We start from the raw sequence: 221665 nt of genomic DNA on the forward strand, positions 1-221665 counted from the left end.
GGGGCGTTTTGAGACAGGGTTTCTCTGTGTAACCCTGGGTTCCCTGAAACTCTCTCTGTGTAGAACAAGGTGGCCTTGAACTCACAAAGATCTGCCTGCCTCCCCAGGGCTGGGATTAAAAGTGTGCACCACCACCTCCTGGCTAATCCAGATGTTCTTTAAAGAGCCAATGTAGTCATATGACTATTAAGTAATAGACAGAAATGTGGAACACACTGATTTGCATAGCTCTAAAGATGAGAGCCAGTCTCAAAGAGTTACATATTGCATGATTTCATTCATATAACATTCTCTCTCTCTCTCTCTCTCTCTCTCTCTCTCTCTCTCTCTCTCTCTCTCTCTCCATGAGTGTGTGTGTGTGTGTGTGTGTGTGTGTGTGTGTGTGTGTGTGTGTTGCTAGGACTCTGAACTTTGTGCCCAGAATATAAGAGAATGAACTACAACCGGGCAGTGGTGGCACACAACTTTAATCCCAGCACTCAGAAGGCAGAGGCAGGCAGATTTCTGAGAGTTCCAGGCTAGCCTGGTCTACAGAGCAAGTTCCAGGACAAACTCCAAAGCAACACAGAGAAACCCTGTCTTGAAAAATAAAAATAAAATAAAATAAAAAGAGAGAGAGAATGAACTATAGTCACTTGAAACATATCAGCAATTATTGGGAGTTGAAGATTATGAGGTAACAACAGAAGTTTTTTGTGTTGATAAAAAAATTTCTTTATTTTGATTGGGTTGGTGGTTACATGAATCTGTGTGTGGCATAATACATACATATAAAAGCACATTCATACGTTTAGAATACATAAACATAAAACAATGCACATAGCTAGGCATGGTGGCACACACCTTTAATTCCAGAATTTGAGAGGCAGAGGCAGGAGGATTCCTGTGCACTGGAGGCCAGCCTGGTCTATAGACAGGACTACATATTGAGACCCTGTGTCCAAAAAAGAAAGAAAGAAAGAAAGAAAGAAAGAAAGAAAGAAAGAAAGAAAGAAAGAAAGAAGCAGTACTAGGTATGGTGGTCCAAATCTATAATCCCAGTAATCTAAAACTCAGGAAATTGAGACAAGAGGATTTAGGAAACTTTAGGATTTAAGTTTGAGGCCATCCTGGTGTATACAGGGAGTTCCAGGCAAGTCTGAGCTGTGTTCAGAACAAGACTCCTCTTCAACCCAAATAACACATAAGGTTCGTCAAACCCACAGAGACAAACCTTTGGATAAAGAGACTTCCAAAAGATGGGAAAAGAGCCTTAAGAGACCCAAGGACAGACACTTCTTCTCACTCTTCAAAGATCTGATTTGGAGAGAGGACTGTATGGCCAATTTATGCTTCCCAAAATCTTTCTAGAAAATCTAGGGAACATAAGAATACAGGTTTATTTTAAGAATTTAAAATTTAAGATGGAGGTAAATGCTCAGTTGTGATGTTGTTTTAATTTTAGCACAGTAGCTGCATCTTAATCTACTGCTATCTCAGCCAGCAATTGAGAGTACTCTGCAGTCACGGACCTGCTTCTCCAGCAGCAGCCTGGCCACTCAAGCCACAGGCTGCGGGAATTCTGTTCCTGCAGACACTGGTTCTGTTGCTGCTGCTGAGGCTATTTAGCTTTAACTAAATTTCTGTTGTTCTATTTACAAATAAGACTCGATTCAAAGGGTGGGGTGAAAACCTGCTAGCTCAGAGAGGCTGGGTTGCAACTAGCTAACCCTCTTTCCTTGCTGGAGTCTATAGAAGATCCATCTTCCATGCTTCCACTTCACTGAACCACAAAAAGTTGCGTCACTCCAAACCCCACCCTACTTCTTCCTGTATCTCTCTTTCCCAGATGGTTTCTGGTTCTCTATGGTTACTTTCTGCCAATTAGTTGCTAATGCTGTCTCCTGACCCAAGGTTAATTTTATTTAATTAACACAAATGCAAATTTGGGGTTCACAGTGTGATTGAATATCCCCCAACATTTCCTTCTTTTTTAAAAAAAAATTATTTATTTATTATGTATACAATATTCTGTCTGTGTGTATGCCTGCAGGCCAGAAAAGGGCACCAGACCTCATTACAGATGGTTGTGAGCCACCATGTGGTTGCTGGGAATTGAACTCAGGACCTTGGGAAGAACAGGAAATGCTCTTAACCGCTGAGCCATCTCTCCAGCCCCACATTTCCCTCTTTTTATCTAAATAAAAAGGAAAGGCTTTAACTCTAATATAGTAGAACTAAATACAATAGGAACAATCATTAGGTATTGTCTAAATAAAAAGGAACGGTTTTAACTTTAACACAATAAAACTATAAACAATAAGAATAGTTATCAAGCCTGGCAGTGGTGGCGCACACTTTTAATCCCAGCATTCAGGAGGCAGAGGCAGGCAGATCTCTGTGAGGTCAAGGCTAGTCTGGTCTATAAGAGCTAGTTTCAGGACAGGCTCTAAAACTACAGCACAACCCTGTCTCAAAAACAACAACAACAACAACAACAACAACAACAACAAATAGTTATCAAGTAAGGATTACATTCACATGGTCCAGTTTATTTGTATTTGCAAATTCAAAGAAACTGTTATCTGTCCTTTCTTGGCGAGTTCAGAGTTTTGTAACAAATACATTTTCTATTCTAACTTGTATTACCAATCCCAAACTATCTTCTTAGACCTCAAAACATGTTCTTATATAAACAATTTAGGCGCTTATGTCTCTCAACCTTACACCCCTTATACCTCTTTTGGGAGTTTCTTTTCTGAATTTAGTAACAAGGAAAACTGTAACTACAACTGTAGGCAAGTGTGAGTTTTACAGCTTTGAAGCTGCAAAGATATCCTGACCTGTTGGGAAGCCAGGCTATTCTTAGAGATGCAGTAGGACAACTCTGGAAGGGTAGAGCTACAATAGGACAGTTCTGAGTCTGGAGTCTGGCGTCACTATAGGACAGCTCAGCCCTGGGGGGACATGTATCTAATTTGTCAGGAAACCAAACTGGCTATACTTGAGCCACAGTAGGACAAATCTGGAGGCTGGAGCTACAATAGGACAGCTCATCCCTGGAGGATAGAGCCACAAAAGGACAACTCAGTCCTACCAGGAAAAGTGTTCTGACTTGTTGGGAAATCAGACTACCGGAAGTTGGGGTGCGGTGTGGGATGGTCTCCCTGCAGAATATAGCAATCTCCTCTCCTGGAGAGCAGCTAAAGCTGAGCTGTGCTCTATTCCCCTTAAGGAGTGTCCTAGCAGAGCTATAAGCTTCCTCTTCCACCCAAGATGTTACTTCTTTTGCTAACACTCTGCTATAGGGGAAGTCCCTACAGAAATGTAGCAATCTCCTCTGGCTCCAGTGAAAAGTTACTTTTTCTGCTCAGCCTTGTTCAACCCCACTTAGGGAGCATCCCTGCGAAGTTCTGTTCTTCTGTTCTGCTCAACCTTGCTCAGACCCCTAAGGGAGACTCTGTGCAAGGTTTTTCAACTCAGTCCCCTATGGGACGTACCAGCCAGCTTCTTCTATTCTGCACCAACTAATGAAGATCATCACCCAAGACTCTTTGAGAAAGAGATTTATTTGGGAAGAAGGAGTCCAGGAGAGTGGCTGCCTCTGCCAGGTTGGTGAAAGACAGCCTCCAACTGAAAAGGCAGAAAAGCTTATATAGGGCTTCCTAGGGGCAGAGGGAGAAGAGTGATTGGTTAGTTTTCCCTGCTCAGGGACTGGTTACATTAGGTGGTCAGGGGCAGAGATGATTCTGATTTCAGGGCTAAACTGTGTTTCTTTCACTGGTCCTTTTTAGCCATTTGGCTCTAAATTTAGAGCCAGGGCATATTTCTTTCACTGGCTCTAATTCTAAGGACAAAGTGTGTTTCTTTGGCAGTGGTTTTAGAGTCAGGGTGTGTTTTCTACGGATCTCCTGCCTGGGACAGATGCTGGTTAGAATCTTGCTGGTAAGCCACAGTTATGTGGCAATACACAAATTAATGGAAAGGGGTAAAATTAAGATGTAAGAATTAGCCAATAAGAAGTTAGACCTAATGTACCAGGCAGTATTTACATGAATACAGTTTCTGTGGGATTATTTTGGGGCTAAGCTAGCCAGGGAGGGCGGGGTCAAACAAAGGGCCATCCTCCTCCTACTATATCAATATATAAAAATCTACACCAATGTAAAGTATTTGAGATTAGGGAGCTGGAGAGATGGTTCAGAGGTTAAGAGCACTGACTGCTCTTCCAGAGGTCCTGAGTTCAATTCCCAGCAACCACATGGTGACTCACAACCATCTGTAATAAGATCTAGTGTCCTCTTCTGGCCTGCAGGCATACATGGAGACTGAACACTGTGTACATAATAAATAAATAAATCTTTAAAAAATTGATTAAAAACATTTGAGATTAATAGTTGCTTTTTAGTTTAAATAGATTCAATAATCTACCATTTTATTCTATCCTTTCCATATTCCCCCTGTCTTTTTCCCCCCAGAACTAGATTCTTAAATCCAACCACCTTTGCTTAGTTTCCTTTGTTACCATGACTGGTAACAACTTGCAACCCCCCCCCCAAATGATGACAAACATTCATATCCCATCAAATGATCAGAAACTATCCACCTCACCTCTTGGGAATGTGGGTGTCATATTCTTAAAATTACTTCCTGTTGTGTGGTGGTAATGACATCTTTAGGGGACCTTGAGAAAGTGGGTTAATGATTAAACCCTAGGAGAGCTAGCTGTATTATTTTTTGTTTAGTTTCTGTGTGATGGGAAAGCATAGAGCTTATCTGAAGTCTTGGCTGGATAGTCTATGAGGATGGACCATCTCAGTTAACAGCCTTGAAATTGTACTGATTGGATTATAGTTCAAAGCTGACATTAGGTGGTGTTTGTGAGCTTAATGGCATTACCACAATCCATGTGGAATTGCTGTGGGGCCCCATCATCTCTTTGGAGATTTCAAAATTTGCTGTTAGAAATGGTCACAGTTCACTACAGAAAACCATCTTAACTGTCATATGTAACAGATCTCTGAGAGGTTAAGGAACCACAATCTATTAAGTATATCTGGGGTACACAAACTTAATTCCTAGTTACCTGCTTCAGACTAAGTCCAAACTCATGTACAGGAAGCTAGATGAAGCCTATTTCTAGAATTAGTTAGTACTCTATATGACTATTAATATCATAACAGAAAATTTAAATATATATAGACATCTTATAAATTTAGTGATAATATTTATATCTTAGTGACAATAGAATAGTCTCTTAATTTTTGTTGTCTTCTGTCCCATATCAGGTGGCTCTGCTGACATGAGAAGAAGATTTTTAGATTTTTCCTTTAACAAGCATGCTTGGGTTTAGACAAGGAGAGAGACACACTCTAACTCCAAAGCCAGTTTTAATCTTTAATTGGAATAGGACTTGAAAAAGACCATTTGCATTATATGTCTGTAGAGAACAGCAGAAACAAATATTTGGGAAGATTATGAAGTTTTATCCTGTTAGAAATGTGCTCGCTTCGGCAGCACATATACTAAAATTGGAATGATACAGAGAAGATTAGCATGGCCCCTGTGCAAGGATGGCACACAAATTTGTGACGTGTTCCATATTTTTTGCATATCACCATCATCTTCAAGTACATAAAAGAACACATACTGATGATAAACCCTACACATGTAATCGATGTGATAAAACCTTTCACAGAACAGTAATCTCTGAGTACATCAAAGAACACATACTGGAAAGAAACCCTACAAATGTAATCAATGTGATAAAGCCTTTTCACAGAATTGTAATCTCCAAGTACATCAAAGAACACATACTGGAGAGAAATCTTATCAATGTAATTAATCAATGTGGTAAAGCTTTTACAAGTCATGGTGAGGTTCACAGACATAACAGAACACAGACTGGAGAGAAGCCCTTTGAATGTAATCAATGTGATAAAGCTTTTTCAGAGCACTCTAAACTCCAAATATACAAGAGAACACATACTAGAGAAAAACACTATGAATATAATCAATGTGGTAAAGCCATTTCATAGGTCAGTAGTCTCCAACTTCACAAAAGAACATATACTGAAGATAAACCCTATGAATGTAATCAAAGTGGTAAAGTCTTTTCACAACTTAGTAGGAACCAAAATAATAAAAGAACACCTGATGGAGAGAAGTCTTATCAATGTAATCAATGCGGTAAAGGTTTTGCAAGTCATTGTGAGCTTCACAGACATAAATGAACCCATAGAGGAGAGAAGTCTTTTAATGTAATCAATGTGATAAAGGTTTTTCATGATGCTCTAAACTCCAAATGCATGAAAGAAAACATACTGGAGAGAAATCTTATTAATATAATCAATGTGGTAAAGTCATTTCATATGTCAGTGTTCTCCAACATCACAAAAGAACACATACTGGAGAGAAACCTTATAAATATAATCAATATAGTAAAGCCTTTGTATGTCATAGAAGTCTTTATATCCATCAAAGAACACATACTTGATGGAAACCCTACAAATTTATTCTGTTGTAAAGCCTTTGTATGTGTTATCAATTTTAAAATCATGAGAAAGAATCATACTGCAGAGAAACTTTTTTAAAAAAATTTGAGACAGGGTTTCTATGTAGCACTGGAGCCTGTCTTGGAAATTATTCGTAGACCATGCTGGCCTTGAAGTCCTAGATATGTGCCTAACTGTTCCTCCCAAGTTCTGGGATTAAAGGTGTGTGACACCATAGTCTGGCCAGAGGAAAAGCATAATGAGTATGGTAAAGTTTTCCTCTTCATAGTTGTCTTTATACAAGAGTAAAACTTTTAGTGGATAATAGGTCTGTTAAGGCCTTTGCATATCAAGGTACTCTTTGAGGACCTAAGTGTTATGGTTTAAGTAAAAATGCTGCAGATCCCCAAGTAACAGCAGCAGGCCATGAGACTATGCCGCCAGTCCCTGAGTGGCAGTGGTGGGTTCTGAGACCACGGTTGACCACAAAGGCAGTCGGGTCCCAGGCAGGAAGCCATGTAGTAGGTGAGAGACTGAGACAGATACACATGTCATGCAAAGTGAAGTTGGATATTTATTTAGTGGGTTGTGGAAGGGATGGTGAAAAGGGGGAAGGAGAGAGAGAGAGAGAGAGAGAGAGAGAGAGAGAGAGAGAGAGAGAAATAGTGAGGGGGAGAAGTAGAGAGAAGGGAGAGACAGAAGCTGACTCCTCAAGAGAGAGAGAGAGAGGCAGAAAGGAAAGGACTCGGGCTGGAAGCTGAAGATCAGCCTGCCTCAGCAGATGGAGGAAGGAGTGGGCATGACTTGTCTCTTAAAGGGGCAGAGCAGACCATTACATTCCCACCTCTTTTTTATAATAAAAAGGAGGGAGGTTAGGCACCACAGATTAAAGGAATTGGGGCCATAGATTCTCAAAACTGCCTCCTTTTTATTTAGGGGCGTCATCTTTGGAGGGGACCTGAGAAGGCTGGGTGCTGGTCACATCCTGGCATAGCTGGTCTCTTTGCTTCTGTCTGGTGTTTGTGGTATGGAAATGTCTGGTGTCTCTTACACCTTTTTAAGGTATTGGCCGAACAGAAGACAAAGTTAAATTAATGAAAAAAAATTTAGGACCAGGGAATTGAGGGGGATGTATCTGACCTCTTTAAGGTGGATCCTTCAATTTGGCTCCCTGGAACTCACAAGAATTCTTTGAGTTTGTAAAAACAGAAGTTTTAGACATATACATTGCATAAACAGTAGCATATTTATGTCAGAATGTCTGTGACAGACAATTTTGCACAATAAAAAGTATTTTTAAGACAAAAATTCTTCCACACGAAATGTTAAACAGCCCTACCTTATGTCAATATTTTGTACAACAACCAATAGAACTAATTCATGAACAGTTTCCTGAATCTATAATTTACCATTACATGAATGGTATCTAATTGGCTGATTCAGAAACAGATACCTTAGAAAAAATAATTGATGAAGTAATGAGAATTTTGCCTTGTTGGAGATTACAAACTGACCCTAGAACCCTGCATTCTGATGTTCCCCAGTCTTAACATGGGAAAGATTTCTCTTTTAATATTATTTAACTCTCTACGAAAATATTTCCCAGGAATCTCACCAAATCGGCTGACATCTCAGTAGTTTGTCATCTGTGGTGAACTGAAGTCCCTCACACAGTTTCCAAAAGCAAGCCTGCTTTTCCGTTCTTGGCAAGCAGCAGCCACCTGCTGGGAGGGTTTGTGCAAAAAGACCCAAGGCAGCTGTGGTAGAGCAGTCTGGCATGACTTCTCCGTCCACGTGATTGCACCACTAGTCGGAGTGCCAAATGTTGTTTTACCTCTGGCACAGTGGCTGTGCCTTAATCTCAGCCATCAGTTGCAGCTCAGCAGTCACCAGCCCACTTACGCAGCAGCAGACTGGCAAGAATTCTATTCCCGCAGGCAACAGTCCTGTGGCTGCCACTAAAGGTCACTTTAACTAAATCTTTATCGTTCTAATTATGACTAAGACTCGAGACTCAAAGGCTGGGGTAAAATCTGTTAGCTCAGAGAGGTTGAGTTACAGTTGCTGTCCCTATCCATGGAATACCCATGTTTCTACTTCAACAACCAGAAAAGGCTGTGTCACTCCAAATCCCTCCTTACTACTTCCTGTGTCTCTCTGTCTCTCCCAGATACCCTCTGGTGCTCTGTGATTACTTCCTGTCAACTTGCTGCTAATGCAGCCTCCTGACCCAAGGTTAATTTAATAAACAAAAATGCAAACTTGGGGTTCACATTGTGATTGAATATCCCAATATTTCCTTATCCTAGGTGAGTTTAGTTTGTGTCAAATGGACAAAAACTAACCACTGCAACAGTGCAGAATAAGCAGTCACAGAAGCTGATCTTAATTTCATGCCTTACTCAGAGTTGAGACCCTGAGAAAACATGGCATCAACATCCTAGACATCTGTATTATATCTTACTGCCAGCCAGCATATAGAGAGACAGGGTGCAGGATGGAAAAGGGCTGTCAATCACTCAGGAGCTCAGGCTTGCCCTACTCTGCTCAGGTGGTCAGCCATGTTTCTGAGTCTTGTGATGTCCATGTTTCCTTTATCATCCCTGGCATTCTTCACTCTGACAATGTTTGCACTCAGGGACATGAAACAATGACTCTCAAGATAGTTTCCCCTCTGGTTTCCACTTTGTAATCCTCTAGGGGTGAAAGACCCCCGGAGTTGAGAGACTCTCACTCAAGTCTCGGGAGACTACGACCCCCCCCCCCAAGTACTCATGAGAGACCATTCTTGCTGTAATCACATGAGGTTTATTGACAGGAACCTGTGCGCTGGGTACAAGAGTCATATCCCATGCAGGGGTAGAGGAGTTTGACCCCAAGTATCTGGGAGAAGGGGTATTTAGGGGAAGAAACCACACCCAAAGGGGGAAAGCAGGGCATCATTGGAAAATTCTGAAAATACCAGTGATAATCACAAGGGGGCAACTCCTCGTTTCTCAAGATTATTCCTAATCTAACTTTATGGTCAGCTAGTTCCTGGAACAGAGTCACTGAACCAGCTAACCTAGATTTTTGGCTCCTCTCTTCCTGCTAGATGTTTGGCTCTATTCTTCCTGCTAGAGGGGGTCTGGATTTATCGGGGTCTTTCAGGGGCAACTGGATTGGGAGAAGGATTCACTAAGAACAAGCAAATCGCTAACTATGTGAATGAAAAATGAAATAAAAGGAGGAGGATAGACTATTCTAAAGCATGGAGGAGATTTTTATTGTAGAAATAGGGGAGAAAGCAGGGAGAAGGGATAGTATAGGCTGAACACACCTGGCAGACTAAACTGGACAATGGAGGATGGGGGCAAAAAAGGAGCTGCTAATCAAAGAGGTGGTTCAGGCAAAGAGACCAAGCCCTGTAGCCAAAATGGGATATATAGGGATCAGACTGGGGAGGAGGGAAAGGAAGCCCAGCCCCTGGGAGGGGTGGGGTGAGAAGTGCTGGGAGGTGCCACAGATACCGAGTAAGACTTGTGCTGGGTTTGGGACCTAATACAATGTATATGTACTAAATTGTTAATAACATGGATATGTAGATTCTCTTTTATAATATTGGGTACACATGATAGAACATACAATTGTCCTGTGATGCCAGGGTATGGTGGCACACGCCTTTAATCCCAGCACTCGGGAGGCAGAGGCAGGCAGCATGATCTCTGTGAGTTGGTGTGGGAGAATTGTCTGTATCTGTCAATCATATTTTAATAAAACGCTGATTGGCCAGGCAGGCAGTATAGGCGGGAAAGCCAGACAGGAAGTAGGGGTGGAGCAATGAGAACAGGAGAATTCTGGGAAGCAGGGAGGTTCCTTAGCCATTCCTGCGCAGACCACCGAAGAGGCAACATGTAAGCTGTCACACTGAGAAAGGTACTAAGCCCATGTGGCTAATGTAGATAAGGATAATGGGGTAACATAAGTTATAAGAGCTAATAAGAAGCCTGACCTAATGGGCCAATCACCTTTATAATCTTATGGAGTCCTGTGTGTGCTTTTCCTTGGGACTTGCCGCCTTGTTGGGGTACTGGGTGGGACAGAAACCCCAACAAGCCGGCTGTCATGCTACAGTGAGTCTGAGGCCAGTCTGATCTACAAGGACAGCTAGGACTGTACACAGAGAAACCCTGTCTTGAAAAATAAAATTGTCCTGTGAGAATCAAAGTTAAATGTTGGAGGCTATTTATTGTTTATGTTTTGCTCCCCTAAATAAGTTTGTCTCATTTGCACCAGATGTGCTTAATCACATGTAGGCAGTAGGTACATATGCAGGAGACACATCAGGATATATGCTTGCCCCTGGTTGGATGTAGGCAGAAGGTACAGAATGTGTGGTTCCTTATGATTGGACCCAATAGAAAGTACAGTGGCCTTATGGCTTTGCCTTTTTAAGCCTCTGCAAAATGTGACTTGTCACCATTTCCTGGGAACCCTAGAATAGTCCAGGGTTTACACAGAGAAACTCTGTCTCATAGGAAAACAAAAACAAAAGACATTCCATGAAAGACTTTCAAGGCAGGGGAGATTAAAAAGTCCTTATCCTAAACACAAATTTTTATAGTATTTGATAGAACGGATCTATATTTGCTATTTCTTCCTTCTTTCCTTCCTTTCTTTCATTTGTTTTGTTGGACCCTAGCGTCCAAACACCGAGGAGGAGTCACCTCCAGAGACCACTCCTCACACCACAGCTGATGTAAAAGCATGAGGATTTTATTACTTCTGTCATGACAGGGTCCCTCAGCATTTGGGAAGCCAAGAGACCTTGACTAGCTGGCACAGGCTCCTTTTAAAGGAAAAAGCCACAGAAGCAAGGGGGGTTGTTCTTTGACCATTATGATTGGCTTATTCGAAAAGGGCTAATACCAATAATTGGCTGGAGAGCTGTTGCCAGATCAGATGAGGAAAGAGGTCATTTTGACCCCGTTTTCCAGGGACTGAGTCAAAACATACGAATATGGGTAATTGTTCAGAAACTGAGTCAACATCTTAAAGGTTATCTTGCCCCAATTTCTGGAGAACATATGTGCATGTGTAGCTGTTAGGTCCTTAGTTCCCAGGAAAGGAGGGGAAGCACTAAGGCACGGAGGCTGAGAGGGTTTGGAATTGTCAGAAATGGCTTCAGAATTGCCTTAAAGTTGGACAGTTTTGGTATTTTTTGTTGTTGTTGTTGTTGCCCTGGCTGCCTTGGCACTCACTCTGAAGACCATGGCGTGGAACTCATAGATCCACCTGCCTCTGCCTCCTGATTGCTGTGATTAAAGGCGAGCGCCACTGCCATTTGGCGCATATTTGATATTTCTTACAGTGTGACCACATGATGGCAGTAGTGAGGGAGATTTGGAAGGGGCTGATCCCATACCTCAGTGTCCATCTTTCCATTTAGATGAGATAGAATGAAGAAAATAAAGGCCACAACTAAGCAGCTATTCCCAAATGTCTGTCTCTAGTCCTATCAAGTCTTTAGGCTTCAGACTTCTTCTCCAATCTGGGCATTGAGTGGAAAAAGGAGATAAAAAGGAAAAGAAAGGATATGACTGCTCCTCAGTATGGTGGAGAAAGTTTATTATAGAAAAATGGGAGTGTGTCGTCAGAAGCAGGGGCATCTGGGAGAGTTCAGAGTGGACATGACCAGACTGAGCTGAGCCACTAGGGGAGAGTGGGGGAAACAGAAAACCAGGTACCATAGCCAAAAGGGCCAGTAACCAAAATGTCTGGCTTATATAGGGAAGAGCTTCTGGGGGAAGGACAACTCAACCCTTGGCTGGAGACTTCAGGGCAGAGGGGTGGGGTATGCCAGAAAAACCAAGTAACAGGTAAGGGCTGAAGAATACTGGGAGAACCTGGTGGCCATGTCCGCTTTGATGTATTAAACAGGCACCTCAGTCTTACGTCCCAGGTTTGAAACTTAGAAGATATACCACCTAAATTTAGCATGATCAAACAACTTCCTCACCTCTTCAGAAGACAAAACTAACAGAAACCACCTACAATCACTTATGAAGCACACATCACAAATACTTTACCCAAAGTGGACACAATGCATGCTTGAAAGCTATTGCTTATAGTCAGTGGACAGCGCCCATTCATAAATAGTGAGGGCTCTCCCAGATGTCTCTGCCTCTGGTCATGCTCTCCCATACATCTATAGTAAACTTTCTCCTCCACCATACCGAGGGACAGTCATGTCCTTTCCTTTCTATTTCGTCCCCCTCCACTAGACGCTATGCAAAAGTCACGTGGTACTCGAGGCCTGCAGTGCCCGCAAAGGGGTGGCTTTAAGGTCCCTCATCCTCGGTCAGCCAGGCAGCACTGACTGTGTCTCAGCACGTGGCAGGCAGCAGTCAGGAGTGTGTGCACGGCGTGCTAGCTGCAGGAGAGCCGCCGCAAGCCGCCGGCAAAGCCGTCTCTAGTGGGCCTGGCCAGAAAGGATCACCTGCTGCCGCCGCCGCCACTCTGGCGGGCTGATGACGGGCAAGGTCGGCGGGGCTCGCGGGCGTCACTCCCCGACGTTGGCTACACCCGCGGAGGCCTATAGGGCAGTGTCTTTAGTCTGAGGGGCGGGACCCTCTGGCATTGCGTCTTGCTATTGGCTTTCTCTGAGGAAGGCGGGTCCCTTATCCGTCGCTCTCTATTGGCTTCTCCGGACGGAGGCAGGCCCTAAAGTCGTCCCGCCCCACCATTGGTTGCGCCAGGCCTGGTCTGCGGCGCTTCTGTGTTGTCATTAGGCCGCCAGTAGAGGACACGGGCAAGATGGCGGTGGTGGTTGGCCTGGTGCGGGGGCCCTTGCGGCAGGTAGGTCGCGGCCCCCGTCACCCCCGCGGCCCGCCGGTGCTCTCCCTGAACCTCCTTCTCTCTCCCCGCCAGGTTTCCGGGCTGCTGAAGAGGCGTTTTCACCGCTCGGCGCCGGCGGCACTGCAGGTAACCGGCGCCGACGCCGCTGGGAGAGGCTGGGAGGGAGTCCCCAGTCCCCGGGCAGACCTGAGTGGGCCGGGGGCATAGCGGAGCCTGGTGGCGGCCGAGTCCCGCGGATGATCCTCGCTGCCTCTGTCCCAGCCCGGCGCCACTCACACCGACAACCCTCCCCGCGAGGCCGGTGGCAGGCTAATCAGTAACCTCCCCCCACCCCCGAAATTGTGATAAAAGATAAGTTTCAAACCTTTTGTTAAAATGTAAAGTTCCGTGGCATCGGATGCATTCATCATATACGTTGCTTATTTGTAGAACTTTTTTTGATCCTCCGAAACAAGAACGCTATCTATTACACGATTATAACTCATACTTTCTCCAACCGCTGTTAAATACCATATTGTATTTTTTCTGGTTCTTGTTCTGTGTGCTTGTTATAGAATGTCACATAAGTTGAATCATTTGTCCTTCTGTGTCTGGCTTATTTAACTTCTCACAGTAGCTTCAAGGTTCATACATGTTGTAGCATACATCCATCAGAATTTCTTCCTTTGAAAGGTTGGACCGTATCCTTTGTACACTTTATACAGTTAGTCAAGGATAGATATTTGGCTTGAGTCCCTGATTCTCTGGCATCTAGAAGTGGAAGATTTTTTACCATTCTAATTATTAAAGTAACAGTTCCTAGGTTGTGGATGTCAAGTGTTGGGCACTAGTGAGTGCTAAATACTTAGCCTTAGTTAGACTTCCTTGCTAGTTCTCTACCTCCAAGAATAGTGTTAAAACAGCCTAGCATGCTTTCTACTTAGGAAACTGCCTGCGAGCTAGTTTAGGGGTCCATCAATTTTCTCGCTTGGGTGGGTATATACATCAAGCAACACAACAAAAGCGTTCTGTAAGCTTGTCATTAAGATCTAGTGAAGGATTAGTGACAGTGTTACTTCCTGAACTTTAATTTGTAAATTTGTATGCTATATGCATGTGTGCACTTAAGGAGGTCAACTTCAGGGGATCAGTTTCCTCCTTCCACTATGTGGGACCTGGTGATCAAACTCGTCAGACTTGGCCATCTTGCCTCCTCAGATTCTCGGAACTTTAAAAGGGTACTGCTTGAGTGTTAAATTTGTGTTCTTTGTTGTAAGCAGCGTAGGTAAGTATAAGGAAGGAACTCTCCGCAGTATCTAAATAATCCTTTACCGTATTTCCTGTTTATATACTTCTGTGACAGTTGACAGTTCGTGAAGCTATTAATCAAGGTATGGATGAAGAACTGGAAAGAGATGAAAAGGTATTTCTGCTTGGGGAAGAAGTTGCCCAGTATGATGGTGCGTACAAGGTAACTGAAATAGGTAAACTTAATATAAAATTTAAAAATATGCATTTGCCCTGACAGAACCTTGAAGGTCATGGGGTTAAATCTTAATTGTAGGTTAGCAGAGGCTTATGGAAGAAATACGGTGACAAGAGGATCATAGACACCCCCATATCAGAGGTGAGCCTTGCAGACCAGCTTGGAGTTGAGGATTCAGTTTTATTTCTGTGGACATTTTCTTAGACTACTGTTTTTTTACAGATGGGCTTTGCTGGGATCGCTGTTGGTGCAGCTATGGTATGTGCTATTATTTATGAAATCTAAGAGTTCCTTTAATATTATCTTCTGAAATGGTTGAGTTGGACGTGGTGGCACTCACCTTTAATCTAACCCAACACTTGGGAAACAGGCAAGCAGATTTCTGAGTTCAAGGCCAGACTGGTCTACAGGGTGAGTTCCAGGAAAGCCACGCTACACACAGAAATCCTGTTTGGAAAAATTGACAACAACAACAACCAAAAAAAAAAAAAAAAAAAGGAAAGAAAGAAGAAAGTATTGTTTGCAATGTTGGAAGAGTGGCGTGGTTATTTAGCATTCTTCCTTGTTGTATATAATCTAATTAACATTGATGTTTTTTCCTACTTGACAGGCTGGGTTGCGGCCCATCTGTGAATTTATGACCTTCAACTTCTCTATGCAAGCCATTGACCAAGTTATAAACTCAGCCGCTAAGACTTACTACATGTCTGCTGGCCTTCAGCCTGTGCCCATAGTATTCAGGGGGCCCAATGGTGCCTCAGCAGGTGTAGCTGCCCAGCACTCACAGTGCTTTGCTGCATGGTATGGGCACTGCCCAGGTTTAAAAGTGGTCAGCCCCTGGAATTCCGAGGATGCAAAAGGACTTATTAAATCAGCCATTCGTGATGATAATCCAGGTCAGCACAGTAACATTAGAAACTGACATGAACTCTTGCATGTGAGGAACTATCAAGGGCACCTAGTGAGATGTAGACACAGCATATGTAGAGTGCTAATGGTTTGTAGAGAGTAAAGGTAGTAAAAATCCTGCTTTTTTCTTCTGCCTTAAGGTGCTGGTTACTTACTGCATAACTGCACCATTGGCTTAACTTCAGCAAGTAGAATTATATTGACCAAAGCTGGGCGGGGCGGGGGGAGGGGTAGGGTGGCACACGCCTTTAATCCCAGTACTGGGGGAGGCAGGTGGATGCGAGTTCAAGGCCAGCCTGGTTCACAGGGCTAGTTCCAGGATAGCTAGGGCTGTTATGCAGAGAAACCCTATCTCCAAAACCAAAACAAAAAAATTATATTGACTGAACTTAGGTGCCTGCATGTAACCCATCCTGAAGCTTCTAGATGGATGGAGACAAGGCTTCTGAGTATTCAGATGAATGATTTCGTTGTCTATACATTCTTAGTCATTTTGTCTGTAGTTGTTGTTTGAAAACTTTAATGCCTTGCAGTGGTGATGCTAGAGAATGAACTGATGTATGGAGTTGCATTTGAACTTCCTGCAGAAGCTCAGTCAAAAGATTTTCTGATTCCTATTGGAAAAGCCAAAATCGAAAGGCAAGGTAAGAACACCTTAGTATACATTAATGACTATTTTTACTGTGGCCCTTGTGTTTGCATAGGCCAGAAGTTAGTGCCAAGTAGTTTGACTTTAAAAAGTAAAGGATGAATGAGCTCAGGTTAGACTTTTCTGAATACTCTGTCTGGTACATTTGTATTTCATGTCCAGAAATACAATCTCATTGCTCAGGTCACTGAAATAAGGTGAAAGCTTGATAAGACAAGAGCTACAGCTGGCAGCAGAATCACCGGTGCTACATTAGTTCCATTGATCTCTAATGTGTGACCACTTTATTTCAGGGACCAACATCACTGTAGTTGCCCATTCAAGACCAGTGGGGCACTGCCTAGAAGCTGCGGCTGTGTTGTCTAAGGAGGGAATTGAATGTGAGGTAAGTGGACATTCACTCCCTTCCTTCTTTAAATCAGAAACTCCTTTTAGGACTCAAGGCTGGTGAGTTGGACACACACACAAGATTCTGGATCTTTTAAGTCCCTTTCTCAGGTTACAATCGAGTCATGCTGGCCTGAGGTGACAGCTCATTTAATAAAGGGCTTTCTGTGCCAGCATGAGGAACTGAGTTTGGATCCCCAGCACCACAAAGAAACAAAAACAAGCCAAGTGTGGCAGCATGAGCTTGTTATCCTGGCCCTGGGGAGACAGTGCTTGCTAGCCTGGCCAGCCAAGTCTAACCAATTAGTTAGCTCCAGATTCAGTGGGAGACCATTTCTAAAAAAAAAAAAAATAAGGCGGAGAGCAATTGAGCAAGAAACCTGAGGTCATCCTCTGACTCCTCACAGTGCACATATAACACATACACACGATACACACACACATACGATCCAGCCTTGGAGCTGGACTTCAGAAGTAACTGAATCTAATCTCCTGTGTAGTTCTCCTTGGAAAGTATTACTTGCTGTGTTTTATAAGCTATGAAATGCAGATAACAGAAATTCCCCATAGGGTGTCTAGGGCCTGCTGCACATTAAACACTCAACTATTTATTTTGATAAGAGGGATGATGAGACCAGGGAGGGTGAGTGAACCCTATAGGTGAGCAAAGCTTCCTGTAATGGGAATACAGGTTTCCGCTTTAATTATAAGTTCTTTGACTTTTTGTTTAAGACAAGGTCTCACTGTGTAGCCCACACGATCCTCAAACATGTGGTCATCCTGCCTCAGCCTAAGTGTTGGGATTACAGGTTTGCACCAACATTACTGGTTTTCCTTTTAGTCTCTACGTTTGTGTACCTATTAATAGGTGCATTCAATTTTCCTCGACCCAGAGATTAACAAAAACAAAAAAGAAGTGATGTTTTGGAGTCAAGGCTGTATTTATCTCTTGAAATCTATAAAGCCTATTTACTGCATTGTTTTTAGGTGATAAATTTGCGCACTATCAGACCAATGGACATTGAAGCCATAGAAGCCAGTGTCATGAAGACGAATCACCTCGTAACTGTGGAAGGAGGCTGGCCACAATTTGGAGTGGGAGCTGAGATTTGTGCCAGAATCATGGAAGGTATTTCAAAGAAACTGGTTCTAGGATACAATGAAGCTGTAGTGAACAGTATACAGAGATCAAAAGCTAGGTGTGACCGAATGACTTTTCTACTTGTCAGTCTAGGGTTTTTGTCCATCAGGTAAATGTTTTAAAAGGTCCAGTCAAAAGCAGTGCCCTGTAACTAGGGTTCATTACTTTGTTTTTCTCTGAGTCCCAAACCAGCCTTCTTTTCTCCAGGCCCTGCATTCAATTTCCTCGATGCCCCTGCTGTTCGTGTCACCGGTGCTGATGTCCCTATGCCTTATGCGAAGATCCTAGAAGACAACTCCATACCTCAGGTCAAAGACATCATTTTTGCAGTAAAGAAGACATTGAATGTCTAATTTGGACTTTGAATATCAAGTCATTGAAATTTATTTAAAATACTTGTTGGGACTTTATCTGATGTGTACTGAGAAACTTTACTATCATAAAGTTAATGCTAAAGCAGCAGCGGGTGTCCCTGTACTGGTAAGAAGTGTAAATGTGCTTATGAGTGGAAAACACTCCCCGCCCTAGATGCTATACTTTCTTTGTCTGTTACTGTTAGTCTAGTCTTTGAATAAGATTAATATAAATATTTACCCTATTTCACTACAAGGGGCAAGAATGTTGCAGAGTCCTGATGAAAGATATACCCCCAGAAGATAACTTATATGTTTTAAAAGTATATTATCTACATTTGCTGTTAAATTGTTTTGATAAGGAATAAAGGGGATTCCTACCTATGAGTAGTTGCATTTATTTTTCTCCAAGACAGAGTTTCTCTATTTAACAGTTCTAGATGTCTAGGTACTCGCTTTGTAGCCCAGGCTGGCCTCAAATTCACAGAGATCTGCCTGCCTCTGCCTCCCAAGTTCTGGGATTAAAGATGTGACAAGTAACTGTATATTAGTGAAATAATGCATGTGGAAGTCTTGGAGTACTGTTAAGAAATTAGTGTCAAATGGAAAATAACCTGATATGCTGTATAAATAATTGTAGCTTCCTTAGTTTTTAAGAAGATTTCACTGTATTCCTGGCTGGTCCAGAACTATCTGTAGACCAGGATCTCATAGACATCCACCAGCCTCTGCCTCCCGAGAGCTGGCATTAAAGGTATGTGCCACCATACCTGACCCTAATTTGTCGTTCCTCTCCTGCCCCCAGGGCCATATGCATGTTAGCCAAGTGCTCTACTACAGCCCCAGATACTATCTATTTGCTTTTATTCATGTATCTAAAACTTCATCCAAAATTGCAGAAACTGAAAGCAGAAGCACTCAGATCCAGGTTTCCATCAAAATAGTCTACAGCCTCATAGCCTTCCCCCCCTTTCTTTTGAGGCAGGGTCTCATTGCTCAGGTTCATTTAGTAGATGATGATGACCTTGAGATTTTGACCCACCTTCCTCCACCTCCTAAGTGCCATAGACACACACCACCATGCTTAGTTGATACAATGCTGGTAATGATCCAGGGCTTCCTGAGTGCTATGCAAGCACTTTGTCAACTGAGTTATATCCCCAGTGCAGTGTGTCGACTCTTCATACCTAACAGAATTTCTTTTAAAATGAAAGATTCATGTGAGGTGTTCCTCCACAGTATCCAAACCAGATATTGTCATAATGAGCCTCGTTAAAACTTGATGGAAGGATTTAAACAAGTCATGAAAGTGTATAGATAGTCTCTAAATAGTAAGGGTTATCAGCAGGTATGAAGGAGATAAGGAGACAGGGCAGGAGGAGAGAAGAACCATACTTCACAAAATGTGCTGTACGAGGTTCTCATCTGAAATACCTAGCAAAGCCACAACGTATTTTCTTAACATGATTTATTTTAATAAAAAATACAGCTGAGTATGTATCACAGATTACATGAAACTATACATAATGACATTCTTTCTGCATAGTAACCAACACTGATGTGTGTATTTGAATTTTAAAATGGATTTTTAATAATCCTTTAAAGTGCAATTTATTTAAAGGTTTAAGCAAATCACAGAACAAAAGATTTCTAATAACTGAGTAACATCAAAAAAGATGCTGAAATTGGATACATCGAATCAGAAGTGATTGCCATAGATGCCAGATTCACTTGTAATGACTTTCCCTCTACTCCAACCGGACTTAAATGCTGAGAATTAAGACAATCCTTTAACTGGCAAGAGCTTTTTCTGTGGTTAATATTTTTCTGTCTGACTTGGTACATTTCTAACTGAAAAGAACTATAAACCCAGAGTGGCTGCTCTCAGCCACAGTGAGATTCCCCCTCTCCTGTGGAAGGGAGAATGAAGAGAGAGCTCTTGCTTCTCTGCCTCAGCAGTGTAACTAACTGCCTTGGTTACAGTGTTAGCATCTGAGGTGAACTACATAAGAAATAACCAGAAAATGTTTCAGAAGACTGAACTGTGAGAACACTTTCGATAGAGTAGCAGGGATGGTAACAGGCCAGTCACTGCTGTGACAGACTATCATCATTGCTTTTGTTTTCTGTCATTTTCCTTTAGCTGGTGAAAATAATTCCCATATGCTGCTGCCCCTAAAGGAAGCCCATTAGAGTCACAGGAGCAAAATGTTAAGGCAGCAATGCTAGCCCCACTTTGTTCTACTTGGAGAGTGTTTCCCTCTTGGAGTATGTCGGCAAGACTGGCTGTACTGGCTCTGCAGGACTCGCCCCAGAAAGGGACTTGAGGAAGGCTGTGCAAGGACTCAACTAGGAAGAGGGACTTGGGAGTGGGACAGAAGAGCTTGGCCTCCCAGTGTAAACAGGAAACGTCAGCCAATTTTAGGAGCACTGTGATCACAGGTTTTGGCTTTCCTCAAAGTTCCCTTTTGGAAATTCTGGATAGAGCTGAGCAAGGCTCCACGATTCACACCATTCACATCCTGGGGCAGGAGCGGGACAGGCATCTCTGTGCCTGAGGTTGTCGACGGACCTGCTGGTGGAGGCGGAGGAGGCGGAGGAGGTGGAGGTAATGCAGAAGACAGCCCTGCAGAAGAAAAAGAAGGTCAGTGTTCCACCTTCCCACCTGCCTTGCATGCTGCTGCTACTTGGGCCAGGGCAGAGTAGAATCTGGGGAGACTAAATATTCTCAGAGGGGCCAAGAACCCAGTATTCAGTGTGTTTTCAAACACTAAAAAAGTAAAGAACTCGAAGCAACAAAGCAGGGGTTAAAGGTTATTTCTTTCAAATGTGAGAAGAGAATTGAATTGAGTATCAGGGATTTCGTGAAAACACACAGTGACATCAATCCCTAGAGCGGCTCAGACTCTGTTCCCAGCAGGTCAGCTATACCTACTGGGTACACAGGGTGAGTGAGACATATCTGCATGCAGAGTTGGGCCAAAGGGATGAACAATCCCTACCTGCTTCCTCACACAGTATTTGAAGGCTGTGATTGGCTAGACTAGGCCAGCAAGCCCCAGGGATCCTCCTGTCATGACCTCCCCAGGCTTGCAGTTTTATAAGCGTGTGTGGCTGCTTCTTGCTATTTCTCAGGACCTCCAAGCATCATGGCGATCTTGCAGCACTACACAGCTGCAGCTTCACTTGAGAAGTGTGTACTGTTGTAAAGATCAGAGCCTTAATGGGAAGAAGCCTTGCAGTTACGTACATGAAAAGCAGGCCGTTATTTGGCTCTCAGTAGAAACAGGATTTGATGACAAAAGCGGGAGTGACATCTGTTGGCCTGTAAAGAGCAAGCCACTCAGGACTCAACAAGGAGCCAATGTCAGCTGCTGAATTTGTTTTGAACGATTTCCTGTTGGGCTGAATTAAAGAAACATAAAATACTAGTACTCGTCAACAGGAATTCCTGGCAATGGCATTCTCAGGGGAAACCTAACCCCAGAACAGAATGAGTCCTCGTGCATGCATGTCAGGGATTCTGGACAAAGAAAGGGAACCTGGGGATCTAACACATCCTTCAGGTGAACTTTTTAAATGTTCATTTCCTGTGCGTGTGCACCATACAAGCAGGCCACAGTGCACACGTGGAGCTCAGAGGACAACTGGTGGCAGAGCCGTTCTCTCTGCACCATGCGAGTTTAGAGACCGTGACTCAGGTTGGTAAGGCTTAAGGGCCTATGAGCCATCTAGTCCCTAAATGTCATTTTCTTGTTCTTTTTTTAAAATCACTAGGTAAACTGTTCTTTCCACGGTAGTGAGGCATTACTGCTGCAGGTGACCGTAACGGATGGCAGTTATGAACACTGTGGTTCTCTAAGGCCCTACTTATCTGTTGTTACCACACTGCTGTGGGCAGGAGGAACAGACAAGGCACCTTGTGCACTAAATATGGATGAGGAATGAATGGCTCAAGGTCACCAATAAAATACTCAAGAAAGTACTGAGTGTGGCAAGCAATGGTCAAAGTCTTGCAGTTCACAAACCCACTTACCTCCTTTATACCTTTAGCCCAACCTAAGGCAGCCAAAATGAAAGGCTCACACAAATGCACAGTCTCATGCTCTGCAATCATGGAATTCTCAAACAAGAATCCCATAGCAATACAAATAAAGATTAAATACAGACAAATTAACAAAATGTAATTTACACTGTTTTTGCTCAACAATGAATGAAATTCAACTAGGTTTTATGTTATGATTATGGAAGACATTCCTGGCTTTACCTCATAGGGTTATAACAAATAGTAGCCTTGAAGTGACGAATGAGGGTAGAAGCATCCACTTAGGGCATTTGAGTATTTGCCAATGAAATGGTGGAGTGGGGGAGGACTCTCTTGACTGACAGCATACAGTACCAAGGCTGCCAGAGGAAGAAGCTCTGCCCATGTGGGATGAATGGCTATCAAAACCCACACACTAGGCATTATCCTAATGGCCAGAGAAGGGCAGTAGAAGTATTAGACCAGACCAGGAGCTGTAAGTTTCCCCCTCCAAGCTTTGTGTCCAGGTCCCTGGCTGAAGAATCACTACAGGGTTAAGACTCAGAAGACAGGCTTGGACTGCAGAAGCACTGGGGACCACACTGCTTGCCTGAGACTGGCTGCCCTCCAGTCTAGGGTTTAGGAAGGCTATTAGGGGCTTGAATTCACGAGTATGGTTGTGGCCTTGGCATACAACAGCTTGGCTTCAGAGAATCAGCCCTTGATGCTGGCCTCAGAACCTCACATATACTACCAGACTTTTGGAGGTTTTTTTGTTTTTCAAGACAGGGTTTCTCTGTGGCTTTGGTGTCTGTCCTGGAACTAGCTCTGGTAGACAGGGCTGGCCTCAAACTCACAGAGATCCGCCTGCCTCTGCCTCCTGAGTGCTGGGATTAAAGGCATGCGCCACCACTGCCTGGCAAGATCTTCATTTTCTAAGTGAAGGTTGAAACTACCACTTAACGAAGTCCTCAAGAGGTTGGTCGTATCAACATATCATCTAAAGTATTCTGCATGTATAGTGAACAGAAGAGTGAGCATCATGATGTCTGCTCACAGGGAGCTGGGCTAGCCTGTGCCTGTATTAGCAAACATGAGATGGGCTGTGTGAGAAGTGGAGCTGCTCATCACAGTGGGGAACAGTAAACACCCTGATGCCTGCTCACAGGGAACTGGACCAACCAACCAGTCCAAAATGAATTACAGCAGGCCTTGGGTATACCCTAAAGCAAGGCAGGCTAGAACTCAACCTTCAGGGTATATGGCAAGTTGAGAGGAGACCCTCAGGATTAGAAGGGCAAAAATGGAAGAGAGCACCACACTTGGGAACTCAGTCTCTTAGGATAAGCTTCATTCAATCATTGTCTTTGGCCATTTTAAGAGTCTATTAGTTTCTCCTTTCTCTTTTTCTTTCCGGAGACAAGGTTTCTCTGTAGCTTTGAAGCCTGTCCTGGAACTAGCTCTTGTCAAGACCAGGGTGGCCTCAAAACTCACAGAGATCTGCCTGCTTCTGCCTCCCGAGGGCTGGGATTAAAAGACGTGCACCACCACCTCCTGGCGAGTCTGTTAGATTCTTTTAAAGGTCAGTGAGTATAAGATAGGACCATTAGCAACAATGTCAAGAAAGGAAAGATGGGACAGAGAACAAACATGGGCTGACAAGAGGAAAGAGTAAACCCCACGTTGGACTGGTGGTTATATGAAGTCACAACTAGGATGGGACATGCTCCTAAAAGTGCATCTACAATGACAAGGTCAGTCCTGATTCTCCTAGCTCATGCTCTCTTAGACAAAATCTCAATACTAGCTGATCTAACTTTCCCAGAAGCCTCTCCACCTGGCCCAGTAGGAATGTGGCAGTCAGCTGAGCGCCATTCTGGTACACAAAGAAAAATTATATATTTTAGATCCTGGGAAGGTTGCTGTGCCAGGAACATCTGTAACACTCTTTTGGGAAGGACACTTGGAGTTACCTATTTTTAGGTCAAGTCCAGTAGTCTCTCTAGGTTTCTGGATGGGTAAGCCAACTGGCCACTAGACCATACCAGACCCAGAAGACAGCAGGGACACAGGGACACAGTAGCTCTCAGCTTTTTGGGCCATCTGTGCCTAGGCCTTAGGCAGATGAGGAGACTCATATCTCAAGAATTCCCAAGTGTATGTCAGAACTTTTTGTTTTCTGTCATCAATTATAAAAGCCAGGAGGTTGTAACAACTCAATTGCCGAATACCACGTTTTCTTCAGTAACTAGGAACCAACATTCTGCAGCACAATCTTTAGAGTAACAGTTTACAACATTAAAATGTACTCAGATGCAATCCACTGAGATGCAATTGGAGCTCACATTTCCAAACTAAAATTGGAATGAAAATGAAGAATTTAGAAGGTCATGATGGAAATGAAATGGATACGGATGGAGTGAATGGGGTGGGGGTGGCTTTTAAAGATGCTGTGTTTTCACTGAGATAGTCCAAAAAGGGAGTGCTCTCTGTTCGGCTTCCCATGTCCACCAGTGACACAAATGCATTGGTCCAATCTCACACACAGAAGCACAGCATCTCTAAAGCTGGAGAAGTCAGCAGAGCTTACTTTACCGAAAATTCACGTTCAAAGTGGTGCATGCTCTACTGAAGACAGCAGAGGCGGAAGGAAGGGAGGGAGGAGAGAGAAATAGAGAGACATCATTATTTAGAGTTTAGTGTCATTTAAGCAAACAGTAACAGTAAAATGTTAGTCTGAATTGCATGTTAAATATTCTCACTGCAAAACTAGGGTACACTTAACCACAAACGGTGTGTTGTACCAGCTCAAACATGAACCTTCCAGGATATGGCAAAGGAGCAAGCCACTTTGTTTTTCACACTTTTCTAAGCCAGTTAGATGCTATTTTTATTTACTTACAAGCACAATAGGCACTTCAGAAGAGGAGGCAAGGCCAGTGGTCTGTTCTGCATCTTATTACCAACCAGGGATGTTTATCAAGAGGTTCAACAACGGAAAGCTCACTGTTTTACAAAAAAGTCTTCCACTGTCTAAAATAGACTCTCTTTTTAAGCTGAGAAGAACAAAGTACAGAACAGGTACAGGGGGTTTGTGGGTGGGCGACCTCTCAGGAAGAACTGTGGGATACCATCCCCAGCCCACTTTAGTCTAGTGAAACTTCCAAATGGCAAAAGCAAGGAAATGGCTTTGTTTGTTCTTAAAAACTCGCTAGATTCCAGGTTAAAAGAAAACGATAATGCTTATTTCCCCACACAGTGAGCCCCAGATTTCCTCAGGACAAACAGCAAGAAAGAACATCAGTCTGAGATGGGCCCCTCAATCCCTGCAGCCACAAGACCAACTCTGGAAGAAGCAAAGGAGGTTGGGAACACACAGTCACTCCTTTTTCCTTCACCAGGGGAGAAACCCAAGGAGAAACTCACACCCTTAGAACTGGGGGCGGGGGCATGAGCAGAAAGCAGCATCAGAGAGCAGGCAGAACCAAGGCACTCCCATGGCCAGCCCTGCACGACAGGCAGCCTGCTCAGGGAGAAACACATTGCTCTGTGTGTGCAGCTTTGCTTACTGGATTGAGAGACCAAACAAGACAGTGTGTCTCACTACAGATAGCTCAAGCTGGCCTCAAATTCTGAACCTTCCTGCCTCAGCTTCCCAATATTACATGCATACACTGCCAGGCCTGTGTATAGCTTTTGAAAAGAGATAATTGTTAAAGTTGAATACAAACGTTTTAGTATACACTGGCCTCAGACTTGATTAGACCAGGCAAATTCTACATTTTTTTTTTTTGATTTTTGAGACAGGGTTTCTCTGTAGTTTTTGGTGCCTGTCCTGGAACTAGCTCTTGTAGACCAGGCTGGCCTCGAACTCACAGAGATTCGCCTGCCTCTGCCTCCCAAATGCTGGGATTAAAGGCGTGCGCCACCACCGTCCGGCCTCAAATTCTACATTTTAAGTAAATTCATTTTTCTCAGTAAGTTCAAAGTTCTCTAGATGGTGTACATCCTTACCCCTATTAATTCCTAACTCTCCTTGGCTCTCTCTTCCCTATGCTCTATCATTCTCTAGGCCCATGTTCCAGTTCATCTCCTTAAGCTCTCCAGAGTCCCCACCCTAACCTCATGATTGTTTACTGCTTAGAAAGCCGTGCAGAGTCAGTTCTTTCCTACCATGTGGGTTCCATGGACAGAACTCTGGTTGTTAGACTTGGCAGTAAGCACCTTTACCAACACTGAGCCATCTCCTTGGCCCACAGATCCTTCTAAAAGTCAGCTCTCCAGAAAGCCATATAAAGAGAAGATATCTGCGAGCCTCCACTACGGAAATCTGGAGATAAAGGGTCAGAAGATGAAGTTGGGGAAGGTTAAAAGTGATGGTAGTTTACAGAGATTTTATTTAAAAGAGGAAAAAGGAAACCTGCATAAGACAGGGTCTGAGTTGTGGTTTGACTCAAGGTTTTCAGGACTTTTTCATTTGTGGGGAATGTTTTTCTCTCTGAAAATTACTTGTAGGGTGTTTTATATGTTGATTACCATGCCAAAAGCTTAATTCCTTTATCATGCCTTCACCATTTTTAACTTAGAAGTTCAAATTAATTAGAATTAATTAAAAGTAATTGTTTGATAAAAGACATTAATTAAAGTAAAATAAAACAAGACAGTTTTAAGTTTCTAAGAATGGAACTCATTTGTTTACGGTTACAGAGGACAACTGGTAGAGCCGGCTCTGTGCACTTCAGCAGAGCAGCACTCATGGTCATGATACTCCCTGAAAATCCAGGCACTCAATGAGTGGAGAAAATGAATGGAGGCAGAATCAAGTTCATTCAAATCCTGGATCTTGAAGCTTCCATTATCTGTGACCTTGGTCAAGTTCTCAACTCTACTAGAAGCTCAGTTTTTCTGTGAAATAGAGATAAAACTGGAATCTACTTTTATTGGACAGGAAGAAAGTTGAAGATTAAATAGGACAATGAATACAAATCACTTAGATGTGATTACCGAAAACAACAGTTTTATGTTTCCCCTTTATTTAGTTAGCATCCTTAACATAATCTTGCAAATGTACTTTATAAAAAGAGACAATACATAAAGAGTTTGAGTCTATCCTTGGCTACATGAGATCCCATCTTAACCACTACCTCACAAAAAGGTCTAGAGAGTTAGTTCAGAGGTTAAGAATGCTTGCTGCTCTTCCAGAGTACTTGAGTTCCATCTCTGTCACTCCTATGAGAAGGCTCCCAACTGCTGTAATTCCACGGATCCAACAACTTCTGTTGACCACCCCCAGAATTTGCACAACACATGTGCATGCATCCTCACACACAGACAAACACATAAATGAAAGAGGAAATAAAGACAATAGGCCTGTAGTCTGTTCCCCAAACACAGTGAGAGCAAATATTGTATATGTGCAAACTGGGGCATTTTAAAACACTCAGCTCTACAAATTTTAATCCTTCCCAAAGAGACCTTCATGAGTCATGGAACAATAGAAAAGCATTAGAAAATTTTTCACTGAAACAAACAAACAAACAAATGAGGACCTTACTAAAGAGTATGAGAGAATGCCAGCCACCAAATACAACTGTCACCAGACTTGGGGAAACTGTATTAGTCCCAACAACTTAGTGTGGATCTCAACAAGTACCAACAAGTCCTGCAGAGAGGGTCCCAGGTGCTAGACAGGGCTCATCTGATAATATCTCTTCAGTTGGAAATGCCTGTCACTTCTGCCAAATCCCAAGGAGCTAAAACAAGTTCATCTTGTTCTAGTTACCACGATCACCTACAACTGAAGCTGTGGGGAAGAAATCCCATTCAACTTGCCAACGCTGACCTGCTGCAGTCCCTCCTCTTCTGCAGGGCTTGACCTATCTGCCCCACAAGGCTATACCATGCTCCTCACCCAGGAAAAGTTGAGAGCAGAGCCAGCCTCTACCTCCCAAACTCTTCACCGACAGTGCTTGGCACAGGGCTCAACTCGAGATGCTGCTTGCTGATAAGCCAGCCTTTGATATAGATCTTTGTGGGGGAAGAGAGGATTTGTGACAGGATCTCTCTGTATAGTGTAACCCTGGCTGTCCTATAACTCATTCTGTGAACCAAGCTGGCCTTGAACTCAGCGATCTACCTGCCCCTAGCTCCCAGAGTATTGGGATTAAAGGTATGTGCTACCACTGCCTATTGAGAAAGATCTTTTATTTCAAGGGAACTACTGGGAGAAAACATTACCAGGTTTTAGACCATTAGGAGGAAGGTTCTGTCTGTTTGAACTGTGTCCAACAGTTTGGAGTTTCTGAAGCATTGGACATTAGCCGGAGCCTGTCCGCTTCTCTTTGTAACCCAGGCTACATGAAAGTGTACCTTGAAAATATTTGAAGTAAGCAGACCTACTATGCATATCTGGTTTAGCACCTGAAATGCTAGGCTGCTAGGCAAATGATATAAGATTCATTACAAGGAATAGCCAGTAGAGGTCAGAGCATGGTCTCTGGGATAAATAATTCTGTCAATAATTTGAACAAAATCATTAAAGGGAATAAAGGCACTCCTGACAGCTGCCGTACTTGGGCTTCAAATGTGTTCTCTCCAGTTCACAATACTGCTCCCTGCCACACCCATTGTCCTTAGATGACTCTTTTCCCATATTGACTGACTGCTACAAAAAATTCCATTTTTCTTCTCTCATTCTGAAAGTTACCTCATCTTAGGTAAAGCTGCTATTATATGAGATCACCCGCACTTAAGCACAGGTATCTAGGAGAGTCAGACTATGAATGAAATCAAGCATCCAAAGGCAAAAGTGAGCTGCCCAGAACCACAGCCCACACACAGTGAGTGCTCTGCACACTAGGCAGGCATCTCCGCTAGCCTGGGCAAAGAGTTCTCAGAACCCTCTTTGTTTCCTTAGAGTGTGAAAATGAGAGGAAACTAATACCATATATTAAGCTGGAAATGGTTCAAAACAGTTTGAACAGTAGATTTCCAGAAACTTCTGGTCAGCTCAAACAGTTAATCGACACAAGACATCTCTGTCTATTAAGAAGTTCTTTGCAAAATCTGCTGAGAAAGTCAGAGATAAAAGAATCATCCCCAATGATCTGGCATTTCTGCTCTATAAAACTGGCCCCAGCCCTAGAACACATACAGTAAGTGACCAGTAAACACTCTCAGCCAGCAAGGAGAGAGTCAATCAAACCAGCCTTCTTGCATTCATGTTTTTTTCCAGGAGGTTTAGTCAGTCATTTAAAGGCAGCCAATACCATAAGCATTAGAGAATATTGTACCGTCAGCTCATATACCAATCCTGCCAAAGACTTTCCTTTCAAACAGCTGGAAGAACTCTTCCAAGGACAGCAATAAACTGAGTGGAAAAACCAGCTTCTTAGACTAAATGTTCTTGAATGAATGATTATTCATTCAAGGAGGAAAAGCAAATGTGCTGTCCCTTTGTTTTTACTAGACTGCAAAACTGTTAGAAAGAAGATCTTAGTTCAAAAAGGAAAGGTGAAAGAGTATTGTGAGACTACTCCACAGGACTGTTTTTGTATATAATTTCAAAGACAAATTCTTTGTCAGTATTCTTCCACCAGCAACAACAACAAAGCCAAAAACCCTCACAGTATCTGATTTAATTCACAAGGTGAAACAAAGGTTAGTGATAATTATTCAGATAATTACACGCTTTACAGAGCAGAATAGAGAACAAACGGTTATCCGGAAATCCTTAGTAGGGATATTTCACTCTGTGCTAGGCAGCTTATTAGCTCTGCTGTGACCAACCCACAGCAGGAAGGTCTGCAGGAGAAGCTATGGTAGGACAGTGTAGGACAACAATGTGTTTGCTTTGCCCCAAGACAAGCTCTGACCCAAGGAGACTTGCAAGAAGCTTTTCAGCAAACAGCAAGCTTGAGCCAGAGAGGACTGGGGTCCTGAAACCAGCATGTCCCCTGAGCACTGACCATGGGAACCTAGCCTCTCAACCCCTCCAGAGAACACATGTTTTGCATTTGCAGACGGCCCTCTGGAGAAGAGAGGTGGAGAGGAAGAAGGGCTGTCGCCTTGCACAGTACTGACCTGCTGTGGAGGGTGGAGTTGGAGATGATGGGGATGTGAGAGGTGAGCTGGCCCCAGATCCTGCTGAGAAAAACAGAGAAATCCTCATGGGGACCAAAAACAGACATTTGAAACTTGGCATGAGCAGAAACTCAACATTGTTTGAGAATCTGTTATTAGCCCAGTATGTTCTGTGGAGCAATGTGATGAGGGACAGAAAATATAGGAATTAAGCCGAGCGATGGTGGCGCATGCCTTTAATCCCAGCACTCGGGAGGCAGAGACAGGCGCATCTCTGTGAGTTCGAGGCCAGCCTGGTCTACAAGAGCTAGTTCCAGGACAGCTCCAAAGCCACAGAGAAACCCAGTGGTGACAGGTTTCCCTCCAGTGCAAGGTGTATTTCCTTCACCAGCCTGGCAATGTCTCTGTCTCTCTCTCTGTGTCTCTGTGTCTCTCTCTCTTCTCTTCTCTTCTCTTCTCTTCTCTTCTCTTCTCTTCTCTTCTCTTCTCTTCTCTTCTCTTCTCTTCTCTTCTCTTCCCTTCTGGCCTCTATCCATTCATTCATTACCTGTAACCCTCTCAATGATTATTTTCTCTTACCCTCCCAAGTACTGGGAGCACAGGCCTATCCTATCACATCAGATTCCTTTTCTGAGGCAGGGTCTCTTTCTAAGCAGTTCTGGCTGTCTTGGAACTCACTGTGTAGACCTTGAACTCATAGAGACCCGCCTGCCTCTGGTTCCCAAGCGCTGGGATTAAAGGTGCGCCACCACACCCAACTCAGGCTTTACTCACAGTCATCTCTGTGTCTGAGGCAGAGTCTCATTAAGTAGCCTAAACTAGCTCAACATCCAGGGCACTGTAATTACAGGTAGTGTGTGACCACACCCAGCTCAGTTCTCCCGTGTGTCTCTCAGTATCTCCTCTAGGGTAGGCAAACATCTTCCTATCTGAATTGACCACGGAAAATGAGGCATGACTTGTTGAAGATCAACTTTACCAGCAGGTGCATTCAGTTAGAGAGGTGCAGTCCTAGACCTGGATTTTCTTTACCTTTTTAATTTATTTCTATTTTATGTGCACTCGCATTTGGCCTGCATGCCTGTCTGTTTGAGGGTGTCAAAGTTACAGACAGTTGTGAGTTGCCATGTGGGTGATGGGAATTGAACCCTGGTCCTCTGGAAGAGCTGTCTCTCCAGTCCCATGTAAGACCGTTTCTTACATGAAATTTAGTAAACAACCTTCATTTAGGGTAAAAACCATAAGCAAAATCCAAAATCCCTGTAGCTGGAAAATCTCTAGAAAATATCCCTTCAGCCCAGCAAGGAAGTGGCTCCGACAGCAGAAGCCTCTTGTTTGGAAATAGGAAGGCACAGTCCTGTGGAGAGGACAGCCAGAGCTCCTTCACCTGGAGCCACTAAAGGGAGTGCTGCTGTCATCCAGCACTGAGAAGCCACCACTAGCTCCAAGGCTAGGCTTCCAGCTACATCACTCACAGAGGATGTGCTGGAGCCCCGGGGACACACAGGAGATGGGTCCTGAACAAACCACACCTTGAATTCTCCACAGTACTTCCTTAGCTCGGTGTAGGAGGGTTGGTTTGCTGAAAAGGGAAGAGGCAAAACTCAACAAGGCTGCCTTTCTACTGTTTGCAGCACTAACAGATTTTAAAGACAGAAAACTGGACTTGTGAGTCTAGTTAGGCTGGTAACTAACCTACACATTTCCATCAATAACCAGTACCTGGCTTTCCTAAACTCCTGAGGTGTCTTGGCTATGATTTTTGTTTTTTATTTATTTATTTGATTTTTCAAAACAGTTTCTCTGTGTAGCTCTGGTTGTCCTGGAACTCACTCTGTAGGCCAGGCTGGCTTCAAACAGAGATCTGCCAGCTTCTGCCTCCCAAGTGCTGGGATTAAAGGCATGCCTGGCTAAGATTTTTGTTTTTTAAGACAGGTTTTGTATGTCTTTTAGATTGACTTCAAACTTGCTATGTAGTTGAGGATAACCCTAAACTCCTGATCCTCCTGTTTCTATATCCTACATGCTAAGATTACAAGTATGTGTCACCATGCCTAGTTTATTAGGAGAGAAAGCAGGGTCTTGTGCATGCTAGGTGACCAGTCTGTCAACTAAGGTACATCATTAGCCCTCTCTTGGAATTCTTTGGTGTCCACTCTGTGACATGTGCATGTGAAAGGAAGAGAGCAGGCACAATCTTGGGAAGGGGGCAGGTATCGGCTTTCTCTGATTTACAAAGAACTAGATGAACAGAATCACTAGTGTATAGACATACTGCTTGGATATATGTCTCTACCCCTACCTATAAAAATCCATCCTAAAACTATGGAGCAAGTAGATTTCCAAATATGAAGTTATGTCATAGCAGCTTCTGTCCCCAAGCATGTTGGTCCTTACTGGGACCTCCTCTTTTCCTTCTCCCTGAGCCTAATTCAAGTCTAGGATTCTGTGATAGTGTCATGATCCTCATCCTATTTCTAGTGTCCTAGGATTCGCATTCCAATCTTTCAATTTCCAGCTCTACACACATCTCCGGCATTCTTCAGTTGAGGATAATCTAGCCTTCAAGATACACCTTGATTCTCTTGCATGCCTCTCAGTATCTCCTCTAGTGTAAGCAAACTTCTTATCGGAATTGACCAAGGAAAATGAGTCACGACTTGTGATTGATTGATAAATCAATCCATCGATCGACTGATCCATCCATCCATCCATCCATCCATCCATCCATCCATCCATCCATCCAGTCTCACTACAGTGAGGCCAGGCTGGTCTCCAATTCATGGCCTCAAATAGTCTTAGTCTCCTGAGTAGCTAGGAACACATGCATGCCTAGCCCTTCCACTCACTTTCAAAGCCTTCTGCTTAGTCACCTGTGCCTCCTCACTGGTGTTGAGGAAGAGATGAATGAATGGGCTTCCTCCACACCTGACACTGACAGTGGAGCTTTCAATGCTCACCCTTGGCTCTCTAGCTTCTCACACACTCTCCTCTTTGCATATTCAGCTCCTCCCTTCTTATGGGTCCTTTATCTTCTTAGAGTATAATCAGCTAAACTTCAATTCCCCATTCCCATGCCTCAGCCTCCAGGGGTGAAACTGCGGAGTTATTGAAAACTCCCTTCTCTTCCTCCAACCACATGGGTTCCAGAGCAGAAGGCAAGATTGAGGCGAATTTCCATGTACACAGAAGGGCCTGTTTTTCTTCCCATCAAATGCTCTTATGTCTGACCGACTGAGTTTGGTAGAGAGGTGGGAGTGTGAGCGCTGTCACAATCTGCACTGGTGGCAGAGTTCTAATCTGTGCACTCATCACAGCTCAGTTAAATCTCCACACCACCTACAGAGTCCCGACCTGCACCTCTGCATGCCGGGCTCCGCCACCTAGACTGTTACCTGAGTTATTGGAGTTGTGCTTCACCGGCTGTTCTTCATTGTTCTCAACAGCAGATCGTTTCGATTTCTTTAAAAATAAAAGAAAGGTGGACGGTAAGCAAAGAAAAGGCACACTTTAGTCAAGAGTTAAAAAAATTCCAGATAGACAGTGTAACCAGCTACAGAAAACGGTTTACTCAGCTTCCAACTTAATGCAGTGAAGAAGCCACAGGTCAAAAGGGAAAATGAAACCAGAATGCTGACTTAACTCCCCAAGATGACCATTTCCTCCAAACCAGGAAACTATATGGTCAATTATACTTTTCTCTCTCTCTCTCTCTCTCTCTCTCTCTCTCTGGTGTGTGTGTGTGTGTGTGTGTGTGTGTGTGTGTGTGTGTGTGTGTGTGTGAGAAGTTCCAAACCAGTCATCTGGAAGTGCTTTTAGCTTTCAAGGGGATATAGTAAAAAAATGTGTCATTAAGTGTGCACCATTAGCTTTAGAATTTTCTTCACATACAGCCAAGAACTTAAAAAGAGAACACAGGTACTGTGGGATAATGCTTTTGTACACTGTAAAGATTTGTCACTCATATTGATTTAATAAAACACTAAATGGCCAGTAGCCAGGCAGGAAGTATAGGTGGGGCAACCAGACTAGCAGAATTCTGGGAAGAGAAAAGGCAGAGACACAGTTGCCAGCCAAACACAGAGGAAGCAAGATGAGAATACCTCAGTGAAAAAAGGTACCAACTCACATGGATAAACACAGACAAGAATTAAGGGTTAATTTAAGATGTAAGAGCTAGCTAGGAATATGCCTAAGCCATTGGCTAACAGTATTGTAATTAATATAGTTTCTGTGATTAATCAGATCTGGGTGGCTGGGAAACAAAAGTACAATCTCCATTTACATAATGGTACCCAACGTAGGGCAAAAATTTCCACATAAAGTCTAAAAAAGCTTAAAAAAAGGATTCTAGACATAGAAAATCAGTCAAACACAGATTCTCCAATAGCTGCTGGCTAGCGGCAAATGGAAGCACAGCTCTTTTAAGAAAGGCTTTCTGACTCAGCGTTAAAGGCAAAAATCTCACAGCTCTTTTAATATTGCTTAGCAGATTAAACACTCATGTGCCAAAAAAATAGAGATATACAATAAAAACAGATTCAGACAGAAAACAAAGCCTCTAAACGGTTTACAATGTGCTTAAAATACACATAGGCATAAAGAAAAAGATTTTAAAAATCCTTAAAAAAATAAAATAATTGGATATGATGGCACTCTCCTTTAATCTCAGAACTTGGAAGGCAAAGGCAGGCAAATCTCTGTGAGTTCAAAGCCAGCCTGGTCTACAAAATAAGTTCCAGGACAGCCAAAGACACACTCACAAAACAAACAAACAAACAAAAACCCTGTCTCAAAAAATTAAAAATTAGAAAAGAAAAGAAAAGAAAAGAAAAGAAAAGAAAAAGCCACACACACACAAGGCCTGGTGGTGGTGGCGGCGCACGCCTTTAATCCCAGCACTCGGAGACAGAGGCAGGCGGATCTCTGTGAGTTCGAGGCCAGCCTGGTCTACAAGAGCTAGTTGCAGGACTGGCTCCAAAGCAACACAGAGAAACCTTTTCTCAAAAAACCAAAAAAAAAAAATAAAAATAAAAATAAAAGAAAAGAAAAAAAGAAAAAAAAAGCCACACAAAAATAAAAAATAAGTGTAGTTTCCACTTACACACAGGGACAACAGGCTTACCTTTCGAGCTAGGATCTTTCTCCTTTTCCTTTCTTCCTCAGACCCATGGTGTGACTGAGCTCTTGTTAGTCTTCGATGCTGGTGAATCTTTAAGAGATGACAATCCCCTATAAGTGTAAGCAAATCCTATCTACAGCAGGATCCTAAGGAGACATCTATGTGTATGATCACATTAAACTGATAGGGTAAACAGGCCTCTCTTAGCCTGCTGTCAGTCTCGTGGCTATGTCAAGATCTATGGGAGAAGGGTTTGCTAAGTGATGATCCTTCTCACTTTCCCGTTCCTTCTACCCTTGCTAGAAAAATGTGGCCCTGGAGTGCTGCCAACCACTCCACCCAGGAAACCCTACCACGGGTGTGTGCCTGTTCCTCACAGACGGAGGGCTGGACTGTAAGATATGGTACTTTGCGTTACAGCACTTAGCCCATAATCTGGTTGAGAGCAACTATGCACACAATGTTTACAGTCACAGCCAATCACTGTGAGCCTCACGGCAGGGAACAGGGACACTAACAGTGAAGGGCTACTGCCAGCTTACCTGCTTCTGTTCTTCCATGAGTCTCTTTTCTATACATTCTTTGGCAATTCTCAATGCCTCTTTTAATTTTGTGGGAATCTGAAAGAAGTAGTACATGAACTAATGATTGAAGTGGTTGGAGTCTCTGGAGTCCTGAACACACTCAGCAGTAGCCATAATCACACGGGAAGTCCTCTAGAACAGAACCAGTTAAAACTGCACACTCCATATACGTCAGCTATACTCACCTTGACAGAACTTTCGGGCAACAAATGTAAAAATAAATAAATAATAAACCATAAACACAATATGCTTCAAATAATTCAAGGGGTTCCAGAATTGCCAAAGTAATCTCAAAGTAAGTCAACACAGGTGCAAGACCGAAATATAATACTTAAAACTGCAGAGCTGTTACAGCACAGGGAAGGGGCACTGTGGCACTGGGTTTGTCAATGCTTGCTTTCTTCCTCCTCCTTCAGACAGGGCTTCTCTGTGTAGCCCTGGCTGTTCTGGAACTTACTCAGTAGAGCAGACTGGCCTCAAACTCACAGATAAATCTGCCTCTGCCTCCCAGGTACCACCCCCACCAGGCTAATATTTTCTTTTTACTCAAAAAATTAATTTACTTATTCATTTGTCTGTCTTTGTTTTGAGGACAGCGTCTCCTGGCCTTGAACTCACTCTGAAGCACAAGCAAACTTGAATGAATTTGCGATCCTTCTGCTGCAGCTTCCTCAGTTGCTGTTTGCTCACCCATCTCCAGGACTGGCTCTCGTTCTCTCTCTGTCTCTCTCTGTCTCTCTCTGTCTCTGTCTCTCTCTGTCTCTGTCTCTCTCTCTCTCTCTCTCTCTCTCTCTCTCTCTCTCTCGGTTTTTCGAGACAATGTTTCTCTATGTAACAGTCCTAGCAGTTCTGAAACTCAACTCTGTGGACCAGGTTGGCCTCGAACTCAGAGATCCCCGCCTACCTCTGCCTCCTGAGTGCTGGGATTAAAAGTGTGTGCCACCACTGCCTGACTGGCCCATTTTCTTAAGGGAGGATCTTACTGCACGGCCCAAAATAGCCTGATATTTTTGCCTAATCTGACTTTGAACTAATGATCCTCTTGCCTCAGAGATTACAGGCACACACTACCCTACCCAGCTGGAAAGGATTTCTTGGATATGAGACCAAAAACATAGGCAATAAAAGAAAACAATGAATAACTTGGACTCATTAAAATTAAAACTTGTTCAACAAAGGACACCACCAACAAGGACTTAATATAAAAGAACTTCTGCAAATGAGGAACAAAAAATATGAAACCCAATTTAAAATGGGAAGAGTTTTAATAAAATTTCTTCAAAGAAAATATATAAATGATAAAAAAAATCTGCATTATCAAATGGTCTTTTTACCAGGTTAAAAAAAGATGTTCAATACTGAAGAAAAAGAAATACAAATTAAATTCACACTAAGATAGCATGTCACTTCACAGCTATTATGATGGCCACTATCAAAAAAACATAAATCACGTCTGCATGGTAGCACATTCCTTTAATCCCAGCACTTGAGAAGCCAAGGTAGGAGAATAAGTTCCATGCTAGCCTGGGCTATAGCAAGTTTCAGGCAGACTTGAGCTACATAGTGAGACCCTGTTGCAAAAAACAGACAAATAAGAACAAGATTTTTTTTTATTATACAATACTTTGTATTTTTTTACATACTAATCCCAGTTTCGCCTCCCTCTCTCCCTACCTTCCCCTCATCAGCTCTGCTTCTCAGAGAGACTAAGGCCTCCCCTAGGAATTCAACTAAGTCTGTCCCACCACCTTGTTGAGGCAGGACCATGTCTCCCCTGCCCCTGTGCCTAGGCTGACAAGGTATCTCTCCATAGAGAGTGGGCTCCACAAAGTCAGTTCATACATTAGGGTTAGATCCTGGTCCCACTGCCAGTGGTTCCACATACTGCCCACGACAAACCATTGTCACCTGCATTCAGGGGGCCTAGTTCAGTCCTATGAAGGTTCCCTAGCTGTTAGTCCTGAGTCAGTGTGCTACCACTAGCTCAGATCAGTTGATTCTACGAGTTTCCCCACCATGGTCTTGACCCCTTTGTTATTATTGCTCCTCCCTCTCTTCGACTGTACTCCGGGAGCTCGGCCCAGCAGTTAGCTGTGGATCTCTGCATCTGCTTCCATCTGTTTCTGGATGAGGGTTCTGGCTTCTCTGGGGTTGTGGACTGTAGGCTGGTTATCCTTTGCTTTATGTTTGATATCCACTTATGAACAAGTACATACTATACATATATACTGTATTTGTCTTTCTGAGTCTGGGTTACCTCACTCAAGATGTTTTTTCCCCAGTTCTGTCCATTTGGACTTGGGTTTGGTGCACGGCAACAGATATGGGTCTATTTGCATTCTTCTACGTGTTGATATCCAGTTAGACCAGCACAATTTGTTAAAGATGTTTTCTTATTTCCAGTTTATACTTTTAGCTTCTTTATCAAAAATCAGGTATTCATAGGTGTGTGGGTTAATATCAGGGTCTTCGATTTGATTCCATTTGTCCACCTGCCTGTTTTATGCCTGTAGCTCTATATTAGAGTTTGAAGTTAGGGATGCTGATGCCTCCAGAAGTTCCTTTATTGTACAGGGCTGTTTTGGTCCTGGGTTTTTTGCTTTTCCATGTGAAATTTAGTATTGTTCTTTCGAGGTTTGTGAAGAATTGTGCTGGGATTTTGATGGGAATTGCATTGAATCTGTAGATTGCTTTTGGTAAGAATGCCATTTTTACTGTTAATCCTACCTATCCATGAGCATGGGAGATCTTTCCACTTTCTGATACCCTTTTCAATTTCGTTATTCAAAGACTTAAAGCTCTTGGTCATACAGGTCTTTCACTTATTTTGTTAGAGTTATCTCTAGATATAATAAGGAATTATAACTAGTTTGGCTAAAAGAAAGGCTAGTGGTTAAGAGCACCTTCTGTTCTTGCATAGGTTCCCAGGACCGTCATGGCTGCTCAAGGCCATTTAACTATACCTGTAATTTTAGGGGATCTAATGCCCTTTCCTGGCTTCTGCAGGCACCAGACGTGTGTGTAGTACATAGACAAATATGCAGGCAAAACACTCATACATATAAAAAAGAGTAACAAGTCTTGGAAGGGATGTAGAGAATCTAGAATTTTGTGTACTGTCAGTATGATGATACAACCATTGGGGAAACCAATATGGAGATTCCTAAAACAAAAACGACAACTGAAAGACCATATGAGGAGGTAGAAATTTGACTGCCATCGGGGAGAGCCAGGGGTGCTGCTGCTTCCCATGCTGCAGTGTACCAGCCAACGCCCCCCCCCCCCCCCGCCTTTCTGGAGACGGACATGGCCCTGAACATCAGACTGTTACTAGCATCCACAGAGCAGTGTGAGGCCTGATTCTGGCTTTTCAGTTACAAGCCCATGATTGTCCTACCACACCACTGCTTCTCTTGAGACTTCTTTCCAGGTTTTTCTTTAGATTCAGATGTTTGGGTTTATACTCTATCTTCCAGATCCCACTATTTTGTTGATATTAGTCTACATAATTATTCACTTTCAACATTATTACAACGCCTTGATACATTTTACTTTTATTTTTAAATATATGCACTATAGCTAGACATGGTGGTGTATGCCTATAGCCCAGCATTAGGAAGGCAGACATAAGAGAATTGCTGCGAGTTTTAGGCCATCCAAGTCTGCTAAAACAAACAAAAACAAAAAACAAAACAAAACAAAAAACCCAAACAAACCCCAAATCAAATCAACTCCATGCATCACAAATGACCAAAACAATAACTAGCTACAGGATATTTAGATTGTTTCCCAATTTTTTATATATGACTATTTTATAGTTTTTAAAATTTTTCAAGGCCAATTTACTTATGCAACAAATCCAAAATTTATATAATTTGCTTTACCTTAAACTGTGGCTTTTCAGAAGTTGTTAGTAAAACATCACTGAATAATCTATAAGAAAAGAAACAAATGTATAAGGCCCTGGGTTTAATTCTGGTGACATGAAGAAGATAATATTTCTTAAACCAGAAACACTCTCTGGGGCAGGTAAGAGCAGCTCAGGACAGCTCAGTCCCTGAGTCAGCCCAGTCCAGCACTACGTTTGTTAGTTAAGGCAAAGGCATTTAAACATCACTGGCTGTGCCCTCAGAGATGGTATTAGGGAGGGGACCAGGTCAGTTATACTTAATACTATGAGCAATATAATATTTGTAAAAAAAAAAAACACAAAACTTCATAAACCCCAGTTTCCAAAATGTTGCAAATAATATATTTAGTAGATATTTCTAAACAGAATTTTTTTTCTTGCCTCAGAAAAGGTTGTTTATTCTATAACTTAGTACATTTTGAATTGTCATGATTAGACTCTAAGAGAAAAACAATTTCCTTCTGTTTCTCATACTTCATTCTAAAGCAGCAGTTTCTGGATTGTATTCTTTCTTCAAAGGTGTGTTATTAAAAACAGCAGCGGGAGGAACCCAAACAGCTCCAGTCAGAAGACTTGCTTGGGTAGTGCCCAAGTGGTTAAGGGATCTTAATTGAGAATTCTTGTCTAAAGACAGTAATTCAGCCCATGCAGAAATGGCAGTTGCCTTTCCCAGGGTACTTGAGTCTTGGCCCTCCCCTGCAGCTCATCCACTGACTTCCAAGCCTCACATTTCCACTAAACATAGTCACACCTCTTCAGCTATGGTTCTCAAAGCCCATGGGGCGCAAAGATTTAGAAGACAAAACATGCTTGTTGCTGGGACTGGGGACAAGCAGAGACCTGGGGAAGGGAATCCAGTGCACACTCAAATACATCAGCCTCACACTGCTCCCTAGCCAAATGCACTTTGACTTCGGAGTCTGGGAAATGTTGCAGTTTTCAGAGTGGACCCGTTCTTTCACATGAACATGGTCATCAGTGGCTGCTGGCTTGGAAACATCCACGGACAAGGGCTTGTTTCTTCTGCTCACCAGCCTGGCCTACAGCAGGCTTCTCTAACCATATTAGAAGAAGGGATGAAGGACCTGAAGTTAGTCATATCACTTTTCCCCCAACTTTATTGGTTGCTGTTACTACTTCCTGAATAACTTTGCTAAACAACATGCTGGTGCAGACCGAGCAGGCCGAGCTAGGGAAATTTCTCAACATGCGGAAGAAGCTTGCCCAAGTCCTCCTGGAATAAGGAATGAAGCTGAGATCCATTCACAAGTTTGTCTGACTTCAGTGATACCACCCTTAGCCTCTCTATGAAGGAACAGTGCCTAAATGAGGGGTCCCAGGGAGGTATCAGCTCTCTCAACTCTTCATAACTCTGTTGACAGGAGGTCTTTTGAGTATAAGACCCTTAGCACAAGGTTTGGTACATGTTAGCTAGCAGCTGAATAAGTAGTGCCCAATGATGAAATGAACAAGCAAAAGCCCAGGAGTTACACACACACATACATACACACACACACACACACACACACACACACACACACGGAAAGGACAGTGGTGTTCTAGGACAGCAAGTGGACTAAGCAGAGAGGACACAAAGCAAAGTCATGGTATCATGCTGTATGGAACTCACAATAAGCCGGTCACTTCAACCCTGCTGGAACCACCACTGAGTCTTTACCATGGTACTGGGCTCTGGGCACAGTGGTCCAAGATTCAGCACAGTTATGAAGATTACAACCAATGCATATGATTGACTTACGGCATCTGTAAGAGCCGGGAGACGGTAGGCATGCCATTTTTACAGGCTTCACAAGACAGCGTAGACTCCAACACGGCCACTTGAAATGAACAGATACACATTTTAGTTCCACAGAACACTCTCTAAGATCCACTTGCTGAGGAAAAGTTTGACATCTCTTTGCAACAACTGTCTGCAGGCTGATCAGGACAGTGTCAAAAACTCTTCACACACAGACAGATGGCATTTGTGGGAGGGATGGGAAATGCTGGCATTTTCAATGATTCAAAAGAAATGTCTCAGAAACCACATGCTGACAGAAAGCTAAGTATACTCCAAGGATAAACAGAGAAAAGCACCAAGATTCTATTCATACAATTGTTCTCTTTAGAGAGAAGCAAACATTATGCAGAAGTAAAATTCTGAACTTGAGAGATTTTGTTGCTTTCTTGCTTTTAATGGAAACCAGCAAAGTGCTGTCACTTCATCATCCAACACGATGCTACAAGTGAAGGACCAGATTCTCCTACTCACAGGCTACTGTTCAAACTCATCAGGAAACAGTCCCAGGGTCTGTTCTCTTGAACTGCCTCATTTGGCACAGTGAAACTTGATGGAATGATTTGCATGTCAAGCAGAGTGTTCCAAAAGCTACCTTGGGCCCTCTTTCTTTCAGACTTGAGCTCTGAGCTGGCCACTCAGAAGATGGGAGGGTCTGAGGTGCGTTTATAACAGTCCTTATGCCTCATCTGTCCTTTGGCCTCATTAGTCTCCTTGGGTAAGGCTGTATCGGCTCCTTGACCCCACTTACCTGAGAATGTGGAGGCTCGGATGGCTAGCTAAGCCCTTACTTTCCAGGTCTCCAGCCACGGCTCTCAAGTTCCGTCCAGGTCCCATTTCCAGTTTGGACGGGACTCTGACAAGTGCCTAGCTCCTCAAGTCTGACTTCAAGTTGCTTGACCCTCGCTTTTCTTCTAATTAAATCCCAAGCTGGCCATAGTTCTCTTTCCACCCTACTGTTTCCAGAATTATAATCCAGCTTAGAGGAGCTGTGCCAAAGGCTTGAGACAGCTGGACAGACAGACAAGCTGTCTGAATATTTACTGATGTGTGCTCTGTCTAAGGAGGATGACAACTTCCTCTGTATCTTTCTCGGACTTTGGAAAGAGGTTAAGAAGCTCTGCAGACTACCAGGTCCCAGCAGACCCCACTCCCAAGCTCTATACTGACCCACAGCCATGGATGGTGCAGGAGGAAAGGAGTCAACAGGCACGGAGTCTGGAGGTCGTCCATAAGTCATTTCATACAGTAAATGGCCAAAGCAGTGGACGTCTATACTTTCCAATGTCTGGGGAAGAAAGAGCAGTGCCATGTTCACCCTTCAGTCATTAGCCCTCAGTGCTAGGTCATTTTCAATCACTTCTCTTCCCTTCCTTGTCCCACCCACCATTCCATCTTTGCCTCCTAAAGATCAGCAATGCTCCATGAGAGCAATGGGAACAAGGTACGCTCTAACTATATTTTCCACTTCATGATGTATAGGGTAATCTATACCTAAACACAGACCCGCCATGACTGTCACACTTACATTGATTTTCCTGAACTGTGTGAAGTAGGATCGGTAGAAGGAAGGAAGACCCAATAAGGAATTTTCAAGATCCAGCAGCCGGCAAGTGTTGCCATCCATCATCACATTCGCTGCATGAAGGTGGCCATAAGGGAATCCCTTGTCATGGAGAAACTTTAGTACCTATAAAAAAATATGTGCACACTGAATTGGCCCCAATTCATTCCCATATAACATAGCTTAAATTCATGTTTTAAAGATTTTTTTAAAGAAACTGGATGGTGGTGGTGCACACCTTTAATCCCAGCACTCAAGAGGCAGAGGCAGGCAGACCTCTGAATTCAAAGTCAGCCTGGTCTACAAAGTGAGTTCCAGGACAGGGTGGTTAGAGAAACTCTGTCTCACAAAACCAAAACCCAACTCCCTCCTCCTCTTGCCACCCGAAAAAAAAAAAAAAAAAAAGACAGGGGAGCAACATGGCTCAGGGTAAAAGGTAACCACTGAATCTGACAAACTGAGGTCAATCCTTGGGGCAGGCATAGAGGAAAGAAGAGAACTGACTCCCAAATTGTCCTCTGACCACATGTGTGCTGTAGTATGCACACAGCCACACATAAACAAACAAGTAAATAAATGTAAAAAGGAAACCATTTCAGCTGGGCATGTAGCTCAGTAGCAGTTTTCTCACCAGGCAGGAGGCTAGGAGTTAACCCCTCAGCAAAAGATAAAATGCCGATTCCATCCTTTCTTTGGAAAAAGGAGCTATACTGAGTGCCTCCAGGCTGTGAGACTGGAGGATACAACACCAAATGCCCTCTTTTCCCGGATGAAGAGAATTAGCTCGGAGGGAACAGCTCTGATAGTGAAAGGTTCTGCTTTGGGAACTTCCTGGTGCCAGCAGGCTAGCTCTTTTTCTGAGAGAGTCCCCATTCCACCTGCATGGACTCATAAAAGCTATGGCACTAGTGTCTCCGCCAATCACTTAGGGAAAGGGTTAAACTGAGAACATCTCAGGTTCAATATCTACTTGGGACATATTTGGTAATAAAAATACAAAGTAGGTTTCTGGCCTCTCCAAAAGGAGCAAACTTTTCAGCTTCAACTTAGGAAAGAGCGACTCCCTCAGCAACAGCTGTGCATATGTCCCCACAAGGACCCGAGGATCTGAGCAGTGGTGGGGAGGTGTGCCCAGCAATCCAGAAAAGACAGAAGGAGATACAGAAACAGCTCTTTCCAGCTGGCTTTAAAAATCTCATCCTTAAAAAAAAAAAAAGGATTAATTACTCTTGCCACTGGGCAGGGCAGTGGTGTAGTGTGCCATTAAGCCCAGCACTCAGGAGGCAGAGACAGGTGGATTTCTTGAGTTTGAGGCCAGCCTGGTTTACAGAGCGAGTTTTAAGACACCCAAGGCCACACAGACAAACCTTGCATTGAAAAATAAATAAGTAAATAAAATTTATTCTTTTTAAAACCTGTAATGCATAAAATATATTGCTAGCAGTATATATATGTAAATTTATAGTTAAATATAAATAACATGGAAAAGGGGCTGGTAAAATGGCTCAGTGGATTAAAGTGCCTGTACATAAGCAAGAAGACCTAATTTTGGATCTCCAGCACATGGAAGCTTGCATCTGTAACTCCAGTTCTGAGGCAGAAGGGAAAGACAAGTGGATCCCTGGAGCTTATTGGTCAATCAGCCTAGGCAACTGGTGAACTCCAGGTTCAGTGAGAAATCCTGTTTCAAAAAATGGATAATGACAGGAAGACACCTGCTGTTGACCTCTGACCTTCACATGTGTGCCCACACAAAAACACATATGTATGTATGCATGGTACCTACCTATCTATATACACACACACATATACAGAACATGGGACACAGAACTCTATCCATCCATCCATCCATCCATCTATAGAACATGGAGCACAGAGAACTATGCTTAAATCTCTACAGATGGGTTTGGACAATCCAAGAAGCCTAGGAAATATTATATAGAGAGGATGACAAGACCAAAGTTAATACTCTCTTCTCCCTCTCCTTCTCCTCCATTTCTCTCTTGGTGTTGAGAATTATTTTGTGCCTCGAACCACTAAAACACACTGTCCAGTTGAGCTATATCTCCATCCAGCCCAAACAGGAAAAAGCCTTTACAGTTCTGTTAAGAAGACATATGGGGTCAGGCACGGTGGTGCATTCCTTTAATTCTAGCACATAGAGGCATGTAGAACCCTGAGTTCAAAGTTAGTCTGGTTCTATACAATGTACTCCAGGCCAGGCAGAGTTACACTTTTTCTCAAAAAAAAAAAAAAAAATCTTGGGCTAGATGACCTGAGTTCAATCTATGAACCTGAGTAAAGGTAGTGGAGATAGGGAATTGACTTCACAAAGATGTCCTTTGATTTTTGACTCACACATAGCATGGCTTACTTACCCACACTCAAACTTCTAGAACTTTATAGATCTAAATTACTACTAGCTTCATCTCAAATATTTGCTTGTTGGGGCAAAATAAAGCAATGCTATCAAGGTATAGATAAATAAAACAATATCTCTGCTTTTGGATATTGCCAGGGAACTTTCCCATATGAAAACTGCCATTCTAGGGGTTGCAGAAATGAATGGCTCAGCAGTTAAGATCACTTGTTGTTCTTCCAAAGACCAAAGTTTGGTTCCTCATACTGCTGTTGGATGGCTTATAACAACTTGTAACTTCAGCATCAGGGGATGACATCCTCTTCGGTCTTCTACAGAGGGAGGCCTCCACACATGTGACAGATATACACACACAAAATAAATCTTTAAAAAAATTGTAATTTTGGATGAAACATGAGTGCAATTTAAACAAAATCAAATATGTCTTACCTCTAATATCTGCCGTCCATATGTCTTTATTTGCTGGAGTTCCAGACCCTGGGTTTTTTTGGGGTTGCAGTACTTCTTTAGGAAGGGGTCCTTTGGTTTTGCCTTTACAAAAGAACCAAGAATACATAAGTAACAGAAGAGCCAATTTTTACCCTGGGGCTTCCTGGAATGTAAGTTCTGTATGGGACTAAAGGTGCCAGGGCCCCAGCACACAGGATGTGGGGCTTGTTGTATTATGTAATTCAATAGTCTGTAGCTGAGATACAGAGGCTGACTGGGCTCTATTTCTTCTGTATCTGAGGGACTACATACTTGGCCTCATCCTGGGCAATTCCTAAACTCTTGCCTACTGTTAGAATTCTCCAGGACTGCTTTTTTTTTCTCCCTCCCCACTCCATGGAATTTCTCTGTGTAACAGCCCTTGCTGTACCGGGACTCAGTCTGTAGACCAGACTGGCCTCAAACTCTCTGTGATCTGCCTGGAATTCACTCAGTAGACCGCCTGGCCTAGGACTGCTTTTTTTTCTTCTTTTAAAGATTTACTTACTGATTTATTTAATGTATATGAGTGCTCTGAGTGTTCTATCTGCATGTACACCCTTATGCCAGAAGAGGGCACCAGATCTCACTTCAGATGGTTGTGAGCCACCATGTGATTGCTGGGAATTGAACTCAGGACCCCAAAAGAGCAGCCAGTGCTCTTAACCTAACTAAGTGTCATCTCTCTAACCCAAAAATGGCATCTTTTTTTAAAAAATTTTTTTTTTGAGATAGGGTTTCTCTGTGTATCTTTGGCTGTCCTGTCCTGAACTCTGTAGACCAGGCTGGCCTCAGAGATCCACCTGCCTCTGTCTCCCAAATTCTTGGATTAACCATGTGCCACCACACCCAGCTCAACTTCTGGAATTTTATGTATCAAGAAACAGTAACAGGTTCTAAGGTACTGTGGGATGGTCTTTCTGTATGCTGTGAATATGTGTTGCTCTTATTGGTTGATAAATAAAGGGGTTTTGGCATATAGCAAGGTAGGATAGAGCCAGGTGGGAAATCCAAGCAGAGACACAGGAGAAGAAGGGGTGGAGTCTGAGAGACGTTAGCCAGCCACCAAGGTAACAAACCATGAACCACATGGCAAAGCATAGATTTAAATGTATGGGTTAATTTAAATATAAGAGCTAGCTAATAATAAGTCTGAGCCATCAGCCAACCACTTATAAGTAATATTAATCCTCTGAGTGGTTATTTAGAACAGGCAGGTGGGAGATAAACCTCCAATCACACTAAGGGACTGAAGAACTTTATAAGCATGAACTTGGTTTATAAGTAATACCTTGTAGATCAGATCCTTCAACGTTCCTTTCTCATTAAAGGTTCTAATCAGCAATGCTGAGGATTCATTAGCCGTGGCAAAGGTAACCCGATATATGTAAGGGTGCTGCCAAAACAGAAAAGAAATTCCGGTTGGTTTACATCAGGATTTATGATTCATGATCTGGTTATGTAGAGTCAAACACCATGTTGGTGGTTTAGGTTTGTACAGTGACATTCCCTGAACACACACTACTTTCAAGATAGTAGATGATCAACTAGCTCCTTCCTCAGATGAGAGAAAGACGGGAAGACGTCTTGACAAGCTTTACGCAGAGCTCCGCTTGGTTAAGCCCCTCATGTAAAGTCTCTGCTCCTCAAGGAAGACAGGCTCCTCATGGAAGGTCTCACTTTGCTGTGTGCATTCAGAGTTAGGGCAAAATCATGGTGGCAAAGAGGAAAAGGGTGGAGTTTGGGGAAAATGTAACCTGATAAGAACACAGCTAAGTCACAGAACAGCTAAGCGGGAGACCAGGGCTCACAGCCGGACCACTTACTCTGCACTGCTGTCTGGGTGTCAAGGCAGGGAGCGTAACAACTAGAGAAAAGCATGAGCAGTGTGCTTTGCATCCTGGCTTTTTTCAGAAGCCAGTAGCATGAACTTCCCTGAGCTCCTAGTATCTTCCTCAGATGGGGACTTTAATGTCAACCAAGCAAGGTGAGGGGAAGGCAAATTTTTTAAAGACTTAAAAGTCTTCCTATAACCTGGAACTTTGGGTACATGGACCAAAAGACTAACTGCTTTTGGTAACCTGGTAATCACAGGCTAATCAGCTGACCTTTACAGAAAAATGCATTATTTATTATTATTACACAGTCCTAATCCAAGACCTTGCTTAGATTACCAAAAGTATACATTCAAAGTATGTCTGAGGTCTAGGCTGCAAAGGGTTGACATTGTCTGTATTCTAGAAGGAGCTGCTTGTGGACTGAGCCACCAAGCCCAACTCATGTGTATTTCTTACTTGCACTATGTTGGGGAGAGGATTGTTTTGTTATTTGAGACAAAGTCTCGCTATGTAGCTCAGGTTGGTCTTGAACTGGTAACTCTTCTACCTCTGCCTCTGCCTCCCAAATACTGGTATGACAGCTTGGATCAATACCCCAAGTGTTCTTTTTTTAATTGTTTTAATTTTTTAGATTTATTTATTTTTATCTCATGTATATGATTGTATATGCATTACATGTGTGCCTGGTGCCTATAGTCAGAAGTGGATGACAGATCTCTAGAACTGAAATTATGGATGGTTGTGAACTACCTCATGGGTGCTCAAAATCAAACCAGGTCCTCTCCAAGAACAAGTGCTCTTAACCTCTGAGCCATCTCTCCAGTCTCTTCCTTCTTGTTTTTGTTTTGTTTCCTAAACATTCATTGAAAGTAATTTAAATCCCAGTGGTAGGTGAGCCTGGTGGTGCAGGTCTATAACAACAGACTCAGGTAGGGACAGGAAGCTCACAAGTTCAAGCCCTGTTTGGGCTACAGAGTGAGTTCAAGGTCAATCTGGGGAATTTAGTGAGACCCCATCTTAAAATAAATGGTAAATTATGGCTGGGGCATAGTTCAGTGGTGGAGCATACCTACCACACACAAAGCCCTAGGTTCAATCTCAATTACTGCAAACAACAGTAACAAAACAAAAATCTGGGTGCTGAAAGCCTGTCAGACAATCAGATGAACTCAAGGCCACAGTATTTTTCTTGAACATAAATTACATATCATTAATATTTGGCCTCATTGTCTTTCTTTTCTTTCTTTCTTTTTTTTGAGACTGGGTTTCTCTGTGAAACAGTCCTAGCTGTCCTGGAACTCACTTTGTAGAACAGGCTGCCCTCAAACTCACAGAGATCTGCCTGCTTCTGCCTCCCGAGTGCTGGGATTAAAGGCATGTGCCGCCCCACCCAGTGGCCTCACTGCTTTAGCAAGGTCTTCAAAGGTAAACTTGCTAATCTAACCAATCTAAGCAGACAAGTGAGTGTGACTGTGCTCACTCCACAAGCAGCTAATTGTAGAGTGTGGCAAACAGGAGGTGGTGTCACTATTAACCCACCTGCAGGCCAGACTTCAGTCTTTGCTAAAGACGTTCTGTACATATTCTGAATCTATCAGAGTCCTTTCTTCTAAAAAACGGCCTTAGATTGAGACTGTGTATTAATACAAGTAATACGTTTCCAGCTGTCTAGCCTGTGAAAGGTACCTGAGACAGTAAAGTGGCTACTTAGTCATTCCTTCACTCAGGTGGTTACCTAGAGACTGAGCAGTTAGCCTTGTGCTAGAAAGAGACCTTGGGAGTACCACTGTTCAAACATTAAACAGAAGAGGTTCTTGGGCAGTGGTAGCACATGCCTTTAATGTCGGCAATCGGGAGGCAGAGGTGAGTGGATCTCTGCGAGTTCGAGGCCAGCCTAGTCTACAAACCACATTCCAAGACAGCCTTGGGTTCTGTTGCACAGAAACCCTGTCTCAAGCAAACAAAAAGCAAAAACAAAACAAAACAAAAACCAAGAGGTTCAGACAAGTGTCACTTTCCTACTCTGGTATTTGATTAAAATACAAAGACTACATTTAAAGTACTATGATTAGTGGGCTATGAAGATGTCTCAAACACTGGCTTAAAGGACCTCTGACCTAAGGGAGTTGCCCTGCCCACTTGTGGTCTGAACTAAAAGTCACTGTACCTTTCCATTCTCTTGAGCTACAGGGCATTTCCAGCTCTTCTACCCACTTTCACTCTCAAAACAACACTGACTCTGATTAGCAATGAGGACAGCAGGAGGACTTACCACACAGGAAGGCAGAAGCTTGATTATACACTGAAAATCTTTATCTGTCAAGTACTTGTCTGGGCCAAGATCAGCCTGGAAATACAAGAAGAAATATCAGAGTATCACTTTTGATCCACCTCAAAAGAAAAAAAAAAATCCTTGTCTTTCTTCCTAATTTTATTTGCCAAAATTCTTAACTATAAATCAAAGATGGAAACCATATCAAGTCTGCTGCTTCAAGGCCTTTTCTGGAAAGGTAGTATGTGCACATACGAACAACAGGGTATGACAGATTTCATCCAGTCCCATAGCCAAATGTGTCACTAGAACTGCCATGGAGAAAAGAGTCAGGTAATGCTCAATAGCTTTCTTTGGAGGTCATTCCAAAACTGTCAGTTCTAATTCCAGGTTGTTCCTATATCCTTCTGAACATTTATTACTTGACCAAATGTATAGCTGGGGGATTTGAACAACCCTCCATGATGTGGGACTAAGAAAGTCCTTATATCACCATGTGTGAGCACAGCACAGTTCTGAGGGTCTTTTATCAAAACTCTCTTTCATAGTGGGCATGCACACCTTCGAACCCAGCACTGGGGAGGCAGAGGCAGGCGGATCTCTGTGAGTTTGAGGCCAGCCTGGTTTACATAGTGAATTCCAGGGCAGTCAGGGCTACACAGTGAAACCCTATCTCAAAAAACCAAACCAAACCAAAACAAAACAAAAAAAACTTCTCTTGCGTATATTATTTAAATCTCTTGGCATAAACTAAAGCAAAAGAATTAGCTTACCCAGCTCAATACCAGTCGTTCCTTTGGTTGGTTTTTAATTTTCATTAAGAAATATTTCTTCCTTATCCTCCAACCTGCCACAGAAGCAAGCAGAAAGGTGCTTATAGCTTCAGCATTTTTACAACAGTTGATGTATTGACTAAGTAGTTAATCAAAATTACATTTAGCAATCTTGGTCACAGATATGTAGGTCTCAACCACTTAACAATGTTCATATGGAAAGACTATACTGCAAAAACAATAAACAAAGAAATTACTTATGGAAAAGCTAATAAAACAGCACTTCAATCTAGACCTACTAAAAATGACCAAAGAAGAAAGAATAGAGGTTCTGAAAGTTACCAGCACCCTAGTCCTCTGACAGGGCTTTAACCAAGGTTAATAGGGATTAAAAGTTAAGGACAATACTTCAAGCAGTAGGGAGGTGCAAGGAATATGAAGTCAACAGATGTAAAGAGCTTCCCTGGGATGAATGGGCACCAGTTCCATCAGCAGAATGGATGCCAGCCTCTCACCTATGTCTTTCAGTGGTTCTACCACCTCCCACTTTGGCTCTGATCGGAAGAACATGGAAACCTGTTGTAAGGCGATCTCTGTAACAATATTGTACAAATCCATTATTAGTCAGAGGTGTTAGGAAAGACCAAAGGCTTCACATATTGTTCATACAAATAAAATCCCTGTAGTATATAAACTTCTTTAAACTAGGAAATCTAGGGTTTGGAGAGATGGCTCAGTGGTTAAGAGCTCTGACTGTTCTTCCAGAGGACTCAGGTTCAATTCCCAGCACCCCCATGGCAACTTATAACTGTGTTTGTAACTCCAGTTCCAAGGGTTCTATTGAAAAACATAACAACAGCAAAAAAACAAACAAACAAACAAACAAAAAAACTAGGTAACCTAAAGTATGTAAACTAGCTGGCTAAACCAGGAATTTAATCAGGCCACAATGAAAGCTCAAGATTAAGAAAGTATTATAAATCACATAGAACAACATGTTCCAAGTGATATTTATCCTATCTTCATTCCTTACGGGATTACAGCTTTCACAAACAAAGAAGTGATTAGCCAACAAAGTAGACGCTGGAATAAAAGCCAGAGTTTCAGAAAAATGTTTTCACAATAACATGGCTGCACTGTGGTGTGGTACAGAGTGCCTTTTTCGTTACACATTTTTTTATGCTCTTTTTGTTGTTCATTTATCATGAAAACATTTCCCCTTTAACAAAGACAATGAAAAAGAGGAAGTTCCTCCAAGTTCACTGTATTAAGAAACTATCAGAATAACTGCTTTTTACACCGCCCACCACCACCACACACACAACATGGCCGGATAGCATTTCCTGCCAATGTGGTAAGTGAAGTCACTCCGGGTCCCTGAAAGCAAAGAGAAAACAGTGGAATTTCACCTCAAGCCTGGCGCTAATTACATCCCAAGCAGACTGGTGAGGCTTGGACTCACCAACAATTCTCTCCATATGTCAAAATAACATTCTCTCCTAGAATCCCCTAGAGCTTGGCAAACATTACCACTGCATGTTTTACAGAACATTCTGAGTGAAGAAGTTTGCAGGAGACAACAGTCGGCTGTGTGTTTACTGACTCACTATGCAAAGTGTCCCCTAAATATCTCAGAGAAACACATGACTACGAAATGCAAAACTGGGTCTATTTACATTGTTAGATTCTATCAGATTTACATTCTATTTACATTCTTAGCTGCTCTAAAATGCCACAGGACCTTGGAAAGGGCTTGGGGCTGCTAATAAGAACATCAGTTCTGTATTAGCTCTGGACATGCTGAGCCTCTGTGTAGATGTCATCGATACAGCATTTTTATCATTTCCAAAGAAAGTTGGAAACAAGTTAAAAAGGAAACTATTTTAAGTGAAAGTATCCATATCAACTTTGAGAAAAATCAGGAAAATAATTTTCTATCTAGCACATTGTCACTTCAAGAAACTACATAGGACAATAGTTAAAAACTAAAGGTGACTCATAAACCATCAATCAACAAGTTACTGTATGTTACTAATGTTAGTTCCAACAATGGCAGCCAGCCTGCCTGGGCAATTAAGTCATCACCTGCCAGCAGGTGGCTTTCCATTCTCGACTGTGCAGCACACACATCTTTTAAACATGCCCTTCTATCGATCTGTCCTCTTGTTCTCTCTTGTCTGTTACTCTGCTGTCTGCCTGACTGCCTCTCTCATGTCCCCATCCCGAGATGGCCTTTCACTCTTTCCCTCTCTCCTTCTCCACTCCCCCAATAAATCTCCTGCACCAACTCTGCTGTTGTGCATGGCATGTCCTTTTAGTGGCACATCTTGGCAGGGCCTGCCAAAGGTACCCAACTGGCCATGTTTTAGCCTTTCAACTATGTGTCATACACAATTTTAGAAATGGAGAAGTAACAGGGAACAAATAAGACGGGACAGATATGCTCCTGATAAATTAGGGACTGGGAATTAGATTTTTGTTTTAAACTTTAGAGATCAGAGAGCTTGAGAAAGAAAATTTTCTTTTCACTGAACTGTTATTTATCATTAAAAAAAATGCATGGTGACCAATTCTAATGCTCTCTTCCAGTACTAAGCATCAATCCTAAACTTCTTCTCTGCATACAAGCCCATTCAGGTTTCCCACTTCCTACCAAACCAAAACCCAGCTGCTAAAGCAAGTGTCTAGCTGGCTTAGGCTTCATGGCCCACAGTGTTTGATTCCCCAGCCACACTGAACTCTGCTTTCCACAACCCCCTGACCTGGCCCCAACATCAGCATTTCCACAAGGACTAGTTAACCCTTCAGGCTGAACCCAAATCTAATGTTCCCCTACTCCCAAATCCTTCTCCTCCTCACACATGTTCAGGGTATCTGTACCTCAGGGACAATGCATGTCCTGAATTAGGAATGCTCTCTTCATTGCTGCAAACTCTAGTCGACAGGACATCTTTTAACTTAGGTAAAGCCTAGAGCTCTTTGGAAATACTAATTCCCCCTACCCTGGATTCTTTCTTCTTCCTGGAGTACTGGCCCCTGACTCTGTTAACCTCCACTGGCCTCTCAGATCCTAATGTCAGCACCGCTTCTGGGGAGCCCTCCTCTATCTCCAGGCCTGGTGCACTTTCTAACCCTCTCATTGTGTAACAGAGAAATCTCTTTGCACAAGTGTTATGGGCCTTGCTGTACACTTAGCACCTGGTATATACAATACTGCTCAATTAATATTTGATGAAGAAAGAACTAAAGATTCAATACATGGCCAATGGATGTGGAACCTCCCATTGGAACCATTAGAATGTGCAGACTCCGAAAAGAAATACATTTGCCTTTTACTTACATCTCTTTCATAATATTTATGTATAAATTTTGCTATTTTAAAAAATTGTTTCTTAGCCTGGCATGGTAGCACATGCCTTTAATCCCATCATCTGATCCCAAATGCTGATTGGCAGAGGCAGGCAGATTTCTGAGTTTGAGGCTAGCCTGGTCTACGGAGCAAGTTCCAGGACAGACAGAGAAACCCTGTCTCAAAAAAAAAAAAAAAAAAAAAAAAGACTACCCCCCTCCTCAAAGAAAACTTAATGTCTCTTAGCTAGGTGATGGTGGTGTATACATTTAACCTAGCACTTGGGAGGCAGGAGCAGGTGGATCTCTGTGAGCTTGAGATCAGTCAAGCTACAGTGAATCACTGTCTCAATACCCCACCACCACCCTCCACACCAAAACAAACAAACAAACAAACAAACAAATAAATTTGGGCAAACGGCTACTCAGTTAAGTGCTAAGAAACAAAAGCTCAAGACAGAGAATGGGAAACCAAGTCCTCAATCCAACCTACTGCCTCCTGGCTTCCAACTTCCATAGACTCAGAGGTACCAGGTCTACCTCCGGGCAAAGCCTTTTTGCTTGTTTGTTTGTTTGTTTGTTTGAGACAGGGTTCTCTGTGTAACAGCCCTAGCTGTCTTGGAACTGGCTCTTGTAGAAGCCTTTGAACTTCAAGGTCCTAGCCTGATGGGCTAACTTCAGGGAATAAACACTGACTTCTCCAGCCCTGCAGAGAGAAGTCCAGATCCCCAGTCTACTGCTGAGTTGTACAGCCTGCTCTCCCTCCAGAATATCCTCCTGCCTCTGTTAGGAACACAGACCTCAACTGGGACCCTCATTGCTAACCACTAATCAAGAGATTTGTCAGTTTTAGGACTTGAAAGTAGTAACTTGGTCTGTACTTCCCTTCTCCAGCCTTGTCTAAGGGTGCATGTATGTTTTCACACTTACAGACTTGGTCATTTAGATAAAGGCCCATTAATTACAGATTGGGCAGGTTGCTATTTTTGGAAGGACAGGTGACAGCTGCTGATGTCTTAGGAGATCTGGCTGCCCATCCCTGGAACCTAGATTGGCAATACAGTCCCTTACAAACAAGGGTCCCTGTCACTGTGCTCCAGACAAGGAAAAGTGGCTATGCCGATTTGGATCACCACTCCAATACAGAATTCAAATGTTGCTGAAGAGGGGCAGTAAACAGATAATTTGGAAGCTGAGAAGAAGCAAAGGCATCAGCCACATTTCAAGGGAGATTTGGTCTTGCTTAAAGAGGTACAAAATGTTGTGTGAGGGTGAGCAGAGAGCCAGAAGGAGCCAGAGGCCATTCTATAAATTTTAGGAATCAGTTGTCCAAGCTGGCAAGAGGAAGTAACCTGTGTTTCCTTCTGCGGCAGCTGGAAAACCATCTTAGCAGCAAGGCAAATTCTGATATTGTATTCAAAGAGAAGTAAATTGGCTTCCTCAGCTACTATTCCGGCTCAGGATTCAGTCCTCTAACAGTGGCTCTATATTCTGGTGCATTTGGACTCGGGTAGGGAGTTCCTAGTGACCTCCTTAGACTCCGGTCACCCTAACCTTCAGCTCTGCTATGGGGGACAGAAAGGAGGAAAGAGTACAACCTAGGGGAAGAATGGGAGAGGTAGCGGACAAGAGTCAGTGAGCAGACAGTCAGAAAGTGGGCCATAAGTAGTTAATAAAGGTCGCCTTAACAGAGACAAAAGCTTAAAAGGTCCTTCAGCCTGTGGACAGGTCAGACAAGTTCTAGGTGGGATCAGGACTTGCGTCTATCAAAGCTATGGACCTACAACCCTCCCTATCTTTGCTCAAACTGACCAACTCTGAATTAGGGATGGTGACCCCTTAAAAACTCTTAAAAGCCCTCACCCTCAAGGAAAGACAGCTCCAGCTCAGCTGTGCAGAGGGTTTTCTCTCTGTGCCTTCCTTTCCTCACCTGATGACTCACTTTGCTGTGTTTAAGATTTTTGCTATTGCTTCCTGTTTCACTCCAGATTTTTCCAGCCTTTTAGTTCTTTAACTGGTAGAGAAAACAAACCTGATCAAGATCCCGAGATGGTAACAGAAGGAAAACAGACAAACTTCTAGAAGCCAAATAGCATTTTAACTTGGAAAACTCTGATAGGACAAGAGCCAAACAAATGTGCAGGGCCTAAGTAAGCCCAGCCTCTTAAAGATCTTAGTTCCCTCATCTATAAGGCAGCTGGGACCTAGGAGATGAATCTTCCAGTAAAATCCTTGCTATGTATGCACACATGACAACCTGGAGTCTGAGGTCATGTGAAAACTCGGAGGCATTGGTCAGCACCGAATCCTGTTGCTGCTGAGGCAGAGATAGATAGGATTGGTGCGCTGGCCGGCCACCCTGGGAAATGACAAGTTTCAGGTTCTGTGAGAGACCCTGTCTTAAACAAAAATAATAAAGTGAAGAGTGAAAGGTATCTGACATCAACTTCTGGCCTCCATGTGCACACATCCATTTGTACACACGCACACATGTGCACACCCTGCATGTATACACATATACATACATGCACACACAAGGTGAGTTTTGATACGACAGCTCTAAGATGCCTTTTGTGTCTACTCCATGTGAATCATCACTCTCTGGTCCAAGCTCTTTGAATACAAGAAATGCATGTGCTTCATGCCTGTCCTGGCACATGGTGTGGCATGTCACTGATGACGGCTGAATGGATGTGATTGTTACCTGCCCACTACAGCTTGACACCTGCCCTCATGAGAACATCAGCAGACACTTTCAGGGGATAAGGCTGACAAAATATGAAGAGAGTTGAGTTGATTCATTAAAGATGACCTGCTGGGGGCTAGAGAAATGGCTCAGAGATTAAGAGCACTGGCTGCTCTTCCAGAGGTCCTGAGTTTAATTCCCAGCAACCACATGGTTGCTCACAACCATCTGTATCGAGATCTGGTGTCCTCTTTTGGCCTGCAGGTATACATGCAGACAGAACACTAAACATAATAAATAAACCTTAATAAAAATGACCTACAGACAATTTTGGAACAGTCAAGGTGAGACTTGGAGAAAGAGATGAAAGGGTCAAAAGGCAGTGGCAGAACTGAAGCTCTTCTGAGTTCCCGTCCAGTGTCAAAGTGGTTAAGGAGGAAATAATGGAATCCTTGTAACCATACAACGCTTGACTTTGTAACCTACAGTAAATGAATTTTAATACCCATTCTTTTTCCTGACTAGATTCTGGAAAAGCATTTTCCTTCGTCTTGCCTAACATCCACTAGAAGACAGCAAAAACCTTCTCAACAAGGCTCATCATACTGCAGTGCATACGCAAATCACCCGACAACCTTTAAAGTCAGTTCCTGATCCAGCAGGTCTGGGAAGGGCCTCAATTCTGTTCTTTAGACAAGTTCTCACGATGCCAACTACATCTGGTTAGAGAACCTAGAGAACCTTGATGTGAGCAGTGAGCTCACACTCAGCTGCATAGACAGGTCGGGAGCCTCACAGACTTCATAGACTGGTATGCACATAGACTGAGCACTGACTGGGAAGGTTTGGTACCCAACAAGAAATAGGCTTCCAGGTGTCCCTTCTCAAACAGGAACGACAAGCATCTTCCTGTTAATTCAGATCCAGGAATTTGTGTTTGTTTAGCATTTCTGAAATAGGGTCTCACTTAGTTGTCCAAGCTGGCCTGGAACTTACTGTATAAACTTATGGCAATCTTCTTCCCAAATGCTAGAGTTGTAGGAATGAGTTTGGCTTAAAAAACAATGTTTTTAAAGACCCAATAACAGGGTCTGGAGAGATGGCTCAGCGGTTGGGCATGCTGGCTGCTCTTCCAGAGGACCCGGGTGTAAGTACCAGCACCCACATGGCAGCTCACAACTGTCTATAATTCCTGTCCCAGGGGATCTGACACCCTCACACAGGCATACTACATGTATGGCAGAACACCAATGTACATAAAATAAAAATAAAAACTATTTTTTAAAAAAAAGAAACAATAATAGAATCTATTACCTTAACAAGAAATTAACAACCAGGGTTGCATTTAGAAATCCTTAAAGTATGGCTTGGCTTTAAATAACCTGTTTTTTCCGTTTATCAGAATAGCTCTATAATAGTTTTAAAGGTCCCTAAAGGCCTTTAAAGTAGATAATTAGTTCTTCCTTCTGCTGACATCAGGCTTGGGTATTTGATGCTTTGTGTGTAACTAGCAGGGAAGCAAAAACCCTGATCCTGGGGAGCCACCCTCTGCACATGACACACAAGAGTCTCAGGAAGAAGGTGTGAGGACGCAGGAACAGCCCTTCTAAATCAACATTACATTTAAAAACAATTTAAAGAAAACCCAGACATATTCCACACTGTAAACATGAACCAGATTGAGGTTTCCCTGTGTACTACTGCTGTGGGCTGTCTGCTCTGTTCCCAAGAGAAGGCAACCAGAGGTACACGGACATGACTGTTTCTCTTCTATGTTTTTTCTGTATAGGCATCACAAACATTTTGGAAGGAAATTATGCCCCTCCTAAAAATATATAGAAAAATACAACCAAGCAAATCTTTGCAAAGAAACACTCTCCTGCTACAAATGTGCACATTTCCCCATATGGAAGTAGAGCTTTCCCATATATCATCTCTTGCTGAGCTCAGGCCCTACGTGATTGCACCTCACAGACCCTGTTTCTTACCAGTGTAGTTTGCAGAATAGTTGTTCGGGTCCAGGAACTTCTTAAGCAGCTCACAATTGGATAAGACATGATTTGCCATGATAACATTAAGGTAGTTCTGCAGGCCTCTCTGTCTCTCAGCTATGAATTCACGGTCCATGTTTCCAATCAGTTTCTTAGGAGGAAGAGGCAGACTCAAACCTGCAATCTGAAAGAATGGAAGGAATAAAGGAAGACGAGGGGGGAGTTACAGTTGTGTTATATATCTACAAGTAAATTTGATATCTGAATCCTGAACCATCTGTAATTCATTAAATATAAAACAATGCAGACTTTGAAGATTAGAAATTTTATACATATAAAATGATTTATATACATATAAAGCTATACATCTCATGATTGATAAAATTATATACTAAACATAGTAACTGATTTTTTTTCACTTTTACCAAAGTTTTATTGGTATATTCATTGGACATAGTACCAAAAGAAATTGCTTTAACAAAGTTAACATTACTAGTCCTATGGTCCTACTTCTTCCACAGCCCATGGGCCGTGTTCTCCAGACCCTGGAAGAACCATAGCAGTTCTGATCTTTGGGCATTGGGGAATGCTCAAATTGCTATATCTTGACTCTTTATTTCTGGGCAGTATTTGTAATATTTTTTTATTTGTAATATTTCATAATGGGTGATGGGATTAAGTTCTCCTTCACAGCTGAGCAGTGGTGGCAAAGGCCTTTGATCCCAGCTTTTGGGAGGCAGGCAGATCTCTGAGTTCAAGGCCAGCTTGGTCTTTAGAGCAAGTTTCAGGATACAAGAGAAACCCTGTCTCAGAAAACAAAGAACAACAAAATAAGGTCTCTTTCATAGTTCTGACCTTACCTTGCATATCCTGTCTCCTGCCCCCACTTACATTATTGTATTTACACAAGGAAATGACAATGACATTCACAACAACTGCTGAGCCTGTTTTGGGTTCTGTGATATAAATAGGACCCTATGAGGTTATCTGCTTCCCATCTCAGAATTTTGCCTTCTTACAACTGAGTAATTTTTAGGTCTCATTTGGGTTGTCTTTTTTGCTTTGTTTTGGTTTTTTTCCAAGACAGGATTTGTGTTAATTTGAATGTAACTGGCCCCCATAATCTCATAGGCATGGCTTTGTTGGAGTGGGTATGGCCTTGTTGGAGGAAGTGTGTCACTGTGGGGGTAGGCTTTGAGGTTTCCTATGCTCAGAATACCACCCAGTATCTCAGTTGACTTTCTGTTGCCTGCAAACTATAGGTCTCTCAGCTACTTCTCAATCACCTTGTCTGTCTGCATATTGCCATGCTCCCTGTCATGATGATAATGGACTGAACCTCAGAAACTGTAAGCTGACACCTCAATTAAACATTTTCTCTTAAGAGCTGTCATGGTCATAGCAACAGAAACCCTAACTAAGACAGATTTGGTACCAGGGACTGGGGTATTGCTGTGATAGGCCTGACCTTGTTTTTGTTAGGAGGAATTTGGACTTTGGGAGTTAGGGTTAGGAAAACTGTGGAATGCTTTAAGCACTGTTTAATGTGCCATACTAGTATAAGCATGGAAGACAGCAGTGCTCAGAGTTATTTGAACTGTAGGGACTCACTCAAGAAGTTTCAGAGGAGACTTTTAGTATGTTGGCTAGAGACATTCTTGTGATAGTTTGGTGAAGAAGTGGCTGCCTTTTGACCTTGTTGGCCAAACTGAAGAGTTTTAGATTAATTCCTTTGGCAGAAGAAATCTCAAAACAGCCTAGTCTAGACTCTATTGTGTGGTTATTGGTGGTAACTCTAAAATTAGGGCTGGGTGTGGTGGGGCACACCTTTAATCCCAGTACTCAGGAGGCAGAGACTGTCAGATTTCTCTCAGAGGTTGAGGCTAGCCTGGTCTAGAGATCTAGTCTCAGGATAGTCAAGATTAGGCAGTGAAGGACATAAAATTGGTGAAGATGTAATTGAACATTTCTTTACATGACTTTCAGCCATTTTAGATTCCTCTGTTGAGAGTTCTCTGTTTAGGTCTGTATTCCATGTTTTTATTGGATTATGTGATCTTTTGGTGTCCAATTTCTTGAGTTCTTTGTATATTTTGGAGGTCAGACATCTGTCTGATGTGGGGTTAGTGAAGATCTTTTCCCATTGTGTAGGCTGTCGTTTTGTCTTGTTGATCGTGTCCTTTGCTTTACAGAAGTTTCTCATTTTCAGGAGGTCCCATTTATTAATTGTTTCAGTGTCTGTGATGCTGGGGTTCTATTTAGGAAGTGGTTCCCTGTGTCAATGCGTTCAAGTGTACTTCCCACTTTCTCTTCTATAAGGTTCAGTGTGGCTGGTTTTATGTTGAGATCTTTGATCCATTTGGACTTGAGTTTTGTGCATGGTGATAGATATGGGTCTATTTTCATTTTTCTACATGTTGATAGCGAGTTATGCCAGCACCCCTTGTTAAATATGCTTTCTTTTTTCCATTTGATACTTTTTGCTTCCTTGTCAAAGATCGGGTGTTCAAAGATGTGTGGATTGATATTCAGGTCTTCTATTTGGTTCCATTGGTCCTCCTGTCTGTTCTTATGCCAATACCAGGCTGTTTTCAGTACTGTAGTTCTGTAGTAGAGTTTGAAGTCAGGGATTGTGATGCCTCCAGAAGTTCTTTTATTGTACAGGATTGTTTTGGCTATCCTGGGTTTTTGCTTTTCCATATGAAGTTGAGTACCGTTCTTTCGAGGTCTTTGAAGAATTTTTCTGGGATTTTGATGGGCATGGCGTTGAATCTGTGGAGTGGGTACAGTCTTGTTGAAGGAAGTGTGTCACTGTGGAGTGGGCTTTGGGTCTCTTTTGCTCAAGCTTTGCTCAGTGTGACCCAACCATTTCTTGTTGCCTTGTGATCAAGACGTAGCCAGCAGCATGTTTGCCTGCAGGCCACATGCTCCCTGGCTTGATGATAATGGACTGAACCTCTGAACTATAAGCTGCCACCTCAATCAAATTTTTTTCTCTTATAAGAGTTGCTGTGGTCACAGTGTCTCTTCACAGCAACAGAAACCCTAAACAGGTTTTCTATGTGTAACAGCCCTGGCTATGCAGGAACTCACTCTGTAGACTAGGCTGGCCATGAATTTACAGAGATCTGCCTGCCTATGCCTCACAAGTGCTGGGATTAAAGTTGTGAACCACCACACCTAGCTGTCATTTGGGTTTTCAACATAAAATGCTTTGTTGTGGTTTTCACTTCAGCATTTCTATTTGTCCTTGAAGGTGTGTGTGTGTGTGTGTGTGTGTGTGTGTGTGTGTGTAAGTCAATTTATTATTGCTTACAATAGTTAGGGAGAAAGAAAAGGTAAAAGTGGGTGCTCAATCTCCTACCATTTTCCAGATCACTTCAAACTTTTGAGACTATTTTTAAACTTGAAAAACAAAGTAAGGTCACTTTCAAAGAGTAGTACTATAGTAGTGCTATTTGACACTTGTACCAAAAATAAAAATAAAAACAAAAAAGCAATCCAAATAATATGCATATTGATTGACTGAGGGTAAGGCCAAATGAGAAGGGCATCTCAATGGTAAGCTAGTCTCAGGGGCAAACCTAACTCAGGTTCCACTCTAGATTTTTCAAGCAACAATGACACAGTCCAATGAATAAGACGTGTGGTTGGAATGAGAATGGCCCCTATAGAATCATGCATGTGGTGAGCGCTTGGTCCCAAGTTGGTGGTTCCCTTTGGGGAGGTTTGGGAAGTGTAGCCTTGCTGGAGGAGGTGTCACTAGAGGCAGGTCTTGAGAGCCTCCAGCCCTGCCCTCCTTGCAATTTGCACTCTCTCCTTCATGCTTGGAGTCCAAGATGTGAACTCCCAGATGGCTGCTCCAGCTGCCATGCTGCCCCACCATCAGGGGCTCTAACCTCAGTCAAAATAAACTTTCTTCTACAAGTCACAGTATTTTATCACAGCAACAGAAAGTAATGAGTACAATGTGATGGGAAGACGGCTAGCTGACAACTCTAAGTTGCCTATTTCTCCTGTAGAGCTATGAAAACGTTTCAGACACAATTAGGATACATTGTCTATCATAGCAGTTTGTCACCAGATAAGACACTTAAATTTCAAGGGGTTTTTCTCATTCATAAAATTAAGCTTTATCTAAGCAGTTTCTTCACTTGATCTTAGCAGAAAGGTCAAGGAGTGATTACAGTTTCTTACTTAGCTAAATATAATGCATAGTACAAAGAAAGCACATCACTCAGCATGCCAATCATTTTATTTGATGTTGCTCAATGGCTAAAGCATTACTAAGGCTATATATCAATGTAGCCTAAAACATAACTAGTATATCCTAAAAATACCTTATGAAATTGTAGAATATAATCTTATTTTTATATAAACCATGGATGTGCTCATATATGGGAGTGAACACTGTTTTTTTCTTTCCTCAAAAGCTTTCTAATTTTTAAAATTTTAATATGTATAAATGTTTCTCTTGCATTTATGTCTGTGTACCACATCCATGCCTACAGAGGGCTTCAGAGTCCCTAGAACTGGAGATATAGATGGTTATGAGCCACCAAGTGGGTGCTGGGAATCAAACCTAGGTCCTCTGGGGCCATCATTCCAGCTCCCATGAAAACTGTCTTAAAAGATTCACACCCACTGGAGAACATAGCTATCTCTAGGAACAAGTCGTGATTTTTTTAAAAAAATATTTATTTATTTATTATGTTTACAATATTCTTTCTGCGTGTATGCCTGTAGGCCAGAAGAGGGCACCAGACCTCATTACAGATGGTTGCGAGCCACCATGTGGTTGCTGGGAATTGAACTCAGGACCTTTGGAAGAGCAGGCAATGCTCTTAACCGCTGAGCCATCTCTCCAGCCCCCAAGTTGTGATTTTTTATTCTGTGATGAAATACTTATCATACTTGTAGAAGGAGTGGCAGACTGCTTCCCACCGCCCACCCGGCTAGCTTTACCTGAAATAATTACACGGAAATTGTATTCTTTTAAACACTGCCTGGCCCATTATCTGTAGCCTCTTATTGGCTAACTCTTACATCTTGATCTAACCCATTTCTAATAATATGTGTAGCACCACGAGGTGGTGGCTTACCAGGAAGGATCTTAATCTGCGTCCATCTTGGAGAGGAGAGCTACAGTGTCAACTCACTTCCCTTCTTCCCAGCATTCTGTTCTGTCTACTCCACCCACCTAAGGGCTGGTCTATCAAAAAGGCCAAGGCAGTCTCTTTATTAACCAATGAAAGTAACAATAGACAGATAACCCTCCTCCATCACATACTCACGTACCCTTCTCAACTAAAAGAGAAAAGCATTCTTTTTAATTAAAATGATTTTTAAGCAAGGGTTTTTTTAAATTAATTATTTATTATGAATAGACTAGACTGCATGGTCCACACAACAGCGCTCACTGAGTGATGAGTCCTACATCGTCCGACATGGCAGCACTGGATTCAAACACCAGTATTTTCCTTTATGGTGGGGATGTAAGAATTTATTTGATAAACTGGTTGTCTTTTCTGTTTGTTTGTTTGTTTGTTTTGAGGGAGTAGTCTCAAACTCTCTAGGTAGCTGAGAATGACTTTGAGCCTGATCCTCATGCCTCCACCTCCTAAAAGCTGGGAGCATAGGTGTGTACCACAATTCCATACTCTATGTGGAGCCAGGGAACTAAACCCAGAGCTCCATGCCTGCTAGGCCAGCACTCTACCAACTGAACTGCACCCCAGCCTAAAATGTCTCTCTTGAATGGTGAGAGCTCTAAGCCTCAAACAATCTTTTTTTTTTTTACTTTCTTTTGCATGCATATGGTGTGTATGTGTGGATCCAGGTGTGCTGGTGTCATAGTGTATGCATGGAGGCTGAAGAACACCCTTGGGTGTCACTTCTCACTTTCCACCTCATTTGAGTCAGGGTCTTTGAGTTTTTCCTGCTTCACGTGCTAAGTTAGCTGGTCCTCAAGCTGGGATTTTATCCCTGCCTCTCATCACCCTGTAGGGTACTAGGATTACTGACCTGTGCCACCACCACACCCGCCCTTACGTGGGTTCTAGAGACTCACAGCTTCATAGTGAGTGATTTAATTAGGGGTGATAACCACTGAGTTATCTCCAATCCTCAGTAGTCTAATTTTCCAGACTTCACTTTACACTAGGAAAGTACTGATCTGTCTGACATGTCAGTTCTCCCAAACCATCAGAGTTCTTTTACCCACAATGTGATTACAGTACCTGCTGTGTCAAAGAGGAATAATTATTCCCCAAAGTACTGAAACTGCAAAGTTTAGCATCCAAGGAAAACCTGTATCTCCTTCAGCTTTCTCCTGTGACATCAACCTCCGTATCACCGAGATAAACCTTAGATGGAAGAAAAGAGCACCTATGCACACAGGGTGACAGCCACTAAGACACTGGTTCCCTAGATACCTTCACACACGGACTTCAAGCCAGGACAAATCGCACTTTTGCCAGCTTTCCCTTGAATGCACTCTATCTGCTCCCACCTTGAGCTCCTTTAAAAAACAAACAACAAAGCAATCTACAGATCAAACACAATGCTCATCAAAATCCCAGCAAAGTTCTTCAAAGACCTCGAAAGCACAAACTCAACTTCATATGGAAAAGCAAAAAACCCAGGATAGCCAAAACAATCCTGTACAATAAAAGAACTTCTGGAGGCATCACAATCCCTGACTTCAAACTCTACTACAGAGCTACAATACTGAAAACAGCCTGGTATTGGCATAAGAACAGACAGGAGGACCAATGGAACCAAATAGAAGACCTGGATATCAATCCACACATCTTCAAACACCCGATCTTTGACAAGGAAGCAAAAAGTATCAAATGGAAAAAAGAAAGCATATTTAACAAGGGGTGCTGGCATAACTCGCTATCAACATGTAGAAAAATGAAAATAGACCCATATCTATCACCATGCACAAAACTCAAGTCCAAATGGATCAAAGACCTCAACATAAAGCCAGCCACACTGAACCTTATAGAAGAGAAAGTGGGAAGTACACTTGAACGCACTGACACAGGGAACCACTTCCTAAATAGAACCCCAGCATCACAGACACTGAAACAATTAATAAATGGGACCTCCTGAAACTGAAAAGCTTCTATAAGGCAAAGGACATGGTCAACAAGACAAAACGACAGTCTACACAATGGGAAAAGATCTTCACTAACCCCACATCAGACAGAGGTCTGATCTCCATACAAAAAACTCAAGAAATTGGACACCAAAAGATCACATAATCCAATAAAAACATGGAATACAGACCTAAACAGAGAACTCTCAACAGAGGAATCTAAAATGGTTGAAAGACACTTAAGGAAATGTTCAACATCCTTAATCATCAGAGAAATGCAAATCAAAACAACTCTGAGAGATTCCATCTTACACCTGTAAGAGTGGCCAAGATCAAAAACACGGATGACAACTTAGGCTGGAAAGGTTGTGAGAAAAGGGAACACTCCTGCACTGCTGGTGGGAATGCAAGCTGGTACAACCCCTTTGGGTGTCAGTGTGGCGATTTCTCAGAAAATGAGGAAACAACCTTCCTCAAGACCCAGTAATACCAATTTTGGATCTATATCTAAAGGATGCTCAATCATGCCATAAGGACATGTGCTCAACTATGTTCATAGCAGTTTTGTTTGTCATAGTCAGAACCTGGAAACAACCTAAATGCCCCCTCGATAATAGAATGGATAAGAAAAATGTGATACATTTACACAATGGAGTACTACACAGCAGAAAAAATAAAGACAGCTTGAATTTTGCAGGAAAATGGATGGAGCTAGAAAACATTATTTTGAGTGAGGTAACTAGACAGAAAGACAATTATCACATGTACTCACTCATAGGTGGTTTTTAAACATAAAGCAAAGAAAGCCATTCTACAAACCACAATTCCAGAGAACTTAGACAACAAAGAGGATACTAAGAGAGACTTACATAGATCTAATCTACATGGGAAGTAGAAAGTAGAAAAAGACAAGATCTCCTGAGTAAATTGAGAGCATGGGGACCTTGGGGGAGGGTTGAAGGGGGGAGAAGGCAGAGAAAAATGTAGAGCTCAATAAATATCAATAAAAACATACACAAACAAACAACAATAACCAAAAAAAAAAAAACCTTCCCTTGAAAGGGGAAGCCGGGTGGGGCTCTCCAAAACCAGCAGAGAAGTTCCTGGGTTCCACTTACATCAGCTTCAGAGTGAAGAGCAGAGTTGTAAGGTACCCGAGGTGGAACCTGAAACTGGGCCTCTGGCCTAGTGGGAGCTTCTAAATTACACACAGACTCTACCAAGGTTTCCAGGAACTTAGCTTTTATCTGGAGGGAAAACCTCCAAACTGGTCATGCTCCTTACTCCCTTCCATCATTAGATTTTAACAATCACCTCCAACCATATGCCAGTAAGTTCTAAACTCTCAACAACCCTTAATTTATCTCATCATAAAATAAGCTCTCCAAGGTCAACAACAGGCTGTAAAATTGAAATCATAAAACATTTGGAATATGAGAGACCACAGAAGTCACTCTTCATTTGAGGAAGAAAAAAATGAGACCTAAAAGAAGAGATGGCTGATCTAAGGTCTAACACCAAGCCAGAGTCTGGGTTTTCCCATCACTTCAACCCCTGTCTCCTTTTCTTTTCATTGATGCACGGCCTCCCTGGCTGGCTGCTAATTTGACATTGTATTTATTTGAAATATGGTGCCTTTTTTTGTGCTGTGCCTATGAAATATGATAACCATAAAATTTTTTGGAAAACACAGACTTTTCTGGCTTTTTTTACTTATATAGTTTACATGCATTTTAACAGAACATGGAAAGTACCAAACACTATAAAGAACTAAAAGAAAAAACATAATCCAGGCACCTGGGGATCATGAGTGTTAATATTTTGGCATATTTCCTTCCAATCTTTTTCCCTAAACATTTCATGTTATTATATCATGTGGCATTTAAGTTTACATTCAGACACATCATTATACTAAAGTATGTTCCCATTGTACTCAGACCCACTCCATACTTGAGATTATATTTCTCTCCTTCACAGGAATCCACTTATCTGTAGAGAGTAATCAGATACTGAAAGCCACAGTCAGAGTTTTGTTCTGAGGTTTCTGAGTCCTTTGGTTATAAAGGTTGTTTTAAAATTATTTCATTGCCAAAAAGCTGCGCATGCTTTCTTCTGTTTGTTTACTTGGATGAAGAAAAATCTTCCACTGCCAGATGTGGTGGCCCATTCCTGTAATCCCAGCATTTGAGAAGGGCAGGAGGAGTTCAAGGTCATACTGGGCTAAGTACTAAGCTAGAAACCAGCTAAGCAGTATGGAACCCTGTCTCAAAACAACCCCCTACCCCACACAGTATGTGGATATCTGTGTTTGAAATAAGATGCATATCGGAAGCACTAATTTTAAAAAGGAAAACTACACTGGAGCAAAAATAAGTTCTAGGCCAGTACATGGCAAGATTTATCTCAAGAAAATAACAATCATTCAATCTCTGTCAACTTGCTTGTTATCTAGAGATTTCAACTGGTCACACTAAAATTAAAACCAAATATTGTCTGAAGGTATAGCTCAGTGGTAGACAGAGCATGTGACAGCATGTGAAACACCCTGCACTCAATCCCCAGAACTACACAGCAAGGATCAAAGGTACAACCAAAAGCAACTATAGTGTTCTGCACATTACTGGGTCAATTGCAGAAGAAAAGTACTCATGTTTTTACAGCAAATAATGTTTGGGCTCTACTGATACCATTTTCTGAAGTCTGACATAAAACATGGCCGTATGAAGAAAAAGGAAGCAATATGTCCCTTTCTACCCAGAAGTTCTCCTGACCTTGGTGCATACCATCAGAGGTCATCCAGCATATGTGATAGCCAGCTCACTAAGAAGGGAGCAGTCCTTTGCCTCCCTGCTGATCTGGTCAACAACTAAGCACTCCAGTACACACTGAAAGGTTTCTATTGCCACACAAATCTGAGGAATGGCACAAGCTTGACAGTCTTTAGTACTGACATGGCCGGGGGTTCTGACGGTGCTGAAGCCTATCTAGGAGCCTTTTACTAGTGGCATTGAATGTCTTTACAGGCAAAGCTTTTGCATAGCTTCCTTCTTTTGGTTAAGGGCATCAGGTTAGAATATTAGAATCTAAGGTGTACTTCAGAGAATCATTACGTTGAAAAAGACTGAGTCTCTACTGTTATGGTTTAATGCTGATCGACACTGCTGACTGCAGAGGAGCCCAGCAAGAGTAAAGGAGAGAGCCCCAGATACTCCTGCACGAACTCTAGCAACATACGTAGTCAGCCCTCATCCACAAAAGGAGCTTATCCATATGACTTCTCACCAGTAAGACATCATAAGCAACCATGTGTGTCACCCGTGTTTTGAAACATTTACCTGCAAGCTGTTGTTAAGTAAATCGAAGTCACTGTATCTTCTAACAATCTGTAAGAGACAAAACAGTGGTGTTTTGATTCAGCAAAGGCATCCCTCTCCACCTCCTGACTTGGGACTCTCTGGTGTCCCAAAGCTGGAGCATCTGTGCCAAGCAGAGCAGTGCTACTTAGTGTTCACTTTGATTGATAAGTCCAGGAAATGCACATAGCAGTCTCCCAGGGATGGCCTGGGCTGCCGTAAACTGGTTAATGCTGGCCAAATTCACAAGGCATCAACAAGAGATTTAAAAAACAGCAAAAAAATTTGTCATGTTTTCAGGTCAAATTGCCTTTCAAATATCTTTCATATTAACTGAGTATATGGAGGGGTAGATTAATGATTTAGAAAACAAAGGGAAACAGACAGTTTTGATGTTATTTGTCCTTGTCAGGAATAAAACATCATCTGGTAGACATGCCACCTCCCCTGAAGATAAGTCTGTTCCTGTAGGTAAAACTGCTTTACCTCACGGCAAAAGTTCAGTTTTTATGTCCTGTGTCATTCCTTGGTTATATTTTTGTTACTGCTTAGAACATAGCCAAATCTCATTAGCGCTGGTGTGCTGGCTACTTTAATATCAGTATGATACCAGCTTAAGTCGTATGGAAAAAGGGGATCTCAACTGAGAAAATGTTCCCAACATGTTGGCCTGTGGTACATTTTATTGCCTGAGGATTGGTGTGGGAGGACCCAGCCTTCTCTGGGTGTGCCTCTATGGGCTGGGTCCTGAGCGCTGTAAGAAAACAGGCTGAGCACGGCATAAGGAACAAGCTAATAATCAGCACTCCTCCATGGCCTCTGCTTCAGTCCTTGCTCCAAGTTCCTGCCCTGAGTTCCTGCCCTGGTTTTCCTCAGTGATGAACTTATAAGCTGTACGGTGAAATAAATCCTTTCCTACTCAAGTTGCCTTAGGTCTTAAGTGTTTTATTACAGCTAGAAACCATAAATAAGACATCTTTGTAAGGAAATAATTGTGCTTTTAAGTAGTTTGACTTCAGTCTTTATCACTGGTTACCAAATAATGTATGTAGATAAACTGCTTGGATACCAGCTAGGACCTCACCATAAGACAGCTTCATTCAGTAGGACTCAGGTGGAGCCCAAGAGCCCATTTTTTGTTAAGTACCCCATATAAGGTAAAAGAGCTAGAAAAACTTGTACCAGAGCTTGACTATTCTGGAAGAATGATTCTTGTCAAATGCACATAATGTTACATGTAAGTCCAATCCTGATAAAGGAAGCCAATGGTAGCACAGCACTTAATTGCAGGGAAATGCACATTGCAATGCTGCTCTGTCAACATCTAAAATGTTGACCTTAGACTAGTTACTTACCTCCAAAGTGTAAAGTAGGAATAATGCTGCTACAGAGGAATGGTTTAAGAGTGGAGTGAATTAATTTGTTTAAACCAGTGGTGAATAATTCATAAACTCTTAACAGATAATATATGTGATAAATATTCAAATAAAATCAGTCTGAAACTTTAGGCAAAGAAAAGTGCTATGTTTGGAGCACTGTGGTCAGAGACTGCCTAAGGTGGAGCCAAGGTTCGAGCTGGGTCATAGAGCACAGACAATACTATTAGAAGAAGTAGGATGGCCAAAGTCCCATGAACAACTCAGCTACCCTTTGCAAGCCAACTGGGAAGGGAAAGACCCTTAGCTTTCCCCATTGTCTTTTTCTCTTTAAGGCCAGCACTGAGAAAAGCAGGGACCTCAAGAAGAGCCCTCCTTAGGGACAGTGAAAGAGTTAGCTCCAGCTGTGCAAGAGTAAACCAGTCCGTAAGGCACAGTGACCTGACTGGACATTGTTGTTACCTGGTGACTCACGTTATGTTTCTGGGCTGAGTTGGTGAACTGCTTTCTACTGTTCCAGGTAACCAACCACCAGGAACAAAGGTTTTGTGCAACTGTATTAAAGTTAAAGACTCATGATGCTGAAGAAATGCTTCAGGGGTTAAGAGCTCACACTGCTCCTACAGGAGCCCAGTTTGCCCCCCAACAACCATATCATGTGGAACTGCCTGTCACTCCTGCCCCACAGAATCCAAATTCCTTTTCTGTCCTCAGTGGGCATGGAATTCACTTGCACAAACCCACACTGAGAGATACACACACATATATACATAATTTTAAAAGAAAAAAGAAAACTAAAGGCTTACACCCCAAAGCAATATGATTTGTACTATATAAATATTCTGACTTTTCCATATTTTCTGATACCCAGAGATAGTTTTGACCACAAATTTAAACACTTTTTTCTAATAGACAAAAAGGCTTACCTGCCAGCTGTTTTCTGTGGAAATTCCCCTTTGTACCCTGATGATATACTCCTAAAAGGGATAAAAGAAAGAGTTGTTTTTAAAAAAAAATGGGCAGGAGATGTGACTGGGCAGTCATACACTCAGTAGCACGAAGAAGGCTCTGGGTTCAATACTTAGCACAGGGGCAACAGGGAGCTGCTGGTCATGGTGGCCAGCATCTGCATTCCCAGAACCAGGGAGATTAAAGCAGAAGAATGACAAGTTGGAGGCCAGCTTGTATTACATGGTGAGATTCTGTTTCAGTAAAACACTCATATATGGATACCAGATAAATGTATGACTTCAAAGAAAGGGTTGGAGCAATGGCTCATCTGTTAAGACATGGATTCTGTTCCCAGAACCCACAAGGCAGTTCACAAGCATCTGCAACTCCAGTTCCAGGGTATATGGTCCCTCTTCTGACTTCCATGCACACCAGGTATGCACATGGTATACATACACAGACATGCCATTTAAAAAAATAAACGAATGAAACTTAAAAAGTTTCATTTCGGAGGGGAGGAAGTGTAAATTTTTGAATGGAAAAAATTTTAAAAAGTTTCATTTCATCCCTGAACCCTACAAGATGGTGAGAGAAAACTATCTCCTGAGAGCTAGCTGCCCTCTGACCTTCACATGAGAGCCGTGGCAGGGGCATGCCTGTTTTCATAAACACACACATAAAAATCAGTTAATTTTTTATTTTAAAAATAAACTTAAGTTTTAAAGAGACCAATAAAATCAATTTGATGTATTTGGTAAAGAACTAAACCTATGAAGATCTAAAGAGAAGTAGGCTGTTCTGTACTTTGGAGACACCATATGTTGTGTAGTTAAAGATACAGAAAAGAATGGAAAACTAGAAAGGTGATCTTTCTCAGAACATTCTGATTCTACTAAAGTGGATCAAAGGTACTCCTCCTTGACTAAAAAGACATTCAATTTTTTTCAGATTTCCAGAACTGCCATAATGAAATGCTTCACTAAGATTCCCACTGCCTGGAAGCCTTGGAGACCATGAAGTCAGTTTTCTCCTGAGCTGCAGGCTGCAATGGCACCCCAGATTCTCCAGTGACTACTGTTACCCTTCTCACCCTCTCTGATGTGGAACAGACCTTATGTGTAGACAGGACAGTATGAATCACCAAGGCCAAGAAATCTAGGCTGCCACTAACCTAGCCATCTGGAGCCACTTCCCCAGAGAGGTCCCTCCCTCCTGCTCCTCCTGACACCACACACTTAACCTTGGCATGCAAGGAGGGTAGAGCACGTGGGCATTTTGGCAAGTCCTTGTGGTCTGGGGCTGAAGTTTTCAAACTGGACATGTACTAGGACCACATGATATGGGGCATACATGAAGAAAGTAAAGAGAATTAACGGGAAACTTACACTAAACCTCTACATTAGTCATTCAGACTTCTGGGCAGCCACTCTAGGGAATAAATTCATACTCAGCAAGATACAGAGAACTGTCCAAGACAGCACAGCTTTGGCAGAACTGACTGGGAACCAGAACCTTCACCTTGATCACTCTCAGGACCTTCTACCTTCCAATGTGGTTGGTAGTTTCCACTGACCTGAAGAAGCTGTAAGGCTGGCCTACTTCCACATCTCTAAAATACTGGTGACGTGGGCTGGTGAGACAGCTCAGCATATATAGGCACTCGCCACCAAGGCTGATGAGTTGTATACCTATAACCCATATGGAAGAAAGAGTTCCTGCGGGTGGTCCTCTAACCTCTGTACGCATAACGGGACATGTATACCCCCCCCACACACACGCTTTCTCTCTCAAATAAAAATATGGAGGTCTAATCAAGTGCACAGAATTCACTAGATTGCCCTAATGATGCACATTACCCTACTGACTCTGGCCTGAAGGTGCCAGGGTGAGGGGCAGTCATTTCCAAGATTGTTGATTAATGCTTTCAACACAGATCATTTTCCAAGCAAGCACTTCCATAGGTATATTGTGGATTTTATCACACAGTGGCTGATACTCAGTTGCCTTGGTTTGATGAGATTCTAGGAAAACTTTATTTTGAATCTATCTGGCATCAAGTTTCTTTAGTGAGGCTACAAACACAAAACATCTTGACACAAAGGACAGAGCTGAGGCTTAAGGAAACCTTCAAACCACCCTCACACACGTCTCTTCATTTCTGCACAGCTCTCAACCACCGCGACACTCAGAGAACAGTGGGTTACACAGAGCTCTCTGGAGATGTCTCACAGACAGGCTGACACAAAAGCAGAAGGTCTTATCATCTAGAGTCACCTACAGAACTTAAGAGGAAAGAAAAGATTTCTGTTTGCTTGGGTCCTATCTCCCAGAGAGAGTTAATGATTCACTGTCTGAACTACGCACAAGCATTAACAGTTACTACACGCTCCCTAGGTGATTCTAATACACAGCCAGGGTAATGAATGACTACTGTTCCACAGCCTCGGAAAAGAAACTGGAAGCAAGATCTGTAATCTCAGCCCTTAGGAAGTAGACACAGGAGGATGGTAAATCCTAATCCAGGCTGGGTTACATAGTAAGGCCCTATCTTAAAAAATAAAACCAATCTCCAGGTGGTGGTGGTGCCCACCTTTAATCCCAGCACTCAGGAGGCAAAGGTGGGCAGATTTCTGTGAGTTTGAAGCCAGCCTGGTCTACAGAGAGAGATGGCCAGTGCTGCACGCACGCGCGCGCACACACACACACACACACAAAATCCTGCCTTGGAAACAAACAAATAAATAACTAAAAATAAATAAATAGAGTTACATTCTATGCCTTAAATCCCAGCACTTGGGAAGCAGAAACAGGTGGATCTCTGTGAGTTCGAGGCCAGCTGGGTCTACAAAGCAAGTTCCAGGACAGTCAGGACTACACGGAGAAACCCTGTTACGAAAAACAAACCAATCAAATAAACAAATAAATAAATCCAATAAAAGATGTGACTCATGAGCCAGTCAGTACATGTCTGTGATCCTAGCACTATTTGGGAGGCTAAGGAAAGAGGATCAGGAGTCAGGGATAGCCTTGGCTATATAGTAGGTAGACCATAGGCTACAAGAGACCCTGCCAAAGGAAAAAGGGAAGAAGGAACTAAATCAGAAGCAGATCTCTATCACAGAAATAAAACTTCTGCCAGGGAGGGAGGGCACAATTAAACCAAACACCCACCAAACTTCAAAGGCCTTTTCCCTTTTCCCTTCCTCTCTCTGCAAGAGCTCAGTTCTTTTATTTCCTTGAGAATAGTATATACTTTACCTTGGGATTTTAAGCGTAGAGAACTGAACCGAGCTTTATGAGGGCCAGTTGCTTATCTGGGGTGGGAGGCAGCCTGTTTGTCTCCAGGGCCCAGTAACCTTGCTAAGTCTCTGAGTTCACCCCCAAGCTCACTTCTTTACTAGCACTACTCCGACCCAGAAGCATGCTGCAAACAAGTGACCATAAAGAAGAAACAATACTTCTCTGCTCTGGAACTTTTCATGGCTCCCACTAGGTTAAATACCCAGACAACCTTCTATATTCCTGTAAATCCTCACCAAACTGACCTAACCTTTTCTGTCATTTTAGAGCTTTCTTATCAGACTGCTTATATCCTAAAGATTCCTGTTTCATGCCTCTCAGTTTGCTGTTCCAAATATTTAAATCCTGGAGTGTTGAGCTTTTTAAATGTTAACTGCTATTTTTGTTCCGTATCAATATTTTGGGAAACAGTTCTTCCCAGCTGGACTGAAGTCTTGAAGAGCTGGGATGACACATTTCTTATGTTCCAGATCCCACCCAGCAAATGTGAGGTCAGCAGCAGAGACAAGCAAATAACCAGGGCATTAGTCACCTAACTGCTCCCTTGGGAATGATGAAGCCTGCATACCTACAAACAGGTAAAAATCACTGGACTCCAAAAAAAAAAAAAGCTCCACAAGATCTCATTAGTCTCAGACTGATTATCTCTCTAAAGAATTAATGTCAAGACTCACGAGGCTAATGCAGGATACATAATATTTCCGCAACTATCATATACCTTTCGAATTGAGTGTACAGCAGGAAGATTATAGGCTTCAAGTCAGCCTGGCTACGTAGTGAGACCTTGACTCAAAGGGAAGAAATACTTTTATTTTTATTTTTATTTTATGTGCATTGTTGTTCTTTGCCTGTATGTGTGTCTGGGTGAGGGCTTCAAATCTTAGAGTTACAGACAGTTGTGAGCTACCATGTAGGTGTCAGGAATTGAACCTGAGTCCTCTGGAATCACAGCCAAGTGCTCTTAACTGCTGAGCCATCTCTCCAGCCACCCCCTCTTTTTTTTGAGACAGAATATCCCTAGCTGTCCTGAAACTCACTCTGTAGACCAAGCTGGCCTTGAACTCACAGAGATCTGCCTGCCTCTGTCTACAGCATGTTGGGATTAAAGGTGTGCGCACCTCCGCCTGGCATAAAAAATACCTTAAGGTTCAAACTTAAGAAGTTACAAGGCGTGTAGCTGTAACCCACAGGCAGCAGGCAGTATCATACTCAGGGACACCAAGTTTCTGAGGAAGAGCCATAATAGAAAGATTTGTTCAGTTCACTGGCCACCTGCCTGGCTACTACCATCTTTAATATTTCATAGAATTAATGATTACTCTTTGCTCTGAAACTCATTTATCTCTGCTTCATCTGCAGGTTCTCAGTGCTAGAACCTACTTTATTCTACATCAATTGCTGTGCAAACCAATAATGTGCAAAAAATATCTTCAAACAAATAAAAATCCTGAGGGTTTTAAAAGGCATCTGAAGAACCACAACTGTCTTTGTGTAAGTTCCGGCAGGTGAGTGAGGCCAACTGTATCTCCTTTTCAACCACCGACTCTATTTAAAACTCCTAACTACAGATCGTAGCACCTTGAGCTTTACTCTTCACAAAACAAAATTCCCCAGTTTGCTTTATGCAAAACCAAATCGAGCACTTTCCCTCTGTTCAGAGTAGTCAAAGGAAAGCATCAGAGCCCACTTTGATCCCTGCAGTGAAAACTGCCATGACCCCAGGCCTTGGAAGTTCAAGCTGTCCTCTGCGGAATGGTCGCTCTCCCAGCAGAAAAGCTGGTCTGTGACTCCAAAGACAGATGATGCTCCAGTCAGAGGCATTCCACAAGGAAGCACTCTGAATACCGCTTTGTTGTTGTTTCTTTTTCAGTTTTCTGATACAGGTTTTCTCAGTGTAGCCATGGATATCCTGAACTTGCTCTGTAGACCAGGCTGGCTTCGAACTCAGAGATCCACCTGCCTTTGCCTCCCGAGTGCTGGAATTAAAGGCGTGCTCCACCATCGCCTGACGTAACTAATGTTTATATCAAAGTAAAGCATAAACACACAAAGACTCCCCAACAAAACTATTAAATAAAATATAGCTTTCACTTATTTGTTCAATAATTCCTGGAATGTCTCAAAACTGCAAAAATGGCCAGGCAGTGGTGACGCACACCTTTAATCCCAGCACTGGGGAGGCAGAGGCAGGCAAATCTCTGTGAAATCAAGGCCTGCCTGGTCTACAAGAACAGTCAGGACAGTTCTTGTTAGTTCCAGGACAGTCAGGACTGTTACACAGAGAAGCCCTGTCTCAAAATAAAACAAAACAAAAACAAAAATCCAAGTGCAAAAATGGATGCACTAAACATAAAGCACTACCCATCACATAAGAAGCTAAAAGAAGTCTTAAGCAGACAGTCCTGCTGGCAGTGATGATTTTTCTGTGGTTCTGGATCTCTGGAAGCTGATACAGCAGAAACTGACCTGAGAACAGCTGAGGGCGACAGTGTCCCCACTCCTGGGGACATTCTTTGTTACCTCCTTTCGTCCACTGCTCCAAAGACAGGCCTCCTAGATGTCCTCGTGCCAGGACACTGGGTAACGACAACAGACATTCTGACTCAAGGTCCAACTGCCACCCTTCTAGTTTACCAGCCTAATTCTTCTGAGCTTCGGTTTAGAGCTCTGCATAATCGTATCTTTCCTACAGGTTGTGGTGAATGCTGGATGAGATAGCACTGCTAAGGCATCCAGGACAGTGGCCAGGTGCCGCAGTTTCCAAGGTGTCTGTAGGTGAATGCTTGTCTCCAGAACAGTTACAGTGCCTATGACCTAGGCAGACGCTTTCACACTGTGTAGTTTCCTTTCAGTGACTCCGCTCAGTAGGCAGAACCAGTCTATCGGGTCAGGAGGATGTGCTCAGAACACAGCCTTTTGATTTTAGTGCCCCAAAATGTCTCAGTCAACCTCATACCACATGGGTACAAAGTGCAGAAGTGAGTGTAATCTGGGCACCAGAGAAACTGTACAAATATGAACATTATTTTCCCTCCATGTTAAGGAAACCCTATCATCAACATTTGGCAGGTTCTGGAGAAACAGGAGGGGCAGACAGGAGTTCAGCAGTTAAGGATGCTTGCTGCTCTCACAGAGGACAGGAGTTTGGTTCCCAACACTGGCATGCAGCAACTCACAATTGCCTTATAACTCCAGTCCCAGGGGACCCAATGCTCTCTTCTGGATTCTATAGGTACTGTATTCACACACACAGAGACACAGACACACACACACAGACACACACACACAGACACACACACACACACAGAAACAACACAAATCTGGCAGGGCAGTGGTGGCACACGCTTTTAATCTGAGCCCTCAGTAGGCAGTTGTCTTAGAATTCACTCTGCAGACCAGGCTGGCCTCCAACTCAGAGATCAGCTTGCCTCTGCATTCCAAGTGCTGGGATTAAAGGGCACGCACTACTACTGCCTAGCTATTTTTCGTATCTATACCTGTGTGATTCAGTAAGGGAGCTAGAGGCAATACAAGGCTGTGGATCACTTAAAATATTACTAGTCTGAAATATACACTACATTGCAAAATTTAAATAATAAATGTAAAAGGTAACAAGTTTGTACTAATTTCAAGTTTAGATTATATTTTGGATATATTATATGAAGCAAAATATTTTATTTAGATTATTTCACCTTTTTAGTTTTTTAATATTTACTTTTTCAATTATTAGAGAGAATGATATGCATGTGTGTGAGTATAGGCACATCCATGCCATGTCATGATACACATGTGCATATACATGTGAAGGGAAGGGTGAAGGACAACTTTAGAAATCTGTTCTTGTCTTCCATCAAGGAATCCAGGGATCAAGCTCAGGTCATTAGGTTTGCACAGATGGCCTCTCCGGCCGGCCGACCAGCCCTCCTCTCCGGCCGTCTGACCAGCCCTTTTTTCACTGCTGTTCATGTAGCTACTGGAAAAGGCAAAATTACATGTGTCACTCACGTGACATCTTTACTGGACAGTGCTGCTCCCAGCCTCTAGTTTGTGTGATAATTAATTCCATGCCTATGTGGCTAGGGTGGAGAAGTGAAAAACTGGTCACCCAAATAACTGCCTGGTTCTGTGGTTCTCAGGGTACTTCCAAATTGTTGGTGTCTAGGTCTACTCAGACAGTTATGAGATCAAATGAAAAACCTAGGAAAAAAAATCTGACTTCTTACATAGTAAAATATATACTTAGAATATCATCCAGCTATTTCATCCCTAGGTATTTATTCAGAAGAAATGAAATGTGTCTTCACCAGGACTTACCCAATTGCTCGTGGCAGCTTTATCATAAAATACACAACTATAAACACTAAATGCTGACGTGGGATAACAAGCTGTGGTCCAAACACACACAACAGAATACTATTTAGCAATTAAAAAATCCTTGAGGTGGAACTCATGCCTTTCTTTCCAGAAATTTGAGAGGATGATGCAAAATGATCTCTGAGAGGGTTGGGGAGGCAGAAACTAAATACTGCACCATGTCCAGTTTTACTTACAGAGTACACGCCACAAAGATGAAATGACAGGAACAGCAAACAGAGTAGTAGTGGCCAGGGACCAGAAGAGGATACTGACGACAAAGGATGCAAAGGAAATGTTTGCTGTAGAAAATGTTATAGTAGCTATATCTTTTCCAAAGTTACCAAACTGAATACTTAAAAATGATTAATTTTATTACATGTAAATTATACTTCAACAAATCCAACCTAACAGGCGTAAGGAGAAAAGGAAGGAAAGGAAAGAAATTAATGACTGACATAAAGCACTTCATGGCTTAGCAAAGAGCAACATCGACGGCATGACAATCACCACACTCATTTCTGTGTTACTTTAAAAGGTTTACAATTAGCAGCACTCGGGATGCAACAACAAGCAGATCTCTATGAGTTCGAGGTCAGCCTGACCTACAGAGTAAGTTCCAGGACAGCCAAGACTACAGAGAAACCCTGTCTTGAAAAACCAAAAAGGTCTAGAACTTAAGACTGACTACCCCTCTGACCTCTGGTACACTTGTTCACCTGCTCAACTTTTCCTCACCATGTTTCCCCCTCTCTTCCTTCTCCCATCTTGTTATGGACCAGAGATGCATTCCGAGTCCACTGATTTATGACTTCCCTATGTCCTTCCTTGTAGCAAGGCAGGCCGGCTTGTTGGGGTATCTGTCCTGCCCAGTACCCCACAACCGGCAAGCCCAAAGAAAAACCACACACAGGACTCCATAAGGTTAAAAACTGATTGGCCCATTAGTTCAGGCTTTTTGTTAGTCCTTATAACTTATATTAATCCATTATCATTATCTATGTTAGCACATGGCTCAGTACCTTTTCCAGCAGGGCAGCTTACATGTTGCTTCTCTGGTGGTCTGTGCAGGAGTGCCAGAGGAACCTCCCTGCTTCCCAGAATTCTCCTGTTCTCATTGCATCAACTCTACTTCCTGTCTGGTTTTCCCGCCTATACTGCCTGCCTAGACAATCAGCGTTTTATTAAAATATGATTGACAGAATACAGACAATTCTCCCGCATCACTTCCTTTATCCACTATGCAGTACCCTATATACCAGCAGCAAATCAGGCTTCCTAAAACATCATTCTCCTGTGCTACACACCTGAGCCTGGCATCCAAGAGATCCCACAATTGGCTTGTGAACACCACTTTTCTGTATTTCCCCTCACCACAATGAACACATGGAAATAAATGTACAAAGGCAGGAATCAACTCTATTTTGCTTACTCGTGCACTTAACATCCCAAGTGCCCATAACATAGAACATGTCTATAGCAAGTTACAGAAAAATGCTGTTCAGATGTTTGACAACTGATCGCCAACCTGATTCAAATTCACAGCACATATGTGAAAAGCCAAACATGGCTGGGCATGCTGTGGCTTCAGCACTATGTCACCGAGACAGACACAGAAAGCAAACAACTCGGAAGTCTCAAGAAGTCCCTGAAAATTACCAGATACACAAGACTCCTTCCTCTCCAAGTTTATATAGGCAGTAAGGACTGTGGGAGTGACTCAGAGCAGTGTCCAACCAGCCTATCTTTATCTCTAAGAGACTAGCCAGCAGAATTACCAGGAGGAAATATTCAGTGACCTGTCAAGCTGCCTGCAAGCCATGAAGGAAGCGCCAGGGCTGCAGCTTTCCTGAATCATTAACCATGCTGGGTTGGGTGGGCTTTTGCTACTGACCCCAATAAACTCAGTGGCTCACCAAGTTGGTACTTAGTTCTGTCATTAGTTCCTTACCTGGGGTGAACAGACCTTTGTGATTTGTATTGCAACTTCCCTGGAAAAGTGTCATGCAATACATGGGCACACATATTTACCTGTGTACACCACACACACGAGAGAGAGAGAGAGAGAGAGAGAGAGAGAGAGAGAGAGAGAGAGAGAGAGATGCAGACAAGCTGAGCATGAGGGCTCACCCAGGAAACCAATCAAGATAGGAGGCAGACAGATTAAGTTTGAACAGAACGCAATTGGCAAGGAACATAGAGGTCTGTCTTTGGCAACAAGAAGGTAGAATTATCACACCTCAGGGGAGAGGAAAGGCTTCTGTAAGAAGCTAGTCAGATATTCTGTGGTCAACTGGAATGTCCCTGGGCTTTCCCAGAAATTACTAACGAAGGGGATCAGCATCAGTAGCAGCGTGGGACTCAGAGGCTGGTAGAACATACTCTCCTAACTGTCTTGATGACTCCATCCTATCTGGGAGTGTGAGACAACCTGTAATGTGGTGATCTGCAGGCCCACATGCAGAAATGCCTAGGGTATGACAAGGAACTGCCCATTCTCTGTGCTCGGCTGGGCTAGTGGGCTGTTCTCTACTGGCCATACACTAGAGGCTGGTGTATACACGCCTACTTCCAGCTTCATATCCCTTTGCTTCAACAAGGAAGGGGTTAAAGTGTGCAGGGCTAAAGTGCATGAGTCTCTGGGCAGAATGGAGGGCCTGAATGAAAAAGACCACTTCCCTTTTCACCTCTACAGCAGCTTCTCCATTTTCTCCCTCATGATAGCAGGGGATGTGCGGGCTGCTCAAATTAATTAACAAGGAGAAATGACTTGTTTTAAAGCTGGGACTAACAAGTAGACCCAATGCAAGGCTCATACATACTACACTCTGATCCAGAACCCTCTGCCCTTCCCCTGGGACACTAATAAGTCATCTGTGCACACACACCAAAATGCACTATGCAAGCTGCAAACTAAAGCAGTTTGTTCTCTTTCTTGCGGTATATAATCCATCTAGTGTTTTAAGTACAGTTTTCATAGAATAACATATTATATATGATAGTATAGAACATTATTTTTAAATATACACATCTCACTCTCCCAGCTTACCGTTTCTTTTGAGTGTGTGAGTGCGTGTGTGTGTGTGTGTGTGTGTGTGTGTGCGCGCGCGCACGCGCTTGACCGTCTAAACAAGAATAGAAACTAGAGGCTGACATCAGGATGTCTTTCCAATCACTCCTCTCCACATGTTTTAAGATAGGGACTCTTGCCAAACCTTGAGCTTATTATTTTAGCAAGACTGGCTGGCCAGGGAGCCCCTGGAAGTCTCCTGTCTCCCCACTTCTCAGCTCTGAGGTTACAAATACACTTTGTCACACCCAGCTTATATGTAGATGCTAAATATCCAGACACAGATCCTCATGCTTGTGCAAGCATTTTATCTACTGATCCACCTACTCAGTCACACTTTCAAGTTTATTTTCTAACAATGATTTTTATCCTAAGATCCACAGCCTAGAAGTGATGCTGAGAGGTTTAGACAGGTACATGGCTGTTTATAGAAAGAAGCTGTCCTGCCAATGATCTTAAAAACGAGCTGGATCACCACAGCAAAGAACTTGGGAGCATCTGTGTTCTAAGTTTAATATCCTGCAACATTATAAAACTTTCCAGGATAAAAAAAGGGGTAGCTGGTTGCTTTTTGAAGGTAACAAAAACATTATAAATTGTACTGATATATTCACAGCTTTGTGATTATACTAAGAACCACTGAATTGCCCACTTCTGCTCAGTAAAGTGTTTGATCTTGGATTATATAAAGCTACTGCCAAAAAAAAAAAAATAAATGTAAAACAAAGTTTTTTGGGCATACTCCTATCACAATGCAGTGGAATTCCCAAGCTGAAAGAAATATAATCACATTAACAAAAGAGCATGTGTCCTAGTTACCAAGAAATGACCACTCAATTATTCCAAAGCAACAATAACAGCAGAAGTTCCTTTAAGTTTTCAACTGTGCTTTTTTTTTCTTTTTTAAGAAGTGTGAGGAAATGCTAAAGATGGCCATACTTCCCCCAAGTTTGGTCACCATCATCATCAACTGGAGACTCCAAAATCCAAGTGTTTACCCAAGATAAAGTATCTGTGTTCTTAGTCAAGGCTTCAACCTTACGCACTCTGTGCACAGTTTTCACAACGAACCAAAATGACACCCAGTTCAAGGGCAAACCCACAAAAGGAGTTAACCACACCCTTCCCAAACCTGAGCACTTAAGAGCTCCAAGGGGGAGCTAGTGTGGTGGCTCTCATTGTTAATTACAGCACTGGAAGGCAGAGGAGGAAGGTTACAAGTTGGAGGACAGGTTGGTCTACACTGTAAATTCCTTACTAATAAGGCCTACATGGTAAAACTCTGTTTAAAAAAAGTGTGTGTGAGTTTGTGTGTGTGCGGGGGGGGGGGGTGTGTATCTAGCATGGTGACGCTTGCCTTTAATCCCATCACAATAGGTAAAAGCGCTTGCCATAATGCCTGATGGCCCAAATGTGATCTCTAGAACTCACATGAAAGAACAGGGGAACCTATTCCTGCAAGTTGTTTTCTGACCTCCATACGGGTTCTGTGGGACCCACATAGCCCCCACTCTCCTCACATTCAAATAAATTAATAAATGCAATAAAAATATTTAATTAAAAAAATAAGAAGTTCCAAGGGAACTTGGGCATTAATCAGTCCATAAAGCATTTGTCACACAAACGTAAGGACTTGAGTTCAATTCCTAGCACTCACATAAAAAAGTCAGGTACAGCATGTACCTGTAATGGTAACACTCAGGAGGCACAGACAGGGTCATTAAGGCTTACTGGCCATCAGTCAGCTTAATCTGAGAATTCAAGGAGAAACTTTCTCAAAAAAACAAAACAAAACCAAAACCAAAAAAAAACCAAAAAGGGCTGAAGATATGGTTCTTGCAGAATACTTGGGTTTGACTCCTAGTACCCACATGGCAGCTCACAAGCATCTGTGACTCCAGTTCCAGGGCATCCAACACCCTCTTTTGGCCTCCATGGACACCGGGCACATACATGATACACCCACATACATATAGTCCATAAAATAAGCAAATCTAAAATTAATTAATAATTAAAAAATAAAAAATGTGGTTGATCCTAGCAAGGTGGCAAACAATTTTAATCCAGCACCCAGAAGGCAGAGTCAGGTGGATCTCTGTGAGGTCTGGCCCAGCCAGAGCTGCACAGTAAGAGCCCATTCAAAAAAATAAGTACTTAATAAAACAAAAAGACAAGAAGACACCAAACTCTACCACACACAAACACACACATATGCCCAGACACACACACATGCACACATATACAGACATATACACAAGCACAGGTACACACATAAATACACAGGCACAGACACACACACACACACACAGTCACAAACAGATACACACAATCACAGATACACACATACAAAAACATATAGACATATACATATAGACACAGATACACACACACATACAGACACACACACATATAAAGATACACAGATACACAGACACATGAATACACAGGCACTGACACAGATACACGAAGATACACGTGCGCACGCACACACATAGAGTTCCAGTTCAGGTCCAGTTTCCCCTTTCTCAGAACGCCAAAAGTTGCAACATTTCCTATGTAGCCCTCGAAAGCCTCCGGAAGCTTAGAAGGAAATGACACTTGCCTTGCAGTGGAGAACCGAGGGCTTGTCCCCTGTGTTACAAACAAACACACAAACTTCTCATTGACTATCTGTATTTTGAACAATCCCAAGATCATAATGGAAGGAATGGCTGTTTCAGCAAGAACAAAACACTTTTCTTTACACATATAACAAACTCCTGCCCTGGAACCCACACTTCCTACTGGGAACATCGCTGCGTTCTTACTTCCCTATTACAAGACATTTCTAATGGGGCAATACTCAGAAGAGGTGACAGACAAGGACTGAGTATCACTGGCCGCACAAAGAATGTTTTCCAATAAGAAGAGATGACTAGAATCTCCAAATGAACTAAATTACCAGTCTCTAAACACTCCCAACGGCGGGTGTTCTGGCTGCACGCATCAAGTTTTGTAGGACAACTGGAGACACAAGGCGCAGAGACGAGTGAGGGGAGGCCGAGGAGAGAGCTGCCACCTCTCCCTACTGCAGCGCGTTTAAGCGTTCAGCATGTGCCTATGCAAATATTTTCAGAGGAATTGTTTTACAAGTATTCAGCATAATGTGGACTTCTGAAGAAACCTCCATATAGCATTTGAAAACGAAGTCAAGATAATTCCGACACGGAATACTGGCTTACTTTAACATTTTAGGCTCTGAAGACAAACGTCTTTTTTTGTTGGTTGGTTTGTTTTATGTTTTTCAAGACAGGGTTTCTCTGTGTAGCCCTGACTGTCCTGGAACTTGCTATGTAGACCAGGCTGGCCTCCAACTCGGAGATCCACCTGCCTCTGCCTCCTGCATGCTATGATTAAAGATGTACACCACCACACCCAGCTGTAACAAAGATGTTTTATTTGGCATCACACTTGAGTAGGTATCCTGGTGATATATGAACAAAGGCTTTTGTCATTGATTTTTGAGCCAGGGTGAGATTAAAGGTCTGGCTATAAATAGACTTCTTGTTTTCAAGGTTTTATTTATTTATTTTTTTCTATATGAATGCATGTACTTCTTTATTCCAGAAGAGGGCATCAGATCCCATTACAGATAGCTGTGACTCACCTTGAGGTTGCTGGGAATTGAACTCTGGACCTCTGGAAGACCAGCTTAACTGCTGAGTCATTTCCACAGCCCATAAATAGGTCATTAATTAAGAAACTAAGCTTGCAGGCAGTGGTGGCGCACGCCTTTAATCCCAGTAATTGGGAGGCAGAGGCAGGCGGATCTCTGAGTTTGAGGCCAGCTTGGTCTACAAAGTGAGTTCCAAGACAGCCAGCACTGTTACACAGTGAAGCCCTGTCTCGAAAAATAAAATAAAAAACAAACAAAACAAACAAACAAACAAACAAATCCCCCCAAACAAAGCCAAACGAAAAAGAAACTAAACTCGCTGTGTGGGGAAAGGAGGGTGTGGTGTGGAGATGGTGTGTGTATGGGTCGGGGGAGGTGGCACAGGCCTTTAATTCCAGCACTCAGGTGGTAGCGGTAGGTGGGTCTCTGAGAGTTGGGGCCAGCCTGGTCTACAGAACTTCCAGGACAGCCAAGGCTACACAAAGAAACCCTGTGTCAACAAACAAAAACCAAAATACAACAAAAGAAACTAAGCTCACCAGGCAGTGGTGGCACATGCCTTTAATCCCAGCACTTGGGAGGCAGAGGCGGGAGAATCTCTATGAGTTCGAGACCAGCCTGGTCTACAAGAGTTAGTTCCAGGACAGGCTCCAAAGCCACAGAGAGACCCTGTCTCGGAAAACAAAAACAAGAAAGAAAGAAAGGAAGGACGAAAGGAAGGAAGGGAGGGAGGGAGGGAGGGAGGAAGGAAGGGAGGAAGGGAGGGAGGGAGGGAGGAAGGAAGGAAGGAAAGCAGAAAGAAAGAAAGAAAGAAAGAAAGAAAGAAAGAAAGAAAGAAAGAAAGAAAGAAAGAAGGAAACTAAGCTCAACAAACCAAAAAAGAAACTCCAGTTGGGCAGTGGTGGCGCACACCTTTAATCCCCGCACTTGGGAGGCAGAGGTAGGTGGATCTCTGTGAGTTCGAGGCCAGCCTGGTCTATAAGAGCTACTTCCAGGACAGCTAGAACTGTTACACAAAGAAACCCTGTCTTGAAAAACAAAAAAACAAAACCAAAACCAACCTCCGAACCCATATATGTTATGGCAGGTAACTTGTGCGAACCTTAGAAAATGAAAGCCCTCAAATCCAATACAACAAAAATTCTATGAAAGCCAGAACCGTCTAGTTGTTTATGCTATAAACATCACTCAATGATCTTTTACTTCAAGAACAGAATGCACCAGATGCAGAGTAAGTGGGCCCTAAGCCAGATGAACTGGGAGAATGGTCAACAGGAGAAAGCTGAAGCGAAAAGGTTAGCCACATGGTCACCCTACCACGCAGCAAGAAGGAATAGTCCACCTGGTAACAGTCCTCTGGGCTCTAGTTCTGTGAAGTCTGCACTTTTTTAGTCTGTTGCCTTTGTTTTCCTCTTCGTGCAGCCAAGAATTTGCATTTCCCCTTCTTCTCTTATTTCTCCTAAGCTTGCTCACAACTCACCTGTTGGTCGTTTACAACAAACATCTCTTTTCTGCTTAAAGCATCCTGCTCCTAAATACCAGCCTTTCTTATTTGGTGTGTGTGTGTGTGTGTGTGTGTGTGTGTGTGTGTGTGTGTGTGTGTGAGAGAGAGAGAGAGAGAGAGAGAGAGAGAGAGAGAGAGAAAGAGAGAGAGAGATATATTATTATTTTTTTAAAATATTTATTTATTTATTATGTATACAATATTCTGTCTGTGTGTATGCCTGAAGGCCAGAAGAGGGCGCCAGACCTCATTACAGATGGTTGTGAGCCACCTTGTGGTTGCTGGGAATTGAACTCAGGACCTTTGGAAGAGCAGGCAGTGCTCTTAACCACTGAGCTATCTCTCCAGCCCCGAGAGAGATTATTTTATGTGCATCAGTATTCCATCCACTTGCCTGCCTGGCGCCCCTGCAGGCCAGAGGAGGGCACTGGATTGGATTGGAACTGGAGTTACAAACAACTGTGAGTCACCATGGGGGTGCTAGGAACCCAACCTGGGTCCTCTGCATGAACCAGTGTTCTTAACTGCTAAGACACCTCTTCAGTCCTTTCTGATCAATTTCTTGAAGCCAAAGTCATTGTGCTTCATTAAAAAAAAAAAAAGGAAAGAAACATGGTGGGGGGGGCAGAAGGAAGGAAGAAGGAGAAAACCTTTCAAGCCCAAGACAGGCAATGAATCACCTACCAACACACACCCCACCAGCTAGCTGCTTATCCAAGTGTCTTTCTGGGAAATGACTTGTGTTCCTTCTTCCTCCTGGTGTATATGCTTTCCCCACACAATTTTTCCCTTCATAAATCCTAAATCAGATTTACCCTATAATTTTGAGCTGTAAATTCTGTTTTCGAAGACAAAGCAATTTGACAAATTAAAGTAACTATGGACAGAAATGAGCTTACTTGGAATAACATACTTAAATGTGACTAACCCCCTACACATAGGTTACTAGGAAATAAAGAGACGGAAGGGAACAACCTTGCAAATACTTCATAAAGATGATTTTTTTTTCATCCTTGTAACAAGAGGAGAGTAGTTGAGAACAGGCACTGATTATTCCTATTTACATATCACAAAACTGAAATAAGAGACCTACTGGTTGTTTCGAAGGGGGGGGGCAGGGGAGGCTGAGGTACCCATTTAACACATCAAATCAGACCTAGCCACCTGGTTTTCCCTGAATCTCTACCTGTTGAGGGTCCTCCTGGCTGGCATACCCTGCCCCCCACCCCAAACGCTCCAACCCTGGGTGCTGGACTACTCTTCCCTATAGAATCCAACCATTTAGTTCCTTTGTGCCTTTGGGCCTCCTGGATGCTGCACCTGGTACCCTTGCTCTCCCCCAACCCACACAAGGCCCAGCTTTGCACATATCTACAATAAACCTCTCCCTCACTAGACCTGGGAGCAGCCAAGCAGCCATGTCTTTCCCTTCCTTCCTTCCTTCCTTCCTTCCTTCCTTCCTTCCTTCCTTCCTTCCTTCCTTCCTTCCTTCCTACCTCTCTCTCTCCTTCATTCAGTGCTTCATGTGGGTGCATGTCTGTAGCCCCAGCACTCAGAAAGTGGAAGCAGGGAGGTTAGGGTTCTAGGCAGGCTTCAGCAGCATCACAAATAAAAATCTTAGTGAGCTGAAATACACCCTGGATAGAATCTCTGTTAGTCCAAGGCCAGTCAGGTCAACATATCAAGCTCCTGGACAGTAAGGGATACATAGTGAGACCCCATCTCAAAATAAAACAAAACAAAACAAAAGGGAGGGTCATCAACTTGCTCAAAATTATATGACTGACAAGTATGACTCCAGCTTGACTCTTCAAATCAAAGGACAGCTGCTATTATACATCCCTCCATGTGTTTCTGCCAGTGGCCAAGGAGCAACTTCCTAGAAAGCAGCATTTTGAAGGATGCATCTTTGACTTTTGAGACATGATTTCCTGACCAACAAACTGTAAAGCTATTTTCAATCTGCCCAAAAGAGAGCAATGCCGTTCTCTTCCCCCACGCACCACTTTCAAACACCACTTCTTTCCAGCTGTTCTGTTTCCAAGGGACTTACTCAGAGCATTCTCAGTCCAGGAAGTTTGCATCAGTATATGCTTTTTCTCAATAAAGTTTAGGGCTGATGCAACATTTTTCAGTCTCACACTTCACAGCTAAGATGACAAGAACACAGAAGAGTCAAAAATTACGCAAGACAATGATACATTTTTTTTTTTTAATTCCACATCTGCCTGTCTTGGTCTCCTGTGAGTCACTGTCTTTCCTGTTCAGTCATCGTTATAAAAACTGCTATTTTTTTTTGCCCTAAAATTCTTGCTTTGTGTTTGCTCTAATGAAAAGCTACACATAACGATGGGATCCCATTACATCTCTCACCACCTCACTTGAGCACTGACCTCCGTAGGCAGCCCAGAAGCCTCATTCTGATTTTCACAATCTCCCTTTACACAAACAGGAAAAGGGGCCCAATGAGACTGCAATTCATTTACTTACCCATCAAACAGGCACATGTGAAATACTATCAGACTGAGACCCCAAAGTGAAGGAGAATCGTCTCCCCTGTCATAGTGCGGCAGAGAGGAAAGGACACGATTATAGTGTCTATCTGGGGAAATAGCTATGAAGGAAGGAAGGTTTTCTAGAGGAAGTAGTCTCTAAGCACCTATAGCATGCATCTCTTCAGTACTAGACCTAAACGACTCAACACCTTCTCTAAGAGGTTATAAGACTTACTTGCCAGTAATCCAGTCAAAAATGTAACTTGAAAGAATAATGACTTCCTGACCTAAACTTGGGCCCTTTAAATACTCACTTTGCAACAAATTACAAGTTTAACAAACTCATGGGTATTTAGTGCCTTTTCACAAGTTTCTAGAACAGGATTTAAGATTTTAGCCTAGGGAGACAAACGTACTTTTTAAAAAGATAAGTCATTTCTCTGAGGCTGAATGCTCTGAACAATCCAGATCCTACAAAACAAGGCTGTCGGAGAGGTAACTGGGTTCCGAAAAGTACCGCTTTAATACGACAGAATGAAAGATCTGCTTGAACAGCGTAACTACACACACACACACACACACACACACACACACACACGGAGGGCTATTGTGGGGCTTTAGTCCCCAGATGATGAACCCCTAAACATGATCAACAAGACTGTGAGCTGGAATCTGATTTGGTGGCCTGACAAAACATTACAATCTAAGGAAATCCCACTTCCACCCCCACCCCATTCATCATTTCCTCACTGAAGTCCCACAGGTTAGTAGCTCCCCGGTTTTTACTGGTTCCTGGATTTATTGCTTGTAAATTACAATGCATAGAGCACCTTTCAAAAAGAAAAATTGCACGGGCAAATGAAAGCAAGCGTGCCTTAAAGCCCCATAAAAGACTGTAGGCGAAACGAACTCGCCTGTGTTTACTACGAGTATCTAGGGCTGGCTCCCTCCTGCCACTCCAGGGGTCAGCGAGGCAAACGCGAGGCGCCCGGGCGGCGGCTGAGCAGGAGCCGGGCAGCAGGGTCCCACACCTGCCCGGCTCCGGTGCCCTCGCCCGGCTGCGCCGTCCGGCCTGAGCCCGGCCCCCGCCCTCGGCCCCGGCCTCCCGCCCCGACCGGGCCGCGCACCGTGTGCGACTGCAGACTCTGGCTCGCCTCGACGGCCGCTGTCAGCGGCACCGTGTCGTCCAGCAGCACCTTGCCGGCCGGCGGCTTCTCCATGAAAGCCATCCCGGGCCGCCGCCGCCGTCGCCGTCGCCGCCTCTGAAGCCGGGGAAGGAATCGGAGGCGCCGAGCCCCGCCGCCCGCCCGCCGCGTCCCGCCGCCGCCGCTGCTGTCAACGCGCGCCGCCCCACGCGCCGCCGCCACCCGCGGGGTCCTAACGCCGGTCGGTTCCGCTCGAGGGTTGTCAACACCCGTCCGCCCGACCACGCTGGGTCCTAGCGCCGTTTTGTACCGCACGGTAGGGGACTCTGCGAAGGCTGCTGTCAGAGGCATTGTGTTGCTGTGTTGGCACCTCTTGGTCGCAGTATCGTACACCCATGACAGTGAGCACCCCGCCTGGGACCCAGGAGCGCAAAACTAAACCATCACCACCAAGAATCCTCAGATCTAGACACTGTATCTATAGCCCTGGAATCCAACAGACCTGACTGAGGCTTTCCAGATGAAACCTTCAAAAGCTCAGATTGGCAGACTTGAGACCCTACTGCTCCCTATCACATGTTCCCTGCCCAGGGACCCTGGGGCCAAGGAAATAACCAAAAAACACCTTCAGGGAGAACCCTCAGTCTGAATATGTAGACCAGACTTTCTAAAACAAATCCTGATTCAGGTTTTGAACTGAATCCTTAGGAGAATCTAGGTGCTGCATGTACTCTTATAACTGGTTTAACTCCAAAACCCTCTAGCAACAAGCTCTAAGAACTGGGATGGAAAAAAAAATAGCAGATGCAAAGACTTCCCTACTTCTATGCTTAGGTCCTAGCCCAAAGGTCTTCAAATCCCAAGAGCATTCAGATTTCTTAGACTCTGGAAGTCTAAGCATTCTGGCTCCAAGAACCTCAAACTTAGCCATCAGACTTGAAGATCAGCTTCTCAGTACCAAATCTACCCTGCTTATCTTAATTCAAGATCACACTTTTCCAGGATAAAAATGGAATTAAACTTCGATCAGATGATCAGGACATTCAGGCATTCACTTGAACTACGGGACCTTGAATGAATCACTCATTCAACCCCAAGAGCTCACTTTTCCATCAACAAAACTGAATCAATATCTATGTAGAAAGTGTCATAGGAATGAACAGGATAGGAAAGTGCTTTGCACATATTAAAAATCTCAAATATACATTACAATCTGACAATTCGTAGAACAGATTTCTACCTCTTGTTTGTTTCCACTAAATTTCTATCATTTCCTCCATAGAAACAACGTCGCTTTGTGAATCCACCACCACCGCAATCTGGCATCACAGCAGAGGTCTGGATCGCACTTAATGGTTAAGCTTAAAGAGATTGTTGGGCAACCCTAAGCAGCCAAGTGATAAGGACAAGCTGCTCCTAGGGCCAGATAAGTGGGAGATAAGGGGGAATGGAATTTCTTAATTTAGCCCTAAATAAATGAGATCTCTTCCTCGATCTCACTTTTATCTCAGTGTGGTTTAAAGCGGCAATCTAGGAAAGCTAAACCATGTGTTGCTTAAGGATACCGACTCTTCTCTTCCATTTGTTTCTTTTGTTTAAAGACAATGAATGGGGTATTACATTGTCAGAGTAACAGAAACCCAAATTCTGCATTACTCCTGTCATGATGGAGATTGACCAAGACAAGGCCATACACACCCATATCCTGCTGCTGTGTGCTGAAATCATTCTTAGGGAAGGCATTAATTCATTCATCAGTTATTTACTTTGTACCTATCACACAGTAAGAGGAGTGGTGGTGCAGGGGTTTACTAATGCATGTCTCACCCTAAAGCTAATTCTGTCTCTAAGAGGGTTACACTAGGAAAGTAAGGAGGGATTTTTGAAAAGGTGTAGCATATAAAGGCTAAGCATCTAATCCCCAATAAGATTACACACATCATGATATAATCATCCATTACTACTGCAAGGCTAAAACTCAGATTATTTGTTAGGGGTGTAGCTGAGTGATAGATAGAGAATTGATTTCTGCAAGACCCTGGGATCAATCATTAACATCAAAAGCAGTTTAAGAGTATCTAATGATGTTTAAGAACGTTCTTGACCTAATAAGTGAAATGTGTGGGAATTGCTACCCCGAGTTATATTTCCCTGCCCCCATTTGAGGTGCTTATCTGCAAAGAATCTTAACTTCCCTCTGCTCCTGGAGTTGGATGAGGAAGTTTGAGTGCACGTGATTATTCCTTGATCCCTGCTGGGGTCAGGTGACAGTCCCTACTGGGGACAGGTGAAGGTGGAGTGCATGTGATCAGTCCTTGACCCCTACTGGGGTAAGGTAAGAGTTCCTCCTTGGGTCAGGTGACAGTCCCTTCGCAGCCCCTTCCCCATTTGGTGCCATGGTATAAAAGCTAGCCCCAGCAGAACAATAAAGGAGCTGCTGTTTCACCTCAACCTCGTGCTCTGTGGATTTCATTCAACCTGGACACCCTCCGCCGAGACTCGTGGTTCCAGACCGTGCTGGCGCGGTAATTGGAGGTCCCACCGAGATCGGAAAGGTGAGGAAAGTGGACTGGGTCATCCTGTAGCCGGCCAGGATGTATTGGGGATTAAGATATAATTAAAAAATAAGAGAAACTTGAGATAATTAAGAGATAAGAGATAATTAAGAAATGGGGAATACCCCGGGTAAGTCAGAGTTAACGAGGTTGTTGAAAGGAACAGCTGTAAAAACTAAGACTTTGGATGATTTTCTTAAAACGACAGAAACTTGGAGTCCCTGGTTCATCACCAGTGGAGCCCTCAATATTTCTGAGTGGGAATAGGTTCGCGGGGATCTTCAAAAAACTTTGAGAAAGGAGGGGCCTGAAGTCCTGCCTATTGCCATGTTCTCCCTTTGGAGACTGATCAGGGATGCTTTGCTTACAGAGAAAGTCCAGGTTAAGCAGGCTTTAAAAGCAACTAAGCTAGCTCAGCCCGGTAAGGTAGAGGAGCGAAAGATTAAAAAGAAAAAGCCTCCAGACAGGGAGGGGCAAATGAGTCATGGGACAGAGTTTCCTCTTAGAATTTAGGGGCTCGTCCCAAGCTCACAATTTTCACCTACTGGTGTTTTTTGGCAAGGGGGACTCATTTATTGGTTACATCTACCCGCTTCCCCTAAGAAGGTAGTGACCCCATATTATGAAATGGTGCTACAGCTTCTATGGAAGGCATATGATTTTAGTTTACAAGTTTTTGGCAGGATCCCAAATAAATTTCTAATCCCTTATCAAAAAGAGGAAATAACAAGGCTACAGAGGGTTCAAGATGGATGGACCTTGTTCATCACAACCACTGGAGCCAATTTTGATAACCATTATCCTGATTCTCGTTTAATTTCATTTTTTAAGAATCATCCTGTTATCTTTCCAAAAATTATTAAAACTTCCCCCCTTAAGGGAGTGCGTTCAGTGTTTACTGATGGTTCTTCCAAGGGCTATGCAGTGGTGGTCTCTGGTTCAATTAAAGAAAAGCAGCCCCTAGGTCCAATTTCTGCCCAAGTTGCAGAACTCACAGCCTGCCTTACGGCCTTTTCTCTTTCTAAGGATCAACCCTTCAATTTGTATACTGATAGTATATATGTGGCAGGGATTGTTGGGCCATTGGAAACCTCGCCATATATATTACCTTCCTCTCAGGTTTTCCACCTTTTGGTTCAGCTGCAAAGTCTTATATGCCAAAGAGTGTTTCCTGCCTTTGTTGGCCACATTCAGGCCCATACTGATCTGCCAGGGCCCTTAGCAGAGGGAAATAAGCTTGCAGATTCCCTCACCCGCCCAATGGCATTGTTCCTCTCTGAGGAACAACGAGCCCGTCATCTTCATGAAAAGTATCATTTAAATGCCTCTTCTCTAAAGTTTCACTCTGGCTGTACTCTAGCTACAGCTACTCAAATCACATCCCAATGTCCAGCTTGTGCTCCATTTCATAATGCCCCCAATGAAGGTGTTAATCCTCGAGGCCTCCGTCCTAACCACCTTTGGCAGATGGATGTTACCCATTTGTCTCAAGCTGGCAGACTTAAATTTTTACATGTTTCTGTAGACACTTATTCCAAGGTAATTTATGCCTCCCTACATTCAGGAGAAAAGATTAAGGACGTTATTGCTCATTGTCTACAGGCTTTTGCTTATATGGGCATTCCAGATTTTCTCAAAACAGACAATGTACCAGCCTATACCAGCCAAAGGTTTGCAAAATTTTGCCAAGAACATCAAATTACACATACCTTTGGAATTCCACATAATCCCGCAGGACAGGCCGTAGTGGAGCGCACGCATGCTACCCTTAAACAATTTTTTTGTAAAATAAAGAAGGGAGAGTATATCAGTATATCACCTCCCCAAATGCCCAGTTATCTACAATTTTATACATTTTAAATTTTTTAACAGTAGATAAACAAGGTCTATCAGCAATGGAGAGACATTGGCAGAAACCTTCCCAATCTGGGTTGGGTTAGATGGAAGGATAGTATCACAGGACAGTGGCAGTCACCCACACCCATGTTGGCTAGGGTGAGGGGGGCCGTTTGCGTTTTCCCTCCAGGAACCAAAAAACCCATCTGGGTGCCGGAGCAGAATGTTCGGCCAGTGGAGCCAGGCCCTACTGGTCCTGACAATATGGATTCAAGTGAGGAACATCGAGGGAGCCCTGAGATGGGCACTGGTGAGGAATCCACCCATACTGATGCCAGTAAGTAAAGTAAGCTCTGTTTTTCCATCCTTTTATTCCACCAATTATACTTTGGGGGTTCCTGCAACAAATATAGCATTAGAAAGATCTTCATTGGGTAATTTAACGTTTGATATATCTCATGCCCTCTGCTTCCGGAAGATTAGCAATATTTCAGAGATGCCTAGTATCTCTCTTTCTGGACCATGTGTGGTCCTTAGTAATTATTCTCTGGGAGACTTTTCTTCTGATTCTTCTGGGCATCCTTGTTTTGGATTGAGAGATATCTTTTACCCAATAAATTTCAAAAGAAATGTTTCTGGACTTCCAACTCCTCCGAGACCAGCTCCCTTATGTTGGAAGACGCCACAATCCTTCAGATTGTACTTACCATTATCTTGGGGAAATTGTGCTCCCAAGGAACCATGGAAATTGGAGGGAGATCAATATTTATGGTGGTTTGGTCACCGACTTACCTCTAAAAACTCCTTGAGAGGGGCCTTTGATTACTCTTATAGAAATCCAAATATGCCAGAAGTTTCACCTACGTTTGCAGGCATGTTTCTCTGTGGCCCTCGTGCATGCACAGATATTAGGCCTTTAGCCCTTCAAAGGGGCTTTGCTTTCAATGCTACAGCCAGATGGAACACATCAGACATCTTTAAAACATCCCTCCAGATTAACTATGCAGCAGGAATGAATTTCTCTATTGTCAGTCTGGCTTGTGTTCTGCCTCCCTTTATGTTTGTCTCCTTTAATGGGTCGGTCGGGGAGGATGGTGTCCTTGATTGTTCTTCCAGCTCCTGCTTTTTGAGCAACTGCTGGTCCCCGACGGATGAGTCCGTGCTGATGGTGAGAATTCCTGCTCTGGTTCCCCTGGTGGTAGAAGACCCACATGATGGACGAGAGCTTATCTTGTATCGAGAGAGAAGAGACTTCGGAATCACCGCAGCAGTCATCGCAGCCATCGCCATATCAGCCACAGCTGCCACCGTTGCGGGAATCACCGTGTCCCAGAATGCAGCGACTGCAGAGACTGTTAACACTCTTGCTGCCCGTGTTACCCAGGCCTTAGAGTCTCAAAATACCATGGACTCACATATTCAATTAGGGATGCTAAATTTAAATCAGCAAACAGCCTTATTGCAGGAACAGATTAATGTGTTGTGGATGGTGCAACAAGCTTCTTGTTCTCATTTCTATCATTCTACCTGTGTGACCCTTATGGAAGTGAAAAATATGTTCTTTGAGGTGCAATGCCTTAATGCTTACCTTAGAGGGCCTTGGAATGATTCCTTTGTAAACTTTACCCACTCTTTGGTACATCAGATTATTGCAGTTAATGAAACCCATGTTAAACCTATATCTGCTGAGGGATGGTGGAATGCCATGGCCCAGATTGGTTGGGCACAGCGATGGGGAGGTGCCTTGTCCCTGGGGATCTTGGGACTAGTAGGGGTAACAGTAGGTCTGCTCCTCTTAAAACGACTTCTAAACACCTTCACAAAGACTGAGCTTGTCCACCGTCAGGTGTTACTCAGGCTGGCCCATGACTGTCCCGAAAGTCATGAGGTATGGCTGCAGATGCTGAAAAAATGAGGGTCTCCAAGGACGGGCAACCTGTGGGGTGACCATCCCGCCTAAGACAGGGTATCGGGGGCCCAGTGACGGGTAAGGGAAGGTACTTCCCTCGCAGGACCTAAGACAGGACCTCTCATTATAAAATAAAGTTGGGGGAATTGTGGGAATTGCTACCCCGAGTTATATTTCCCTGCCCCCATTTGAGGTGCTTATCTGCAAAGAATCTTAACTTCCCTCTGCTCCTGGAGTTGGATGAGGAAGTTTGAGTGCACGTGATTATTCCTTGATCCCTGCTGGGGTCAGGTGACAGTCCCTACTGGGGACAGGTGAAGGTGGAGTGCATGTGATCAGTCCTTGACCCCTACTGGGGTAAGGTAAGAGTTCCTCCTTGGGTCAGGTGACAGTCCCTTCGCAGCCCCTTCCCCATTTGGTGCCATGGTATAAAAGCTAGCCCCAGCAGAACAATAAAGGAGCTGCTGTTTCACCTCAACCTCGTGCTCTGTGGATTTCATTCAACCTGGACACCCTCCGCCGAGACTCGTGGTTCCAGACCGTGCTGGCGCGGTAAAATGAGCAATACATCTCTCTGTAGATAGATACGGGAAAACCACCAGAGGGAAACAGACCAAAATGCTTCTTGTAGGAAACAAAATCATATTTTTCCATATTTCTCAAAATGCACTTAATTACAATATTTTATCTTTATGATTAGGTAACAAAATATTATATAACCAGGCCCAGTGCTCTACCAAACCACAGATTTCAAAATATATATTTCCAAGGTTCAGAAGATGCCTCTCTGAATCTAGCAAATCGTACTTAGCTCCATTTCCAGCGTATCAGCACAAACAGAATGAGGCAGCTGTGCTACTGCAGGGCTTTGGATAGAAAGGATACACAATGAAAAAAACAGAAAATGGGTGGGGGTTTGGTTTTCTGGTTATGGTGCTGGCACACAGACTAGGCAGGTATTCTGCCACTGGCCTGCATCCCCAGTCCAGACTTCCAATAATATATATAGGAGGAAGGAAAGACAGCCACAGAGACAGTGGCTGCAAGGCATCCTGCATGAAGTACAGAGATTAAGGCACCAGACACCATGGGAGCAGAAGAGGTAAAAGTAACTCTAGCTAGTAGACTGTGGGGCAGATGAAAGATGTGGGGTTCGAACAGTCTAAGAACCCAGCGTTTCGCAAGCTAGCTACACTTTCAGCCCTATTTGTGCTTTTATTAGAAACCTGCTGAACTACTGAACAGACGCTAGACACCAAGTATTGAGTTACGCATTGGAAAGTTAAAAAAAGAATAATAACAAGACAGATGCCACCTACTGTCAAACTTTGGAGGCACATAAACGAGAAAGAAATATGACATGAAGTCACAGGTTAGTCCAGGGATCCACACTGCTTGAAGCAGCAAGAGACAAGGATGTGTGATAAGATGGGCAGGAGGTGCTCAGCAGAAAGGAGAAGTTCTTCACAATCTTCTAAGGCATGCTCAGGGCAACAGATGTCTCGGGCTTGAAAACCTCAGGGATTCACTCAGACTGCGAGGCCACCAACAAGACACTTTCTTGGGTGGCCTTCACTACTTCAGGGAAGGAAGGGTGAATAGCGAGTGGGTGAAGGCACTGTGGGAGGGGAGCAGGAAATGGGTATGGGTGGAAAGGAAAGGTGGTTTCCTCCAAAGGGTGGTTTGGAGGAAGACTGCCATGAGAGAGAAAAGAGAATCTGAGTTAGACTCAAAAACTAAGCAAACCCTACCTGCCTTCACAAATCTGAGAAAGAGCCGGGGTGCGGCATTGGTGGCTTGTGCCTTTAATTCCAGCACTCAGTGGGAAGCAGAGGCAGGCAGTTTGGTCTACAGTGTGAGTTCCAGAACAAGCTCCAAAGCTACAGAGAAATCCTGCCTTGAAAAACCAAAAATAAACAAACAAACAAATAAATAAAAATAAACAAATCTGAGGAAGAAACCAGGGTGCTGGTCATGGTTACAGGTTCACCATGTAACCATTCTGAGCTAATTCCTTAGATTTCCCCAGCTCCAGAGGTACAGCTGTCTGATTTCACTTTGCTTCAGCTTCCTCAGCTGTGGAATGGGGACTGGGACAGCCTCAGCAGGCAAGATGACTGGGTGCCCTGAACTGTGCTAATGCTGGTATGCCTAAACAGAAGGTTAAGAACAAACTGCAGGTTACAAGCCTTTCCTGGGAACAAAGAATCTGAATGTTTTTCTCCCCAGAAGGGAAGGGACTGAAAAGGAGTTAGAACTGAACCCCTGGACTGCACATGTCATGAAATGTGACTTGCCTGTCTTCTTTACCAGGAAAGAGAAACTGAAAGCCAGAAATATTTGTTGGAAGCCAGGGACAGGTTCAGTATTTCTTCATCTTTCTGTGATTCTCTCTAGCAGCCCAAGCTTACTTCTTTCCTATCACTTCAACGAGTTCCTTGTCAGCAACCCTGAGCATCCTGAGACAACACTAGACCAGACTCCAAAATATTCACCTGGCCTTTTTGTTTGTTTGTTTGTTTGTTTGTTTGTTTGTTTTTCGAGACAGGGTTTCTCTGTGGCTTTGGAGTCTGTCCTGAAACTAGCTCTTGTAACCCAGGCTGGTCCCGAACTCACAGAGATCCGCCTGCCTCTGCCTCCCGAGTGCTGGGATTAAAGGCGTGCGCCACCACTGTCCAGCTGCTTTTCTTTTTTTAATTAATTTTTTTTTAATTTAGCCACAAGACCCAGTGGGTCTCCTTCCTGCCTGAGCCCCCTGAGTGGCTGACTACAGATGCAGGCTTCTGTGCCTGGCTCGGTCTGGTATTTGTATAGGTGTGGTGGTACACACCTTTAATCCCAATGCCTGGGAGGCAGAGGCATATTGACCTCTGTGACTTCAAGGGACAGAGGTAGAGATTGACCTCTGTGACTTCAAGGTGTGGTAGCACACGCCTTTAATCCCAATGCCTGGGAGGCAGAGGTAGATTGACCTCTGTGACTTCAAGGGGGCAGAGGTAGGTTGACCTCTGTGAGTTCAAGGTGTGGTTTTAATCCCAGTGCCTGGGAGGCAGAGACAGACAGGCTCTCTGTGAGTTCAAGGTGTGGTAGCAAGCACATTTTATCCCCGCACTGGGGAGGCAGAGACAGAAGGATCTCTGTGAGTTCAAGGACAGCCTGGTCTACAGAGTTATTCCAGGACAAAGATATATGCAGAGAACCTGTCTCAAAAAGCCAAAAGTTAAAAGTAAAAATAGAAGAAATAGAGGTTAAAATAAAGCTGCATAAAGATGGAAAAATATACAGAGAATCTTGATACTGTATGCTATTATGCTCTCTTTGAATTGTTTGAATGCTGAGGAAGGAGCAACAGCTGCTAAAAGACTTTTGTTTCTAAATGCTGCTGAACTAACCCAAGAAAGGTATTTTGAAAATACCTTGGCTTCAAGACTGAAGTCAAAAGGTATGTTATTTTGGAGAAGAGATTTTGCTTTTGTTTCCACAGAAAATGAGAGGCTGTGGATTCATTTTGAGTTAAGAAAAATCAGGCTCGAAAAAGGACGACCACCCGAAAAATCTCTGATAGGAACAGATGGCTCAGATGTCTGAGTTCTACATCCACAATGGATTCAAGATGCTGCCTGAGATGATCAGGTCTCACAGGATACTCCAGTTAGGACTTGATTATAACTCTAAATTTTCTTTAGGTCCCCATAAGATCATCAGTGCCCCCAACCAGCAGGAAGTAGCCTGAAATACTACACCCACATTCCCAACAAATGGACTATGGGTATTTTCCTTTGTTAAAAAAAAAAAAAAGAGGGAAATGGTGTGGGAGAATTGTCTGTATTCTGTCAATCACGTATTTTAATAAAACGCTAATTGGCCAGGCAGGAAGTATAGGCGGGTCAACCAGACAGGAAGTAGAGGTGGGGCAATGAGAATAGGAGAAGGCTAGGGACGAGGAAGTTCCCTCGGCCAGTTCTGCCCAGACCACCGAAGAGGCAGCATGTAACTTGCCCAGCTGAAAAAGGTACCAAGCCATATGGCTAACGTAGATAAGGATAATGGGGTAATATGTGTCATAAGAACTAATAAGTAGCCTGACCTAATGGGCCAATCAGTTTATAATCTTATGGAGTCTTGTGAGTGATTTTCTTTGGGATTTGCCGGTTGTGGGGTACTGGGCAGGAACAGATACCCCAACAAGCCAGCCCTCATGTTACATATTTGAAATGGCACAGACTGAATATGGGGAAGCTCTTTCCTGGTCAGAGCTGATCTAATTCAAATCAGACTTGTTTTTCTAGTCTTGGACTGAATAAACTAATAAGGAATGAGAAAATGTCATGGTTTTGCTTTTTGCATACATACAACTACTTGCAGGCTAGCAGAAGAAAAGAAGATTTTATATTCTGTTGTTGCCAAATATTTAGACAGCTCATGGGTTGTTTATTTAACAACCTGAGGTTTGACCAGATTGATTGAACATAATGGATTTTAGTGAGGAAATTCCTAAGCCTGACAACTGCTATACAAATCAGATCACAGAAGTTTCAGTATTTCCTAAGCAGAGTGGTCTTACAACTAAAAATGGCTTCATTTCTTTAAATATTCATAGTCTGGCCAGGCAGTGGTGGCACACACCTTTAATCCCAGTACACAGGAGGCAGAGGCAGGAGGATCTCTGAGTTTGAGGCCAGCCTGGTCTACATAGTGAGTTCCAGAACAGCAGGACTGTTTCATAGAGAAACCCTGTCTCAAAAAAAATTTTTAAAAATATAAAAATGTATGGTCTGGACACTAAACAAAATTTAACTCATAGTTGTTCATTCTGCTCCAATTCCAAATTTCTCTAGAGATGCTGAGAATTCTGCTCTTTGCAATCCAAACGAAAGCAGAGACTATAGAACAAAGCACCTGGAACCCCAAGGTAGTACCATGTAAAGCCAGCCATGCAACCCAGGGCAGTAACTGGACAGCACCCCGATTCTGCTGACCTGGAGTAGTCAAGCAACTGTGCCAGCAATGAGGCAGTCACAGAGCAGCCACTCAGAGTGAGTCAACCCTTGGTAGACTGTTTTAATATAAACCCTTAATAGATGTGATTTAACAGCAATTTTCTCAGGGTCTGTGAATTATACTCTAAGAACATAAAAGAGAAAATGACTAACTAATACTTTGGTCCTGAATAAAAACCCATGGTTATCTCAGATGTACTGGTGGGAACTTAGACATTTCTTTCTCTAGATGAACACATGAGTCAGGTCCACAAGATAAATGGTGGCCATGGTGAGGCTCTACCCACTGATCTAAGATTTGCTGCTGAGAAAAAAGAAGAGTGGCATTTCAGTAATATGAAATGTTCCCAACAGAATAACAGTCTGTTAAGCAATTTTCCAGTACATTAGGCTAAAATTGCTTAAGATGGGTATTCTTTCCATGCCAATCAAATATCACATAAATTGCAGTCTTACAAAAGCACCTAATATGAAAAGTGCTAGACAAATTGGCCTATTTTAGTCATTACTTTGCACTCACTTTCCACTGACCTAGTGTGATCAGGGCTCCCTCTCAATTACCAGTCCCCTTCACTGTAAGACAGACAGTAGTCATTCTTTCTGGGTTCTCCTGTGGGCTTGAGAAAGTGAATGATCGTTTCTCCTTGTGGCTGCTTTAACAGAGCTTCAGCGGCCTGGCAGCCTTGGCTGAGTCACCACTTAGACTACAGCCTCTTCGCTGTTTAACAGACCAAAGTCTCTGTTATTACCCAAAGTGCCATCTCTCTTCACTCCCCACATGGCTTACATAATCTTCTCTTTTGGTTGGTTGGGACAGATAGCCTATCTTCCTACCTTAGTCTCTGAATTGGCAGAATTAGGCAGCAGTCACTGTACCTGTCTCTAACTTTTCTTTCTTTTTTTTTTTTTTTCTTGTTTTGAGACAGGGTCTGTCTGTGTAATAGCCCTGGCTGTCCTAGAACTCATTTTGTGGACCAGGCTGGCTTCAAACTCACAGACATCCACCTGCCTCTGCCTCCCGAGTGCTAGGACTAAAGGCATGTGCCACTACCACCTAGCTAACTTTTCTTTTCATCTAGCTGATCCTAAAGCTGTCGTCCTCTGAACACAATCTCTGAATGCCCTCTTGGAAAAGGGTAAGTGGCCAATCATGGTGCTACACATTTGTTTTCTCAGGACTTGGGAAGCTGAAACAGGAAGATGTTCAGCCCAAAGCCAGCCTAGGCTATGTGGTATGAGTATTTCTGGGGTGGGGGTGAGGGACAGGTATTGGGTAGAAACTATAGGTACAGAATAGGGAAATGCTACAACTATAGCAGAGAATATCAATCTGAATGGATTTAAGAAATCTATTTTAACAAAACGCTGCTGAAATTGACAGCATTCCAGGAATGAAAACACCAGATTTACAGTGACAGAAAAAATGAAGTTCAAGCTTGAATCCTAGCTCTACTGCGTATTAGCCTGGACAGCTATACAGCATCAGTTTGCTTCTGTGTCAATAAAATGGGTCCATTAACTTTATAAAGCTGTTTCAAGAATTATAGTAAAAGCAGAAAATTAGCTTATGACTCCCTCAACCATTATGGGGCCAGCAAGTAACCTGGCACTAGAAAAATTCCCAGGAATCTACAAGGATGACTCAAGCTAAGACCCTAAGCAATAGAGGAGAAGGTGTCTGGACTGGCCTTGCCCTGTAGTCAGACTGATGAATATCCTAAATATCACCATAGAACCTACATCCAGCAACTGATGGAAACAGAGACAGAGACCCACAGCGGAGCAGTGGATTGAGCTCCCAAAGTCCAGTTGAAGAGCTGGAGGAGCGAGAGTATGAGCAAAGAGGTCAAGACCATGATGGGGACACCCACTGAAACAGTTTACCTGAGCTAATGGGAGCTCACCAACTCCAGCTGGACAGGGAAGGAACCAGCATAGGTCCAAATTAGTCCCTCTGAATGTAGGTAAGTTACATGGCTGGGGCAGAGTGTGGGGTCACTGTCAGGGACACCAGGATTTATCCCTACTGCTTGTACTGGCTTTTTAGGAACCTATTTTCTTTGGATGGATATCTTGTTCAATCTAGATATAGTAGGGAGGGCCTTGGACCGTTCCCAAAGCAATGTGCCTTACCCTCTCTGAGGAATGGATGGGGGATGAAGTGGGGGATAGGTAGAGGGGAGGGAGTTGGTATGTAAAATAAAAAGATAGCTTGTTTTCTTTAAAAAAAAAACAAATTAAAAAAAAGAAAATTAGCTTATTAGAAATGTTTTTAAAAAAAACCCACATCGTGCCCTATTTATGGATCCACACATAGACTTTCACTGAATCTCAGGAGATGAATTCTGCAGGAGTGTGCTCTGACCGCCTGAGTTCTCTATTTTCTTCTGATATTTAACACATTTCATCAAGTCTAGTGACTTCTCTAGAACTAAGTCCTCCTTAAATGTACTCAGCCTGCAATGCTGCCCATTCTGAAACTTACAATAGCTCCTGACAGGAAGGTATAAAAGGCTTACAACCAATTCACAAGACGCATGACTGCCCTCTAGTGACTACAATAATTCTTTCTAGTAATCTATTCAGCTGCTCCAGTCTGGTACCTTGCTGACTGAGTAAATTAACTCCAAGGAACTGAGTTCAACCCCAGAATCCACGTTTAAACAAAGCAGGCACAATGACTTGCGCTTATATACATATAATCCCAGTGCTTGAGGAAGGAGAGACATGTGGATTGCTTGAGCTCACTGGTCAGCCAGCTTCACCTAATTACTGAGTTCCAGGCTAGTGAACTACAAAAAGATCAAGCAAATCTTGTCTGAATAATGACACCTTACTGACCTTTGGCCTCCACATGCACAAAGAAGCACACTTAACACAGAACCAGAGCCTGTTGGCCTGGCGCATGTCTTTATTCCTAGCACTCAGGAGGCAGAGGTAGGCAGATAGATTTCTGAGTTCAAGGCCAGCCTGGTCTACAGAGTGAGTTCCAGAACGGCCAGGGCTATACAGAGAAACCCTGTCTTGAAAAACCAAAACAACAAACATATATATTTTAAATATGTATGTGGTATAAGGAATAAAGCAGACAAGGGTGTGGTGATGCATGCATATAATTCCAGGTATAGGCAGAAGGATCTTTGAGTTTGAGACCAATCTGGTCTGCATAGCAAGTTTCAGGACTACATAAACCCTATCTCAAACAGGAAAAGAAAAAATGTATAAAAATACGGTGAATGAGGGAGGCTGAGTTTCCAAAATTTAGGAGTAGGAATTTGAGACCAGCCTGAACTACACAGCAAAACCAAAGATCAAATGTGGTTAGCTATTCTGTATTTCCTGGAAAAGGCATTACTTCTGGTGGTGTTTTGTTGTTGTTATTAAAGGTGTGTACCACCACTGCCCACCTGATGTTTTGTTTTTAAGATAGACCCACATTTTCAAGACAGGGAAAGAAGAATCAGAGCCCTTAGAAAAGAGCCTTTGCAGCCCAGTCTTCTCTCCAGGTCTAAAATACTAACAGAGACTGGCCTACCCCCTGAAAAATTGACATGAAAACATGTTCAACTGTGTAACAGCAAGCTTCAAATTCAGAAAAACCCCTAAACTCATTCACGGGAGGCCGGGGTAGGAAGGTAATGTTGGCTATTATTTATAGGCCTGGCTCTCTGCTTAATTCTAGGTTTCTATTACTTCCAACAGTGCTGCACAGTATTAGGAGTTTAGACAACATGTAAATCCCTCTCCCATAACAGCAAAAACTACCTGGGCAAGTCACATAGAAGGTTGACGTCGATGGCAGTTTTGGTTTTTTGAGACAGAGTCTCTTTCTGTAGCCCTGGCTGTGCCGGAACTTGCTGTGCACAGCAGGCTGGCCTTGAGCTCCACCTGCCTCTGCCTCTCAAATGGGGAGTAAAGGATTGTGCCACCACATCCAACACAAGATTACATCTTGGTGTAAATAGTAAGGAATTATAACCCCAGTCCAAAAATCACTGAGAAAGGGTTTATGAAATTTAACAGTAAAGAGTAGGTGTTCCAAGATGATCCGACTTCCATCATTGAGTTAGTAACTAAATTCGTGGTGGTATAATTCACAAGAACCTTCAACACAGATAGAGGTAGGCGTTATCAAATACAAATATAGCTATGTTTGAAAGTAAAACATGTAGATAGCTTTCCCATTTTTAAAAAAATATTTTTATTAATGAATTTGTGTGGCCATTTTGCCTGCGTGTATGCCTGTGTACTATGTGCATGTAGTTTCTGCAGAGGCCAGAAGACGGTGTTGGATCCCTCGACTCTGGAGTTATGAGCAGTTGGGAGTGCCAGGAATTAAACCCAGATATTCTGGAAGAGCAGCCAGTGATCTTAACTGATAAGCCATTCCTTCAGCCCCTCTCAATTGTTTTATAATTGGGGGAAAAAAACACCAACCCAAACCTTCAAAGGTGACGAAATCTTGTACATACTTAAGCCTGGATAAAGTATAAAGCCAGTATGAAAAGTAGACGTTGAAACAAACTGTCAGCTTGCTCCCCTTCCCCACATGGCTTCTGAGTATACAGCAACAGCCCACGTCCGCATGTCATTTGATACTGAGCACAGGTGTTTGAACTTACAACTTTAAATTTGCATTTCAGCATCAGGAGCTTCTGGGACCATAACTTTAACCCAACCTTCCATAACTGTCTTCTTACTCTCTACTACACAGCAGGACACCGCAACAACAGCAACCAACTGCTTCAGCCTCTTCACTTCTGCAGACGCTAAGACCACTTCTCCAGTATATAAAGGGGCTGGAAATTTAATTTCCTGGGAAAGAAACACACAGCCTGGCCCTGGCATTTTAGTACCCAGGAGAGCAGAAATAAGTCCACTTATCAAAACTCCATGCACAATTGTCTTTCCAAACTTGGTGTGTTTTGCATAATCTTCACTTAAATGCAGAGGATTGTCATCTCCTGTTAACTTCGAGAAGGTAGCCACATCCTGCTGTGTGAAGGCTCTGCTGAGCTCAGCACGGTCTCCAACTCTTATGTGCACATACTGAAAGCGCTGCCCAGCTGGTACCATGTGATTTAGCCACAGTCTCCTCTGAAGCCCACTCCACCAATGATGATGACCAGAGATCACAGAGAACATCTTCAGTATCTCCAAATATCATCAACGGGGGCTTTAGCCTGCCTCTTTTTTTTTCCAGTCTATGTAGACACCAAGATTCTGTTGAGAGTGGAGGTTTCTGGAACTGTAGGAGTATTCAATCCAACACTTGTTCCCTGCTGTTACCAGATAATGCTAGGAGAAAGGGAGACACCTACGAAAGAAGAAAAGGTTAACACAGACCGCATGGTAACAACAGCAGCCCAGAAACATGCAGGTTTTACAGGGCAGCAGTCACATTTTAAGGCACATTCTGGAGGGAGCACTGACTGAACAAGTACTCGTAACCCTGGAAACAACCTGCCAACACAGCACTGCACGTAGCATTCAGTGAGAAAAGCCTTTATCACAAATCCTGATAAGAAAAATTTGACCTCCAAGCATCTCCTATGTGATCTAAAATCTGACTGACCACTCTGCCTCAGTTTTAGAGGCAGTGAGATTCCGGGCTTGTCCTTGCCAGATGTTAACTGTTTGTTTTACTCAAGACAAAAAACGAGACATACACCCAGATCACATCACTGGAGTGCTTGGTCCTCCTCGGAATCATGAAGGAAAAGCCTTTACCTGAATCACTCTGAAGGCACACTTCTTGTTTTTATAGGCTCCGAACAAGGTCAAAGAGCTCCACAATTTAGTCAGACCACTGTATAAAGAACAAGAAAGCATAAATAAAGATTTCTGCTGCCAACAGCTCCCTAGTATTTTTGTTTGTGGTTGTCTAGAAAGTTAAAAACAAATAAACACAGAAACCTCATTTAAATAAAACAGAACCTTAGAAATAAGAATGCATCACAGACAGAAAACAAATTGAGCTCAAGAATCTTTCTAAACTGCACACATTTCTGACTTTAAAACAATAATCATCAAGGATGATGCACAAATTCATGAAGCATTCCACATTTAAAAACAAAATACCCCCATAATTATCAACTGGGAAACTGGCTGTGATTAAACCACAGGGTTTTCCCTTATCCAGAGTCTAACCCCAGGTGGAGGCATGTTTATAGTAACTCCAGTGCACATTCCCAGCCATGGACTCTCATCCTGGAGACATCTTCACTGCTGTTCCATCACACTCTCTGCCCTGTTAGTCTAGAACTGCTTCACTGTCATACCTGCTGCATACTCTCAAGATGGCCGACAAGGTCTTCTCTTCATAGGTTAGGACATCCACAGGTAGAGCAGCACCAACCTAGGTATGGACAACACCATTAGCAGGCTCTAGTCACCACCGTTAACGCTGATAACGCCAGTATTTCAATTAATGGTGCCGGTACTCTCATGTGCTTGATACGGGCTCCCATTGTCTGCAATGTTCCCATTTCTTTTCATGACACCTCCTTGTTTTAAAAAGAGCCTTTCTCACGGAAGCATGCTGGCTCTCATACAAACCTTTATCTTTACAAAGATGGGCAATGATGTCTAGACTATAATTTGATAGCACTATGCAAGAACAAACAGTAATCTAACAGATTCTTGGTCAAATGCAGGGCATGCTGGAATAACCTACCAAAACTCATTATTTCTGAAAGTTGGCTTCTGCAAATTCTAGTACAGCTTTAAAAAATGATATTTCTATGTTTCTTACAAAGTGTTCTTCAAGAGGGCTGGGCAGTGGTAGCACACACTTTTAATCCCAGCACTCGGGAAGCAGAGGCAGGTGGATCTCTGTGAGTTCGAGGCCAGCCTGGTCTACAAGAGCTAGTTCCAGGACAGGCTTCAAAGCTACAGAGAAACCCTGTCAAAAAAAAAAAAAAAAAAAAAAAAAAACCCACAAAAAGTGCTCCTCTAGGCCAGGAGTGCTGCTGCTCACTTTTAGTCCCAGTGCCTGGGAGGCAGATGTAGGTGGCTCTGTGAATTCAAGGCTAACCTGGTTTACCGAGCGAATTCTAGGACAACCAGGGATATACAGAGGACTTGTCTCAAACAAACAAACTTTTCCTTTTTTAAAAAAAGTACCATGTAGCTCAGGCTGACTTCCAATGGTTATATAGAGGAGCCTAACCTTGAATTCTTATTCTAATTCCACTCACCAACGGTAGAATCACAGATGCTAGAATTCTGATAGGTGTATGCCCAAGTGACAGGTATGACCAGCCCAAGGTAGGCCACCATTCCACCACTGATTATACTCTTGGTCCCTTTTCTAGAATTTCTTACAAAATCTTGGAGAATGTTAGCTGCCAAGCGACTCATACCTCGCCAAACAGGTCCTTTAGGGCCGAAACAAGGAGCTGTTTGAACTGGGCTGCGTTCAGCTCAACTCCGTGTTCTTGAAACTCTCTGAAAATATTAAAAAGAGAAACTATCTTATTAAATCTATGCTTTTCAGGTTTGAAAAAAAAACAAGTAAAAGAAAACAACTCACAAGACTGAACTTACAAGCAGACTTTCATATAGTGGTACTCTGAAGGGTTCTTGTAAACCACCCTTTCATATGTAGTAGCTGGCATCTTCAAACATGGGTACCTACAAGGAGTCAAGAGCTCATAACTACTGGGTACTTGTTGTTAGTAGTAGTATTCTCTAGTAGCAGTACTGTTTTAAAGGGAACTTATTTATTTGCTGAGAAAGACTTGCTATGTAGCCAAGGCTGGCCTTGAACTGACCCTCCTGCTTTGCTGTAGGGAGGACTGAGATTACCAGGTGGAATGTCACCACATCCAGTCTTCCTGGCTTTTAAAGATGTATTACAGTACTTTATGTAACCCTAGTTAGACAACGGTTACCCATCTAGATATAGACAGTCTCTTCCTTATTTTTGGTATATGTTGAGGGGTGGTGGTGCTGAAGATCACGCCCAGAATCTGGTGAGGACAGGCAAATCCATTCCTGTATTTTTAAACAAGCCAGACCAGACCATCCTTAATCAAAGGAAAGATACAAACATAAGGAAATATAACCATTTACTCTGTCCTCATAGAACATGAGGGGTGGTCCTTTTGCTGTCCTTTCCCCTAAGTCTGCTATTCTCAGTCCAGAAAAAGTCCACTATTCTCAGTGCAGATGTGGCTCAGTAGTAGAGTGCTTACCTCACACTCCTGCAATACAGTTCTCACCTCAAAGAGAATAAGAGTCTATTCTGGAGTCAAATATTAGTGGCCACGGCCCAGGAACAAATTTCATGTTCCAAGGCAGTAAGTTTCCTGAAGTTTTTATAGTAAATCAACAAAGACAGTCATAATGAAGACACTGGTGAAATATATTTCAAATATACTGGTGAAAATATCAGGTGGGCAGCTACAGCAAAGCAGGAAAACCTCTGCTGTAGGCCTCAGATGCTGACGGCATTCTTCCCCTAGACTTGTGAAAGCCAAGTGGTCTGCTAAGTCAACACAGCCCAAAATGTTTCACCCAAAGGATGCTATGTGAGACTCAGAGGTGTGCAAGAAATGACTAATTAGATGTGTGTGTGTAAAGATAACTTAAAACAGATGCTCTGGACTTGCAACATCCCAACCTTTACACTTACTCTCATTCTAATCAGTTAATCAACCAAGTGCAAAATCCAGTCTAAATGAAGCGTAGCTTTTTGCCAGGAACTTTCCTTCATACTAGCACTCCCCAGGTTAATTCTCATTAGTGAAGAAAGGGAAACAAACACAAACCGAGAGCCCTCAGGTACACAGCATCCGGGTCTCTGTAGGGCTATTTGACAGCACTGTGAAGGACTGACCTTACAACGCAAGGGATCTAAGGAAATGCTGTTGTGGAATATGACTTTAACTAGGCAAAGTGTAACACTATTTATTCAGTGTTTGTTTAATTACGTAAAGATGTGTTGCTGTTTCACCTTGCCTGCCAGAGACACCTGACTGGTCTAATAAAAATCTGAACAGCCAATAGCTAGGAAGTAGAGGGATAGGTGTGGCTGGTGGATAGAGATAGTAAGTAGGAGGGAGAGAGAGAGAGAGAGAGAGAGAGAGAGAGAGAGAGGAGAGAAAGAGAAGGCAATACCCAGAGTCAGCTAGTCAGCTAGCTTCCAGCCAGCCAGCCAGCCGGACACAGAGTAGGACATACAGAATGAAAGAAATGTAAAGAGCCCCAAGGCAAAATGTAGATAAACAGGTTAAAATAAGTTATAAAAGCTAGTGGAACAAGCATAAGGTAAGGCCAGCATTCATAACCAGTAAGTCTCCATGTCATTATTTGGGGGCTGGGGGCCCAAGAAGGCCGGTTACAAGGTGCTCCTGGAAAGGGCATTCTGTGGCTTATATGTGGTGTGGCCCAGCCAAAAACCCACTCCTGCTGGAGTTTAATCCTTAATCAAGTACTAAGAGGTGAAAACAGCCGGGCAGTGGTGGCGCAAGCCTTTAATCCCAGCATTCGGGAGGCAGAGGCAGGCGGACCTCTGTAAATTCGAGGCCAGCCTGGTCTATAGTTCCAGGACAGGCTCCAAAGCTACAGAGAAACCCCGTCTGGGGGCGGGGGGAGGTGAAAACCTAATCCACTTATTGTACTCTGAGATGGGGCCTTTGGGAAGAAGCTAGGATTGAATAAAGTCATCAGGGAAGAAGTCCCATGATTAAATCATGATAGCTTTGTAAGAGGGATCAGAGGACCCTGACAGAATACTTTCTGTGTTGGAACTCTACAAGCTGGAAGCGCATGACCAGTGCCACCCCTTGGACTTGGAACTTAACTATTAGTCAAAACAGACTTGTTTATAGTTTACCTAGTCTGTGTGCTATTACTGGAAACAGAATACTTATGAACACAGGCATCAATGTTATCCCTCTTTTTAGATAATGATGAGGCGGAGGGGGCAGCTACATAGCCCAGGCTGGCTTTTGATATTTGATTCTCCTGCTTTATCTTCCAGTGCCGGAATTATGGGTATGTACCAGGGTACCCCATATTCAATGCCTTTTCAAACAGATCACCCCTTTCCTGGGGTCCACTCAGACCTCACTCTCCCCTGGACAACTCTCACTCCCATTTCAATGTCTCCTCCTTCAGGGAGGCTTTCTCACACCTGCTCTAACAGACTGTCTACCAAGAAGGGTCTTTCTTACCCAAAGTCACACTGTTACAGACCAGCTTCAAGCACCTTTAGATGGTAATTCTCAGAAAAAGGAAGTTGGAATCTAGGAGCTTTATCCCTTTTCTGGGCCCACCAGAGCACATGTTCAACAAACCACTTGCTGAATGTGTGACTGAGGAGATGGTAATGGTGTAGGCTGGGTGCCTAGTGTATCTAATTGGTTTCAGGACAGCAGCAAGTTACTTGATGCTCCTTTCTCAGCAACCAGTCTCTACCAGAACCTGTCTGGTTCACTCATTCACCATCTGAAACATGACAGATGTTTTAGGCCTTGCCAACTTCCTAGGTGATGCTGCTGCCTAAGGCAGAGTTGAACGGTTAAAGACTGAGACTTACATAACTAAAGAGTGTTTTTGGAAGTTGATGGTGGTAATGGTTATACAACAATGCGTATTTCCTTAATGACAAAAAAAGTTAAATGACACACTGTATATTTTACTTTTTCTTTTAAGATTACTTAGGGCTGGAGAGATGACTCGGATGTTAAGGGTTCTTGTAGGGTTCTTGTTGCTTTTGTAGAGAAGCCAGGCTGGGTTTTCAGCACCCACAGGGTAGCTAACATCAGTCTGTACTCCAGTTCCAGAGGATCAAACACCCTCTTCTGGCCTTCATGGGCATTGCAGGCACATGGTGCATGGATACAAATCCAGGCAAAACACCCATACACCACAAATAAAAATAAATTAGCCTAAAAACCAATGACTTAAAGAATCACTCTGCAGAGTCTTGAGCTCTCAGAGTAAGATCGAGTGTTGCCCCCTGCAGGCTGTACTGAGATGGAGGCGCCCTCAGTAGTGTGGCATCCCACTCGAGGGGTTCAACATTGTAACTCTTACAGTCACTGTTGATGCCTTTCACTGATTGCAGGGATGCTCACAAACACCTCATTAGCCAGTGCCTCTTAGTTTTTGACTCCTCTGCCTCCTCTAATCTATACTGCTGTTGTGAATGTGTTAAAAACCACATCACAGCCTGGTAGTGATGTCAAATGCCCTTAATCCCAGCACTCAGGAGGCAGAGGCAGGTGAATGGATGCTTTTCATTTTATCCCGAGTAAGGTTCAGTCAGTCCATTCGAGGTCAATTTCCACCGTCTCAGTTTTGTTCTATGTGAATGAGAAAGGATAACACGATCACTCCTAGGTAGGACTGAGAAAATTTACTGTAGATGTGAGGGAGAGCATGGCCAGAAGTGGCTGGAAAGGTCCAGACTGAATGGGGCCGGCAGAATAGACCCGGCCACGAACGAGGGATGGGGAGAGCAAGAGAGCAAGCGAGGTGAACCAAGAGGACAAAAGAGAAGCAAAGAGCGTGTGCACAATCAAGAGAACCAAGAAGAGAAGAACCAGGAGATCGAATAATCACAATGGCTGGGTTATATAGGGAAGAGGAGCTGGGGGATGGAGAGGTTGAGGGGAGGGGGCAGGGCATGTCAGTCAGAATGATTTGTAACAGGTACTTGTGAGTAGGGACTGAGGGAGGCCTAGCATAGACCTTGATATGCTAATCGGCACCACAGACAGGTTAATGGAGGAGCCGTATATTCCTTTTAGTAAGTAAGCACTGTCTTAAGCTCCCGAGGGAATAGTAGCTTTTGTCTAAGTGCCAGACTCTGGGAAAAGGAGTTTCCTCTTCTTTTTTTGGGGGGGGGGGGCGTGGGGTGAGGGTTGGAGACAGAGTATTTCTGTGTAACTGAGCCCTGGCTGTTCTGGACTCACATTGTAGAGCAGGCTGGCCTGGAACTCAGAGACTTGCCCGACTCCCAAGTGCTGGGATTAAGGGCATGCACCAGCACACTGGAGAACAGGAATTTCTTGAAACCTAACATTCTAGGTTTCCTCCTCTTGTTGGCCTCGGCTAGGGCTAGTTTCTCATAAGTCAGAAGCGGGTAGTCACGTGTTTCACACTTCCTTGCCTCCTTCATCTTCCTCAATGTGTCCCACTGCCCATCCGATCTATTAGCGTACCAATCCCTCCTTGCCCAATTCTTCCAAGTCTTACAGTATTTCTAACAGGATCACAGAATATTTAATATCCACTTCCTTGCTCCTTGCCTCTCAATAGGCCTGCACTCCGAAAATGAACCTGTTTCATTCCCGATTGCTACTCACGGACTCAAACGAGTGAGTGCCTTGCACATCTGGGCACACACACAAAACACAGCTCTGGAGCCAATGGGACTAAACCAGTCACTGAAGAAGCCCGATCCCCTACTGCTGAAGAGTCACGCTGTTTCCAACCTTGCTTGATTTAGCGCCCACCTGGAACGTAGTGCGCCTAGGACACGGCCAGGTGAACCCTCCCGGCCACCGTCGGTCACCAGGACCTCAGTCGCACCGTGCGAATGCCCGCGGCCCGGTTCTCGGCCTGACCTCCACCCTGCGCTCCCGCCTCCGCATGCGCACATACCGCGTGCAGTTAAGCGGCCCCGGCGCAGAACGAAGCCCCGGACTGGAGCAGCCCAGTTCCTGTCTCTGCGCGACGCTAGAATTTGGCAAGGGCCGGAGTTCCCACGCAGCGGCTCAAGCGTGGACAGGCAAAGCAGGTGTATTTACATTTGACGCCGTCCCGCCCCGCCCCCACAGACGCGACCCGCAAGCGGACGTGATGTCACTGCGCGGCGTCGGTCACTAGGCTGTCGCAGAATCCTCTGCAGGGCGGAGGCCGACGGGTGCAGCGCGCCCTAGCGCCCACTTCCGGAACTTAACGTTTGTGACAGGCTTATTAGGCCCGGACAATCTTCATGATCGTTTATTTCTATGTTCATTCGCAACAGGTTATATCAAACATCTCTCCTGGATTATTTTTTTTCTTTCTTTTCTTTTTTTTTTTGCTGTGCCAGGGATCAAAACCACTGCCTTATCTATGCTAAGTAAGTCCTCTACCACGAAACTAAATCCAAGCCTTGGTATCTTTCAAGAACATCTGTCAGGCACTAAGGACAAGATCTACTACTGTCAATATACCTTTATGGCGCCAAGCACATAGTAGATGTTCTGAACTGACGTGGAAAGATTTAGCTGCTCTTAGCTGCTCCTTTATCCAGATGTCATTCCACTTCTACATTTACCCACCAAGTATTTGTTCAGAATCCATCACGTGCTAGCCGCTGTTCTGGGTACTGGGAGCTCAGGAGAATGAAATGTGGTCCCTCTATACGTGCGACATACAGTGTGTATTTAACAGCAACAATAGAAACTAATATTTACTTTGTGCCAGGCGCTGTCCAAAAGATTCTATGTAAGTTATCTAATGGAACTCTCACACAACCTTGAGGTCGCTATTATTACAATAGTCCCCATTTTACAGAAGTACAACTGAGGCAGAGGGAAAGGAAGTTATGTGCCCCAGATTGTGGTTACAAGTGGTATTATAGATTATCAGCATTGGCCAGTGATGTCCAGATGGGACCATCTTAAATGGAGGTGGTTTCTGAGTATGGGAACTTGTGTGATGACTTATCACTGCTTGCAGTCCTTGGTACCACTGGGTCACACAGCTTGTATTTTAGTAAACGATTGTAATTTGGCCTGAGCTGGACATGGCAGTGAAGGTAAAGGGATGTCTTGCACAGCCAAGTCAGTGCCTAGGTCAGTTGGGGCCTTTCTATAACCAAGAATCTAATATTTGCTGTTCCCTAAAGCTCTGTCATTCCTATCTTTTTTTATTTTGTTTTGTTTTGTTTTATTGATACTTATTGAGCTCTGCTTCCCCTCCCTGCCTCTCCCCTCTCCCCTTCAATCCTTCCCCAAGGTCCCCATGCTCCCAATTTACTCAGGAGATCTTGTCTTTTTCTACTTTCTACTTCCCATGTAGATGAGATCTATGTAAGTCTCTCTTAGTGTCCGCATTGTTGTCTAAGTTTTCTGGGATTGTGGTTTGTAGGCTGGTTTTCTTTGCTTATGTTTAAAAACCACCTACGAGTGAGTGCATGTGATAATTTTCTTTCTGTGTCTGAGTTACCTCACTCAAAATAATGTTTTCTAGCTCCATCCATTTTCCTGCAAAATTCAAGCTGTCGTTATTTTTTTCTGCTGTGTAGTACTCCACTGTGTAAATGTACCACATTTTCCTTATCCATTCTTCGGTCGAGGGGCATTTAGGTTGTTTCCAGGTTCTGGCTATGACAAACAAAGCTGCTATGAACATAGTTGAGCACATGTCCTTGTGGCACAATTGAGCATCCTTTGGATATATACCCAAAAGTGGTATTACTGGGTCTTGAGAAAGGTTGTTTCCTCATTTTCTGAGAAATTTCCATACTGACATCCAAAGGGGTTGTACCAGCTTGTGTAACATGAGCGGGCCTGCTTTTTGGGGCTTCTTTCCTGCCCAGTCCCCCCAGCTCTTTAGCCCCAAAGAAAATAACACAGAGGACTCCGTAAGTTATAAAGCTGACTGGCCCATTATCTCTAGCCTCTTACTGGCTAACTCTCACATCTTGATTAACCCATTTTTCTGATCTATGTTAGCCATGTGGCTCAGTACCTTTTTCAGTGGGGCAGCTCACATCCTGCTGCTTTGGTGGTCTGGGCAGGAGTGGAGGAATCAACTTCCTCCTCCCCAGAATTCTCCTGCTCTCCTTGTATCATTTCCACTTCCTGTCTGTTTTCCCCGCCTGTACCTCCTGCCTGGCCAATCAGTGTTTATTTAAAACATGATTGACAGAATACAGACAGTTCTCCCACACCACTTTCCCCTCTTTTTTTAAAAAAGCAAAGGAAAATATCCATAGTCCATTTTTTTGGGAATGTGGGTGTAGTATTCCAGGCTACTTCCTGCTGGTTGGGGGCGCTGATAATCTTATGGGGACCTAAAGAAAATTTAGACTTATGATCAAGTCCTGACTGAAGTATCCTGTGAGTCTTGATCATCTCAGGCAGCAGTCTTGAACCTGTTCTGGATGAAGAACTCAGATATCTGGGCCATCTGTTCCTACTGGAGATTTCTCAGGTGGTCTCCCTTGGTCAAAGATGATTTTTCTTAACTCTGAATAAATCCAGAGCCTCTCATTTTCTGTGGAAACAAAAGCAAAATCTCTTCTCCAAAGTAACATACCTTTTGACTTCAATTTTGAAGCCAAGGTATTTTCAAAATGCCTATCTTGGATTAATTCTGCAACATTTATAAGCAAATATCTTTTAGCAGCTGTTGCTCCTTCCTCAGCATTTAAACAATTCAAAGGGAGCATAATAGCAAACAGTATCAAGATTCTCTGTGTATTTTCCATCTTTACGTGGCTTTATTTTAACCTCTATTTCTTTTATTATTTTCTTTTAACTTTTGGCTTTTTGAGACAGGTTTATTTAAAACATGATTGACAGAATACAGACAATTCTCCCACACCAAGCTTGCATTCCCACCAGCAATGCAGAAGTGTTCCCTTTCCCCACATCCTCTCCAGCCTAAGTTGTCATCCGTGTTTTTGATCTTGGCCATTCTTATAGGTGTAAGATGGAATCTCAGAGTTGTTTTGATTTGCATTTCTCTGATGGCTAAGGATGTTGAACATTTCCTTAAGTGTCTCTCAGCCATTTTAGATTCCTCTGTTGAGAGTTCTCTGTTTAGGTCTGTACTCCATGTTTTTATTGGATTATGTGATCTTTTGGTGTCCAATTTCTTGAGTTCTTTGTATATTTTGGAGATCAGACCTCTGTCTGATGTGGGGTTAGTGAAGATCTTTTCCCATTGTGTAGGCTGTCGTTTTGTCTTGTTGACTGTGTCCTTTGCTTTACAGAAGCCTTTCAGTTTCAGGAGGTCCCATTTATTAATTGTTTCTCTCAGTGTCTGTGCTGCTGGGGTTCTATTTAGGAAGTGGTTCCCTGTGCCAATGCGTTCAAGTGTACTTCCCACCTTCCCACTTTCTCTTCTATAAGGTTCAGGGTGGCTGGCTTTATGTTGAGGTCTTTGATCCATTTGGACTTGATGTCATTCATCTCTTGGCCATGCTCCATAGCCATGTGACCTCTGCTTCCTCTCTTTGCCCCTCAAAGGAAACAGGACTTGTTTCAGGTGGGGAGTATGTGGAGGAAAGTAACAGAGACCCCAGATAGTGACATTTTCTTTCTCAAAAAAGTTTGGATTTTGGAAGTTGCCAGAACTGGCTTGGAATCCATTCTCTGCTACAGATTCAGCTCTTCACTTCTTGTACAGATAGATAAATAATCAGCAACTTCCTTGAGGAGTTGTGAGAAAAAAAATAGTTCGTGTACTGCATGCCATCCAGAAAACTGTAATAGAAAAGTCTCTCTGGATCAGCCACCTGGAAAACTCCTCTTGCCAGGCTGTGTGACCCAGAAAACAAAAACAAAACCAGAACTACATGCATTTTGAGTTTCAAATAACTTTGGTAAATTTTAACTCTTGTACCAAAGTCTTGAAAAACAATGCCCCCTGATGCTTGAATTCTGTCTGGGCTCTCTTGTTAATCCAGAGTTAAGGATGAAAAGAATTTTTGGCTGGTTTTTGTTTTTTTTTTCAATGAAATTTTACTTTTTTTAAATGGGTACTGTGATGTATCATTTCAGATGATATAAGGGGGTAAGCAAGAAAAACCTCCCTCCCTAGCTAACTTCTTGCCTCTCAAAAGGTGCCTTCTCTTTTCCTCTCTCTCCCTTCCTCCCCTCTCTATCTTTCCCTCCCTTCCCCCGTTCCCTCTTTCTAAGACAGGGTCTTGCTATGTAATCCCTACTAGCCTTGAATTTACCATGTAGCCAAAGCCAGCCTCAAACTTTTAACTCAGCCCACCCCCAGAATACCAAGATTACAGGAGTGTGCTGCCATGACTGAGTTTTCATTCCTCTTCATCTCTTCTTCCCTCCATCCCTCCCTGATTCACCCCTCCCACCCCACCCCCTCTTGCTTTCAAGAGGCAGCAGGCTGGGCAATAACAAGAAAATCACCAGAAAAACCTTGTTTGAGTGTCTTAAATTTCTTCCCACAAGTTTGGTGTGGAGTTTTCTCTCTTAAACATTTAACTGTAACATCACTTTATTTTTATTTATTTATTTATTATAGATACAATATTCTGTCTGTGTGTATGTCTGAAGGCCAGAAGAGGGCACCAGACCTCATTACAGATGGTTGTGAGCCACCATGTGGTTGCCGGGAATTGAACTCAGGACCTTTGGAAGAGCAGGCAATGCTCTTAACCATTGAGCCATCTCTCTAGCCCCCTGTAACATCATTTTAAAACACAACACACAAGGGGCCTGGCAAGATGGTTCATCAGATAAAGCTACTGATTGACAGGCCCAAAAACCTAATTTCTATTCCTGGTATCCACATCTTCAGTTCTACCCAAAACTGTTTTGTTAGGGTTACTATTGCTATGATGAACACATGACCAAAAGCAAGTTGGGGAGAAAAGGGTTTATTTGGCTAACACTTCCACACCATAATCCATCACTTTAAAAAGTCAGGATAGGAAATCAAAACAGGGCAGGAATCCTGGAGTCAGGAGCTGATGCAGAGACTGTGGAGGAGTTGTGCTTCCTGCCTTACTCAGCCTGCTTTCTTACAGAACCCAGGGCCACAAGTCCAGGAATGGCACCTCCCACAATGGGCTGGGCCCTCCCCCTATCAATCTCTAATTAAGAAAATGCTCTACAGGCTTGCCCACAGCCAAATCTTTTTTGTTTTTGTTTTTGTTTTTTGGGTTTCTCCAAATAACAGCCCTGGCTGTACTGGAACTCACTCTGTAGATGATGCAAACCTTCGGAGATCCACCTTCCTCTGCCTCCTAAGTGCTGGGAATAAAGGCATGTGCCACCACTGCCCAGCTCACAGCCCGATCTTATGGAGGCATTTTCTCAATTGAGATTTCCTCCTCTTTCTATGATCAAAGCTTGTGTCAAGCTGACATAAATCTAGTCAACTCAGTGTTTTGATTGTAGGCATCCTGACAATGTTCTAGTGGAATTTTTTTTAATGTGCATTGGTGTTTTATCTGCATGTATATCTGTGAAAAAGTGTCAAATCCCCTGGTATTGGAGTTACAGACAGTTATGAGCTGCCATGTGGATGCTGGGAATTGAACCCAGGTCCTCTGGAAGAGCAGTCAGTTCTCTTAACCACTGAGACATCTCTACAGCCCCCTAGTGGAACATTTTGAGTACTGTATACATTAATGCACTGTATTCTTTTTTCCCAATGAACTAATGTAGCAGAGACCAAGAGTTCAGTTCACACTTCAATTCTCTGCTCTCTCTTCCCTGCCTTGCTGATCGGTATCAACTAGATTTTCTACAGTACCCAAGGGGAAATCTATTCCACAATTGTCCATTCACCCAATGGGAATCATGACCTGTGTCAGTAAATTCTTTGAAGACAGGACAAAGGTCAAAACGATCAGAAGCTAAAAGCTTTTAACTGCAGCCATTACTTCCATTTCATTTTAAGGAGATCCACCAAGTGCCAGAGAGCTGGCTCACAGTATGCCGTGTGTGTCATACAGTGACACTGAAATGCCACCGGCAGCATTGTCATTGTCACAGTGAAGAAGATGCAGAAGGCTCCAGCTGGATTTTATCCCTTCCACGAGGAGCTGCTCCTTCAAGGACACCCTGGGGATCATCTCCAATCAAGAACTGAAAAACCCTCGCCTATGGCTCATGTGGAGTCTGTGAAGAGGGGGGAATGTGGGGATTGGCAGGCAGAAATTAAAGAGGTGAGTGAGGTGAGTTCAGCTAAAGTCTGGCTGCAGCTGTACCACATAGGGAGCTCTGGAGTATTAAGGACTTGCAATCTTTAAGGCAATCCTAAAGGAAGACTGAGCCTTCCTTCTCCTTGGCCACTGGCTTCCAGCTGCAGCAAATGAAAATAAGGAATCACCATATGGTGGTACATGCCTAAGACCTGAGCACTCTTAGGCACATGAGTACATGCCTAACACGGCTGAGCCGGGAACATGGAGACTTTGAGGCCAGCCTGGGCTACATGGCTCACCCTGTCTCACCTCCCTATCCCAAACTAAAAACCAAAGCCAACCAAAAAAAAAAAAAAAAATTGTGGGTTGGGTAGTGGTGGTGCACACCTTTAATCTCAGCAGTTGGGAAGCAGAGGCAGAGGCAGGTGGATCTCTGTGATCTGAGGCCAGCCTGGTCTAGAGTGAGATTCAGGACAGCCAGGGCTACACAGAGAAATTGTGTCTTGAAGAATCTGTGAAGTTTAGACAGAGATAGTTTAGTGGGAGACAATATGAGTTCCGATCCCCTCAGGTAAAAGCCAGGGATGTTCACATGTTCACCTGGGGGATCCTCCTCCTCTCTTCCAGAGCCTCACAGGACTAGCGTTCTGCCTTCCAGTCCCATCCTTGGCTCTTTTTAACTCTGTTCTGAGATGGGATGTTCCTAAGTTGTCGAGGCTCGCCTCCAACTTGTCACCCTCTGAAATAGCTGAAATCACGGGCTTTTGCTGCTGTGTTTAGCTAGATAATTTCTTAAAATTTCAAAATACTTTCTCAAGGGTACTTGGGCATTCTACACTTTTTCAGGAGAACTCTGCATTCCCCTTACAGAAACCTGGAACTCTATGAGTTGATCTAGAAGAGTCCCGAGGTACAGCAGTAAGAGAGGCAGGTGAGTAGGGGGAACAATAATTCCCAGCATAACTCCATTTTTTTTAAAATTCAAACCACCTGCAGGCGCTTTCTGATTATAGGTATGTGTATATATATGCAAATACACAGACATCCCCCCCCAAAAAATGGTGGGGGAGGGTGGGGCCATGCAGGAGGCATAGGTATCTTTCTTAGCATTGGGAAAATAAAAGTGACAGATATCATTAATATCAATAATTAAAATAATAGGACGGGGCTGGAGAGCTGGCTCAGTGGTTAAAAAGCACTAGCTGCATATCCAGAGGACCTGGATTCCATTCCCAGCACCCACATGACAGCTAACAGCTGTTTGTAACTCCAAGATCTGATACGCTCACACACACAAGCAGGCATAACACCAATGCACATAAAATAAATATTCCTTAAAAATATTAGACAGACTGCTCATGTTCAGTAAATATTCCTTAAAGATATTAGACAGACTACTCATGTTCAGGAAGAGTTCTGTGGCACCCACCCATGTGCAGGATGTTTCTTTCCCATGCTGGAAAATTCTCTTCCTCAATGTACCACCTACACCCATCGGAAGAGGGGGAACCTGTCTTAAAAATGAGGTGGGGACTAACTGAGGAAGATACCTGCCATCAACCATCAACCTCTGGCCTCTTCACATGGCCCCACAAATAAACACATTTTTAAGTGAACAGAAAATCTATTAATATTGCACCCCATTAGGAGCTCAGAGATAGAAAGCACCTGCGTGTCGCCAGCCTAGACTTATTAAATTTATTTTACATCATTGTGGTCACTTTTTACAGCTGTTTGGACTTACTTTTTCCAGTCACATTATTGTTCACAGAATTCACAGAATTCATTAACAAACTAGCATTTTACATCAGAAGGTTATTAGTAGAAGAAGAGCAGAATATAAAAGATGCCCATGAGCTGTGGTGTGGAACTCCAGTCTAATTAGATAGAGGTCTACAACATTATTGCTTTATTAGTATTATTTTTAAAAATTATAAATTATTCCTAGGAAATCCACCCTGTCAGATGCTCTTCATTCTGGTCACTCATATCTGATTTGTAGGTACCCAAACCCGTAAATCTGTGTTGTGCTGCTTCGGCAGTTCTGAGGGCAGGCTGAAGCTAAACAATGCCCCTCCATGTATGTTTCTACATGTAAAAAACAAAAACAAAAAACATAGAAACATTTTCTTTTCGTGTCTTTCTTTCTCTTTTTTAATTGTCTTAGTCAGTAGCTCAGGCTGGCCTTGAACTCACTCAGTACCTCAGGCAAGCCTTGAACTTAGATCCTCCTGCCTCAGCCTCCCAAGTGGCTGAGAATCCAGGTCTGTGCATCAGGCCTAGGGGCAGAAAGCTCTTCCACAGTTTACTGTTTCCTCCCTGGTCTGTGGCTAATGGGCTGCATTCACACATGGGCCTCTATGCAAAACTTGACTTAGATCTAAACAAGAGTTCAATAAATGACTAAAGCTCCTATACAAGAAGCCACTGATCATGCAGGGGATACATCTGAAGCAACAAAAACAGCTCAAGTTTAATGTGTTAGGAATGTCTTAAAGAAATGTCCTTAATGGTCATCATCCTGGGTGGCAGCTTGGCTTGTCAGTGACATACACTTGAAGACTTCTAGTCGGCTTCATGGCTGGTTTTTTTATTTAGTTCCATTTAGGTTTCTATTTTGAAAAAGGATCTTGGAGATTTCCTTGAGGCCCCTGATGCTCTGTGGAACCATACTGGGATAGGAGGTTGGCTTCCTCAGGGACACTGGTGCTCCAATGGCATTTGGGGCAGGATCCCTGAGAGTGGTGACTGTATCAAGTTTTGGGGATGGGAGCAGATGCTGTGTGAACAATGCAGGCTGTGGCAAGGGCCTCAGTTCAGCTTCTTGTTGTCTGTGCCGTGCACAGAAGCTAAGAAGTCGACGATGAGCTTGGCTGTCTTCCTCGGTCTCTCCATCACCACGGAGTGGCCACAATTTTCCAGAAGTTCTACCTGGCAGTTAGCAATGGACTTGGCCAATATATCTGCCCCAGACACATCGAGCACCTGCAGAGGGAGAGAGGGAAAGAGTACACAAAGATGTCGATGCCCCATGGTATTGCTGTGGACCGGTTCTACCACTGACACTGGCAGGGGTCAGGAAGAGGGGGTGAATGGAAGTTATCAGCATGCCTCCTGTTTGACTCTGACACATGGCACTAGAAGTGCAACGCTGCCAATGATAACCAGGTGGAAAAGACTGAGTTCCTGTCTGCATGGAGGTGAAGCCGGAGGGGGAGCCAGGCATATCAAGAGATGAATGTAGCATGATGTGAACAGGGGCTCTGCAGAGAGGAGCTGAGAGGGCAATAGGAGCAGAGAAAGGGAAGACACCATTTCTGAGTTCTGATACAGCTGAGAGAGTAGAGGAATCTTTACAGAAGGGGAAAGAGCATGAGGGTGAGAGGTCACAGTAAACCGGGGTCAGGCAGGGCATGACAGAGCAGAAGGAAGGCCTTTACTCTGGCCTTTCCACCACATCCATGCTTATTCCAGATGGGTGATTGAATCCACGTCCTTGTTCAAGCGAGGCGGAACACATCACCTCCTGTACATCCCCAGCCCTACACCAGCCTTGGGACAGTCGGGAGTCCTGAGACTTAAGGGGAATGATTTGAGTAGTTGGCTTGATGCTGGAGTAGGAAGCCCAGAGGTAGAAAGGCCCCACTAGAAAACACAAGAGGTGAATGCTACAGGGAGTACCTCCATGGAAGACCTTTAGGGAGCCCCAGAGCTTCCCCGGGACTGAACAACTCATTCACTTTTATTTTAATTTTAGTTATCTCCTAGTATGTGTAGCGGGATCACTTTTCCCTCCATATTCTCCTTTGAAGGTAGCTTTGCAGTCATGCCCCTAGGGCTAATCAAAGTCACCTGCAGGTCTTCCCGGCCAAAGCCCTTTTCTTTATCCTTTATGGGCAAAAGCAAAAACCTCAAATGCTCAGGCTATTTCTCAGCTTTAGTCTCATCAACTTGAGGTTTCCAGCACCCTCAAGTGGGGTAGGCAGAAAGGGCACGGTGGAGCACCCTGGATCAGAAAGAGGAATGTAAACATGGGCTTGATGGGAAGAGATCACTAGCTGCGGGTGGAAACCTCCACTGAGGCCACTGTCTAAGCAGGAAGAAAACCCACATACTGGGGGAAAATGTGCCCAGAGAGGATGCAGGATGTAGGTTAAGTCAAAATGACAGAAGCGGGTGAGAAAAAGAAGAAACTCCCAAATAAGGGTCCATTCTGAAGGGAGATCAGAAGCCACAACTCACATGCAAAATATCTATATGAGTTCTAACTTGGCACTGTCGCGCTGGTCAGCTCTGCAAATCCAGCATTCCCTGTAGCTACCCATGTGAAGCTGGGGTATGGTTCCTCGTGAGATAATGCATGCCAGTGGGAACCATAGCAGTTATTTCACCAATAGATTAATAGTCTAAAAAAACTTCTCCATCCCATCGATGCCAAGGCCAGGTGAATACTGAGTCATGTCAGGGCTTCACCTAGGGTTCAAAATTTAGTTGGACCAAAAATATTCAACATTAGGAATGAAAAATACTTGAATGCAGTGTTTTTAAACATAAAAATTAATTCAAAGTGGGTCGGGGCAAAGCAAGCTCTTGTGCACACAGACATAAAAGGTCAAAAACAAAAGCAAAATTCCTACCCTCTAACAGCCAGGCAATAACCACTTAATCCTGATGTCTTCCATAAACGTTCTTAACAGCCTGTGGTACTCCAGAGCAATGGCCAATCTCATGAAAAACAACTGGCTCTATAGAACTGATTTCAAAACGAGACAGCAAGATGCCCTATCCCATACAAGTGGCCCATGAGATAAAATCAAATCATTCTCCTTCAGCTGCTTAGGACTTTAATTCCCTCTCAACCACACAATCACCTCTCTGGGGCTTGCTCGCACCCTCAATAAATCCTCTGTCTGCTCATATCCTGGTAAATTCTCCCACCATCTGCCTGGGTTGCTGTCCTTTCACACACAGTGCTGGCGAGAAGAGGTAAGAACGGTTTTGACAGTCTTCTCTTGAAGGCCTTCCTGTTCTGGCGGACTGAAAATGGAGGAGAGGTTCTTGACCTGATTGATCTACAGGAGCCCACTCAGGAAGGGTCGCCAGGTTCAGCCATGCAGATTTTATACTGCTCAAATCCAGGAGCATCATCCATACACCTGACAATGCACACAGATTCCTGTCTCTGGGCACTAGGGCAGCTGGAAGGCTGACTTCAGTCTGACGGGCCCAGGCTGGGACACTAAATGATGACACGGCAGGGAAAGAGTAGGGAGCCTGGGCAAAAGGCCATGAAATAAAAACCTTCCTTAAAGCCTCTGCCCTCAGGATGGGGCACAAAAATATAAAGGACTTCGCCATATCTCTAGCACCCCAAAGAATGTTATACTCTGTCCTTCCGTACAACAACATGGGCTTCGGAATCTGGGAAGAAACTCTTGACCATAGGCTGAGGTCAGCTGTCAGAGGCAAAGGACATTTGAATAAACTACTTGTGTTTTGGTAATTGGATAAAAGATCATTTTCATACAAGTTGCTGCACTTGAGTCTCACAGTTACCCAAGCAGTAGAAGAGACATCCTAATCTGGAGTGGCTGGGATACTGGTTTGGGGTCACAGGCTGGAGAACAGTGGTAGAGCTACAGCATACTTCTGAGGTCAGAGTTCTAGTTCTCTTAATCATCTAGTCCCAGAGGACAATGGGCTATGGCATGTCTCTGCAAGCTCCCAAGGGCTCAGCTCAGTACTGCTTTGTTTTTGTTTTTGTTTTTGTTTTTTTGATTTTTCAAGACAGGGTTTCTCAGTGCACAGCCTTGGCTGTCCTGGAACTCACTCTGTAGACCAGGCTGGCCTCAAACTCACAGAGATCCCCCTGCCTTTGTTTCTTCCATGCTGGGATTAAAGATGTGTCCTACTTTGGGGATTTTTTTTTAAATAAAAGGTCTCTCTCTCTCTCTCTCTCTCGACCAGGTTTATCTATGGAGCTTTGACTGTCCTGGAACTCACAGAGATCCCCCTGCCTCTGCCCACCAAGTACTGGAATTAAAGGTGTGCTCCACTACTGCCTGGCTAAGCTTTTGTGTTTCTGATTGAGTTCTTACTGGCCAAGATCCTAAGTCCTGCTTCTCTGGCTGTACACAAAGCTGCATTCAGTCCCTTGGCTGCAGAAAAAGGTGTAGCTGGAGGGACAATGGGGACCTCCTCCTCTCCTTGTCCCTGTCCCTTTGTGGTGCACCTTGGGCCATCCTTGGCCTAGGCTGGACTTGTTTACCTGCTACATGCACTGTGAGCACATATCAGCTCCTTTCCTCCCTCCCTCCCATTTTACAGTGAGTTGCTTTAAATTTAATGAAAATCTTTGGTAGGCATGATTTCTCAGAGGCAGTTACAAAGGCACTTCTGGGGGCGGGCTGGATAGATGGCTCAGCGGTTAAGAGCATTTCCTGCTCTTCCAAAGCACCTGAGTTCAATTCCCAGCAATCACATGGTGGCTCACAACCATCTGCAATAAGGTTTGATGCCCTCTTCTGGCCTGCAGGTATACAAGAACACAGAATATTGTATATATAATAAATAAATCATTTTTTTTTAAAAAATCAAAAAACCAAAGGCACTGCTGGGAATGAACTTGGTGCATCTTTGGAGAATGGGTTATGAGCTAAATGGTGTCCCCATATTCTTATGTTAAAGTCCTAATCCCACTACTCAGCATTGACTGTGTGATTTAACCAGTGTTCAGGAGCATAAAGGAGCAGGGAAGCCTTGTACCAATATGACTGGTGTCCTTATAAAAGAGGAATGTGGATACACACACACACACACACACACACACACACACGGAATGTCATGTGAAGATTGCCAAAGATGGTTGCAAGCAACAGAAGCTGGGGGAGAACGGGAAAGAGTCTCCCTCAGAGTTCCCAGAGGAAACAGCCCTGTTTGATTCCCTGATGTGAAGCCAGGAAGATCTCATGTACAAGGCCAGCTTGGAGTGCATGGTGAAACCCTATCTCAAGAAACAAGTAAACACATTTTCCTTTCATGTTAAAAGTCAAATGTCATTGTTCTCAGCTCACAGAACTGTGGTAGCGGACACTGGCACCTGACACAAGAGGTCCACCAGGGAGGCCCACTTTAAACATCACGGCTTGCTTTTCCCACAGGGCCCTGTGACATACCTGGTCTTGTTTTCCCCAAATGATCTGTGTTGGGACCTTGATCTTGTCCATGTTCTGATGCAGAGAGTATCTGGATTTCTCGCTGACGATTTCCAAAAACACTTGTGAGGAAAGAAACACATAGTGAGTGTATACAGGGTCTACACAGGTACCACAACAGCCAGAGATTCATCAGGTCCAGACCACTCCATGGACAGAGGTTTTACAAATTACAAGGCAGCCAGCCACTAAGCTGCAAGCTGGAGTAGGGCTACTTACACTTCCGGTAGAAGCCGTTATGAGGGATGCGAACATCAACAAGGCCTTGAAGGATCTGACGATGAAGAATCCACAGTTAGGAAACAAGAGAAGTCTCACTTTCAGCCTCTTACAGCTCTGGGGCAGCACAAGAGAGAAAGCTCAGCACTCTCCCACACTGCCTAGGGCTGGGCTTGTGAACCCTCAGAATGTAGAATATAATTGGGAGGCTTTAATAAAAACCAAACTGGCTGAAGAGATAGCCCAGTAACAGCACTTGCTGCTCTGGATGACCTGCTTTCATTCTCAGCACAGACAAGGAGGCTCACAACAATCTGTATCTCCAGTTCCAGGGCTCCGATGCCCTCTTCTGGCCTCTATAGGCTCTTCATGCATGTGGTGCACAAATATACAGGCAAAACACCTTTCATATTAAAAAATAGTAATAATAAAAAACTAGGGAGGAACTTGGGAAATGCTGCAAAGCCAGAGAGGTCTGTACCCTGGCTCCATCCCTGTCTGCTTCCTGTCCACTGTGAGATGAGCAGTTCTGTTCTACTGCATGCTTCCTGCCATGATGTCCTGCCTCACCAAAGGCTCAAAGTAAAGGGGCCAAGTAACCATGGCCCGAAACTTCTGAACCCATAATGCTCAGGTATTTTCCCACCATGATAGAATGCTCACTAATAATATTGAACCACAGTTGCTTTGGACTAAATCAGCTCTCTAAAGCATGACTAGAATCACAGAAGTTCTGTGTAGAAGCACAGAGGTGAGAGAAATGACTGCTATTTAATAACACTGTGTTCCACGACAGACATTTCTTCCTTCTTCTCCAACTCTGCTTAATTCAGTGCTTCACAATCTTCCTAATGCTGTGACCCTTCCTAATACTGTTGGAGTAGACAGAACAGAATGCTGGGAAGAAGGCAGTGAGGCAGACGCTATAGCTCTCCTCTCCAAGATGGATGCAGGTTAAGACCCTTCCCCATAAGCCACCACCTCATGGTGCTACACAGATTATTAGAAATGGGTTAATCAAGATGTGAGAGTTAGCCAATAAGAGGCTGAAACTAAGGGGCAAGCAGTGTTTAAAAGAATACAGTTTCCATGTAATTATTTCGGATAAAGCTAGCCGGGAGCCAGGTGGCGGGACACAGCCCGCCGCTCCTTTTACATACTGTTCCTCATATTGTAGTGACCCCAACTATAAAATTATTTTCATTCCTACTTCATAACCATAATTTTGATACTGTTATGAATTGTAATGTAAATATCTCATATTTCCTATGGTCTTAGGTGACCGCTGTGAAAGAGTTGTTCAACCCCCAAATGGGTTGCAACTCTAGGTTGAGGACCACTGGCTTAATTGACTGATCAACTCATCCATTCATCTTGTTTCCCTGAATCATATATTCATGTCTGTATTTGCTAATCCATCCTTTCTCCACCCATATATTATCCAGCCATCATCCCATCCAACCAAACAACCAACCAATTAACAACCATCCACTCATAGTTCCATCCTGCAGTCTTAAACCATATAAGCAAACAAATGCATTAACTCATACATCTCTCTATCCGGTACCTACATATCCACCGACTATCTATGATACTGAGGCATCCTATAACATCCACCACCTACACAACCTATATAAGTGAGACCTTCTTCATGGAAGTGCACTGCCAAAGTCTAGACATAGACAGGCCCAATCTTACAGGGGACAGGGCACCTGTGAACAAACAGAACCTCAAGATGGCCTAGTGGACTCAATGGCACGTGGCCCTACCCTCCTGGGAAAGAGAGGCTTCTGAAACCAACATGTATTTTCTCCCAGTGTTTTCTTATCCCTGACAACTGAAAGCATTGAGTCTCCTTTCTAAATATAGAGAATAATATTCTAAAGATATCAAAGCTAGAGGAGGGCAGTGCCACCTTAGAATTAAAAAGATATAGAGGGCAGATTACACCACAGACACAGAATTGGGATGCTTCCCCAGAAGTGTGCTGCACTTATTAACTAAGTCATGGTCACAAAGTCTGTGCGGCATCCATTCTCACAGCCTGGGAGGATCTCACCTCATCCTGAGGCAGGGTTCATTGTTTACGACACAGGGAGATAATCTGCGTTTATAAGGGTCTCAGCTGTGGACTTTCCACTATGTTCCTTTTTCTCAAATGACCTCGTTCAGACACATGGCCCTCAGTATCTTCCTCTGCCTCCTGCTTTTTACATTTAGCCTGGATTTCCCTCGGCACCACTTAACTATCCAACTGCCTACTTGACACATCCCTTGGAGGCTTCAGAAGCAATCTGAACTTGATATATCCAAAATGAAACTCAGCATATGTCCCACACCTGAACTTCCTCTTCTCCTTTCCTTGCTCAGAAAATGCTACTTTACCCATTCAATCTGGGTAAAAATGGAGGTCACCGCTCACTTTTCCTCGCCTCCACTTCCAACCCGCCCTAAGTCCCGTCCATTCTTTCTCACCACCCATCTCAGCCAGTGCTGCTACCCCAGTTCGGACCAACATCTCTAAGCCACAGCATACTGTGAGTAGCCTCTGTTCTTATTTGTGTCCCCTACAGTCTTTCAGTGGCTCTCCTACTATGCTTAGAAAAAAGAGACTCATTCCCACAAAATATAAGATTTTCTCAGAGCAGCTCTTAGGAGACCACGAGGTCACACTGTGCTCTTATTCAATGTCACTCCAAGTCATTGCCTTTCACCCACATTCTCTAAAAGCACACTATTGTTTGGTGCCTATGTAACAAGATATCATCTCTTATGACAAATGTCTACCTTTGTGTTTTAAAATTTTTTGAGTTTCAGCATCAACAAATATAACCCTCATAGATAAAAAGTCCTTTGGATTTATTCCAAATAATTTTTTTAAATGTACGAATCTAAGAGTCTTCTAATTTTTTTTTAAATGGAGAATGTGATTTAGCCCCTAACTCCCTTTCCAGCTCCTTTCTCCTTCACTCTCTTTCTTTCTTCCATGGCCATGAGATCTGTGTATGTTTTTTCCACTCTACATATGGCCCCTCAAATTACTTTATCAAGCTACCCCTATCTCCCCATTTTAAATACTTACACCACCTTCATTTCACCTCTAAAATTGGTTTCAATTTGTAAATTTTTGTCTGTTAGTTATCTGCTTCCCACATTGGACTAATCTGCCCAGGAAAATTCCCTGTGCTTTACATTTACCACAGTGTTCAGCATAGTGTCTGACATATCACAGGCATCTGGTGAGCTCCATGCTGAACAAAAGGAGCAGACAGATGGAGACAGAGAGTAGATGGTGGAGGATACACTGGGGAGGCTGCGTGGAGGACAAGGGTGTGGCCGTGGCACACATACCTGCTGGGGCACCTTGAACCGGACGTAGGAGCAGAGCTGGAGCATCTCACTCATCTCCTCTGGGGTAGACGGGATCAAGGGAATTTTGTGAATGGCAGCTGAGTCCTGCAGCTCTTTGAGCCGTTGTACAAACTTATTGTCAGTTGAGTACTGCAGGCCTGGAATGCAAAACAAAAGAGCCAGATGATACACCTATCAGGTGTATTGTGCGCCTGTGTGCAGGACATGTTCAGTGACAAACTCAGGTTAACATGTCAGGTTTCTTTCACTAGGAGATCCTTTTGGTTTTTGTTTGTTTGTTTGTTTGTTTTGAGACAGGGTTTCTCTGTGACATTCTGGTCATCTTTGGAACTTGCTCTGTAGACCAGGCTGGCCTCGAACTCAAAGATCCGCCTGCCTCGGCCTCCTGAGTGCTGGGATTAAAGATGTGCACCACCACCACCTGGTTAGAAGATCACTTTTTAATTGATACTAGCACCCTTGCTCAAAGTAAAAGTCATATTCTGAGAAACACTGGAAAAAATATATCATCCGAGATATTTTAGGGTTGGAGTTAAGCATGGTGGTACATACATGCCTCAAGAGGCGGAGACAAGAGAATCACAAGTTCAGGGCCAGCATATGTAGCCACATAATAAATTCTAAGCTACTACAGATTAAGGCGACAGCATTACGTTTTAGGACTGATTGCACACACCATGGCACGCAGAAACTCAGGCTGTCCCCAAGCCTCTTGAATCAGAATCTGCATTTCAACGAGCTGTCCAGGGATGAGAAGGGTGGAGTGTGGGAAGACTAGATGGTGCCTTACTTGCACTGCTTTCAGCCTGCGTTAATTACTTTAAGGAGATTGAAGGATCCGTGTGATGGAAAGAAAGCACAGGGCTGTCATGACCGGCAACTCCCCCGCCTGACCTGGACGCCCTCCCCTTTGTGGCCAATGCATAAGACACGAGGGAAAGAAAGTGCAGCACATAGGCTCTTTCCTCCAGAGAACATTAGCAGAGGGGGAGACTCCTTTCGAGACTGCTCACTGTCACGTGACACAAGAGACTCTGATAGCCAGCATATGTAGCAGGGAAAGAGCAATTTCTACCAACACAGAGCTATTTCTTGGTTTAACATAGATGAAGAACTGGAATTCAGGGGAAAAGCTAGGCATGGCCTGGAATCCCAGAATTTGGGAGGTAGATGTGGGAAGATTGGGAGCTTAAGACCAGCCCTGACTACTTGAGACCTTATATTAAAAACAAACAGGCAGTTGCATCTTTAATATTGGCCATCCTATAGAAGCCAGCATCTTACGGTCAGGAAAATGGCTCCGGGGATAGAAAGCTCTTGCTGCAGAAGCACGAGGAGGGGCATTTAGACCCCAGAACCCATGGAGAAGCTGTATCAGCCACCTGCAGTCTCCACCCTCGGAGATAAAAACAGGGGACCCTGCAGCCAGCCTGCTAGCTAGACTAGCCCAAACTGGCCAGTTCCAGGTTCAGAGAGAGATCCCACATCAACAAATAAAGTGGACCAAGGACGACACTAAGCATCAATTTTTTCTCCTACCCCCAAAGAAAACCACACATTATAAATCTATGTCCGGAAAAGCCTGCTGAGATGGTGTGCTCCTGTGATCTTAGCCACACGGGAGTCTGAGACAAGAGGATTGCAAGTTTGAAGCCAGCCTAGGCTACATACACAGCGAAGTAAGGCCAGCCATAGCAAGAGCCTAACTTGGGGGATGGGCGAGGATTCACACAACCTGCCCAGTTGTTCAGATCCAACACTGTTTCACAGTGACTCCTCTTTCATTTCAATCATGGAGTATGCCCTTTGAGAGCACAGGCCATTTCATCAGCTGGTCTTAAAAGCTTTCAAAGATGGCCTCATAACTTCCTGTAATACCCTTTAGAAGTTGTTTTAAGATGACATCTCTATTAGAAACAAACTGACTTAAGATGTATGTGGTCATGGAGCTCAGTAGCAGAGTACTTGCTTAGCCTGTAGGACTCACCTACTAACCCTGGATTTGACATTCAGCATCATAAAAAGTCACTCCCTGACAGATGATCAAATAATGACATTTCCTTTTCTTCTGTTAGCCTTTACGTCTTTTCTCTTTTAATTTATATTGTCACTTTCCCCCAAAGTCGTGTGTGTGTGTGTGTGTATATGTACGTGTGTGTGTGTGCATATATATATATATGAGATTGATTGATTGATTTTGTTTACAGTGTTCTGTCTGCATGTGTGCCTGCAGGCCAGAAGAGGGCACCAGATTTCATTACAGATGGTTGTGAGCCACCATGTGGTTGCTGTGAATTGAACTCAAGACCTCTGGAAGAACAATCAGTGCTCTTAACCTCTGAGTCATCTCTCCAGTCCCTTGTCCCCTTGTATATATATATTTTTAAGAAAAAAATTAATCTTAGGTTTAATATCTTGTGGCAGCCCATACTGGATTCTGATACACAAAAACAACACAGTTGGAAAAATGAAATCAAATTCAAATAAAGATTGGGATTCAGTTAATAGTCGGGCACCAAGCTTGACTCCCTGGTTGTGACAGAGTCACTCTGTGATTGATGTGAACTGTTCACAACAGACAGAACTGGGTAAACGGCATATGGGATTCTGCAGTACCTTGTCAACATCCCATAAATGTAAAAGTATTTCAGTAGGGCCACTGGCAGTGGGGCCAGGATTTATCCCTAGTGCTTGAACTGGCCTTTTGAAGCCCATTCTCTTTGAAGGGATGCCTTGCTCAGCCTAGATATGGGGAGAAAGGCCTTGGTCCTGCCTCAAAGTGATGGGCTGGACTTTGTTGACTCCCCATGGGAAGCCTTACCCTCTCTAAGGAGTGGATGGTGGGTGGGCTGGGGGGAAAGTAGGGGGCGTGGGAGGAGGGGAGGGAGTGAGAACTAAGATTGGTATGTAAAATGAGAAAAGATTGTTTAAAAAAATAAAATATAAAAAAGTTTAAAGAAATTTAAAATCATTTCAAAGACAAAGCTTATAAAGAAAAATGTAAGTAGGATGTGATCCTAACTTGTTTCCCTTTTCTTTTCTTCCTTCCCTTTTTTTGGTTTTTCGAGACAGTGTTTCTCTGTAGCTTTGGACAGCTCTGTAGCCTGTCCTGGAACTAGCTCTTGTAGACCAGGCTGGCCTCGAACTCACAGAGATCCACCTGCCTCTGCCTCCCGAGTGCTGGAATTAAAGGCGTGCGCCACTGCCGGGCTTGTTTCCACCTTTTCACATGGTGAAACCTCCCTCCTTCTCCGTGGAGCAGGCTGGCTCCAGTTAATTCAGCCTGACTATGGTTCTCTTCACACAAGCAATGCCTAACTCTGGGGTCTATATCAGAAGGATAAATTTTTAAAGGAGCCACAGCAGAAGTTGTGTGGATGCTTCTTTAAATTCAAGTCACTGGTAAGGTTGTTCTGGTCACGTGACTCACCAGCAGGGCACACAAGAGACAGGCTGCAGACATCAGATGGGTAGTGAGCGGCGTATACTCCAGCCACGTGGCCACCCATGGAGGTGCCTATAAGGTGAAAGGGCTTTTTGTTCAGCTTAAGGCATTCTACAAACTAGGAAGAGAAATGAAAAGGAAGCATGATTACGGCTGAGATGTCAGTAACGTCTGCAGAGCAGAGACGCCTCCCCTCAGTAAAACTGAACACTCTGCTGGCCGACACTATCACACCCAGTATCTAACTGAGCCCTGTAACGTATTTATAGTTTGCTTTACAGTGCGCATGTGGCTGTAGGGTCATTTATGAATATAAATCAAACAACAAGGGTCCCCTTATTAAGTCATAGACTGTTCTGTAAAGGGTCAAGGCAGCAATGTTTTTTTCCTGTGGTTCATCTAGTCTCTGTTGTAACCACTCAGCTCAGCTGCTGTGTCACAAAGGCTGCCAGAGACAATACATACCTAAGTAAGCAAGCACGCTGTGTTCCAACAAAATTTAGTTTACAAAAGTAGGTGGCAGCTCTGGAGCCATAGTTTGATGGCTCCTGCTTCATTTGAAGCCCTCTCTGACTAGACATCTGTCCAATCAACGATCTACACATTTGTCCCTCATTGGAAAAACATTACTGGATATTTGTTATTTACAAGTAACTATGGCTAGCTACTGAGGATACAGCAAAGAGCCAGACGATATGCCCTCGTTAAAATATTTAGTTTAATAGTGGAGGCAGAAATTATCAACTAAATATCCTTATTTCGAAAAAAACATCAATGTGAACCTGAAACAAACCATTCTGTTAAGAAAGGGCTCATGGGTAATCATAACCTTAAGAGAGAGCCAGAGATGGATACTAAAATACAGCAAAGTGCAAAGATTCTGCCCCTACCAAACAAGAGGAAAAATAGACCTCCACAGGGGGACAGTTCTGTAGAACTCTAAATGCCTTTGCAGAGGGCTGAGAAACTGCCCAGATTACATTTCTTCATGTACGAATCGGCAATGGATGTAACCCAGTGGGTAGAGTGCTTGGCTAGCATGCACAAACTCCTTGATTTGTACTTGATTCCCAGCACCACAAATAACACTCCTGGTAGCGCATTGCTGTAATCATTGCTCTTGGGAGGTGGAGGCAGGAGAATCAGAAGTTCAAGGCAACCTTCCACTCCATGACACCCTATTTCAAAAAATTAAACAAAAAAGTACAATAGGCTTAAAGGAAATATATCTATAACGAGTTCAGGCTCTCCTGAACGGACCAAAGATATCCCTAGGCTACCAATTTGTTTGCAATCACTTGGAGACAGAATGTACTACACAGTGGCTATGAGCCAGTGTGTAACTCTTGCCTGCTTTCCATATGTGAGAAGATACAATCTAGGCAGTTCGCGGAAAGCCTCCTGCTTACCTGGTGTACCCTCTTAACTTGCCCATCTATGGACAGGTCATCCAGGGAGGAGCGGGTGGTGCCTTCATGGCCAGGCATGTCCACGCAGACCAAGTGCAGGTTCTTCGGAAGGAACTGAAGACCCAGACAGTCAGTATGTGATCTAGAAAAACATATCTGCCCATTTCTCTGGTGAGGTAGCAGCTGCTCTCTACCCAGTGACCCAGAGAGTCACTGAGATTATGTTTCTGATCCTCCACATGTCTTAGGTGATATATGTGAATAAGTATCAACAGAGCCTCATATGGAGGAGAGGAACTCAGGAATGGCACACAGATGAAGAGAGGCTCAGCAGGTGACTGGAGAGAGGATGCAAAACTCAGGCTAGCAGGCTTACATCTTGCACTTAATGTTTTAAAAATATTTACTATTATGTTTTAGGTATCAGTTCTCTCCTTCCACCTTTATGTGGGCTCCAGAGATCAAACTCAGTTTACCAGGCTTGCATGACAAGCGTTTTCCCTCTAAGCCAACATCTTAAAACTTCTTAATACTGTTTGCTCAGTACTGCTTCTTTTCCTTCCCACGTCATACTTCCTCCAGCCATGTGGCTGTTGTCTTGGAACCAGGAGAGATGGTTCCCAGAGCCTTGAGCAGTTCCCAGAGACCAGAGTCAAAGGAGCAATGCTTTTCCCCAAAGCCGTAAGGCTGGTTTCAACTTTCTTTTATTTCTTCATCAAGACCTAATTCTTGAGACGATTATTCTCCCAAATCACCTTTCCTCTCTGTTTAAAAGATGCATTGACTTTTAGTCGCTATGAGTCTGAAAACATTATCAAAGATGTTTGTTTAATGAAGGGGGGATAAAAAGGATTAAATGCTTTGAGATGGCTGTCCTCATGGTGGCATCTGGAAAGAGCACAAGTAACCCGATGATACATGCACTTTCCCTTCTAGTGATACTTATGATCTCTTAGAAGTTGTCCTATTTGAAGTAGGATGCTGCTTTCTCAAGACAAATGCCAGCCTCAGTCCCACCCTCCACCAGCTAGCTAGTCACTCTCCCAAAATACAGTGAGAGGCAACACAAGTCAACAGCACAAAAATAACTTGGAAAAGGATTCTGAAAAGCTGCCAGATCAAGACCATTTCTCTAAATGATTAAGAAAAGAAAAAAGAACCAATAGCAGAAGCGTTCTAACACCGCCACCCCTCCCCCTGCCTAAAACTATCTCCATGGTGAGAAGATTCCAAAGACAGTTTTTAAAATACTACTCAATCAGGCCGGGCGGTGGTGGTGCACACCTTTAATTCCCAGCACTCGGGAGGCAGAGGCAGGTGGATCTCTGTGAGTTTGAGGCCAGCCTGGTCTACAAGAGCTAGTTTCCAGACAGGCACCAGAGTTACAGAGAAACCCTGTCTCGAAAAAACAAAACAAAAAATACTACTCAGTCAATTCTGTAACACAAAAAAAGGCCTGGGCAATATACTTTGTTAATTTTAAGATGAATTTGAATTGTGTTCCCACCCCTCTCCCTTTAAGACAGAAGAGTCTTACCTTGACCACGCTGAGCCACATATCCTTGTGTGCAGAGAAGCCATGCAACATGAGGATGGACGGTTTGTGTCCTGGCCTGCCCCGGAAGGAGTAACAGAACTGATAGTCCCCATGGTGCACATAGCGGACTTGCATACCCAGTGTCCTCCGCCAGTACCTACGGTGAAGAAAGGCGAGACACAAGCGTGTTCAGGGAGTGACTTTGGGAGGGGCACAGGTCCTCTCTAGAGAGACTACTTGATGGCGACGCAGATGCTTCTCCCAGCTCTTGTCCTTTACTTCTCCCTCAAGGAGCACTAAGAAGAGAAGTATGTCACATGTGTTTGGAAAGCAGAAGGGTAGCAGGGTGTGTGTTTTTGTGTGTGTGTGTGTGTGTGTGTGTGTGTGTGGTAATGATGGATGGATGGACAGCAGAGAATAACAGGTCAGTATGCATTACATACATGCGTGGAAATATCATCATAAAACTCATTACGCTGTGCAGTTAATATATGGTAATACAGAAATGGGAAAACTAAAAGTCATAAAGAACCAGCACCTGAATGGAAAACAAAACAAACAATAGGATACTACACACAACCCCTTCTGTTAGACAGGTCTCAAAGCTCAACGAAAAACAAACGGGACACTACACACAACACCTTTCGTTAGAGTGCTCCCAAGACTCCAGGGCTAACTTACTGCTCAAGGTCTACATGCACTGCCTGCTCTCTGGTTTCACTCCTCACAGCATATGGCGACGGCTGAAGGCTCAGTTTCTGTTAGTTATATAAGCCTTGGCAAAGCTGTGGTCTGGCCTCAAGTCCATTTCAATACAAAATTACTACTGAAACAAATTGAACACTCAGCATGAGAAAAAGTCTCTTCAAAGATACAAGAAAATTAAATTATCCCGGTATCTTCTTGGTAACAGACTTTATACCAAAGCAGCAGTCAAGTCTTGCAAAAGTAAGTGAACGGAAACAATGTTAACATTTTGTATGACCTAAGCGGGAAGAAAAGTCGGCTATATAATCATGTTTACTTGGATCTACAAACAAAAAGTGTGGGTGTATCACAAGGCACCATCAAGGATCAGAGTAGAAGCAGAGAATGAGGTAAGAGGAGGAAGGGGAAGAGAGGGGCCAGGGAGAGCTAGGACTACATTCCTTCTGATAGTTTTGCAATGACTGCATTGCCTACTCAAAACATTAAAATGGTAATAAAATTGGCTTGCCTAAGGCTCTTTATAGGAAGAAAGCAGGCCTGTTTTAGTACTCTAAATAATGGTTCTATAACATGAGTTTGTTTGCTCATTCATAGCCCAGCTATTGGCTAAATGACCTAAAATGTATAATTCTTCATTGACAATAAGGGGGAAACATTGTATTTCACCAAGGCTATGGTCAATATTAAATGTAATAATCCACATGTAAAGTTTTTTGGATTGTTTTTATTTGTGTGTCCATGTGTTCACATGTGTGTATATATACATGTGTGTATATGCATGTGAGTATAGTGCTTTCAAAGGTCAGAAGAGGGCACTGTGTCCCCTGAAGCTGCAATAACAGGCCATTGTGGGCCACCCAAGGCAGGTGCTGGAAATGAGCTCCAGCCTTCTGGAAGAACAGGCAGCAGACTTAAACGCTGAACAATCTCTCCAGCCCCAAGCTGATGTAGGAGGGTCATCTGTCTATGTGTTACTTTCATTGGTAATAAAGAGACTGCCTTGGCCTTTGATAGGACAGCAGCTTAGACAGGCGGAGTAGACAGAACAGAATGCTGGGAAGAAGGGAAGTGAGGCAGATGCCATGGCTCTCCTCTCCGAGATGGACATGGGTTAGAATCTTCCCGGTAAGCCATGACCTCGTGGTGATATACAGATTATTAGAAATGGGTTAATTAATATGTGAGAGTTAGCCAAGAAGAGGCTAGATATAATGGGCCAGGCAGTGTTTAAAAGAATACAGTTTCTGTGTAATTATTTCAGGTAAAGCTAGCCAGGTGGCCAGGAGCTGGGCGGGACGAAAAGCAGCCCGCTGCTCCTTTTACACCAAGCCACACAAAAACATTTATTCAAGACACAGCACATGGTAATACTCGACAAACAGCGGTTAGCATTATATTTAAAAAATAATCTCTTTCCAAGTATGTCATTTGCTAAAATTCAAGGGAAAAACTAGAGGTAATATTTGAAACAAATATGATAACGTCAGATTATTCTCATCCCAACTCTCTTGGGACAAATCTGGGGCCTAATGCCTGCTAAGTAAGCATTCTACCACTGAGCCGCACTCTCAGCTCAGGACTGATATCCTTAATATGTACAAACTGATATGGACCATGCCAAAAACTTAATTTGGCACTGGGTAAAATAAATGAAAGGATAACTTAGAGCAGAGTTTCTGCTGAATGCTGCATTCCTTGAGGTATGACTGCATTATGCTGGCCCAGCCTGTTCCCACGCATCCTTCCCAACATGCTTTCTAGTGCTGGGGAAGGAACCTAGGTTCCCACTGGCATCTCACCGCTGTGAGCAGAAGAGATATTAATGTTGAACAAACATAGGAAACATGTTCAAGTTCACTAAAAAAATACAAACATGCAATAAAATAATCCTTTTACATCACTGAATTCTTACGTCCCTTGCTAGTCATTCTAAAAAATTCAGGAAGCAGGAACTGGTAAAAGAAAATTGATTTATTTAGTTTGGGCCAGAACTGGGGAGAGAAAAACTTCCAGCTTTTCTCTACCTGCCCTAATACAATATATAGGAATGATGGAACAAAAGTCAGGAATAGCACACAGATTTAGCTATGATATCCAAACTGCAAGCTAAGTCTTTTCTAGTCAGTTCCTCTTTTGATACCAGGGTGTGATCTACCCTAACTGGCAACATGGTATTTCCTGATGAAATTCTAATTTTTTAATTTTCTATTTAATCTCTATGTAATCCTGGCTGTCTCAGAACTTACTATGTAGACCAGGCTGGCCTTGAACTCACAGAGATCTTCCTGACTCTGTCTCCCAAGTGCTGGGATTAAAGGCATATGTCACCACATCAGAAAAAAAAATCTAATTTTTTTTAAAAAAAACCTTATGTGTGTGGGTGTTTTGCCTACACACACACACACACACACACACACACACACACACACATCTGTGTACCACATGCACGGCTGGTACCCACCGAGGCCAGCAGAGGGCATTGAATCTCCTAGGAACTGAAGTTATATTTGGCTGCAAGTATTCATTTAGGGGCTGGGAATCAAACTTGGGTCCTCTGGAAGAGTAGACTGTTGCTCTTATCCACTGAGACATTGTTCCAGCCCTGAAATTCTGGTTCCTTTATAGCCTCTGTGTATGTAGACTTTCAAATTAGAAAAATAGGATTTTTCCTTTTTTCTTTTAGACCAGTTCTAATGCTGTACCTTTCAAGGAAGCAAACTGGCATTAGCCACCAGGAATTTTTAAAATTGGCTTATTAATTATTCCAAGATTAGGGGCTGGAGAGATGGCTCAGTGGTTAAGAGCATTGCCTGCTCTTCCAAAGGTCCTGAGTTCAATTCCCGGCAACCACATGGTGGCTCACAACCATCTGTAATGAGGTCTGGTGCCCTCTTCTGGCCTGCAGACAGACAAACAGAATATTGTATACATAATAAATAATAAATATTTTTTTAAAAAAACCAATGCAGCCAACACACTTGTGAAATATTTACTTTTTTGAAAAAAAAATTATTCCAAGATTAATTTGTACCGGGGAGATAAGAAGAAATCTTAATGAAAAAGAAAACTTAAGAAAAAAATTAGGTCACAGGAACATAAACAGAAGAGCTAGGCACGTGACACAGCGGTGAGATGCCAATGGGAACCTAGGTTCCTTCCCTAACACTAGAAAACACGTCGGGAAGGATGCGTGGGAACAGGCTGGGCCAGCATAATGCAGTCATACCTCAAGGAACGCAGCATTCAGCAAAAACTAAGAAGAGGCAACGAATGAGTCTCCCTCAACCACCAAAGAGAACTAGCCCCAATTCCATGTTCCTGGCCTCCAGAACCACGAGACAGTTTAAGTACAGCTCCATTGTTTTAGACATCCAGTTCAAAGTCATTCATCGAAGCAGCCCCACTATGTTTTCCCCAACACTTAGAATTGCTAATCAAATTGGTTTTGTTTTTGAAGCATATTCATTTTTATGTGTATGGATTATGGATATTCTGTCTCTATCTATGTCTGTGCACCACATGCATGCCTGGTGCTCTCAGAGGCCAGAAAAGAGTGAGAGCCTCGGGAACTGGAGTTACAGATGGTGGGAGCCACCATGTGGATGCTGGAAACTGAACCTGAAGCCTCTGGATGAGCAGCCAGTGCTCTTAACTGCTGTGCCATCTCTCCAGTCCCGTTTTTTTTTGTAACTTAAGCCTTTGTGATAGGCAGGTAATAAATAGTATCTCATTGTGTTTTGTTTTCAGTTCAGACCTGAACACTAAGCAAATATTTAGAATCATTGTGGTTTTGAGTGTCCTTTATGCTAATTTGTCTAGCAGATACCATCTCTGTAAAGTATCTAAGTTTTCTGTCTCTGAGTTATATGTCCTTTTTTTAGAGCTACAGGAGGAATTCTATTTTTTTAACTTTTTATTTATAAATGTGTTCTGTCTGCATGTATCCCTGCAGGCCAGAAGAGGGCACCAGATCTCCTTACAGACGGTTGTGAGCCACCACATGGCTGCTGGGAATTGAACTCAGGACCTCAGGAAGAGTAGCCAGTGCTCTTAACTGCTGAGCCATCTCTCCAAACCCTGGAATTCTTTATATACGCTGGGTGCAAGTTCTTTATGAACAGACTTACTGCAAATACATAATGCCAACCTTGGTATGCATTTTTACTTCCTAAATAGTCTTCCTTTGGGGAGAAACTGTGCTAAGGATTGAGCACAGTGCCCGGTACACGCTGGGCACACAAAATGAGCAAAATGAGCTACACACCAGCTTGTCTTTTTGGTTAACACTATTTCTTCATTTAAGATGATACAATAAATCTGAACGATTTGTTTTGTTTTTTGAGACAAGGTTTCTCTGTGTAGTCCTGGCTGTTCTGGAACTAGATCTATAGAGCAGGCTGGCCAGGAACTCACAAAGATCCACCTGCCTCTGCCTCCCAAGTGCTGGGATTAAAGGCATGCACCACATCCACCCAGCCTAAACTGAACAATCTTTATGGCTAGAAGTTTTTATATCATGATTCTGCCTACCTCAAATGTCAAGAAAAATACCTGTCTATGTATTCTTTTTTTTTATTGGAAATCACCAAGTTACTTTTTAAAATTTTTTTTATTCATTTTACATACCAACCACAGTTCCCCTCCCCTCCCCTCCTCCCCCTCTCCACTCCCACGTCCCATTCATTCCTCAGAGAGGGAAAGGCTTCCCATGGGGAATCAACAAACCTACGTTTTCTTTTTAAAGCTATGTTTTCTTAAAATTTGTTGAACATTTACATAGACTTACAATCTACCAGGCTTTGATTTTCAGGCTATGAACTTGCAGATGGGCTGCGTTCATTTTCCTATTGCTGCGGAAAATAATAAATAAATAAATACAAACTTGGAGGAGTTTAAACCCCCCTTCATTAGATCACCTGTGCAGGTGAGAATTGAGCTTAGCCAGGCACCTTGCTCAGGGTTTCACAGTGTTGACATAAAGGCCTCAGCCAGCCTGCCTTTCATTCAGCTCTTAGCCCATTCAGCTTGTTGGCAAAACTCAGTTCTTTGTGGGTACAGGACCGACGTCCTTGGGTCCTCGCTGGCTGTCAGTTGAGAACTCTGCCTCCTCCTACCCAACCATGTTCCACCCTGGATGGCCCCCTCCGACTCAAATGAACAACAGCAGAGTCGTGATGGAGATTTGCGCCTTTCTGCTTTTAGGGACCGAGGTGATTAGTGAATGGTGTCCTAAAGTCAGCTGCACACAACATATACCATCACTGTAATTTAGCAGGCCATGACACTGCCATAGTCACCAGTCTCTGAGAAGGGGGCAGGCATCTTCGAGGAGCAGAATTTAATAATTCTGCCTACCAAGAGTCATACTTACATTTCCCCCAGCTGGATTTCTTGTTAACACAGTGCACTTTGCACATCTCTGTGCATCAATTTCTGGACACCTCCGGTCCATTGTTCTGTTTGTCCTATGTGCCAGTTTCACACCGACTTGACTTTCGTAACTTCATAATTAGTCCTGATAGCTGGTAATATAAATCATCTCATTTCATTCTTCAAGATTGCCCTGATTAGTTGGCCCTGTCCTTTTCCTTATGAAGAGCACAGGCTGCTCTTGCGAAGGACATAGGTTCCGTTTCCAGCACCCACATGGCAGATCATAACCATCTATAATTCCAGCTTCAGGGCATCTGATTCCCTCATCTGCCCTCCATGGGCACCAGGCAGACACAATTTAATACACACACATGCAGATAAATACTCAGACACACACAGTGGAGGGACAGCAGCAGAGAGGAGACACAAGAAGGGGTGACAAGGTGGCAAGGGGTGAACACAATCATTACAGAGATGTACATTATAGATATGTATGGAAATGTCATAATGACACTCACCCTAATGGTTATAGCTCGTACATGCTAATAGAAACTTTTAAAAATAAATTAAAACTCTAGACAAACTACATTAATTTTAGCTCTCTCTGCCCTCAGGAAAAAGAAGTCCGTTCCAATCTAACCTAACCATTAGTCTTATCTGTAAAATAAGGCTAATACTATTTCCTGCCAACTTGAAGGATCATATAAAAATTAAACATTTTGAAACTAGTAAAAAAAAATCTAACTGTTTTACTTTGCTTTCTATTACTGCGACAGAGACCCATAACCAAAAGGAACTTTGGGAGGAAAGGGTTTATTTGGCTTACATGACCTGAGTCACAGTCCATCAAGGATGCCAAGGCAGAAACTCAAGGCAGGAATCTGGACACAGGAAACGAAGCAGCAGCCATGGAGGGAACACAGCTTACTGGCTTGTTCAGCCTGCTTTCTTATATACAACCCAGGACCACCTGCACAGGGGTGGCACCACCCACAGTAGGCCGGGCCTGCCCACATCAGTCATTAATCAAGAACACGCCAACCTAACGAAGGCATCGTCTCAGTTGAGGTTCCCTCTTGCCATATGATCCTAGCTTGTGTCCAGTTGACCAAGAACTAACCAGCACACTGCTTATCAAAGGCCACCAGAAAAACCTACTGGGGTTTAAGATGGCTAGTCACTTAATTTAGGGGCCATCACACGAAAATATGATATCTCTACCAATACAGTCTATCCTCCCATGAATTTAGGTATTATCAACTGTCTCACATGGATATTTTTTAGTTTTTATGTAGAGACCTTCCATGTTCTTTTAAAAAAGGGATTGAAGAGACTATTACTTTTCTTATTTAAAAATTGAAATTTATTATTATTGTTGTTGTTTGTGTGCGTGTGTGCTGCAATGAGAATATGGGGGTCAGAGGACATTTGGGAGTCAGTTCTCTCCGTCCACCCTGTGGGTATGTGTGTTGTGATGCTTGTGTGTGTGCAGACGACGTATCTGTGGAGGTTAGAAGACAACTTCTGGGAGGTCATTCTCTCCTTCCACCCTTGTTTCCGAGGAACTGAGTCAGCTCCTCAGGCTTGTGGGGCGGGCACCTTTACCCATTTCGTCATCACCATAGCACCCACGTTTTTCTTTGGATTTATTGTTAGGTATTTAAGATCTGTTGGCACCAGAGGAAGTAGTAACATTTACCTCTTCTTTTTCATTTCCATTTGTTTGTTTCTGTTATATGGGAATGCTACTGATTTTGGTTATTGATTTTTAAAAAAAGATTTATTTATTTACTTGGTGTATACGAAGAGTTTGCTCACGTGCATGTGTATATACCATGTGAGTTCCTGTTGCATCCCCTGGAACTGGGATGGTTGTGAGCCATCATGTGGGTGCTGGGACTCGAACAATGAGTGTTCTTAACCACTGAGTCATCTCTCTAGCACCCACTATTGATCTTGTATGCAGCAACTTAGCCAAATTTACTTCTGGTGTGTGTGTACACATGTATGTGTGTGTACACATGTACAAATGTACCAGTTGTCTTCCTCAATTGTTTTTCCTCCTTATTTTTAAAAAGACAGGGCCTCTCATTGACTATGATGCTCACTGATGTCACTAGAATGATGGCCAATAAGCCCCAAGGGATCTTCCCATCTCTGCTTCCCAGACCTGGGATTACAGATGTCTGATGCTTCACCCAGTTTTTTGTTTGTTTGTTTGTGTGTTTTTGTTTCTGTGGATGCTAGAGATCCATACTCAGGTGTTTATTCTTGTGTGGCAAGAACTGAACCAACTGGACCATCTCCCTACCCAGACCCCAAATCCACCTATTCATTCTAATTATCTAAAAATTTGGATATTTACTTTATAATTCATAACAGTAGTAGAATTACAGTGATGAAGCAACAGTGAAGATAATTTCACGGCTGGCAGTCACCACAACATGAGGAACTGTATTAAAGGGTCGCTGCGTCAGGAAGGTTGAGAAACACTGCTCCAGAGGCTGGGAAGTCCAAGCCTATGCTGTGACTTCTGCTTGGCTTTTGGTCAAGGCTTTCTGCTGCTTCAAGTCAAGCAGAAAGCCAAACGGCAAGTGGCCATGTACCAAAATCATAAAGTACAAGGTACTGCCTTGATTTACAGTGACAAACTCCATGTAGTAGTGAGTCAGTTTCAGCAGAACTGCATTAACCTCGCCTTCTCACAGATCTGTTCACACCACTCCACTGGGGCTGAACCCTCAACAGGGGTTTGGGAGGTACAGACCCAGGCCAGGGCACGAGGAACATGAGATCACCCTCAACATCGGTGCCATGGTGGGATAAGCCTGTAATTCCAGCACTGGGAAAGCTAAGGCAAGAGGATCACAAGTTTACATAGTGTGAACTTTGGGGAGGTGGGAAAGATCTAGGATGACGGAGTGGTTGCGACAGTACAATAAATACAATAAAACCACCCAACCGTGCGCTTTCTTATAATGAACGTCCACTAGAGCTTGGTAAAACATTTGCTAAGAAGGTCTTTCTTCTCTTTGAAAAACAAACAAAAAAATTAAAATGACTCTGATACCGGTTCTGAAAATGTGCTCTTTGAGAGTCCAGGGAACTTGGGGTTCGGGAGACTACCACGGCATTGAGGCTGGTTCTCGCCCACAATGGGTGGAACCACACATCAGCATGCAGCATATCCATGGTTACGGTCCACGTCTGTAAACTGTGTTCTCTGTTTTAACTTCAATTGTTTAGCAACGATGGCGTTTGTGTATGGAAGAGCAAGGTCCTTGGCAGGGTCACGAAGTGGAGACCTGGCTCTGACCTCTCCAAGTCCAGAACTACCCAGGAGCCTCAGCAACGCTGCACCGACAGTGGCATTTAGGCAGTGAAAGGTCTGATTTGTCAATGCAGAGGTGGGTCCTGGGTGGACCGCTGAAGGGGAGACAGCCCCACCCACGTAGAAAAGGCAGAGAGAATGAAAGATCATAAACTGCTTTATTCTCTTTGCTGCTTTCCAAGGCTTGGAGCCCGAGCAGCTGGTGGAAAATTCCACACGCCAGTGAAACAAAAGGGAGCCAGAAAGAAGGGCAGAGAGAGGGCACCAGCGTCCCGGTCCACATGCGCAAGTTCCCTCTAACTGCCCAAGGCCCAAATAAATCTCCCTGGGTTTATCTACAGTATGGAGAGGACCCAGTATTCATTTCATCATGAGGGGGGTGGGGGAAAATACTGTATTTCATAAGTGGGCAGTGGCACAGAAAAGAAAAATCAATGAAGCATAGCATTTTCTTTCCAAGTGCTAACCTTTTTAAGAGTTAGGAATACAGGTCAGCGCTAGAGCCCTGTCTGGTATGTACAGGCCCTGGCTTCAATTCTTTAATAGGCAACAATAGATAGGCTAATGCTTAGTAAAACGATTTAAGGCAACTGTGTTTATTTTTACTTTTTTACATTTAGTTACTTTTCACGGCAAATCTTTCATGTTATAGTGAAGCTATTTATATCACTTTGTAAATAAACAGTTTAAAGGCCAGGTGTAGTGGCTTATACCTGCAAGCCCAGAACTTGGGCAGCAGAAATGGGATCCTGAGTTCCAGATCTGGGTTGGCTATGCAGGGAGTACTAGACCCGCTGGGGCTACATGAGACACTATCTCAAAACAGTAACAACAATAGAACTCACAATTCCACAAATTGTCCTCTGACCTCCACACATGAGCTGTGGCATAAAAGTCTCCCCAGTAATAATAAATACAAAATTTAAAACAACACCTAAAACACAGATTTAATGTCCTTTTTTTTTTGTCTGTTTGTTTTCTGTTTTTTTGAGACAGGGTTTCTCTGTAGCTTTGGAGCCTGTCCTGGAACTAGCTCTTGTAGACCAGGCTGGCCTTGAACTCACAAAGATTTGCCTGTCTCTGCCTCCCAAGTGCTGGGATTAAAGGCGCAGATTTACTGTCTTAACTCTGAGAAAAATACAGATGATACCGAGATAGGGCTGGGATGAAGGTGGTGAGAATGGCAGATATTTGGAAGCTTCATTTGTCTCTTTCACCTCACTAATTAACAATTCTAGGGCAAGGCTGAACATGCTGGCACCTTCCTGTAATCCCAGGATTTGGGAAGATCTGGAGTCATCATCATAGTAAATCTGTGGCTAGCCTGTGCTACACTCCTGTAATCCCAGGATTTGGGAGGTGGAAGAGGAAGGATCTGGAGTCATCTTCATAGTAAATCTGTGGCTAGCCTGTGTTACACTTCTGTAATCCCAGGATCTGGGAGGTGGAGTGAGGATCTGAAGCCATCTTCATAGTAGATTTGCGGCAAGCCTGTGCTATAGGTTCTTATTTCAAAACACCAAAAACCAAACGGCTGTGCTGGCCCACGCTTTCAATCCTAGCTCTCCCAGAGCAGAGGCAGGCAGATTTCTGTGAATTCAAGGCCAGCCTGATAGAATCCTAGGCTAGCCACAGCTTCTTACTGAGATCCTTTCTTGAAACCCAAACAAAACAGGTAAATCTTACAGCATTCAGTGCCACATGTGCACTTGGCACTGAGTGTCTCTGAGCTTCTGCTGCACGTCTCAGTGACATCACTGCAGCTGGTGGCTAGGAGAGCACACCAGGCCTTGGGAGACTGAGTGTCCTGAGGGCAAGCATGCTGTCAGGAACTCGAGACAGTGTCCCTGCTTTGAAGTAACTGCCAGTTAAAGAACACATTTAAAATCCCAAAGAGGGGCTGGAGAGATGGCTCCGTGGTTAAGAGCACTCACTGCTGTCTCAGGGGGATCACAAACATGGCATCTTACAACAGTCTGGAACTCCAAGTTCAGGGCACCCAACACCCTGTTCTGGCCTCTAGCTGTCAAGCAAGACATGCACACAGGCAAAACACCCAGACACATAAAATTTTTTTTTTTAAATTTAAAAGATTTCTAAACAAGATGTCCTTCAACTTTTCTGAGTTTGAAGTATCTCATGACACAATGACGAGTACCAGTGACCAGGAGAAAGTGGGGATGAGGATACTAAGGTACTTTATAAACCTTCAGTATACCGCTGACTTACCAATAATAGATTCTTATCAGCGCTGAAGGCCACAGGAGAAAAGAAGCGACGAACGCCAGGATTGGAATGGCCAGGGTTCCACCCGCGATCACAAACATGTTCACTACATCGAGATCCATCCTGCTCTCTAAGGCTGGTTGACACCTGCAGAGGCTGAGGAGAGAGAACAGTACTGAAGCCCTCTCAGGGGGAAAAAGGAAGACGCAGGAAGGGAAAGGATCCTGAATGAGAGCTAAGGAGACATGCGCACAGTACTGAAGCCATCCCAGGGGAAAAGAGGAAGACTCAGAAAGGACAAAGATCCTGAATGAGGCCGAGAAAAACAAAACAAATGTAGCAACTAGATGTGAGGAGGCAGACTTTGGAGGACTGGGGGCCACAGAAAGGGAAAATCAAAACTACAGGGTACATTGCCGGGATGACTGGAGAAATCTGAGTACCCAGCGGGTATCAGACGGACCTAGGATGCACAGTGCTGCCATTCTTGAACATTTGACAAAACTGTAGTTGTGGACAATGCAGGATGTCATGCCGAGGGGAAGCTCGTCCAGGCTTTGAGGGGGCGTGTATAGACTGGGATCCACTACTCACTTTGAAAAGCTCAGGAAAGAAAAAGTAATGTATGTGAAATGTTAACTATGACATATTATTCCCTCAAGTTTTCTATAGATTTACGATATTTTATTTTCATTGATTGGTTATATAATCTAGGCTGGCTTGAAACTCACTATGTAACCCAGGTTGGCCTGGAACTCACAGTCCTCCTGCCTCAGTTTCTTGAATGCTGAAATTATAGGCAAGCACCTTATAATAACCAAATGAGGGGCTGGAGAGATGGTCCAGTAGTTAGAGCACTTGCTGCTCTTAAAGAGGACCTGGGTTGGGTTCTCAGTTTTCAAGTTCCAGGGGATCTGATGCCCTCTTCTGCCTTCCTCAGGCACCAGGCATGAACTTGACATACTTACATATATGCATGTGCAAAACACTCATACACATAAAATTAAAAATATAACTAATCAAGAGAGGAATTGTATCCATTTCACAGATGAAAGCACTGAGGCAGAGAGGATGTAACCCTGTTCTACTCATCTGACTGTCCTCTTAGCTGCTTAGTCACTAGAAGCGGTTTTCCCAGCATCCTTCAGTAGCTGGCCTATCTCTCTTCTAGAAGCACACTCCATAAGACAAGAATAATCACTTATGTTCTTTCTTAGTGCCTAGAATAGCACAAGGCACACACAAAGTACAACCAGACTAGAGAAAAGCAAAGTTACAAGTTGGGATTAATCCCACGTAACATGTTTTAGGGAAGGAAAATCATTACCTGTAATGCTACAAGAGACTGACATTGCCCCCTGAAAGTTAAGTAATCGCAAAGCTCCCTGGAGGAGCTGTCTCTTAAATTCAAGGTACAAAAGCTGGAGAAAGGCATGTGGCCCAGTGACAGAACACCTGCCTAGCACACCTAGGGCTCTGGGTTCCAGTTCAACACTGGGGGTTAAAAAAAGAATTGCCGGCACAATCTGCAAAAAACAGGCACGCATAAATCTGCAGGCGGGGGTTGTGGATCTCGAATGAGCTGATGGCTGCAAAAATTCAGCTTCAAGATGACTCTTCTATACCACAGGATGCCCTTAGAAAGCGCAGCGAGCCACTGTGATTCAGACTCCTGAGCTGGGAAGCTAATTACCCAATGTCCCATCAGTCTAGGATTTAGAACATTTCATACCCAAGGTCAGGTACATCACAAGCTCTGGCACTAGAGATGGTAGGCTAACACAGAGAGAGAAAAACCCTTCCTCTGCCTGGATCTGCTGGGGACATCCCACTTTGGAGGAAATTTCTATCGGAATTCATCTTCCGAGCAGAAGGAACTTTTGTACAGCAGGACCACTTTAACAAGATTCAGGCTTCCCAGAGAACCCACACACTTGCCCTCACTGAGAAAGCTAAGCTTTCGGACTGCCATGGCTTAGACCAGTGGTCCTCAACCTGTGGGTCGCGACCCCTTCCACAGGGCTCACTTACCAGATATCCTGCATATCAGATATTTGCATTACAACTTGTAACAGCAGCAACATTACAGTTATGAAGAGCAAAGGAGTAATTTTATGGTGGGGGTCACCACTACATGAGCTGCATTAAAGGGTTGATGCATTAAGAAGGTTGAGAAGCGCTGATTTAGACAAAGAGCGGATAACTGTTCACATCTCTGCACTATCCTTCACTTACAAAGGACTTGCCTTGCTTTCCTTCGGAAGGTGGGTCCCCTACCCTGCTGGTACATTCATTGTGCCTGGGGGTAGGCTGGAGACAGAAAAACCAAAACTTTAAGAACAAGGAACTACTAATGACCCAAACTTAGAAAACCACACAAGGGTGTTGCCTGAAATTCTCTAGACTATGGCCCCATACAAAGGATAGTGCTTGGTGGCTTGGGAATGGGGGAACATTAAGCCAGGCTTTAGGGGCATAGGGCTCTGGTTAATGCCAACACTCACTAAGAAACTTATCTCTGCTGTTCAAGTCCTGACAAGGTCAGAGAGCATCTCTGAGGACATCGTATCTGCTCCTAGGAACTCCTGGAAGTGTTTAGCTAGTCAGTAACACAGTTCCCATCATTCATTCTAACAGATTGTATGTGCAAGTGTATGTGAGCATGCCATTAGGTGAGGACACGCCACAACATACATGTGGAGGTTAGAGAACCCAGTTCTCTCCTTCCACTGTGTGGGTTCTGGGGCTCAAATTCAGGTCATCGGGAGTGGCAGTCCAACCACTGAACCATTCAGTGGCTCTTGATAATACATTTAATTGTTCTAGGGATGTATCTTAATTTTCAGAATAAATTTAAGTAAAAAGACACTGATTTAAGGAAAAACACTAGAGCCTGTAGAAAAACATTGTAGCTCAGGGCTAGTGTTCTAGTCTTTCATGCCTTAGGTCCTGGGGCTTGCTCCCTGGTGCTGCAAGAAAACAGAAGAAAATGCTGCGCAGGTGACGTTTGGTTCTGAGGATGTGATATGTGAGCTGCTGCATGGAGGGGCATAGGCACAGACTGAGGGGCACTAGACTTAGGGACGTTCCAGCCACCAGCTTCTCTATACATTTTGCTGTGAGACTCTCATCGTCTCTTCTGCCCATTCCTAATCTGGTGACTTAACATTTCTAAAATTATGACAGGCAATCAAGGAAGAGGATCTAGCTAGCCTTCCATAAGCCTCACATCCTATTTACAGCTCCCCAGAAGCTATAAAGTGGCACCTCGACAAGCTCTTGATTCGCTAATGCTCGTTGTTTGATTTACTCTTTTCACTAATCTAGGAGATAAAGTAGAGGCCCCAGGAGCCTGCAACACAGGCTGAAGGGAGGGAACATCAGGACAGGAGCTGGTGTGGCTCTCCCTCAATATACGCCTTTCCCTTTGTTTGACTTTCAATGTAATCAGCTAGTAAGAAATTTATTCTCTATATTAAACAAACAAACAACAAACAAAATAAGGAAGAGAAGAAGGAAGAGTTGACCATTCCGCAGCGAGGGGAGTCATTCCGAGTCATACAGAGCCCACTAGTCAGCATCCGCTGCCACATGTTAATACTGTAGCTACATGTCCAAGGTCTTTATCATTATAAACAAGAATGGAGAGGAACTAGACAGGATAGATAAGTAGATCCAGATGAAACTTGCATCTGGATCAAGTTAAGTCTTGATCAAGGGAAATCAAGTGTAATCTGGGGTTAGAGATCAGGCATGGCATTTCAGAGCCCTTTAAAGCCCCTGATCTTGAATGCTGAGAATCCTGATGATGATATGTTACTCTTCAGGGCATAGGGCAAAATACAAGAGCAAACAGAATATACAAACACTTTCACTGACTCCTGCCTTCTAGCATGTCCAACCTGCCCAATGAATCCCAAGACATTTACGGCTATGGTCTACACATTTGCAGTAACAGTACCATCACCACGTCACAAGGTTGGACATGCTGACATTCATCAAATTTCCCAACTAAAGTCTTGGTCTGTACAAAGCAATAATGCCTTTTACAACAAAAAACAACTGTGGTCACCACCATCACAGTCAGATGTAAGAACAGTATTCATGCATCAGTAACTCCCCTGTGCCAGCCCTGTGCAGTGATTAACATCCATCTTCCCATTTTCTCTTTCATAACATAATGAGATGAGAAACACACCTCCCACTGAAACTTAACGAGGTCAATAAGAACACCTCCCAAGGTTACCTGGTCGGTAAGTAGCACGACCTGAACCCTCACTCAACCCTGTAGGTCTCCCTACTGCATGTCTCTGCCTCTCTCATGCAGTGTTTTCCAGGCATGCATGCACTAGGCATCAGTTATGCATAAGACTCCCAATTCAGTGACTCCATAGATACCCACTATATTTCTATAGAACTATATCAACACATGCTAATACAATAACAACTTTGACAAGTTACCAATCTTGTTCATTCCTTATTCCTGCTGGTATGTTTCTAAAACTATTCAGTGCTGCTGGTGTGGGAGGTCCTTCTGTCTCTGTGTTGCTTTTCTTGGTTAATGAATAAAGAAACTGCCTTGGACTGTTTGATAGAGCAGAACTTAGGTAGGTGGAGAAGATGAAACTGAATGCTGGGAGGAAGAAGGCAAAGTCAGAGAGACACCATGGAGCCGCCAGAGTCAGACATGACGAATCTTTGACGGTAAGCCACTGCCATGTGATGATATACAAATTAATAGAAATGGGCTAAACTAATATAAAAGTTAGTCAATAAGAAGCTAGAGCTACAGATTCAGCACAATGCCCATCAAAATCCCAGCAAAATTCTTTAAAGACCTCAAAAGAACAGTACTCAACTTCATACGGAAAAGCAAAAACCCAGGATAGCCAAAACAATCCTGTACAATAAAAGAACTTCTGGAGGCATCACAATCTTTGACTTCAAACTCTACTACAGAGCTACATTACTAAAAACAGCCTGGTATTGGCATAAGAACAGACAGGAAGACCAATGGAATCGAATAGAAGACCTGGATATCAATCTACACATCTTCAAACACCTGATCTTTGATAAAGAAGCAAAAAATACCAAATGAAAAAAAAAACATTTAACAAGTGGTGCTGGCATAACTGGATATCAAAATGTAGAAGAATGAAAATAGGCCCATATTTATCACCATGCACAAAACTCAAGTCCAAATGGATCAAAGACCTCAACACAAAGCCAGCCACACTGAACCTTATATAAGAGAAAGTGGGAAGTACACTTGAACTCATTGGCACAGGGAACTACTTCCTAAATAGAACCCTAGCAGCACAGACACTGAGAGAAACAATTAATAAATGGGAACTTTTGAAACTGAAAAGCTTCTGTAAAGCAAAGGACACGGTCGGTCAACAAGACAAAACGACAGCCTACACAATGGGAAAAGATCTTCACTAACCCCACATCAGACAGAGGTCTGATCTCCAAAATATACAAAGAACTCAAGAAATTGGACATCAAAAGATCACATAATCCAATAAAAAAAAATGGAGTACAGACCTAGACAGAGAACTCTCAACAGAGGAATCTAAAATGGCCGAAAGACACGTAAGGAAATGTTCAACATCCCTAGTCAACAGAGAAATGCAAATCAAAACAACTCTAAGATTCCATCTTAAACCTGAAAGAATGACCAAGATAAAAAACACTGATGACAGCTTATGCTGGAGAGGTTGTGGGGAAAATGAACACTTCTGCATTGCTGGTGGGAATGCAAGCTGGTACAACCCCTTTGGATGTCAGTGCAGTGATTTCTCAGAAAATTAGGAAACAATCTTCCTCAAGACCCAGTAATACCACTTTTGGGTCTATATCCAAAGGATGCTCAATAGTGACACAAGGACATGTGCTTAACTATGTTCATAGCAGCTTTGTTTGTCATAGCCAGAACCTGGAAAAACCTAAATGCCCCTTGACCGAAGAATGGATAAGAAAAATGTGGTACATTTACACAATGGAGTACTACACAGCAGAAAAAAATAATGACAGCTTGAATTTTGCAGGAAAATAGAAGGAGCTAGAAAACAGTATTTTGAGTGTGGTAACCCAGATACAGAAAGACAATTATCACATGTACTCACTCATAGGTGGTTTTTAAACATATAGCAAAGAAAGCCAGTCTACAAACCAAAATCCCAGAGAACTTAGACAACAATGCAGACACTAAGAGAGACTGACATAGATATAATCTACATGGGAAGTAGAAAGTAGAAAAAGATAAGAACTCCTTAGTAAATTGGGAGCATGGGAACCTTGGAGGATGATTGAAGGGAGGGGGGAGAGGCAGGGAGGGGAGCAGAGAAAATGTAGAGCTCAGTTAATATCAATAAAAAAATGTATACACACACACACACACACACACACACACACACACACACATATAAAAAGAAGCTAGAGCTAATGGGCCAAGCAGTGTTTTAATTAATATAGTTTCTGTGTGATTATTTTGGTTCTGGGTGGCTGGTGTGGGACAATCATCTATATTCTGTCAATTATATTTTAAATAAATGCTGATTGGCTAGTAGCTAGGCAGGAAGTATAGATGGGACAACCAGACAGGAAGTAGAGGCGGGTCAATGAGAACAAGAAAATTCTGGGAGGAAGGAAGCCCATTCCTCTGCAGCCCTGATCCATCCACAGAAGAAGCAAGATGTACCTCACTGAAAAAGGTACCGAGCTATGTGGCTAACATATACTAGAGTAATAGGCTAATATAAGTTATACGAGTTAATAAGAAGCCTGAGCTAATGGGCCAATCAGTTTATAACTAATATAGACCTCTGTATTATTTCTTTGGGACTTAACAATTGCAGGAAATGGGCAGGACAGAAAACCTCAGTCAGCAGGAGGCCAGGACGAACAAGCAGCTCCCTTCTCCAACATGCTATTTATGTTTCTTTAGTTATACAATGTAAAAATTATCCCCATAAAGTTTGCCACTAGAAAAATACTATTATTTTTATTTTGTGTGTATGGGTATTTTGCCTGCATGTACGCTTGTGTACCACATGGATGCAGTGCTTACTGAGGCCAGTAAAGGGGGGTTAGATTCCCTGGAATTTGAGCTACAGATGGCGTTGAGTCACCATGTGGGTGCAGGGAACTGAACCTGGGTCTTTGCAAGAGCAATAAGTACTCTTAAGTGCTGAGCCATCTCTCTAGCCCTGAAAAATACTAATTTTAGCCAGGCCTCATGGCACAGGCCTGTAATTCCAGCTCCTTGGGAGGCAAGGCAGAAGGATCACTAGTTGAAGGGCTTCCTAGGCTAAGTAACACATTCCAGGCCAGTCTGGGCAACTTAGCAAGATCTTGTCTAAAATAAATTTAGTGGTTTTTGTTTTGCTGAGGACATGGGTCAGTGGTAGAGTAAGTCAAATTCAGAAGGCTGGGGGGTGGTAATGGTGGTTCTGGTGACTAAAACACTATAGAGAAAGAAATATAGAGAAAGAAAAATGCCATGTTCCTGAAATTTGAGTGCAATGTTTCCACTGACCAACAGTGCTGCATCTCCACAGACTTCTGAACTAGCTCCTGAAAAGAATCTGATTCTTCAAAACTATCACTGAAGGTCAACAGCTAGAACAGCCCTGGTTGCTCTCCTCCACTTTCTTTGTGGTCATCTTATCTCCTCAACTGTGGTTCCGCTCATTCCTGCTCTGTAACTTGAGGTTTCAACAGCCTTGCTGTTGAAGTGAGCCATGGCTGAGCATCTTGGCTGGGGTACCCCAGTGTACTCTCCTCAATTGTTCCCTGGATAACTGTAGAGGCGTTTTACGTGACCCACTCCCCCGTTATTGTCATAGTGCTCTCCTGACTCTTCCCTCACCTCCACTCTCGACCACTCTCTCCTACAGGAATTATAAATACCAAGGTACATGACAAGATTTCCTTCTAGATTTTTCTACTGCCTGCCTGACCACCTATGACACTAAGGTCCCACGATGCCTCAAACATATTTCTTCCTGTTTCTTCGGAGTCACTGACTTTTACTGACAGTTCCTCCATTCACGCAGCCTCCTCAATTCTACATAACTTCCACTCTTCTCACTTGTTCAGCACACCAGGTGAATATTGGTGAAAGATACTGGCACTCGGGTCAACTGTCTAAGTCTAAATACTGATGTTTAAACCAAAATAACTTCTGGAGATACAGTTCTGCGACAGAGTGCTTGCCTAGCACATATGAATCCCTAAGTTCAATGTTCAGTACCATAAATTCAAAGTTCACTTCTTAATTACAACAGCTGCCTTTCAAGCACTCAATAGTCACATGTAGACAGGAGTACCAATACGGGACCACACAGCACTAGGAGTCACACCCACACAGGACAGCACGGGCACTGGGAGTCACACCCACACAGCACTGGGAGTCACACTGAGATGGCCCCTTGCAAGCAATCAATTAGGTCAGTTTGGTTTAGTATTTGGTGGAAGAGCAATCAACATCAGATGTAGAACTGTTAATCAGTCAGACATGCTCCCTTGGAACCAGGCCCTTGTTTCTCCTGGTGCTCCCTTTCTGTAAATGCTGTTCCAACACATCAACCATCCTTCCAACACCAGCTCCTGGAGGACTCATCTCAGTTCAAGGCAAGAATTGGGCTGAGCTGAACAAACACCCACCAGATGAAATAAAAAACATCCCATATAGCCCCAATTTGACTTCTCAGTGCTGACTCAGACTCACCCCACATCTTCTTACACCCTAGCCAACTAACTTCCTGCCCCACTCCTGACCACAGTGCCTCCTACTGTGTCCCCTTCTGATCTTGCTACCCTATAGCTAACTGATAAACTCACACATCCCTGCCTCCAGGGCTAGTTCCAGTGATACATTTCCCAGCAGAGTACTGTCATTCCTCTGTGGCCTTGCCTTCTAGATATCCTTTGTATCAGAGCCCTGCTCCTTGATGGTCTTTGAAAATGGTACAGACTTTTGGACTGTATACTGGAGTTATGGAGATCCTTGTGATGGTCTGTCCTGTCCCTTTAAGAGACAAGCCACACTCCCTCTCTCCCATGTCTGCCTAGGCAAGCTGATCTGCCAATCTTCATCTTCAGCTTCCAGCCCAAGTCCCTTCCTTCCACCCCCCTCTCTCAAAGAGGCAGCTTCTGTCTCTCCCTTCTCCCCACTTCTCTCCTTCTCTGTCTCTGTCTCTCTCTCCTCTTTCCTCCTTCTCCCTTCCCTACCATAACCCACTAAATAAATATCCAGCTTCACTCTGCATGGCCGTGTGGCTCCCTGCCTGGGACCAGATGCCTTTGGAGACCCGTGGCATGGTCTTGTGGAATGCCTATCCATCTCAGTCTCTCACCCACAATGCGGCTCCCTGCTTGGGACTCGCTGCCTTGTGGCCCACAGGCAAGCCACTTGGGGGCTCCCTGCCTGGGACCCGGCTGCCTTTATGGCCTGCCATGGTCTCGGTACCCACTGCCTGCTGCCTGCCACCACACGGGAACCTGCGGCATGGTCTCAGGGCCTTCTGCCCACTGCCTCTGCTTGGGGACCTGCACCATTTCTGCAGCTATGCTTCTCGGGGAGCCTGCAGCATTTTACCTTTACCATAACAATCCTTGCCCCAAGTACTAATCCCTTCCCACCACAACACACACTGACCTAGAGACTATGCAGCATGGGGGGCCTGGGACAGGACTTCAGAGTGGCCCAGCCTCAGGAAAGCCTGCTCCTGTTTTAGATAATCTAATATATTAAAAGCGCACACTTACTCTTCAAGAAGCAGACTCTTTCCCAACGTTACTGGCTTTGGCAGGAGTTGAAAATGAGATTCTGTAATCACAAGAAATAAAATGACAAAGCATTAAATCATATAAGGAATGTGTTGGTAGATGGCCAAATCTGGCTGTGGTGGAGCAGAGGGCTCTCAGCACTCGGAAAATGCGCATTTCCTACAGCTTTATTGTCCTGCCTCTAGCTCAAGCCACCTCCCCAATTAGTAGGCCAAAGTGCACAGAGGGCGGGGCTAAAAGGTCTAAGATGAAAGCAGGTGAGAGGTCAAGATGGATTGATTGTCACCAGCAGGAGAGGTCAAACAGATAGAAGCAGGCATGCTTGGGGCACAAAGCTTAACAAAGACCTTCAAATAAAGATCTAGATTCTTGTTCCTCATCTCAAGGAGCGCTTAGCTAAATGCTATTTTGGGGAAGAAATAAAAAAAGAAAAATAACTAGTGGGTAAAGGAAGGAAATCCTGCTACAGGAGTGGCCAGTAAACACGGTTGCTAAATGCTCAAAAACTGGGCTAGAAGGACAGAAGGGGGCTGGCAAAACTTCACAGCCAAGTGAGAAGATGGGACAGGAAAGTTAGGCCACTCAACCCAAAAGTATTCCAGGCAAGTTAGCGTTAAACATGAAAAACAGAATCAAGAAAAGTCTAGAAGAAATCACAATTTGAAAATGTCTCCACGGGGAAGGTCACTCTAAGACACATAAACCACAGAGGCCATAACAAAACACTTCACTAAAAATAAATTATATCAGTATTATAAGAATAATAAGTTGATTGCATAAAATTGCTTTTGAAGTCCACTTGGAAAGAGATTTCATAAACAAAATCAAAACTTGCCAACAGATATCACATAACAGACAACTTCCTTAGAGCATAAAAAGTCCCCAAAGACCAAGAACAACAAGTAAGTGGGTAAGTGACCTGGATAACATTCCAGGAAGAAAATAGAAACAGTCCTTAAACCCATGAAAAGAAGCTCAGTCTCCTGTACAATAAGACTAAGTCCTTGGGTTAAGGTTCTCACTCATCACTAACAAAAACAGTAAAAAACCCAAGAAGCCACGGACTATGTGGTGAGGATGTGTAGAAACAGATGCTCTTGCGTCCTGGACCAGTTTGCACACTCATCAGCAAACTCCATGGACAGCAACTTGTCAAAACCTGTGGCAATGTAAGGTGTCCCTTCCCTTGACCTAACAATGCCCCTTTTCTTTTAGGAGTTCACCCTTATTTTCTATTTAACATATATAAAATCTTGATACAAGGTTATTTATTACAACATACTATAACGAAAGGCTGGAAGCAACTCATATGCCCCCTTTCATGGGATCTGGTGACTAAATACTGGCATAGCTTTTGAAAAGACTACAGCTGGACAGCAGTGGTACATGACTTTAATTCCAGCACTTGGGAGGCAGAGGCAAGCGGATCTCTGAGTTTGAGGCCAGCCTGGTCTACAGAATGAGTTTCAGAACAGCCAGGGCTACACAGAGAAACAAAACAAAGCAACAACAACAAAAGATTCAATAGAGCCATTAAGTACAAATTAAAATTATCAGACATTAAAATAATGGGGCACACAACTACGCAAGGTGATGCATGTCTTTAATCCCAGCACTTGGATAGCAGAGGTAGGTGGATCCCTGTAAGTAAGAAGCCAGCCTGGTCTACACAGTGATTTCCAAGCCAGCACTGGTACTTAGATCTTGTCTTTTAAAAAGTACATTTATTTGGGATTGGAGAGATAGCTTGGTGCTTAAGAGCAGTTGCCACTTTGCAGAGGACCAGGGTTCAGTTTCCAGAACCCACATGAGGGCTCACAACTGTAACTCAAGTTCCACCAGATCAGATACCCTCTGCTATCTTCCACGGGCATCAGACACACACATGGTTCACATGTATACATGCAGCTGACACTCTCATACACATAAATACATTTTAAAATACCGAGGCAGTCCCATTTGTCCCAATGGGTAAAGAACAATAAGGTATATTGTTAATTTTAAAAAAGAAAAGAAAAGGAAATAGAGGACTGGAGAGCAGCCAGGCATGTGGTACACATCTATAATTCCATCACTGAGAAAACAGAAGCAGATTCTGAGCCTGTGGTGGTGCACGCCTTTAATCCTAGCACTTGGGAGGCAGAGGCAAGCAGATCTCCAAGTTCAAGGCCAGTCTGCTCTATAGATCAAGTTATGGGATGGTCAGGGCTACATAAAGAGACCCTGTCTTGGGGGTGGGGGGGAAGAAAGCAAGAAAACTGAAGTGGGAGGATTGGGAGTTCAAGGCTAGTATGAGCTGTGTAGCAACTCAGTCTGGAAAAAAAAATAAGTAAACAAGCAAAATCAAAGCAGACAGTAGATGAAATAAGACTTCTACATTGAAGAGAGAACGAGAAACATATATGATATGCTTGTATGTGCATAAAATGGTTCTGGAAATAATGGCTGGGTCTGGGGAGAGAAACTGGAAGGCTGGGAGCAGAGATGAGAGTGGAAGAAAGATTTCTGTTTCTTTTATTTTTATTGTATGTGCACTGGTGTTTTGCCTGCATGTATGTCTGTAAGGGTGTTGGAATCCCTGGAATTATAGACAATTGTGAGCTGCCATGTGGGTGCTGGGAATTGAACTGGGGTCCTCTGGAAGAGCAGTTAGTGTTCTTAACCGCTGAGCCATCTTTCCGGTCCTAGAAAGTAAGATTTCTAATGGATCCTGTCTTGTGACTTTTGAACTGCTACCATGCACCTGTATGAAGTCTTTCTCCCCATTTCATCACAGATACGATATAAACTCCTCAAATGCAAAGAGCTGTCCTGCACGCTCTGCTTCAGTAGCTGCTAGTTGTGTGTGGCAATTTAAACACAAATACGAATACCTGGGTTTGGATCTCTGGCACCTGTGTAAAAAGCCAGGCGTGGGAGCACACGCTTGCAAACCTAGTGCTAGGCAGGTGGAAAGAATAGAGAAAGACACCTGACATTGATCTAGTCACACACACACACACACACGCACACACACACACACACACACGCACGCACACACGCACATGGAAGGGGGTATTAAAATTTGGTTCCTTGACTGCACTAGCCATGTGTCATATTATACACAGCAGCCACAAGCACACATGGCTTGTGCCTACCACAGAGACTAGATGGTGGAAATATAGAATATTTACATTATCAATAAAAGTTCTATTGGCTTAATGAAGAGAGCAACCAAGCCTTCCGTGAAGAAATATAAATTCAAGTACTGTTAGGATGAAAATCTATCTCCGTACATTAGGCACGTAATCAGAATGCCTACATTAAGATTATATTCAGAGTGGGGGGGCACACCTCCTGACCTATGTAACAGTGCAGAGGCCAAGTACACACCAGCGGGAACTTTAGTCTTTAATGCTCAAGGTCCAGTACTCTAAGATAGACACTGATAAGGTCTCTCCAACCTGTAACCACACATCCAAGGTTAAGCTATGACTTCCTGTCTCCTTTGTGGTTCAGAAAGGGCTGATGAGAAAGTTCATAAAACACCAGTGACTGTTTTCCCTGGGGGTTCTTGTTCAAGAACTGGTCGGGACACAGCTGCTCCCCCAATTCTGTCACTCTAGTGACACCGTGGACAAGACAGCTCAGTCTGCTGGGCTGTGCTCACAGGCAGAGGATCAGGGAGGGACAGAAAGTCTTACCACCTAACCCTGGAGATCCAACTAGCAGGGACAGGACCAATTAGACAGAACAACCAGGAACTTAGCTACAAGGGGGCTTGTGCATCTATGGCAGTTTTCAAAACCCTTACTGTCTAAGAAGACAAAGGTCATGTCCTGGCAAGGCCCAGTTTGTGAGAAACATCAGACTCTTGAGCCAAGATATGAGCTGTGATAATCCAAGATAACTACCTCCTAGAAATCATGTTTGAAATAAGACAAAACCACTGAAATCCAAACCAGTCTCTCTATCTGTTTAAAACAGAAGTCTAACACCACTTGATCAGCTCCTCATGTGGTACCTCAGCTTCAGGGTCTGGGGATCACACTACAAACTCTCCTCCTCCCTCAAGGAAGAGTGCCAGAGAGAGCATCATATTGGCAAGCACTTTCTACTGGACTAAAAGGGAACCAAAGTAGTCCCATGTGTGCTATGATAGACGCCTAAAATGGAAACTGAGCACCCTAAAACATTCTCCTGTTGCCCAGACTTGCTCTCAAAGAGCTAGGAATTTAAAGAGGTTTGTCTTCAGCAAAGGGGGTATGGCCAGGCAAAAGTATTTCTGATTGTAGGAACAAAGCCGACTTCACAGAGAAGAGTCCTGTCAAAATAAACAGTGGCAAGGTTTGGAGGGCACAAAGTCTAGCTGGACCGTACCCTCTTTCTAGCCCAAATCTCCTACCCACGGGAAGTCTCAGTAATGTAACGAACACAAGAAATGGGACATAAAAACTAGACCTTATGGGGTTTGCCTGGAACCCTACAGCATTCAGGAGGCTGAGGCAGGAGGATCATGTTTAAGGATAGTCTGGGCTACAAGATGAGATTCTTGTCAAAGAGAGGGGTAGGAAGAGGAAGAAGGTGAAGGAGGAGGAGAAGGAGCAGGAAAAGAAGACGACGGAAGAAGAACAAGAAGTTGAAGAAAGAAGACACAATACAGAACCACACTTAAAATTTCGTAGTTGGTGGCTAACACTGGAAAACACTACATTGAGAACTAGGTTCAGAAAGACAAAGACCAAAGGCCACATAGCCTTTCTCATATGCAGGTCCTAGGTTCTAGTTCTTATATAGGTATAACTATTAGGGAATGAGTTATGAAATGACAAAGGTGACCATGAGGGAGGAAAAAGAAGTATTAAGGAAAGGCCAGTAAACAGAGTAACAGAACACATGCGATCTAACTACTGGGGGCAAAAGGTACAAGCCAGGAGGGAGAGGGAAATAAGAGAGAGAAAGGGAAAACAACCAAAACAAAGTATGCTAGAAAATGCTGAAGAACTCTGTTACTTTGTATACTAATTAAAAAAAGAAAACAACTAAGATGCGGCAAACAGGAGTTTGCTGCTGGTAACCTGTACCCGTAGTAAACATAAAATGTTTGTATAAGCAAGGGGTTAGGATGTAGCTCAGCACACACAATGCTTTGGGTTCCATCCCTGGCACTGTGTAAAGTTGGTACACTGTGGTAAGATGGTATCCACTACAACCACAGCCTGGAGGGTAGGAAGACCAAGGTCATCTTTAGCTACATAGTAAGTTTGAGGCCAGCCTGGGATACTTGAGACCCTGTCTCAAACAGAAGCAAACAGAGTAACAAACACTAAATAAAATTTGTGTTTTAGAGCGGGGTGGGCGGTAGTCGGGTGGTGGTGACACACACCTTTAGTCCCAGCACTCAGGAGGCAGAGGCAGGCAGACCTCTGTGAGTTCAAGGCCAGCCTAGTCTTCAGAGTGAGTTCCAAGATACTCAAAGCTACACAGAGAACCCCCCCACATTGTTCTAATTACAGCCCTGTGTTAATTCCTAGAACAAAGAATAAAGTACCATAGACTGTTAGTAGCATGAAGGGTCTACCCAGTTAACTTCTAGTTACCATGGTGTTATCAAGAGGATTTTTTTTTCCCAAAAGTATCTCAGTTTCATTTCTTAAGGGTCCCTCAATCCTCTAATTTTCCTGCCTCCATCCCTTGAAGGGGTACTTATCCCTTGTCTTGAACTGTTGACACATCTAAAAATATCAGATTCTGCCACTGTCTCAACACATCAGCCAGGAGGCTCTCAAGCATTACTTGTGTTGATTTCATGAAATCCTACCTCTCTGCTAAGAGTGGTGATTGTACAGTCCCCTATCTAACACTTACAAAAATCTACAGCAGGGAAGACACAGAACAAATCACAGGTGCTTCTGGAGCTTGCCTGTCCACCAGCATGGAAAACAGCAGGGGATGTGACAGAATGGGACGTTCTGCATGTATTGCATGTTCATGAATCCATTAATGAGGATTTTTCTTGGCATCAGAACTTCTACCTCCCATCTCCAAGCTGGACCCTTTGGCTGACTGAGATAAGAGACCAACTCCCTCCTCCCTCTACGGACTACACCACACTGGCTTTCTCTTCTTCTCCACTGGTCCCTCTTTCTACTAGAGGACGCTGTTAAATCTCCTTTGTGGCTCCTTCTGGTAGAACAAGGAAGTTAGATCCTCAGCTAGGGTTTCCTCTGCGTCCCCAGTTCACCCCACTCATTCTCCCTCCCCCCAAACTTCTGAATGAACCAGATCATAGCCTTTGGCTTATTATAAACACTTAAGACTCAGTGCTGTGCCCTTGGTGGACACCTGGTAAATTCCAAACAGTATACCATGAAGTCAAAACACAGCCCACTCTCAGACGCAGAAGAAAGAAGTCCCTGCAGCCACCAGACTGTCTCTCATGGAGGAGCCACGGGACCATAGGGCTACATATCAGTGTCAACACAAGCTACACCCTCACTCCATCCTATGAGTACCGACACAATGAACATTACTGTCAGAACCTCTGTAGAGGCTGCAGGTCAGTGAGGCAGCTGAGACCCAGAGGGTCACACTGCTTTCTTTTCCTCTGCTCCTTGGTTCGCAAGGTTCTTTAGCATCAGGTGCAAGGCTCATCTCTCAGGAGTCATTCTTTTCAATCGCTCACCACCTGTCCACCACTTTCACGGACTATTCCACAAGCCGTGGACACACCAGATCCTTCCACGTCTCTAGGGCTTTGGCACACTTGGCCTTCTGTCTTTTAAGCCCTGGCTTACCCCCTGTCTGCATGTGCTCCTCAAAGGTTCAGGTTTGTGCTTCAGTTTCCTGGATTCAAATCTCTGCTCTGCTACTAACCAGCCACTGGGCTTTGAACTGATTCTCTCAGAACTTTAGTGTGGAGATGACATGATGTCAGAGGAGGTTCAAAGGAGTGACTGGCACATACCGGAAGTCCCTCTGCACAGCAGGGAAGACCAACCTGCTGGCCCAGCAGTCAGACAGCCCTGCCACACACCACACCATTACCCCTGCCATGTCCTGCCCTGCTCAGGGACTGTCCAACTGCTTAAGCTATATAAAGGGGTCTGTGCTGCAGTCTACATACTCAGGTTTAGCTTAGTGTTCAGTTCTCAAGTGTGCAGCCCTGGGCTCCTAACCTGGGTACATGACAAAGCAAACCTCCCTGGCCAACAGCCAAAGCGTCTGGAAAACTCCCAGGCAAAAGCTGCTGCTATTCTAGCTAATTACTTAACAAGAGGAGGATCCCAACCTGCAGCAGTTAGGGACCTCGGTTCACCCCTTCCAGGACTGGGCGCTCCGCTTTGGTACTGCAGAGGTCACCCGGCCAATCAAGCCCATGCAGCCATAGCAGCGACAACGACCTGACGCACAGGGCTCCCGACAGCAGCACGCTCTTCTGTGAAGAGACAGTTGCACTCAACAGCTAGAAGCACTTTCATGTCATGAGAAGCAAGCCCATGTCAGGATTCTTAGTAAGTGGCAATGGGGGCCAGACGAGCAATGCTGGCTGTCCTGCCTTCAGCATCCCTGGCCTTCACCTGCTCAAGCTCTTCACAAGCTGTGATAAGCAGAAAGGTCTCAAAACAAAACAAAATTGACAACTCCTGGGGGGCAAAGTTACCCTGGCTGAGACTTCTACCCCCATCCCATCACCATGGAAACTCAGTGAGGAACTTGGAATTATGCACTAAAGTTACCCAGAAATAATGTCTTCCATTGTCAAGGGTTCCAAACCCAGTTTTCAGACTCTTAAAGCCTGGTTCCATGTCAGAATCTCCCTGATTCAGATGGCTCAGGAGTGGAGTGTTGGCATAGTGCTGTTTTTAAAACCCTTGCTGCTTGGCTGGTTGGTTGTGCCATAGAACTCAGACGGGCCTCAAGCCTGCTATGCAGCCAAGGATGGCCTTCATTGCTTCACCAGAGCTGGGATTACAGGCATGCATCACCATGCCTAGTTTATGTGGTGCTGGGATGGAGCCCAGGGCTTCCAGCATGCTAAGCAAACGTGACAGAACCACATTTTCTGCACCCAATGGATAAAAGTGTCCCAGAGCCTTTTTTCTCCCAGGGTAGATAATCTAATACTAAGCAAGTTCAAAAGCCAGGCAAGAAGTTTACCCCTGAGCTACAGTGGAGCCCTCCCCACCAGCGGCTCTAAGTGTACACAGAATGCAGTGTAACACTTCTTCTGCCAACCCCACCCCCACGGCAGTGGAAAAAGCCAGTGGCGCAGCCAAAACAAGTGTGAGAAGATTTCTGATGCTCCTTCCTCACTGTGCCACGTCCTCTGTGCACCCCCGTTTCTTGGTCTGCAGACAGTTTAACAGAAAGAAAACGTACTGCCACCAGCAGGCAGCTTTCTCGAGTTCTTATCGAGTTATCCAGTGGTGTCCCATGACACTGCCCATGAAGGCCCGCCTCACACAGCTGTTGGCCATATCTGAAACACGTTTACACCAGTTTTTAAAATAGCAACATGTGGTAGTGCTGGTGGGGGAGGTGTTCTGTGTTCTGGAGAGATAGTTCAGTATCTATCTGAACTGACACCAAACTTTGACAACCTGGGCTCAATTCCCGGGACCTGCGAGGTGGAAGGGAGCCAATTCTCGAAAGTTGACCTCACTTGTGTGCTGTGCTATGTGTGTACAGATATGTACAAATAAACATGTAATACTTTTTAACATTTTTTAAACGGTGGGCATGTAGCTCAGTGGTAGAGAATCTACCTAACATGTACGAGACCTTAGGCTCAGCACCCATACCAGTACCCCCTCCCCCTGCAAACACAAACAACGTGTAGACCTTGCTTCTTGGTATACTGCAAACTTAATTCTTGTTTTTCATTTTTGTTTTTTGAGACAGGGTTTCCGTGTAGCATTAGCTGTCCTAGAACTCACTCTGTAGCCCAGGCTGGCCTTGAACTCTGAGACCTGCCTGCCTCACCTTCTGAGTGCTGGGATTAAAGGTCTGCACTACCACACCCAGCTCGTAAAGACTTTTAAAGGGGTCTCTGCCCTTCTTTTTGAAATCAGAGCACAATAACTGATCTGGTCACCAAAATAACCAGGAACAAACTGGTGAAGAGTATTCTCTCAGCTGCTCATCAGTCTCCCAGGATAAAAGACTTATCATTTTTTCCTCCCAAACCCAGAGGTGATCCATATTCCCTTAGGACAGGCCTGTATCAGCCACACAATCTATGAACCAAGACCATCTCTAAGACAGGTTTTCCTTCTTGCAAAAAATTGCATAAGTACTTCCAGTTGCACAAACGATTTGGCCACAGTCACTCTCCCTATACAGATCCCCACAGAGCTCACAGCCCATCAGTTTTAAAACTCAAAGGGAGGGCTATTTCGCTCTCTCGGTGCCAAGGTAGAAAATGGGTTAGAGCCGATAAAAGCTTCAGTGGCCTTTCTGAGCTAAAAGAAAAATGTTTATTCTGCTTGGCCCAAACTCACTTTCAAGTAGAGGGTGTGAGTTGCTTATCTGAATTAAATATAGCTTCTGTAATCCAAGGTAGTGGTCAGTGACCATGGCTCTTCCCAATACTGGTAGTCCACACTCTGGGCTCTGCGGATCACTTTATCAAAGGATCACTGCTTTCCTCCCATGTAGAAACAGTTTCTAAGGTGAAGCTCACAGAGTAGGTAACCGGCCAGGGGCTCAGAGCAAGTAGAGCGGAGATGTAGGTCCAATGCAAAAGCAAATATGCCGCCATATAACATCAGCCTTTCTCCCTGCATTCCAGCTATGCTATAGTGAGAGGGTTCAGAAGCCATGGGCCCACAATTACTTTACAAACCAATCTACCTGTTGGCTTACACGGTGGGGGAAGGGGGAGGGAAGTGGGAGGGAGGGAGAGAATCCTGGAAAATCCTAAAAACTCCCTGATGGGGGCTGGAGAGATGGCTCAGTGATGAAGAGTTTTGCCTGCTCTTCCAAAGGTCCTGAGTTCAAGTCCCAGCAACCACATGTGCTCACAACCATCTGTAATGAGACTTGGTGCCCTCTTCTGGCCTGCAGGGATACACTGAATACATAATAAATAAATAAATCTAAAAAGCAAAACAAAACAAAACAAAACAAAAACTCCCTGATGACCAGAGTAACTTAATTTACTTATTTAGCTATGGCAGGGATTAAACCCAGCACCTATCACATTCCAGGCAAGTGCTCGAACACTGTATCTCCCTCATCCCCAGCCCACACAGCCTAACTTTAGAAAAATAAACTGGTACCAGTTTATTCCCTCTATTAGAAAAGCATTCATAAGAAGTTAGTCATGGAGGCAGGACAGATGGCTCAGCAGTTAAGAGCACTGGCTGCTCTCGCACAGAATCCGGTTCAACTCCCAGCACCCACATGGCAGCTCACAAACATCTGTAACTCCAGCCTCAGGGGATTTTATATCCTCTTCTGACCTCCACAGATACCAGGCATGCACACAGTACACAGACAGACATCCAAATGTAACACCCATACATATATTTAAAAAAAAAAAGTTGTTAAAACTGGGTTAAAAAAAATCAGTGACTCTGAGAACCTCTGAGGTCAAACTTGGTGTGTCTCAGGAAGGTGCCATTTCTGGAAGTCTCACATCACCCCCTCCAAGAACTACATCAACAGGACACCCACCTTGTGGGGCAATCAAGACAGTACTACGGGTAATGTTCTCTCAGTAGCTTAGGACAGAATCAGGCACTTAGTACTTGCTTACTTTGTCAGCTACTACAGTTACATTTGGTATTTAATACCAGCTGGTGGCAGCCAGCCACGAGGGACGCCTAAGCAGGGAGTCAAGCAAAGGTTGTCTACAAGGTCCCAGGCTCTCCTCTTACTTTTCTTAAACACCTAGAGCCTGGGACTTTAAAAAAAAAAAAAAAAAGCTCAAAATAACATACCCCCTGCACACACAGCCGTTTGACCCTCCTCATAAGCCCCACTAGGTTGATTTGGCCTCCCCACAGGTCTGTGGGTGTGGGAGTAAATTATGTGTGCTTAGCCCAGCAGCTAGCATTATCTGCATCTCTACGGCAACCGGAAAGCCCCAGTCCCTGTAAGCAGGGATGCTAAATCCTTCTCTGGCTGTCGAAGTTGTTAGACCACCAGCTTCCTGGCTCCTCCAAAGGGAGAGGGAATTGGGACATGCGAAGGCATCAGAAGCCCAAAGGAGATTTGATGTTCGCGGAGGGAGAGAAATCTTAGGGTAGGTACAGAAGTCTGGTCATGGTAAGAGAGGTGACATGGAACTAGGTCATTTGGGAGTGCTAGGTAGCCAGACAGGCTTGAAGAAAAGGCTCCCTCTCCCATCGTGAGCTTCGGGCTCCGCCTCTTGTCTCCCTGGCAACGCATTTTTTTTTTTTTTTAAGAAAAGGAAGCTCACGTTTGCTGGGCAGGCGGGTCTATGAGTTCAAGGCCAACCTGATCTCAGGAGAGAGTTCTAGTCAGCGGCACACGGAGAAACCCTGTCTCAAAAAACAAAACAAAACAAATAAAAGCGAAAGAAAGAAAAAAGGAAGAAAGAAAAAAAAACAGGAAGCATTATAATTTCCCTCCTTTAAGATTTCAAGTACTACATGCAAGGTAGGAAACTAGAGGCTGGTAGTCTTTGTTGAGTACCCCCCCCCCCAGCCAAGAAAGCTTTTCCTCGCGCTAAAGCGTGGTCTTTAAAAATTGAGCCAACTGGGCTTGTCAATCACCTAGCCAGGAGACTGCCTCTCAGCAAGGACGACGTGCCTAAAGACTTGGTAAGGTAAGGGTGGGAATAAACCACTTAGCGAGATAAGAGCCCGAAGTCCCTTCCTGGAGGCAGCTGCTTGCATATCTTCACTGTTAAGTCTGCCCACTTTTCTGACCTCTATTTCAAAAAGCTAATCATGCTTGTCCCGGACATTCTGAACATATCTCTCCCTGATGCTCGAAGCCCTTCCACACAGTTGCTTGCAGTTTCCACTGCTGAGCCTGTGTTGATCCTAACTCAAAGGGCACGACTTTCCTCGCCATCAGCCACGGAGATTTACAGCTTGCCTGTCCAGTTTTCTCTCAAACTCTAACAACATGGTTCCCGAGCTTTAAAATGTTTCTATCGATGAGACTACGAATCCGCAAAAACGGTGCCGCGATTCCCCGGTACCAGAAAAGCTAGTTGTAGTCCTGCTCTAGAGCGGAGAAGGTAGCAGGGTTGGAGTGCGTGGGGTGGAGGACCAAATCCACCTTGGCTCTAGGAGAAAGGCACCGCGGCTGGTGCAAGCACGGAGGATCCGGAGGAAGAAGAGAAATGGGATGCATATCCCACTCAGTCCTCACTCTATTCCTAAGCTTAAGGAAGCTGGCAGCGAGCCAGCCAGTAGGGAGACCCGGCTTGGGAACATCTCAGGCCTCCCCCTCCCCCGTGCCCGCACCTTAAGAGAAAGCGGGAAAATGGAACAGGAAGGGAGGTTTGTATCTCGGACCCATCTGCATTCACCCTTGCGATGCTGGGGTGGAAGGGCTGGCCCTCGGAAAATGGGGGCAGATGGCCAGGTCGTGGGAGGCTGACATCCCTCTCCTAAGAGCACAGCCACAGTCACCTTAAATTCCCGCCTCGCTCACCTGACCGACCTCAGAGGCCGGGGTCCAGCAGCCGGATCACCGCCCTCCGTTCCCAGGTCCCCGCACCTGCGCACTCCCAGCTCTCAGTGATAGGCTTGGCTCGGCTCCTTAAAGGCGCAACGCGCACGCTCGCGTCCTCCGACAGAAAAACCCGTCCAGCCCGAACCGGGAGTTGTGTCTCAGCAGCCGGGTTTTGTTTGGGGTACGCCGGACCGCTACCCCTAGCTAATTCGTGTCCCTAACTCAATACATTAACCCGGCAGTTCAGTCCTTCTCCAGAAGCCCGCCTCCACCAATCGTGAACCTAAGGCACGAGCCACTCAGTGGGTTCCCAGAGGAAGAACTGAATCGTTCCTCGCATAAAGAGTGCTCAGGGGCGGGCATTAGGGAGCAAATATTGCCACGTTGCCAGGCGAAGTCAAAGTTCATGGGGGCACTGTTTGGTTTACTGAGCATCTACTGTGTGCCTAGCGTTTCTGAGCCTTTCGCCTACCAAAAAGATCCAAGCAGGATCTTGACCCTGAGAGTTTAGAGACTTGGGAATTCCAAAGACTTGGCTACTGAACTATAGGGTGGGGATAAAGGGATGAGACCCTAGTGTTTAGCATCTAGAAAACTTTCTGGGAAGTATATTGTCGTTTCTTCCCTCGTAAAACCAAGCAAAGGACGGTGTGGGCTGGCTACTCTTCCTGTCCCAAAGTCTCAGTTAAGACGTCATTCCAGGAAGCCCTCCCTAAATCCCTCTAGGTTCACACTGTGCGGCAAGCTTAACTCCAGTCAAAACACCCAGTCTTTGTTTTAACAAGTATGTATTGAGCACCGAATGGTCACATAGAGATAAGTAAAGGACCCGTCCCTATACTCACACAGCGCAAATCTACCTGCAGCAAGAAATCCTAGACCCTCTCTCTGCCTCTATCTGCAGACAGGGCTGGAACTAGTGTCCTTCAGGACTCTGGACCACTTACATCCTCTGTAAGGGCAGCCCTCTAGCACGGTCCACCAGGCTCTGTAGCAGACAGATCTGGACTAAGCTGAAGGACAAGAAACCCTAGAGTTTCCAAGTGGAGGTTTCTGAAGCTACCAGTGCACACTCCTGTCCAATAAGGTTTTTTATCAAGCTTCTGGAACTTACCCCAAAGTCTGGGACAAGATTCCTGGCTCAGACTGAATCCTCATCATGCCGGATGTTGGCTACCTCATCACTCAGGCCTCAAGAACTGCATCTGACTCACTTCAGGTGACTATTTCCACAGCTTCTGTGGCAAGTCACCATTTTTTGGTGGCCTGGACAAATTGCTGTGGTCTTCTTTCTTCCTACCAAGTCAGTAATATTAGTACCTTCCCAACCCACCTGTCCATAATGGCCTCACAACAAACCCAGAGAGGCAAAGAACCCAAATGAGCTACCCTGGCTTCCCCAGTGGCCACAACTTCCCCAAGGTTGCCCTGCAACCCTGGAGTCCGGGAGCATTTACCAAACAGATACCCAGGGGTGGTTTCAAGACTTAGTTAATAAAGGAATACGTTCAATGAACAAAGGACCTCCTAGAAGGCTTAGCCTTGAAGCCATCTGTAACCTTTACTATGTGTGCTTGAAAGCGGTTGTTTTTAAGATATCTTAAATTTCCCTCCTCAGTAGTTTATACATGAGGTTGAGATACATACATGTCAGTGATAGAGTGACACAGGCTGAGGCCTGACAGGTTTGGTGGCACATTTCTTTAATCTCGTCATTACAGAGGCAGGTGAATCTATATGAGTTCCAGGCCAACCAGGGGTATATAGTGACCCTCAGAAGGAAGAAGGAGAAGGAAGAGGAGGAGGAGAAGAAAGAGAAGGAGAAAAAGAAGAAGAAGAAGCATGAGACCTTGGGTTTGACCCCTAACAAGTCAAAAACAAACAAAAACTTAAAAATGGATGGCTAGTCCTCCTTTTTCCTCCTTTAATTCACACCCTTTGGTCCCAGGCCTCCAAAGGCCTGAAGTTTCTGTAGCCAGTCTCTTCCCCTCACAGTTTTATTGTCTGGACATACTTAATTGAACCTTAGAAGCAAGTCACATTCTTGGTGACTCTTCACAGGATGACTGACAAGAAAGAAGCCTTAATTAGCACCAGTCTTACAGTGAAGCCAAGAATGTAGGAAAAAGTGAAGAAATCTCCCAACACCTTGCCTCTCCCACCTCCAGTCCCGCCGAGTCTGTGACACTCTCAACACTACCATCGAGGAGCAGGTGGCTAGGGCAGTCGGAGAATTTTCTTCTCTCCTGACTGAACAGAAACTCCTTATCAGCTGTCTGGTCTCACCCCAGCTTTAGCAAAGAGCTTCAAAATCCCTTGGCAGAGCGCCTCAGGCTCTGTCCCATCGCAAGTCTGGAGAGGTGTCCTAGACGCCGAAGAACATCAGTCAGGGATGAGTGGTGCCCACAGTGGCTCCTGCTGACTGTGTGTGTGTTCTGCAGTCACTGGGTAGGAAACCATGTAGTCCTCACAAGCACTCCACACACCACATTGCAGAGAGATTACAGGATAGGCCCCAGAGCCAACTTATAGCCAGCTAGGAGTCAAAACATTCATTCATTTACTAATTCATCAAACACTGCTACAAATTTGCCACATGCTAGGTACTCTCTTGGTGACAAGTCAGGCTGTTTGCTTGGTTTAAGGTTTTAAAAGGTACTTATTGATTGGTGTGTGTGTGTGTATGTGTGTGTGTGTGTGTGTAAGTACACACCACTTTGGCACATGTGTGGAAATCAGAGGACATCTTCTAGGAGTTGGCTCTTTCCTTTCATCCTAGGAGTCCTGAGGTTAGAACTCAGGTCATCAGACTTGGCAGCAAGCACCGTGACTGCTAAGTCATCTTGTGGACCCCAGATGCACTAGTTGTCCTTAAGGTCTTAGTGTCTGTAAAGATTAACAGTGTTCTCAATTGACTGGATCTATATAATCCCACAGGACACAAATGTCTGGGCATGTCTTTGAGGAATTTTCTAGATAGGAAGGTGAAGTGAGTATGAGTGGCACCATTCCTCTGGGGTTCCAGACCCACTATCAAGGAGAACGTGAACTGAGCACCAGCCTTCATCTCCCCGGGTTTCGTGGCCGCAGATGCAAGGTGACCAGCTGCCTCACACCCCTGCTTCCATCTTTCCCCTCTACGCAACCCCTGTATCCGCTATCATCCTCTGGGACCCCTTGAACTGCAAGCCCAAAGAAACTCTATGTCCCTTGAGCCACCCCTGGTCATGTCTTTGATCCCAGCAACAAGAAAACTGACGAATACACAGTCTGTTTATAAGAAAAAAAATAATGGAGATTGCTTAATCAGAGAATCACACAAAGGCCATGCTCAACATGGAAGTGTTGCAAGAGAAAAACAAAACATAAAAGATCCCACGTGTACCCGGATGCCAGCTGGACGAATTCCAAGTCTTATAAACTCTCTTCTCAATTTGCATTTCAGATGGTACTGCCTTGTAGTACCTGCCCTGTTACTTCATTCACATGTGCATTCAAGCTTCCCCTCCCCCCTCTTACACACACACACACACACACTGGAATTCACTATAGTATATGTATTCATTTAGGTGGCTCCCACTCTCCCAGGCTGTGAGCTCACTTGGTGAGGCATGCAGGAACAGCTAATTAACATTTGCCTGTTCTGTGCCACTCATCCCTGGAGACTTGGAAGTGGAAAGGAGCTCACAGCCTGGGAGAGTTGAAAGCCACCTAAATGAATACCTATACGCTAGTGAATTCTAGTGTGTCTGTGTGTCACGAGTTATCGCATTGAAGCCTCCAACAAGCCTATTAGGTGGGCACTATTATACTAGTCCCACTTTAGAGATGAAGAAAAAAATTGAGGTTCCAAGAGACTAAATAGCCCACTAAAGTCACACAGTCAGCCAGTAATATTGTCATAATGAACAGCTATGCAGGTCTGAAAACAAAGTTTGTGTGAAAACTATTGAGCTACCTGCTTCCGAAGCCGGTTATAGAATTAAATATGAAGGATGTGGCCTGTGGAAAATTCTAACCCTAAACATTCAGCAATCTATGACACACTAGCATTTTAAACCCAAAAAGAAAAGCTTCCCAAATTTACCCAAAATATCAGTTATTCATGTATTTGTAAATAAAGTTATTACTAACCTCCCAAATCTGCATTGCAGGCCGGGTATGAAAGATTCACTCTGATTCTTTCCTTCAAGAAGAATGTTCCTCTGAGTTTAAATGGCACGGTTTGTGGAGGTACATATCAGGACTCTGTCTCAAACAGAAAGAAAATTTAAAAAACCCAAACCAGACAAGTCACTGTGTCAACCTGTAGCATAGGATCCCAGAGAGACTAAATCAAGAAGCCCAAAAACGTGTGCATGTGCACAAGTGTGAGTGGGCGTGTGTATGTGTGTATGTGTCCCTGTGGGTACATGTGTGATGTGTGCCAAATTGCCCATGTGGAGGTCAGAGGACTTCCTCGACTGTTGGTATTCACTATTGACCTTGCTCTGAAGCAGTCCCCTGCTGTTCCCTGCTGTGTAGACCAGGTTAGCTGGCCCATGAGCTTCTGGGAATTCTTCCGTCCCCACGTCCCATCTTGTCACAGGAGCGATGGGATTATAGACACATACTACTGTGTCCCTTTCTTTGGTTGGTTTGTTTTTAACGTGGGTCCTAGGGATCCAAACTCTGGTCTGTATGTGCGCAGAAAGTGCTTCATTCCCTGAGCATCTTGTCAGCACCCGAAATCATTCTTACTGCATTGCACTCACTTGTGCAAGGCACCAGCAGAGCCCAGCACTAGTCATGGAGATTTGTGTGAGGATAGGAGTTTGTCTTTGAGGAACCACGGAGAGAGCCCTCCCCAAAGCCTGAACTCTGCAATCACCTGAGAGGGAATTGGAAAACGACGGAAGATTTCCACACTATTAGCCTGGACCTTTACGGAGAAGCAAATGGGACTAAGCCCCCGAATTGCTGGGCTTCAAATGCTAGCAACAGGAAACGGTTGATTAAGCCCAGATTGAAATTAAACGATGAATTTTAAAAAGGAAGTGAGCATATGGGAAGCCAGCAGATGGAGAGGGAAGGCAAGGGGGCCAGTTTCCTAATTTATGTCTTCGCCATGAAAATGAGCTTCTGGTTAAAACAGCCCCCAAGGAGAACTGAGCTCAGCAGAGAATGGAATGTACCCATAATACAACTTAGTTCAAGGGACCAGATCAAGAGAAATGATCATCCAGTGTACCGAGCAGAAATATTTCCGTGGTCTTCAATAATCCGTGCTAGCAGCCCTTCATGACTGAGGGTCTTTGCTTCAAACTGGGCAGAGAGACACACAGATTGAGGAACCCAAAGTGTGACTCTGATGTCTGTTAACGGACTGCATCTGGATGGTAAACATAGCCAGAAGAAGCGGCACTCGGGAAAGCTCTGAAACCAGGCGTGGGATAATGTGATCACAGTTTCAACAGCACTTTTCAAAGGAGATAAGGAGATTGTTCTAAAATCCATAGGAATGAACACAGTCAAGAAAAGCCAAAACACACCCAATTAAAAAATGTAAAAAGCCTCAGGACTTAGATAGAAAAGCACAGTTGTTCACATAGTGTGGCGTCACACAGAGGTGGATTAAAAACACTGACGAAACACCACAGTTGCTACAGGTACCACGTACACAACACCACAGTTGCTACAGGTACCACGTACACAACACCACAGCTGCTACAGGTACCACGTACACAACACCACAGCTGCTACAGGTACCACATACACAACACCACAGCTGCTACAGGTACCATGTACATAGCAACATCTTCATCATAAAAAAATATGTCTAAAGGAGAAATAACTCAGCAAAAAGGTGCTGTGATAGCCAGCCCCAGTGACACAGGCCCAGGGAGCCTGAAGAAGGAACATTGCAAGTTCAATGGATTATAGGGTAAGTTCAAGGCCAGTCTTTACAACTTGAGAACCTGTCTCAAAATAAATAGGAAAAAGGCTTCAGACACAGCACAGGAGTAGAGCACTTGCCTAGTGCACACAAGACACCCTTAGGTCCACTTTCCAACTGGGGGAGTCTGGGTGTGTGCCAGGACACTTGAGTATTTATATTGAAAACCACAGAATTTTTATTCTTTTTAAGAATATTTATTTATTATGTATACAAAATTCTGTCTGCATGTATGCCAACAGGCCAGAAGAGGACACCAGACCTCATTACAGATGGTTGTGAGCCACCTTGTGGTTGTTGGGAATTGAACTCAGGACCTTTGGACAAACAGGCAATGCTCTTAGTCACTGAGCCATCTCTCCAGTCCAAAAACTAGAGGATTTTAAGCTGGATGTGGAAGCACACCTAACACCCAGAGGCAGGAAGCAAATTTGAAGCAAATGAGAATCTGGGTAGACGCGGAAACACAGCTGAGTGAGGTGTTTCGGTCCAAGCTGGCAGATAGCAGCTTCAGTGAACAGAATGAACGAACAGAATGAACAGAATGAGTGAACAGAATTCAATGAACAGAATGGTTCCTGGTCCTCCACGCCATTTCCCAAGTAGATTGGTCTCATTAAAAGCCAGGTGAGCAGTCGGCCACTGGCAGCGGGGAACGTTTCTGAACCTTGCCTACCCTGGACCTAACATTGTGGGTTTCGTGTACCAACCCTTTAACGTTCTTCCTCAGCCTCTGATGCTTCTACCATTTAACAGCTAGGAAATGGTGTCTTAGGGTTGGATAAATCGTCCGGTCACTCCAGCTGTGACGAGGGCCAGGGAGCAGAGTGGTTTGCTGAATCTACACTGCCAACCAACCTGGCACTCCCGAGAGCCTCCGAAGCGTTGTGTGTCACATGCCTGAGGCTGCAGTAAAGACTCCACTGAAATCACAAGTGGTGGGAGACATGTTGGAGAAGCTGGGGGAGCTGCTGGAAATGACGCCTCCACACCACTGGGGCTCCATTGGAACACAGCTTGGTTGCATGTGAACGGGTCTCCACGGAAACAGCTTCCTCTGACTTCTTACAGAGGAGGTGGCTCTCAGTCTCAGAATTAATTTTAAATACAGTTCCTGGACTTTATCTGTACCTCACTGGCACAGGAGCTCTCTAGGGCGATGCAAAGTGTTGGGTGAGGACACAAACGTATCCTCTGATAGGTCTGGTCTGCCATTCACTCAGTGGATACTCTGACAATTGTCTGCCCTCTCAGCTCTAGCTGTGCCCGTTTATCCAATAGGGATAGTATAGCACCTACCCCTTACATTTGTTCAGTGTTAATAAATTCTTAAATCAAATAAATACTTTGTCTCTCCCCTTCCGCTTACCCATCCTCTGCCCCCTATCCTGATCCTAATGCTAGCGTGATCAATTACTTCTTATTTGCTCATGACTCATTTTGATTTAGGGTTGAAAATCTAGTTCCGTAGGAACTCACCCGTCTGCAGCCTTGGACAAACTGGGATGGTAGCTCGCCTTCTCTACATTACAGCCAGAAGTCGTAATAGCGCAGATCAAATAGTGGCCAATGGGACTCAAGGTGATTTGAGCTTAAGATTTAGGCTGGTAAGTCAAAATTGTGACTGTTTCGTGGCCATTAGATATAGATATTTCAGAGACCTAGAAAACTCGGTGAAACTGAATATGAGTCTCATTAATTACTTAATTTTGAGTCCTTCATGGAAGAAGCTATTTTATTTATCCTTTTGTTTTGTTTTGTTTTCTTGTTTTTTAAGACAGGATTTGTTTGTATACCCCTGGCTAGCTTGGAACCCACTCTGTAGACCAGGTTGGCCTCAGACTCAAAGAGATCTGCCTGCCTTTGCCACCACCTTCCAGCTTGTTCATCCTCTTATGCCTCTCTTGGTGTGTGTTCTGCTGGTATAACAGCATCCTGGAGGTGGGCTGACTTATAAAGAGATGAGGAGTCAAGTGTGGTGGCGCACACTTTTAATCCTAGCGCCCCAGCAGCAGAGGCAGGTGGATCTCTGAGTTTGAGGCCAGCCTGGTCTACATAGCAAGTTCCAGGACACCCAGAGATGTTACACAGAGAATGTCTAGAAACAAACAAACAAACAAAACAAACCACCATCAATAACAAAAAGATATGGCTCATCTTGTCTCGGGGCTCAGGAAAGTCCATGTCAGGTAGGAGCCTCAGGTAGGAGCCTCATGCTGCGTCACGCCAGGGTAGAAAGCAGGAGGAGGAAACAGGATAAGGAGAAAACAAAGGCCAGTGAGTGAACTTCGTTTGTAATCACATGGAATTTTGAGGCAAGGTATTGTTATGTAGCCTAGGCTGGTTTTTACACTGACAGCCTCCTGCCTGCACTTCTTGAGTCCTGGGAATAGAGGCAGGTGCCACCACACCTGGCTTGATAAGTCACTCTTGCTAGAACAAGTCCATTCCTGTAGAAGGGAATTGTTCCCTCTTAGTAATCTAATCTTGTTTTAATGACCTCACCACTTCTCAGCACAGTTCTAGCACCGTGAGTTCTGCAGAGGATGAAGCATATCCAATCATGGCAGCCTCCACCCTTACAAGGGCCGATTGTTGATTGAATCTCTGAAAAATTCACCGTGGAAACTGATTCCAAGTCCCAAGTCAAGAACTACTGTGTCAAGGCCTCCAGGAATATCTTGAGGAAGAAGTCTGTTAATGACACCAACCTGCAGCCAGGTTTGGTCTGGGGACTGCTTTGGACACTGCTCTGCAAGGGAATTTCTGTGCTTGGTGTGTCACGCCCACCCTGAGAATCACTGTGAGTCACTGCTTAGTTGAGGTTTGTCACCTGCTCCAACCTGCTTTCCTACTCTGACTTTGTAGCTGCCGTGACTTCCGATGGATTAATATATCGGGGTCTAATGTTTGATGACTCAGAAGGGGATGTGCTCCTGAAACACGCCTTACAAACCCCTGGGGGCCTCTAGGACAAAGTCATCAGAATCAAAATGAAGTCACTGATGCTAACACACACACACACACACACACACACACACACACACACAAAACAACCCAAACAAACAAACAAACAAAAAACCAAGAGCTTCTGAATGGAGAGTTCCCCAACTCTATCTCTGGTACTGGTTATCACAAGAACGTCTGCCGGGACCACTACCTTACATAAAGGCCATCACAATGACACGCAGAAAGTGCTTCTAACCAAGGGCGGTGGCACACATCCGCAATCCCAGCACAGGAAAGAATGAGGCGGGAGGATGACAAGTCTGAGGCTAGCCTGGCTTGTCCCCAGTGAGAGTCTCTTGGAAAACAAACCTGAGGATATCTGTCTAGGAACTTGTTTACCCTCAGCCTGATGCTGCAATGGCTATTTTAACCATTGCCGCCAAGATTACCGCTTGACATTATTCTGTGGGAGCCTACTTTAAAAACCTCCCCTGACCTCCACCTCTCTGCCATGCTCTAAGTGGCACAGGCCTGACCACCTCAGTGCTCCGCTCTTCTCAAATAAACATCTTTAGTTTTCGGCAACTGTATCTCTGACTGTGACTTGGGTTGAGAGGCTGAACCAAGCCAGGAAGTCTCAAACAGCGGAGCTTAATCTTTTGTCGCTGGCCATCCAGGGATGAGGAGGCTGTGAATTGTTCTCTGTGTTCTGAGCTGGAATGGTGGCAGACCTTGTCACCATTCCATGCAGAGGAGAGGTGATGTAGGTGGCTGACCAGAGCTTACATTTTAGAGCCAAATATTCCTGGAAGCGCCCTCATGCTTGTGAGATCAGGGTCACGTGATTGTCCACTCTTAGGCATAACTTCCTGAACCATAAAATGAAGAGCTAATGTTGAGGAGGCTATGAAATGTGGGGTCCACTACAGCTTGGTACCCACAGCCCTTATAATTACTTTATAATTGTGTTTCCATAGAAATAGCCTGCCCTACATGGTTCAAGAAACTATCCTTCAATTGTCGTGGATGGTATCAAACAGCGATGATTTAGTGTGAGCGACTAAGTACTTTTAATTCATGTCTGCTTCCTGTGTCTAACTCACCCAGCTATCCTGGGATGCCAGGAGATGCTCATCTAAGAAATCCCAAGATAGATAAGGTAGTGCGAGCCTCCTAGCCCAGAACTTGGAAAGTAGAGGCAGGCAACTCAAACTCTGATTCACCCTCAGTTAAAGAGTAAGTTTGAAGCCAGCCTGGGCTACCTGAGATCTGGAAAGAAAGAAAAGAAATAAAGATCCGGAATGGAGAAAAGATGGAAGAAGAAAAAAGGAAGGAAGAGAGGGGAAGAAGGGAGGGAGAAGGAATGAAGGAAAAAGGAAAGAAAGGAAAGAGAGGGGGAGAGAGAGAAAGAGGGAAAGAGAGCGCATCCGAGAGGCAGAAGCCGCCGTCTCTGGCACCATTCAGGCAGAGAGGCAAACACAGAGAGCCTTAGTGTCACACACACTCCGACTTTAAGTAACTGGACTGCACTCCCGCAAGCTTCAGGTCACAACTGAGCAAGGAGTCATGTCAGTTCTGGTAGGAACAAAGATATTCTAAGGGATCCCAACCTCATGTCAGCCAGAAGGGAGCTTGTCTCCCAGGAAGAGATCTGATGCAGTTCTGACATTTTGGACCAACTTTCAATACAGACAAGATGATGGCCGACCAGTGATGGGCAGGGCCACACCTTGACCGGCATTGTTCATCTGTGCCTTTGGTCTTCCATCTAAACCTAACCCTCCTGTCAGGATTCCAAGGACAGACTTGGTGGTCACTGGCCTGTGTGTCCCTCTCCCCAGCGTGACCAACTGAAGAGATCTCCTTTCTCCTTTTCCACTCGTCTCTTTAAGGTCCGTGGAGGACGGGTGGCAAGCTTGGCCGGTCAGGAATGCCAGGGCCCCGCTTCTGACCAAACAACTCCAGTAACAGATTAAAAGTGACCTGAGACAAGACTACTAAGCAAATACATAATTTAGGTTGGATCCAGGAAAAAAATTCTAATGGCTGACAACACTGGAGTAATGTTATAGATGGGATAGCACTTCTGTATAGTTGTTAAACCTGGTTTTGGTAATACCCGTCTGGTTGTCAAGGAAACCTACTTGTTCTTGGGAAACATACCCTGATGTTTAAAGGTAAAGAGGTGCTGTGTTTGAAGCCTACTCCTGAATGAAAAACTTGTATAGCAGCTAGTGAAAAGGAAAAATTGGGTAGAGTGTGTGAGCGCTTTCCGTTATTTTTGAGATTTGTATGTGATGATTTCAAAGAAAGAAGCTAAACGTAAATAAGTAAGTTGAATCTAAGACACCACAAAGCCCTTAAAACAAGGAGCTGCTTCTTCTGAATCTTGGGCCAGTTCCTCACAGCGACCTCTTACGGTCATGCTGGAACGGGCCGCTTGATACCAACAAGCTGCTTTAGAAAAGGCCTGCCTTGCCTTTTTGCACCAAAAGCAGTAAAAGAAAGGCCATGGCCGGCGCTGCCTGTGGGAAGAATTGGCGAAGCGGCTGCAATGGCACTGCTTGTCCGACTGCGGCTTTTGTCTTATGATGGAAATCTGAGGAACAGTGTTCTAGTTCTGACGCAAAGACAAGACCAGCTTCCTAGCAGAGAAACTGTGCTCCCATCTGCCAGAAGAGGGCGCTGCCTCCCTGCTGTCCACCCTCAAGGGGCTCCACAGAGTGGTTTTGCACACCAGCAGTTGCCAGCGGAAGGATCAAGGCAAAGTGAAGAAGTCAAGGCAAATGAAAGGTCCCATCGGTGGCCTTATCTAAGATATCGATACTCTGTTCATAATGGATTTTTTAAAGAATAAATTTTCATTTTTACAAAATAAGGAATTAAATTGCCTTGATTATTAATTTGTTTGGCCCGGCCCTGAATTTTGGGCCCAAAGCCACTATCTCACTGGACCCTCCCTAGTTCCACCCAGCCTGGCAGACCCAGCCTGTGCATCGCAACACCACCAGCTCAGAGTCTGATCGGTCAGGCAAGGTCTGAAGTTATATGGGCCTTTTTGTATCTGTAAACAAAGAATTAGCCGAGAGAATTAGTTTTGAGAAACCAAATGGATGCTTTTGGTGTCACACCATGGCCAGTGGCTGAGGCTCACTGTCTTTATCTCCTGCTTTCTAACTCCTCATCTGTAAGCTGGAAAGAGCAGTGCTTTTCCTGTGGTTTTTTAGACGTTGCTTCTCTAATTCTCTGTGTGTATGCTACATATGAGTGCAGTGTGTATGGTGTATGCTCATGCATGTGTGTGTGGATGGGGACACCAAAGGAGGGTGTCGGGAGTTCGCCTCCACCCCTCTTCATCTTTTTCCTTCGAGGCAGGGTCTCTGTGAACTTGGAGTGCCCGCCGTTTTTGGCTAGACTGGCAGGCAACTAGTCCCTGTCTCCATCCCTTACAACCCTGGGGTGGTAGGCGTGCATGAGACTGCACCCAAGTTATTACATGGGTGCTGAGCTCCAAACCCAGGTCCTCGTGGTTGTACAGCGAGTGTTCCTAACCACTGGGCCATCTCTCTAGTTCAGAGATAGCTTTTTTTTTTTTTTAAATCTACACGAATGAAGGACCAGGTGCTCTGCTGAGTTAGCGTTTCAGGTAAAAGCTAAAGTTTCACAGCTGTACTTTATGGAGGCGATTATCTTCCATTTTAAAGGTGAAGAAATGGGCACAGAGAGGTTTAGTTATATGTCCAAGGTCGAACAGCCAGTGACTGGAAGTTTATTTGTTCTAACCTCCAAGCCAACATTCTTAACTAGAGCGGTTCCTGGCACCCCCGAGACTGTCACAATGTGGAGGAGACCAGCACCTAGCTGGAAGTAGCCAGGAGGCTGGTGGACATCCTAGAATGCACTGGACAGATCCATGACAGAGAATTACCTGGCCCCGAGTTGGCTAGCTTCCCATCTCTGTAACACCAGAGGCAACCAACTCATGTAGAGAAGTGGTTCATTCTGGCTGTGTCTTGGAGGTCAAGCCCACGACACATAGGTTGTGTTTATGTGTAGCCCATGAAGGGCAAGTGCTTCATAGCAGGAATAGATATTAAAGCAAGGTTGCTCCCCTCAGGGCTGGAGCATGGAAGAAAACCAAAAGAGACCAGGGAGATGATTACTGCTCCACAGTCTCCCTCAGGGCACGGCTCTAATGACCTAAAACCTTCCCTAAGTGCCAACTTTTATAGTTTCCACCGCTCAGCAGCTCCGTGCTGGGAACTAAGCCTCTGCCACATGAATCTCCGTGGAGGTGTTGGGGAGTACTTGAAATGCAAGCTTCAGTAAGACCCCAAAAGTCTTCCAGAGTTAATCCCTGAGAATTAATTAATCTAATTAATTAATCTAATTAAATAATTAATAGAAGATGTTATTCCAGTGGCGGTTGCTACTGTTTTCCTGTGTCTGTGTGGCTAGGGAAGGGAGTCCCTTTGGTTGCCCAGGGAAACTGAGTTTTCTGGCTCAGCATCCGTACTATCATGGAGAACCCAGGCTTTGGAGAATCAGCTGAGCACCCCATTTTGTATTCAACAGTGATTTATTAAACACCTGCTACCTGCCCATCCTTTCCTGGTCGGCTCACACACATGATATCTGGGCCTATGAAGAGATGTCTAGCGAGAGGGCAGACGTTAGATAGGAAAACACGCAGCTCATCCAGGATAATACATTGTGGTATCTGGAACAAAACACGGGACCTGAACCCCACGAAAGAGAAGAAAATGCAATTCCTGAGAGTGTGGAATTACATCTGAGACTAGAGGCAGGAATGAGGCTGAGCTAGAGTCTCTGTCTCAGAAAAAGAGAACAAAAGACAGTTCAAAGAATTCTGAAGGCATGGCAGTTGGGTTTTCCCTTCAGAGGGTGAGTTTCTGTAAGCCCAAGCACAGCCCTATGTAGAAGCTGTCATGTGAGGTTGAAACTTAGAGCCCGTTTCACCAGCTGGTACAAAGGCATCTGCATGAATATAACTCTCATTGCAAAGGGAATATGAAAACCAAATATGAGTGAGCTGACCTAGAAGCACAGATTCAGGCTTCCCCAAATACCGTTTCCCAAAGCAATAACCAGTTTGAAGGATTTTTAAAATTTTTAATTACTTCATGTATTTATGTGTATGGGTGTTTTGTCTGAGGAGGCCAGAAGAATGTGTCAGATCACCTGAACTGGAGTTATAGACCATGGTGAGTGGCTATGCGGGTGCTGGGAGTTGAACCCGGTCCTCGGGGAAATTATCCAGTGCTCTTAACTGCTGGGCCATCTCTCTAGCCCCCAGTTTTAGAATTTTTTCTTTTAAAAAGTTTTTAAGCTTATTTGTTTATTCTATGTTTATGAGTGCTCTATCTGCATCTACACCTTTTTTTGCTGGAAGAGGACATCAGATCCCACTGTAAATGGCTAGGAGCCACCATCAGGTCCTCTGGGAGAGTAGCCAGTACTCTTAACTGCTGAGCCATCTCTCCAGCCCCACGGCATGCTTTTATAGGAACAAAACAAAAGAAACATCGGTGAGAATACAGCGTAGGTGGTTTCAGCAAAACATGGAAAAATCCATGTTTTAGGCCTCAGCTGTTACCTGAAGACATCTCTTCTTGTGTATTCCGAAAGGGTTTTAGCTGACTGTCACAAGGATGTTAGGTCAAGCACAGAAGTTGGCCATAAATGGCCTTTAAAGAGCACTAAAGATGGCTGCGAGATCATTGGACTCTGCAGTCGCAGCAGCTCTATTAGTCAATCAGCTTTACAGAATCTGTAACACGGGTGTGGCTTTTTTTTTTTTCTCGGCCCTTCAGTTCAGACAGGCAAATTTTGCTAGAATTACACAATCTTAAGTGGTGCTCCCTCTTCACCCTACGCCCAAGGCTGCTGGTGAATGGAATGACGAAGTAATCTGTGCACATTACAGGATCATGCCAAGCAGCTCACTCATTCCTGCACGCGGCCGCGGCAGCCACTGGAAACACCTGTTTGGCTTGTGCGGTCCATCCCCGCCCATGATGGGGACTTTACTGCAGGTACCTTGTTTCTTTCTGATGCCTCTGAGGGACTCAGCCTGTGACACGTTTGTTCTTCATAGGACCTCCATCTTGCCTTCCTCAGATCCCAAGGTATTCTCTGCCTCACTTCATTCAAATGGAACCTCACCTTATAACACCTATGGAGATGGTTAAAGAGCCAATGCATGGATGTGTCCACTGACAAGTAGTCTCCAAATCTTTATTTCCCCAGCAGATGGCTCCTTCAGCCCAGTGCCCTCTGGGTGGACACTTCTAAGTTCATGAACTGTCAGAAAAAGGTTCATGGCAAGCTACCATAGGAGACAAGTCCAGAGATCAAAACTGACCCCCCCACCTCACTCCTGCCCGCTGAGATTATGACCTACTTTAAGGGGTTTGGTGCCTAAATTAAGCATGCACTTTCCTGACAAGGGCAAAGAAGACAGAAAACTCCCTAAAGGCCAACCCATTGTCTTCATTTCCTTGGGGATTAAAACCCATGATCGTGAGTTCCTCAGAGAAGTGAAAGTGGCCCAGAGGGATCCAGTAATTCCTGTTATCAGCAGGCTTTATAAGTCAGTGAGCCGGGAGCTGTCTCTTCATCCAGACGGAAGTCCCAGGAGAACAAAGATGTCCCTGCATCCAGCTTCCTTGCGCCTGGCTTCCTTGCTGCTCTTCTCTCTTGTCCTCCATAGTGCTCTGGCCCTGAAGCTCTGCTCCTTCAATGTGAGATCATTTGGAGAGAGGAAGAAGGAAAACCAAAATGCCATGGACGTCATTGTGAAGGTGAGTTGTGTTCGAGTCCTGGACAGCCCTTACACCTTTTCCCCAGTGTCAGACTCAAAGGCCCTGAAATTTGCTTTCAAGATGAGGTAAGGACAGCGGTCACGTCTTCAGACCAGGTGGTGTTCCAGGCCTCCGCTGTTGTCTGATGACATTTTTTCTTGTGTGTTTCAAAGGTATTCTAGGAAGGTGTTGTGCCTTCCACAGGGGTGTTGCAAAGTTACTGAGCAGGTAAACATGATGCTTTTTGCCGGAGTCTGGCCAGCAGATAGTTCCAGCTATGGGCTGCTGTTCTGACGGTTTTAGCTGAACGTACTGAGTGTCTGTGTCAGGCACTATAAATACATGATCTCATTTGTCAATCTCACGAGCAAGGACTATTGTTCCCCGGTGGAGAAGATGAACTCAGCGGAGTGATGTGATGACGGGTAGTCCCAGGGAGGGGCCTTGAGGGAACTGGTACAGCCTTGTCTGCTTCATCTTTATAATCGTTGGCAAACGTGCATTCTCTCTCCCCTTCTCTTCCTCCTTCCCTATCTCTCTCCTATCAACCCTTCATCCCTCTCCCCCAACTCAAAATTCTACGCTTCCTCTACTGGTGGATATTACTGTTCTTGGTTAATATGACCAATGTCCAGGAAAACTGCCTACATTTTCCTGGAGTCAGTTGACTCTCTGTCCCATGGACTGATTTACTTTTGATACTTGGACTCTGGTGGAATGGCTATTACTTAAAAAACAAACAAACACAGTGAGATTAGGGATGTACTTCAGTTGGTAGAATGCTTGCTTAGCATTTGTGAAGTCCATCCTTGGCAGTGCATGAACCAGGCATGGTGTTGCCCTCTTGTAACTTCAGCACTAGGGAGGTAGAAAGAGTAAGAAGATCAAAGGTCCAGGGTTATGTATGATTATATAGCAAATTAAAGGTCAGCCTGGTCTACATGAAACACACACACACAGACCAACAAAAGATGCTCCCATGTGTGGTGAAAATGACAGCAGCCCTGGGGTCCGCTTCACATAGCGTGGGTTCTCCCACGGAGTGGCTGGGAAGACTGGTAAGTGAATCCCAACAGAGCTGAGGTGAAGCTGGTATTACGCTACTGTTGGACAGAGAGGGTACAAGCAGAAAGCCTGCTCTGCTCTTGCCAAAATAGTTCTGGGTCCTAGGTGACTCTGTCCTTTAGATGATAAGCAAGAAGTTCTAGATAGTGTGGTTTTTACCAGGACAGCTGTGCCAAGCTTGTGAGAATCCTATCACCACGGCTGAATGGAGACATCTGATGTGCAAGAAAACGATTTCCCAGTTTCCTCACATGTAGCCTAGTGGCGCCTGGGGACTTAAGTGTCTCTCTACGATCCTAACTTATTCATCCCTGGAAATGTTGCCACTCTCTTGGAGGCTGTGTTTTTGTACTCTGGTGATTCCGTTCCTCCACACAGCATCTCCTCTGAGCTGTGAGTCCCACCAAGTGTGCCTAAAGTCTCTGTCAAGGCTTTGCCCCATTCTCATTAAGCCATTCTGGAAACAGAAGCCAATCCCCCGGGAAACTACCAGAGCCATCTCACAGAGCAGTGGCAGTTGACCGCAAATGCCTGGTGCTCGATTTGCTAGTAGGGCTTGTATGGATCAAAGGTAAAGACACATTTGCCACCAAAAGAACGCAAACAATCCAAGTAAGAAAACATTCATTTTAGTGATGTAATGAGAAGTTTAGTGATGCCACGAAAGGGACATTATGTAAGTTGTGCTTTAGAAGAGTATTACCATCATTTCTCATGAGGTCTATGCTGGGCCAACTCCCTCTGTAACCAAGGATGACCTTGAACTTCTAAGCCCCTTGCTTCTGCTTCCTGAGTGCTGCTGGGATTAGCAGCATTTGCTATCATACATGGTTTCTGCAGTGCTGAAGACTGAGCCCAGGGCTTTGTGCACGCTAGACAAGAATTCTACCAACTGAGTCATGCCTCATCTGCTGGTGTAGTCCCTTCGCAGCCCTCACAGCCCTCTTTATAGTTGGTTACTCAGTGGGTGTTAGTTAGCTGAACACCAAGGGAAGGTGAGCAATGGCCTGTCTATATTACAGACTCCCTTCCTGGCCATGGAATAGCCAAGAAGATTAGCATGCCAAAGGCCAAGGTTCCTCTCTTGTGTGACCCATTGGCAAAGCGCAAGAGTAAGCCAGGGCTCAGATTCCCTTTCCTGAGAGCACAGCCAGATTTCCTGTTGACATCCCTGTTCCTTGCTTACCAAGCACTTCTGAGCCCTGAATCTCCAGCTGATACTGGTTTCCAGTTTCCTTGCTGTCTCTGGGAAGTTTTCTCAGAGAAGAATCTGCAAGATCCTGTTGTCCAAATTCTCAAAATGGCAGAGGCTGAGGAAAAGCCATATTTTCTTCTGGTTCCTGCTTCTTGGGAAGCGACTCCCTGGTGGTCCTTTCAGAGCCAAGCTCTGGGTGGACCCTTCCCTTTGTGCTTTCCTCGGGGCCAGATTCCCGCATGCTCACAGGAGGGAGTTGCGGTCTGGAGGGCAGTTATACCCTGCACTGTGCTGCCGAAACCTCTGAAAGCAACAGTCTGTGGTGGAGTGAGCGTGGCCAGTGTGGATGGGATCCGGAAACATGGTGTCACTGATGCTCTGCGGTTGAGGGAAGGGACAGTCTGGAGAGGGCTGGAAAGATCTTGAGTAGAGACAGGAATCCTACCTAATGTCTTTAAAGAGTAAACAGCATAGCATGGTGGGGAAGACCCAGGGTTCAATCCACTTCTCTACCACTTTTGCGCCTCACCGCACCGGGTGACCTACTCTCTGCTTCCAGTTGTCCCATCTGTAGCTTGGATAGCATAACAAAGATCATCGGATCGTGAGGTTGAACTTGAACCCAGCACATAACACTGCAGAAAAGGATGATTATCATGTACTCTAAGGCCTGAGAAGGGTGACAAGTCACCCCCATCTACCATGCCAACCCCAGTGCCTTGGACAGTCTGGCACAGGTTCTCCACCTGATGGATGAACAAACTCTGTTCAGGAGGGTGGAAACTGGAGAACACAGGAGACTCACCAAGACCCAGCTTAGTGTCAGACAACTACAAGTGATTGGAAAGGAAAACACAAGATGACCAGGCAACTTCCCTCATGCTCCTACCCATGCTAGTGAAGGGCAGACGACACAATGTTGACAAGACTGTCCCTGATGTAGTCTGTCTAGCGTAGAAAAGTGGGAGAGGCGTAGCATGGATTGACCCTGGCTCTTCCCAACTAGCTATGAAAGCCTGAGAAGTTACCTCAGCACTCAGAGCATTTGGCTTTCTCAGTGCTAAAGAAGGACAAGGCTAAGGAGATGCTTGCTGACCAAGCATGAGGAGCTGACTTTGTGAAAAGACCAGGTGTAACGGTACACACTTGTCATCCCAGTCTGAGGAGCAGGGACGGTGGGATTGCTGGGGCTCATTGTGCGACTAGTTTAGCCTGACTTTCAAGCCAGGCCCCAGTGAGAGGCCTTTTCCCAATGAGCAAGATGGAAGACTCCTGAGGCTGACCTCTGGTCTCCGTATGTTCTCACATAGAAGGGTATATTCACACCCATCAACACAGGTGCGCACCTCTCTCTACACACACACACACACACACACACACACACACACACACACACACGTGTGTGTGTGTGTGCGCGCGTGTGCAGTCATATTAAGTAGAAATGTGGAAATCCTTGCCTGTAGAAGGTACTCTACCACAGCGCCTTAGAAACAATAATCTACTACAGACCACCTGCCTAGCCGACACTGCCCTAAATTCCTACTTCATCTTACTTCCATCGTAAAGGGCCAAAAATGGGAAAACTGAATCAAAGAATGTGTACACGTGTTTGTCCTTGTGTTTTGAGAAAGTGTCTCGCTATGCAGCCCAGGCTTAGCCTCAAACTCACACAGATCTGCCTGCTTCTGCCTCTTCATGCTGGGATTAAAGGGGTGTGCTTTACACCCACTGAATGTGTGCGTTTTAAAGTCACTTCTAGAAAGGTCTGGTAGTTTCCAGTGACTGCCCAGCGGGCTGGCTCGAGGCTGGCACACGGTTCCTGGTGAGTAGTCATGGCCAGTGCTGTGGTTTCACCTAGAACCGAGGCTTCCTGATCAGTCAGTCCTCAGTCCCAGCTTCCTAAAGTCTGCATTCCTGGTCCTGGGGAAGGTGGACTCCACTCTTCTGCAGAGATAACTGGAGATGCTCTGGACATAGAGGCCCTGTGGCCCTCCAAGCCTTGCTTCGCCCTCGATGGCCACATCCTGTGGAGCTGAGTCGCCAGCATCCCATTGCTCAGAGCCACGTGGTCATCCAGGGGTGGGAGCTCCTTCTGCCCTCTGATGGCGGCTCACCCTGACCAAGTGTCTCTTGTAGTTTTCCTCCCGCTGAATTATTTCTAACCCTTTCAGGGACCAAAGGCTATCTCTTTCCAGGAGCCTTCCCTGGTCTTCTGACAGAAGCAATTAATTATTCACCGACATATTCAGCATGTCCATGGCTTGTGACTTTTATTTAGCACAGATTCTACTTTCCGTCCATTACACTGTCTTGCTTCCATTGGACTCCGAGTCTCTGAGTGTCTGTACTTTAACAGCTGAGCATAGTGGAACCTACAGAACTGAGCTGGAACCCTGGCTTCCCCACCTGTATTGGCTGTGACTGGAGGATAATTGCTAAAATACTTTGAGTTTAGTTATTATCTAGATCGAATGGGCTAACCATCATATCCCTCTTTCAGTGTTGCTGTGAAGTAGGTTCGCAGTCTGTGTTAGCTCTTAAGTTGTTACCACTGTAATTATGCCTTCTGAGACGTGTAGCACCCAGCCTAGTACCTTTACTCATTAAGGTTTAATATGTATTTATTGTTATCACCACTACAACCACTTAACCCAAACTGTAGGATGTGTGGGAGTGTCACGGTCAGAAATGTCTCTGGTTGGTTGTTTACATCTAGATGCCAGTGTGGCTATTTTCGAGCTGCATGGCTGGATAACATGACCTTGTCTGAGCTTCAGTCCCCTCATCCTTAAGACGGGGCGTACCAACAGGGTGTGGCAGTACCCACCTTTAATTCCAGCACCCTGGAGGTAGAGACAGGCACATCTCTGAGTTCCAGGCCAGCCAGGGCTATTTTGTGAGACCCTGCCTCAAACAAAGAAATTAATTAAAATATTAAAATAGACAGAAAGTAATGTAAACAGCAACAACCAAACCACTGGGCACATGATGCACCCCTGAGATCCTAGTTACTCAGAACTGAGGCAGAGGAATCACTTCTGACCTGAAGTTTGGAACCGACCTGAGCAATGCGATCCCATCTTAAAACTACAACAGACATGAACAAAACCCAAAAGGGACACAACAAAGAGCGGTTCTCAGTTCAGGAAGAGATTTAGTTACGCCAGCAAGCACCTGACTATGGGAGCCCAGCAAGGGCCTGATGAAAGATTTGGTGATTTACAGTAAACCGTCCTGGAAATTCTCTCCCTGCAGATCATCAAACGCTGTGACCTTATACTCCTGATGGAAATCAAGGACAGCAGCAACCACATCTGCCCCATGCTGATGGAGAAGCTGAACGGGTAAATGGGGTGAGGGATGGGCCCCCAGAGAGCTTAAAGTCAAGTGCAAAGGCACCCACCCTACTGGGTCTGCTGCCCTCCTCCTCCCCGCATGGTGAGCTCTACCCCAGGAATAAATAGTTGATTGTTTAAAATCAGCCCCAGGCCGGGTGGTGGTGGCACACGTCCCAGCACTCGGGAGGCAGAGGCAGGCGGATCTCTGTGAGTTCGAGGCCAGCCTGGCCTACAAGAGCTAGGTCCAGGACAGGCTCTAAAACTGCAGAGAAACCTTGTCTCGGAAAAAAACAAAATAAATAAATAAATACATGAAATAAAATAAAAATTAAAATCAACCCCAAAACATTTGAACGATTCTCTGGTGAGCTGGTGGACCTCAGAGGTGGCATTTGGACAGAACCTGAGAAACTTGACTCCAATTAGAAAGCACGAGGGAGAGCAATGGTTCAGGGCCAAAGCAGGGATCTCTTTCTTTGTTTTCTTTCTTACTTCTATTCATTGTGTGTGTGTGTGTGTGTGTGTGTGCGTGCGTGTCTGTGTGTGTGTGTGTGTGTGTGTGTGTGTGTCCCATAACACATGTAGAGGTCAAAGAACACTTGGCAGGAGTCGGATCTCTCCTTCTTCCCTTTGGGTGCTGGACACCAAACTCACACTGTTAGGCTTGATGGGAATATTTTTACCTGTTAGGCTATATTGAAGACGAAAAGCAAGGATTTCTGATTCTGCCTGGGTCATCTCTTGTCTCTGTGATTCCCACAGAAGCAGACTGAAGCTTGTAGGATCTGAAATGAGAAGGTCTGGCTTCAAATCCTAGCCTTGTGTGATTAAATCACACAGTAGGGGTTGGGCGGTGGTGGCACATGCCTTTAATCCCAGCACTCTAGAGGAAGAGGCAGGCGGATCTCTATGAGTTCAAGGCCAGCCTGGGCGGTTCCAGGACAGCCAGGGCTACAGAGAAACCCTGTCTTGAGTCTGGAGAGAACGCAGCTCAGTGATAGCTGCTCTTCCAGAGGATCCAGGTTCAGTTCTTAGACAATTGTCTGTAACTCCAGCTCCAGGGGACTTGACACTCGTGGCAAAACACCAATGCACATTTGTTTTTTAAAAAAGAAAGCCTGTCTTAAAGAACCAAAAGGAAGAAGAAAGAAGGAAAGGAAGGAAGGACTGTTTGTGGTACTATAGGCCAGCACTCGGGGTGTGACGGCAGGAGTGTGGGTAGGGACGTCTGTGGTACCATCGCTACTACTCGGGATATGGAGGCAGGGGTGGGGGCTAGGGTGGGGGAGATGCAGCAGAAATGTGTTTAGAGGTCTGTTTATTTTTCACAAAACAAACATGAAATTTTGTTTTCCAGAAATTCTCGGAGAAGCACAACCTACAACTATGTGATTAGTTCTCGACTTGGAAGAAACACATACAAGGAACAGTATGCCTTCCTCTATAAGTGAGTTTCATCCCTCTGAAGGGAACCCAAATGTAAATGTTGTATCGGGGCCTGGTATGGCAGAATGCACCTTTAATCCCAGTCCTTGAAAGGGAGAAGAGGCAGGCAGTTTTCTGTGAGTTGTTGGCCAGCCTGGTTCCAGGCTAGTGAGAGTTACAAAGTGAGATCCCGTCTCAAATAAAACAAAAGCATTCGATTCTGGTCTCTAGCAGTTACCACAGCAGTCGGGATCTTGGCTGTCAAACCCGTGTGCTGGGACGGAAGCTCAGCTGCTGGAGGGCTTGCTTGCCCAGCTTGTGCAGAGCCTGGCTCAACCTCCCGCACTGTGGTGGCGCAGGCCTTTCATTCCACTTGGAAGGTAGAGGTAAAGGGATCAGACTTCCAGCAGCACAGCAAGTTCAAAACCAGCCTGGCTATACGAGGGGAGACCCTGTCTCAAAACAAATCACCGAAAACTTTCACAAGAAAATTATTCAATCATTAGTTAGAAAGCACAACAGCTTTGTGACAACTACCCACTGGCCAGGGTAGGAGTTCTTTGTCCTTTGTGGAGAAGTCCTGGCCTAGATCATCTGAGCACAGGACGGAGGACTTTCTCTGGTTTCCTCCCATTCATCTGTTTAAAGTCTGAACATTCACCTGCTGTGTCCCCGACAGCACGTATAACTCAGAGCCTCGGCTCATCGAGAAGAGCTGATTCTACCTGTTCTTAGGGGAAAGACCCTCCCAAAGTTGGGCCTGCTCTGGAAGCTACTAAAGTCATGACCAAAGGACTCAGTGAGAAGACATTATTTTTCCTCTCCTCTTCTAGGGAAAAGCTGGTATCTGTGAGAGACAAATACCTCTACCATGACTACCAGGATGGAGATGCCGACGTGTTTTCCAGGGAGCCCTTTGTGGTTTGGTTCCAGTCGCCCTTCACTGGTGAGACCATGACTCTGGAGGTTTATTTATGTTTTAGAGGATTCACCCACAGCTGGAGCTTTGTGGATTCGGAGACTGTGGTGAGGCGGAACATCCTGTCAGTGAGAACATAGGTCCCAGGGCTTCTTCACCTCATGGTGGAGAGGTGTGAGAAAGGCACCGGGCTCTAGGGATAATCTCGAAAGTCACTCCCCAGTGACCTGCTTCCTCCATCAAAGCTCCAGGTCTTAAAGTTTGCACAACCTCCCAAAATATTGCTGCCATCTGGGGACCAGGCATTCAACACACAGACCTCTGAGGGACATTTCATATTTAAGCCATAACAGCCCATCTCCTGGTGACCTCTCCAGCAGCCCAGGAAGGGGCCCAGCCCTTAGCATGCGTGACAGGCTCAGAGTCATGCATTGTCTTATGGGATCCTTGAGGTGGGAGTTAATACTTGAGAAAAGCAGCTGGCCTGAGGGTACCAGTCTTGTTTTTCAGAATCCCAAGATGTAGGACCTCCCAGCTGGGAAACTACTCTCAGGATCATTGATAACTCCACTCTGCACAGATTACCATAAGGGAGTAAAACTAAACCAGGTGTGCTTTGACCCCCAACAATGCTGCTACTGGTCCATGTCTAATGGCCAGTTTCCTGTTATTCTTTCACGGACTGCAATGTAGGGACCCCAAGGTAGGGACCCCAATTCAGATTTGAGGAGACTGGGATTTTAAAGGCGTTATCACTTGCCAAAGTCCAACTATTAAAGTAGATGAGCCAGAATTGTAAGTCAGGCCACCGACTCAGAAGCCCATATTCCCACTCCCCACTGAACTCAAAGGATGTCAAAATTCACCAGATGTGGTGGCACATGCATGTACTTTCAGCACTCAGGAGGCAGAGAGAGAAGGACCAGCAGATTGGGGCCAGCCTGAACTATATTGTGAGACCCTGATCTCAAAATACTAAGGGCCAAAACTATAGCTTGGTGAAAACGCTAGTGCCTAGCATGTACAAGGTTCTGGAGTCAACCTTCTGCACTGAAGGAACAGAAATAAAAAGAGTCAAGAATTAAAATTGGTTTCAGCATGTAAAGTCAAATGTTCTTCACTATCTACTATGTGACCTTCTGAGAGCCTAAGACTGACAAAGTCCATGCCCTCATGACATCATATTGTCCCAGGAATACAGAGTGTGAATGAACAGATATATGCAGAATTAAAGCAGGCCTGCCTGACTCTATCCCACACTGGTGTAACAACCAGAACTACAGATTTAACTACTTCTGCCCGGGGTTAATTAACTTAGAGGAGAGGACTTTGGAAAAATAACTATAAGAGAGGTGTGCGAATTCTCAGCAGAAAAGAAGAGGGACTATTGAGAGCAATAAGTGTAATTATCCTTTTATTTATTCTCCAATTTACTTATGGTTGAGCAGGGAGAGGCTCCACCTCCAAGTACTTATTTTTTCTCAAAGAGAGGCAAGACTCTGTGGATTACTAAGTAGATCTACTTTTCCTGAGCCTCTACGTCCAGCCCCCTTCGTGTCTCCCCTGAGTCAGGAGTTTACCCTGTTGTATCAAGATTGAAAACAAATGAATTAGCAATTTTATCCATTTATCTAACTTTCATTCAAGAATTCAATCAAGAAATAGTTTTGAGCACCTCGGGTGCCCGGTGTTGTACTAGGTAGTGCGGACAAGAAGGTGAATTGAAAATAGAAACCTGGCATCGTGGAGGTGTCTCTCGCGGGTGCAGAAGAGAAGAGAAGAGAAACATACAGCGGATAAAGGAGTCATAAGCAGGACATATCAAATAGCGCAGAGGGATCTTAGAGGGGTGGCCAGTCAGTGCCATTAGAGGCAGACAAGGTCTGTTACCATGCAGATGGCTGGAGACAGGAAGGCACCAAGAGCCGACATCTCAGAGGTGGGAATGTGGCGAAGTGTGTAAGGGAATTACCAGAGAGGCAGAGCCATGAGCTGGCGATGTGGAGGTGCGGCTAAGCAGTAGGTCTCCCGCCTCCAGAAACAGCCTGAGGTCTGAGGCCCAGCTCCCTGTTGGAAAACAATATCTTCAGTGTTGCGTAAGGAAACACACCACAAAGCAAGAGCAACCTGGCATCTTGCTAAAAGGTGTGCCACCGCCCAAGCCAGGCGAGCAAGCATCCTGAGGAGGGACGTTCACTTAGTTTTTATTTTAATGCAGGTGGTGATTGCGTCTCGTGCCATTTGTGGGAGCTTGACCTCACAATCTCATGCGATTGGTGAGCTCATAATCAGTGTAAAGGAGAAGAGTTTGGTAGAGTAAGGGTTCGAAAATGTCCAGGTCTTGGGCAGACAGGCATGCACATACACAAGAGGTTCCCAAGATGGCAGAGGTTTATGGAATATTGGCCCATTAGAGGTTAGCTACCTTGATAGAAAAAAAAAACCAACATTTTTTCCCCTCACATTTCTGTTGCAAGGAGGCCACTGTGGGTCTCAAGCCTCTTGTAGCCTCCACACATGAGGCAGGAGTGGGATCCAGGCAGAGAATGAGAGGTTGCCTCAGATCACAGCTCCTGCAGACAGGAGGGCAAGGCCTGGCTACTAGGCCCATCTGGGGAACCACACTTAGGAACTTTTGGTTCTCTCTCTCTCTCTGTTGTTTTGTGGTCTGGGTACAAGGTTTTGCTGTGTAGCCCAGACTAACCCTGATTTTACAATCCTCCTGCTTCCTGTTTTCTAGAGCTGGGATTAGGGAAATATACCACCACACCCTGATCATCATCTCCTTGTCTGTTTTGTTTTTGAGGTAGGGTCTCACATACTCTAGCCTGGCCTTGAACTCCTGACCCTTCAGCATCCTCCCCACTTTGAGTGATGAAATTTCAGGCCTAGGCAACCTTGCTTTGTTTTATGCGATGCTTTGGATCTAACCCAGGGCTATGCGTGTCTATGCATGCGCAGGTGCCCAAGGAGGCCGGAAGTCTTGGATCCCCCACTACAACTGGAGTTCAAGGCAACTGTGAGCTACCCAACATAGGTGCTGGAAAACAAACTCCAAACCTTTGCCAGAACAGTACATGCTCTTATCCACTGAGCCGTCTTTCCAGCACCTTCATCCTTTCTTGTTCTTTTTTGAGACAGGGTGTCACTACATAGACCAGGCTGGCCTTGAACTTACAGATACAACTTGCCTTTGTAACATGTGGGGGCCTGCTTGTTGGGATATCTGTCCTGCCCGGTACCCCACAACTGGCAAGCCCCAAAGAAATCACACACAGGACTCCATAAGATTATAAACTGACTGGCCCATTAGGTCAGGCTTCTTATTAGCCCTTGTAACTTATATTAATCCATTATTATTCTGATCTATTTTAGCCATATGACTTGGTACCTTTTTCAGCTGTCAGCTCACATGTTGCTTCTTCGGTGATCTGGGCAGGAATGGTGGAGGGAGCTTCCTGCTTCCCAGAATTCTCCTGTTCTCATTGCATCACCTCTACTTCCTGTCTGGTTTTCCCATCTATACTTCCTGCCTGGCCAATCAGCATTTATTTAAAATATGATTGACAGATTATAGACAATTCTCCCGCACCATGCCTTCAACTCCCAAGAGCTGGCATCAAAGCCTTGTACCCCCATGCCCTGCTTTCTAATTTTTTAGGTAATTTCATTCTTATTCTTCTTCTTATTATTCCTTTTCTTCTTGTTTGCAAAAGGACTATAAACTTGCCAGTCTCCATTTTTCTTTTTCCTTTTAGTACAAAAGCTAAACATGTAACCAAAGTCCTTGATCAGTGCCTGGCTCCAGCTTTGCCGCCTGCTTCCCTGAGAGCAGACTGAGGCAGTGGTGGTCAAACAAGGAAGGAGTTTGGTTGTCAGTATGACAGCAACAGGAAGCAGACAAGTGTCCTAGCCCTGTCCTGGGGGATCTCGGTAAGACCTTGAGGTTATAGAGGAAAGAAGGAAAGCCAGGAAGGGTAGAATTAGACGTTGGTCAACAGTCTTGGTATGATGTCATGTGTAGTTTTATTACCGGCTCTAGGTCCCCTGGAGGACACTGTAGCTTCCTGGGGTTAGAACCTAGGTTTCTGTCAGGGTTTGATCTGCCTGCAAGGTTCACTATTTCTGGAATACATCTCTCTGTCTTCAGCCTTGGGGGATGAGAGACTGGCCATCCTGTTGTCTCCTTAAATGGTGAATGTGTCAGCAAAGAGTCTGAGCCAGAGTTTAAGGTAGCAGAGGAGACAGATGCAAAGCAAATGCATGGATTCCAGGCATTCATCTTCCTTTAGCCAGGCCTTGGACATCTCCAACCCCAGAAGAAGGCTTTAAACAAAAGCAGTCACTAAGGCCTGGTTACAAGTAACCTTTATTTATTTGTTGTAGGTTATTTTTTCATTTTTTGAGGCATTCTCCTGTAGCTGAGGCTGGCCTCGAACTCCTCCACTTTCTGTCTCAGTTTCCCAAGTTCAGGACTACAGATATGTGCCACCCCATGCAACTGGATTTATTACTCTTAGAAAGAATGACATAGCCATAAAACAAATAAATTTCAGTACTCCAAACAAACCAAGAGAAAAAAAAATTAAAGATTTGAAAAAGGAAGGGCAGGTGAGAACCCAGAACCCACCTCTGCAAGGTGCTTTGTGTTACACACACACACATGCACACGCGTACGCATACACACACACGCGTGCGTGCGCGCGTGCACACACACACACACACACACGGACTGTTTAAAAAGAAAGGAAAGGAAGGAGAGCTAGGAAGAGAGAGAAAACCCACAGTGCCCACTGCGGCGCGCTTCCTGACCAGCAGGAATGAACGGCCACGAAAACGAGATTCCTTCCCTATCACGTCTTTATTCGGAGCACTCGGTTGAGGAAAATTGGGGAAAAGGAAAGAGAGAGAAAAGACAGAAAAAGGGAGAGCAAGGGAGAGAGGAAGAGAGAGCTCAGGGACGAGAGAAAGATTAGAGAGAGCTTAGGGAGAGAGCGAAAAAACCCAAAGACAGCCGCTTTTCTAGGGTGAGAGGCTCGAATGCTGATTGGTTAATGCCATTCTGCTAGGGCCCAAGGCCACAGGACAGGTCAGGAAACCAAGTCTCTGAAATGCAAAACAAGGCTCCAAGCACACTGGCCTGTGCGGCAACATCAAAGGATTTGTATACCTCCAGGCTGTAGGACCGCTGGCACCATCTCGCCAAGGCGACATCCTGGCGGCTCCTTACAGCCCACAGTGCCAGAAGTGATCACAATCACCAGCTTCCTCTTAGCTGGGGAGAGCACAGGTTGGAGAAAGGAGTCTTTCATGTCCTGAAAACAAGCAGCCTGGTGACACTAAGGCACCGGAATCTCAGCCACCGTCTCCAGCCCTCTGTCACGATGCCCTCACAATGCAGCAGTGTCTCTTAGAGGGGCCTCCTTCAGGCAGTGTTAGTGGGCCCTGACTGGGTAGTGTGCCACCTCCTATTTATTCCTCAGCTGTCAAGGACTTCGTGATCGTCCCCTTGCACACGACGCCTGAGACTTCCGTGAAAGAGATTGATGAGTTGGTTGATGTCTACACGGATGTGAAGCGGCGGTGGAAAGTACAGGTGAGGGGCTCTGCGCTTGTCCCATTCCTATCAAGCAGCACCCAGTCATTCATGTAGGAGGGTGAGGGGGCGGAGTTCATGCAAGCCGCAACTGATGTACAGTTTTTCCTCAGCCCTAAGCATCCTTCTTGCTAAGACTTCACTGGCCTGTCCCTGTGGGTCCTGGGAAGTCATGCTCTGCTGTGTGTATAATGGATGCCAGTATTATTAACTGTTTGGTACTACGCACTGTGCTGAGACTACATGTGAACAAGTGGACTTAATCCTCTCAATAATCCAACAAGGGACTGGGGAGATGGTTCAGTTGATAAAGTGCTTGTCCTGCAAACATTAGAACCTGAGTTCAATCCCCAGAAACCAAAAAACAAAACAATACACACACACACACAAAGACACATACACACACACACACACACACACACACACACACAGAGAGAGAGAGAGAGAGAGAGAGAGAGAGAGAGAGAGAGAGAGAGAGAGCTGGACATGCTGGTGCAAATTTATAACTCCCGTGTTGAGGACAGAAGCAGACAAATCTCTGGGACTCAATGGTTAGTTAGTTTAGCATCTTTGGCAAGTTCCAGGCCAATAAGAGGTGCAACCACAGAGAAAAGAAAGCCGCAGAACCTAAGGACAGTACCCAAGGTTGTACTCTGGCCTCTACAAGCACACACACGTGTACCTGAACTGTGCACACCCACTGCACACACTAAGTCATCCCACAAGCATGCACACATGTCCCTGCACTGTGCACACCCACCACTCACACTAAGTAATCCCACAAGCACATACATATGTGTACCTGCACAGTGTACACACCCACAAAAGGTCATTAATCAGTCCCAATTTATGACTAAGAGCAATGAGGCCTAGGAGGTCAGGAACATTTCAGAGGCAAGGGGCAAGATCATGAAAAGGAGAAGCAATTATGGTGTTCACTCCTCAAGACAGCCACCACCTCTCATTTGGTAGCTAGAGACACTGCCATCTGCGGCTCTGCGGGTTTGAGGAAGCACCCGGAAAATGTAGAAGTGCTCAGACAGCTCTCCTGCCAAATTCCTCTTTTTTACCTTTCGGAATGTGATGCCGAGAGTCCCTCTTTCTCTTCAGTTTCCCCACTTGAGGTGCAAAATGTGTCAAGTGTGGACACAGCTGGTCAGAACTGACCATCCAGAGGGCCAGGGGTGCATTTCATTGCTTATTTGTAAGTTCCAAAATAAATGATGGAGTCCACACATTCAGCATGAATACATTGAGTATCTGGGGAAGAAACCATGGATGATGGATCTTCAGGAAGGCAGACTGAGGTTTGGCCCTGGGTTATGTTGCTTAATCCCTCTGGCTGTGTGGCCTAGAGCAGCCTACTTAATTGCTCTTGCCTGTTCCTGCTGTGGTTAATGGTGTTTCAAGCCATGTCACTTGAGCTTGGGAAATCGCTTCCTGCTGCTTGGGGCACACAAGCTGGGGAGAGCATTCTGTCTTTATGCACCTAATCTCAAGGGAAACCCTAATTGCAGAGGTCAAAATGAAACGCTCTTAAGGAAATCTCTCAAGTCAGCAATCATCCCAAACAATAGCACAAACAAGGAAATAAGATGTTTCCTCTGTAATTGCAGAATGTTAAAATTCTCTTCCCAGGGCCTGTGGGGGATGGGACACTTCCAAATCTTGGTGGTATAGAGTGGAGAAAAGCAGGTCACTCTAAGGCTGCCTCTCAACGGAATTAGTTTCTGTCCCCCATACAATAGGACACAGAGAGATGTCAAAATAGTCATCACCACATTACCCCAGTTAAGTTGGCTTCTTGGGAACTGAGGTGTTTGTTCGTCCACATTTGCTGCAGCATTTATGTGAGGGGCTATCTGAGCTGGATTCCAGTGCTCTTGCCTACCTGTGCGCAGGTTACAGAGATACTGTGACTAAGATCAGGGTGGCACTGTGGGGCAAGCATCCGCTCTCCCGCTCCTTGTTCTCCCTGCCAGATCCTTGTCACAGCTCTGACTCACTTGGAACCTGTTCTCTCTTCTCTTAAAAAGGGAACACAGATGGAAACTGTAAGTTCGCTAGTAACACAGCTGTGCCCCAGAACCCGGTGCATGAAGTAACTCTGGGCTGTTTCTCACTGTTCTGGAGGCTGCAGAGCCAAGGCCAGTGTGGAAGAGCCAGGTTGTTCCTTCTGGGACCTCTGTCCTTGGCCTATAGATACTCACCTTTATCTGGTGTCTCTGTGTTGTCTTTCCTCTGTATCTTTCTATGTTCTAATCTCTAGTTCTCTTATTTAAATTCATTTATTTATTTTGGTCATGCTGGTAATTAAAGCCAGGACCTCCTACTTGCCTGCACTCTACCATTGAGCAAACCCAGTTCTGTTTCTATATAAACGGCCAACCACTTGGCCTCATTTTTTAACCTTAATTATATTTTAAAAGTTCCATTCTCCAGCTGGGTGTGGAAGTGCACAGAGATCAAGAGGTGGGTTCAAGAGAATCAGAGGTCTAAGACCATCCTGGGCTACAGAGCTAATTTGAGGCACTCCTAGGTTACATGAGACTCTGTATGTAGTCACATTCTAGTGTATCAGGACCAGGAGTTAAAATTGTGATGGATGGGTCAGTGACATGGTTCAGTGAGTAAAAGAATTTGCTGTGCAAGACTGACAACCAAAGTTATATCCCTAACATCCACAGTAGAAGTACAGAAGAGAATCAACAAGTTTATATATATATATATATGTTTATACATGTATATATGTATATAAACACACACACACTACACACATACACACAATGATATATTTAAAAGAAACAAAATATATTGGGAGGGGTCCAATCCAAGTCCTAAAAGACCTCTTTGAAGCTGGGTGGCAGCAGAGCATGCCTTTAATTCCAGCACGCAGGAGGCAGAGGCAGGCAGATTTCTGAGTTAAAGGTCAGCCTGGTCTACAGAGCAAGTTCTTGGACTACTAGGGCTACACAGAGGAGCCCTGTCTCCAATCTGAACAAAACAAAAAGCCCTCTTTGTTCAGTGGACATGAAAGGTGGGGCCCTTGCCGGTGGCTGTCAATGAAGTCATGTATTCCAGTGCTTGGTAAGTGATGGTTCTAAAACACGTCTTTCAGAATTTCATCTTCATGGGTGATTTCAACGCTGGCTGCAGTTATGTCCCCAAGAAAGCCTGGAAGAACATCCGTTTGAGGACTGACCTCAACTTCGTTTGGCTGATTGGGGACCAAGTGGACACCACAGTCAAAAAGAGCACCAACTGTGCCTATGACAGGTAGGAGCCTCTACAGAGGCTGCTTGCTCCTGCTTGTACCAGGGCAGCCCGACCCTTCAGCTAGAGAAAAAAAATCAGTTCCATTTCAGGACTATTACTACAATTTCTTCCCTGGGGGAGTTGTAAGAAATGCCCCTCCCCCAGTTCCAATTATAAACCTGGGTAGAATTCACACCCAGGGAACCCATGAGTTTGTTGGCCTAACTTAAATATCATAGGTGGGGGTTTACTCACTGGAGTGTGAGTGTTCCCCTGCCAAAAGGCCACACCAGGGTCTTTACCCAGTGGAGATAACGACTTTGTCATAGCTGCATAGATAAAGCCTGGATTCCCTGGTCTTCCCAGGCTTGTATACTCCATCCTTCTCGGAAGCCGTGGGCAGCTGGGGATGAGTTGCATACACCATGTGGTCGGGAGGGGCTGGATTCACAGGAAAGGATCTTGTGACTCACCCCACCCCTCTATGTGGGGATGTAAGCAGTCAATAACCCCAACTGGATGATCAAGAGGGCACAGCTGACTGCCCATGGTGGTGGTCGTTTGGCTTGGAGGATAGCCCTGTACAAGGATGCTCTGGTTCCTTATGCAGTATATGGAACTACATGGCTTTACAGGGAACTAGTACTACAGCTTAGCAGTGGCTGGCACTAACTTTGATGTCAGATGGGTCTGAATTTAAGTCCTGACTCTACCATTTCATGTGTTGTGACCAAAACTTACACTCCTCGTGTCGATTATATTGTAAGCTTCAGACTGAGGTATTAATAGTACCTTAGACAAGGTATGGTGGTGCACGCCTTTAATCCCAACACTGGGGAGGCAGAGGCAAGTGGAACTCTGTGAGTTCGAGGCCAGCCTGGTCTACAGAGCAAGTTCTAGGACAGGACTATTACACAGAGAAACCATGTCTCAAGCAAGCAAGCAAACAAAACAAAACAAAACAAAACAAAAAATAGTACCGCAGTTGTGGAGATATAATGAGGACGGAATGAAATAACACATTAGAGCTTTTGATGCCATGCCTGGCACATTGCAAGTGCTAAATGCATTCGTATGTTTTTAGATGGCACCTAGAGCATCCAGGTAGGTATGGCCACAGATAATTCCTGTGCTATCACCAATTCTATCCCAAACATACACCACAGCTGGTCACCGCACCACCATCACTGGTGAGATGGACAGCCTACGTGTACATCTTGAGCAAATGTTTACGATCCTCAGGTGCTGTTTGATAAATCAAAGTAGGAGAGGTGGCTCAGCAGGTAAAGGTACTTGCCACACAAGCATGGTGAATTGATTCCCAGAACAAATGGAAGGAGAGATTCAGCCTCACAAAGCGATCTTTTGATCTCACACGTTTGTAGTAGCATGCTCCCCAGAAAGTAAGAAACTTTAAATTTTAAAATGAGCGCATTTAACACAACAATATTTATACTTTGATTTGCTTTTTTTCCTTTTGGTTTTTCAAGATAGTGTTTCTCTGTGTAACAGCCCTGACTGTCCTGGAACTTTCTCTGTAGACAAGGCTGGCCTTGAACTCACAGAGATCAACCTGTCTTTGTCTCCTGAGGCCTGAGAGTACAGGCATGAGCCAACACACCTGACTTGAATGCTTTTTAAATTATTACTACACATAAATGCAGTTACATGTGTTTAAATAATAACTATTGTTGTAATTTAAACTTACCCTGGGTTTTTTTTCTTTTTTAATGAATTGATTAATTTTTATTGTATATGCATTGATGTTTTGCCTGCATGTATGTCTGTGAGAGGGTGTCAGAGGGAGTTACAGACAGTTGTGAGCTGCCATGTGGGTGCTGGGAATTAAACCCAGGTTCTTTGGAAGAGCAGTCAGTGCTCTTAACCGCTGAGCCATCCTCCAGCCCTCTCTTCTTTCAAGAACTGTCAGCTTTGTTCCCCCAGTTGGCGGGGGTGGGGGGGAGTGTGTGAACATCAGGGACTATCCGCAGCAGAAACCACAAACAAGTGGGGGAACCGCAGTCCCACAGTGCCTGCTCTTCTCATCCCTCAGCTGGCTAAGAAAGGAGTCTGAGAAGGCCGTCGGCCTGGTGCGCTCACTTCTCAGGCCTCGAGGTCTCCTGACTGCCTTTGTTTCTCTTGGGGTTTCTGATGCTGCAGATTAATTTTGGCTTTTATTGTGCCAGCCCCCAAAAAATGGAAGCCCAGGGTGAGAATTTACAGCCTCCCAAACATGCAGGCCTCTTCCCATTTCTAAATGTTTCAGTCAAGCTGGGCAGATGGCACTGGCTTACCCAACCATGTCAGCTGTAGGATCTTCAGCAGGTCAAACCCAGAAACCAAACCAACACTCAGAATTGGGAAAGCTCAGGGCAGAGCCATGGAAGAACAGTTTTCACTAATTAGGCAGGACACTAAGACCACATAGACCTACCTGTTTCACTTTCTGTGTCATATGCTAGAGTCCACTTCCTCTAGTCGTATATTTGTGTGTGTGTATGTGTTCGTGCGTGTGCATGTGTGTGTGTGTGTGTGTGTGGTGATGGTGGTGAAAGTAAGTGAGTACACGTTCATGTGCCTGGAGGTCAGAGAACCATGTCTGTCATATTGCCTTGATACAGGATTCTTATTGAATTGGAATTCAGTTCTTTTGTTTAAACCATCAGTGAGCTCTGGGGAGCTCCCTGACTCTGCCCCAGTGCTGGGGATACAGAAGGGCACAGACATGCCTAGCTTCTGATGTAGGTGCTGGAGAATCAAATGTTTTCATGCTTTAGACCAAGCCCTTCTTACCCACTGAGCCATCGCCCCAGTTCTTAAAGTCTGTGGATAATTTGAATACCACATTTTCATTTGGTGTCATAGCTACAAATTATTTTTACATTCATTTCCCCCCTCTGTACTTTCAATTCATCAATTTCTCATTAAAATAAATGAGCTCATTTTAAAGGAAATGTCATGATACTGTACAAAGTAAGACTATAGTATCACTTGCCATTGGTCAAAGGTGACGAAACAGAAGCCCAGGAGAAAGTGGTCATTCTAGAGAACACTTGGAGGTGGCAGTTTGCTCTCCTCTTGTTAAAATGAAGAGTTAGGAAGGTTTCCAAGACAAGCTGACACCGATCTGAGATTTTTGCCGAAAAACAATCAGGTCTAAGTGAAAAGGGACAGAGAGTAGAACAATATTCTCATACTACAAACCATTGCTGTATTGGGTGGCTCACACGCGAAGTGTGTTCTTATTACCAGCTGTGTTTGCCATGTTGGGGCTACAGCCCTGTGATCACAGGGCTATCAGGGGACCGGTTCTGCTTTGGAACTGTAGGTGCCATCCTCTAGGGGAGTTTCTGGCTTGCTTTTCTGTTGTTGTGATAGACAGTGTGACCAATGGGAATTTGGGGAGGAAAGGGTTTGTTGTTGTTGGTTTGTTTTAACTAGTGTGTGTGTGTGTGTGTGTGTGTGTGTGTATTTGTTGGCGAATGCATGTGAGTATGCAGGTTCAAGCACCAGGAGATGAGACAATATGTCTGTCTTATTGCCTTGAGATAGAGTTTCTTGCTGGCTATAGTCTATTGTCAAGGGAAACCAAGCTGAGAACTTGAGGCAGAAACCGAAGCAGAGACCATGAAGGGATGCTGACTGCCCTGATCCCTCTAGCTACTCAGATACTTTTCTTTTTTTTATATTTGTTTATTTTTCTTTTATTGAAAATAGATTTTTTTCATACAATATATTCTGATTATGGTTTCCTGTCTACCTACTCCTCCCAGTTCCTCCGCCCCTCCTCCCAGAAAAGCAAACAGTATTCTAAGGAACAATAATAAAATGCAAAAAAATAAAACAAATCGGAATAGGACAAAACAACCAAACAAGGAAAGAGCCAAAGAAAAAGAACAAGAAATATACATAGATGCAGAGACACATATGTTCAAATACGCAGGAATTCCATTAAAGTCCTAAACCAGAAGCCATAATATACCTACAAAGGAGCTGTAAGATAGAAGAAAAATAATATCCTGGCTTAATAGTACGGCACAAAGAACCTCGTTTGTGTTGGTCATCTACTGCTGGGCATGGGACCTTCCCTTAAGAGTCGTTTCCTCAATGAGACCCCTTGGAGAAAACTAACTTTTCAATTGCAGCTGACCTCAATTGGAAGTAGCTTCTGGGTTAGGTAGAGATGGGCGTGTTAACACATCTTCTTTCAGCTCTAGGACCCCATCTGGTGCAGAGCCATGCAAGCCCCATGCATGCTGCCCTGTTGTATCTAGAAGGCCTTAATTCCTTGCTGTCCTCTATCTGCTTTGGCTCTTACGCTCTTTCTGCCTCCTCGCACAGTTTCCTGAACCTAGAGAGAAGGGATTTGGTGGAGACTTCCCTTTTAGGGCTTTCCCAGGGTCTCTCACTCTCTGTGTCTCTGACTGTGGGTCTCTGTATTTGTTCCCATCTGCTTTAAAGAGGAAGTTTCTCTGGTGATGGCCGAGCAAGGCACAGATCTGTGAGTATAGCAGAGTGTCATTAGCAGTCATTTTATTGCTATGTTCCTGTAATTACCAGAACAGTAGTATTTGCTGTTTTCCTAGGTCCCTGACCTATTCAGTTTCAGGTTCTTAGTCACCAAGGCAGTGTTGAGCATGGGTTCCATCTCATGGTGGGGGCCTTAACTCAAATATGATATTGGTTAGTTACTCCCACAAGCTTTGTGACTCTATTGCACCAGCGTATCTTGCAGGCAGGTCACTCTTATAGACTGAAAGTTTCTAGCTGGGTTGGTGTTTCCTTTTCTCCCCTGGCGGCATGCAGAGTACCTTCCAGTACCATAAACACTAATCCGTAGGGATAAAGGCTCTAAGTAGGCACCAGCTCCCCTTCTCTGTGTTCAATAAGTTGTGTTGGTGTTGTCTTCAGTAATAGGGTCTAACTGATTTGTGGAGAGCCTTGACAATAGCCTGGCTTGTTTGGAAGTTCCCATGAGACCCTTTTTGCTAACAACTTGATTGGGTGTAACCCATCCCCAGTACTTGAAACTTAATTTGGTGATGAGAGATGTCCAGTTGGGTCGCCATCGCCCCCATTATTTGTCAATTTCATTTAGTACCTTTGTGTGTGTGTGTGTGTGTGTGTGTGTGTGTGTGTGTGTGTGTGTATGTGTGTGTGAATTATACATGACAGGAAACTTCTGCTGTATTAGGTTTCCATAAGATCCCTCAAAAGGACCCTAGTTTTAACGGTCAATCCCTGCATTCCCTCCCTCTTTCCTTTATTTCTTCCCTTCCCTTCCCTGTCTGATCCTCTCATTTCAATCCCCCCACATCATTCATCCATAAATATCTATTCTATTTCCCTTTCCTGGGGGGAATTCATCTCTCCCTTCATACCTTACTCTCTACCTAACCTTTGTGGTTCTACAGAGTGTAGCTTGCTTATCAGTGACTTAACAGCTAACATCGACATAGAAGTGAATAATACTGTTTGCCTTTCTGGGTCTAAGTTACCTCACTTAGAATGATTTTTGCTTAGTTCAATTCATTTACCTGTAAATCTCTTTCCTTCCTTCCTTCCTTCCTTCCTTCCTTCCTTCCTTCCTTCCTTCCTTCCTTCCTTCCTCTCTCCCTCCCTCCTTCCCTTTCTCTCTCTCTCTCTCTCTCTCTCTCTCTCTCTCTCTCTCTCTCTAACTCCAGACAGTGTAAACTTGGCTATCCTGGAACTCACTCTGTAGACCAGGCTGGCCCCTATCTCAGAGTAATTTGCCTGCCTCTTCTTCCTAAATGCTAGGGTTATAAATGTACACCACCACCACCCATCAGAAATTTTCATTTCTAATAGCTGAGTAATATTCCATTCTGTGAATTTACTACATTTACTTTATCCATTCAACCATTGATGAATATCTAGATTGTTTCCAATTTCTGGCTATTATGAATAGAGCAGAAATGACCATAGCTGATGGATGGATTTTTCTTTCAATTCCTATCTTTCTGATTAAACTGCCGCACTAATTTTCATAGTGGCAAACAAGTTTGCACTTCCACTAGCAATGGAAGAGTGTTTCCTTTACTCCACATCCTTATCAGGATGAGTTGTCACTTGTGTTATTGTTCTCAGTCATTCTGACAGGTGTAAGATGGAATCTCAAAGTAGCTTTGATTTGCATTTCCCTGATGATGTTGTTGAAGATACTGCCACTTTTTCTAGTGTATATTTCTGGCTTCTCTATCAAAAATCGGGTATCCATGAGTATGTGGACTTATTTCTGGATCGTCATCTCTATTTTACTGATCAGCATGTCTGTTTTTGTGCCAATACCATGCTGGTTTTATTATTGTAGCTCTGCAGACAATTTGATAGTGGGGCTAGTGATACTTCCAGCAGTTCTTTACTCATCTGTGAGTGTTTTATCAATGATTTCAATAAACAAAACTGAACTAGTGGACTACTACAGCTCAGACCCACCTGCCTAAGTATGGTACCACACACAGTGGACTAGATCCTCCTATATCAATTAACAGTAAAAAAAAAAAAATACCCCCACAGACATGCCCACAGGCCATCCTGATGAAGAAAATTCCTCAAGTGAGGTTCCTTCTTCCCAGATATTTCTAGCTTGGTGACAAGTTTACCAAAACTAACCAGTCAAGGTGGCAAGCTAAATGTAGTTGTGAACACAGAACACCCACTACACGAAATGGGTAGGCTGTCCAATCAATTCCAGAGTCAAAATCAGCCCTCCCTTTTATCTGAGAAGTTCACAGCTTTGACTAATCTATTCCCTTGTCCTCTCTCTAGGATTGTGCTTCGAGGACAGGAGATAGTCAACTCCGTGGTTCCCAACTCAAATGGCGTCTTTGACTTCCAGAAAACTTATCAGTTGTCTGAAGAGGAGGTAAGATTATCACCTGGTCTTTCTGGTCCACCAGCCTGGAAATGTGGGAGCGATGCTCTTGAGTCTAAAGACCTAGAATTCTATGATTTGAAGGCCTGCCAAATTTCCCAGTAGCAGGACCAAGAGCAACACTCATCAATTCTACCTGATGACCTCAGACATTTCATCTTCCCTCTCTACTCCTGAATTTGGTCATTGCCAAGGCTGCAATAATGTCCCAGGCATTCCCTAACTCCCAAATCTACTTCTATTTTCTCCTTATAGGCCCTGGATGTCAGTGACCACTTTCCAGTTGAATTTAAACTCCAATCTTCAAGTGCCTTCAACAACAACAACAACAACAACAACAGAAAGTCTGTTGCTCTAAAGAAGAGAAAAAAAGGCAATCGTTCCTAGGTACCATGGTACCATTTTTTTTAAAAGTCACTTCTTGCTTCTAAATAAAATGGCTCTCATAGGTCTAAACTATTTGCACACTCTGCACACTCAGGAATTAAGAATAGCCCAGCTAATTTCATTGCTTATCTGAGTTCATTCTACCTGGATACAAATCGGGAGAAGAGTCTTCTGTTATGCCTCTTTGATCCCACACCATCACTGGGATCTACCACTAGTTAGGTAGCAGGTCAAATGTCAGCTGTCAGCCCTAGCTGTCAGTGCTCACAAGAGACTCCAGTTTCCCAGAAATGAGCAGAAATGTCAAGACTCAAATCATACCTCATGATGTCTCAGTCAGACTCTGCTTCATCCTGCTGGGGTCGGGCAGTTGTAACATCTATCAGGAAAGAAGAATGAGGGCCACTCCTACTGTGTTGTCCTGGCTCCAGTGTCCTAACTCAATCAACCCAGTCACCTCCAGTGTCACTCTTTTCATTTTCAAGTAAGAGCACAGTCGATTCCCTACCTACAGACCGCCCCTTACCCATGGACCACACCTACCCACAGACCACATCTACCCATAGATCATCCCTAGCCACAGCCCACCCCTAACCAAAGCCCACCCCTACCCATAGACCACACCTACCCAAGACTACCCCTATCAATAGACCACACCTACCCAAGACTACCCCTACCCATAGACCACACGTACCCAAGACTACCCCTACCCATAGACCACATCTACCCATAGACCACCCCTACCCACAGTTCATCCCTACCCATAGACCACACCTATTCAAGACTATCCCTACCCAAAGCCCACCCTTACCCACAACCCATCCCTATTCACAGCCCATTCCTACCCATAGACTACCCCTACCCACAGCCCTGTCCATAAGTCATTGCCATGGCCTGAGCTCAGTCTTCAGACACCGCTAAAGAAGAGGGGAAAAAAGCAATTGCTCCTAGGTACCATGGTACCATTTTTTTTTAAAGTCACTCCTTGCTTCTAAATAAAATGGCTCTCACAGGTCTAAACTATCTGCACACTCAGGAATTAAGAATGGCCCAGCTGATTTCATTGTCCATCTGAGTTCATTCTACCTGGAGCCAAGTTACGAGAAGAGTCTTCTGTTATGCCTCACTTTGCACCGGATGCTCCAAAAGTGTCTTTCCTTCCTACCCCCTTTTCCCTTTTCTCTTCTTCCTTCCCCCAACTCCCTGAAAAGGCTCTACCTTGCATTCCCTGTCCTCTCCCAAGTGACCCCTGTTTCATATCCCATGTCTCCCTTGCAATATTTACCACATTGTAGTTGTCCTGGGCCAGCACTGGAGCTCACTGAAAGTCCAGGAATGGCAAGTTCCATTGACTGGGTTGGACTTGAGGCTTTGTTCTCTCTTTGCCACTCTGGAAACCAGCAATGTGGCCCCATTTTGCTTATGTTCAGGGTGCCCATTTTTGTGTATTTTGCTTTGTTTTCCAGGATATTCTTTCTTTATTCTTTACTTGTACATGAACAGGAGCAGTGAAAAGCAATGTCGCTTCTGACTGTACTCCTAGTGTCTTGTCTCAGAAGCAACCTTTTCACACAGCTTCTGTGGTCTTCCTAAAGGTGTTCATGCATAAATGAGTACCATGTGTAATCTTAGGAAATACAAAATGTATCGCACTGTCAATATGGCTCTATGAGTTGCTTTTTTTCCCTCAATATACTGGTGACCGCGTGACTTTGATGTAAGAAAAAAAGGCCACGAGTTTTGTGTTAGTCAGCTGCATCATCCTGACAGAAGATCACCTTTAAAGGAGGGCCTGTGTTGTGACTTGTGTCTCCAGAAATTTCAGTCTGTGGCTCTGGGTTGCTTCTGGGACACACACACACACACACACACACACACACACACAGAGAGAGAGAGAGAGAGAGAGAGAGAGAGAGAGAGAGAGAGAGAGAGAGAGAGAGAAACAAGGCTCCTCTGGTCTCCACAAGTGTACATGCATTCAAGAAAAGCACCCATACACATAAAAATAGATTGATAGACAGGGTGGGAGGCATAGTCTCAGTTTCCCTTCCAGGGCATGCTCTCTCACCAGACCCCGTCTCCCAACAGCATCATAGGTTGGGTACCAAATCTTTCCTACATGAGCCTTTGGGAGCCGCTCTAGTTCCAAGTGGCAGCCTTGAACTAGAATTATGTACCATCTTGCCGAGGGAATAAAATCAAAAGGGCCCTGGTTAACTTGGGAAAGACATCTTCCCCCAAATCCCAATTCACCTCCAAGATTTTGTTGAGATGTATATTGTCCAGTTTATCTCTGAGACTTTAAAGGAGATGACAAGGCTGTTGAGAAGTTGGCACTCTTTTGAGTTCACAGACCCACACAAACTTTCCAGTGTCCAAATGGTAAAGTAAGCTATTCACATGCAAGCCTATTCTGGAGAGCAGAGCGTTCCTTTACTCCAAAGCACCAACATTTCCCTAGTTGGTGTGGCTAGGACAAGAACCCTGGGTGATGGACTTGAGACTCGCTGAGTAGGAATTCAGGGCGGAGTGATCTGGGCATGAAAAAGGTCTTCCCTATGCCTCTGACTTAGGGGTCGACCAGTCTGGACACCCTGAAGTTTCCTCCCAGACTACATGTTCTTCTGTCTCTGCCCACTAACAGGTAAGAGTCACAAACAGGTGTCTCTCCAAGCTGTCACTCTGCCACACTCAGCCAGGACAAAGGTCGCAGACTGGAACTATTTTTACTCTTCATGATAGAATGTTGCATGAACCTTCTATGTATCTTGATCACCAGGCCTGACTGTGTGTGTGTTTGTGTGTGTGTGTGTGTGTGTGTGTGTGTGTGTGCACAAAAATCACCTCTTCCTTTAGTTTTGTACAAAGCATGCTGATGTGCAGGCTCTAGATATCGAGAGCTGGGAACCAAACCCAGGTTGTCTGCAACGTCAGCAAGTGCTCTTAACCACTGAGCCATCTCTCCAGCCCCAGAAGCTTTATAAGCAGGGCTCCCTTCATTGTAGGTAGGCAGCTCCGGATCTCTGGGTACCTATTATTTCCCTTTAGCTATTTAGAACCAATGGTGCCAAGAACCCCTTGCTTTGCCATTGTTACAGAATAAGCATTTTGGCAATGAGCTTCAAGAAAAGGGGATACAATTACGTCCAATCCTTGTAATACCTTCCTCTTCCATACCCATTTCCTGTCTCTGATACAGTGACCTTCACTGTGTCCCTTCTGGAAGTGGGGCATGAGGGGGCTTCTTCCACACAGAGACCCTCACTCAGATCTCTTCCTTGAGTTGAGGAAGGCAAGAGTTGTAAAGTGCTAGCAGCGCAAGCATGAGGATCCGAGTTCAAATCCCCAGCACCCAGGAAAGATGCTGGGCATGATGGCATGTGCCAGTGATTCTAGTGCCGGAAAAATCTCTAGGGTTTGTTGGCTAGGCAGTCTTGTTGAATTGGTGAGCTCCAGGTTCAGGGAGAGACCCTGTCTCAAAACGAAGGTGGAGTAGTGAGATCATACCCAACATAGATCTCTGGCCTCTTCACACACACGTGTGTGTATGTTTAAGTGTACACACACAGTTGCCAAATTGGGGGCTGTATTCCGTGTTCCTCTCAAATTAAGGAAAAGGATCCAGGTCCAGGCAGGTGTATGGATGGAAAGTGGGGTCACTGACAGAAGCTCACAACTGAATCAGCTGCCGAGTTGAATCTTCCATTTACTATCATGAAGAAGCCAGCATTTCTAAGCCACTTATCTGCGGATCACATTCTGACTTTGGCAGCTGTGGCTTCAACCTGTTAGATTCAGAGAAGCTACAGAAATGGCATAAGGGTCTGAATCTGTGCCCATACTAATGTGAACACCACACACATGCACACACACATACACACACAAGCACACACATACGCACGCACACACATACACACATGCACACATATGCGCGCACACACATGCATGCACACACAAGTACACACATGCATGCACACACAAACACACACACGCATGCACACACACAAGCACACACATGCACTCACAAACACGCACACACACACAAACACACAAACCTCTGCATCCCAAGAACTCCTTGCTTGGCACATGTTTACCATCTTGCTTGGCTTCTGGCTGAGTGATATGAGCCTGTGTTCCCAACAGATTGCTGTGTGTGGGAGATATATTGAGTCTATGGAAGAGTTAACTAAGACAAGACATCATATAGATGTGCTATTAATGTCATATTAATGTTGTATATGTGTGTGCATGTGTAAAATTCTCCAGGGACAATACTTCTTGAAATCAAAACATAAGTTCAAGGTTGCCCTTGCTGCTCAAAATTGTATTAGCAATTGTACCACTTTAAATTAATCAATCACATAAGAATGTGAGACCAAGTTCTGACCATTCAGAGTGAGGCACAGGACCCGTTTGCATTAGGAATAAAAACCCCAGGGTGTGCTTGCCTGCTTGATTTGACTGACTGTGCATCCTTCTGCAGCAAACACTTTTTACTTGCCAAAATATTTTGGATCATACGGTCATTTACTTGAGATCTCAGATCTGTTTCTTACAAGCTAAAAGTAGACTTCAAGACAAAACCACAAATAATAGCTAGCATTTGCAAAGCTTGATCCACTCCAGTCTGTCTCCTTCCCTTCCTCCTTTCCCTCTCTCCCTCCCTCCTTCTCCCTCCCTCCTTCTCTCTCTCTCTCTCTCTCTCTCTATCTCTGAGAAAAGGTTCCATGTATCCCAGGTTGGTCTCAAACTTGACTACTTAGCTGAAGGTGACCTTGAACTTCTGATCTTCCCGCTTCACCTTCTGAGTGTTGGTATTATAGATACTGACCACCCTGCAAGGTTTTACGCGTGCTGGAGGTCAATCTTAGCACTTTATGTACACTAGACAAACACCCTACTCACTGAGTTACATCTTTGGCCCCTAGGCTGTGCCCTAAAAAGATGTTGCCTAGGGGCTGGAGAAATGGCTCAGTGGTTAAGAGCACTGACTGCTCTTCAAGAGGACCCAGGTTCAATTCCCAGCACCCACATGGCAGCTCACAACTGTCTAAAAATCCAGTTCCAGGGGATCTGACACCTTCACACCAATGAACATAAAATAAAGATAAATAAATCATAAAAAAATTAAAAAGAAAAGAAAAGAAAAAGATGTTGCCTGGGCAGGTGGGATGACTCAGAAGGTAAAGACTTTTGTTGCCATACCTGACAACTTGAACCTGATCCAGAACAGACTTGATAGAAGGAAAGAATCAACTCCTTCAAATTGTCCTCTGACCTTCACTTGTAAACATGCCCCCATAAATAAATGTAATTAAAATTAGAACATCAATGTAAAAAGTTGTAGCCTTTGCTATCTCATGGAATTTCAAGCACAAGGGGAAGAGGGAATGCCTGATGTTATATACAGTCTATAGTTGAGAAGTCAAGCAACTTCCCCAAGGTCAAACAACTAGAGAATATAGAGAGAGCCCAGGGTTTACTCATTTATTGCGCAGGGCTAGGCACAGCTTCTGGGGTGTGGGTTGGGGAACACAGTAATTTTAGGGGTCACAGAAATGATAAGTTTCTAGTTGAAGAAAAATTTAATACATACTGTTAATGTTTTCCTTTGTAAAAAAACATAAAAAATAAAACTTTTGAACATTAATAGAGGAATGGACCCAGGAATGGAACAATAGCTAGGAACCAGGAACCAGGAGTCCTAACAGGACTCTTGACTTGCCTTGCTAGCAGAGCCAAAATCAAATCCAGGTCTGTGTGCCTCCAAAGGTCACGATCTCCTGAGTGTCCTCTAACACAGGCAAGGAAATCCAAGTAGGGATGAATAGTAAAATAAATGCTGGGCCAAAGCCAGGGCGTACGCTCTTCTATCGCCACCTGGTGGCTTTTCTGGAAACTTCGGCTTAGCCACGGAGTTTAGGATGATGACCCAGGAAGCAGCCGATGAAGGCTCTTTGCATCTGTACTCTCTACTAGAGCGGGGCACTGGCTAGGGATCCCTGTCTAGGCTGTCACGGAAATTCATACATCTTGCTTTGCTCGTACACGCGCACATGCGCCCGCACGCACTCCTCATCGCTGACAACCCCGAGTTCTATCAGTATTGTTCGGGGTAGACTGGACTAATACAAGCAAACCGTGAGCCAATATACAATTTGAAATCGTCCAGCGGCCATATTTTTGAAAACTAAACTAATATATTTTATAAATTTAAATCCGAGGGTCAGTGTGTGGGGGTCGAATCTAGCCGGTCTGACTCTGATTTGGGTCTTTGCTGGTTTATAGGCTCACTGCCAGGCCCAGCGCTTTTGAATGCTCTCTGGTTGCTTTTGCCTTACTGCTGAACATCTGTGTGGGTGGGACCAGAAGACTGCCAACCTGATAACATTCACTCTAGGCCTTCACAGGAAAACTGATTCAGACAGTCTGTCATATCAATCTTAGAATTATTGATTGGCTTGTTCATATCCCCTACCATACTCAATCTTCAAAAACCAAACAAACACAGACACACACACACCCAGGTGCCTTTTATCCTCAGAAACTATATCAGCATGCATAAGGCATTTAAAGTGCTCAGTGACACACGTGTGACTTACGAATACCAAATTGGAGATGCAGGCTTAGAAAAAAATGCGTGCAAATTCCATATGGGTGTTTGCTAAGTACATAGATGGCCTATCTGCCTGCCTGCCTTTCCCATCTCTCTTCCTCTATCCCCTTTCTTTGTGCGTTTCTATGTGAGTGTATGCACGCATGTGTGCATGGATCTGCATGCTGAAAGTCAAAAGAGGTGAGGGCGTCATCCTCTGTCACCTCTCACCTGTTTCTCTGAGGCAGGCTCTGTGTGAACTTACTCCAGTGATCTTCCCAGCTGCCGTGCTGGGGCTACAGGATGTTACAGAAACGCAGGAATCTAAACTCTAGTTCATACAGTTACACAGCAAACATTCTTGACTGCTGAGATATTCCTCCAGTCCTCCTCCTTCCCCACCTTTCTTCTTCCATTTTGATACAGAGTCTCAGGTATTGTAGGTGGCCTTGGGTTTGCTGTACAAGCAAGGAGGTGACTTTGGATTTCCGATCCTTCTGCTTCCACATCCAAGCGCTGCGGTTATGGGAATGTTCCATCAAGCCTCCTGTGTGTGGTGCTGGGGACCTAGGGGTTGAACCCAGGACCTGGTGCAAGCCAGACAGTCACTCTACTATCCGAGCTACGTGTCCACCCCTCAGTCCTTTGTGGCTCGTTTTCTAGGGAGATTTTAGGTATAAAAATTAGGGATAGCAGTCGTTTATAATGAATCTACTTCTCAGTCCACACCTTTGGCTTGGTGCTAGTTACACGGCACTGCCCCTGGGATAACTGAGGGAACACTCTCCACCCAAGATGGTCGTTTAGTAGGGAACAGTGGATATACAGAATGTTCATCAAGAATGCCTGTCCTCTCCCGAGCAACCTGTGTACTTGTTGCTAGAGAAAAATCACAATCCATCACACACACGGATAGAGTCAGGCACTGAGCCAAACGCTTACAAAGTGTGATGCTGTTTAATGACAGCATGCCAGTGACCTGCTGCAGGGAGCTTTCTCTGTGCTCCAAAGCTATTCACCTTCCTCGCCACAGCCCTCCTCACTCTCTGAGTGCCAGGATATGCCCTCTTCTGTCCCAGGAGCCCAGCCGAAGCCTTGTGCTTTCAATCCAATGGCCCCAGAGAACCCAGTGAGTGATTGGTGTTGGAATAAGTTGTCCAGCAACTCTGCCATGTCAGGCTGCTGTGAGTGCCAAGGCGGCCTATGTCCACCATGGTCCTTGGTCACACTGTCTGTCTTTTCCTCTCTCCCACTCAAGATCATTGTCAAGATCGATCAGGGAAAACCAGGTAAGTTAGTTGTACTTAATATTTTATGTGGTCTAGTTGTCTGTGAGATTTCAGGATAAGGAGCAAACTAGTAAAGGCCTGGAGAATTCCCCTAGCGGTGGCGCTTGAGAGGCTCGTTTGTCCGGTTCACTCTCTGTTCAGACGGAGGGGCTGCCCCCTTTGGATTAGGATGGAGAGCTCCACAAGGCCCCGACTTAAGGAAAACCTGTGAACATTTTGGTTTTCGCAAAGAGCTACGTGAGGGTTTGGGATCCCTACAGATGGATGTCGTCTAAGCATTGAGATACTGCGATGGCAGTACCTGATGGGATTCCATGGACCACTATTTCCACATCCGGGATTACACCTGGGAATGCTTTCCAAGCAAAAAGAGGAAGGCCCAACAAGGTGGCTCTGATAACGGACCCAGTAAGGACTGGCTATCAGAGGGCAGGGGCGATGAGCGGAATTAGGAGTATGTTGGAGTCCTCGCCGACAGTGTCTCGTGCTGCCGCCTGATTTGGAAACAGTAGGTGACATCATCTAGAGTGATGCGGGCCCCAGTCCATCATGTCTGATATCCTTATACAACAGGGGTGTGAAGACAGGTCAACCTGACCCATGTGACACTGAAGGCAGGTTAGAGCAGCGCTGTGTCAAGCCAAAGAGCACAAGCCTGCCCTCAAGCCATGAGAAGCATGGAGGCAGAAAAGGGCTCCTCTTCCAGATCCAAGGGAGCATGGCTCCATGGATCCCTTGGTTATTGTCCTCCAGCCTCGAGAGTGGCGACACAGTGAGTTTCCGTTGTTCAAGGCCTCCTAGACTTTCATAGCCTGGGAAAACTACGACAGGAGGATACAGGGAGTTTTATATTATGGCCATGACTCCAGGATAGCACACACCGGTTGTGGAAGAGATGGGCTAGATGTTTAGAGGTTCTTTCTCTTTATTCCTTCCTGGGTTCGTGATAATGGGACACCATCCACCATCACCCACCTGGACTCTGAAGTCACATGACTTGGTTTCACTAACAGAATGCGAGAGGCAGTAATGCCTATAAACATCAGGCCAAGGCCAAGGTGGTTAAGAGTGGGTATGCTTGGCCATTCACAGTTCTGGAAGTCATGGGAAGTTCACGCAATAGTTGCAGGTCAGCCTGAGTTCTATGTGAACCCTTACCTCAGAAAAATCAAGTGAACAAAACCCCCACATATTTCCAGTGTCTTTACACCCTCCA

General features: G+C 44.3%; 6 protein-coding genes, 3 long non-coding RNA genes and 1 other non-coding gene across 24 annotated transcripts; 6 read left to right on the top strand and 4 right to left on the bottom strand.

Annotated features, from left to right (window-relative positions):
- Positions 1-5480: 5480 nt before the first annotated feature.
- On the top strand, positions 5481-5587 carry LOC125391979 (U6 spliceosomal RNA). Its single transcript, XR_007229341.3, has one exon. It is a non-coding gene; the product is annotated as a U6 spliceosomal RNA (small nuclear RNA).
- A 7586-nt stretch (positions 5588-13173) lies between these two features.
- Positions 13174-18598, top strand: Pdhb (pyruvate dehydrogenase E1 subunit beta). The gene is made up of 10 exons (XM_048421426.3): positions 13174-13310; positions 13383-13436; positions 14653-14760; positions 14854-14916; positions 14998-15033; positions 15386-15671; positions 16218-16328; positions 16627-16718; positions 17708-17849; positions 18069-18598. The coding sequence occupies exons 1-10, from the start codon at positions 13269-13271 to the stop codon at positions 18212-18214; spliced, it is 1080 nt and encodes a 359-aa protein (XP_048277383.2). The 5' UTR covers positions 13174-13268; the 3' UTR covers positions 18215-18598.
- Positions 18599-19665: 1067 nt separating this feature from the next.
- On the bottom strand, positions 19666-91518 carry Pxk (PX domain containing serine/threonine kinase like). Of its 7 annotated transcripts, none has more exons than XM_085687957.2 (19): positions 91344-91514; positions 71815-71865; positions 69495-69542; positions 59052-59238; positions 51545-51622; positions 51030-51103; positions 50257-50331; positions 47438-47542; positions 46108-46209; positions 43263-43424; positions 42905-43022; positions 41696-41774; positions 39911-39959; positions 35985-36062; positions 35446-35532; positions 33716-33782; positions 30321-30380; positions 24834-24863; positions 20702-20840 (listed from the first exon to the last, which is right to left on the bottom strand). In XM_085687957.2, exons 1-18 carry the CDS (start codon positions 91443-91445, stop codon positions 24847-24849), a joined length of 1539 nt encoding a protein of 512 aa, XP_085544083.1. In that variant the 5' UTR covers positions 91446-91514; the 3' UTR covers positions 20702-20840; positions 24834-24846. The 7 variants fall into 7 exon arrangements, with proteins under 7 accessions (XP_085544079.1, XP_085544078.1, XP_085544083.1 ...); XM_085687956.2 differs by having other exon boundaries at positions 24834-24866; XM_085687955.2 differs by having other exon boundaries at positions 24834-24866; positions 30321-30383.
- On the top strand, positions 91516-92864 carry LOC146894905 (uncharacterized). Its single transcript, XR_015001329.2, has 2 exons — positions 91516-91762; positions 92644-92864. It is a non-coding gene; the product is annotated as an uncharacterized LOC146894905 (long non-coding RNA).
- A 619-nt stretch (positions 92865-93483) lies between these two features.
- On the top strand, positions 93484-98139 carry LOC148122086 (uncharacterized). The gene is made up of 2 exons (XR_015737885.1): positions 93484-96089; positions 96869-98139. It is a non-coding gene; the product is annotated as an uncharacterized LOC148122086 (long non-coding RNA).
- Positions 98140-106838: 8699 nt separating this feature from the next.
- Htd2 (hydroxyacyl-thioester dehydratase type 2) lies at positions 106839-107806 on the bottom strand. Its single transcript, XM_048421387.3, has one exon. It carries the CDS (start codon positions 107804-107806, stop codon positions 107288-107290), a length of 519 nt encoding a protein of 172 aa, XP_048277344.3. The 3' UTR covers positions 106839-107287.
- A 33-nt stretch (positions 107807-107839) lies between these two features.
- Positions 107840-115429, bottom strand: Rpp14 (ribonuclease P/MRP subunit p14). Of its 3 annotated transcripts, none has more exons than XM_048421389.3 (6): positions 115280-115429; positions 110210-110296; positions 110026-110110; positions 108943-109019; positions 108392-108470; positions 107840-107978 (listed from the first exon to the last, which is right to left on the bottom strand). In XM_048421389.3, exons 2-6 carry the CDS (start codon positions 110278-110280, stop codon positions 107922-107924), a joined length of 369 nt encoding a protein of 122 aa, XP_048277346.1. In that variant the 5' UTR covers positions 110281-110296; positions 115280-115429; the 3' UTR covers positions 107840-107921. The 3 variants fall into 3 exon arrangements, with proteins under 3 accessions (XP_048277346.1, XP_048277347.1, XP_048277345.1); XM_048421390.3 differs by lacking the exon at positions 115280-115429 and adding an exon at positions 115132-115272; XM_048421388.3 differs by lacking the exon at positions 115280-115429 and adding an exon at positions 114982-115090.
- A 75-nt stretch (positions 115430-115504) lies between these two features.
- LOC125391795 (uncharacterized) lies at positions 115505-127609 on the top strand. Of its 2 annotated transcripts, XR_015737887.1 has the most exons (4): positions 115505-115742; positions 121271-121538; positions 122388-122448; positions 127485-127602. It is a non-coding gene; the product is annotated as an uncharacterized LOC125391795 (long non-coding RNA). The 2 variants fall into 2 exon arrangements; XR_015737886.1 differs by lacking the exon at positions 115505-115742 and having other exon boundaries at positions 121183-121538; positions 127485-127609.
- Abhd6 (abhydrolase domain containing 6, acylglycerol lipase) lies at positions 123202-173096 on the bottom strand. Of its 6 annotated transcripts, none has more exons than XM_048421378.3 (10): positions 172762-173095; positions 160126-160186; positions 150355-150507; positions 138714-138870; positions 137177-137290; positions 135753-135885; positions 132302-132459; positions 128951-129005; positions 128693-128793; positions 123202-124502 (listed from the first exon to the last, which is right to left on the bottom strand). In XM_048421378.3, exons 3-10 carry the CDS (start codon positions 150471-150473, stop codon positions 124329-124331), a joined length of 1011 nt encoding a protein of 336 aa, XP_048277335.2. In that variant the 5' UTR covers positions 150474-150507; positions 160126-160186; positions 172762-173095; the 3' UTR covers positions 123202-124328. The 6 variants fall into 6 exon arrangements, with proteins under 6 accessions (XP_048277335.2, XP_048277338.2, XP_048277339.2 ...); XM_048421381.3 differs by having other exon boundaries at positions 172771-172868; XM_048421382.3 differs by lacking the exon at positions 172762-173095 and adding an exon at positions 171554-171619.
- A 15174-nt stretch (positions 173097-188270) lies between these two features.
- Positions 188271-214224, top strand: Dnase1l3 (deoxyribonuclease 1L3). Its single transcript, XM_048421052.3, has 8 exons — positions 188271-188490; positions 194006-194094; positions 195446-195535; positions 196347-196459; positions 201916-202028; positions 205147-205304; positions 212073-212169; positions 212434-214224. Exons 1-8 carry the CDS (start codon positions 188335-188337, stop codon positions 212563-212565), a joined length of 948 nt encoding a protein of 315 aa, XP_048277009.3. The 5' UTR covers positions 188271-188334; the 3' UTR covers positions 212566-214224.
- The last annotated feature ends 7441 nt before the right edge of the window (positions 214225-221665 follow it).

The sequence above is a fragment of the Myodes glareolus genome, chromosome 5, assembly GCF_982192425.1.
Source record: "Myodes glareolus chromosome 5, mMyoGla1.1, whole genome shotgun sequence".
Lineage (NCBI taxonomy): Eukaryota > Metazoa > Chordata > Mammalia > Rodentia > Cricetidae > Myodes > Myodes glareolus.

Excerpts from the sequence above, each read along its gene's own strand:
- Pdhb (XM_048421426.3), top strand. The coding sequence starts at position 13,269 with ATGGCGGTGGTGGTTGGCCTGGTGCGGGGGCCCTTGCGGCAG. Across the intron at positions 14,917-14,997 it reads TAGACACCCCCATATCAGAG|ATGGGCTTTGCTGGGATCGC; the intron begins GTGAGCCTTGCA and ends GTTTTTTTACAG. Across the intron at positions 15,034-15,385 it reads TCGCTGTTGGTGCAGCTATG|GCTGGGTTGCGGCCCATCTG; the intron begins GTATGTGCTATT and ends CCTACTTGACAG.
- Pxk (XM_085687951.2), bottom strand. The coding sequence starts at position 91,445 with ATGGCTTTCATGGAGAAGCCGCCGGCCGGCAAGGTGCTGCTGGACGAC. Across the intron at positions 59,239-69,494 it reads TACTTAACAACAGCTTGCAG|ATTGCAGGTTTGAGTCTGCC; the intron begins GTAAATGTTTCA and ends CCATTCTTTCAG. Across the intron at positions 35,533-35,984 it reads TCATGGAAGAACAGAAGCAG|ATTCACCAGCATCGAAGACT; the intron begins GTAAGCTGGCAG and ends CATCTCTTAAAG.
- Htd2 (XM_048421387.3), bottom strand. The coding sequence starts at position 107,806 with ATGTTCTCTGTGATCTCTGGTCATCATCATTGGTGGAGTGGGCTTCAG.
- Rpp14 (XM_048421388.3), bottom strand. The coding sequence starts at position 115,010 with ATGTGCAAGGCACTCACTCGTTTGAGTCC. Across the intron at positions 108,471-108,942 it reads ATCTTGAGAGTATGCAGCAG|TGGTCTGACTAAATTGTGGA; the intron begins GTATGACAGTGA and ends TTCTTTATACAG. Across the intron at positions 107,979-108,391 it reads GTGCCTTCAGAGTGATTCAG|GTGTCTCCCTTTCTCCTAGC; the intron begins GTAAAGGCTTTT and ends CTTCTTTCGTAG.
- Abhd6 (XM_048421383.3), bottom strand. The coding sequence starts at position 150,473 with ATGGATCTCGATGTAGTGAACATGTTTGTGATCGCGGGTGGAACCCTG. Across the intron at positions 138,871-150,354 it reads CTGATAAGAATCTATTATTG|GTACTGGCGGAGGACACTGG; the intron begins GTAAGTCAGCGG and ends TCTTCACCGTAG. Across the intron at positions 135,886-137,176 it reads AAGTTAAGAGGGTACACCAG|TTTGTAGAATGCCTTAAGCT; the intron begins GTAAGCAGGAGG and ends TTCTCTTCCTAG.
- Dnase1l3 (XM_048421052.3), top strand. The coding sequence starts at position 188,335 with ATGTCCCTGCATCCAGCTTCCTTGCGCCTGGCTTCCTTGCTGCTCTTC. Across the intron at positions 188,491-194,005 it reads CCATGGACGTCATTGTGAAG|ATCATCAAACGCTGTGACCT; the intron begins GTGAGTTGTGTT and ends CTCTCCCTGCAG. Across the intron at positions 205,305-212,072 it reads ACCAACTGTGCCTATGACAG|GATTGTGCTTCGAGGACAGG; the intron begins GTAGGAGCCTCT and ends TCCTCTCTCTAG.